Source organism: Dunckerocampus dactyliophorus, chromosome 14 (assembly GCF_027744805.1).
Source record: "Dunckerocampus dactyliophorus isolate RoL2022-P2 chromosome 14, RoL_Ddac_1.1, whole genome shotgun sequence".
NCBI classification, from domain to species: domain Eukaryota; kingdom Metazoa; phylum Chordata; class Actinopteri; order Syngnathiformes; family Syngnathidae; genus Dunckerocampus; species Dunckerocampus dactyliophorus.
In genome coordinates, this window is record NC_072832.1 from 12,271,105 (window position 1) to 12,522,513 (window position 251,409).

The 251,409-nt window shown below is 40.7% G+C and overlaps 7 protein-coding genes and 1 pseudogene across 14 annotated transcripts; 4 read left to right on the forward strand and 4 right to left on the reverse strand.

Moving 5' to 3' along the window:
- Positions 1-15,651: 15,651 nt before the first annotated feature.
- Positions 15,652-74,442, forward strand: unc5b (unc-5 netrin receptor B). Of its 3 annotated transcripts, XM_054799749.1 has the most exons (17): positions 15,652-16,230; positions 52,876-53,106; positions 53,338-53,481; positions 54,455-54,558; positions 55,238-55,418; positions 55,699-55,866; positions 57,400-57,564; positions 59,350-59,382; positions 63,257-63,451; positions 63,855-64,223; positions 65,332-65,419; positions 65,558-65,732; positions 65,803-66,042; positions 67,577-67,726; positions 67,909-68,073; positions 68,184-68,362; positions 70,083-74,441. In XM_054799749.1, exons 1-17 carry the CDS (start codon positions 16,143-16,145, stop codon positions 70,246-70,248), a joined length of 2,841 nt encoding a protein of 946 aa, XP_054655724.1. In that variant the 5' UTR covers positions 15,652-16,142; the 3' UTR covers positions 70,249-74,441. The 3 variants fall into 3 exon arrangements, with proteins under 3 accessions (XP_054655724.1, XP_054655725.1, XP_054655726.1); XM_054799750.1 differs by lacking the exon at positions 59,350-59,382 and having other exon boundaries at positions 70,083-74,442; XM_054799751.1 differs by lacking the exon at positions 55,699-55,866 and having other exon boundaries at positions 70,083-74,442.
- slc29a3 (solute carrier family 29 member 3) lies at positions 73,834-84,229 on the reverse strand. Of its 2 annotated transcripts, none has more exons than XM_054799754.1 (7): positions 84,080-84,229; positions 80,489-80,565; positions 80,096-80,415; positions 78,871-78,953; positions 78,278-78,504; positions 76,902-77,064; positions 73,834-75,261 (listed from the first exon to the last, which is right to left on the reverse strand). In XM_054799754.1, the coding sequence occupies exons 3-7, from the start codon at positions 80,360-80,362 to the stop codon at positions 74,649-74,651; spliced, it is 1,353 nt and encodes a 450-aa protein (XP_054655729.1). In that variant the 5' UTR covers positions 80,363-80,415; positions 80,489-80,565; positions 84,080-84,229; the 3' UTR covers positions 73,834-74,648. The 2 variants fall into 2 exon arrangements, with proteins under 2 accessions (XP_054655729.1, XP_054655727.1); XM_054799752.1 differs by having other exon boundaries at positions 80,489-80,580; positions 84,080-84,226.
- Positions 84,230-87,620: 3,391 nt separating this feature from the next.
- psap (prosaposin) lies at positions 87,621-94,409 on the reverse strand. The gene is made up of 14 exons (XM_054799607.1): positions 94,242-94,409; positions 91,852-91,985; positions 91,610-91,684; positions 91,404-91,529; positions 90,956-91,150; positions 90,740-90,883; positions 90,425-90,481; positions 89,582-89,743; positions 89,385-89,477; positions 89,117-89,300; positions 88,786-88,949; positions 88,605-88,685; positions 88,404-88,511; positions 87,621-88,329 (listed from the first exon to the last, which is right to left on the reverse strand). Exons 1-14 carry the CDS (start codon positions 94,273-94,275, stop codon positions 88,294-88,296), a joined length of 1,593 nt encoding a protein of 530 aa, XP_054655582.1. The 5' UTR covers positions 94,276-94,409; the 3' UTR covers positions 87,621-88,293.
- Positions 94,410-98,548: 4,139 nt separating this feature from the next.
- On the reverse strand, positions 98,549-101,536 carry mrps6 (mitochondrial ribosomal protein S6). Its single transcript, XM_054798881.1, has 2 exons — positions 101,092-101,536; positions 98,549-98,659 (listed from the first exon to the last, which is right to left on the reverse strand). Exon 1 carries the CDS (start codon positions 101,428-101,430, stop codon positions 101,098-101,100), a length of 333 nt encoding a protein of 110 aa, XP_054654856.1. The 5' UTR covers positions 101,431-101,536; the 3' UTR covers positions 98,549-98,659; positions 101,092-101,097.
- Positions 101,537-101,988: 452 nt separating this feature from the next.
- LOC129194275 (nucleolar and coiled-body phosphoprotein 1-like) lies at positions 101,989-110,590 on the forward strand. Its single transcript, XM_054799398.1, has 14 exons — positions 101,989-102,124; positions 102,344-102,399; positions 102,861-103,021; positions 103,110-103,216; positions 103,294-103,405; positions 103,493-103,605; positions 103,874-103,982; positions 104,370-104,492; positions 104,570-104,659; positions 104,739-104,849; positions 104,942-107,542; positions 107,626-107,747; positions 108,785-108,865; positions 109,677-110,590. Exons 1-14 carry the CDS (start codon positions 102,014-102,016, stop codon positions 109,833-109,835), a joined length of 4,056 nt encoding a protein of 1,351 aa, XP_054655373.1. The 5' UTR covers positions 101,989-102,013; the 3' UTR covers positions 109,836-110,590.
- LOC129194292 (nucleolar and coiled-body phosphoprotein 1-like) lies at positions 110,294-118,476 on the forward strand (annotated as a pseudogene).
- Positions 118,477-122,045: 3,569 nt separating this feature from the next.
- Positions 122,046-155,547, reverse strand: micu1 (mitochondrial calcium uptake 1). 2 transcript variants are annotated; one of them, XM_054798700.1, is made up of 12 exons: positions 155,410-155,547; positions 149,631-149,798; positions 147,567-147,735; positions 144,679-144,841; positions 142,419-142,462; positions 135,676-135,790; positions 133,364-133,446; positions 132,519-132,719; positions 131,675-131,812; positions 124,963-125,071; positions 122,812-122,901; positions 122,046-122,699 (listed from the first exon to the last, which is right to left on the reverse strand). In XM_054798700.1, the coding sequence occupies exons 2-12, from the start codon at positions 149,795-149,797 to the stop codon at positions 122,539-122,541; spliced, it is 1,440 nt and encodes a 479-aa protein (XP_054654675.1). In that variant the 5' UTR covers position 149,798; positions 155,410-155,547; the 3' UTR covers positions 122,046-122,538. The 2 variants fall into 2 exon arrangements, with proteins under 2 accessions (XP_054654675.1, XP_054654676.1); XM_054798701.1 differs by lacking the exons at positions 142,419-142,462; positions 144,679-144,841; positions 147,567-147,735; positions 149,631-149,798; positions 155,410-155,547 and adding an exon at positions 136,498-142,362.
- Positions 155,548-165,498: 9,951 nt separating this feature from the next.
- On the forward strand, positions 165,499-242,513 carry mcu (mitochondrial calcium uniporter). 4 transcript variants are annotated; one of them, XM_054798372.1, is made up of 10 exons: positions 165,540-165,685; positions 199,371-199,484; positions 210,659-210,680; positions 230,932-230,995; positions 235,319-235,489; positions 235,864-235,968; positions 236,034-236,194; positions 237,861-238,064; positions 239,942-240,058; positions 240,144-242,513. In XM_054798372.1, exons 2-10 carry the CDS (start codon positions 199,420-199,422, stop codon positions 240,222-240,224), a joined length of 990 nt encoding a protein of 329 aa, XP_054654347.1. In that variant the 5' UTR covers positions 165,540-165,685; positions 199,371-199,419; the 3' UTR covers positions 240,225-242,513. The 4 variants fall into 4 exon arrangements, with proteins under 4 accessions (XP_054654346.1, XP_054654345.1, XP_054654347.1 ...); XM_054798373.1 differs by having other exon boundaries at positions 165,552-165,685; positions 199,374-199,484; XM_054798371.1 differs by lacking the exon at positions 210,659-210,680 and having other exon boundaries at positions 165,499-165,685; positions 199,374-199,484.
- Positions 242,514-251,409: the final 8,896 nt, after the last annotated feature.

Sequence of the window (251,409 nt, forward strand, 5' to 3'; positions counted from 1 at the left end):
GGTTACATTTATATGCCCCCTGCATGCACATCCAATGCTCATAAAAGAATTTGTTCTAAATAAAAATAAGCAATCAACTAAGAATTGCCATAAAGAGCTGCAAACATTGAGGTGGGGTGAAATTTGACTTTTGAATGTAGATACAGACATTCATGACAGAAAGACAATATTATATTTGATTGCATCATAACATTTAAAGGGGCCTATTGTACAAATTTTGGGGCCTTTGTATTGAGTTCTGGACTCCCATAGAGCAGCTACACACGATAACCCGCACAGAAAGCTTTTGAGATCTTCCAGATTCTGCACCTCTTACTGCAGTGTTCCTGCCTCCCGCCCAAACGGTCTGTGTAATTTACTCCACCACCGGCCCTCCTCCAGGTAGCCTCCCGCCGAGCCCACTCCGCAGTGATTGGTGACACTCCAAAGCGCTCCCGAGGACTTCCGAACAGCTGCCGAACCCCTTTTGTCCGATGACTTACATAAAACAAACACAGTTAGGACACTGATAAATTGTTACTTACGGCTTGCTCTTCTGACTCTTCAACACGGCCAAGTAACGTTGGAAAGGCGTCGGACTTTGACAGATGAGCACATTTTTCACTTGCTGGCCGGGAATCAGCAACTCCAGCCACTTCTGCCTGATGCTTGCCTCTTTAGGCACACCTGAACAAACATTTCATGGGAGCCATAAGTGCCGATACGCTGAACAGAGCAGAGCGAAGCAGAGCTGGGGGAGGGCAGGCCTACAGTGTTTGCCTGGGCATGGCCATATGAGGTCCAGGTTGCAATGATGTCAACGGAACTCATTTTTTAAAAAAACTAACTGTAAAACACAGCGTACAGAGCCGTCCAAAACTGCTTTCAGGTCTCACTTCCAAATGCACAAACCTCATTATCTGCCGCGTTGGCATCGTTTAACATGAGAATACAACATTGGTACAACATTTATAGGTCAGAAAAGAAGAAAAGCATAATAGGTCTCTCTTAAAGTCCAATGCCCCTACGGTCTCAGTACGTGACCACACACAAAAATCCATTATTGTCATTTTGGCTGCCGGTTTATGCAACAATGACATTTTTCAATTTTTAAACGCATGACGTGTTTGAGTAGATCACATCGATTCTTGAATAGCTGTTGCACGTGTGCAACTCAAGGTAAAATAAGATAACATGAGCTTGGTGGCACTTCTCCAGCAAAGTGGACATTCACTGTGACCGGTCTAGATGCAGCGTAGCATAAAAAATGCACTTCTGCATAAGCGAGAGAGGATAAGCAGTTGGTGCATGTGTGTCGCAGTATGCATACGACGGCGTCTTCAGGCGTTTTTTGAATGGGGATAGTTTGAAAAACACTGCTGTCTGAACTTGGAACTTTTTCAAAAGAAAAAGACACAATCTTCTGTTTTTACGATATGTATTCTGAAGTCACACAACTCTGGGCACTTGTTTTGTTTTTTGGGGGGTGCTTTTTGTGGCTGTTTTGCAACATTTCTAGTTCTGTTGTTTTTGGGGTATGGTAGTAAGCCCCTGGAGGACCAGAAGAAAACCATGCAAGCACGGGGAGAACATGCAAACTCCACACAGAGTTGTCCGAAAAGAGATTAAAACCCGGATCTCATTCTTCTATGCTACCATTTATTTTAGTTTATCTTAATTAATAATTGTTTCACAAATCTGAGATTGACAAGAATCCACGGACTAGAGAGTTGTTTTTCAGCGCAAACATAGCCAGGAAGTAGCAACTGGCAACAAGCACTGGTCCTGGAAGCAACTGCAAAAAACGGCATCTAACAAAGGTTAAACATCCGTGTGGTTCAAGCCCGCGGCACTGCTGCACCTCAGAGACTGGAGACTGAATTACCCAGCAGCCCCGGCTGCTCGCAGGATCAGTCGGACAAGGGCAGAGGACGAGAAGAGTTAATGAGGGGAAGAGACGGTGCAAGTCCCTCAAGAGCCTCTAGGCACCTACACTGGAAATCTTGCACCACCCAACGAGTTGTGATAATTATCAACATGGATTTAGCCCAGAGTCAGTCAAAATGATTGGAGTGTTTGGAGTCTTTCTGTGGTCTCTTGCTGTTTCTCCCTGTCTAGATTGTGCTCTGTTTCTTCACTAATGTCCCACTGTGGGAACTCGGAGCTGCAGGTGACCAGTTATTTTGCAGGATGTTGACACAGTCTCATATGGGATGACTTCATGTCCCCGTGGACATATAATTAATCAAATAAAGTATTTGTGTCTGCAGAGCCTTATCAAGTACAGCATAAAAAGCGATGCAACATTCCTCCAATGGGAGCTAGCTAGGGAACGACTCATAGTAACTCACATCTTTGGTTAACATAATTCCATTAATTGATGTTGTTTGGCACTGCCACTGCGCCTCCGGAAGGGTGATTAAATAAGTGTGGCTATGTTCGCTTATTTGTATAGCGATTAAGTAGCTTGAGAAGAAAAACTCATCCCAGCAATTTAATATAGCTTTAAACGGCTATCGTTGTTCATATAAATGTTGATATAAATGTAAATGTATCTTAATTGCTCTATATCACTGCTACGAAATGTCTCCTTATGAGCCGTCAGTGCTTCAACACTGAAAGCTAATATCCTCACACTCTACAAAAATGTTGCGTTGCCCTGTTTTTCTCCACGCTGTGAGTATTCAAAAACATGACGTGGGAGTGCATATAAAAAGCTTTCCTTTTGCTTCCTAATCTGCCTGCAGGCCAAACGGAGTGCATGAGACATCTTGTTACTCCGCTGAAAGAACAACGGAAAAAGAAGAAGCAGCAAAAAAAGAAGAGTGCCATTTTTTGCTCATGGGATTATGCAAGCAGGTATCGTTTGTCGACTGTCCCCCATCAGATAAGCCGTGCGTTTCACGAGGTTGTTAAACAGTGGGATTGAAACTCTTTGCCTAAACACGGTTGGACTCATCATTCCCAACCTACATCATGGAAGTGAACAAAAACAAAAAGTAAGAAGATTTAACTCCATGGTGATGGCCCACAATATTGCTTAGGATGGCTGCAGTGTATCGTGGGACAGAACATGTCTAACACTACTGGGAATCCCCGAGGGAGGCTAGGGGATTAGCAATGGTCTATTTTAGTGTTGGTAATTACTTAATTCTGAAAGGCAAATAGCTAGGGGATAAAATATGCATGAAACCTGATTGGGACATTTGTGATTGTGTAATGTAATTTCTCTTGGCACAATGTCCCCGTCAGCCAGGTAGGACACACACAGCTGGTGCAATGAATATTGGGAGTGCAACATTAGGTTAATTGAAATTAGGTATCAGTTGCTTAATCAAAGTAATGACGATTTAATAGAAGATTACATGTTGTTTTGTGTTTATTTGCAGGAACACGACACTACCCGTTTCCATGGCACTTACTTTTAGACTGGTGGAGGATGCATTTATAAACTAACATCAGCAATACATTGATTGGTAATGCTTTTTCTTGGAATTACATCAGTATAAACAGTATCAACTTCTTTTTTCTTCCCTTAGTGTCTTTTACTACTCTGACCCAATCCTTTTCCTTCCTTTTTTGCCGTCCGCTCCCATGAGGGCCGAGTACAGCAGTGACTAACCAGAAACCAGGAACAGTATGGTCTTACACGCCATTTCAGATAGTTTAAGGAAAACTGCATTTTTCGAGGGGACATTTTGCCCATCTTCCACAATCCTTATGTGAGACAAGAGCACACGTCTTTCCCTTTTCTGTGCGTTCTAAATAACCGCCTTGTGCTGACAGTTTTTGATTAACAACGCAGGTGACGGGTATTCCACTATTTCGCCGATAAAGCCCTCTAAAAAAAACATTTGAAAACTGTCAACAATGCTCCATTTTACAGCGCCTTGCTCATAGCACCTCAGGCCACTACCGAGAGCGACTGGAGCTACTGGAGGTGCTGCTGTATTGCCTCTGAGTTTGGAACATTAAAACATATATCGGTGTAGATATATAAGATACATAAGGTCCTGGATGCTCATTTGTCCCTCACAAAGTTTTCCACAGCAAACACAGAACACTCTCTCTCTGCTGTTGTTGACGGACGTAGCGTTAGTTGCTTAGTTGTAGAATTGGGATTCAGTCTTAATTTCACTTACAATCAAACCTTGGTTTTCGAAGGCCCCGGTTTTTGTAAAATTCCCATGCTTCCAAAAGGTCCAGTGGAGAGTGGTGCATGCGGAACTTTGAAGAGTTGCACTATTTGTAACATCTTCATATCATCATTTTCCATGAACCAGGAAGTAGTAGTAGAGTGCTTCTACGGAGTGTCTTTCCACATTTAAAGTGCTGAATTTATTTATGATCTGGTGGCTTTCTTTTCTTATATGTCAAGAAGCTTTTTCCCGAAAAATACTGGAAGAGAGAAGGAGTCAATAGCAGGCTAGAGGTCAGCAGCCACAAGATCCACCACAAGAACAAGACATCCTTTCTTCATACTCAAATACACGGCAAAGGGTCGGTGCAGGTTTGTAGCACAACCGCAAATGTACACAAAATATAAACACACACGCAGGGTTCCTATTTGTTCTCAATCACCTGCATGTATCGACCCTGGTGCATTCTCTCTCCTTTCATTTATTTTTCCTTTCCCCCCCTCCCCGTGTATTGATTTACACATTTCGCATTGTGCTGGTATATCATATTCTAGCTTTGACCATTTGTGTCCTTCGGCATCCATCCTCTGTTGGTCCTTAATAGCCTCCACTTTAAACTTAACGGTCAGTGTAACAACAGCTCTCAATATGCCTTTAATTAAAAGAAAAGGGAGCAATTCATATAAATGCAATGCCACCACCTAGACAGTGGAATAACGGCCAAAAGCCTGGGCTTTTTATGTTTCTTTATATGATCTAGTTCACTGGAGCGCTGCAGTGGGAACTTCCAGTATTTAAACTGGTCCCCAGTGTTTGAACCCTGCTCACTAGGCAGAGAATAAAGCACAGAGATGAGAGGATGCATACACAGATGAAAGGCTGCAATGTGTCCTCCAAAGGGAATGTGGCGGCCCGGGAGCATGCTTACACAGTGTTAGTTGTGCGATTGTTCTTTTGTCTCTCGTCGTCACACTTTAAATTAAAGAACACGGGAGATGTTGCAGCAGCAGCAGCACTTCTGGTCTGAAGGTTGTGAAGTTCTTGCCCTTATGAGATTACTTTCAGTAGAAATGGTTGAACATTGATTGCACGACAAAGGAGGTCACAGCTCGCAGAGATGAGTTTTTGTTCAGCTGCAAGAGACAGTGATGTTGTTCTCAAAATAACATATAGACGACGAATGGAGCAGATGTGTCTCTATAGCATCAAATCTTCCCCTTTTTGACCTCTGTCTCTTGCAGGTTCTCGGATTCTGATTAGTGTGGCGCTTTTGCACTGTTAAGCTGTCATTTTTTTCAACAAGGCAGTATCGCACCATGCATGAAGTGTTTGCGACTAGTTTGACTGAACAACATACAGCAATAATATACAATATATGAGCTCGTGACATTCTCAATAAATTATCAGAAAACATTTAATTCCATTGGACTTCCCTTAGCAAAAAGTAAAGTTTGTTTAATTAAGTATTCTTCAGTATAAGTATAGCAAGTATACTACAGACCATGTACTTTAGTGTTCTAGAAAGTATACTAAGTAAAAACTTTCCATACTAAATTGGAACATTTAAAGTTTATAAAAGTATACTTTTAAAGTTCATTTTAAATTTGCAAAATACACATGCAAAATACATATGTCCCTCTGGTATACTTAAAGTATACCACAAGTATACTTACTGTATCTATATGCTGCCATTGTAAGACTTATAGACTTTGAGTCCCTATTTTTAGTTTATTATAGCATAACTTATACTAGTTTACTTGTAATACTTTAATTTTGCTTGGCAAGTTACTTGTAGAGAGCTGCGTGGTGGCCTAGCGGTTAGCATGTTGGCCACACAGTCAGGAGATTGGGAAGTCCTGGGTTCGAATCTCTGTGTGGTTTTTGAATGTACGCCTTTTGCGTGCGTGGGTTTTCTCCAGGTGCTCCGGTGTCCTCCCACGTTCCAAAAACATTCATGTTAGGTTAATTGGCGACTCTAAATTGTCCATCAATGTTGGCCTCTCACCTGAAGTCAGCTGGGATGGATTCCAGCACCCCCACGACGCTAATGAGGATAGGCGGCATAGAAAATAGATGGATGTATATCACACAACAGTGTGGGAGATATACACAAAATCACAAGACAGAATGTTGAAAACAAGTTTGATATATTTTCAAACATTTCAAAAACAAATACCTGTGAAATCAAGTCCTTACTGGAGAAGAAGAAAATGAAAAATGATAAATAAATTAAATGTTAAGCACATATCAATGACTTTACCGTATTATGCACTTGGAGCAAGATATACTAAGTATTAGTATAAGGGTTAGATGTATGTAATTGTCAGCTCTGCCTTTTTTCATAACAGGATATATATTTTTTTCATTTTGTGGCATTATATTCAACAACAAAAAATCCTCTCAGAGCACAATGCATTCTGGCTGAATGACCTTATACAGTATTGCATAATTTCCACTCCCTAATTTGTGGCTGCAGTCTCAGCTGACGGCATGATTTGCATGGATTTGTTTTGCATCCAATGAAAAGTAAAAGCACCTCAACCGGCACACCACAAAGACCTCTCTTATTGTGAGTCTGATTACTATTCAAATTCACACCAGGACAATGAAGTGCATAGTTTGACTTGAATTTCCTAAAAAAGATATCACGAGTTCCTATACCCCACCAGACCCTCCAGGATTTTGTGATGTTGCGACAATGACAATTTTATCACAACAAACATCCATCCATCCATTTTCTAGGCCGCTTCTCCTCTTGAGGGTCGCGGGGGCATGCTGGAGCCTATCCCAGCTGACTTTGGGCAACAGGTGGGGTACACCCTGGACTGATCGCCAGCCAATCGTAGGGCACATATAGACAAACAACCATTCACACTCACATTCATACCTATGGGCAATTTACAGTCGCCAATTAACCTAAGCTGTTTTTGGATGTGGGAGGAAACCCGAGTACCCGGAGAAAACCCACGCACACACGGGGAGAACATGCAAACTCCACACAGAAATGCCCAGGGGAGAATCGAACCCAGGTCTTCCCATTCTCCAGGCTGTTACTGTGTTGGCCAACGTGCCAACCACTAGACCACCGTGCGGCCCCACAACAAACACATAAATAAAAAAAAAAAACACACACACAACTTCCACTGCAATTTTTGTGAAAAACTTCTGCAAAATCAAAACCAAGCAGGCCTGCAAGGTCCTGGGGCAACTGGTGTCAGTGTTCCAAAATGTGCTCCGCACATAAGTTTAATATACAAATAACTTCTTCGAGTTGTTAAATCCTGTGCTTTTTTATGTTAATGTGACAATGTTACACTTTAAACACAGATAACTTAGTCATAATATCACAAGCCGATGCAATGTTATTAAAAAAAATAAGCCCCGAAACATTGTAACTTTTGCTGCAACTTTGTGAAAAAGCTGCGTTGAAATCAGCCATTTTAGGCCACAACAAACACAGAAAAGCCCACGAAATTCAGGAGGGACTGACTAACTCACCAATATGAGATATTATATTTGTCTAGTTCTTCCGCAAACCTCTTCCTTTCCCCTTCTCTTCACTCTGCTTGTTCTCTTCTCTTCTTTCCTGCTGCTGTTGTCTGCCACCTCCAGAAATAAGGCGATATTGCGATGATGGGAGACCATGTGAAGGCAAACAAAGCGCACTCCCACACCTGAGCTTTTTTTTTCTGAGGCTAATAAGATGACCGCTGGCTGGCTGGATGGCTGCACTGCGAGGTCTTCCCCTATGTTCCCCATGCCCAGACCGCAGAAAGCCATCCTGTTATTATCAACTTAATTGGCTATTTAATAAGGCGGCCAGTCATAGTAAACACTTTGACACATCAATTTACTCAAACCTTTATTGACTTTTTGCAGCCTATAAAAGTGAATAAATAAATAAATTACATACACAGGCTTTTTAGAAGTGACATAATGATATAATTAATCAAACCATTCATCATACGCACATATAAAACGGCAATTCAGCATTGCGATATTACTGCTTTTTCTTTTAGGCCACATACCTTTCATGAAGCTTTTGTTTCGTTGTGTTTTATGTAGCTGCTGTAGCTGCTTTGTGTTTTATTATATCGACAAATATACTGCCGCTTTATGAGCTTGGATGCAATTATCATGCATTTTCCCAGGGTGAGCCCTCCTGTGCCAAATTGAAAATGTATTAAATAGTGACACCGGCGTGTAACAACTCCTCCAAAATAGGAAATACTTACATTGCACATGGACTATATGATTATACAGTATTTGCTCCTTTTTGGATTATCTTTTGCAGGTTTTCTGGGAGTCAGTGACTGCTCAAATCCTGTAAAGACACTCTGCTCACACTTGGAAACAACCTCTCACATTCAAACCAAACTGACAAATAACCAATGTTTTTCTTGTACATTGTCCAGCCAGGTTCTGTTTCAGTGAGTGAGTTGAATTTCATGTTTTTTTTCCCTTTCTGTCATAAAAACTAAAAGTAAACATTTTTAAAAGGTACCATTTTATTTTCATACAAGTGTAAAAAGAAGTCAGCCGCTATTAAAGGGATAGTTCCGATGTTTTGACGTGAAGTTGTATCACATCCCCATCAGCAGTGTAGTGCATCAATTTACCCCCGACTTGTTCCCGTGAGCAGAGTTCTGCTCGGATTTTGATGAGGATCGTAGTTCCGGTTAGTTGGTGGGGCCACTCAAGTAAAGAGTTTGGCTTCTCAAAACAATATGCGTTCAAAAGAGTCATACATTTCAATCACAAAAATGCCTCCTCCAAAAAATCTGACCTGACAATCGTTACTTTCTCTCCTGTCGTATCACTGCGCGTCCATTGTTGCGTATGCGTCCTTCTTCTGATGGGCACGTCATACAACTTCATGTCAAAAAAATCCAAACTAAGTAACTTTGATCAAATGTAGAATTACTACAGCTTCCATCGTCTATGCCGCTCATCCTCACTAGGGTCGCGGGTCTGCTGGAGCGTATTCCAGCTGACTTTGGGCGAGAGGCATGGTACACCCTGGACTGGTCGCCAGCCAATCACAGGGCAATTACTACAGCTTCTGCTTGGCTATTAACACGGCAGCAGCAGTTCAACTTCGATGGAAAAAAACAGACACGTTTCACTGGCTGGGAACAGTGAGGTAGGTTGGATTGCAAGGTTTATAGTTTGTGTGAAGCATGCGATGTGCGGTTCCAATAATGCCTCGCACACTGCCACTTCCACATTACAGTACGTGTATTATCATTCATAGTAGCGATGCCATAGTTCACAGTCTGATTTGGCTTATGGCTGCCCTGTTCTGGCCAGACATCTTTTTTCTACACAAGAAATATCGTCACGTTTTACAAAACACATACACAAAATTGAGATCTTGCGATATTTGCTGAGGTCTCTTGTTATTTGCTGAGGTTTCACGTGATACTGTACCATGTCACAAGGGGTGTTTCAAACTTTGAAGTTTTGAAGAAACTTGAACTAATTTTGAATTCTGAATTGTGCGACCTTAGGGGTATTTGACTTTATGGGCTCTACTGCACTCTGTTTTTAGGGATGTGTGTTGCCTCCATCCATTGGCCATGGTCGTCAGAAGTGCAGTGGTGGCAACTCTAGAGTATTATTTCTGTCCAGAGTTGTCGGTGTTCCCCTCTAGATCAAGACTGTGATTAATAAAATGGGCCTCCTGGTTCCCCTCCAGCCGATCCTCACTTTCTCCCATTACACCTTTATACTGCCTTTGTGAGCATGTGCTTGCATCCTAGTGTGTGTGTGTGTGTGTGTGTGTGCGTGCTTCTTATCCTTGCTGTAGCTCTCCTTAAAGCATCTTGCATGAGACAAAAAATATTCTTTTTCCTCTCTTTCATCCTGCACCTTCGAAAGCTAATGGTAAATCATGCATGTTCACTCACAGCCAGCGAGCAATCATTAGGGAGGTGGCACAGGTGAACAGGAACGATGGATGATGAAGGATAGCAAAAAAAGTGTTTCCACCTGCAGGCATATCCCTATATCATCCAAAAAAAGGTAAGTTATTTGTGTAAAACGCAGTCTGATGTCACTCTTAATGCCTGTGGTCATGAATCACACATATGCGTAGAGAAATAAAGTCATAATGTTGCTCTCATAGAGGAAGCACTGACTTACAGTGTCCTAAAGCCCGATGCAACCATAAAAAAGAAGACCGGACAAGCAGAGCAAATGTGCTGAGCAGCCAATATTATGAAGTGTACATAATGCTTCCCTTATGAAATATCATCACTCAACAATGCTCCGATGCCCCTCATCATAAACAAAATTTTGGTTTATAGTTCAAGTCAAGGCTAATAGACTGAGACATTACCTGACACAGGCCCACTGAGGGTTGCATACTCCCACAAGCAAAACATATTTCCAGCCTGATTCATCTTACGGGATTGTTTTAACCTAAACATGGATCAATAAAATGTGCTCATTTCATACTGAGTTTTGCCAACATCCGCCACAGTTTCTACTTCCTGTAAATGTTGGGTTTAATTAACATTCACACCCACCCTGAAATACACAGCGCTATGTATCCAATCCAATCCAATCAATAATCTAATTATTCAATAGAATGATTACATTTGCTGTCGATGCAGATAAAGTGCAAATAACAAACAATAAATAGCTAAAAGGTCCTGAAATGAAAACAAGTCTTAAGAATTATATGATTATTAATAATATAAATGAATAATATAAATAATATTGATAAAGTATAAGTGGTATAATGTCAGGTCTGGAACCAGTTAACTGCAATAAACGAGGGACGACTGTATTCAGCGCCAGTGACAATTATGATCCTGTGCTTGTTGTTACTGTGGTGTTTGTTTACTAATGACATTGTGCCAGTCCAGGAGGACAGCTCAGTCTGATCACGGTCATTAGCGTGTAATGCTGAATGTTAGGCTATTAGGCTACAATACCTACCCAATAATCATATCAACTGCTGTTTGCTACAGAGGACTCACCATTATGAATGAATGATGAATTTAAGTAAATTGTGTTCATTTTTAAAGCAAATTTACTCTTTGGCTAAAAACACACAATCCTTTTGTGAACTGTCCCACTGCATGCTTTCACTTGAAGGCAGCGAGACAGCAGAGTTTCTAGGGCAACAATCAGTGTAATTGTCCTAAGTGTGACACATGCAATCTGTTAAAAGCCCTGAAGCCAATCAGCCCAGGTGTGTCCAGGGATTACACGGGTGGAGGACAGGTGAAGTCAATGAAAAGTGACAGGGACACACACGCACAGCCACACACATCCTCAAAACACACATACACCCTTTTTGCTGCAATACACAGTTATCATGGACCGAACATGCTGTATCATGCACTTCTTCCACTTTGTCCTTGCTTTGTCACTTTCTTTCTCAATGAAAACAACAATATGTGTATTAGCACGACAGCTTCTAAATCATTTCTATCACACAATGAAATAGGACAATTGGATGTTATTGCCCTGGATCACCTACTTCACAGTACTGTTCTACAACATTGGTGGACCAGCACTTGCTTTGTTGCTACAGCAACTTTATTATTGTTATACGTAATATAGCTTCTTACCACATATTTGTCATTTCAAATATGAGCTTTTATCTTGTCTTTAGCCTATCATCGTGGCATGTATTTTTTTTCCTACATTAAAGTAAAAAAAAAAAAAAAAAAGATAGGTTGTCATTCGTATAAACCAGCTGGTGGCGCCAAACGACCTCTCCCCAAGTGAGTCAGAGTTTTTCTTCTTGCCACTCACACACACCAGTGACCTGGAGGGATGCAGCTGTGACACAGAGACACACTGGAAAAAAGTGCCTCAGGGTTTGGGACACATTGTGTCTGGCATGAAAACAGGAGTTCAGAACATTCAGATAAATATTCTCCCATCGCTACATTTTCAACATCGTCAACCAAAGACATTGATCCCTTTGCCCATCCCGACATAGATCTCTGAAGTCCATCCATAATTTTCTACCACTTATCCTGTTCAGGGTCCTGGGGAGCTGGAGCCTATCCCAGCTGACCTTGGCCGAAAGGTGAACTACACCCGGGACTGGTCGACTTCTGAAAAGTGTGTGACTGAAACTACGTGGCTGTAAACTTTCAAACTATACAGCACACCAAACATAAAGACACCCTATTGTCTGTGGTAGTATTCATTTTATAAAAGGTTAAGTCTTTGTGGTGGGCTGAAAGCCTGCAGGCTAGTGCTGTTATTTTGCCTTATTCACTTCAACCAGAATCTATTAAACAATTTCTCCTCTGGCCTGCAAAAAAAATAATTAGTCTCCTGAATAGGTCAACTTAATCATTCCTGAAAATAATATTCAATTATGGCATCTTTTGGAACGTGCCTGCTATTTTTAGAGCTCCTCTGTTTTTCTGAGATATGCAGTTTGCACTGTTTTATGCCAAGGCTGCAACACAATGCACTGGAGGGTCTGTGATACCTAACAATGACACTTTATGTTCTTAACAATAGTCTAGTTTTTTCATTGCTTTGTAGCCTGCACCGTTCTCCACATATACAGTAGGTGCCCTTGACTTTTACATTTTGAATTAGAAAAGGTGTCGCCACCGAGATAGTTAATGCCCTGTTAGGTCTTACAGTCTCCCTTTTGGTTTCTTTATTTTAAAGTTCCCAATTTCTCGTCATTTCAAAGAAGCCTTTCATTCTTTCCGAAGGTGTTTGATGGGGTTGAGGTCAGGGCTCTCATGTTCTTGCACACCAAGATCAACTCCAAGGATATTTTTATGCAACTTGCTTTGTACACTAGAGTGCAGTCATACTAGAAAAGAAAAGGGCATTTTGGTTTGAAAGTGTCCGCATACATCAACAAGAACACACTATGGCGGGGGTGTCAAACTCGTGCCATGGAGGCCCGAGGCCAGCCAGTCACTAAAGCAGGTGATTTTAATGATCAACACCTTCAGTTTGAGGGAAGGAGCTCATCAATTAAATCACCTGCTGAAGAAACTGGTTGGAGAGAAAACCTGCAGCGTCTCGGCCCTCCAGGGCACGAGTTTGAGACATGTGCACTATGGGGTCTTTTATAAAGTAAATCCAAAATGATGGCATTTCCATGACTTCCATGTAGAGTATTGTAGTCATAATCTTTTTACAGTCTGATTATAGTTATGCACACATTATGCCCTTACTGTATCTCATACTGTATATGTTGATTGTAAATGTCTACTGTGTTATGGCTTCATGAGAAATACAAGAGAAAGTCAAGTAAAATGCATTTTTTGATAAAAATGCAAACTCAATACTCCAACTCCAAAACAGCAGTCAGTGATTTTCCCTCACTTTCAACAGTACAGTTTGTTATTACTTCCGCCCATGGGGTGTCATTCTGATGAACTACCAACCAATGACTACCGATGCCAGCAAGTTCCCTGAACTTCACTGATGTGCTGCAGGCACAACTGTCTCACACAGTTAATGAACTGCACTGAGCCATTTGTAGTTTTTGGATTGCGGGGTCAATGTGATTTTCGTGTCTTACTTCAGCAGCAATGTATAATCACACCAACCGATGTTATTGGACGATATTGGCATAAAAATGAGATGTCAGATCAGATCGGTATTGTTTTTTCTGTGCGGCAGTGAGACCTCATCAAACTGTGCCGAACTTTACGAAGCAACAAAGTTGCTGCTCAGTATGTTCGCGGTCTGGAATGATTTCCAAGTTTTGCCTTCTGATTGTAAAGAAGCAATTTACAATGACTGTTCAGCACTGGTTATGCGAGGGGATAGTAGGGCATGTTCCTTCAACACAGCTGTCCCTCTCTACATCGAGGTTTGAATATTGATCCCTCACTCTATCGCTGTTTTCAAATATTAATTGATTAATAAATGATCACTGTGTCATGGTTGACCATGGCCTGTTATTCCGTGTGGAAGTGATATGTTTTTGGCTTCTTATTTTTTTTCCTTCTTGACATTCAATTTCAAGCCCATTCTTACATTTCGTATAAATAAATTGGAGGCTAACTAGTTAGCTCCGTGTATTGCTATGCTTAAAGCGGCAGCCATCTCTTGTGTTACTTCAAAGATCCCGTAACTTGCACTTTAGCGTTGTGTAATGTGATGTAAACAAAGCTAGCAGTAGTGTCGGAGTGTATGTCTATGTATGCCACATTCATGTCAGACTGGCATGACTACTGTATATCAATCAAGTGGCAAACGTCATAGTGAGAATGGATAATTTTTTTTAATACCATGTGCGATCGACCCACATTATGTTAGAGAAGCTACAACAAGGAGCTTTCCCAATGCTGACGGTGAGTTATTATGTCTTATTATTGCTTATCATGTCTTCTATATTAGGTAATACGAGTATAAGGTGAATATAGGGGTGCTATTGCATGTTTACATGGCTCTAATAATGTTAAAAAGATTTTTAGGCAGTTGACTATTGGTCATGATTTTTTAGTAACTATGTTGTTGAGACAAAATGTATTGGTATCAGATATCAGTTGTATCGGCATCAGTAAAGAAATGCTGGACAATGCCGGTATATAAGATATGGCTAAGAAAGCCAATATTATTTAATAACAATAACATTTTCCTGGTTGTTTGTCTATGTCTATTTACGTATCTATGACCCCTGTGATCATCTTTTGCCTGAAGTCAGCTGGGATGGACTCCAGCTTGCCCTAGTAAGGTCAAGTGGTATAGAAAATGGTGGATCGATGGATGAGTATACTGACACAATAAATCATACAACAATGTCGCCTCCAGCTAGCGATATCTACAAATATTGTTTCAAATATTGTAAAAGTTCATTTTACTTGAGCCTAAATTCACTCTTCGCTAAAAATGTACCTTTGAAATTGCTTAATGGTACTTTTCCATCACTAATACCAAACGATACTGATGAAAATACAGATTATGTTGATAAGCATGAGCCTGTTTGAGCTGTGACTTATCACATCCAAACTAAAACATCCCGTCTGGCCCTGTGATGAACTGGAAACCAGCTCAAGGTGTACCCCGCCTCTCGCCCATAGTCACCTGCAATCCTAATGAGGACAAGTGGTATAGAAAAAAGGGAGGACGTCCGGTCTGTAGCCTATTATCAATTCTTTCACTTGATTATTTTTGCCCTCAGTCTAAACAGTCCTTAAAACAACAAATTCCATTTCCTAGTGGCGTCCACTCTTAATGACAGTACACACCAGAAAGTACACTGGATTGTAATCCACATTGGAGGCTCATTAACGAAAGGGTGCTCCCTTGTGGCCACCGGGGGTACAATTATTATGGGCAAAGTGGATTGACAGGAAATAATAAATCATAAAAGCACGTTTGGTTAAGGATACCTGCAGACAGATAGCTAGATAGAGAAATAGATATATGCAACAATTTCCTTGTACCTCTTACAATGACAATAAAGGCATTCTATAACTGAGCCAGCAGAATCCACAGTAGGTCCGGGTTTTCTCTCTCTCTCCTCAGCCCATCTTTTCCCTCTTGTCTTGCAATGAACTTGCTTTCACTTGCTCAGTCTTCATTGGGATGAAGCCGAGGAGGAGGAGGATGCAATGTGATTGGCCAGGCGGGAGCTGCTAGTCCGGCTTGTGTTGGTCCGTGCGTCTTCTTGTTTACACCTGGCGGGCCGGAAGCAAGTCCAGAGTGCCTCCAGCAGACTCGGGCGTCCAGTCTGCTTCCATCAGGGCTATCTGACAACATCTCTTATCGTAGCGAGTATTGTTTTTTTTAAGTTTTTTTTTTAACTCTTTTACCAGACAACTGCTTCAAACTTTTTGGTGACTTTTTGTGGCTGTTATTAAGATGTTAACACGAAAACTGCCTGGATTACTGGCGACATTTTGCTGTGATAAAGTTTGATACTGGAGGGAAATTACACCATACTGACACTTAATGGTGGGATCGGACTGTGTTTGATATTTTTCTGATAGTTATATCGCTTTTCTGGACAAGAGACACTTACCTGTGTCTGCGCACACCCCCGAACGCTTGGCAGCAGCGTAGCGGGAAAAGATGCTCTCTTTTCGAATGCAGCGTGGACAAGCTTGCGGTCCCATCGTGCTTCTGCTTCTGGTCGGGGGATATGTCGTGTGTGATACCGGTAAGTTCAACAATTATATTACTCAATGTTCTCTACTGTTACCAAATGATTCATGGCAAAAAATAAATTAAGAAGTCAAACCATAAGATGAACATGCAATGTTTTATGAAATACATTTATATGAACAACTCTATAGTACAGATCTCTTCTGCATGGAACATTAAAAAAGTAACTCCCCAAGAGTAAATTGCCTAATTAAGCTTATAGCTAATAAGAAAAATTGCAGTATTTTGATTTTGATTTAGTTGCTCTTTTTAACAACTTGAGTAATGAAGTTAATTCGCTGAGCTGCTCATACATGATTATGTTGGAGTGTTGCGAGCTTTAATCAGCAGCCAGCTCCCATGGAGATGCTTCACTTGGCACAAAGGCCAGGTCAATGTGGATGAGCTAATGGGACTTGGACAACTGACGTGGAAATGGTCGTCCCCTGTGTTAGTCCAGTTCAAATAGAAGCTTGGATGTTCCCTCCCTTGCTTTTCAGATTGAAACACTAGACAGAAATCCCAGGGTTTAGTGGATTAAGTTTGCTTTACAGTAAGAAAAAAAAAAGAACAATGCAGAAGGTTTGCCAAAACACCACTCAAATTAATACTCTGCAAAGTTTACTTTTGATATTAGTGACAGCAGCACTAGGACACCCCAATTGTCACAATAGGCTTGTGGTCATTCTTGACCCCACCCTGTAAGGTGCAGCACACACGTATGTGCATTATTTCCTAAACAGGCGGCGCAGAAAAGCAGCTTACGTTTATTAAAATTGTAGACCGCTCTGAAATCCTTGCATGAGAATTGTTGATATTAAGCGTGGAGTATTTCAGTGAGGTCCTGTTAGGGGAGCAGAGTTGGGAGGAGGGGGACACTGGGGGACAATAGCTCCTTGTGTCTCAGTTTGTGTCTAGGAGAGAGTGAGACAGAGATATATTTAGGGAAATACATGATGGGACGTACTGTATATTCCTCGTGTCTTTCACATTTCTGCAATTGTCTTTCAGTGCTGACATACACATTAATTAGCTATTATAACTTGTGTGTTATCAGTGTTACTTCATCACATACAATGAGCTGGCATGTGGGAGGTGTGTTTACGCACTGTTTGCAGTGCACATCAGGATTAAATGTTGGGATGACCCTGGGGGAGGGCAGGGAAGGCCAGCAGACTAGTCCGGACTGACCAGGTCAAGACAGGAGGAGAGCAAAGCGGAGTGTGTCGAAATAGCAGTGAAGTGTTTGAAGTTGAAGCTGCGTTACATGTCAGACACTCCCTTGAAGAGCTTGATGAATACGGCCGGGGCTGTTGTTGTGTTAAGTGTGGCAAGCTTCATTTTCTTGATCTACAGTGCAGTGGAAGACCCACAGTCTACTGTTACATTCCAGTTCTTTAAAAAAACAAGGTGAAAGATTTGTCTGTTATATAAATAAAGTCCCGCGACCCTAACGAGGATGAAGCGGTATAGAAAATGGATGGGATGGATGGATAAATAAAGTGGGGCCGCACGGTGGTGTAGTGGTTAGCACGTTGGCCACACAGTCACAATCTGGAGATCGGGAAGATCTGGGTTCTGGGCTGTTGGGCATTTCTGTGTGGAGTTTGCATGTTCTCCCCGTGTGTGTGTGTGGGTTTTCTCCGGGTACTCCGGTTTCCTCCCACATTCCAAAAACATGAATGTTAGGTTAATTGGCGACTCTAAATTGTCCATAGGTATGAATGTGAGCATGAATGGTTGTTTGTATATGTGTGTCCTGCAATTAACTCGTGACCAGTCCAGGCTGTACCCCGCCTGTCGCCCGAAGTCAGCTGGGATAGGCTCCAGCATACCCCCGTGACCCTAATGAGGAGAAGCGGCATAGAAAATGGATGGATGGATAAATAAAGTGTTATAAGTGAGACCAAGCATTCAATTGAAAGTGCTTGATTATTTGTACTTATTGATTTATTCCACAACAAATCTGAATGAATAGTTAGCTTGTTAGATAAAATAGAATAAAATAGAATAAAACATTCTCCCCATGTTAGGAGTCATTTTGTGTGTACAGTATACAGTATAGTTGTATACAGTAAATACAGCTATAGTGTGCTGAAAAGCTTCATCTCGAAAGCGCTTCATAACTTTGAACTTGAATAAAATAAATGTTGCATGAAAAAACAACATTGTGATGTCCGATTAGATCAAAGTGTGTGTGTGAAACTGTAGTCAACAGGTGAGTGAGTACGTTGGGGAATAAAGAGGAAAACAAGAAAAGATTTCTTTGGGCTAAGCTTGAACCAGATTGGTTTGTCAGGCCGGTCCTGTCAGTATTGACGAGACACGGGCACGTTCTGTCCCGGAGCAATGCATTAGTTTTATGGCCATCAGGCGGCAGGGGATGGGATCGCTGGCCAGCCACTGGCCTCTCTGCTGTATTATTCATACGTGCAAAGTGGTCTTTGTTAATATTTAAAAATGTGCTTATGATGCTCACATTGTGGACAGCAAAGGAGCAAGAAGTGGGACCGTAACTGCTGCTTGGCTCTCATCGGCGTAACTGACCCGAGGGGGGCTGCAGGGGACTGTGAAGGATTTTAGGGTACCAATTGGCTTTTAAAGACAAGATGAAAGAGTGGCTGTTCTAACAAGTGTGTCAATTGCACCCAGAGGATGTAAGCATACTACATTGGAACCTCCACGGTTGAACATGAGCCATCCTGGGACAATGGTCTACCTTAGATTTGGAAACAGGTTAGGAAATAGCGGCATGGGCAATGTTTTAGGTAACATTTTTAACATTAATGGTCACTGTAATGTTACGAAACTGTACAGACTTTCTTAAATGACAAATGAGCTGGGTGTGATAAAAGTCATTTTTCCAGCTCTTACACTTAAGTATTAATGAAGCACTTAAACACTCATCTCCACTGAGGCAGTTTTTCTGGAGTAAGTGTTGCAAAAAGCCAAAGTAAAAGCAAAGGGTGCAATTATAAACCCTTTGATGCCGGCGGCTTATAATGACAGATCGACCTCAGAGTTTTTGTACGACTTTTACTCTTTTACATTTTGGTCCATTTGCACAACTGTTGGGGCATTTTGAATTTGAAGGTTCCACTGTGAGGCCTTCCAACTGAAATTTCAGATGGGTAAGAGATGACTCTATGAGAGACACGGTGAGATAAAGCGATATCTCAGAGCTTGGCTTTTAAATACCCTTCGAATGAGAAGAAGAAAATTCCATAGCCGTGCCATTCAAGCATCATTAAACCTCTGGCACAAACTGAAGAATGAGGCTATGAGGAGGAGGAGAACGTGAATTAGAATCAGAATAAGAGGAAAGAAGTGATGTGAGGCAAGACCAGCTTTAGAGCTTGCAAAGCAGCACAAGCACCAAAAGTTTAGACAGAAGAAGGATATTATCAGGAGGGCGGGAGGCAGAAAAAGACATATACACAAATCCCCCAGGGAGATGTTTTTATTAAGGCTCTTATCGATGGAGAGCGCTCACAGTATAAGAGTAGACATGTTTAATGCCTTGCCAATATTGTGCATGTTAGGAAGGACCATAAATCTGCCGCAAATAGCAAGGGCTCTGTAGAAGGAGCAAAAGAGCGAGGTAAATGGAGGGGGAAGCTGACAATGAAGAATTGAAAGAGGAATGAGCAGCAGAGGAGCGTTTCACAGAGCTAGACAGACTTGAGAAGAATATAGGTCGTTATTTGATTTCACAAAAACCATGTATATAGTCAGGTTAGACTGAGCATCAATGGCTACACCTCTACAATTCATTTGAAAATATCTTTATTTCACACTAAATGGTCTCTTGTGCCACAGACCATTCATTTTAAGCGTTGCTACAGCACTGGAATGTTTCAATTTAATCAAAAGAGTGCTGTGCATTGACGATTCAATTGGGTAAATATTTTTAATTAATGTTGCTATGTTTACGACTTAAGAAAATGAACTTGCCACCCTTTTTGGAAATGCCAATGCGTGGAGGAGAGTTGGATGGAAGGATGGATGGGGTTGGGGGAGTTTCGGTGGCAGATGGGAGGTGAGTTGCTGCGGGGCTGGCATGACAGGGTCCCCCACCGCCCTTCTATCCTGCCCTGTGGGGGGAGATGGGTGGGGCAGACAGGGAAATGGGAAGAAAACCTCTGTGGGGTTCCATTGTACTTTAGATGAATAGGAGACTCCGTAGGGCTTTTTCTGCCCCTTTGTGTGGGGTGAAGGGTGGCGGCAGGAGAACACACACACACTCAAAACTCAAAACTCGAGTTCTGCAGGACCAATGTTTACTTGTGGGAGATTCTTGACAGTTGTTTCTATTGCATAAGACACTCACAGGGACTGGCCACATCTGCATGCTTTATAAAAAAGATTCTCCTGCTTATTAAAATGCAAAGGCATGACTCTTAACACATGACATAAAAAGGACAGTGCCACCTCCGCCTCTTTTGAAGAAGTTGAATTTGTGTGTAATGCGGGAGACCTGCTGGTACACTCCAGAGTGAGTGCAGGAATTTTCATTTAAGATCCCAGCAGCACTCGGAGCATCGTGACCAATAGGATAAGGACTCACTACAGGGGGCCATGCCTGATCCTGAACAACCCCCTTCCCAGAGAGGGACTCATACACACACGCACACACACACACACACACAGCCTTGGTGAGATCCATAGATCAGAGGCCCTGTCAGCACTTGATTGGCTGGTCCTGTGGTCCAGCACTCGGCGTGTGTCCTCGCCCCGAACAGTTCTTTCAGGCTATGCAGATTTCTCCTTATCTTCTTAGCATTAGAAGCTTTTTTGTCTTCAAGAAGCAGTCGAAGCCAAGTTCACTCTGAGCTTAGGCCCAAGTCAATCTGTTAATGCTCGTGTTTGTGCCTGTTTGTATGCGAGTGCGTCTGGAGCCATGGCTTAACCACAGAGCAGCTCTGTTCAAAGCATGTTAATAAGATACTCTGCAGCAGGAGAGCAAATGTGCTGCATTTGAAACACAGACGGAAGTGACACAAACATGTTAATGTATTTGTTGAAACCCCTTTGAATCTCAAAGCTACTTTTCACTACCTCCACATTACTAAATTGCCTACACTCATCCCAATTTCCTCTTCCTCCCGTCACTAGATGATAGTCTCATCAGGCGTATTAATAGCTTTATAGTCCCACATATACCTATCTCTGTCATCAATATCTCTTTCACACCATCATTTTTTTTACCCAGTCAGCTCTCTGTCAGAGTTTGGGGATTTGCTCTTTAAAAGGCACCGTGAAGAATCCCATTTTTCTGAGTGTAACGCTTATTAGGGTCCCAGCTGCCCTGAGGGTGCTGCTGAATGTGAGGGGTGTTTGAGTTGCAGTGGGTCGGTAAGACATGGGTGTTATGGGAGCGCTTTGTCATGTGTGGAAGTGGATGTGGATGGAACCGGCGGGAGTGGGGGTGGCCCCCTGTGAGGTGGGAAGGAGCTCCTTTGCAGAGCGCACACTGAGCAGCTGGTGTGTCCAAAGCAGGGGAATGACACACAGACCTCCCCGGAGTGACAAGCATATGAGTGCGTATCTTCAGCTGCGAGGATGCAAATGATCCTGAATCCTTCTGTGTGTGTGCATGTCTGTGCGCATGCAAGTCAGGCAACAGCATGACTTTCAAAACAACTTACAATAATCAGCCCCACCCCCGCACTCCTGTGTTTTCAAATCAAGGCAAATGATACTTAACGTCTGTGATGAGACAGACAACAGTGTGCTGCCGTAATATGTGTTGGCTGTCGACACCAAAACGACAAGCCAGGTTTTTCAGATTTTCCCACTGTGGAAGCCGTTTTTTAAAAAAATACAGTTTCAGGGCACCCAGAATTTTTCCATGTGGATGAGATGCTGAAACAATAAAATACTTTGCTGTTTTGACCTGAAAAGGTTTGCGTGTGGATAGCCTGTTAGCATGGTGACTGAGGTGGAATTAAAGCACCATGTTTCTCCATTGCTCAATGTGCCTGTCGATAATGGAGCATTGATTGGCCACTTAATCAGAGGTCAAAAGAAAAAGGCACCTAAATCTCTTCTGCAGTCAAAGGTGGTGCTAGCGCATGTCGTCACTCATGCACATAGTGATTTTGTATTACGGGCAAGTGGGGCAGTGCCTCATCCATCAGATGCTGCTTGAGTGAAAGAAGTTGAGTTTTTCTGACAAAGCAGTCATTGAGTTACAAAATGAACATATACAAATAATGTTCATAATTCTTATAGTGTTGCTGTTGTAACTTTCTCGGTGTTTGCTTATCTTTGCCTTCGCTGCCTGTCCTTGTTGTTCCTCTGCCTTGTGGGGCAAGTTTCCATGGAGCAACAGGGACAGGATTTGTCATCTATTAATTATTTAATTCTGTTGATTGTCAGGAATTGATTGTCGATGTCTTGACGCTGTGGAAGTGTACATCCATGCAGATCTGTGCAATGGAAACTTCTCGGGACAGGATTGTTCTGCTGGAGTTCAGAACATTCAGCCTCTGTTTCATAGCTAAAAATGTATTAAGCTGAGTTTTAAATCATGTAGAGTTTTGAATTCATTTTTTATGAGGAAAAGTTTGTATACTGCAGTTTTCCTGGTATGTACTGTCGTAGTGGAGACCCACCGCTTTTTTACATATAAAACCCACACTGGCACAGACTCTTCCATTTTGGGAAGTCATCCAATGTTTCTTGGAGCAAAACTACCCAAATAAAACAGCGAAATGAGTTCTGCCCTTCATCACCATTTAATTCCTCTACCCGTCTTTATTGCCAGGACTCGAATCGTACTCCTTCTTCAGGACTTTTTGACTGGGACAGTCTAAACACACACTCCTCTGGCCTTGAATGCAGGTCTTAATCACAAGCTCATTTTGGCTTGGTTTGTGTGGTTTATGTGTGTGTGTGATGGCTGCACGCTTGATGGGAAGCCAGTTGTATTACATAGGTATTAATGTACTCCCTTTTCTGCAAAGGTCTGGGTAAGGTCAAATCCCAATCTCAATCAGCGGCACACACACGCACGGACACATCTTTCTTGCTAGATCGGACTTTGAGATTGCACAGGAGGCCACCTTGTTTATCCTCCTGCATCATCCGCCATGCCAGGTGAGCGCGACGCACGCTACAAACATCCACCTGATTGATGATTAAAGGATTGTTTTAATATGTGCATCGCATGTGAAGTCGCGGGACAAGGTCTGGCCTGATGTGGCAGATGTACTTGCATGTAATTAAGGTTAGATTTAAGTGCGCATCAAATGTGTCAGCAGGTGTGTGTGTGTGTGTGTGTGTGTGTTTCAAGCCTCTTACCTGCTGCTGACCAGATGGGCTCAACAGCCGACCTCACGCTCACCTCCCTCTGCCACTCTTAGATTAGCTAGTGAGCTGAGCTACGGCACTGTGACAGATACATCAGTAACCAACCCCTCCTATACAGCACCCAACCTTACCACAGACATCTTATTCTATACAGAAAATAGCTTTGGAATGTGTGTGTATGTTTCATAATGTTGATTGGGTAGCACCCACAACCAGCAGTTAATGGGGATTATGAAAGCAGATGGACAGCCATGCTGACTGGTGAAGGTTCATTAACTTTGGGTGTTTCTGCTTCAATGACTGCTTCTGTTGCGAGCCAGTTTAAGGCACGTGTGTGTGTGTGTGTGCGTGTGTGTGTGTGTGTGTGGCAAGTAGGGATTGCACGTTGCACAAATTAATGTGGTACGGATGTTTATCAATCAGGGATGAATGCGGTGTTGTTTATGCTTGATTGGTTCCTCTGGAGGCTGTGAAGTGGCTGCTGCTACATTTGTGCTTGCATTCATATGAGTTTAACATATACGCTTTCTTTCCTTGTGTTTTTAAAGGGGAGTGGTTATGTGTGGAAGGGCCATGAGAAAAACATGACTGAAGATTTATGATTGAACATGATGCAATATGCTCAGCAGAGGACCATTTCCATTGTATTTCAGTGCTGTGATGCGGGAGATGAATAGGTATAGTTATAGTGGGTCATTAAACACTGAGCAGTGTCTGTCTATGGATTCAACCTTCACGCTGCAGCCAACTCCTGCCCTCCTCTTACTTGCCTTAATAAATGCAACATGCATCGTGCAGGGACAGACATACCTGTGGAGAACCAGACAGACGGACTGGCATATTCCTTGGCAGATGGGTCATTTGTAGTCCCCTCCCTCGAGGCGTTTGTACCACAGATAGATAGACAGGCAAACACAGTGTCCTGCAGGGTTGGCAGCAAGGGGATATGCAGTAAAAAAAAAAAAAAAGCAGAGGAAAGAAAGATGAAAAGGAATAGAGAGCTCCACCAATAATTTGTTCTCTATCAAGAAACTGTATTGACACATAGCTGGTTTCTATTTTCCAACTAAAGTTACAGCATACAGTGTCCATTGATGATAAGCTATTTATTTGCTTCTTGGAGTCTATAAAGCTTTCCTGGCAGCACCACAGTGACAGCAAGACTCCAGGATGTTAGATTTTTTTATTTCCTCTGTTGGCTCAGATGCCACACAGGAACTTAGATGTTCGGAGGCTCCAGCATTCTACCACACCCTGCCAATAAAAAATCCATCATCAGTATATAACCTCCATTAACAACAATATGCTATTTTGCACTTTACTTTTGGTCTAAATTGAACAAACATGTAGAAAATATCAATTTTTAAAAAGTACAAAGGAATCTTTGAATTTAAATTCGGAATTCAGCCCAAATTTGGGGGGAAAATATTCTTCTAAAGTCGTACATTTGTTATTTTAATAAATTATTGTTGTCTTTCAATTATTAATGGGGTTGTAACGGAACTCTTGCGTCATTTTGAGCAGAATAATGCAGCCCAGAGGATCCATGGCTGATGTCTTCATGTCTGTGGTTTGACTTCCCATAGCTGACATCGTTTTGCTTTACTAAACAAACAGCGCCTCTGCTGGTTGCAGCTGATTAGTGCACTCAATTTGACCTCGACTGAAAACAATTAGTCAGACACTCCACAACATTCTGTTATCAATCAGGCAAAAGGCAGTTGGAAACAGTGTGCTAGTGTGCATTTCATTGTCCACCTCTGGATACCTGCGAATGACATGCTGTCCCTCACGGTGTCCCTCTGAATGCCCTTGATGAGTGTTATTATCATAGCGACAGTCACTGGTGAGAAGTGTGTAAATCTCGTCCGCCTTAACACTCAGCAGTGGGCCTTACATTTTCGCACAGTTTACACATCTGTCCTTAGGCGGACAACAGGAAACTGTAAGAATAATGAAAGGCAGCTCGTGTTTGAGAGACTGTAAACAAGAGACAGAGGAGGTTTATTAAAACCTCACAGCTACTCACCAAGCCTTTATCCTTCTATTTTCTCTGCCCCTTGTCTGCTCTACTCCCTTTTTTTCAGAAAGAGGGGCGATTACATGCCTCTGTCTCTTGTCTTTCATCTCTCTGTGTGAAGAAGACAGGAATGAAGGTCTTCTGTAGCGTGTAATTACACTGAGACATCCTGGATGAGGGCGTCTGTCTCTACAAACAAAATAGCAGCCCCTCTAACCTCCCTAAATACCTCTTGATGGGGTAAGATCTGAGAGGAGACATTGAATCCCCCGCAGGCCCCTTGTCTTTACCTGCCACTTATGGGGCCCTAACAAGTGTGATTACAAGTTTATTTATTTCATTAGCAGCGTCGACACTAACAAATGCGTGGCTCAGGTCCAGTGCGAGGGGAATGGAATATAAAGCTTGACCGTTAATTTTAGACATAGACTCATATTTATGACACATTTAAAGGCTTACCCGTGAGTCATGTCGCTGAATGATCCAAGGGTAGATTTTTATGAGCTCACATTGATATTGACACAACCTCTAATTGGCCCAAAGCACAATTGCTTTCTGGGAAGGTAATAATTGTGCTCTTTAGAGGCCCTCTAAGTGAGAAAGCCATTGCACTCTGACTTAATTCTGCTCACAGTATATTTTCTGATGCCTCCAGATGTCTTTTTTACTGAGTGTGATACGACCATTGTACGATTATACACTGACGCAATATATTGGGAATTGTGAGCTTATTAGCAATGCCACTGATCTCTGGTCAGCCATTACAGTGGGGTATATTATTGCTTCTAATTGTATCCAATGAAACTGAAGGGGAACTAAATTAAAGTGAGCTTAGACAACTTGCTTACATTCAACAGGCTGTATAGGTGATGAGAAGCCTATTCTCCCTTTTGTAACTGTTCTCTTTTGAGGCTTTACACAAAGATCCTCCAGTGAGGTCAAGCAGCTTGTAGAGAGCTAAAATCAACCTGAATGAGTTCAACGTCTTTTTTTTCCCTCATGTAATTCCGCCCCTATTCTTTGAGACTTATCTGTTCCTCTGAACTCACTGGGAGATGAAGTGAGCGCAGCTCAAACAGACTTGGCGTCAGACAATGGAGCAGGTTCTTCTGTTGCACTTAGCCGAAGCTGCTGAATAGACTCTGAATAGACATGAAGTGGTGCAGCCATGCATGCTGGACAATAACTGGCTCAGCAGAAAGGCAGCCGGTGACCTCAAGGTCTCCTCGGGCTCTGTCCACACTGATCCCTGAACCCTGACCACACAGAGTCAGCATAGCAACGCCATAGCTACACAAATCAATCAATACATGCAAGATGCAATTTGTTAACATGGTCATATGATACAGCTTGTATAAATGTATAATAGGCATATTTGGCACGTCTTAATTGCACCTATAGTACTGTGCAGAAGCCACAATTGCCAGCAGGATTAATGGTAACCTTTTTTGAGTAACGTTAGGATATTAAGCCGATCCTTGTAAAAATAAAAAAAAAATTTAAGTCCTGTTTAAAGGCGTTCCTGGCACTACTAAGTTTGAGAAACCTGGTCTACAGGCTATGGAAGTGGTGCAAAAGGTGCAACCTCCAGCAAGGAAAAATTGGATCTAATATGCAAGAAAAATGTGACTGTTGAAGGTGGAAAAACAATGAATGTTTCACCACTTAACTGATACCACCCTTATCCTTGTTAACTAAAATGTGGCGACAGTTTGTAAATTTTCCCCATATTGCCCCATTTGCACCCAGCATTTTCCACCAGCAAATGTTGTGAGGACTCCAAAAATAATTGATCCATACCGTGCCACTGTTTGACACACATTGCTGAGGTAGGGGAGGTTGTCACACGGGGTGGTTTTCACACTTACACTTAAAATATCTCACTACAAGAGGCCTCTGTCTCTTAAAATGTGGTCTAGAAATTAACGAAATTGGGATCAGAGCTCAAGTACATAGTCTTCTCTGGTATAACAGCTGAACTTGAGGTGAGGGGACTTTCAAATTCTAAATATTGAGCTCCTCGATATTTTGTCTTTGAGGCTTTTACACAATGGGTTCATAACAAAACAATTGTTACCCTTAAAAAGGGTGAAGGGAAAGTTATAGCCGATTTAGATTGTTATTAGCTAGCTAAATAGTTGGACATGGTTGTTCATGTTCCTTGCTCACTTTGTGGTCAGATGCGTTAAATTATGTGTTTGTCAACTTGCAATTTGTCCTTGCAATTCAACTTTCAAATTTAGTTATGCCTTTTAGCCTTTTGAAAAAGATGTTTCCCGTTAAAATAACATTGTGACAAACAACCCCATAGTGTGTGACAACCATTCCCGTGATGGGGTTGGTTGTCAGCAGTGTGTCAGCATGTCTTTGATAGTTACCCCTTTGTTACAATGTGTTGGAACATATTCCAAGCCAACACCTTAAGCTTCAATTTAATGTAAGAATGACTGTTTGGTCGAATTTGGCTGTTTTGAGAATATATTGTTAAAAATAAGCATCACGTGACTGTACATCACTGTACATGTATTCATCAAAGAGTATGACAATTCTTATGACAATTACGATGCTAAAAGTGCATGTCTTTCACACCTGATACAAATGATGAAAAATTGACTTGGTTGATATCTGTGCGACATACTTGTGACATGCATGGTATGATGCTAGGTGGTTGTACAGCGTAAAAAAATGGTAAATTTAGTGGACAATGAAGAGATATCACTACTTAAATGGAGACCGGAGAGACCACTGGTATGTACCAACTATCGTTGTTCCTAAGGTACAACTGTGTTTAGTCTTGAGTAGTGATTTGATGCTATTCCTTGTTGATTCAAGGTTATCAACCTAACCTGACAAGCTCCTGTAAAAAGTGTGAAAAAAAAAAACCTCAAGAAAATCTACTGGGGTTAAGATGATGAAGCGTCCTTGACGAGCTTCTCTGCCTTTTCAAGTGTGGGTTGGCTGAAGTCCAAAAGAACTTGACAATGACTATTTGTTTGATGGAGAGCAATTCACATACAAAAAGTGTGACAACCAACCGTGTTCTCCCTTACCAACTTCAGTGGAACAATACCTACAGTGAAACAATACCTCACACTTGAGTCTGTTCATTGGTTGACAAAAAAGATCACTTATGTGCAACAATGGGAATGGAATTGGAAGAGCACAAATCATGCTTTATCTTCATCCAGGCTTCACTTTTTTTTGTAATAAACTGCCACATGCCAAGAAGTGTTGGATCGCCTCAGTTGTTATCCTTTTTGTTCTTGTTTTTTACATTCTAATTGATTGGAGGGTTACACGACGTCATGTGGCTATGAAATCATACTATTTTTACAGTGGAAACAGAATACAGATGATTGTTTATCATTCTAAACCAAGCAAACTGCAGTACTTGGTGGAAGCCAGGCTTTTTCATCAGAACTCTCTAGATAAACATAGTTTCCATATGGATATTTGGTCATAACATAATGCAGATGTAAATTTTTAATAGTTACTATTATGTGCAGTAAAAATATACTTCTGAACAAAAACCCTGTAAAATAAGCACCATCATCTCTCCTCAGTCTCCTAATCAAACACAAATGCCACAATATAGAGTACACACACAAACAGGCAGTTTGTGTGTGTTTGAAGTGGCAACCCCCCTCCCTATTTGTGTTTATTCTAGGGATTATTCTGACCTAATCTCTTTAGAGCATAATTCAGATTAGATTTTGTGTTATTATTATTGCTATGTCCATTCCCAACAGCCCTGCTGGGAAATCCTGGCTGCCGTAGTGCTCCTGTGTTTGGAAAATTGATTAAAACTGCTGACCACTGCCCTAGATAGAGCAGGCTTTGAAGCGTGGATGAAAAAAAAATTACTCAGGAACACAAACGCTACTCTACTGTATTTTTTAAAAAAACATGTACCCACTTATAGAACTGTAGCAGATGCCAGGCACGGCGGCAGCTAGTGTAAAAATTCTCGCTTTCATGACTTTATTCTGTATTGACTGAACATCAGGAATGTAGTCACAAATGTCCAAGAGTATGCTGAAATATAAGATGGGCCTCAATCGACCACTGATCCTGAGTGTTATTTGCTATTGGAACGTTGTAACCAGACACGGCAGATTGTTTCACATATCAAAAGTGATGATAGAAACTATTTGGAGAAGGGCAGGAAGACACTTAAAAAAATCTGAAAAATAATTGGACGAGCCTCATGTCATGAAAATATATATTACAATATATTTTTTGGCATATAAATGATAATAGAAGAACTTCAGAGCAGGTTACAAAGCCTCCAAGGAAAGCCAAACAGTTAAGAAAAAGGGATGCAGTCTATAGTGTAACATTCAAGTAATTATACAACTTAATATTGCAGATGCATTTAATACAAGACAATAGTTGTACTGGCTGCAGAGCCTTCAAAGGAAAAGGTCCAAGTATTAGCTTTCTTTCCTTTAGTACAGCGATTCTCAAACTTTTTACAGTCACGTACCCTTTCAGACATTTGACTTGCAGCCATGTCACCTCTACTCCTGACACTTAAGAAACAAGAAACATAAACCTTTTGTAATCTTCACGAACTTGAAATATTGAACATGATTCATTGCTTAATTCATTTTATAGCACGTAAGTGATACTAGTTCAAAAATGTGGACTTTCCATGGTCAAATTTTGATGAAAGGTTTACATGAGCACTGATCAATAGGTAAGTATTCGTCCTACATATTTTATTTCAGCTGGACGTTGGGATACTACCGTTGGAACGGGTTAAACTTGAGCTTCACTTTCGTTCACTTGCATTCACTATGATTTAAGCTTGCATATTGATTTGATACCAAATTGAAAGGGAACGTTTAACACAAGTTTAACAAACAAGATAATCAACAGTATCCAAAGTACAAAAATACATTATGCATTATCACAAAAGGCCGATAGAATTAAAATCATTATTAAAATCATGGACCAAATTTATACTACTTGTCATTTCTGTTGCATATCGTTTCTGTCGCCCATTACTTCTGAGTACAAAGCGTTCCCTTGATCAGTAGCGATTAGGGTTGTCCGATAATATTGACCACCAATAATTATCGGCCGGATATTGACATAAAAATGTGTTATCGGTATAACAGGTGTCGTTATTTTCCCTACATTAAAAGCCGACATAAATTTTTTACCGTCAACATTTTTTTAATCTTTTATTTTCCAACCAGAGTAATGACCGAGCTCAATTAGATGCTGCCATATTGGATGTGGCAAGACTGCGCTGTACAGTAAGTTAATACAAATAAATGTACTTACTTTCATAAAGCGACTTTCTACAAAGAAATGTAAGTTAATGCCTCTCGTTTATACATTCACACGCGCTAAAATACTTGGGAAACAGTTGGGCACCAAAAACAATGTATTTGATCTTTTCAGATGGCTAAGATAAGAACTTTATTGACCCCCTTGAGTAGTTAAAAAAAAAACAGAAATCAAGGCACAAGAAACACAAATGTATTCTTATATAAAATATGTAATACATTCATTATCTACTCAGAGGTGGGTGGAGTAGCCAACAAAACGACCGTACTCATTTAAGAGTATTGTTACTTTAGAACACAAAAGAAATGTGATCATATTGGTATCGGTATCGGTTGATATCGGAGTCGGAAATTAAGAGTTGAACAATATCGGCTATCAGCAAAAAAGCCAATATCGGACATCCCTAGTAGCGATTGTTTTTGTTGAAACAAAAAGCTCCTCTTCAGATAAGACTGTTGTTAAGTACATTGTGCCCCATCTGAGAAAATATGTTTTAGTAGCCTACTACACAGCGAAAGGTCAATATATTGTGAAATTTTAAGCACCCGCACTCACCTTATCCAGATAGAAAATATACACATAATCCCTTAGTCCCACCAACACATGGCTTGCACTTTACATCCTTCCAGTGCTTCCCTTTACTTGCTTGTTTTTCTCAATTAAGATGAATTATAGAACTGCATGGAGGGAACAGGGACAAGGAAAGCTTATTGTGATATTACCCCAAGGCATTCAGTCGATGAGTTGGTGAGCGAAACAGAGTGCGCTGTGGATATTTTGGTCTCAGTGCTTCACACCCCTCAGACTCTTAATGGACCACATGATATGCAACTTTAGCCAGAGCCCGTGCAAGTGGGAGGCAAGATGGAAAGTGGACAAGCAGGCAAAGATTGGAATTATTGCTCATATGTGGTCACGGAGGAGGTAAAGGGAGTTAGATGGAGGAGACGTCGGGCTGTGTTTGTGCTAGCTGTTGGGGACTTAAAGGTAGAGCAGGCGGCAGTGTACTTTTCATTACTTTGTACTCCTCTAGAGGCCCGTGCATGCGCGCGTGTGTGTGTGTGTGTGTGCTTTCTTTTTGTCCCTCCAAGTACCCGGGTTGCTTCACCTCATCTTATTCTCTTAGTTTACCATGCCTACAGTCCCTTTTTCTTTCCTTTTTATTTGCCCCACTGATTGCATTCATTGTCACTGCTGCCATTAAAGTGATTACAGACTACAGTATGTAATGCATATTAATGTCCTAGTCATTTCATTCCACACTGAATAATATTTAATGAGCAGAAAGTGCAGAAGCAACTAAGCAAGGTTCTTTGCTTGATAAAGAATCACTTTATATTTTGTTGGTGGTTTTTTTTACAAGCAGAATAATTATTTTTTTTATCAAACTCAAACATGCAAATAAAAGGTCAGGGGTTACTGAGCGGCACAGGCTTCTAGACCTTTAGGTACCTCCGATCGATGATAACGTCCTTGTTTGTTTCATCAGCATGCTGTGAGCTTAACCGTGAAGGCATTATAATGTTGGCCAGTGGAGCGTTGTGGAGCTAACACAACGCAGTGACCTGTGACCTTGCAGATTTGTACTAAGTAATGTGCTGTGTTATATGTTGATATATTCTGAGGGCGCCGGTGCTATTTCGACATAAGCAAGCCTCATCGTGGATCGTGAATGGAATTGTCATGCTTCAGTTTCAGTAAGCTGTGGAGTTTTCTGCTGTTGTTGTTAATATTTGTTAAATTGTTGTTTGTTTACATTTGGGACTGATGATGTACCCGTAGTGCAACAGACGAGCGCTTCGTCTCGTGCTTTGTACACTTCGGTTGACCACCCAGACAGACAAACACACACACAGACACACAATTTTTTAGTATAAGTGGACGATGGAAATTAGGGGTGTCCGCATACAAATTTTTAACTTTCGATACGATACCGATATTGCAGCCTTGAATATCGGCCGATAACGATCTGATATGAATACGAATCATAAAACTTTTATTATTTATTTTGTAGTGTGAAATGTTGGAAAAGCACAAACCATGCATTGTTTTAGTTTTTATTTTGCCAATATTGGAGATTTGAGATGCAGGCCGATATAATCCGATATTTTTTTTTGCTGATATCGGCCCAGAATCAGATATCAATATCAAGATTGGGACATCCCTAATGGAAACTGCATACCAGCACAGTGTTAAGAACCTGCACGGTGGTTTGCTCTTTGGGACAGAGGCCAATCGGTGTACAGGTAACTTCATTTTAACAATGTAGCAAGTTGTGTTTATGGTTGCTGTTGATATCGATTCAAGATTCAAGAGATTCATGAGACTTTTATTGTCATGTGCATAGTAAAACAACAGTAATACCATGCAATGAAAATCTTATTCTGTTCATTCTCCCAAGAAAAGAAAGACAACACAAGAAAGAATAAGAACATAAGAAACATAAACATATATACCAATAAATTAAGCAACAACAACAGAAGAGACATTAATAGCAAATATGGGACCACTGGAAGGATTTTGAGTCAACGTAGTACCTCCATAAAATGTGTCTGTCTAATAAATCACCCATACTGTATATAATCCATAGTCTGTCCCATAAATCCCACATAGAATAACATTTAATCAGATCAAGTAGTCTCCCATATGCTATGTGGTAGTGCTGTTTGTGTATATATTTAGCCTGGCAGTCCCACTCCCGACCTGTCATACCTTTTATCCATCAGACTTTATTAGTCATCCTAGCAATGGAATAAGCAGCTGCCACCACCTGCTTTCACCATTATTAGATTTAAAGAAAAGTAGCAAAATATTTTGTTTATTACTTTGGCCCAGTTTTGTTTGCAAGTCTACTATTGTGAGTTAATTTATCTACTCTCTAAGCAGAGCCCTTTATTTTGCTTTTCATCCTTAAATAATCAATACGGCTCCTATGAAAGCAGGTCGTATTGCCTCCTGTGGCTTTTCTGGCTCATGTTCCCTTTCACCCCATGTCTTTATCAATTTCTGTCTCTCTCCCTCATTTTTTTTCCACTCGTCGCTTGTACCATCACTTTATCTTTGTCTCTTTCCCCTTCCCTCTATACCTGTCTTTTTTTTCCTGCCCTGTCGTCATGGCCTGTCTTCCTCTTGCTCTGCCCATTTGATGAATGACGTTGCCCATCTGGACCCAACCCTACCCAGCCGTGATGCTATTAGTCTATGTGCAGAAATGATTAAAAATAGATCAGAATACTGAGTGAGAAATTAGTCAAGACTTTCTCTGTCTGGAGTCGTCCTATGTCCTCCTTCTCACGGGCTGAACTGTAGTGGCTAGTGTAACCTAACAAGTGCATGTACCACTACCAAAGGCTATTTGTCACAGTCTCAGAAACTACACTACATAGACAATATTATTGAGAAAAAGTAAAGTATTTCATGATTGAATATACTGTAGCTGAACAATGGTTTATTACAGAGGTTTTCAAATGTGGGGACAGTGAGCCTCCCCTCAGAGAACAGCTGCGGCATGCCCTTGTCCCACTTCAAATATCCACTACGCACTACAGCAAATGTCGAATTTTAGTGTAAGTCTTAACTCCTTCCTAGGTTAACACACAGGAAGTCATTCACACTGTACACAGACCTCACGAAGGACATGAAATACGGACTTAAAAACAATACAACAATTAAATGACACAGTAATAAAAAACAACATAACAAAAAAGCACTACGCTGCTTCATTTTGACTGTCGTTTTCATAGGAGCAGAACCTTTAACATGCTCAAGGATACCGTAGGGACCTGTCAGCTATATGTAGGGTTGAAGATTTTTGTGATTTACGACTCCGTAAACGTGACATGAGTCCTGACTGTGTGTGTTTTTGCATGTGTATGTGTGCCTGCGCACGTTGAGGAAGACGAGAGGACAGTTTGCTGATGTTGTTTTGGTGTGGTTTGGCTGACAATAGCCTGCTTTATTTTTGCCACAAGGGGACTGTTGATCGACCACCTCCTTGTGATCCTTACAACGTTCACGTAGATGTTACATTACGATCGTTATCCTTGATGGTAGCGACAGTCGAGCGATTGATGTAACTGCTGCCAATATTGAGCACAGTGTATTCTTCCGCCGCTGCCGTGCTGTCTAACTCGTTCTCAAGAAAGTCTTGTGTTACGGAACAAAATTAAGTTTTAAAATAATTAATGGGAGTGTATTTGAAACTACGAAACGCCATAACACGGAATGCCGTCGGACCACCTGGCCCATGGCCTCTGCTGAAGTCTGCAGCGACAGTTGTTGCCTATGATGTTTTCAGGCATCAATATGAAATCATACAATACAATAGTATATGTGCAGGTGTTTTTGCCTCAACCACACGTTGGAACATTTTCTTCACACTTTTTCTTTTACATTTGCGGATAAGGAGTAGTAGAGTAGAGTAGTGTCTTGCTTTTATGTTTTATGTAATGTATTTACTTTTGCAAAAGACATTTTTTTTCCCTCATATAGTGCCAGGTGTCCCATCTTGTAAGAGTTGAGGTGGAAAGAAACAACAAAAATGGTTTTGTTTCTTTGCTATACTGAGGGTCTGTATGAGTTTGTGAAAGTGTGTGTTTACGTGTACGACCGACCGTGAGTGAGGATCGCCTGCGGACCTCTTCACTGGGTGCTGTCTCATGTCGAGCGGTGTGTTTGAGAGGCTTGTCGAGGTAAAGCTCCTGTCAGTGCCTGGCCTGAGGGTGTGTACTGATGAAAGGCCTCTTCATCATCCTAATGGGTTGCACAAACCTCTTCACCAGCACAGAGAATGGGACAGGCCGAGAGGAGCCAGACAAAATGACTTGCAAGGCCACACAAAGCCAAAACACACTCTATTGAAAACATTGTCAGCATAAACAAAACAAAACAAATGCTGTTATGAGTCACTGACCTCCCGACTCTGGCCCACCTATGGTTTATGAGAGAAACGGTGGATCAGAAAACATTCAGGTAAACTAATGCACAGTGAATGTGTAAACACAAAACATGTAACAGCGGACAAAGCCAGCAGTCATACTAACATCCACCCTACGAACATTTTGTCGACAGGTGGATAAAGTATGCAGTAAAAGTGTGAACAAGTGCTTGTGGCTTAAATATGTTTCGAAATAGAGACATTGTGGCATAGGTGTAACCCACTTGGTCCAGCTAGCCACGCACTCCGCCTGGGCTTGAATGGGGTCGAGAGCGCTAGTCATCGAGCTAAATGTCTGAGCTGTCACCGCGATGTGAGGTTTACCTGTGTACTCTCGCAGAGCTGCACAATCTGGCATCCATTACATACCGTAGTGACTGGAATGCGCAAGTTTAGCTGTCACTTGCATATCCATTCATTCATTTTCTATGCCGCTCCTCATTAGGGTCGCAGGGTTATGCTGGAGCCTATCCCAGCTAACTTTGGGCGAGAGGCCGGGTACACCCTGGACTGGTCGCCAGCCAATTACAAGGCACCTGCATATTTATTTTAGTATATTTATTTATTTGTGTGTTGCATGTATGTTGATCATTGTTCTTTGTTGCTATTATTGTTGTCTGTCCCAAACTGTACTGATAATGAACATGGGCTTTAGCACCTTCGTTTTTGTTGTCCATGTTTTCTCCAGGTCAAGGGCATGTTCTGTAGCTGCATGACAGAGCCTCATGAATGACTGACACCTGAATGCTGACTCATCACAGTGGGGGAAAGAACTCATGTCTTAAACTGAAACATAACAAGATTTCAAGTTTAGAGGAAATTCACTGACTATTTAAGTTGCAGGCACCTTTTCAGGGATGTCACCAGCTCCTTTTTATGCAATAGATGTTTTTGTCAGTTCACACGAGGGGTGTCACGAGACACCCAACTCACGAGGCGAGATGGTGAACAAGATCAGGTCCGCGAGGACGAGACGAGAAGAGATTTTAACATTCATTTTGAGAAAACCAACTTTTTTATTTAACCGAGTCACAAAACAATGCAAGTGAAATGTTTATTGTCCCACAAATTGACGTTGAATGATATTATTGTCAACATTTTTTGAGACCAAATGAACCTTTAATGTTATGATAATAATAAATAATAGTGCATCATAATAATGCAATATTTCTGATAATATGTCATGTTTCACTCTGTAAGAATGCGGAATTGCCGTTCGTGACGTGCATTTTCTCACAGGCAATTCGTTCAGTCTGTCAAATGTTTGCAGCATTACTTGAAATGCTTGGAGTGTCAGCATTAATAGTTCCAGCTTGTAGTTGAACAATGTCAGCTCACCGTTTTTGTCTTATCTACTTGTCTTTGTCTATTCACATCGTGGATGTTCAGCTGTCCTTTGATATTTATAATAAATTTTAAAAAATACAAAATAGTTGTACATATATTTTAAGACAAATTTGTGTGTTATAATTAAAAAAAAAACTATTTATAATAAAAAAAAGTTATACATATATTTTAAGACAAATCTATGTGTTTTTATTAGTTATTAGTGTCATCATTTTGACTTTTTTCTAGTTACATGATGCCTTTTTGGTCTTTTTCCACTTTTGCTGTGTTTTTGTTTGTTTTATTTCTGCAATCAGCCATGTTCCACAGATGGCCCTTGAGCCACACTTTGGACACCCATGTGTGTTAGGACAGTAAGGCATGGTGCTGCCAGGCAGGTGATGGAGGAATGTGTCCAAGCTCTGCCTTCTTGGCTCTGTCGCTGGTCAGGAGCTGGGTTGCATTGTGGAGGGGTTTGACCTGTTAGACCTGCATTGCACGGTGGTATTGAGGTGGAGCTTCACTCCCGCTCACCTTTGCTCACCCTTGTATTTAAGTGCAGAAAAAATGCATGATGCTAGAAACAGTTTCTGTCTTTCACTTTTACTACTCGCTAAATATAGCGACCGTGTCGAAGATCTCTTCTACGTATCAGGTGTCTTGTGAAGCGGAGTTACGGTCACCACAATACCATTATTAATGAAGCAAGACACCCACTTAAGCCTTTATCTTCCAATAGATAGTCACCGATACGCCTGACTTTCATTTCTGATACGAACTTGGAGAATTAACACGGCGGCAGCTGTTCAACTCCTATGTAAAAAACAGCCACACGTCACTTGTGGATGCTGGGAGCACCGGGGTAGGTTGGATTGCAAGGTTAATAGTGTATGTAAAGCACCTAATGTGCAGTTCCAGTGTGCCTCGCGCATTGCCTGATTGGCTTCTGGCTGCCCTGTTCTCGCAAGGCAGTTTTTCTCCATACGAAAAACGTCAGGTTTTAATTTCGCAAGATGTTGTGACACGAGATGTCGTGACGCCCCTAATTCACACGTTCTTAATCTTAGTTTGCATGCAGATTTTCTTCCATGAACATTTTAAAAGTCAGTGTGATGCTTTAGCTATTGTTTCCCTTTGTAGGACTTCCCCTGGGGTTGAGATGTTTTTAATGGCATCTTGTTCTTGCTGTATCACCAGAACTTAAAAAAAGCAAGACAAACCACATAAAGAACAAAGCTTTACATCCACGAGAGAATAACAAACAAGTGCAAGCAGATGAGCTCCTCTGCACCCCTTTTGTAGAGAAAAAGAAAAAGGGGGGCGGGGGTCGCTCAATCCTTCTTTCGATGCAAAATAAATGATAACGAGGAAAAGGAAAATGATCGAAAAACATCAGTTTAGCACTGGACTACACACAGCGTTCAGTGTGACAAAGAGCTTGAATCACTCCATTCTCCGTTTTCTGCTTTTTGTTTTTCCCCACTAAAACTACATCTATCTCCGCCACATTGATTTTCTATTTCCAAGTACTGACATTTTCCCTAGTCACTTTCTCACTTGTCTTTTCAATTGCTGCATGTCTGTTGGTCTGTTAGCTGGATTATGAATGAAAAAATCGTCAGTAAACTTTGTGGAAGGGTGTGGATGTGTGTGTTAATCTGTAGATGGTGTTTGTGTTGAGATCACACACACACACAGAAAGGAGCTAAATGAATGTGTCTTGGGATTTCTTTGATGCAAGGGTACGTAATGAGGGAGCATAGTGACGCAAACCCGGTGCTGTTTGTGTGGCGTGTTATTTCTCACTTTGTTTGTCCCTCTGCTGTCGTTTCGTGTAGCTCCTCACATTGCCTAACCCGCGCTTTTTGTAGTATGTATGTGTGTACAACGTGTGTGATTGTGTGTGCGTGTGCGTGTTGGGTTGTCACACACACACAACACGTCGATCCGCCGTCAATCCGGGTCATCTGCTCATCTGTTCATTAGCATGACAGAGAAGCTCTCCTGCCAAAGTAGTTAGTCACAAGAAGCAGCCCCTGTCACAACACATTACAGCCGCAGACTTCTCTAATAGCACCAGCCACTGTGGCAACCATAGCCAATACTCATAGTACAAACATACTCAGAGTGATCAAGAGTTGCACTTAATCTGCACCCAGGGAGTGTTTCTGTCTCTCTCTGTCTCTTCTCTCACTTGTTCCATCAACATATCATCCCTCTTTCCTCTCATACCCACCCACTTACACCCTGATCCTCCCAGCTACCAGATTCCCTGTACTTGCCCTTTTATCGCTCAAATTTTCCCGTCCTTTAGAGGAAGTTCTTTCTTTGACTACCTCTATTTCTGTCTCCACTCCCTTCTGAGGATCCGTCCTCATCAAGCTCAGAGAAATCAAGACCTTTCATTTTTAATCCGTTCGTCTTCTCCTTCGATTAATCAACACGTCCCCTCTTTCTTCATTATCACCTGTTCAGATTGTCTGATGTGATTTGTACGGGAAGTTAGAGCCAGTTGGCTTGCTATCATTGGGGAAACACATTTGTAGCATCAAATAATGAAAAACACATATGTTGTGAAGTTTTATGCCAAACCTTCTCTCACTTCTTGCGTCTTATCGAAGCCACATCTTCACCAAGTGTTGGGTATGCACAAGCCCAGAGGACACAAGAAACAACAAAACAACAAACCTGACTGGTCCCACGGATGTAATTTGGGAGGGGGATAGTTGGGGCATGTCCGCTGCACCTTTTCAAAAGGCATTTTTGGTCCCCTGCAGTTTTTACTGTCCAAAAACAATTTACACTATATCAAATGGAAGTGACTGTCAGTCAAACAGTCACTGAAGCCGAAGACTGTTTACCTTTAGCCCTCCCACAAGCTCATCAATTGGCCCTGCCGTTTCTTGCTAACGTGTGATTGGCTGTCCTTGCTGTTGCTCCATCTGGTCATAAACTGCACCTGGACTTGCACGCCGCTGTTTTGCTAGTTAGCCAGACGTCCTTGTTCACCTGCCAGATATTATGATGTTGGGCGTTGACTGGACCAAGTCAGCTGGATGGATTTTATGTATATTTCATATTGTATTTATTATATGTTATTTTATTATTTATTACATTTATTTCCTATTGCTTTGAAGCCGTTGCCTCACATATTTGTGCATGTTTGGATGCATATTTGTGCCTATGACTGACACAAATACTACTCTGAAGAATATATCAAGCGTTTTCCATTGACTAACAGCATTTTTGTCATTTTTCTTGTACTTTGTTAACATTTTTGTCTAGTCATCTGTAACGGATGCCAGCCTGTGAGAATGTGCAAGTGTACGTTGGTCACTCCCTCTGCCTTAAGAGCTGCGCTGAACACTCGGTCGACAGTCCGGGCTTTTGGCCGTGTGGTCAGCGCTCTCGCCTCCCATTGCGAAGGTCCTGTGTTCGAGCCCCGGTGCGGGCGGTGCGAAACAGGGCGGGTTACACATCTAAAATAACAATTGTGGGGTATGATCTGGATCGGGTTGGATCTGGCTCAACAATGTTGTAGTTCATCCCAAAGGTGTTTGATGGAGTTGAGGTCAGGGCTTGTTGCGTTGGTGAGGTTGACGTCCGGGCTATCAAGTTCTTCTACGCCAAACTCATCCATCCACTTATGGATTTTGCACTGTGTAAGAAAAAGGCTTTCCCCAAAATGTTTCCAGGAATCCAGTTAAATTGAAAATCAGTCTAATCCAGTGGTTCTCAATTATTTTCTGTCATGCCCCCCACCCCTCAGAGGGCAGACATCAAAACATGCAGCCCCTGAATTGAAATTCTATTGAGAGTACAGTATTTATTTATCTGTACAACCCACTGTATGAGCTGCTGGCACCAGCATTCTGCATACAATCACCTGCTTATCAAAGCAGTTCAAGTCAGCTGAGACACACTTAAAACAGGCACTTGTGTGTGTCATTCCAAAGCGTCTCGCAATCCTGAGACCCACTCTTTGTTGTCCCACACTGATTTGATGCCAGAGGACAAATGAAAGAGGAGCAGGACCTCTAACCGTTGGTTGTTTGCAACAATTTAGGGTGTCAAGTGTGAGGAATGTGTAATTTTGCTGTCTCTGTATGTCTCCAATCTTGCTGGAATCCCCGACTTACTGGTTTTGACAAGGTCTGTAAACTGTGAGGTCATGTGCTGTGAAGTCCACCCCTCCTTTGTGTTCACATTGCTGAGGGACGCCAAAGTGGGCTGGGAAACGGCACACATTTACCTGCGAGGCAAGAGTTGTCAACAGGCAGCGGCCGTCGGGGCCGATTGACATTTGTCAAAACACACGCGCAAACACACCAATAAACAAAGGCGGATGTGTTGGTGCTAGTTGTGAGGATGGGTGTGGGTATTATCAGAATGACATAATCACCTGATAATATCTCTTTGTCCCCTCAGTGTGCGCCAGTGTGTGCAAGCATTTTCCATCAGCAATAAATGAAAAGTGACTTGAGTAAGAGAAGGTCAGGTGGAGTGTATTTGAATTACGGAGATAGGTTAGTGGTGGTGGAGGGTGCCTTTATTACAGAGCCTGTGATGAGTACAGTGGGACAGTGGGTGAGGAGCAGAGTGGGGGTGTGGGGTGGGGTGGGGGGGGCATTTGTGTAATTACAGGGGCTCAGAAGGAGAGACCTATAATCAGCTTGCCCTTAGGAAGGAATGCAGCTCTTATTCTCATCTAATTACTCCCATTTAAATGGCCCCAATTTTGAGTGTACTACTCACCTTTTCACCATGTTTATGTGCACACACAAACATTCAAAAACACAATACATGACAGAGAGACAGATCAAGTCTTTCAAGGTAAGCAGGAAAAAAAAAAAAAAATTGTGGGCTATAGTTAATGGATGTGTAGACTGCAGGCCTCTAGAGAACTGGGCTCCATGTGAAGACCCACCATGGCAACAAGCCACTCTGTGTAACACTCATCAGGCAGCTGCGCAGTGCTGAAGGAGACAAGCAGTGGCGCCTTACACACAACAAATACTGTACAGTTATGTCTACACACACACACACACGTCTAACATAGTAGTTTGACCTCCAAGTGCGACATTGCTCTGTAATTTCTAAAGGATAATAGGAAAACAACATTGTCTCACCCAGTGTGTCTCCTCTTCCTCGCTCTCTCCCAGCCTCTCCCTCTCCACATTGGATAGTGATTGATTGTGCTACTTGCCTTCTCCCGTGTTCCCATGCAGCAGGAGGTCTCTGGGGCACACACACAAACAGCGCAGGGCCACTTTTTGATGGGCTATGATTAATGAGCTCCGCAGGGGTGGCGCCCTCTAGCCGCAACAGAACACACTTTCAGGCAAAAAAAAATGAAGCCCGCCCCATGCCTGTGCACCGTCCACAACTACTGGTAGCACCAGTCACTGGGCCCACTACAACACAACCGCAAATCCCCTTAGTGCTGCCAATCTTGCAGTCTCACTTACTCACACATTTAAAAATTTACTCACTAGGGATTCACTACTCACTAGGGCCACCGATCAGAGTCGAACGATTTCCGTGAAAAATGACGTGATCGGCATATGCTGATAGATGTCTTTCAACGGCGATCACAAAAGCTGATCACCTGTGGCTAATACTGTTGCAGACCGCAGCAATCTCTGTGTGCGTAGTGTCTTGCCCTAACTAACGTATTGGTTAGCGTCCTCCTCTCACTTTCCCAAACAAAAACATCAAATCACATATGCCATGTGGAACGTAACTGCCAACACCATGAAAACTATCTTGCAGGGGTAGTACGGTAAAAAGCTTTAATTTAATATGGCATTTGAAGAACAAACACTTGACGGAGTATGGTGAGTTTGTGATCATCAGTCAAACGGCAGCTCACGCAGCCATATGGACAACACTCGCCCGTATGTTTGTGACAGAAGGCTAAGCAAATAACCCGAAAAATAATTGAATTCATTGGACGAGATGACCAGCCTTTCTCAGTGGTGGAAAACACCGGGTTCGCCAAGTGCTTTCTCACTTACCTGGAAGTCCTGCTAGAGCTCAACCAATGTACTCTCACACCCAAAGTCTCTCTTTCATCCTGTGTAAGTTTCACGAGTGATTTTTGTTGTCTTGAAAAAGTAAGTAAAATTGTCTAAATTAAGGTGATTTTGTGGTTCCTTTTTTTTATATCATACCATATAGCCAGTAGCAGGGGTGCAGCCACGAATTCTGTGTCCCATGAAAAAAATGACGTCGCCTATTAGAGACACAGTGAAACAGATTTTGGGAAATGCTATGCAAAAATAAAGAACAGTTGTACATTATGTCTAAAGAACATACACAGCCGGGCTCAATATGTGGTGGGATGCAATCTGTCCCTCGGTATACTTTTATTTAAGTTGTGACTGCCGTGCTAAAGGCAGGACTCCATGATAACTTTTTTCACAAGGAGCAAAGTGGCCCCTAACTTAACATTTTTAGGAGAGCAAGCAGAAAATTTATAAGCCATACCGAAATCGACTTGGAAAGTAAATACCAGAATCATGTCCGGATTGAACAATACCAAGACTGGAAGCAAATATTCTTTGGTGATCTACTCAACATTAGCTGGCGTTCTACTGCTAGCTCACAAGCAACCTGTTAGACACCCCTGTAATAGCACCACTATTTTAAAGCTGGATGAAGTACGTGCTTTGTTAAACAACTGAGACAAGTATTGGTTTGAAGACAATACATAATTACTATAATGATAACAAGAGAGCAAGGTTGTAAAGGGACACTTCAGATAGCCGCTTGTAGCTTCCCCATGGGACAAAACCGAGCTCCGAACTCAACTACATTGCTTGTATGTTTTAAAGACAAAATGTCACTGTGGTGAAAAAGTCACTTTTGGAGTCCAAAGACCAGAGGCTAGGCCAGGGGTCGGTAACGTGCAGCTTCGAAGCCTCCCTGTTGTGGCTCCCACGCCAAGTTCAGTGATTTTTTTTTTACACAGAAGTGGAGGAAATGAACATTTTTGAAAAGTTTGAAAATATCTGACTCGCCGCAAGTCCATGAATGCATCTAGACTGCATTCTGACTGCTGATTGGATGAGCAAGGGCCAATGTGTGCAGTGAGAGACGAAAAAGACATCATGTGAGTATGCTACCTCCACGGTAAGCTATTCATAACCATCAATATGTCCCTAGAAAGAAAAAGAAAGAAAATAGAGAGTTTAATTCTGAAAGGACATATTCCTTTGCCTTCACTGCCAGTGACACTGGCTTATCCGTGTGCTTGACATGTGGCGAGAAATTAGCAAACAACAGAAAATGTAACGTTGAAAAGACATTTTCAAAACAAGCACTCAGCTTTTTTTTAAAAACTGCAGATGGGCATAAGAGAGCGATTTTGGAACTACTACGGAAGGTTGAGCAGAGCAAACATACTTTGAAGAAGTGAATGAACACTCCAAACTCAACTACAGCTGCTGGTGTTGTCACTGCACATGAGATCATAAGGAGGGAGAAGCCGCTCACAGATGGAGAATACATGAAAGAATCATTCATAAGAATATCAGAGCATCTCTTCTCCAATTATTCAGAAAAAGAAAAACCTCTCTTTGCAAAGACAGTCAAGGACAGGACCAGTAGAATGGCAACAAACATCACCAGTAGGCAAATTAATGACATTAATTCAGCGCAAGCTTATTCAATTGCTTGTCATGAGTCAAGTGATGTAAATGTTATTGAGCAGACAGCACTAATATGCGGATTTGTGAATGCTGATCTTTTTAAATCGTTATGATTTTATACAAAATACGGGCCTACATAGCTCAGTGTTTCAATTATTTCAAAGTAGGCCTACACATGCACTCTGCACTTGTTAGTCAAATGATGTTGTTGTAACAGGTCAAATTGAAAAAGATTCCAACTTTAAAAGTTGTATAAGCTGTGTAATGTTTTGCAGTCCCAGACTATTTTTCTTTACTGGAAGAGGAGGCAAATGCCTCTTTTTGATGCCAAAGGTTGCTGAGTTGAAAAACTGGCTACCTAGCTTGCTGCCGCCAGCAAGGCAGTGTGTAAACGAATACGCCAGAAAAGTCGAACGTCAATGAGATTGAATGGTGAGTGATCACACACACTGGCATTGATAGACGGCAAGCCCTCCTCAATTGACTCCGTATTTTACAGACTATTTTTCATTCTCATGGTAATAAGGGACAAAGTGTGTCCCTTGTCTACTCCATACGGGACGCATACTTTTATCTGGTCGCACATGTGCGAGTAGATTAATAATTTACTCGCAATGTCTCAAATTTTTGTCCCAAAATACGACCATTTATTCAGTCTGGAACCCTGGTTAAGGTCAAGACACCTTGTAGCTAACATATTTGAAAATGGGCTCTTGATTTTTCAGTGTGTGTGTATGTGTCCTCTCGCACGCTCTCACCACCCAGACATGCCTGGACAGACGAGTGAAGCCTTTCTGTCACTCTGCATTTCCATTGCCTGCTCGGCCTTCCCTCACTGCCAATCTGCTTTCAAGCTTCCTGTCACTTCCATCTTTCTTTTCTCTCTGTCGCACACACATACCTTTTCAGTCCCAGTGTGTGCCTTTTTCCCACACTCACACCAATTCCATTACGCACATTACTTGAACAACCAATGGGGGTTCACACACCACACTGCATGCATCCTCATTAACATGATAGAGCCACTCAAAGGTGGGATGATTTTACTGCTAACATGAACTTGATGAAGTTCCCACTCTATAGTAAAGGCACAGAAGAGTTGTAAGTCATACTGAAGGCATGTTTAATGTGTATACCTGCCTGTGCTAGAGATGAGGTCTGTTAGTTGGCACCATCGTGGCGAGTACAAAGCGAAAGAGCCATGTGGTGCTCATGTGGTGTTCATGTTGGTGACAGTATCAGAGTACCCAAACAAGAAATTGTCAAAGCCATCATGTCAGAGACATTTACACAGGGACTCACAGTGTTAGATCTGTGCCACTCGTAGCGGGACGTCATATTCTACTTCCCGCCTCCCGCTGTCTCTCGGCAACCATGATGAAGTGTTTGTTTGTTAGTGAATTTTCTATTAAAAGATGTCTTGAGCCGCTCCCTGCCAGTATTCAGGGCTGCTTGAACTGTAATTGTGTGTTCAGTCAGATGGGCTAACTGCATGAATCTTCACACTTGGTCGGCCCTTGTTGATGGTGCGTGCGACCTGCTCTCAAGTCACCTCACACCCTGCCTGATGCCAACACACAATCATGAATTGTACTTTTTCTTCAAATTCGTCATTTAGAATTTAACTTGTAGTTTTCCATCGTACGGTATATGTTTCCCTCCTGTTGCTGCCCCCTGCAGACTGTTTACAGGCTGGTGATGATGAGGTCAGTTGGCATGTCAATCACTCAATGTAATTGTCCTTTAAAGAAGGCAAGGAGAGACTGTCTCACTCCATCCATCCTTGTCTCCTTCAATCTGCCTCCGGCTATGTGTGTCTCAATGTGTGTGCGTGTGGGCGTGTGTTCCGCTGCGATTCCTTATAAGTATTACTGGGTCTCAGCCTTTTGGCCAAATTCTGTAACTATCATTAAAAGCAACGTTCTTTTATATCAGTTGTGAACACATATATTATTCAGGTTAATACTATATGTCACAAAGCAGTACTGGTTCTTGAAAGTCACCATAAGGCAGTGGTTAACCATGGGTCGTCAAAGCTTTGTCACAGAGCAGAAACACTTCCTGCTCTCCAAATCCTAAGGGGCTAGCCACACTGCAGTTTTTTCAGTTCATAATAGCAAAGGATTTTATCGTGTCAGCCTCTCATCCACACGGAAATGGCGTTCTGAGTGCCCTGAAACGGTATTTTTTGAAAACGGCTTCCAGCGTGGGAAAATCTGACAACGCCGGCTTATCGTTTTCGTATTAGACAGCCGACACAAAAACAATGACGTCACCGACCCGTCGCCCCTGACGTAACCAGAAGTGAGCTTTGACAACAAGCCAACATAATATCTAAATATTGGACGGACAAGACTCAACCCAGTTGACATTCTCCTAATATTTTGTTGTCTTATTCTCCAAAGTGACTGGTAGAAGTAATTCCACTTCATGGTAAGTCTAGATAAGCCTTGGAAACCGGAATACGACGCACACAGGAAGTGTCATGCTCTGTGTCGTCGACCTGCTGCCGCCTCTCTGCCATCTTTTGCAGTGCATGCTGTTCCCCGCAGAGGTGGAGTCACCCTGACACACCTGATGCTTGTTCTTAAACTGGTTGCTGGTTCTCTGCTCCTCACCTGCTTGCTACATTTCTGTGCCTAGTTTGTTGCTGTACAGTGTGCTTACTCTCCGGTCAACCTCGCTAGTTTTTGTGAGTATCTGCACTACCTGCTTGGCTATCAGGAGCTTGTTTATGCTTTTGTTTTCACCACCTGCCTGCTCTATATTCAGCAGCTACCTTAGTGCTCGTGTTCCCTTGTTGATTTTCAGCAGCGTCTTTAGTTGAGCAAAAACACCTGTTTCCTTGTTTTCTGTTTATCTAAATGTACTATAAGTGTGGACGAAAGCGGAAAATTACATTTGACCAAATTGTCATACGCTTCTTTTCATTGTGGAGTTGTACGTTAGTATTTCCAACATAAGTTACTTGCACATGCGGTGGAAAAAAATTGCGATCTCGACTCACGCTAACACACGATGTAATTTCAAAATGATGAAGATTTTTTTTACATTTTTTTCACGAGCTGCATCACCCAGCTCCAATGAAGAATGTCAGAAAGCCCACTGGAAGTTTCTGTAAAGCAAAACAAGGCAATAAGAATTGTAATAATAATTATAATAATAATTATATATAATACATGCCTTTGTGTGGAAAAAAATCGACCCAGAGATCTAAATTCGAAGCCACAAAATTGTGTTTCACATATTTTGTAGAATCATGCAGCCCCAATAGTATATAATAATGAATGTGTAAGTACAACTCTTCTAAAATACTCAAGCTGTAACATGCTGGCAAAGGTGTGCCAGAAAGTGGTAATGGATCACTTCTTTTGATGCTCCCCACAATATTTGGTAATACCAAAAAGTTACAAACTGTATCAAATTAAACCTTACTGTACTGCTTGTTGAAACAGGGACTTTGGGTTCCTGTCCACACAGCTGTTTGTCCTCAGTGAGTCACTTGTGCTTCATAGCCACGGACCGTTGTTGTACCTGTTTGTGTGCTTGTGTGTTTACTGAAGCCATTTGAAGCTGAGACAAGCTTTGAATCCAACAGACGGGAGGGGAAACTGCAGTCAAGGGAGGAAGAAGAGAAGCATTTTAATGTCAGAAAGAGGAGGGGATGAAGATGGATGATGTGTTGTTGTTGTGTGTTGCTGTACACCCTGGCAGGACACCTGAAATATGACAGTGGGGGAAAACCTACTTACCATGCTCTTTACTCTAATGTCTCACTGTTCTTTGACTGCTTCTAAGTTTGCACATTTGAGTGTGGGGTGGAATGCTGACACTCAGAAAAATACTGTTGTCTTGTGTGCGTTTACGTGCACATGAGACATTGAGACGAAAGATAACAGTTTTACCATCATGCTGAGCACATGCTCAAAGACTCTACTCTGGTTCCTCATAGCCCTATCCTCTCTCTGCTCCACTGTAGTGGCTCTTGACCCAGCTTTGACCAAGACGTCTTGTCATCTCTTCATGTCACTTTGGTCCAGACTCCCTCTGCTACTCCTATTTCTTGTATGGGTGTGCTCTACTACTGTCACACAAAGGCTCCTCACACTGCACTGACTCTCTGCATTGTGCCACACAGCCTTAGTTTCACCTTTAATTAAGATAGGCCACCAAGTGATACAGTATCCTATAGTACAATTTAGAATAGGAAACCCTAATCTGTTTTTGTCTTTCTGCCTACCATGAGGTGTTATTGTTAAGAGGGTCTTAATATTACTTATTCATTTTGATTAAATAATGGGTTTAACAATGGTTTTTTTACAGGTTTTTTAAAATAACACTTGTTTTCCTCTACATGCTAAAAATGGAGGTACATGCATGCATATATACAGTATGTTGTGTTTCTGTACAAAGTGGCATTACCAAATACAGGCCTTGTGTGCATATTACAGTGTTTTCACGCATACTTTCGTTGATCTATTTTATTTCTAATCTTGGAGAGGCCACACAACCCACCAATCATCAGACTGTGCCCCAACCCAATACGTTCGGTACCGTAATGCAAGGGTGCACTGCTAAAAAGGTACCCTTCATATAACCTTTGTCAATAAAAAAAATGTGACACATTGTGTCCAAATGCAATGTTTCCCATACATTCATTTTTTGCCTGCCAGAAATAGGTTTGGCATTACCTGTTCGGCCCTGCTCATGAACACAATATAAAGGGACTGTCTGTGAATGTAGCGTGTCGTTACTACTCCATACAGTAAATGGCAGTATGCACCGTAACGCTGCTTCTTGAAGGGAGAGTTCTGATTTTTTTTTACATGAAGTTGTATGACGTCCCCATCAGCATTGGACTATATCAACATTGACTCACCCCCCATTTGCTCCCGCGAGTCCAGTTCTGCTCGGATTTCCGTGACAAGGAAAGTACTTCTGCTTAGTTGCTGGGTCATTTAAGTAAAGAGTTCTCAAAACAATATGCGTTCAAAAGAGTAATACATTTGCATCATGAAAATGCCTCCTCAAAAACATCACACCTTACAAATCGCTCAGTGTTATATTTGTCTCCCGCCGTGTCCCTGCGGACTGTCGACTGTGATGAAGATGCTCGCATGGCCATCTTGTTTAAGTGTGTTCCTCTCTCCTATAGCGGCCATTACAATTACTGTTCATGCACATGGGTCATGTCCAATTATGCATATTAGCCCACACGCACGCGCACACATACACACACACACAAAACCTGCCATCACAAATAGGTTGTAGTCCTGTGGTTAACACTGACATGGGCCATCATACAATGAAATCAGAAGGGAGACTGCATAAACATAGGCTGGCACGCACAACCTTGTGCTTTCCAGCTGTCTGTTGTCTATCATTAGAGTAATACAAGTCTTGTTGTGCACGCTGCAAAGAGTTGTTTTCTTGAAGGCTCCTCGTCGCCTTCCAAAATTGCCGGCTGCTGAGGGCTGATGGATGTTTGTATACTGGCCCAAAAATACAGAGTCCACTTAAAATGTCCCAGCTCCATTATCCCTGAGAGAGATGGGGCAAGAGAAAGAGAAAGAAGCTGTCTGTCGTTCTCTTACCTCCATAATCTAAAAGTGTTTTAATTAAAGTGTGTCTCTGCAGACTCCAGAGCATTCACACAAACACAGTCACGCACATGAAGTAAGAGGTTTATCCAAATACGCAGGGCTCTCCTCCCATTCGTCCTCTTAAGTGAACACCATCTCACTCTGTTCGTCTGTCTCTGGTTCCCCCCACACCCCCTTATTCTCCTCCTGCCCCCTCTCCCCGTGTCTGAAGAGTGACAGGCTGTGTTTTACAGCTGATGTTTGAACACCGAACAATCAATGCTGGGCAAAGAGAAAGAGCGTGGGTGAAGGGTGGGGAGGAGCAACACAATTGGTTATTGACAGAGAATTCAAAGTCTGAAAGGCTGGAGGCGACATTCTAGCAAGAGGACGGAGGGTGTGATAGAAGCACCATGACAACTGTGGTCCATGTTCAGATGCGTTAACTTTTTTTCATGCTTGTGTACACCTGCATCTGGACTCACTTATGACATAACTTGTGGACCTCTGAATCTATGTAACTTATGTTATAGCTAAATTGGTCATCACTGAGTGAGTAAAAAAAATCTCCATAGAGAAAAGTAATGAATTAGAGTCAATAGAAAAAGTCGTGGCACATTCAAACAAAATACCAAGGTCATCTGTTTTGTCTTTTGTGTGTCCTTTGGATGTGTGCGTTCACAGTGTAGTTGGTCTGTGTAGTGGTTGTATTATTCTCTCTCTTTTAATCTACTTGCCAATTTCCTGTTTATAGCTGTTACCCTCTGCCGTAATGCTGTTCCAGCTAGCCTTGTGTTAAACTCTAATAAGTACTTATTCTTCTTTTGTTACTACTCCAGGTCAGTAGTGTGCGTGAGTGACAGGAAGAAAAGCTCTGACTCGTCGTTTTGCATCACTGGCTGGTTTGCGCGTATAGATCTCTATCCCGCCTTTTTCAGACTTACCTGTAGTGATATTAAAGCAAAAAATACATTACACGCATTGTTGTTTACATTATAATTATTCTTATTATTATAGCATATTTTGGCTATTTTGCAGACTTGTATATGTATACATCATTCATTTATTTCTCCCATGCATCACTGGCCCACTCACCTTTTCACATTTGTCCCCTTATGCTTTCCACAAGCCAAATGGTTGTGTCACATTATAAATGTGCTGAACGGATCTTGTTTTTGGGTGCCATGAAATGAGGATAGTAAATTCTATGTTTTATGCGTGGCTTATGATGCCACTTCATTTTTTAACACATGGGAGCTGACACATCACATGGTATTGAGTGTCACCCGCTGGTTCAGGTTGCACTCACAGGTGAGTGAAAACATTCTGTGAGTGCTGAATCTTTGTGTCGGAATTCTATGGAGGTGTTTATGTCAAGAGAGGTTCTGAAAAAATGACTGACTAATGGGTGACTTTGGGTTAAAAGAGAACTTCTGCTATACCTCTATTCATTAGAATCCCATAAATCCCTGCTGATGTTGGCGTAAGAGCCTCCCAAACCTACAATTCTGCTTTCCATCACTTTCCATGTTCCGCTTTGCTTTGCTCTAATGTCTGAGCAAAGAGTCTGTCGGGGGAAAAATGGGCTAGAGGGTGGTTGGTGGGGAAGTGTTCACATTCCTAAAATAGAAGATGGTATCTCTAAGTAGTTTCTCTTGTTCTAAGGCTGTGGAATAACTGATCACGTTGAGCTTGATACATTTATAATACCATGCAAATTCACCTGCCCCAGGTCTCATTGTTGAAAGCCTCCAAATATTTGTCTTCACACTTTTTTCCCCATAAAGTTGTGCTATAGGGGGGTTAAAGCTGTGGCACTGTGATACTGCCATGTTTAAAATGCTTCAATACGGTCACGTAAAGATGGATTTAACAGAGTTGTTCACGCACTGCTGGAGCAGTATAAGGAATACGTTTTTGGAGTTTGCTAAAAATACTGTGCTTGCACTGACTGAGAACGTTTTAACGATAATATGCCGTTTGACATTTCCACGGTCCCAAGCTGTACAGATCAGTTTGGTCCACCACGGTACAACTCACATCATCAATGCATCATCAATACTCTAATTTGCCAATTATGAAATAAAATGTGGGTTGGATATTCCGGGACCGTAGAAACGCAATACAATACAATACAAAACTGAACGAAAATTACCACCTTGTGGAAACGAGGAGTGAATTCTAAAGACGCACATGACGTCTATGATGAATAGCAAGTATAAAGAACAGACACATAGTGACCCTTCCACCAGTAAAAGCTCTTTGCAGAATAGTCAGGGCTGTGTGTGTGTCGAACATCACGTCACCCTGATAACGTCAGCAGAGAAAGAGACCTGTCCAGACCTGTCCAGACCTGTCCAGGGAAAGTCATCCACTCATATTAGGAAACATGGACTGCTCTAGTCTGGAAGGTCTCTACTGCCAAAATTTCTAGCAGGCTGAACCACAGCACAACAGTCCAAATTTACAAGCTCAATTCTCTATGAGGAGCAACAATCATGCTAATCACCACTTTCCATGTCATTGTATTCAGAGAGCAGCGACTACAGTGATGCCGAGGTCCTCCCGGACTCTTATCCATCAGCACCAGCAGAACCTCTCCCAGAATTCCTGCTTGAACCAGAGGATGCTTTTATTGTGAAGAACAGGCCTGTTCAGCTTCGGTGCAGGGCGTCACCAGCTACTCAGATCTACTTCAAGTGCAACGGGGAGTGGGTCAATCAAAATGACCATGTCACCAGAGAGAGCTTGGACCAGGTCACAGGTGAAGATCAAAGATATCCAGTAAACATAACTACACACACACACACTCATACATACAGAGCAATGTCACCTTGTATTTTACAGACCTAAACAGCATACTCAATTACAAACATCATTTTCAACTACATGATCCATTAGCTCCTACAAGGTTTTATGTGCACTATAACTGCATTTGGCCTGCAGCCAACTCATTGTTTATATGTATGAGCTCTCTATCTTTATTTCTCTGCAGGTCTAGTGGTGAGGGAGGTGGACATCTCGGTGTCGAGGACCCAAGTTGAGGAGCTGTTTGGGCTGGAGGACTACTGGTGTCAATGTGTAGCCTGGAGCTCGGCTGGAACCACCAAGAGCAACCGTGCCTACGTCCGCATCGCATGTCAGTACTGTGGCAACTTTTTGTCGTCTTAAAGGGATAGTTCGGATTTTGTGACATGAAGTTGTATGACATCCCCATCAGCAATGTAGTACATCAACAGTGACTCACCCCCCACTTGGTCCAGCGAGTCCAGTTCTGGTCGGATTTACGTGACAAGGAATGTTGCTCTGCTTAGTTGCTGGGTCATTTCAGTAAAGAGTTGGCTTCTCAAAACAATATGCGTTCAAAAAGTAATACATTCGCATCATGAAAATGCCTCCTTGAAAAAATCTGACCTCACAAATTGCTCGGCCGTATCCCTGCACACTGTTGCCTGTCCATTCTTGTGTATGTGATGAAGACGCTCGCTTCTTCTTCCGCTTTGGAACACACACGTAAACAAGATGGCCGCGGCGCTCCGTCGCTTAAAAAGATGCGAGCGTTTTCATCACATACACAAGAATGCACAGGCGACAGTGAGCAGGGAGACGTTGGGAGACAAATATAACTCCGAGCGATTTGTGAGGTCTGATTTTTTCGAGGAGGCATTTTTGTGACGCAAATGTATTACCTTTTTGAACGCATATTTCTTTGAGAAGCCAACTCTTTACTTACAGTAAGTGGTCCCAGCAACTAAGCGGAACTGCGTTCCTCCTCACGGAAATCCGACCAGAATTAGACTCATGGGACCAAGTGGGGGGGAGTCACTGTTGATGTACTACACTGCGAATGGGGATGTCATACAACTTCATGTCAAAATATCCGAACTATCCCTTTAAATATATCTGCAATTTTAATATGGTGTCATCACGCCTGACAGTGTGTGTTGCCGTGTGATTGACAGTCATGTTGTGAAGGAAAAAAATGACAGCATGCCAGAGGTTTTTGACTAGTGTGTATGTACTGTATATGTCAGTGATAAGCTGGGTGTCATTCGCTCGTCACAAAGCAACTTTCACTAACAAGTGATTACGTCTGTGTTTCTCCCCTGTAGACTTGAGGAAAAACTTCGAGCAGGAGCCACTGGGGCGGGAGATACGACTGGAGCAGGAGGTCCTCCTGCAGTGTCGCCCCCCGGAGGGCATGCCTGCTGCTGAGGTAAAACTCTCTGTCATCATCATCCCTGTCAGCATGTTGTATGCCAACAGGGGAGCCAGTGGCATATCATGTTTTTACAGTCATTCACCACCACAGAGATTATTTATTTGTGCATAGTATACATTGGTTGAGGGGAGATGGGCAGCGTTACAACAGTCAGTCCAAATGAGTAGCGTTTTTTGGAGGTGCACATCTATGGAGTTATATTTGGTTCTTGTTTTGAGGTAGCAATGGCTGATTTTGAGCCACAACGTGCAATAATTACTGTTGTGTGAGCAGGCACATCACTGCACGCTGACACTCTCTCTGTCCTTGTCGCTCAACCTGTGAGCGCGAGGCGAGCCGGTGTACGTGTGTGCGCATTGCAGTGTCGAATTGTGTTGTAATTAAAAAAGTAAACGTGAAACATTTATCACTGGCAGGATTTTAACCAGTTTAAGTGGATTTAAAGTTGCATGGAAAGAAAAGAAAGTGCGGAATAAACTTAGAAATAAATATACAAATCAGAGTCTTTAACAGTGGCAGATTTTGTAAAAAGGAAAAACAACAACAACAAACAAACAAACAAAAACAAGAACATGGTTCAATACTTTTGTGTTAATAGTGTTAGTATAGGATGGTAAGCTGACTGTGATATTCTGTTTACCTGCTTGGATATTGATGTTGTGTCTCATTTAAGGTGGACTGGCTGAAGAACGAGGACACCATTGACCCTTCACAGGACTCCAACTTTCTGATCACCATTGATAACGATCTGATAATCAAACAGGCCAGGCTCTCGGACACGGCCAACTATACTTGCTTGGCTCGTAATGTGGTGGCCAAAAGACGAAGCAGCACAGCGACTGTCATTGTTTATGGTAACACAATCCAGTGGTCACGCAATCAAAACTGAGCATTATTATTGTCTTTGTAAAGGAAGAATTTTTCATACAGTGCTTGTATTAGATTATGCAGCTGTCCCTATTGAAGTGTCATTTTCCTATTTAATATTGGGGAACGGGTGAGTTAGGTGAACGTGATGGGGTTTTAATTGTCACTCATCCTTTTTTTTTTAGCTGCCATTTGTATGATTTTATTTTCATCACGTCATCAAGTGAAAGAATGCTTATGTCGCTTTTGTGTGTGTTTGAACATCAGTGAGCGGCGGATGGTCCTCTTGGACGGAATGGTCCGAGTGTAACACAAAGTGTGGGCGGGGCTGGCAGCGACGAACACGTAGCTGCACCAACCCTGCCCCCCTCAATGGCGGCGCCTTCTGTGAAGGCCCACCCTTCCAGAGAGTGACTTGCACCACATTGTGCCCAGGTTAGAATGACCCATCTCATTTGTCTTATTTCTCGTAGTCCCCTGAAGTCCTGTTGCTTCTCAGATGACACATGGAATACCATTCTAAACATTAACAGTGTGCCCCTAAGGGTTAAAGCTTTGAGGGTAGTGGAGGGATATGGGCAAACACATCCATAGAATCATGGAAATAATCCAGAAAGTCAAAAACACACGGCAGTCTTGACATGTCATATAATTAATGTGATTGCTCCTGTGTGCACAAGAAAGCAGGGAATGATTGTAGAGACAGAAATGACATGCCGTCATGTAAGTATGATAAATGAAATAAATATTTGTATTTTGTTTATTGGTTATGGCAGGTGAAACACTAAAAGGTTTATCTCATTACGCACGAAAAACGTACCAAAGTGAACCAAAACCATAGCCCAAAAGCTGTGGTACGGACCGTACTGTGGGTTACCTGTACTGTTGCACCCTTAGTATGCACCAATGCATTTTGAACCTACAACCTTATACAGAATATACACTACCTATAAAATGCGTATAGACATAAGTGCCCGTACTCATCATTCCATCTGAATGGGATGCTGACGAAGGTGATACCACCCAAACGACCATCGTTGGCGGGCAGAGGCCTCACTCCATTGTATCCTAACAATCGTCATTTGACACCACTAAAGAGCCAACCATTCCTGTCTGCACCAGGCTCTCAGACTAGACCTGTCCTATCTAGTCTGACTGGTTTGTGTCCCACCTAGTCTTTGAGCATGAACTGACCAAGTCTGCTCGAATGAGAGGCGAAACGTCTTCTAAGACAACCTGAACAGTCCAGTTGCGATCGATTGAATGCACTGAGAATACAGTGACCTGGATAAATGAGAATATTCACAGGCATATAAGTGCCCATAGTGATTAATTGAATTTAATTTCGGTTATTTTCTTCAATATTTTATTTTTTTACACTTCCAGTCAAAATGTGGACACACTTGCTCATACTTTAATGAGAAGGTGTGTTCAAACCTTTGACTTGTACTGTACATTTCCCATAGCTCGGTTTAGATTGTCTTCCTTAAGTCTAAAATAGGCTGCTGTTAGTTTACATGTGTTTTTTATGTATACATTTTTAACGTATGTCAGTGTTACATGTCATTGCCTGTATATGTCATTGCCTGTATATTTTATATTTTGCTGACAGTCACTGGGGGAAGACAAAGTGGGATTTAATAGGACCTAGTAAGTTAGTGACTGGCTCACTTGCATATCAACCTCTACACGGTATAATATGATCCATAATTGCTCTGATTCCATCACTCGAGTAAGGACCACTGTGCTAATTAAATGTCAGACACAATTGTGGCACTTGTTGCTCTGGCTGCCAGACCACCATGAGTCAGGCATGAAACCATAAAATTAACCTCCAAATTACTAAATGACGCACTTCTACCTATTATATGCTATTATTGAATATATCATGTGGTATGAAGAGTGTATGTCATGCCCAATTCCCACTTAGTTGGTTTGTTTTCTCATGTATCTTGTGTGTCTTTCCAGTGGATGGAGGCTGGACCGAATGGGCGAAGTGGTCCGCCTGTAGCACAGAGTGTACCCATTGGCGAAGCCGCGAGTGCCAGGCCCCAGCACCCAGGAATGGAGGGAAGCACTGCAGCGGGAGCATGATGGAGAGTAAAAACTGCACTGACGGGCTGTGTGCACGCAGTAAGTAACCTCATGTTGACTTTTGCATATATTTCTACCTTAAATCATCTGCCAGAGCAGATTTCAATTAGTTAGAATCTGAGAGAATACGTTTCACAGGCCTCCATCAGGACAAATCCCCTTCTATTATATTTGTTGCCCCAGGTGGTCATTCAAATAATGATAAAACATTTTTCAGAAAGTCATTTTTTGCACAGAAAGTCCATTTTTATAAGATGCATTGCACGTCAAATTGATTTTGCACAGATCTGCATACCCCAAGGTGTGAAACCTTTTGCAGCAGCACGAGTAGAACATGCACCCGTTGAGTTAGATGCAAGAAAAAACAGCTACATCCTACTAACAGATGTTTTATGAAGGACCGTGTTAGCTTGCAAAGGGAGAAGGCCAGTGAGCCACGTCTAAAAAGCACAGATGGCGAGTGAGAGACAGGCTACAGGAGAGGCAAACAAGCATGACACATCCGAGTCAAAAAACTGTGAAGAGCATATGAGAGTGACTCAAATGAGTGCTGACACTAAGTTTGGAACCCGTGATGAGCTGGGAGGAATCCAGCTGATTCTGTATTACAGCACACACTAAGAGACATACGCAAAATAGCCCCTCTAAATGCAACACGAGGATTGGATGTTTCCGCAGAGGAAACTCTGAGCTTCATTTCCACTCTCAGACGTGCACGACACTCCTGACATGAACCATCTAACATGGAGCAGCAGATCAAACAAATGTACTTTTTGTCGCAACAAAACACAAAAGTCTCGATAGGAAAAGATGCACTCACGTTATTGTGACAAAGAGGGAATGACAAGCACTATGGAAAATCTGTGAATGCGCCACTTGGCATCATTACAGTATTATTTGACTCTCCTTTTTCTCATTATATGTCATTCCGAAGTACAGGTGTCATAAATGTCACTTTTTAGTTGGTGTCTTCTACTGCTGGATGAACAGGAGACTTAGAGATGTTGACTTCTCAGCAAGCATCGGTCACTTGATCAATCTAATAGTATACAATGCAGAAGTAACTTAAATATTGTCTAAAAATGTAATTGGTATTTATTGTGGGATACACTGGATGTTTTGTAGCAGCACATTTGATTGGAGCTTGATCATTTTGTGTCATCACAGCAGTACTTTAATAGTATTTTTTCCTCATATATGGAAAAAAATGTGTGAAATTTTATGTAAATAGAAGGTTCATTTTAGCTACTTCGCCACCAGTAAGCACATTACACTATTTTTATTCTTTCATTCACTTTTGTATTACATTGTATGTAATACCTCTAAGATGTCCAGAGGGCTACATGGTGGTCATCTGTGATCATGCATCTGTATGCATATTTTTGTTACAGTTGTGTACTGAATCCAATTACATCATGCAGGTGTAGCTAATGTAATATATTAGAAAACAATGCTCCTTCCAAGACATCTCATTAACATGGGATGAAGGCGATACTCATACTCATCATCCGCAGGGTGTATCGAAAGATTTTTGCAGCCTTGACAGCATGATTTCAATCTTATCCTCTTCACGCACACCACACACTCATCTCCAAATCCACTCTCATTCACATGATAGCCATCTATTTCAGCCATTTCTTTGCATGACCACTTTCTATAAACATTAGAAACACCATGTCACTGGCCCGCCAGTAGCGCTGTTCACTTATTTTAGTAGATGTGATAGGCTCTACTGGGCTTTTATTTTTACATTTCTTTCTATCTTACCTTTGATACAATTTCATATTTGTTTTTTCTTCTGTGTTTTTTCTCCTGTTCAAACAGATAAAAAGGTTTCTATTGAACATGCAAGCCATCGTAAGTTCACCCTGTCATGGCGCCACTCTTTAACATCCTCCTTTCGTACTTACTTGTGTTGTCTGAAGTCCTTACGAGTTTTAACATCTGTGTTGTGCGTTCACACTTTGTCATCTCACATCCCGGATGTCTCACCTCCGTCTCACTTTGGCTCCATGTTGTCACATAACACCTCGCTGCAATTAACTGAAAAACAACAAATTGTAAATTAAACGGAACATCATCAGGTTCCAATGGCTGTCCTTGGAATTGTAAAGTGGAAGGACAGCATGCTTGTTTTGTTCAGCTAATCTTTGACATGTCTGAAATTTAAAGTGATGCTAATTCCTTTAGTGCAATGTGACATGGGCTGAGGGGAGTGCAGCCTTGGTAATGCACCTAATTCCCTATTGTTCCGTTTGTGGTAATAAGTGCGGACGGCTGTCGGATTTGGTTCAATCGCGCCACGTGAGCATGGAAGCGTCTCTTCTCTTAGCCAGTTTGCCTCCGGCTCTCCTCCTCTATCTTTTTTTTGTCTCATTCAGCTTTTGTTCTGTGTTGTTTTCTCACCTATTCCTCACTTCTGACCATTCATAGCCATATTTATCTACTCTCCATTTTTTTTGACAAATTGACTCTTTTCAGTCCCGTTCCCTAATGTTTGTCTTAAGCCACCTTTCCCTTTTGCAGTAAAGCAACACCATGTGACAATCTGAGGCTGAAATAAGACATATGGATTGCACACATGGTTTTATTGTAGTCTTTTTACTGAAATGGTGACCCTGAATGATACACTTGAATGATTTGTCAAGGGTGGCCAAAGTGCGGCCGTTTACGGCCAATAATCCAAATACATTTAAATAAGACATTTTACGAGCATAAAGACAAAATTTTAGGAGAACATTGTCATAATATTAAGAGAAAAAATAGCATAAAGTTGAAATATTAAAGACTAAAATATGTAATTTTTTTAAAAGTCAAAATATGAGAAACTACGAAAAATTGCCTGTTACGACGAGAGTATTAAAATCATCTGAGATTTCGAGAATAAAGTTGTCAATTTACGAGAATAAAGTTGTAACTTTACGAGAAAAAAATCGTAACTTTATGTTACAGGCATTGCCTGAGACAGCTATGAAAAGGGGGGACTTATATGACCTTTGGCCTTGGGCATAGGGAAAGGGGCGGGATAAGGAAGGCGGAAGTGAGAAGGGCTAGACATGCTATTTGTTTGTGCTCAATTGCTGTTTTGCTGCCATGTTATAAATAAAAGCTTGTCTGAAGCAAGAGGAAAGTTTCCCTCCTTCCTGAAGAGCTACTGTATGCTCTATTTTCCCTCTGACACGTATGACACGTAATATTGTATTCTCATAAATTTACGACTTTAATCTCCTAATATTACGACTTTTTTCTTGTAAATGTATTACTGTATTCTCGTAAATTTACGAATTTATTCTCGTAAATGTACGATGTTTTAATCTTAAATTTGCTACTTTTTTCTTTTAAGTTTTAACTTTTTTCACGTAAGTTTAGAATTTTTTTCTCATAAATTTACAACTTTATTCTTGTAAATTTCCGACTTTATTTTCCTATTATTACGACTTTTTTCTTACAAATTTTACCATTGTATTCTCGTAAATTTACGACTTTATTCTCCTAATATTACGACTTTTTTCTCGTAAATTTTGGATTTTTTTCTCTTAAATGTACAACCTTATTCTCGTAAATGTACGACTTTTTAATCTTAAATTTACAACTTTTTCTCGTAAATGTATGACTTTATTCTCATAAATTTTCTACTCTATTCTAGAAAGCCCCAATTTTTTTTTCAATGTGGAGGAAAATTAGGTTCAGTAAGAGAAAGGTTGAGACAAAAAGTTGAAATGTTTGTAAAAATCCTCTAAAAAAAGGAAAAAACAGCAAAAAAGTGTAAAAAATGAGAAAAAATTCATACTAATACAGTGCTTTGTGTTTTCAACATTTTTGGCTTTTTTAAGGGATTCTATATTTTTTAAGGCAAAATTGATTCGGTTAACGTCTTTCAGGAATGAATTAATGACACTAACCAGGGTTCCAGTACGCTTTGTCACTGACAACACAAAGTTGAGATGCAGTCTGTTTTTTCTTTAAATATAAAAAACGTTTTTGCATATCTACAGTACATGGGTTTTTTCCATAGGAGATAATGTCAGTCTAATTAATCCGTTCCAGACACCCAAAAATATTACTAAAAAAATACATTTTATCGAGAATAATTATAGGTTTACATGCAGGAAACAATGCAAAAATAATTATAAATGATAAATGGATAAATGAACATTTGAACCTTAATTGAAGACTCTAGGAGCAAGGAAGGAGTACTTTGCAATGAGTTCTTTCTTGAAATAAATAGTATTTCTCACCTTCTTTATCATATTGCTGGCACTCACAACTTTTGTTGACCCCGTGACGGGTTATTTAGCAGTCGCTCTGAAAAACAAATGCACGTACACCGAGTCAGTCCCCCCCTGCATTGCAGTTCGAACATTGCTTCCTCATTCTATCGCATTTTTAAAAAATTAATTAATAAGTGATTGCTTTCATGGTTGACTATGACCTCTTTGTAGTCAAAATTTTGAAAGACAAGTTACAGTATATGTAGTATTCTGGTCACTAGCCGTCAGTAATGTTACATTGATGAGACATAACATTACATTACATTACTTTCACGCTGCATGAAGTCAGCATTTAGCGTATCTGATGTGATAGAGTGAAAAAAGTTGTCCTCCCATTCCATCCGGAAGTGTAAGTTTTTGGCTTCTTACTTTGTCCTTTTTCCCCACTCCGTTTGAAACACTTTCTTAAGTTTAGAATAAATCAATTGGAGAGGCTAACTAGTTAGCTCGGTAGCTTGCTATGCTAGCGGCAGTCATCCCGTTGCCTGTGTAAACAAAGACTAATAGGAGTGACTATAGGGGTTTTATTTCAGGTCTGCAGGGCTCTAGTCATGTTAAAACCTGTATTTGGAAAGTCATAAACTGGTTTTCTATGCTCTAACTACGAAAATGTTCCGTTTATTAATATTCAATCCTACTTTGTGGAAATTCACTTATTTCGGTCGTGTCTGGAACCAATTCACCGCGATAAACACGGAATGTTGTTTTGGTTTACATGTTGGTCTACATGCAGACAAAATCCACAAAATTCATAGAATGGATTTCTGGTTGTTACTGGACAGCACTTTGCAACTTTAGCGGGAGCCCAGCAGAAGAAAAACAACAGTTATAGAGATGGAGCCCAGTGGGGAGCAGGTGAACGTAGACCAGCATCTCCACCATCCATGATGCTTGGAATTCTCCTACTGCGTATGGCTGCGTTGCTTTTCTGGATCATCCTCTTAAACAAGTATACTACTGGAAACATCCCAGCAGGAGTGCTGGCAGAGCCTTGAAATCAAATCAACAACACTCACATATGAATATGCACACTGGAAGTGTTAAAGGTCACTAGGACAATTCGGCTATCTCTTCCTCAAGTGATCCAATCTTCAATGTGATTCCAAAGTAACAGATGGACGACACAATCCTCATTTCTCTTTTTGACTTTGTAAAGTTTAGCCAAAGCTTAATTTGGCTCCACCGCAGTTAGTCACCTAAAATAAACATTTTCACTATTAATATTCATGTTCACAGCCATGTAGTAGCCGCAACTCAGTGCCTCTCATGAGAAAACGATCAAGTCTTGAGCCAGACCAACTGGCGAATAAACTGCAAAATAAAACTAAATGTGCTTTGGGTTAACTAACTCATTCACTCTGTACTCACTTGATTAACACTTGTTAGTTGTTACCCTCTTTTTCACTTTACTTCCTACTAGTATACAGTATGTCAATCTTAATGTTTTGTTCCGCTTTTAGCACCAGCGCCCGATGTGGGTGTGGCAGTCTACGCTGGCCTAGTGGGGGCGCTCCTGCTGTGTGGGATACTGGTCCTGTGCGTGGGCATCCTGGCATACCGCCGCAGATGCAGCCATCTCCACGGCGACATCACTGACTCTTCTTCTGCTCTCACCGCTGCCTTTCACCCTGGCAACTACAAGCCTCCCAGACAGGGTGAGTTTACACGCACACACACACACACACAAACACGGGTTGATTTCCTGTTTTATTTTCCTTCTTTTTGCTTCTGATCATAAAAGCGTGTCTTCACATTCATTTCACTCTCAGCACTGCTTTCTATTTTTATCAGGAATTCTTTTTATACCGTTACACCATTATCTCCTCGCACGTAGACAGTTCTCCCTTCTTTACCGCATTACATTTTTCAGAGTTCAAGCATTTGTCATGGTATCTCTTCTCTTGTTCTAGCCATCAAATATTAATTAGCAACATTAATCCATTTCACTTGCATCACATTTTGCACTCTCAGCTGGGCCCGTCTTATTGCTGCAGATAAGAGACTTGCCTCACTCTCTTTTGTGTGTGTGTGTGTGTGTGTGTATGTGTGTGTCCACAGATAACCCCCACCCTCTGCATCCATCCGCCCCTCCTGACCTGACGGCTACAGCAGGGGCTTTTCGCAGCCCTCTGTTCTCCTTGCAGCAGGGGGTCAACGACAGCCACAAAATCCCCATGACCACCTCCCCGCTGTTAGACCCCTTGCCCAGTCTCAAAATCAAGGTGTACAACTCCTCCACTCTTTCATCACTGGAGATCCCCGCGGACATGTGCTCAGCAGACGGTGAGATCCTCAGCCTGAAGTCTGTGGGCAGCACTGTGGGGAGGGAGCGACAGTTCCACAGCCACACGCTGTCCAGAGAGCCTGGCCTGAGCACCAGTGCCACCTTGGGCCACCTGGGGGGGCGTCTCACCATCCCCAACACAGGTAGACACACATTGCATTACAACTGATCAAAACCTGTACATCAGTCCTGTGGTTCTAGAGTTGGGAGACGGTGGGTTGGTCTATAAGGGCTAGTTTATGTAAGCAGACCAGTTCCTGGTTTATTACTGCAACATGATAAGGAAACAATAGTTACTGATAAGAATAACCTTGAAGTGTTATGAAATATTGGAGGGAGACCCACAGTGTTTGACTATGAAAGCACCTGGACTTACTTTGCATACCGGGGCAGTGTGATAGTTCCATTATGATGATTGATATTGTCAGTCGATTGGCATAATTGGCATATTCACATGAAAATGAGATATCGGTTCATATCGGTCTCGTTTTTTTTAGCAGCTAATGATATCGGCGCACGAGTGATGACATTCATTAGTATGTTTGCCATTGGACTGTAAATATGCGTAGCCGAAGGTCTTAATAAGATGTCCACTGACGTACAAGCTCAGCACGACGAAAGGACGCCAGCCATGAAGCTCAGGAGGCAGCTTCCTCTCACCGTCAGATCCCACAGCCATCAAGAGCCCAAGCCAAAAAAAAAAAGCACACTTCTGGCCTTCACAATAAAAACGTTGCACCTGTCAGACGGCAACTAACAAAATAAGGCTCTCGGAAAAATACCTTCAATTGGCTGTTGGGTATGCGAGGAGGAAGCAAGGCGTCTTCCTTTAATTGGTCGTGACTTTTTAATGACTTTTGATGGCAATATGGCACTTTTGTACTATATAACTTGCATTGCATATTACAGTACTTGTCTTATTTTGCACAAACAGTATTTGTGAAATGCATCCAGTGGCATCACAGTAAAAGATGCATTATGTGTTCATTCCACGAGATGTGACCTGGCATTAGTTTGAGGGAAGAGCTGCTGCCTATATAGGTATCGGTAATGGAGTTCTGGGCAATATCGGTGTATCGGATATTGGTAAGAAAGCCAATACTCAAAAGAAAATGAACTCCTCAGCCACAATTTTGTACTGTTTCGTACCGGTGTGCTGCTAACTGACAAAACCACCAAAAAATGTATGATTTGGCTATTAAAGGACTAATACCACGTGCAGTATAACACATAAGACAACTTCTCCCTCAGGTGTGAGTCTACTGGTCCCGCCTGGCACCATCCCCCAGGGGAAGTTCTATGAGATGTACCTCATCATCAGCAAATGGGAAAAAACTACGTAAGTGTCACATGATCTCGCCACCATCCTCCTCAACCTCACTTCAGCCAGAAACGGCGTGTCATCATCGGCGTGACTCATCCACTGTTCTTTTTTAAGTGGAGTGAGATGTTTTGGCTTGTTGTGTGACGTTCACAGGTTGCCGTCTGAGGGCAGTCAGACTGTGCTGAGTCCTGCAGTGAGCTGTGGTCCATCTGCTTTGCTGCTCAATCGCCCTGTTGTCCTTACCTTGCCCCACTGTGCCCAGTTAGACACGCCAACACCTGACTGGACACTCACGCTGAAGACACAGACCCATCAGGGAGCATGGGAGGTGAGACTCTCGTATCACACAGTGGTCTCCTTTGCGACTACACTGTTTGAACACATCCTTTTTTCCCCAGGAGGTGCTCACGGTGGGAGAGGAAAGTTTGTCGTCTCCATGCTACTTGCAGCTGGAGGAGGAGTGTTGTCATGTTCTTATGGAGCAGCTGGGCACGTATGGCCTGGTGGGTCAATCCTGCCCTCCACAGCCTGCCTGCAAGCGCCTTCAGCTGGCTTTGTTTGCACCCAGAGCACCCTGCCTCTCCCTGGACTACAGCCTGCGCATTTACTGCATCCATGACACACCTCATGCATTTAAGGTGGGAGTTTGTCACACCGTTTTTCATTTTATCTCATTTTATGGTATCCATATCAAGTATGGTAGTTATCCCTCACTCACTCACATGCCGTGCCTCAATTAGTCAGCCTGTGCATTGGCCAAATACTTACTTCTAAACACATATTTTCACCACTAGATAGCTGTAACCACCTTTACCTTTTAGCCACATTTCTACCACACTTTGCAGATGACAGATCCCCCCCCCCCATACACACACACACCTTATTTCTATAATTATTTCAATAAACCAATAAAATACAAAGAATTTAATAGCCTACATTCACTCATGGTGGGTTATCTTATATTCAGAGTCCAGAGAGTTATACTGTACATGCAAACCAAGAAGTGGCGCCAAATGACCCCCTACTCCTGCACACTTAAAAAACATCAACCATTTTTACATTTCATTAAATTGAAATACTAAGTGTGATTAATTGATTGATTAATTTTATAGTAAAGTAATTCTGGTTCAAAAATTTGTATTTTGCATGGTCACATTTTGATGAAAGTTTTACATGAGCACTGATAAATAGATAAGATGTGAATTTCTTTTGGAGATAAATAAAGTATGGAAGTGTTCGTCCTACATGTGTTTTATTTCAGCCGGATGTTGGGATCCTTGGCTTTGAATAGCTTCAACTTGAGCTTCACTTTTGTCCACTTGCAGTCGCTATGATTTAAATCTGCATATTAAATTCGATACCAAATTGAAAGGGAAAGTTGAACAAACACGATAAAGCAGTATCCAAAGTACAAAAATACATACAAACAGCGATAAAGCCTCATTTTCAGGCTGAATCTCCACTCTCTCATCCTGACACGCACATACATTGGCAGGTTTTCACAGTGCGGGGATTGGAACACCATTATAAGTTAAACCTTCAAGACTAAACACTCTTAATACACAACATAATCATCAAACTTACTTACTTATTCATACAGTATAACTCACGCAGAGCAATGAAGAACTGCCGTGTCTTCTTCCTTCTTTCTGCTATGACGGTGCGCTTCGTGCTATGAGGCGTTCAGGTGCGCTCGTAATTGTGAGCGTTAGGCGCTAATTGTTTTTCATTTTTATTCACGTACCCCCAATGACAATTGGCGTACCCCAATTATGTATGTTTTGGTTAGGCTCTAACCAAGGTTCCACTGGTCATTTTGGCAAGTCAAATGATGTGCATTATTTTATTAATGAAGTACATCTCAGGCTTTTGTACACATTACTTAAGATAGGTTTGTTAAAGTTTAGGCTTTAATTGGTGCAGAGCTACTGAACTATGAATGTGTCTCGTGCAGGTTAGTGACGTTATGTTCCTATATTCAGAATAAACATAAACAGTGTCAATCCAAGCATTACAATAAAACTCTCTTGAATCTCTTGAATCTCTTGAATTATTACCTGTGTCAAGGCTGAATCTGTGATCCAGCTTTTGTATTGCGTCTGATTAGATTGTCCGTGTGTATCTAATGTTCCGGGCCATACCAAACGAACTCCCAACCATTGATGTGTGCAGGAGGTACTGGATTTAGAGCGGAGTCTAGGGGGCGTCTTACTGGAGGACCCCAAGCCGCTGCTGTTTAAAGACAGCTACCACAACTTGCGCCTGTCCATCCACGACATCCCTCACACTCACTGGAGAAGCAAACTACTGGCCAAGTACCAGGTGAGTCCCAGACTGGCATCTAAAGATAATGCTGGTAATAGCTCCATCTGATAGTGCCTATTATTGAATAAAAGACGCTTATTGATCCTCTAGTAAATACATGCTGATTGTGCTGTGCGGAGGAGAAAGCCTAATCAGAGTGAAGAGGTCTGTTATTCAGCTTCTATTGTCATTTTCATCAGGAGATCCCTTTCTATCACATCTGGAGTGGCAGTCAGAGACCTCTGCACTGCACCTTCAGCCTGGAGAGAAGCAGCCTGGTCGTGTCACAGCTTTCCTGTAAAATCTGCGTGCGACAAGTGGAAGGGGAAGGACAAATCTTTCAGCTGCACACGGACATCCAGGAGGTAAGACGTGCCGTTACATGCACGCCGCTCTGCACGCTGATCACAAAGATTGTTCTCAGCCATTTTCTGCTTTTTTTAACTCTCTCTCTCTGTCTTCTCATCCAACCAAGACCCTCCCCCCACACTCTCCCCACCCCTCTGCAGGCTCCTGCCTGCCGTCTTCTCAAGTAGGACCATATGCCTTCCGTCTGCCTGAGTCCATCCGCCAGAAGATCTGCGCCAGTTTGGACGCACCCAGCGCCCAAGGGTGTGACTGGAGACTACTGGCACGCAGTTTAGGCTTTGACAGGTCAGCAGTGAGATTCGTTTGTCTGTAACAAGCAGTAACGTAGAACCGTATCACATTTGCACTGTTCATAGTCACAGTGTAAATTGTGCTCCAGGGCTCCCCCTACAGTTTGTAATGTACTTTTTAAGTATAGTAAAGACATAAGACGAGATTTAAAAAGCCAAGATCCCCGCTTTTTGAGGGGGTTAAGTTCCAGCACCACCAGCAAATGGTTGGGGACCACCAGCGAATGATGAAAAACCGAGAGCATGCCCGTAAAAATGGCTATTTTTAATGCACGGCTCGACTTTATTGTAAACTTCAGCATCAGGCACAGTGATCATTGCATACATTGACCCTGCTCATTTTCTGTAATGTGTCTCTGTTAACCCGTTCCCCCTTGCAACCTGTGTTAAAGGTTCCTACCTTTACATTAAAATTGGAGCAATTGCTCCTGCTGCCAGTTGTTCATGAGAACAGGAAGACTCCAATTAAGCCCCAAAGTTACGGAAGCTGCAGCTGCGATGTGACGTGACGTTAAGGCGCACAGATCATTGTGTGGCCGACGGGGGCAGGAGCAGAGACAGGAAGTGTGAGTGCACCCAAGGCTAAAAAAGTGTCAGGATTTGGGAAATTCAGAAAAGTTGTGCATAGAAGTATCAAGATTGAACTCTTTGTAAGTCTCGTAAGTAAAAAGTTGAAAGTGTTTTTGTGACCGACTAGCACAGGGGTGTCCAACGTGCGGCCCGGGGGCCATTCGCGGCACACGGCTGTGATTTTATCGGCCCGCAGCACAGTCTAAAAATGTAAGAGTTGTAATCTAGCAAAGAAAAAAAGCCATTATTTCGAAAGGATAAAATAGTATGAGGATGTCAAGAAATGTCATTTTAGTAGCATGAAGTTGAAATATTAAAGAAAAGTTTGTCGTTTTTTTTTAAAGTCAAAAACAATTAATAAAGTTGTAATTTTTGGAAACTTAGGTTTGGGGAAAATAGATAACATGGGAATAAAGTCAACATATTAGGAGAAGAAAATATACCAGAAGAAAGTTGAGATGTTTGAAAAAAAAAATTAAAAATCAACCGCAGAAATGGACAACAGCATAATTTTTATGTATTTTTTTGAGTAAATTCCAAATATTAAGAGAAAAAAATAGTTTTCTAATGAGAAAAAAAGTTGCGATTTTATGAGAATAAACTTGTAAAATGAGAAAAAAAAATATCATTTTAGTAACAATGTTGAAATAAAGAAAAAATACATAATTTAAAAAAAAAACTTATAATTCCGAGAAGAAAATGTACAAGAGGGAAGCTGAAATGAAATAGTTGGAGAAAAAACACTCATAAATGCAGAAAAGAAGCAGAAAAACAGCAGAAATGGAAAAAAACAGCTTTAATTTTACAGGAATAAAGTCAAAACATTAAGAAAAAAGTCATAATCGAATGAAGGAAAAAAAAGTCACAATTTTACAGGAATAAACTATTATTATGGCAAAAAAACATTTTTAGTAGCATTTCACCTACGTTACAAAGCTGAAATGCAGTTTTTTCTTGAGCTACATATTAGCTTTAGCATATCTCCATGTGTGGGTTTAAAAATATGAAAGCGGCCCTTGCATCCTTTCCTTTTTCAGAATGCGGCCCTCGGTGGAAAAAGTTTGGACACCCCTGGACTAGCACTACCAGTAATAAACTTTCTACTGACATATGCTGTCGTTTTCTTTCTTTTGTCCTCTCCTCAGGTATTTGAACTACTTTGCAACAAAGCCCAGCCCCACAGGTGTCCTACTGGACTTGTGGGAAGCTTGTCACCAAGGTGACGCAGACCTGGTCTCTCTGGCGACGGCGCTGGAAGAGATGGGGAAAAGCGAGGTGCTAGTTGTCATGACGACAGATGGGGATTGTTGATTGGCGGAGGAGCGGGAAGGCAAACAGGAGTGAAGATAACGCACCTGCCTATGAATACCTATGTACACGCAGATGTCGCTTTAGTTGCTTGGACATGTGCTCTATTACCTCTTTTTCACTTCACCCACCCGCTTTTCATAACTTGCAAAGCAGTTTCTCCCCTTACCGAGTCAGCAAGTGACCATGTCGATGTATAGGAAACAAAAACAGAATGTACGCACAAAGCGACAACGGCGAACGTGGGATTACTGGCGTTTGAGCGGCAGCATGGAGGCGCATGATTGAACGCCATCTCACCTCGGGCCAGTCGCTTTTTTGTTTTCGTCGCCAATGCAAATCTCCATTGTCGTCGTGGGCGGAAGCAACCCGCGTGCGACCGCCTCGGGCTGCAGACGCACTCAAAACACACGGACAAGGCGGTCATTAATCGGCTCGGATTTGTCGCTGCAGACGAATCAAACGAGGACGGAAGTGTTCTTTGGGCTGTGGGAGAAAGCCTCTGCGCTTATCTCTCCGAGTCGAACCAACGACTCTTTCTATTGGACTAACAAAACGCCTCAAAGCCTCGGCATATATTCATCATTGCAACTTGCAGAAGGGGGGTGCCTCTCTGTAATCTCCTTGATGCTGCGCTCCCATCGACTCTCACAACAAATTGCAAGAGTTTTCTGGTCATCCTTTAAAAGTTTCCTGCGGGGAACGCTCTTTTAAGTTATTATCCATATTGTGGATTGTTTGTCATTGCTGTCCTCTTTAAAGCCGGCCGTGGCGTACATTTAACAACACAGCAGTCGCCGTTTTCTACTTTTATGTGTTTGCATTTCGGTGGAAATCATGACGGGGCTGAGTCGATTAGTTACGCCTTGCAGAAGCAAGGCGGCAAGAGTGTATAACTTTTACCTCAACGCAAAATGTTTCAATCTCGTCATTGTAGCTCATGAAGTCCCTGCCTGTTTGTGTTTTCCTAATCTGCCTGCTTTGTGGTCAGGATTCCTCGAGCTATTTTCGTCAGCAGTGTTAGCGAGGAGGACAAAGAGCACACTCAAGTCTTCATATCTTTGAAATCCCAAAAACCAAAACACTGGCAGTATCACTCCTCCTCAGCAGCGAGTCATGTTGCTGCTTTGTGTGAATGAACTGGAAATAAAATGTGTGTGTGTGTGTGTGTGTGTGTGTGTGTTGGGGTGTGTGTGTGCTGCACAACTCTTGACATCCTACCTTTATTATGTGGAGATTTTGGCTGGGCCACATTAGAAAAAAAACTTGCATTACCCCATTAGATTGCTTGTGTGTGTGTGTGTGTGTGTGTGTGTGTGTGTGTGTGTGTGTGTGCGTGCATCTTGGTAAGTGCTCTATGCAAGTGCAAAAGAAAAAAAAAAAGCATATGGACTTCTTTTGCTTTCCTGGAAGAGTAATTCTATTTTTTCAAATACGAGCATAAAAGACAGGGTTTTTGATTTTGTATCAAACAAAAAACAAGAATGCTTCACTTTTTTTCTGGATGGATTGAGGATGACTATTTAAAAAAAAAAAAAAAGCATAATAGGGTAAAAGTGTTGTACCTTGTGACGTTGTCAACACAACCAGTTCAGCACAGTGCAGGAATGGAAGTGTGACCAGTATTTATTATTGGATCGTTCAATGTAGCTCTGATGTGGTTTTGCTGCAGATGGACTGGACTCCTCCTCGATTGCTCCCCTTCAAAAAGAAATAAGCCTTTCTTTAAATAATAATAATAATTTTTACAAAAAAATTGTAAGAAAAGCAAAAGTATTTCAGTGACATTTTATCTCTGTAAAGTACCAATTGTAAATAAAACAGCTAGCCTTCTTACCTGTAACTAAATATAATTTTTATGCAATAAATTATATTTCTTAGTTTAAAAAAAAGGATTATGTGTGGTTTGTTGTCATTTAGTGAGTGTCTTTTTTTTCCCAGTACAATGTTCCCTCACTCCATCACGATTCACCTTTTGTGGACTCGTTGTTTTGTGGATTTTTTGTGCAATTTTTGTGTTTTTTTTTAAATAGTGTATGAACGCTGTTACAGGCCGAGCCTGGCCCTTTAAGAAGAATTGCATTGTGGGAACCTGAGTGTTGTAGTTCTGTGCTTTAGCATGAGGCAGCTGCGTCTATATTCGCTCCCATTGTCATCTGCGTCCTGATTGGCTGTAGACCATTGTCAATCAATCTCCTTCGTGCCATCTCTACCGTGTGAGCTGCTTGCTAACCGCCAATAAGGTAAACCATAGAAGACACAGAAGAAGCTAACCATGTAAGGAAAATACAACAAGAGGACCAATATTTTTTTATTTTTTGATACAAAAACGCTACAGCCAAACGGCGCCAGTACGAAGAGGCACGGTACGGCCGCAACAGTAGCTTGTGTTAGGGATTATTGTACCTGTCTTCTGAATGTTATATTTGTATTTTAGTTCATTTAGCCATTTTTATACTTGAAAATGTTTAATTTAGTCAAAAAATGTATGTAAAATTTGCTATTTTATGACTAATAGTAGGCCGTACTCAACCCCAAAACAGTGACTTGACACACAGCCATTATTGTCTAAGTAGCTGGCAACACAAGTGAGTCCACTTCACAGTGAACGTGTCCAAATTGCGTCCAAAATGTGAATACTGTATTTAGTGTGTGCATCGTTGTTATCGAGCACTGCCTGTCCTAACTGGGCATGGAATCCTCATCCACGGCTCCATGATGACATCACTGGTGGCGCTGGTGGATGTTAGACACCTTCCAGTCCTCCACATTCTTCTTCAGATTGTTAGAGTTCATGCTGGAGTTCATTCTCATGTTCCTCAATGAACCGCAGCTCCCCTGTGCTGGGAACACTCATGCAGCCCCAGACCATGATGCTGCCACCACCATGCTTGGCTGTAGGCAAGACACGATTATCTTGTTGCTCACTTGTGTTGCTCGATATTTAGACAATATTGACGGTGAGTTGAGTTATTTTCAGTGGATAGCAGGGGTGTTTTTGCTTTACTTTTAACTTTACGAGATTTTTACTTTACTTTTTAAAAAAAAGTAGAATGAAAAAATCTAAAACTACATATGACAATATATGGAAAGCACACTTTGTGTATGCTAGCGGCCTCGCCTCCACCCACCGAGACAGAGACTGCATGACTGACAAAAGGGCTCACTATGTTCATGCGGTTGTTCTATGGAAAGACGCACCAAGGTGCTGAAACCAATGCCTTTTTGGAGGCGAGAAATGAGGAAAACAGACACGCATGCACATGGCAATATGTTGAGGCCAGCAAAATTATTGAGTTCATTTTCATTTATTGTGCGATTATGGTAATTCATTCATTTATTATCGTCCCAGGTCTAGTACCCACTTTTTTTTCTGAATGGGAAATCTTGTCATGTTTTAGCCTCATATTAAATCTATACTGCTATACAAGCTGTACAATGACTACTCTAAGGTATATTCAAGTTCAATTTCTGTAATATTTTCCATTGAGAAGGTACACAGTAATCAACACGGTTGCGGCTATACTGGAAAGAGTTCCATTACTGGAAAGAAAAAATACATTACACACACACACTAGATTTTCTCTTGTATTTTATTAAATTAATATGCAATTCGCACCTGAAGAAGCACATTGAACATTTTTATTTGATATGTTAAAATAAAATCATTTAGTGCCAAAGACGTAAACACAATTGTACCCTGTCTCACACTGAAGACTCCAGTACTTTAATATATATTTAAAAAGTACACTGGTATATCAATATAGACATAAAATTTCATCTCTTGTCTAGAAGTAAAAAAAAAAAAAAAAATCACAATGTACAATTTCATGGCATCCTGCTGTTAAACTACTGAGTTTAAGTCTGCGTTAAAAATTGAAGTCTGGAAAAGAGCAAGAACATGGCCCTCCAAATCTTGCCCTTTAACGCCCTCAACTGGTCAATGTCGGAAGTACACGTACTTTTTCCAGTGGTTCTACGCTTCACTTTGGCAACAGATGAACAAAAATCATTGATGATGAACAATATGCATGTATGTGGATATTATACATGGATTTCACTGCTCGCACACTTACTGTACACTTTAGTGGAGATGAATAAAGTCTTATGATAGACGAGTGTTTAGAAAATGTCGTGGATTGAGACATGTTTCCCTTAAAGCCAATGAAAGAGACATTTTAATAGTATGATTATAATACGAGGTCAGAGTGTTCGGGTGTAGCTCCCATTGTTTGTTTTATAAGCATGCAGAAAGCTCTTTGGAACAAACCAACATTTGTTAAAATGATCCCGGTTGTCTAAATTCTTTAAGTAAGCACTTATTTCTTTTTTAGAACACATGTAGTCAAGTATGGAACACACGTGTATGATGCAACTTTCCTGTGTGTAGTAAAATAAGATAATTAGATAGCGTGCACAATGACAAGGGAAAGAGCGGATCCAACTGCGAGTCCAAGAGTGAGGAAGAAGGACATGACCACTCCCGTGGCCTCTGCCTGCTCTCGGGGAACCACCTTTGGCCCATAGATCATCGGTAGAGTACCCAAGTAGCCATTAGAGAGACCTAGCAGGCAGTTAAAGACCATTGGGTACACATCATGATGGAATAGCACAGTGTGGAGGTGGTCTCTTGGCTGGTAGTTACAGTAGATGATGAGTGGCACCAAGGCGGACCTGCAAAGCACCAGTGAAGGTAGAACTCGACTAGTGGGGCCTGGGATTTGCAGCCAGGCTGTAGCCTGCCTGCCACAGAAGTCTGCTACATTGTACAGGAGGAAACCGGTGAGGGGCACAAAGTAGGTGGTGGTCCATGGGCTTCCGCTGTCCTTGTTGACGGACTGGATGCCAGACGACACCGCAGGGAACACCATGATGGTCACGCAGAACACGTAGAAGACGCTCAGACCAAGGACCCACGTCTTCCTGAGGATTGGCTTTAATGGTGGGATGTGGAATGCTGCGGCTCCTTCATCGCCCTCTCCTGGAATGGTGTATGGGGCGACCATCATGTAGTGTCTGCACAGACGAGGAGGAGACGAGTAGTTAGAATTTAGGATCATAAATAACAAAAGCATGCGTTACGATGAGGATCCCATCAAGTTACACTGTAGAATGAGTTTGACAAACAATTGTTTTGCACATCAACCCCATAGTTGAGGGGTGTCCAAACTTTCCACCAAGGGCCACATTCTGAAAAATGCAAGCATGCGAGGGGCCAGTTTGGTATTTTATATAACAAAATATATATTTTACAAAAGTGAATTAACTAAAAGAGAACTCACAAAGACTTGAGGCAGCTGAAGTCATCAACAAGTATAATAAATCTACAATAATAACAACGATTATGCCAAATTCAACAATATTAAGCAATACTTTTCATTTATTGAGCCAATGTTTCATTAATTGTGCAATTCGGTCAAAATATATTTACTCCAGTATTTTTATATTTAGTCTCAATCCTCCCCTATCCTTATTTAATGCCCCCACTTATTCTAACTTATTTCTTTTCTTTTTCAAGGTCTGTGCAGAGGTTCAACAAGTCAAGTTTTTTTTTAAGACCATAACGAATACAATTTAAGACCTATTTCACATCCATACTGGCAAAAAAGGACAAAGGTCATGAAGGACAATCGGAGGCCCGCGGCACACACACAGCACACTAGCTGGTTGCGCTCCATTCATTCTGACGGGGCTGCACACGTACTCTAGCTCCGTTTTGTACGTAGTTACATTGTAGCATCCTCAAAAATCGAGTAGATGGAGTAAATCCTATGGACATGAAAGAACACTCCTATAGTCACCTTTACACTCCTATTATTCTTTCTTTACACCACACTGCATTGCGAGCTACGGGATCACTGCAGGGACATAAGAGACGGCCACTGCTCCGATTTATTTGTGCTAAATTTAATAAAGGGTGTCAAACAGAGTGGGGAAGAAGGACAAAGTAAGAAGACAAAATCCTACCACTTCCACACAGAATGGGAGGAAAACTTTATTTCACTCTATCATGTCGGACATGCCACGGCAATATTTTGAAAGACAAGTTAGTTCCACGTAGGATTGATCGGACATGACAATATATGACATTACCTTCAGCTGTGGCATGTCGCGATGTAGCGAGGGATGACCGTGTTGGATTTGAGACTTTTTAAGACCCCGCGGATCTATTTTATTGTATTTTAGTTTATATTATGTTACTTCATGGTTTTATTTTATTTTATTCATGAAAACAAAATTTGTGCCTATTTTCTTTTATTATATTTTAACCTTGTGTTCTTGTCCATTGGGGTTAGGTCTTGGCTCTGGATGGGCGATTCTTACAACAAAATGGACTGACTTCACCTTAGGACTCCGAGTGAAATCACCCTTTCATTGTTTGGTGATAAACATGTGAACTAATGATGTTAATGTTCTTGACTGGACTGGACTAGGCTGCTGAATGTTTCTTATCGTGACCATCTTGTGCTGCTGTAACACGTGAATTTCCCCACCACCACTGTGTGACTAATGAAGGATGAACTTATCTTCAGGATTCTAAGAGTGTGAGCTCAACCTCATCTCTGCTATTGAGTATTCACATTTGATTTTGAATGGAAAACTGTGTATTGAGAACGAAAGCCAGTGAATACAAAGCGTCTTAGTTTGCTGTGTACCTTGAAAAGGCCAGCTTAGGCAGAAGCAGGTATGCAAAGATGCAGAGTAGAATGAAAATGTCTGCAGTCAGGAAGTAGGCCAGAGCGCTGTCTGTCACGTCCTCTGCCAGTGCAAGGTCCGCTACTGATGCTAAAGCACTCAGTGTTCCTCCCATGGCCTGGCCTGAGACACAATGTACACGGAATGAACAATGTACCGTACAGATACTACACATGAAGATGAGCAGTGAAAACTGGACATGGAGGCACAATGGTGTGTTCACTTGCATTGCAATATTACATATGTCCTAAAACAAACTCACATTATTAGGAGATACAGTAAATAAATTATTTTACATTTAAAATGATTTTAAAAGACAAGAAACACACACAAAGTAACAACAGGAAAGCTAGAAATGTACTTGCTCACACCTAGGAAGATTCTAATCTTAACTCTTTATAGTGAAAATTATTGTAGTCTATTTATTTTAAATCATTTTAAATAATTAAAATGGCATTTCAACGTTAACTAAAAGTCTCTAAGCAATTATCAGTATATTTATAATAATGATATACAGTACAGTACTAACACAAGCCTGTTACAAGACCACTACACCTGGCGACACAACCATCTACTCTGGAGACCAGATGCCCAAAGATAAATGCTCTGCCTCCTCCACCACTCCATTCAGCATCTGCAAGAACGTTCATCCGAGAAGGTGCAACCTCAGCTGAAGTCATCTGACATTAGCCAGCTCTGTGGGGCAAGCGACTGGAAGTTGGTGGCAGACCTGAACCAAAGGCTCCGTTTTCCATCTGAGATTGGCACAACAAACCTCAAACCATGCCACACCAAACCACATGCTTATGATTTCTTTCTTCACTGGTAATGCTTGTAGTATGTGCATTTCTATCATACTATTTTTAATCGCTGCGGTAAAAGAAATATACAAATAAAATCCCTTTACAATTAATGTAAATGCTAATTAACAATGGCTATTTTTTATTTTCCATTTATTAGTTGTAGGTCTCACTCACACAACTCACACACACTAACTCCCAATGCTGTCCGTAGAGCTAGTGAAGATAGCATACTTCCTGTCTTTTTCAACCGAGGGCCGCATACAGAAAAACTGAAGAATGCAGGGGACCGACTTTAATACATTTTGTGCACTAAAGATTCTAAAAGCAATCCAATGTAGATCCATGATTGCCGAGCTATCTGAACAAAACATCAACATCTTAGCTTTCTGACAAATTGGGGTAATACCTAATAATATATGTCATTATTAATATAGAAATCATTACAATATGCTGAGGGCCAATAAAAAAAACAAGCTGTGGGCCAAAAATGACCGCACTTTGTGGACACCCCTGCTGTAAGTAGTGGAGACTACCTGCTATGAGAGCTTGAGAGATCCTCATGGGGAAGTGGCCGCTGATTCCAAACACGCTGCCACAGAAGACGTTGGAAGCTCCACTGACGATGGCCACGCTGGCAAGTGTGCCCGCAAAGAACTCCACCTTGCAGTGGGAAACGTCCACCTTCACCAGCACCGTGGTCGCCACAAACACAGACAGGATGACAAAGAGAGACGACAGGATGCGCACGTTTGGAGAGACTCTTGAGGCGGGAAAAACAACAGATACAAAAGGGAGCAGAGTGATGACACAGTTCAGTGGCTGTACAGGTATAACACAAATATGATTTAATTGTAAAGAATAATGTTCATGCAGTGGTTTTTTCCAGTTATATGCTTTGTCTGACAGGCTCTACTTTTTCAACTGGCATGCAGGGAACTTAAAATTGAACTTTGCCTGGCAACTGGCAACTAAGAAAATGTACCTGAACAATTCTGTCGCTACTTTAAAAGCTGAAACAAAAAAAATGTAGTTGCAAAGTCCTATGATGACTCACAAGTGATTTTTGTAGTTGTAAAATGAGTGTGTCGTGTCATGTATGTACTGTAGTGGTGCTGATGCAAGTGACCTGTTAACGAAGATGTAGTTGAGAATCAAACACAGCACTGAGGGCACCGTGGAGGCAAATGTGAGGTAGCTTTCAAAGTAGTCCTGTGAACAGACAAAAAAAAATATACAGTGTATATATATTAATGGAGTTGCTTGACAGTTCTCCCCCATCACAATCACAGTGTCACACAAATAAAGGCGGAAAATGTCAAAACCATAAGAGACATTTACTAATGGAGAAACCATGTAGTTTAATTGGCGTGCTCTAAACCAAGGAGATTATACAACAGAAGAGCCGACTTGGCATCCACTTCCGTATTTGCCCTGGGTGGGTTTGGCCACCATGATGGGGGCAGAATCAAGAAAAATTGCATTGAAAACATGTCCTCGGCACACTGCTCAGCCATTAATTGCTCGAATAGACACTCCAAAAGACCAGATTTGTCATTTTTCAAGTTGCCCAAAAACAAAGACGGGTGTGTGTGATAAAAATGCTGGGAGATTTATAACATTGGTTGTTGTAAATAAACAGAACATTGGACAAGACTTAAAGTGTATATTGTATGAGACTCCTATCATCATGAGATGACTATCATCAATTATCATCACACCTTACTATTTGAAAGTGTCACTTAACAATCTTGCTCTCATGTTATCATTATAATACTTATGGCTTGTCTTCAAAACACCAGTTGTGTGTCAAAGTTGTGCAACAGAAACACGTAGCGTGCACAGCTTTAGACAGTGACGCTATCGCAGTAGCACGTAAGCTAGCAGTAGCTCACCAGCTGATGTTGAGTGGTTCACTAAAGAATATTTGCGTCACCTCTTAGTATTTTTAATAAGTGTTTTAAACATGACGCCTGTATTTAATGACAAATGAGCACACTGATGGAGATGTGCTTTGTAAATGAAGTGCAATTTAAATTGCGGAGGCAGTCCGCCGTCCCATACAGCCCACCACCACAGCTTCAAAATATCCTAGGGGAAACCCTGTTATACATACACTTGGTTTCCTAGCTTATAGCCAACATTGTCCAACTGAAGCGTTGGACCAAGCTGTCCTGAAGTCTGGGGGTGTTTCTAATGTTATTCATGTGTTGCAGTGCATTTTGGTGACGTGTCAAAGGACACCCTGCCCAGCCACAAAAGTCACATGCATCCCTTTGACACACACATGCACACACAAGGATTCTATTGTGAATACCGTTTCAGTATAGAGCCCTCCTATTGGTCACACTCACACTGAGGTCAGATCGTTGCTCCTCAGTGCTGTTGCTCATTTTGTAAAGCCAGTAGCTTTTGGCCGTGATGAAGAAGTTCCATGGCAGCAGAGAGCCAATGCCCATCAGGAAGAAGATGATGTAGACCAAACAGCAGCGGTCATCGGGAGAGTAGCGTATGGCCAGGGTCTGATCATCACTCTCCTCATCCTCTGATGAAGTGTGGCTGTCGAGGGGAACTGGTATATAGGCAGAGTTGAGGCTGCTCGTTCCATCCATTTGCACCATTTCTACATGCAGCACTCTCACAAAGATGGGCCAAAAAAGTGTCACATAGAAATCTGCGAATTCGAAGAAGAAAGGCATGTTGAAGTCAAAGTGAAATCAACTTGAAATGTTAATGAAGACGCTTACTTTTAATTGCTTGTCCAGGAAAACAAATGCAGGTATTGGGACCATGGTCTTGGGGAGATTTCTTCAACTTGTACCCACTGTAATGAATAAAGCTGAAATAAGAGAAGAAATTTAACTAATTCCGAACTGTCATTTCTGGAGTATCAGACGCTATTTTTTTTTCATCATGCTTTGAACCCTGCGGCTTACACAGTGATGCGGCAAATTTTTAGTCGCGTTCTGGTCTCGCGACATCTCACGTGCTTCAGAGCAATCGTACTGCACTTTGTAAGTACGCTCTCATCATGGAGAGCACATGGCGTCATGCACGTGATGCAGCTTTCAGGTTGAAGGTGATCGATTTAGCGGCTTGTGCTGGGGTCTGCAGGTAGAGCTTGACGGTGTGGAGCGGTGTCGGGTGGTCTACTGTCACCGGCAGGTGCAAAACTATCTTAATACTATGAATAATAATAATAACGCTGTCAAAAATACAGTGTTGGTTGGTTGGCGCTGGACACAGAAGGATTCAGGGGACCAGCGTTAGCTTTGGCCTTCATGCATTCATTGTTTTTGAGACTGTGGTAGTTTTTCAGGTGGTAAAACAAGTGAGTTGTGTTGCCCTGCGGCATAGACACAACTCTATGGTCCTCTGCATATAATTTATTTTTGGTCAACATCATTGGCCCCAAATCCAAAACACCTCCAGACAATGGATGTGGATCGCTCACAAGGTTCTAGCACTGTACCTCCAAAAGCTGCCGTACTGTCACCCTCTGCTCCTGATAGTCCACTGAAGCCCTAATCGTTGCCCTAATCACCCCCGGTGGTTTGGCTGACTGTTTGTTGTTAAAGTGCTTGATTTGCCTCCGTTTTAAAAGTTAATACCGTTGATGATCATCTTTATTGAATCGTGGCAGCCAAACTTGTGATTGTGATTCAAATTCGATTGTGCAGCTCTAGTACAAAGAGACAGACAAATTATTTGATGGTGAATAGTACGTTATAGCTTGTTTTGTATTTTCATTTCATCTGAAACTGCACAGTATGTTAAATATATAATCATGTCCTGCCATTTATCATTACATTATTACTACACTACACTACATTATTATTAATACATACATTATTAATACTGTACAAAAACAAAAAGAGAACTCGTTACATGCAACGGAAGAATATGCAGTCGTGCATCACCACACTGGGGAAGAACAATGGCGCTTTTGTTCTCCTCTGTTAACTTAAACCTCCATCATGTAGTGTAAGTGTAAGGCTGATTAAGCAGAATCAAAGAAAAGTGAGGGTGAAAATGTAAGTGTAATTAGTAGGGGTGTCTCAAGATCTCACGAGATTGAAACGTGACAAGATTTCTTGTTTAAAAAAAAAAAACTGTCTTGCGATAAGTAATTAGTCATACGATAAATGAAAATGAATTCAATATTTTATATAATGCATATATATAATGCCATGTGCATGTCTGTTTTCCAAACAGGCAAGAAGAGAGTTCACTCTGTGCATTGGTTCATTGGAAAAAAAGTACACAGCCTTCGTCCCGACAGTCAACAATCACTGAGACGTTTGCACACGGAACAGAGCAAAATGATTTGCGCTAACAGAAAGTGTGCTTTGCTAGATTGCAAAAGCGATACTGCTCTTTAATGCAGTTAAAAAACCCAACATTTCAAGAAATGCTCCAAACATTTGCAGACAGTACGAATTGCCTCTGAAAAAGACTTTGTCACAAACGGCAATTCCACAACTTTACAATGTTAAAGATGTAATATTAATGATTCTTATGATTTATCCATCTTCTATGCCGCTTATCCTCACTAGGGCCTGGAGCCTATTCCAGCTGACTTGGGGCAAGAGGCGGGGTACACCCTGGACTGGTCGCCAGCCAATCGCAGGACACACACATTCATACCTATGGACAATTTAGAGTTGACAATTAACCTAACATTCGTTTTTGGAATGTGGGAGGAAACCGGAGTACTCGGAGAAAACCCACGCACACACGGGGAGAACATGCAAACTCCACACAGAAATGCCCAACGGCGATTCGAACTCAGATCTTCCCGATCTCCTGACTATGTGGTCAACATGCTAACCACTAGGCCACCGTGCGGCCATCGTTATTATCATTATTATAATCATCAATAATATTAGTGGGGTGTTTTGCCTCAAAAATGTTGACAATAATATCGTTTAGTGTCAATTTGTCGGACAATAAACATTTCAAAACACACCTGCATTGTTTTGTGACTCGGCTAAATAAAAAAAGTTTGTCCAGGCATTTTTTTTTTCATTGTGTTTTTCTTAAAATGAATGTTAAAATTTTGTCTCATTCTCATGAACCCAATATCATGTATCGTCTCGTCTTGTTGGCTGGGTGTCTCGTGACAACCCTAGTAATTAGACATGGTAACATGCACAGAAAGTAGAGAAAAGCCGACCAACATTGGCTGCATGCTTGGTGCATGCGCTCGACTGTCACAACAATCATCAAGACTAAATACGTTATCTTTGAACATGTGAAAGGATCCGCTCCTATGAAATAGACAGTGATAACGCAGCAGCATAACCGTCTCATTATTTAGACTTCCGCCTCCCGATAAGCCTGTCTCTCCCTCCCTTGCAACGCCCTTTTCAGTGTGAAAGACAACAACAAGGCTAACAGTAAGAGTTGTTGTCTTTTTTTATCAATTCCATTTAATTATTCTAGTTTATTACTGTATTTTATATGTCCTCCATGTCACATGCTCTGTGTGCAGTGTGAGTGACGTAGGTGTTAATTTCGGCATAATTTAGGTACAAGTTCCCATTAACAACGCCTGAACGAAACAAAACTCATCCATAGACCGAGTCAAACTGTGCCCTACGACTGAGTGGCGACCAGTCCGGAGTTTAGTTTGCCTGTCACCCGTGGTCGGCTGGGATAGGCTCCAGCTCACTGAGAATTTTTAACCATGAACCGTCACATATTCACAAACACTTTAATCTCTAGAGGGATGATTCTCAACTGTGTGTGACTCCAGAGCTTATGAATCGTTACAGGTCCTTCTTGGAAAGCACTCTCAGTTGTGATGATGAGGAATGTGACATCAACTAATTGTTTTTTTTTCCTCATTGTACCAACTGCATGTGTGGACCGCCTGGCCTCAAGGCTGTGACAACAGTGTGTGAGGGGGACGCCAATCCAAGGGCAGCAAGCATCACACACACAAGGTAAGTCACGGTGCATCCCCAGAATTTAAAGTGGAAGGGGGTCTCACTATGAAATGAAAATAGCAAGGAAGCACATAGAAAACCACAAGCGGTGTATGTATATAATGAGGAAGCAGTTTCTTCACATGACACGACGCCTGGAAAAAGCAATGACAAGCATACTAACTCAAGCCTGCAGACGAAGCACTTTCAGACTTTGGAAAGGTTTCCACTGAGTGAGGACAACTGCGTCCACATTTCACACAAAATGCTGTTGTGCTCTTTTAAGTACGATGCTAATGTGCTGGTAGTTTTACATCGACAAAACTAACTAGCTAACACGTTTGGATACTACACTCTCACACATACAGGTAACCCGTTTGACGCTGTTACATAAATATACAAACATACCTTATGTTGCCCAGTCCTTCACTGTTCCTTGTGTGTTCTCCTGTCACGGAGACACAACTATCCTTCTGTTCTCACGCATTTTCTGTTCAAGCGTGGCGACAAACAGGAGACACAAGAACGAATCCATTCCGTTGACTAGCAACATCCATAACATTTCCGGTGTGTCTTTTCAGAATAAGACCTATTAAAACGGATTGCTCTTCAACACTGTCTAAAACATGAATTGTTCACGTAGGAATTTTCAACAATATACTCACAATGTTTCTTGTAACGATATAAAACAACATAAAACCGAACACTGGATACATTTGTATGACATAATCGCCGCTGTAGCACCTTATGTTGCACTGGTGGGAGAGATCCGGTGGCGATGTTCTAAAATAAATTATTTAATTTAATCGTTTAACGACGAATTAAAAAAAATGTGGTTCAATTATGTTTTTTGTAATGGTTTCAGTTTGACTGCTCTTAACCTCCTTAGACCCATAAAATATTTGTAATAATAGTCTTGGGTGAAAACAATATGCTACAGTAGTTATTGTCAGAAATGTTTGTTTTGTTTTGGTATTTTAGTAGTCTTTGGCGGTGCACAACTGTATTAGTGTCAATTCTTTCATCCATCTTTTTTTTCGACGGTTTTGGTAAGAGGAGCAAGACTTTTCTAAGTAAAACAAATAGAAAGTATGTACAATGTAAAGGGGTTTAAAGCTCTACTTGCTCTACTTGTTTTGGGAAATATTCAAATATTACACTGTTATAATACTGTTTTATCAACACTGACCATGAAAAAAACCCTGAAAACTGTCACTTGAACTTGAATTTTTTGTTTGTTTGGCATTTTGTAAATTTCACGCCCCACTTTTTTATGTCTACCATATTTTGAACGATACGGCAAGTTTTTCTTCTTACAAGCATGCATTTCTGCATCTTCATGTATTTGTCGTATCAGCCGTCTTCATCATTTCAAAAGTAGAAGCAATTAATGAAATAACTAATTACAATACTAAACTGTATTGTTGTTATAGCCTAAAGTCCCTTCAAAATAGCTCCAGCAAAATGTCGTCGTAAAAGACATTTACTACTGTAGTAACTAGTAAATTAATGCACATGAACTTGTCCCTAAATTCTGGGTCAGAATAAGAAATATGGCTCTGCATAGATTTTTTTTCAATTTTATAAGACATTAAATATTTTCGATTACAATATTTGTAACCATCTTGTTCATGCCCAGGTCATACTTCCACATATGTGCAATGTAGCCAATAAAGAACAGCAGACGTGACTCACTAAATGAATACTGTATCTGCCTTAACTTCTTGGTATGAAATGTTCCAATTCATTTTCAATCACTTCAAACATGCAATGTGCGTTCAGTCCACTAGATGTCGCCAAAGTTTACATTTAAACCAACTCATTTAGTCCATACAAATGTTATAACTTCCGTAAGCTATACAGTACAGTACTTGTTGTAATAAAGATACGTAAAATACAAATGTATTGCATTACTACATATATTAATATTCATTTTTAAAATAACCCTTCAATTTACCTCGTATATGCTCAAGTGTACGCAGTCATCTGTATCTTGACAGTGCTGCAAAGGTAATTGTGTACATGTGAGAGAAGCTTTCACAAAAATAATTTGTAGTATTAATAGCATTAACATTTCACGGCATATTTAATTTTCAAAACACTGGAACTTTTTTTTAATGCAGCAATGATAAGCACTGTCATTATCCCCACTTGCATTGATATGTTCAAATAAATTAAGAAATAGCCCTTTTTTATCATTTGCATGAGAAGGACTTAGCAATTATTTCTTGCTGATGAAACAAAATCTGTTAATGCACTCAAGTTGACTTTGTCAAGTTCAATATTTTGAATTGAGTTAAGTTGGTCCAACTAACGTCAGTTTAGTGGCCTGCCACGGTGCAATAAAATGAAAAATGAACGTATCTGTGAGGTCTTGTGGTGCACGTGTCTGGATCCCAGTATGCAGAGGGGAAACAAATGTGAGCACAACAGTCTTTAATTGCTTCTAATGCAGCTCAGGAACACAAGACGACAAAGCCAAGGAAAGCAAAAGGGCATCGCGGAAAAACTTGAGCAAAATGAATTCCAAAAACACAAACACAGGTACTGCAGAAGAACCAGGCTGGACTGGATGGCACAGGGGATGACCAACAGCAGCAGGAAGAATCACCGAGTGCCATACAGTTGCCACAGTGAGTAAAAGAGTATAAAAAGGGGGATGACAATGAGGGACAGCTGCAAGCCTTGGCATTTTGCATTGTTGGCGCTTAAGGCAGTTCTAAGTTGAGGGTGAAATTGGCTGTTCATCAGCTCATCAAAAGTTTAAGACCAAAGCGAAAAAATAAAACAAACCAGAAAATAGAAATGAATGTTTTAAAAGGACTCAGTAATAAGCAGCTGCGTCATTCTTGTTAAATCACCTCCAAAATTTGTTTGTGCATGCTTGGTGCCAGTATTTCCAGGAGGTTAGTGGGAATGTTGCTCCTTGTAGTGAAGATGGCTTCACGGAGGTTATCCACTGTCTGGAACTTATGTCCATTTTTCTGAACTTCCCTTGCCATCCATCCCCAAATGTTCTCAATTGGGTTTAGATCATGGGAACACACAGCTGACGGTCTAACACAGTGAGGTTTTTGCTCTGGAAGCAGTCCTTTGTCAGGCGGGCATTTTGTACTGCAGCGTTGTCCTGTTGAAAAACCCAGCCATTACCACACAGCCGAGGGCCTTCAGTCACAACTGATGACCCTTGCAGCATCTCAACATAGCCAGCTGGTATTTGACGCTCCTGCACAACCGGAAGCTCATTGATGATGATGATGCCCCCCCCCCATTGTGCCAAGTGGGCAGATAGGAGCTCCTTGTCATTCCAGTAATATTGGAAATAATCAGGACTGTCAAATTTACACGTTTTCTCTCAATTTTGTGGCCTTGCAGACAAGGCCTTTCTTAAAACCCTTCGCTCACAGATGCCGTCTGATGGGTATTTGACCGCACTTGGCACCAGTAACAACCCAATTTGGGCCGAGGATTGTCCCGTGTTTTGACAAGACAGCCAAGAAGATCTCAGGGTGGGTGACATTTTTTTTTGGCTCTACCACTTGAATTTTGTTCCATAACTCTCAGGATCTGTTAAGACGTTTTGAAATGACTGAGTGCGTCCTACCTCAGCAGCAATGAAACTCTGAGACACCTTATGCATCTCAGCAATCAGACCACATTCAAAGAGAGAAAGCTTTGTTGCCTTTGCCATCAAGAGATCATGACATTGAATCCACATTTTTGTCAACTTAACTTTTGATCAGTTGTTGAACAGCGTATTTCACGTTAACGGTTGTTCGCAATAAATTTCTTACTCAAACATTTATTGTCACACTCCCATTTCTTCTTTTTGCATTTTGAAGCTCTGCTTAGAACCTTCCTTGAGATCCACCAGTGCAAAATGTAAATTCTTGCAATTTTTCCATCTGGTCTTAAAATTTGAATCAGGAGTGTATAAAATGACACTCAGTTGCAGTGGGTTGGATTATTTTAATCGTTAAAATTTCCAGATCAAACATCAGCTGGCTCAGGACATAAAAGGAGAACACAAGATGCTTTTGTGTATGTTAGAAAAAGCTACCGCTTACAAACTGTTGGGAAAGTGCAAACAACGGGAGGAACACTCCAAGGCCATCTCATTACCTTATATCATCACCTCCTTAAAAAAACAATTCACAATAAAACATTCTGACTGACAAAGATCAACATTTGCTTCAGAGGAGAACACACTGCTAAAGGTTATATCTGTCAGTCATTCTTACTACAGCTTCTGTTAGCGCTCACTGAGAGAGAAAAGCCCCAACAGCCACCTGCTGGCTCTGGACTCTGCACTACATGTAAAACTTGACTTTTGTTATTACATATAAATCAGACCCGGCAAGCAGGACACAAAAATTCAACTTAAAGATGCTAAACTGCAAAACATTACAGTGGTTAACTGTCCTGTTTTCAGAAAGCAAGCCAGTATACATGTAACTAGCCCCCAGCCACAGAGGGGGAAGACAGTCCAGGTCACTCACAAATCATATCAAATTAATTTAAACAAAACGTAGAGAAATGAACAAATGGTTGAAGTAGGAAGCAGCAATGCAGTTAATTCCCTAAAAAAAAAAAAAAAAAAAAAAGGTTTGTGCTGATGTCTTCTATGCCCAAACATGGCGCCTGCAGTGAGCCACAGCCTGAAAGAGAAACAGGTGTCAAGATCATCTTGACAAGTGTAAAGCTATTAAATTCTGTGTCCCATATGACTCACATCGCATTGGGTAGCTGTTTCAATACTCCTGCACCAGAATGAAGGTCCCAAGCTGCACTGCTCGGGTCCCAGCAGCCTGCGCACTGCTTCAGGACAAGCACCCACTTTCTATAAAACACACACACATACACGATTCTTCACCTGCCCACAGCAAAGTTTCCTGACCTCGAGCTGAAGATAGTTTTGTATTTAAGTACTCACCATGCACACAAAGTCAGGGTCGAGCATCTGAAGCAGTACCTGCACAAGCACGGGCTCATACTGTTCAACCAGCTGGTCACACTGTTGACACACAGACACGCACGGGTTATTCCAACAATCAGATCGAAAAAAAGAAGTTCCAAGATTACACAAAGGGGGTGTAAAGTGTGCATCTCATGACCTCCTTCTGGTAGGAGTCGGGCAGGAAGCTGCAAACTTTCCTCACTGCCTCTTCAATCTGCGCCTCAGTTGCATTCTTTTCCAGGATGCCGTCGATGTAGGAGACAGCCATCTTGCACACCTCGCAGTAGCCACCAGCTTTGAAGGCAGTCACGTCAAGGGCAGCTGGGGAGAGAAGTTAAATGCTCTTGTTCTACTTCTAGACTAGAAAAATTGGACATAATTAAATTATGAAAATCTGAGTACATGTCCTGACCAATGTAAATTAAAATGGGCTTCACGTTGAAAAATAAAGATTTATTCGTCCAATGCAGAGAAGAGTAAGGACTTACTGACAAATGCACGCTTGGCATCATTGCACAGCGCCAACACAGTGCAGACTGTCTTGGGGTCAGCCTGCTGCACTAGCAGCTCAATGATGGCCTGTCCGTATGTCTCAATCAGGTCCTTACACTGGCTTGTCAGGCTGGATGGCAAAAATGTGCAAACCTTCTCCACAGCTTGTATCACCTCCTCCTGGAACAATGGTAGAAGATTGGTCAAAGTGTGTGGGGGGGAGACTACAACAACATTGTGTTCAGCTAGGGGTACGCAGCCTACCTCAGTTGTCTGATCTTCCAACATGCTTTCTAACTGCTTCATCACAAACTCACAGATTGCACATGTTGGGGAATCACGAACCCGCACCATACGCTAGAACACAAAGACATATTGTGTAAATGTCTATATACACAAGTCAACTGTACTAGTACATTAGATCTTATCCAAAAGTGGGGGGGAAAGGCATCAACGGTTACTTTTGCAGACTTGGCAGATTCCACCTTGGTGGCAGGAATAAGACTGACAGCAGGCAAGGTCTTGGCAGCAGGTAACATTTTGGCAGGCTGCAGCTTCAACATGGGAGTGGACTTCTCCATGGCACTACAGAACCCAAAACGGGCACATGCATCTTTGGGATTCTATGGACAGAAGAAAAATAAATCAATAAAAGGACAGGTCTATATACCTTGCTGTAGTGACACACAAATAACATTGGGTAGTGTACATCTGCACAGCGGTATTTAACAACATTAGCCCAGCTTCTCAAGCCAGAACACCAATGTACAGCAAATTAAAACTCACACAAGTCTCAGCATTCGGTCAAACAGGACAACGCTCAAGAACATGTCACATACATACGTTCCATTTGCTCAATCCATCAGGACACACAATTGTAAAATGTGCAGATGAAGGTTGTTAAAAGCATCCAAATGTAAAAGGTTAAGTATAGCAGTGCACATCCAAACCATGTGCATCTCTACATTGTGGGGGGTAAGTCACACTAGCACTAAACAGGGCTAAGGGGTTAAAAAGGCTACAGGCTGGACACACAAGACCTACCTGTTCCTGAGAAGCAGCACAGAGCCAAAAGGGAAGGAAAAAAAACAATGGAATACATGAATGAAGGAAACTCAGTTATGAGGGGGGGAACTGAAATGTAGAGGGGAGAGCAATTTGAAGGTGCAAAAGGTGTCAGCAATATGAAAATTGATTCAGTCTTCTTAGTTTTTAGGAATAGACGTATTGGAAATGTTGCTTAAGTATTTTTATTTGATTTATTTATTTATTTTTTAAAAATCACTTCACGTGGGAGAACTCACCATGGACAAAAGCTGCTGAACAGCGAGGGTGCCATACTGGCTGATATACTGCCTGCACTGCATGGAGGGGAAAAAAAAAAAAAAAAAAAGTCAGTGAGAAATCTTGGGAGGAGAGCAGTGAAACCACCAACTACCAACATTACCAAGAAAAATACAGCTTTTGAAGCTTAATTTACAAAAAAAATGTTTAACATTTTAAAATGACAGTGGTTAACTAACTTTTTACATGCATAAGGGTCGGCAAAAATGTTGCTTTAACCTTGCTTTAAAATTGGGAGGAGTGTAAAATAACTGACAACCAATTCTGGCACTTACCATGTCAGACAAACCGGGTCCCATCGCCTCACACTTTTCCTCAATTTTCTCAATGAGAGAGTCTATGTATGAGGAGTTGGCCTTGGCTTCGGCTTGTGCATCAGTCAGGAACTTGATGCAGTCCTGGCACACATCACCAGCTCCCTAAGGAGAGAGAAAGAGGGGAAGCAATGTTTAATGATGGGTGCTGATGGAGTAAAGTAATTGATAGTGTACCTCTACTGGAGTTTCGGGTTTGGGGGTCTCTTGTGGGTAAAGGAGCTCTGGCACATTGAGGAGAAAAGGTGCTGCTTGCCGGGAAAGGTCAACTTGCGGGATCTCGTTGGACAGGAGCTGTTCATGAAGCTCAGCCAGGGCCATCTGCTGGGAGCGACACAGGCCAATAGCTCCACAAGCCACACCGGGATCCTCCTGAAACGTAAAAAAAAAAGGGGGGGGTATCAAACGCATGGAAGACCAAGTTCTTGTAAGTTCATCAAAAAAAAAAGGTGATTTGAAGCAAAGCTGCCTATCACAAGGTTCCATATTGCACAATGACTTCTGTTTCTATTTAAACTTGAATCCAGTTCCCCATTAATAGCCCACAGTCAGCTCTTTGCACTTCACTGACAAGACATTTATATTTCTATGTACAAGTGAATCAGTATGACATGCAATCCCTCACCAGCTCCCCAATGATGATTCCAATGACAATGGGGTAGTAATTGTCAACCATCTCCTTGCACTCTGCGCTCAAACCTTTGTCAGGAATGAGCTGGCAGGCCTTTTCCATGTAGCCAAGAACTTCAGCCTGCAATCACATGATCAAATAATACATCTTGTGGGGGTGGGATAGGTACAAAAACATGTAAAATTATTTATATTTGTCACCTGTGTTGCATTGTTCTTCAAAACCTGTAAGACCACCATGACTATCTCTTTACACAAGTTGCATGGCACACTTTTCTGGAAACAGACAACAGGACACAAGATATCGACTTATTTTTAATGGCACTCTTGTAGATAATATAATTTGCTAAATACTTTGATCTGATATTAGAACTTCCTATTAGTAAAACTAGTAAACGCAGGCAATGTTTCATATAAATGGAAAACGGAAGCTGGAGTCTCACCATCTGGGGTTTGTTCCATACGTTCTGCTGGCAGTGAGTCACCGCTCCACAAAGAGACGCAGTCTTCACGTTCTGACACCAGTAAAGGGGTCCACGAGCACACTGCCCCGTGCCCAGGAGAGGGGTGGCCACAGCTGCAAAAAAAAGAAAAAAAAATTAAGACCAACATCACCCATAGGTAATAGCTTTGTTTGTAGATTATTCTCTTCCAAACCATTATTTTCTTGTTTTAGGTTGTTAACTTGACTAACCTGCTGTCCTGTGTGCAGATGCCCGTTTTGTTGGCATTTTTGATTTAGCTAGAATGATTTGATTTAGGGAATGCAAATTACGTAATCCTTTAGATTACTGCAATTTGCTACTTGCACTTAAAGACTACAATTCATATACCATTCAAATAATACTACAATATAATTGTACATATGTATATTTGTATTTTCATTCATTAAGCCATTTTTATGCTTGACAATGGCAGAAAACATGCAACATTTGCTTCAATATGTATATATTTGACTAATAACAGGCTGTATCCAACCACAAAATGGTATGATTTATCAATATAGTTTTGAAAAACCGTGACAGTGCGAAGCCACAAAAGTCAAACCGTGATGTGGCGAGGGACAACTGTACTGTCATTCAATACTTCAAAGTCAACCACCGTCTGTGTTGAACTTTGGAGGTGCATACTCAGTTTTTAAATAGCATTCCGGGTCAATACCCAGGGAATGAAATCGCAAGCAGACTTGAGTAACAAACACGCACCAACCTGTCAACAGGAATCAGTTCAGTCAGCACAACACAGGATACACAGAGTGTATCGCCACGTTACAAAAGGCACCAGACAATGACAATTACATTTATAAATGTTTTACCATGGTGCCAGTTTGAACCTGGAACACATTCATTCATTCATTTCCTATGGGTTGAATCGGTTTTGGAATATTCGTCAGAGGTCAACCAGCCTAACCAAACTGTGTTCAACCTGAGGTGGTTCCAATGCATTTTAAAAAGGGGAGGCAACAATACGAATACAGCAGTGTTATGTATGCGCCAGACCAAAATACTGTAATGAGTAGCAAATGTGAAAGATTAGTAAAAGATGAGCTTCTTCAAAGATCAAAACCTTCCGGAAACCCTACCCTGCCCTGCCCTGCCCCCCGCCCCCTTCCACTGAGTCTACTGACCAGTCAGACGAAACAAGCTGTTCTGGAATCACAGTATAAAACGTTCCAACTTCAAAATAAAATGAACACTACTACAGCATGTGCTTTTACAAGTTCAGCAACGACAACAGCCTTTATTCTCTACATTTTGTATGTAGACAGTTGAATACAATAAAAAAGGGTTTTTAACTAAAAGACAGTGAACATCTTGAAAGGCCACCAAGCCTTTTGAATTGACTCATTTCAGAAGATTTTCTGCACCAAGCGAATGCAAGAATGTGAAAGCTCTAAGTACACATAACAAAACTTTATCCGCAAAAGATAAGTACTGTACACAAGAAGCCTACATGCCATTGATTGTATTCAAGCAGTAAACACTAATTGCAATGTTTTGTTTCAAGAGCCAATGTTTTACTGGAACCAAACTAACGATAAACCGGCTCCTTATATAGTACCGTAATTTCGGCAGAAGACCACTTTGTCAAAAAAACAAAAAAGAGCGTCACCTTAGGGAAGGCTGAAGTGCACATTTAGGAATAGACCAAAAGCAGAATTAAAAAAACAGAAGTGCCTAAACTAAAACTGTGCAGGGATGTGATACTTTAAAAAAGATGAAACGAAAATGTGTGGTTAGGCTTTTTAGAGAACTCAACGAAACCTAAATTAGCGACAGGCTCACGCGGAATAAGGTCAGGTTACATTTGTTTACAACAAATCTTTCCTTACACAGGTACACATGTATTAGTACAGAAAAAACGACCCAATTAAACAATCCATGTAATAAAATGAATACGGCAGCTAGTCGTAGTTTAATCTTCATTAGTTACACCGAAAACAGAAACAAAGCTATAATGAGGGCAAGACTGGGCTGCTAACTAGCTATTGGCGTTCATGCTAACAATGCTATCTCAACAGGAAGTGCCGACGATCAATCGTCAAGAGCACAATATTCCCAAATTATTCACACAATTACCAAATGCGCTTCGACGATTTTTTTATTATAAACAATATATTTGAGTGGGTGACAGTAGCCGCTTAGAAGAATAACATTTGACTGGTGTTTACCAAAGCTACTCTAAGACGCTTCCGCCTTTTTCATGTTAAATAGCTGGCAGTAACTCGACTAAAAAGCCGATCATGTGATCTGACGTTCTACAAGAACGTATATATTCTACTTGAACATATGCATAACACCCATGTTGATTTTATTTAGTGTTCAGACATTACCTGACGAGACGAAAAGGAGGCTTAGAAGCAGCATGACTCCGCTCTTTCACTCTGACGCGCTGAAGGTGCAACGAATACAAGCTGCAGGCTTTCGTCGAAGCCTAAATAGAGTCTCACTGTGAGTCAGCTGACCACTCAGCATAACATGTGACTCAGTGTCACTTGACTAGTGACCTCCGCCAAGGAGGCTCTGTCTTGCTGTTTGTTTGCTTCTAGTGTGCAGGATTACTACTTATCCGATTTTCACAAAACCTTTGGAAGGGTGGATGATTACATTTGGGAATGCATGATTGATTTTACTTTCGTTATCATTGTGAGATCGCACTACATTATGCAATCTACATGTTCTAAATGGGACAAGAGTTACATTAATTAGTTTATTCTTTGTAATTTCTCAGTAAATTAAGCAAGAGGCCCCGTAGAAAGAATCATTTATGGTTAAACTACCACCATAGATACCGTACTAAAGGTTCTGTATTACACTACAATATTTTTCAACAATTTGAAATAAGTCTCACAACCTGTGTCATCGCTCACTTGTTTGCGAGCTAGCTTATAAATGAATCCTCTGTTTGAAGCAGGAATACTGCAGCAATATGTTTTAACAATGATGCAAAAATGCTACAGTACCGCAGAATGGCGGCAGGACGAAAAGGCAGGTCACGTGAAATATGCGTGAGTCGCTTAATAATTTCTTAATTTCGACCTGTAGGTTGCTCATTAAAATTCAAACAAAGGTTTCAACTTTTGTGAGACAAATGTGGGAAAATGTCATTGCCTGCCTGAGAAAAGTGTATAAAGTGAATGGTGAGGGGTTTTTACAGCCTTAAAACATATATAATAATTGTAAATATAAATATTGCGGGCTATTTTGGGAACCTATCCCCCGCGATAAAACAGAGAACACTGTACAGTATACTGTAACGCTGCACTTGCCCAACTTGATGGATACCATATATCACATACAATAGCTTCACTTTAAAGAATGGGATGGAGGCCACAAACATTAGCAACACTAGCACAGCTATGTGAGCTAAAGTGCTAACATGATGGTCACATTGTAAAAAGCTATCATACTAGTTTAGCCTATTAGCGGAAGAAAAAAATTATAAAACAGCTCCTATGTATAGCTGACTGACAGATTGTTGGCAGAGCTCCAGACATTATTTTAAGATGCGTAGCAAAGCCTACTTTGCGACACTGTCCTCTGTGAAGTGGTGTGTATGTATGTAACGGATGCCAGCCTGTGAGGCTGTGCAAGTGTACGTTGGTAAACCTCACTCCCTCTGCCTTAAGAGCTGCGCTGAACACACGGTCGACAGCCCGGGCTTTTGGCCGTGTGGTCAGCGCTCTCGCCTCCCATTGCGAAGGTCCTGTGTTCGAACCCCGGTGCGAAACAGGGCGGGTTACATGTAACCTTCCTGTTTCACACTGCTCGCGTCAGGGATCGAACACAGGACCGCAAGAATGGGAGACAAGAGCACTGACCAGTGGGCCAAAAGTCGATCCAGCGTTCAGCGCAGCTCTTAAGGCCAAGGGATTGAGGTTTTACCAATGTACACTTGCGCAGCCGCACTGGCTGGCATCCGTTACATGTATACACGGGGCGGGCTCGTTAGTATCATGTATCATGTTAGTATCATCATGAGGAAGGAGGTTTTTCCTTCATAACGTCATGAATACCCGGACCTTCTAAACTTTCCTCGTCTCAAAAGCAGAGCAAACAAGTGAGGGAAATAATAGATTTTTCTCATGTGTGGCGCTCATAAACAGACTCTTGGGACACATACTACTGTTATAACAAAATGAACAAGTCAGTTTTCCATAATAGGGGACTTTTAACTGCTGTACAGGCAACATTTCACGCAACAGTTGAAGTTTTTGGTCTTAACTGTCTTGCGTGTAAAAAATAAATCAACCCCTGTTGATAAAATGGGTAAAACAAAACACACATGCACGCATATCGCATATTTTCTATTATTCAAACATCTGTTCTAGCAGTCCATCACAGATGAAAGAGGCACTATAGTGCTGCGTTCCAACAGCTACCCCACTGTGATCATGTGTCAGTAATGAAAGTTATGTCATTTACATTAACAATATTGCGGTCTGACCTTCTCTTTGTAAACTTTGCATTGCTTGTCTATGGGGATGGCAAACTTTGCCATGCATGCGTTGTGTAAAGATGAAACACCGTCTCTTAATAAAGAAGTCATACTAGTTTGTCTCCTTAAGGTACCAAACATGCCAGTATATCGCTCGGTGAGGTTCATAGCTCGTGAGGCACAGACTCCTTTGCAGTCAGATTGCCACATACACCCCATTCAGGTATGACAGGGGCGTCCAAAGTGCAGCAGGTGAGCCATTTGCGGCTCGTAGCTTAATTTTTTTTTGGCCCTGAAGAGGGTATACTCTGTACTTGTTATGGTATGTTTGTATTTGTGTGTTTTACATTTGCACAATTAATCATGTCTGAAAAGTATGAGTTAAAACAATGACACTATAAACCATGTGCAACCTTTGCGATGTCAGTATTGCATTTTGTCAGATGCTCATAGATGTAGACCTTGCTTCTCTGCCTAAGCAATACTACCTTATTTTTCCTGTTGTTAAACTTTGTGATGATGGCAGGTGTGGTGTTGTTATTCCTGCCAACCATTGGGACGCATGTATGCTTCTTGTTGACATCCACATCCACACCCTTTGACTGCAGAAAGTTGGCCACCAGAGCAACAGCTTGACCTCCTCTGTTGTCAGCTTCACTGACATAAGACCTGTGTGTGTGTGTAGCCCAGTCACAATCCCATTGTCCAGGCGCTTCCACTGCTCCAAATCATCCATTCTGCACAGCAATTGCGATATAATGCAATCCTTCTCATCATTTTGCTTCTACATTAAATTAAACGTAAAACATTATGAAGGAGGATTAAGACAAGATCAACTTTATTTATGCTCTTGAAGAGGAAATGCATGATTGTGGAGGCTACATGTGAATTATACAGTCTGATAGTCTCTGGCAGAAAGGAGTTGCTGTTGTTCTCCTTCAGATATCTGGGCTGCAAAGTCTGTTGCGGTGTCTACTCTTCAGACTAGGGCAGGGGTGTCCGAATGTTTTTCCAGCAAGTACCACATAGTGCAAAATGAAAGGATGCAAGGGCCATTGATGTATTGTAAAGCAGATATACCGGTACTAAGAAGTTATATATCAAAGAAAACTGCATCTCAGCTTTGTGATCTAAGTGAAAAAGCATGTTAGTATCAACTTCACTTTTCAACTTAATTCAAGTTTCCAAATATTTCAACTTTCTCCTTAGTCTTGTAAAAAAACCTTATAATATTAAGACTTTTTCCCCAATTGACAACTTTATTTTGTTTTCTCATATTACAGCTTTTAAAAATAACATGGTTTTTTTGTATTTCAACTCAATGCTACTAAAATGACTGCACCTTTTTTCCCTCATTATAATACTTTTTCTCATAATATTTTGGCTTTATTCTTATAAAATTACAGCTGTTTGTTTTCCATTTCTGCTGTTGTTCCCCGCCACCCCAACTATTTCAACTTTCTTCTTGTAAATTTTCTTCTAGTTTTGACTTTGTTCCCCATAATATTTTGATTTTATTCTCATGACATAACTTTTTTGCCAACCCAATTTTCCAAAAATTAGGTTTTGTTTCTCATATAACTAAAAAAAAATCATTTTTCTTTAGCATTTCAACTTTATGCTACTAAAATGACGTCATTCTTCCTCATATTATGTTCTTCTTGCAAAATTATGACTTTTCCTCATTAGATTAGATAACTTTTTTCTGTTAATATTTTGACTTTATTCTTGTAAAATTACTGCTGCATTTTTTTCTGTTGTATTTTTGATAAGTTTTTTGTTAAATTATATTTTTGAAATATGCCACGGATCACAAATGACGCCTGGTCCGCACTTTGGACCAGGCGTGCACCCTGTGCTAAGGTGCTGTAGAGGGGGTGAAAGACATGAGTGCTCTGATCTTACCCAGAGTTCTGTCTCTAATCACCTCCTCCAATGTAGTCAGCCTGATGCAAACATCAAACTCAGCCTTTTTCATATGCTTTTTTTTTTTTATCCTTCATCTTGACTCCAACTCTCCAACATACGACGGCAAAGAAGATGGAGCTGGCTGCAACTAACCTGTAGAGGATGTGGAGCATTTTGTTACAGACATTAAAGGATCCAAGCCTTCTGAAGAAATGCAGCCGGCTTAGGCCCTTTTTGTACACTGAAGTACTTATAGGATGCTTTTTGTGTTAGAAAAGTATAACAACCACAGACTTCAAGCATACTTGAAATAATGTTTATTATAATATAACAGCAAAATGCAGTCCAAAGCCCATGGAAAAGAGACAGCACACGGCACAGCTTATGGAGATGGGTCACAAAGCCCTGTAAAACAACAAACAGATTTTACAGTGTTAAGTTACAGCCTAGTCAGCACAGCACAGCATAATCACTATAAACAGAAAGAGGGCATCAACCTCAGAAACAGCTCTCAGTATAACACAATGCAGTTCCACTCCACTGCAAAATACAACCATCATAATAAACATATTGCCACTCATCGAGAAATGTATGTTCAAGGACAACCACATTGTTTCCCAAGAGGCACCCTCTAATTGTTTTTGATACTGTATGTACAGTTCCAGTTATTAGTTTACATACACTCAACTTGGGTTTGAATGTCTTATTAATTTGGGGCTCTGAATAACTTATTTGGAACGTTCTTTTTCCAGGATTGAACAATGAACACCTTCAATGATTTTTTATAACAAAAACTGAGTGCACAAATTTTACTTTTTTGCTTTACTTTTTTCTTTTAAATTTACATACAGCGGTACCTCGGTTTTCGTTATTAATCCATTCAAAAGTGTCAGTGCAATTGCACAACAAGCAAATTAATTTTCCCAGTAATAAATAAATGTAAATCCAGTTAATCTATTCCAGACACCCAAAAATCTGAACACAAAACACATTTTATAGAGAATAATTACAGTTTTACAAGCAGAAAACAATGCAAAATATATGATATATATGACGACTGAAAGGGATTAATGAACATTTAACATCACTTTTACATTTATTAAAGACTCTTGTTGGCAGAGATGGCGATGAGCGGTTTGTTTGACAGCAATCATTGCATCGACCAATACTCTCAGAACAATGGGAAAGTCCAAGGAACTTAACATAAGATCTCGGAAGAAGAACTGTAGATTTACATAAGTTTGGAAAGCCTTTTGGAGACATTTCTAAACAACTGGCAATTACAAGATCATCGCCTCATTTGTATGTAAGTAGGTAAGAATTATTTGGCTGTGACACCGTACTTTGACCGTCAAATGAAAGAAAATTGGTCTGGATGTTCAGGAACAACAATAAAGGCTCAAGCCTGCCATGAACTGAAAACGGCTGGAACAACATTAAAGCCAGTTTCACGTTGCCAAGAAAGCCCCTGCTTTGAAAACCTCTAACTTCTACACACAAAAATCTTCTTTTTAAAAATGACTGAAGATGTGTGTTGTACAATGATGTCACCACAGAAAAAGAACAGTTTGGATAAATCATTAAGGGCCCAAAATTAATGACATTCGTTCCCATGATGAGAGTATTTATGTACCATAAGTTGCTCTAGGAAACGGATTTACTGTCATTGTACATAGAAACTGACTGACCCTAACGTTATGACACGATCACCTGCACCATTTAAGTGTATGAATAATACTGTCTTTACAAAGACAATAATGCTAATCTTTTGTAGTTTGCTGTGATGTAGAACTGTACTAATTTAGTGGAAATGACATCGACATAACCAAAAGTGACCACTGTTTGCACAATTACTTGTGACTTTCGCAGAGGCATGAGAATGGGCGATAATAAGGGATTGGCTAAAAAGTGGCTAACAAGCTAATCCTTTGTTAGTTGCTGTGGTAGAATCCAGGTTAATAATGCCATGCTTTTATTTTGAAGCTTACTTTGCACTGAACAGGAAGTCACTGTGTCCATGTTTAAATGTGGTGTAACTACTGTAGATAGTAGTTAGTATAGTAGTTGTACTTTCATACTGCTTTGTGATCATGATCTTGACAATACCAAAACACACGGCAACATTTATGGACCGATTTTTCATAGAAATTACCACTTTGGAGGTCAAATTTTATGGAAAAAAATGCGGTCAACCAAACTTAAGTGGATACTTTTTATTTATAATAACAACTTGTGGACCGGGACTTGGCTTGCTGGTCCACATGCGGGTGTGGGTGTAGCATAAATAACAGACTTTGTGAAATTTTTACCTATTTGGTATTGGCGCATGCATGCGGATGCGCACTTGATATTGGCGCAATGACCAAATAGTTACAATTTTATTTTTTTATTTGTTGGTTATTAGTACTACGCCGAGTGGTTAGGGTTAGGGTTAGGGTACACAGTCATAAAAATATCATAAAATATGGACCGCTGATTTTAGCGCATGCGCAAAACTGGCAGGGGTACACATTTTTGGGTCCATATTTTATCTGACACAGACTTAAGCAGGTTCCACTGTATGATGTAGTGTACGGGTGCCCAACCTTTTTCCACAGACGTCCACATACAGAGAAATTAAAATGTTAGCTTTGTTAGTGTAATATCTAAGAATATATCTAATTCGTAAAAACTATTTAAAAAAACAGCGCACTTTGGACACTCATGATTGTCTTTGCAAAGGCAGATGTATTGATACAGCTGCAATAAGAGTTCGTAACATTATTTTAAAGGCTAAGAAAATTTGTCCAAAAAGCATGCATTTACACGTCCAGCAGGTTTTGGAAACGTCCACTTACGCTCAGTTACTGTTGAGGTCCACAGCACGTTTGTTTGCAAGTCTGCGTGTCCTTCTTCAGCACCGTGGGCCTCACCACGTCCACGTCACGATGCAAGTGATCGAGTAGGCCTGTGAGAATGCTGGGAGCGGCGTAGAAGTCAATCAAAAAGTATGATCCTCTGCGGTGTCTCTGGTTGTGTTTGGTCATGACATAAGGCAGAAGTCTCTCTCCAAGATTCTCCATGTCTCTCACCACAGCACCCCGCTCCATCAGAGTCTCCACAGTCCTCCGGAGAGTAGCTGCAGTCTCCGGTCGCTGCATCGCCTTAAGGATTAGGGCCAGTTCGTAGCGAGGCATTATTTCGGCGAAGATAAGCGATGTTTTAAAATAAATTTTAAAAAATACTCAATTGGTGGCTGTCATTTCCAGTAGGCGTTCAATGTCGACCATGTTGTGAAAGGAAGAGGAAAGGTCTTTGTGATGACGTATAAAACATGCGCCTGTGTATATTCTTCTAGAACAATTGGAAAAGCACAACAACGGCGCTACAAATGCAAATTACTTGATAGTTTATTGATATTTTGTTTATATTATTAAAATGTTATTTATTTTATTCAAGTAAATTGTTTTATTAAAAATAGTTCGCCACAAAGAAAATATGGAGCGACAGAGGTTTTACTGTAACGAAATTTTTGGAACCACCGAACTAAAGTATTCTGACATACCAAGTTTTAAAAAAATAATTTGGACTTTTTTATGTTCTGTAGAACGAAAATTATACAGTTGTCTACCTCGATGATGTCTTCGTTTATTAGCTAATGGAATGGTCTGCTGCTTTGTACGAGTGAGACATCACACTGTTTTGTAGTCCTCCCAATGTGCATGCGCAAACGGGCTCAAAAATCTTAGGTCACTTCCTTCCATTACCATCGTGGTGAAGATGGCGGAGCACAAGTCGGTGCCGAGCGATTTGTATAAATGCGTCTACTCATTTCTGCTGGAGAACAAATTCACTAAGGCGGCTCAACAATTTGTTAGACAAATTAAAGTGGTAAGTAGTTTGCTATTTGTTGACTCGGTGAAGCTTGGGCGTGAACTTGTCATGAGCAAAATGCACAGTGACTACACAGTGCCTGTGTAGCCACTTAACACGTGGATCACAGAGTGCATACATGCTGTTGCCATGTTTGTTGCCTGTTTATTCTGAATGAATTTACTTTTTAGAATTGTGCAAGGAGAATTTACCCTCTTTTCGTGTTTCTATATATAGGGCCCACAGGATCCAAATGAGGAAAGCCTTCTTAACATATACGATTTCTGGGTGAAGTGAGTTGCTGCTTATGTTGTATTATACAGTACAGTACGTGGTTTTCTGTAGTACTTATATGGATTGTGGAAGAAGAATTTTAATCCGGAGTGGGAAATAAAGATCTGTGGAATATTTTTACGCAATTTCTAATGTGCAAGGTGTTATGACAGAGATACAATTTCAAAGCACACAAAGTTGCGTTAGTGTTTTGACTTGGAATGGAAGTTTGGTTAATAATGTATCTTATACTAGGGATGGGAATCACAGTAAATTGTGAAGCACCACAAACACCACTAGCTATGACATGTTTAGATGTCTTGAAATATGGCTTTTGAAAATATACCTTTATTGCATTCATTTTAAAACAACAATCTTAGATTTTAATCACTTGTTTGAGTGATGTCTTTAATCATCCCAGATTCAAGGAGCAAGGACATTTATTGGCATTCTCTAATGATATATTTCTGCGCATACTTAGATCTCCTGAAGCTAAGAAACGAAAAGCATCTTCTGACACGACCCAAGCCACTGGCCCATCAGCCAAGAAGGCAAAAGCCAGCAAAGAGAGCTCCAGCAGTGAAGAGTCCAGCAGTGAGGATGATGAAGCTGATGCTAAACAAAAAAAGGCTACCCCTGCTAGTAATATTAATGCACATTTTAATGACTATTTATAGATTTTACATCCATGTGTATCGAGTGTATTTATCTGGCATGTTTTTTTAAACAGCCAAGGTGGCATCTCTGAAGGCAGCGGCTACAAAAGCTGAGTCCAGCAGCAGTGAAGAATCGAGTGACTCTGAAGAAGAGAAGGCTCCATCCAAGGCTCCTGCCAAGGTAGCAATCGGTCTTTCCCTAGCTGACAAACACTGGTGTTTGCTCTGTATTTTATTTAATGAATTTTTGTCATCTAGGCTCCTGTGAAGCCCCCTGCAGCTGCAGGCACCACAAGGAAGAAAGACAGCAGTTCTAGCAGTGAGGAATCAGACTCTGAAGATGAGCAGGCCACCAAGGCTCCGCCATCAAGTGAGTGTCAGGGCCTCATGTTGTTGGCCTTTCATTTGATCTTTTATGAATGTATATCAACATTATTTATTGAATTGTGAATGACAGAGCCAGTGGCTGTTACCAAGCCCAAAACTGCTACTCCTGCTAAAGGAGCAGCTAAAGGAAAGGAAGAAAGCAGCAGTGAAGAAAGTTCCTCTGAGGATGAGGAACCTGCCAAGGTGAAGAAACTAAACATCTGCAGGTCTAATTGACCAATTTCACATTATCTCATTCTTTTGTCTGTCCATATCTTGTTCCACCGTGGATGCAATATATTTACTCAGACCCGTATAATACATATTTGGTCACGTAGAGAGAAAATCGTGCTTACTGAACTATCAAATCTAAATCCAACCTTGATGTTATGTTTTGATTCTTTCACCCGGTGATGAGACCGTTTCCTTCACAGCTTCATTTTAGTTTAAAGCAGATACGTTTCCTTCACAGGCTCCAGTGAGACCTGCCCAAGTGAAATCTCTTGCTGCAGCTCCAGAGTCAAGTAGTGAAGACTCGTCATCTGAAGATGAGGCTCCACCCACCAAGAAACTCAGATCAGGTTTGTTACAGTTTTTTTTTTTCCAACTTTGCAACATTGAATGGCTTTCCCACCATAAACAAGGAGCCCAATACATTTTCCATTCCTAATTGTGTGATGTAGGAGATGAACATGAGTGCACGTTACTATTGGTTTAAGACTTGTTTTCCCTGTAATAACTGACTCATTTCTGGTTTCCTTTGAGAAATTTTGATTTTCAATATGAATGAATGACAAATAAGCAAGTGTCCTGTAAAGGACGGTGGTTGACCTCAAGAGGATCAAGTGTAATGTTTTTTTCACTAAAGCTTCGGTCTTGTTAGGCTGGGTTTTTTTTGCTTCTTTTTACTTGATTTATCATTTCTTCAGCCATGTGTCCTCTTGATGCACTACTTTCTGTATGTGTAGGAGCATACAGTGCAGTCCCACCTCCTGCTTCAGTCCAGAAAGCTCCAGTTTCATCAGCAGCCAGCAAGGCCAAGGACAACTCTTCAGACAGCAGCAATAAAGATGGAGGGAAGAAAGTAGTTGGTAAGAGATGACCAACTGTCTTTTCTGGGAATCAGAATGTCGTCGTCGTGTTTCTTACTATGTTGTACTCCTTCCAGCTAAGCCTGCTCACATGAAAAAGTCAGCACCTGCTAAATCTATAGTGAAGAAGCCTGCTGCAGAAAAAGAATCCAGTTCTGAAAGCTCAGGTAGCAAAGATTCAAATCACTGTCCTAAAAGGGCTTAAGTCTGTTCATTGTACTGTTCTTAAATCTTGTGTCCTCGCAGATTCAAGCTCGGATGAAGAAGAGGCCAAAAAACCTCCAGCCAAGGTCACACCAGCTAAAGCAGCCCCGGTGAAACAGACCCCAGCAAAAAAAGATGATTCGTCAAGCTCAGGCAAGGAATAGCATATTCTAAGCGAGTTTGTGTACTTCCTTCGTGAAACCCCTGACTAGGATTTAAGGAATAAATACTATTTGTCTGCACAGGTTCAGACAGCAGCTCAGAAGATGAAGCTCCAGCAAAGCCTGCTACTAAAGCAGCTAAAGCCAAGCCTGCTGCGAAGGCTGCTGTTTCTGCTAATAAGGCTGCCAACACTGCAGCAGAAAGCAGTTCAGACTCTGACTCCTCCTCTGGAGAAGAGGAAGAAACAGTCAAAGCCAAGCCGGCAAATGTTAAACCTGCCACCCCTGCTTCAAAAACAGCCACTCCTGTCGCAAAAGCTGCTGCTCCAGCAAAATCAGCAGCAGCAAAAAGCAGCTCGGAGTCAGACTCATCATCTGAGGATGAACCACCTGCAAAAGAAAAGACACCTGCTGCAAAGGCTGCTGTTCCTGCAGGAAAGACTGCAACACCTGCTGCAAAGGCAGCTGCAAAGGCTGCAGAAAGCAGTTCAGACTCTGACTCCTCCTCTGAAGAAGAGGAAGAACCAGCCAAAGCCAAACCGGCAAATGTTAAACCTGCCACCCCTGCTTCAAAAACAGCCACTCCTGTCGCAAAAGCTTCTGCTCCAGCAAAGTCAGCAGCAGCAAAAAGCAGCTCGGAGTCAGACTCATCATCTGAAGATGAACCACCTGCAAAAGAAAAGAAACCCACAGCGAAACCTGCTGCAAAGGCTGCTGTTCCTGCAGGAAAGGTTGCAAAGGCTGCAGAAAGCAGTTCAGACTCTGACTCCTCCTCTGATGAAGAGGAAGAACCAGCCAAAGCCAAACCGACAAACATTAAACCTGCCACCCCTGCTTCAAAAACAGCCACTCCTGTCGCAAAAGCTTCTGCTCCAGCAAAGTCAGCAGCAGCAAAAAGCAGCTCAGAGTCAGACTCATCATCTGAGGATGAACCACCTGCAAAAGAAAAGACACCTGCTGCAAAGGCTGCAACACCTGCTGCAAAGGCAGCTGCAAAGGCTGCAGAAAGCAGTTCAGACTCTGACTCCTCCTCTGAAGAAGAGGAAGAAACAGTCAAAGCCAAACCGGCAAATGTTAAACCTGCCACCCCTGCTTCAAAAACAGCCACTCCTGTCGCAAAAGCTTCTGCTCCAGCAAAGTCAGCAGCAGCAAAAAGCAGCTCAGAGTCAGACTCATCATCTGAGGATGAACCACCTGCAAAAGAAAAGACACCTGCTGCAAAGGCTGCAACACCTGCTGCAAAGGCAGCTGCAAAGGCTGCAGAAAGCAGTTCAGACTCTGACTCCTCCTCTGAAGAAGAGGAAGAACCACCCAAAGCCAAACCGGCAAAGGTTAAACCTGCCACCCCTGCTTCAAAAACAGCCACTCCGGTCGCAAAAGGTGCTGTTCCAGCAAAGTCAGCAGCAGCAAAAAGCAGCTCGGAGTCAGACTCATCATCTGAGGATGAACCACCTGCAAAAGAAAAGACACCTGCTGCTGTTTCTGCAGGAAAGGCTGCAACACCTGCTGCAAAAGCAGCTGCAAAGGCTGCAGAGAGCAGTTCAGAATCTGACTCCTCCTCTGAAGACGAGGAAGAACCAGTCAAAACCAAACCAGTAAATGCTAAACCTGCTACCCCTGCTTCAAAAACAGCCACTCCTCTAGCAAAAGCTGCTGCTCCAGCAAAGTCAGCAGCAGCAAAAAGCAGCTCTGAATCAGACTCATCTGAGGAAGAAGAACCTACAAAAGCTAAGATGACCGCAGCGAAACCTGCTACCCCTGTGGCAAAGGCAGCAGCAAAAAGCAGCTCTGAGTCAGATTCCTCATCTGAGGATGAGGAACCGACAAAAGCTAAGCCTACAACTACAGCTAAACCTGCTGTAAAAGCTGCAGCTCCTCCAGTAAAGTCTGCTGCTGCTGCAGAAAGCAGTTCAGACTCTGACTCCTCTGATGACGAGCCAGTAAAAGCAAAGGCAGCATCTGCTAAACCTGCAACCTCCACCTTAAAGGCTGCAACCCCTGCAGCAAGAACTGCTCCTCCAGCAAAGTCTGCTGCTGCTACAGAGAGCAGCTCCGACTCCTCATCTGAGGAAGATGACGAACCTCCTAAAGCCAAGCCAGCTGCAACTAAAGCAGCTACTCCTGCAGCAAAGGCAATATCCCATGCAGAGAGTAGCTCAGACTCTGACTCTTCTGATGACGAAGCTCAAGCCAAGGCTAAACCTGTTGTCAAGAAAGCTGCCACACCTAAAGTGGCCAAGAAACCTACCAAAGCTCCAGCAGCAGAGTCCAGTGATGACAGCTCTAGTGACGAAGAACCTGCCAAGAAGGCAGCAGTGGTAGCCAAGCCTGGAGCTGCAAAGGCAGCTGTAGCAAAGAAGGCTCAGGAGAGCAGCTCAGACTCCTCAGACAGCTCAGACTCTGATACTCAAACTAAGACCACCCCTGCCAAGACTGTTGTCGCCAATGGCAAAGCTCCCAAAGCTGCATCAGCTAATCCTGCAAAGTCATCATCTAGTGACAGCAGTTCAGAGGAGGAAGAGGAGGCCACTACGAAAAATACCGTTAAAACCTCCACACCTGCTGCATCCACCAAGACACCACCAGCTGCTAAAGCCAAAGGTAGCAGCAGTGCTTCCTCAGACAGCTCAGAAGACGAGGCACCAAAAAGAGCTGCCACAGCACCCACCACTCCCAAAACCAACGGTAAGTGAAGAGATCGAGAATCATAATAGCTTGTTTGTCAAACAAAATAACACAAGCAATTTGATCTTCCTGAATGTTTGCAGGCACCAATGGAAAGCAAAAGGATGAGTCATCTGAAATTGAAGAGGAAGAGGTGAAAACCAAGACTCCAAAAAACAAGAAGGCAACCACTACACCACAGACGTTTCCTAAAGAGAATAAGAAAGTAAGAGCAACAGATTTTATGAAGTTGTGGAAAATCAACAATGAGCTTTCAGAAGCAAAATGTAAAAAATGGAATAAACAAATACACAAATATGAATGAGGAAAAGAAGCTTTCCTTCCAAATCCTTCTGTCTGAAGAGGCTGCATTCCAATAGCGGTTTAAGTCACCAATGTTGAGTTCCCCTCGGCACTCTCCTTCAGGGGAATCCTTGCTGGCATAAGTTTCGTTTTTCCGAAAAGCTGAAGTGAAGTTGGTTAGGTCAACCTTTTGGAGGGCTGAGGGAGCAAGTCAACATTGATGGTCACAAGTTGTAAAGTACCCATAATGCATTGCAGTGGGGCAAGAAAAATACATCCATGCTGTGGCAGTAATGAACATCAAACACCGGTGTTTTACCACCTAGGAAGAAGATGCATAAAATGAGCATGGTAATTATTATATTTGACTACTTTTGCAGTGGCCACATGTCAGAGCAAACTATTTACAAAAATACATTTCTAAAAATACATTTATGCTTTTATAAAAATATATGGAAATTAACATCCCAACTTCAGATACTGACTATAAGCAAATTTTATTTTTTTATAGAAATGGTAATATACAAATAGGGCTTACTAAATGATATAACTAAATAGTAATGGGTAGGTATTTATTTGTAAGAATCAGTATACCGCTACATCTACAACTAGTGGTCTAACATGATTGCTTGGGTTAAAAGTAAACATGGTCAGGTGCGTTTCATTTCACTTCCACTCTACCCACATCCACTTTCCTTTGGCTCTGCAAGTGTCCTCTGCATGACGTTGGAAATGACTGTTTACCCAACTCCCGAGGGCAAGTCAGCCCAGGCGACTTAAACCGCAATTGGAATGCAGCCATGGGCTGGCTGATAAAATACTTCCGCAATAGCGGTTTGAAACCACTGCCACAAACATCAAGGACTGAAATGTGTGCCATGACAATGTCTAAAACAACTCTTGTATTTTGATTTGGTAGGAAACAAGTCATGAAAATAAACTGTGATATTGTGTTTTCAGACCAACGTGCCGTTCCGAAGAATACGGCAGGAAGATGTGGAGGTGGATCCCCGTTTTGCAGATAATTCTTTCGATGCTAAGGTAAGCTGAAGTATTTGTGGTAGTTCTCCTTAAGAATACTGTCTGGGGTGTCCTCAGTTTTGTGTTTTTTTACACAACATATCTGTGTCGGCAAAATCTACTCCTGAAGTGCTGCACAAAATAGGCTCTCCTATTGTGATGCCTGTGATATATTTATGACGTTGTGGCGCCGTTACCCCAAAAGTCAGATTGACTTGAAAATTCTCACACAGCTCGATGCGTTCTATAAAACACAGGCTGTAACTTTCAGGTGTTTTGCCAAATCATCACAAAATGTGCACAACTTTAGCAGATCTGCCAACTCTTCTGGATTCTGTGGGAGACTCCCGGAAATTGTCCTGCCTACAGACATCCTGACTGAAGTTTAAAAAAATCTACCGGATTGTGATGTTTTTGTGTTGGAGATAAAGAAATGAAGCTTTTGTCCAAATGTTGAAGCATGACAAGGAGGTGGTCGATCAACAATCGCTTCATTGAATCAAACGGGTTACACACAGACACACACATAGGCTCCCGCCTCCCTATTGCTTGCCTTCCTCGTGCTGATCCAGGCACCAGTCAGTATTCAGCCTGTACACATTTATGGCCTGAAGTTAGAACTCTTATGTCCACCCAGACATTAAAAAAAATGTACATGGACGGAGAAGCACATGAAAAACATGGCTGCCATCAACCAAAATGTATGGCCACAGGTGGGACTTGGTAACTAGTTGTCCATAAGTCATTGGCCGTTTCTCTAATGTGTATAAAAGTTTGAGGATGTGTGTATTACATGTAATAATTGTTCACTCAACGCATTGTGCTCATTCAGTTTGGCTCCAACGGCGACTGGGGCGAGAAAGCAAACTATGACCTTCGCTTCACTAAAGGCAAATCATTTCGCCACGAAAAGACAAAGAAGAAGAGGGGAAGTTACCGAGGCGGTGCCATCTCCACCACAGTCAACTCTATCAAGTTTGACAGCGACTGAGCTGTGTCTCCCCTTTTGGCTCCTTTCACCTGAATTGTACAGCACCTGTGTGAAGCAATGCTGCCAGTCGGCTGGATGCTCCCGCTGGTAACAGACGTAGAGGCAGCACATAACCTGCAAGCATATCTGATCCAATGCAGACCCTTGAATGTTTGAAATTAACAATTCAATGGACTGATGATGAAAGAAACAAGAATGCACAATGACCACATATAGCCACTAGGTGGCTCAAGACCACCAGTCCATAGTAAATCTGCTGAGTAGGCCTTTAAAAAAAAAAAAAAGAAAAAAAAATTAAGTTTTTCCATTTATTCATATATGAATGACAGCCATTAATCTCCATCCTTTTGTTCTGTTAATTTTTTATAATGGAATCTCAGTTGATTTTATGTAAAATTTCTCCATCTGTAATGTGAACATCGGAGAGGTGTTTGTACTAGTTTTTCCTTAAACATCACATGGAGGACACAAGTATGTTTTATGTGTATTTATTACATTTTATTCCTTTTCACCAATTAGGACCTTGTGTATTGATGTTAAAATTCAGCTTTTCTCGCTTCTGATACTTTGTAGAAATGTAACATTCACCAACAGTTGAGAACTTGTTTCTGTTGAGATTAATTGTACTGTATACGTTTTTTCTATCAACCCTAACTGCAATTAAAATATTAAAAACACAGCCTTATAGCTGTCATTTAATTGCCACCACGGAAATTTTGTACATTTTCGTTTCAGAACATTGAGTGGTGACAATACAAATGGTCCTTTTAACGAAGAGCATATACGCAACTATAAACGTACGTTTACAGTTGCGTATATGTCCACCATTGTGTGGAGGACTAGTCTTCAACGACATTAACGTCATACTAACCTGTCAAGTTACGTCACAAACACGTCCCCTTTTGGTCGTTCTTCGTCCTAACTATCAAATTACGTTTTAAGGCGCTCAGTTACTTCCGAAGGATGAAGCCGCACTGTATGAACAAACCCCGATAAGTCTTTTAAAAAGCAGTATACTTGATTATATACGGTATGGCATTGTATTTTGTACACATTAAAGTCGCGCTAGGAGAGAGAAGCTGGGCAGTATGTGAGTAAGACCTCTTAACACTTAAAAAATGATTTAAACTATTTAATTTTTTGCACTTACTGTACTGTAGACGCGGAGGGCGGCCATCTTGATTGTTGAGCCTCAATTAGGTGTGGGCGGATCGATCCAAATAGGGATGTGTCAAAGCCAGTCGTATCGGATGATCCTACTGTGATAGGATGAATCATTTTGAGTTCTCTTATATATATATATATATATATTTTATTGTTTATAAACTCAAGTTATTAGACACAGGAGGGCTTCGGATGTATTTGTATGAGAGCCAAAAGTCGATGGCTTATATTGTTGTATTTAAGGCCCGGTCACACCACCCGAACTTTGCTGTAGCGTTCTTGGAGCGGTGAAAAAAATTCATCACCGCTCGTAATCGCGCATCACCGTTTAACAGAAGTTGGCCCCCGTTAAGGCAACGCCGTATACGCTCGGCCACCGCTGATGGTCCCTCCTACCGCTCCGAAAGTTTTGAGCTGCACAAAATATTGCGAGCGGTGAGGAGCGGTCAATTTTCCACCACGGCAAAGTTCATCACCGCTCCAACAGCGCCCAGTCAAAGTTTGGCGCCGCTAGACGCAAGTTTGTGGACGCTTGAGTCCGCTAGGCCAACGCAGAAATCTTGAACGCTGGACCACTGCCGCTTTGCCCCGGACGGTGATTAAACGTTGCACAAACTTTGGTGGAGCGGCTGTAAGCGTTTACCAGCCGACACGCGATTGCTGGAACGGTGTCAGGCGTTGAAGCAGTGATGAAGCAGCGATCCATTGCGGTGATTAACTTTGGTTTGGCGTTGGTATGGAGGTGTCGGAGGGGGACCAGAATTTGGCTATAAATACGGGGAGAAATGGACCAGGAGCCCATTTGGAATAGCCGTTGAGTACAGACCTCAGTTATATCGAATTTGCTCAAAGTCACAGTAAAACTGTACTACCCTGGATGCTGAGAGACTTGCTATGATTGGTGCACTAGTCCAGCAGCAGAATCAGAACCTCCTCAGATTGCAACAAGCTGTTGACAGAAGGAGAAGAGAGAGAAGGAGAGACAGAGCTGATGGTGGAGCTGAGGAACGAGGATACACGAGCCTTCCAGCACTTCATGAGGATGCCACCAGCCCGCATGCGCAGAACGCCGCTCTATCAATGCTCGCGTCACCGCTAAACCAACGTTCGCTACCGTTAAACCAACACTAAAGCAATGCCGGCTTCAGCGGTGCACCGCTAGGACAACGCCTGTGTTTTTGATTTTTTCCCCATTTTGTGCACGGTTACGAGCGGTGATGACTTTTTTTCACCGCTCCAGGAACGCTACAGCAAAGTTCGGGCCGTGTGACCGGGCCTTTATATATAACAGTCTTAGTGGTTCGAATTTCGCGGCTTCACTCTTACCACGGTTTTAAAAAATATGTTCATAAATCGTGCTGTTGCGTGGTTGAATACGGCCTATTATTAGTCAAAAATATGCATAGTAAGGCAAATTGTATTTTTTGCATCAAGCACCTGCACCATTTGAACCATGTGTCACTATGTATTCTTTACTTGCGTATCTTGCTTGCTGCTGTAACAAGTGAATTTCCCTGCTGTGGGATAAATAAGGTACAATACAATACAATACAATACAATACAATACAAGCATTTTCTAGAATAAAAATGGCTACATAAACTACGCATTCAAAGACGTTGTGAATGATATGTAGTATTCTACACTGGTCACTATGTGTCAGTAAGGTTACAGTAATGTTCAGCGACACACCCAAACGCCAATAAAAACACAGGCTCCTCGTGAGGCCGTTACACATGCCTAGCTAAAACTCAACTCCGGACACCCGACATCTCTTTGTGTCTGGCCGCCACTTGGCTCCCCTAGGGAACACAAACACACATAAGTAATATTTATGTATCAAATGGCTTATTTACTGTTATTTTGTCTACTATATTGGCTAAGACGAGTATAAAGGTGACTATAGAGGTGTTACTTGATGTCTATAGGACTCTAATAATGTTAGAAACCTTATTTAGATAGTTGTAAACAGGTTTTGTGTGCTCTATGAAAATATTCCATTTCTAAATGTGCTCTCCAAAGTCACAAGGACATCCCCAATTTTACAAGACTTTATCTCAGCAAGCGTCAGAGGATTAACTCCTCCTTTATGTTGTGCTTTTTCGTTGGCTTTTTGCGTGCTTTTGGTAACACTGATTCAAAGAACCACCCACATGGTGGTGTGGACTGCCCTGATGCCGTTCAATTTACTTGCCAGTGCAAAACAATGAAAACTGGGACATTTTCAAAACTTTGTAAAAACAAAAACATGACGTGAAAACAGGACATGTCCTGGCAAAACAGGGGGTTTGATCACCCTAGTTCTGAGGCAATGGTTTACAGAAGAAACAGCAGATTCTAAGCATACTGTATTTAAAATTTGCTTTTTTTGTGAAATGCCTGACAAGGATTTCAGTTTTTAAAAACTGTCTTCACAGATTCAGACAGCAGCTCAGAAGATGAAGCGCCAGCCAAACCTGCTACAAAAGCGGCTAAAGCTAAGCCTGCTGCGAAGGCTGCTGTTCCTGCTACTAAGGCTGCCACCACTGCAGCAGAAAGAAGCTCAGACTCTGACTCTTCATCTGAAGATGAACCAGTGAAAGCAAAGCCAACTAAGCTTGCTGTTCAAACATCTAAATCTGCCACTCCTAATGGAAAGTCTGTTCTAGCTATGGCAGGAGAAAGCAGTTCAGACTCGGACTCTTCATCTGAAGATGAACCACCTGCAAAAGCCAAGGCATGCACAACTACACCTGTTGCAAAGGCTGCTACTCCTCCAGCAAAGGCTGCAAAGGCAGCTGCGAAAGCAGCCGCGAATGCTGCTGCTAAGGCTGCCGCAAAGGCAGTTGCGAAGGCTGCCGTGAAGGCAGTTGCGAAGGTTGCCGCGAAGGCTGCCGCGAAGGCTGCCACAAAGGCAGTGATGAAGGCTGCCGCAAAGGAAGCCTCCTCCAAGGCGGCAGCCGCAAAGGCTGCAGAAAGCAGTTCGGACTCCGACTCCTCCTCTGAAGACGAGGAAGAACCAGTCAAAGCCAAACCAAAGCTTAAACCTGCCTCTGCAGCTACAAAAACAGCAACTCCTGTAACAAAAGCTGTTGCACCAGCAAAGTCAGCGGCAGAAAAAAGCAGTTCGGAGTCAGACTCATCATCTGTGAATGAAGAACCAACAAAATCTAAGACAACTGCAGCTAAACCGGTAAAGACTGCTGCCCCTCCAGCAAAGTCTGCTGCTGGTGCAGAAAGCAGCTCAGACTCCGACTCCTCATTGGAAGAAGATGACGAACCTCCTAAAGCCAAGCCAGCTGCAACTAAAGCAGCTACCCCTGCAGCAAAGGCAATATCCCATGCAGAGAGCAGCTCAGACTCTGACTCTTCTGATGACAAAGCTCAAGCCAAGGCTAAACCTGTTGTCAAAAAACCTGCAGCACCTAAAGTGGCCAACAAACCTACCAAAGCTCCAGCAGCAGAGTCCAGTGATGACAGCTCTAGTGACGAAGAACTTGCCAAGAAGGCAGCAGTGGTAGCCAAGCCTGGAGCTGCGAAGGCAGCTGTAGCAAAGAAGGCTCAGGAGAGCAGCTCAGACTCCTCAGACAGCTCAGACTCTGATACTCAAACTAAGACCACCCCTGCCAAGACTGTTGTCACCAATGGCAAAGCTCCCAAAGCTGCATCACCTAAGCCTGCAATGTCATCATCCAGTGACAGCAGTTCAGAGGAGGAAGAGGAAGACACTAGGAAAAATACCGTTAAACCCTCCACACCTCCTGCATCCACCAAGACACCACCAGCTGCTAAAGCCAAAGGTAGCAGCAGTGCTTCCTCAGACAGCTCAGCGCCCACCACTCCCAAAACAAAAAGTGAAGAGATGGAGAACCAAGTACAAGGTCGTAATAACTTGGTTGACAAAATAAGACAAGCTATTCGATCCCCCCCAATGTACGCAGACACCAAAAGAAAGCAAAAGGATGAGAAGTCATCAGAAAGTGAAGAAGAGGAAGAGGCGAAAACCAAGATTCCAAAAAACAAGAACGCAACCACTACACCACAGACGTTTCCTAAAGCAAATAAGAAAGTAGGAACATCAGGTTTTATGAAGAGTCGTGGAAAATCTGATAATCAACAGTTAGCTTCATAAGCAAAGTTTAAACAATTGAATAACTAACAAACGTATGAATGAAGAAAAGAGGCTTTCCTTCCAAATGGACTGGCTGATAACATGCTTCACCAACGGTGTTTTCAAACCACTGCCACCTAGTGGCACAATAGCAGACAAACATCAAGGCCTGAAACATGAGCCACGATGATGTCTAAAACTACTCTTGTATTTTCATTTGGCAGGAAACAAGTCATAAAAATAAATTGTGGTCTTGTGTTTACAGCCCAATGTACAGTTTGAAAGAATACGAGAGGAAGACGTGGAGGTGGCTCCCCGCTGTGCAGCTAATTCGTTTGATGTTAAGGTAAGCTGACGAAGTATTTGTGGGACTTCTCCTTTAGAATACTGTCTTGGGCAGGGGTCGGAAACCCGCGGCTGACTCGTCAGCCCCCTGTTGCTTCTCCCTTGGCCCTGCACAGTGATTTTTGTGTGGTGGCGGACGGCATGTAAAATGGTGACTTAACTTACTGATACAGGGACACATACAAGAATGTATTCATGCAGACTGATTTGGTGTAAATGCTAGAAGCATTATTTTCATCTGCTACAGTTTGAAAGAATACGGGAGGAAGACATGGAGGTGGATCCCCGTTGTGCAGCTAATTCGTTTGATGTTAAGGTAAGCTGATGAAGTATTTTTGGGACTTCTCCTTTAGAATACTGTCTTGGGCAGGGGTCGGAAACCCGTGGCTGGCTCTTCAGCCCCCTTGTTGCGGTTCCCTTCGCCTGGCACAGTGATTTTTTTAACACCAAAGTGGAGGTGGATGGCATGTAAAATGGTGACTCAACTCACTCCGGAGGAACGGTGAAAGACATTTATAGTGTCTATATTTTATTAATAACTTTAAATCCATTTTAATCCATCGTAAGGTAAAACATTGCAATAGTTTGATATATCGATATGCCGTAACACCGCTAATACTGTATGTTGTGTGTGCTTAAAAGGTACGTGGACTGGATTTTCAGTGATGTGGACTTTATTGCTGGGCCGTGTGCCGTCATGTCTGTTTGCTGGTGTCACAGGTTCAAAGAGATGGGGGGGCAATTAAGCGTATTTGTAACTAGAAGTCATGTAAAGTCAGCGAAAATGGCGCATACATGTGCTGTTCTTGCATGTGGAAATTGTTCAAATTGAATTTTCGGGAAAAGTTATTACGTAGATAGTCCATCATAAAGGGAATAAAGTTCAAGAAACCACCAAAAAACAGAAAGGTGGCTGCTGAATCTGTCTCTTGTCGAGTGGAGCCGAGTATGAACACGACCAAGTTTCAGGGACAAACAACAAGCAAATTTTATATTAAAACCAAAGTTAAAATATTATTGGAACTCAAAAATGTTACTGAAAATGGTAAATACAGAAAGAACTGCCTCACAACAGAAAACTATAGTTTCATTTCCTCATACATCAGCTTCATCTAAATGCGCCAACTGTATAAGTGCCCAAGTATTCATGAAACACTATAAATATACTGCCAAGATTACAAAGCCGGCTCTTCTGTAAGAAAATAAGATGGAAAAGTAAAAGAGGGAGCAGTTGAATATTTGACTCGTGACACAAAGTAATACATACTTGCAAATATGTGTAACCTGCCTGGTTCAGTCAGTCCCACGCACCGCCGTGGGCTCAAACCCAGCACCTTGGGAATGAGAGTTGAGAGTGCTAGGCGCCAAGGTAAAAGCCAACACTGACAACCCCACGCCCAGCACGGATCTTAAGGTTCAGAGAGTGAGGCTTACTAACGTACACGCGCACAGCCGCACTGGCTGGCATCCATGATACAGTACATAGATCGGCCGTGTCAGCTGCAGCTGACTGGGAAGCAACTGAACAGGGCCGTGATCGTGTTATTTGTTTATACGCTATACTCATGGAAAAACAGCGCAGCGAAGCGATGAAGGACACATCCAAGACTTGCATTCATGCAGACTGATTTGGTGTAAATGTTAGCATTATTTTCATCGGCTTATTTTCATTATGTCTGACGCAGAACATGAGCGTTCACGGCTGTTTGATCGCCTTATTGACGACGATCTCACGTCTTTATACAACACACCATGCAGGCTCACACAATTGGAGCAAATAATTCCAATGTCATTCGTTATTCGCCTTCATTTGCCAAACATTACACAAAGATAGTTTGTACTTGTCATATTGAATATGTGCCCCCTAAGCATCGGAACGAAAGTGACGTGGATGTTTTTAGGTCACATGGTTGCAACCCAGCAATATGGACAGGTGGATTGGATAATGACACACTGAAGGGAAACTCACAGATTTATGAGCATATTTAAGTAAATGATAGGTTGTATGATTATTTAAACTCATATTCTGGGCACTTCCTATTGAATTTGTTGGCGCTTGAAGAATATTTTAGGAAGGCTTCAGCTCAAACTTATTTGCAGGAGCACAGGCAGGACTTAGCAATTAATAGCCCATCACTGTTTCTCTAATGATTATAGAAGTTAGAGGATATCTGTGTTACATGTATGCATTTTGAGCACAATCCATAGGGGACCCTATGGGATGTCCTTTGTTTTTTTTGCATAGCTGTAAATCTAATAATTGTCCATTCAACACTTTGTGCTCATTCAGTTTGGATCCAACTGGGACTGGAGCCAGAAAGCAAACGATGTCCACCGCTTCACTAAAGGCAAATCATTTTGCCATGAAAAGAAAAAGAAAAGGAGAGGACGTTATCGTGGCGGCACCATCTCTACCACAGTTAACTCTTATTAAGTTTGACAGCAACATGCCTTTTTGGCTCCTTTCACCTGCACTGTACAGCGCCTGTGTGAAGCAAGGGTGCCAGTCGGCTGGATGCTTCCTCTGGTAACAGACGTAAAAGCAACATATAACCTGCTAGCATATACAGATTAGTTAATGAGTGCCATTTTTTGAAAGTAACACTTCAGTGGATTAATGGTGAAAGAAGCAAAGATGCACAATGACCACATATAGCCATTAGGTGTGTTAAGACCACCAGTCCAGAGTAAATACGAACATTTGATGCAGGCCTTTTTTTTTTAAAACAGGTTTTCAATTCACGTGTGAATGACAGCCACCCACCACTTTGTTTTGTGTTATTTTCTGTGTCTAATGGCTTCTTTCTTTTTTGTACTCGTTTTGCCTTAAACATCACACGAAGGACATAAGTATGTTTTATGATCTGTATCAAGTCTTATTCAATTTCACCAATTAGGACCCTGTGTATGTTGAAATTAATCTTTTGTCTTTCCTGGTAATTGTTGGAAATGTATTATTCACCAACTGTTAAGAACGTACATCTGTTGAGATTGTTGTACACTTTTTTCTATCAACCCTAAGTGTAATTACAATATTAAAAACATCAAGACTTATACTTGCCATTTGATTTCCACTGAATGCTCTTTGTTGTTCGAGATGGGACATAAGGCCACAATTCCCACTAGGGTGGAATTTTTCTATAATTTCTTTCCATAAACATTTGAGTGGTAACAACATTAATGGACATTTTGACAGGGCATTTACATCTTACAAGTCCACAGTCCTGTGAAGGACGACTAGGGTTGGGCATCTTTTGAATTTGAACGACTCTGGTTCAGATCGTCTTTTTTTTTTTCAAATTTATTTAAATGATGAAAGAAAAAAAACTCCACCCCAGTCCAGCTCCAAAACAGCTGAAGAGCTGTAAATCCACACAAAACAATCAAAAGGATAAGACAGAAATACAACACCAAAACAAAAAAGGCTAAGGGGCCTGTGACACTCTTCCGGTGGTCTTACACAAGGCTTTCAAATTACCTATGGGTACAGATGGTCAGCCACTACCAGTGGTTGCAGGTTTCTTAGCGACTGGGATGATGGTAGAGCGTCTACAGTAGGATGGAACTTTACACAGGTCCAGAGATCGATTTCAGCTCACAGTGAAGACTGGAGCAAGTTGACCAGTGCAGATTTAACCACTAGGCCACGGTGCCTCCAAGGAACACAAATAAGTTTAAAACAAATGAGCTAAAGAGGATGGAGTGAAAAAATAAAAGGTATAATATTTTACAAATTGACGTACCGTAGTACAAACTGCAAATGAAAGTGAAAGCAAACTTTTTTGCTTTTAGCTGTGAAGCTGTCCATGCAGACGCCGTCGGGCTAACGGATAATATAACTTCCTATAGTGCTTTCATGTTGTTGGTAATGTTTTAATGTGTGTTTAAACGATATCTGCCTTGATTCTTGTATTTAGTGCTCGTCAGATGTAGAGAAAAAAAATTTGCCACTTTAGTAGATTGCTGTCAGTGATTGTACAGTAAAAGTTTCAATACACACTTTCTGGTATGTATAATTTTTAATTGCTGGATTACATGTCAGTGACATCTAAATTGTTGTATTCGGACATTCTAGTGTTACTTTACTAAAAGTGTAATGAAATACACTGGTTATGAATTCTTTCTCACATACTTTTTATGCAATCTCCCGGCCTGTTGTTGTAGAATTATCACTGACTAACGAACACGACACTCCACGGAGACTACCAGAACATGGTACCATTTGATTTTACTTGAGTCGCTGCTCGGTAGTATCAACGGAATTTGGTAAATACAGCTACCGGTAGCTATCCCTAATTAGGCCTGACCACCAAATGAACCAATTCTTAATTCTAATTCTAAACTAAGTCTGCAGAAGTCTCCAGAAGGGGTCGTTCTGGGGTCGTTCAGAATTCTCTGTGAGCTCATTTGACGGAGAGGTCAGCCGAGCACTCATACTTCCATCTGGGGCATTGTTTATAGGGATGAAGGTACATCAGAAAAAGATTTTACAGACTCCTTCTCCTTTAACTAAGCGCATATCCAAAGCCATTCTATTTTGACAGGCCATGAGAGAAGTGTGTGCTAATTGTTCAGACCTTTTATTGCATCTCCAGCATAGTTAAAGAACCTCTGTTGGTAGTAGTAAATGTAATTTATCTAATCAATATTTTTAATAGTTGGCCAAAGAAAAGTAGATTAAACCATCTTTTTTATCATTAGGGACGGTGAGGATATTTAAAAGACCTTAATGGTTAAATACCACCACCATAGTGTTACAAATGTTTCTTAAAGTATAAACAGCAGCTTAGCTATAGGAAGAATTGTGTCATTCTTATTGAGCTGTGGTGGAAGTCTCCTGCACTCTAGTGAAAGCTCTTGTTGCCTCTAAATTATTAATCCTCCATTCTAACTATGCCAGATTGCAGGTCACCTCGGGATGACACACAGGAAGTATAGAATTGTGATATATTTCAAAATGAAACCTGCTGACGACTTTTTTTTTTTCCCAGTCACACTTGTCATGCAGGAGGAACTAAGCGGTCCATCAGGCGGTGCTTTCATGCCACATGTTCGGGAATCAGCAGTGGAGTGTACAAGCCTTCCAGTTCATTCCTGTAATGGCTTTCAATATTCTGATATAGAGGGACAGACTGCGCACGGCACCTGCAACAATGAAAGCATTATCAGGGTGAGCTCTTTCCTGAGTCTAGACCAGGGGTCACCAACGTTTTTCCTTGTGAGAGCTACTTTTACAAAATGAAAATGTCCAAGAGCTACTCATTTTTGTAACATTTATTTTCAGAGCTTATTTTAAACCCAAATAAAGCGAATATGCTTGTTTTACCAGAACATTAACAAAATGCTGTTGTCCACAACTCACATTTTGTATTTCAAAATGCATTTCTTTGTACTGTTATTTCATTTTTAACTGAAAACCTGAATGAAAAGCAGACGTGCGGGCACCTCATGTGGTCGTGGGGGGCTACCTGGTGCCCGCGGGCACCATGTTGGTGACCCCTGGTCTAGACAATATTGTGAGTGGCATGCTAAAAAATTAAAGGATTCAGGCCATTTTGATATTTTTAATTTTGTAAAAAGGCTAAAACCAACCCATGTCGATATGCTAAGATGCTATATGCTGTATATACACCGGTATATTTTTTTAAAGAGAATGTCAGAATCAGCACCTCCAAGTCCGAGTCCATGGTTCTTGCCTGGAAGAGGGTGGAGTGCCATCTCTGGGTTGGGGATGAGATCTTGCCCCATGTGGAGGATTTCAAGTACCTCGGGGTCCTGTTGAGGAATGAGGAAAGGATGGAACGCGAAATCTACAGGCAAATTGGTGCAGCGTCTGCAGTGATGCTGACTCTGCATAGGCCCATTGTGGTGAACACGGAGCTGAACCAAAAAGCAAAGCTCCCAATTTACCAGTCGAGCTACGTTCCGACCCTTACCGATGGTCATGAGCCTTGGGTGGTGACCGAAAAAACAAGATTGCGGGTACAAGTGGCCAAAATGTGTTTCCTCTGTAGGGTGGCTGGGTTCTCAGAGATGGAGAGGGTGAGAAGCGCTGTCTTCTGGGAGAGAGTCAAAAGTAGAACCAATGCTCCTCCGCACTGACAGGAGCCAGATGAGGTGGCTCGGGCATCTGGTCAGGATGCCTGCTGGACGCCTCCCTCCCTGGGGATGTGATCAGGACACCGGTAGGAGGCCTCAGGGAAGACCCAGGATACGTTGGAGAGACTGTCTCTCAGCTGGCCTGGGAACGCCTCAGCACCTGCCGGGAGGGGCTGGACAAAGCAGCCAGCGAGAAGGAAGCCTGGGCTTCTCGTATTAGGTAGCTGCCCCCGCCACCCGACCTCAGATAAACGAAAGAAGATGGATGGATGGAAAAATTTATGTCAGATTTGTGTTAAAGGTGACAAATACTAATATTAACATTTTCCTGTTTAATTCAGGGCCCCGGGCCGCACCTTGGACACCCCTGGTGTAAGCCAAGTGATGCTAGCATTACACACCAAGCCAATATGTACAATTGCTACTTAAAAATTAGATGACCTACACGAGAAATGACTTCCTTGCTGCCCCACAGGTTAGTCTCGCCTATTCCCAGCAGGCAAAAAAAGTCCCATTCAAGTATAAAAACAAACTTTTAATTTGCATAACATTCATCTTAGAAAGTGTTTCAGTGAGCAATATAATCAGAATAATATACATTTTGAACATCTTAGGGTGACATCCTTGATGAAGAAAAATAAAAATGTAAGTGGTAGAAGTAGCTTGGGAGTTGACTAATATTTAGGGGCAACATTTTGGAGATGAGTCAAATAATAGTTTCTACTTGATTTTAGCATTTAACAAAGGGTCACATGCTGTTGAATGCCGTACAATGGCATCAAATATATGGCTGTATATGCTTATTATACAAATATGTGTGGCAAACTCATGGGGCACTCATGCATGGTTCCGGTTTACAGTTGGCCTGAGTGACACCAACATGAACAATGGTGCTTCTCAGGGCTGCAGCCTCTGTTGTATTCACTGTTTAAATTTGTTACAACAGTTGGAGAAAAATGTCTCTAATGGTGCTGTTACTCCCACTCGCACGTCACCTTTGGGCCCCATTATGTCTTTGGCATTGCAAAGTCCCAGGCAGTATCCTGAGCACACTTCCACATGGCGCGCACAAGCCGAGTGAAGCCCATATCCTTGGGTTTCTCCAGCCCACGCATGAGCCGCTGCTTCATAATGGCAATGAACTCCTTATTACTGAGCTCGCCGTTCCCTGAAGAGGAGAAGTAGGGAAGGGTGGTCCATATTTCAGAGTAGAAAAAATGCAAAAAGACTGAAAAAGAGTTACTCAGCCGAAGCAGACTTTTAAATGATCAGTTGCTTACCGTCGCAGTCAAACAGCGCAAACACCACATCGCACACGTGATCTGACAACTCCACCTTGGCTACAGTGCGGGCCACCTGTTTCATGGTAACTAGGAGACAGAGAACCACAGACTGAGAAACTCATTAGTGGAGAAGCATAATGGTGTTTTGTGGACAACTGTCAGGACATTGTGAATCGCTGCCTTGGATCAAAAGCAGGGAAATGCTGCCATTGACAGTGAACACAGTCTGATAGGTATGCAAATGAGAGAGAGAGAGTCTGACAGCATTAGCAGGTTCAGCTGAGAATGACTGACAGAGGATGATGGAGGGGTATGAGGAGAAATGGACAGGGGGTGAAAAAAAGCCTCAGGCAAGATGATAAAATATTGAAAATCCATTTAATCTCATGTACGATCACTGATAAAGACTGGGAAAGAGAGAAGTAGGAAAGAATCAAGGTGAAATGTTTGCTATAATATTAATAAAAAGGATCCCATTAGTAGCCTTTTTTTCCACCTTCAAGACAGTCAATGTGTGCACCTACACACACATAAACAGTCTGGAAACTGTCCAAAAGGGCGTGCAGTTTAGCATGATCTCAATCATCTGATCGGGAGGAATATGAAAAAGCCAAAAGAGGAAACAATAATTGCTCCTTCAGGCTTGAAGAGTGGGAATGCAGTCAGACAACTTGGAAGGATTCAAATCATGTGCAGACACAGCTTGCCATAAAGCCGCAGACAAGACGACACAATTGCTCTCCAACGGCGAGTTCCTGTATGTATACAAAACATGCAGCTGAAAGCAAGCACGTTAGGTGTGGACCCTGCGCTTATTATCAGTGAGTGTTTCAGCCGTGAATCACAGCCAATAAATGACAGAAAACATATGGAGGGAAAACTAAAAAGGCTGAATCACTGCACTGAATGGAGAATATGTTGACTCATTAAGCAGATGCCAAAAAGGTTTCCGTTTTTCTGTCGTGCACTTGCAATAAATACTTTATTAGGTGTGTATATGAATAGACACACAAATGTGATGTTGTCATACTGATCCACAGACTGGGTTTAAAGTATAGTTAATTTCAGCTTCACCAAATATAAACAATAAGCATTGTATTAGTATTATAAATAAAGTTTATATGACACCAATCCAGTAAAGCCTTTTAGAAGAATGATAAAAGGCTTACACTTCAATTATATCTTGATTCTTTTACTTTAAATCCATTGTGCTGGTCTATACATGTTAAATAATTTTTACAAAAAGAAACAAACCACACACTTACTGTCTAAACACATGTTCCCTGAACCTGGACAGATCTTTACAAGGGATTTTATACTATGTGTATTATTTTGAAATTTTTTGTCATAGGTGGAATGGAAATTCCATAGCTCTAACTGATTATTGAGGTATTGTGATGATAAAATGAATCTTGGATAACGTTTATTGGATTGATGATTTAACCCACAGGAGTTTTAATGTCGAGTTTAAATGCTAAATTAAGCACCTCAAACCTTGCTATATTTTGCCAAGCTGCCACTACATTGTAGATAAAAGTATACCCCAGGTGCATAAAGAAGTAAATGGGTCTGTTTTCTCATACCGACTGTTGCTGACTATTGTTGTCTGTTTGAGTAATATCACTTGATCAAGCATTTTGTAATATTACATACTAATAATAAGTAATAATCGTATCGTATTGGAAGTGAAAAAGCTGTATTGGGACACCCCTATTATTGATATCTAAAAATCATGTGGAGTCCAATCAGCACAATTGTTACCACTGACATGTTTTGTGAGTGCAAGGTTTTATTTGCCACTATTTTTCATTAACTTAACATTGTGCAAACTTATTACACAATTGTGCAATCTTTTATGATGTGGTGGTGATTGAACACTGCAAAAAATAAGCACATTTTGAGTGCACCTCAAATTTAAATTTGTATTCCCTTGTTTGGTCTTTATTCAACAGGTTCGAAGAACGTGTCATGTAACCACAGGGCCTGTGCTCTGGTATAAGGCGTGGCTAAAGAAATAGCTGATACATGAATTGATGGACAAATAGAACTGGGAAGAGATAATGGCTGGCAGGGAATTGACAACTCTGACATCAAGGAAATGGAAATGTTCCAATGAGGAGAGAAGTGGAGAGGAAAAGTCTGTGTTACCTTTATCTATGGACGCTCCAGCCATGTGGTAGAAGCTCAGCGCCGTGTCCACATCATTGACATTCTTCAAGAACGTGAAGAAATTCTCAACTTCCTCAAATGTAATACCCTGCACAAAGAAAAACACGGCTGAAAATTATAGCAAATAATTGAAAACCTACACAACATGAAAGCAGTCATGACCAGGTTGCTACAATATGATGAAAAGGTCATCCAAATATTGCTAAGAACTGCGAGTACGGTACAGCTCAGCAGTGTGACACAAATGGGCAGAGGCATTGGACATGCATGGATGAGCAGTGTGTCACAGAGTGTCAGCGGAACAGGCCCACATGCATAATACAAACCGAATGCCACACTGCTCAGCTGCTCATTTACAAAGAAAAATAAACAATGCAGGTGATAAATGAACGTTACGTAGGCAAAGCAAGAGAGCGAGATGGTCAGATGAGAAATTATTGACCTCAATCCAAGTCTTCTCAGCTAATTTGCAGCATTAACCGTCACACTTGCCTTGCCCAGCTCAGCCTGCCATCTGTGAAAGCTATTAATGTGATGTATGCTATCTTTAAAAAGGAGATTTTTCTGCAACAGCAATATAACATGCTTAAAGCAAGGCGCATTAAAGTGAAGCGGACCTAGCACGAAACCACAGTTCATGGAACATGCTGGTAAGAGGAAGAGAACATGCACATCCTAAATTTGACTTCAATATTTTGCATGTTTTTATGTCTCCTCCGGTTGTTCTCAGCAGTCAATTTAAGTGTTAAGCTTCAACATCCAATGTCTGGGTAAAATAAAGTTTAAATTCCCTTATGTAAAAAAACCTTGTGGAGTCATTTTGAAATTCAGTGGAATAAAGTGAAGAAGCAGTTGAGAAAACAAAAAATGGGAAAACCCTGGGGCAAACAGAGGAGGCAAACAAATGAAAAGAGACTCTCGCCCTTGTGCTGCGTACTCTGAGTACAGATGTTCTGCCAATGGTCATAAGAAATAGGGAGAAGCAGATGATGGAAGACGAGGAAAGAGAGGGACGCTGTGTTCGGTTGAATTTGGCTGTTTTGGAAATATACACTCCTGATCAAAAGACCAGTTGAAAAATTGCTAGAATTTGTATTTTGCACATTTGAAGCTTAATGAGGTTTTAAGTAGAGTTATGCAAAAACAAAAAGGGGGAGGGAGACCAAAAAAATGTGGAGATTGTAATTTAAAGAAAAAAAAATGCAATAGGTTGTTTATTATCTGTTCAAAAGTTTAAGACCATCACTCAAAAAATAACAAAAAAACTCTCCAAACCAGAACAAATCCCCATCTGCAAATGTTCTCTTTGGGATTTAAATCAGGTGAACATGCAGGATGGTCCAAGAGAGTGATGTGATGTTATTCTCCCCGAAGAAGTCCTTCGTCAAGCCAGTATTGTGAACTGCAGCGTGGTCTTGTTGAAAAACCCAGCTGTTACCACACAGACGAGAGCCCTCACGCATGAGGGATGCCCGCTGCAACATCTGCACGTAAGCATCCGCCGTTTGACGACCCCACACCACCTGAAGCTCCAGTGTTCCACTGAATGAAAAAGCACCCCAGATCATGATGGATCCCCTCCACTGTGCCGGGTAGAAAACATCTCAGGTGGGATCTCCTTGTCATGCCAGTAACGCTGGAAGCCATCTGGATCGTCAAGGTTACATTTTTCTCATCAGAGAATAAAACTTTTTTCCACCTTTCAATGTCCCATGTTTGATGCTCCCTGGCAAAGTCGAAACGGGCAGTTTTGCCGCGTTGAAGGAGACGAGGTCTTTGAATTTGTTTTTTAAACCCTTTTCCCGCTGATGCTGTCCGATGGTTATTGCGCTGCAGTCGGCACCAGTAAGGGCCTTAATTTGGGTCGAAGACGGCCCCGTGTCTCGATGGACAGCCAATTGGATCCTCTGACTCAGCGCAGGTATGATATCATTTGGGTCTACCACTTGACTTTTTTGTTCCATAATGCTCAGGATCTTTCAAAAAATGTAGAATGACTGTCTTACTGCGCCCAACCTCAGCAGCAATGGCACGCTGCGAGAGGCTTTGCTTATGCAGCTCGACAATCCGACCACGTTCAATAAGAGAAAGCTTCTTAGCTTTAGCCATCAGGAGGGCATGACAGTGTGAATGGCTGACAGAAAATGAACATTTTGAGCAGATTTGGGCTTTTATAGCATGTGGTCTTAAACTTTTTATCAGGTGATAAACAACCGATTTCATTTATTATTTTTTTTGTTGAAATTACAAGCTCCAAATTTTTTTTGTCTCACTCCCCCTTCCTGTTTTTGTAGCTGTACTTAAAACCTCATTAAGATCCAAATGTAATGAAATGCAAATTTTAGCAATTTTTCAACTGGTCTTAAGATTTGATCAGGAGTGTATTGTTAAAAATACGCATCAGATAACTGTACATCACTGTACATGTATTCATCAAAGAGTGACAATTCTTATGACAATATGCTAAAAATGCATGTCTTTCAAGCCTGTGATACAAATGTAATGCAAAATTCACTTGTTTGATAATTGACATGCATTATATGATACTAGGTGGTTGTACAAAGTAAATTATTGGTAAATTTAGTGGACGACGAAGAGACACCACTACTTAAATGTAATAAGTGATGACCGGAGAGACCACAGAACTTGCGATAAAAGGAAACATGCTGCTGCTAAAGGTTCCTTCAAAAAGAAATTTAACTTAATTCACAATGTGGCAGACAGGTAGACGGAGAAAGAGCTTCAAAAGAAATTCACTATGCTCTTCAGATACATTTGCAAAGTAAGAGATGCAAGTGAAGGCTACAAAACTGTGCTTGAAATCGAAGCTGCTGATGGGAAAGAGAAAATAGCGCTTATATAGCACTTGGAAGACGACGTGAGGAAAATAAAAGTAAAGCTTAGGGAAATGGAGGAACTCGTTCTGACCAGTCTAGTGACGAGATATATGAAGAGCAGCCTTACATCTGTAATTAAATGGGCTGAAAAGGATTGCGACATAGTTATACAGCTATCTCCTGCTGACATACATAAATCGCAATGGCTACCAATCACACCTATACGACCCGGAAAATCAGGTGACTGAAGCAACAGAATCTATCTCAGCGTGGGAATGAGATGAAGGAACTAAAAGCGAGGGTTGAAACTATCCTAGAGATGAAGAGTAGCCTGAAGCATAAGAAAGTCCAATTCTGCAGCCCACAGGCTGAGAAAAAGCGCTCGTGCAGCCACCGTCAGTCCCAGCCCAGTCCACTAAGATAATATCAACTCGTCTACCCATCTTCAGTGGTTGCAACAGAGACTATTACAGATGGAAGAAAGCCTGGGAGTCACTGCAAAGACAAGCTAACCTACACGGATCACATGAAGTTATGAAAGCTCAGTTAGTTGAGAGCATAGACGAAAAGATAATAAAAGGCCTTCGACTACTATTCTACAGTAATGGCGAAGAGATATTCAGAGTATGGAAACAAAACATCCATTGTCGTTACAGTCCTGAGGGAACTGCAGGAACTACCATTAGGGGGAACAACCCAAGACAGTTATTGGGCTTATCAAAAAAAACAGAAAAAGCTTTAGAAGGATTTAGAAGATTATGGTGCAGCAGAAGATGAAGTCACCGTGCTGTCAGTGGAAAGTAAAATGGCTTTCTTCCTCCAGAATGAATGACTATTGTTTGTAGGTGATCCTGCAAACAATAGGTGATCCTACAAACAAAGTGTCAACTTTCAACCAATTCAGCAAGTTGTTATCATTCCTGAATGGTCGAGTGAGGGACCTTGAAGAAATCGAACGATTTAACACACATTGCTCAACAAAACAAGCAAGCATTTGCCAATTCATCAACCTTAACAAGGGACACTGAAAGCACATGCATTGTGTGTGGAGATGACCGACATCATGATAAAATCTTCTGTAAGAAGTTCAAAGGTCTTGGACTGCACGACAAAAGGTCTCCTGTAGCAAGATTAAGGGCCTACGAATTGTGTCTAGGATGCCACAATGAAGATGAGCACTGCAATAAAGAGTACCTCTGCAACAACAAGAGGGGCAGGAGGGACCACCATTACCTCCTTTGCCCAAGAAAAGAAACAGAACAGTAGAAAAAGAAAAGACAGTATTAGTGCTGGCTACTTCACCAGCGACCAGGTTAAATGCTTGTCAAAATTGGCACCTGAAGATGCAGAAGTGGTCAAAAAGCGCTTGTCTTGTCTTTCACCTGACAATGCTAAAGGAGTCAAAAGGCATTTACATGTATGTCATGTACTTCCATTGAGCATGATGACACACCAAAGATAAGTGGAAATACCATTGCTAAACACTGAAGACAGACCAACTAGTTGCATTGCTCAGGCAGCTATACAAGAAACCACAAGAGTAAACATTTCTCACATGGAAGAGGATCTACTTCAAGAAGTAGTTAAGGACAAGAACACAAGGTTCTTGAAGAAGACAACCATGTGGATACCATTCTCACAACCCCTCAAGAAATTCAAGAACACAAGGTTCTTGAAGAAGACAACCATGTGGATACCATTCTCACAACCCCTCAAGAAATTCAAGAACACAAGGTTCTTGAAGTAGCTCAAGAACATAACGTTCCTGAAGTATCTGATATCTTGACCCCTCCCAACAGTCAAGAAATACTTGACAAAACCATTCTGGCGATCTCAAGAAGTAGGTCAAGAGCACAGGGTTCTTGAAGTATCTGATAGCTTGACACTCCCAACCTCTTCCGAAGGTCACGAGGAACCTGATGAAACCTTTCAAGAGATTGAAAAAGATCCTGGCGGCAGGATACTTTTTCCTTAGACATTGGGCCCGATCAGGACAAAGTGGGAGAAAAGGGTACACCAAAGCTCAGACAGCTGAGGAAATCTTTGTTCTCCCAAGCCAAGATGTCAAAGCCTTCAGGAAAGAAACTGTGGAAACTCCACTCAAACTCCACACAAGTTTCACAATACCAGACTGGCAAGAAAGGCTGAATGAAATCACTTTCTCCACTGGCAGCAGCAAAACCCATGGAACTGTCCTGCACCTTAAATGGAACACAAATGAAAGTAATTGTATGACTTGTAATGTCAAGAGCCAACTTAACACCATCAAATCAGAAGGAAGCTATTCAAACTGTTCAGGAAGATATTCAAGGATATTTCAACAATGTGACAACTTCACAAGCGGATGCACTGACGAAACTGGATGGCAAAATGAATTTGGAGTGAAAGAGTGGCCCAAAACGAATGGGAAACAAACATGCATTCAACCAACGTGGGAGGCAATTTCTCTAAAAGAAATGGTCCAAAAGGTCAAACCATCAATGGAAGAACGAGAAAAAGCTCTGGAAGGCCCCTGGGACAAAACAGACATTCCGAACGCAACATTCAATAGGTTAGCGGTCTACAAAGATGAAGATACTGAGTTCTTAATGTGTGGGGGTCAAAGCCCATACACATACAGAGTTGCAGCACTGAATCCTTCAGTTGACGAAGGATCCTAATAACTGACCGGTTCTTCCAAACTGTGGGCAAGCATAGCAACAAACACTGGAGAAGCCAAACTTGCTCTTGGGAAACTTTACAAGTTTAAAAAAACGCTCAGCACATCCATTGTTCAAGATATCAGGAATGGAACACATTAATTCAAACAGAAATCAGCAGGATCTTGGAGCATCAATCACACAATCCCACTCCTCTGGATTGGAGCAACCAAGGTGACCTGAGTCAAAATAGGAAAACAAGCCCTCACCAATCTTGAAGGAAATGGAGTTTTGGTTTGGGAACAAATCCAATTTATCCTTCTGGTGACCAACTTTGCACAAGAGAGCCCCACTGACGCAAGGATGCCAAGTAAGAAAGAGCGTGGACACGTCAGTGCCAACAAACCGCTGGAAATTTCCAATTTGAAGTTCGGAAAACCTGGTGTGACCTCTTTGGGTTCAAGAACCAGGAGGTCAAGTGGGCGGTGTTTAGTTGAATTTGGCTTTTCTGAGAATATATTGTTAAAAAATATGCATTACATGACTGTACATCACTGTATTTGTATTCATCAAAGAGTATGAAAGTCAATATTATGCTAAAAAATGCATGCATGTCTTTCAAGCCTCTGATAAAAATGTGATACAAAATTGACTTGATACCTATGTGACATACTTATGAAATGCATTATATGACATTAGGTGATTGTACAGAGTAAATAATTTGTAAATTCAGTGGACAAGGAAGAGACACCACTACTTGAACGATTGTTATAAGAAAAGACCGGAGAGACCACTGGCATGTACCAACTGTTGTTGTTCCTAAGATACAACTGTGTTTAGTCTTGAGTAGTAATTTGATACTATTCCTCGTTGATTCAAGGTTGTCAACCTAACCTGACAAGCTCCTGTAGAGAGTTGAAGTGTGAAATAAAACTCAAGAAAATCTACTGGAGTTGAGTTGATAAAGCATCCTTGACGATCTTCTCGGCCTTTTCAAGTGTAGGCTGGCTTAAGTCCAAAAGAATTTGACACGCTATACAGGTGGATAACCTTGTCTGTATTAGCTGTTGTAGTTTCTCCTACACACTCAAACGTCTCCATTTCCCTTTGGCACATACAGGTTGTCACACATCTCCACATTCAGATCAATTAGTGGAAACACCAGCAAGTTACTCTAGGAGATCCATGTAAACATAAACATACACAAGGCTCTACCTGTGCATCTTTAAACATCTTCTTCAATCCCTTCTGCATCTGCTTGAGTTTACGAGACTGAACACCACTGTAGGCCAGCAGCATACCCCCGAACTGTCTCTCGGAGATTCGTCCATCCACTGGATCATTCCTCTCAAACTGGATGGGGAAGCGTAAGAGGGAGAGTGATGAGGCCTGAGTGCTATGCACAGGAACAAACAAATTAATAGGTCGGCACAGTATGATGAGAAACAGTAAATTCTGGTGTCAGGCTTCAAGTTGAATCAGGTATGGGAATGGAATGGTGACATTAAATCTCAGTGTGTGTTTTTCACAATGTTCCAGCGAAGCGTGTTTTAGCAGTACTGTAGTGTGGGCCTTGGCTCTGTCAGGTCAATCCTGACGATTTATACAGCTGCTTGACAGCCACACGGCGGCCTTCCTTCTTTCACTAAGAATGTGCCGACCTCTCAAAATGCTAATTCGTAGCACTTCCGAGAGGCAGCTTGTTACTATGCAAAACATAAGCCAGAAAGGGATACTTAAGGGTTGATCCTTCATACCACAATGGAGTGTCTACCTTTCTGATGATAAAGATATACAAAAACACAGGCCGCAAAAACAAAAAAAACAAAAAAAGTGAACATAAGTATACACAATATACGTAAGCTGTGTGAACCTTATCTGTAGTGTTTACTCCATATGCAAAGTGGTATCATTAGGACATAGCAGATCTGACTCCCTTCAGATGCCACCACCCATTGAGGTAGTACTTAGGCACGAACCATTCTAATGAATAGAATCATTATATTGCACATTGTTGCTGTGTTTGCGTGGATTAATAGCCTCAGTGTAATCACATTACCTCTAGCTTAAGCACATCATGCTGCAGCTTCCTCTGGAACTCCAGGAAGCTGCCAATGGTGAGTTTTCCCTTCAGGTCTTCTCCAAAAAAGTAAGTGGTGAGTGCTGAGCTGCAGCCGGCTGTCTTCAGAGTGTTTCCTGTGGTGGAGCGGTCGCGGTGTCTCATGCCCATGCTCGTCTGAGAGCGGATAATGCTCTGGACCTAGACATTGAGACAGTGAATGAATAATGACAACACTAGAAATGTAACACTGATACTACTTACTGGTATGTAAGCAGCCTACTATCAGGAATGTTTGGAGTTGTCGCCCTTCTTGGCAGAAGTACTAAATATCACAAAATAATCTGATCGGCATGGGTTAGTTGAATATTTGCACACCTCAAACAGTGGCCCTGTAGTATGGGTCTATTATTGTCCAGTATTGAGACCATACTTCATTTTGTTCATACAAATATAAACATCTCCGAGAGAAAATTATTACCCCAGCCCAGACCTTCAAGACTTCATAGCTGTGCCATGGCCATGACCAACAAAAACTCTACAAAGCAAGTCGAGAGAAGGTCAACAAGACAGCCGATCCTGTCAAGGATCTCTTGCAATCATGATTTATTTTTCTTAACATCAGGAATATTCAAATTACTACTATACCTATATTTATTTTTCTTGTTACAAAGTTGTGCCCCCCCCCCCGGTTGTAATTTGCTTAACTAATTAAAATTGAATTTTTTTAATTATATCTCATTGGTTTTGGATGTGCCAGAATTGGCAGAGGACCACGCTCTCTGAATGTTCTCGTTTAGTGTGTGACAAGCTTTTATAAGCAGCGCTGATGATCATAGACAAACCTGTTCAAACTCCTCCAGGTCCACCTCTCCATCACCATTGAGATCAAACATCTTGAACGCAATCTCAAAGTTCCTCTGGGGAGCTGGACACCACAGGACAGACGCAGACAAAGGGAAACAAAGTCTGAAGTCAATGTAACACAATATTAAAATGACACATAACACAGTGGCGAAAGTGTAGTGTCACTGTAGTGATACTGTAGAGCAGGCGAGCCCATTACGTCGATGGCAAGCTACCGGCCAATCGCACAACGTCACTTCGTAGATGTCATTTGATAGGAAATGCTAACTGGATGTAATACAATATGTATATTATATCGTATAATTATCATATGAACTACCTGTGAATGTGAAATACTAATCGTGAGTATTTAGTACAGTAGTTTATGTTTCCTGGTTAGATTTTACATATATGTTACATGTTTTATAGTAATAGATGGATCATGTCTTGACTTGCTGACCTTGCTGAAAGTGTGTGCACCCCTGATATACATGTACAACATGGGTAAATACTCATATTCATAAATATAATAAATTATATTTATGAATATATTTTCTATGTTTACAGTAGAAGTTAGGTCTTTAGGACTCGGTCGTTTTAAAAGTAGCTTGCAGGCTGAAAAAGTGTGAGCACCCATGCTGTAGAGTTTATTTGCTCTTGAGTCAATCTTCATCCATGCCTAATGATGCAAAAATACACTAATAAGGTGTATTACTACTACAATCCTATTATGCCTCGCCGTTCCCTATATGAACAATGCTTGCGTAAACGATATACAATGTTGTACTCACTGCACACACTGACAGTGTGCAACATAGTGGCACCATCCAACATTAGTCAATACAGCTTACTGCAAGCATGCACTAAATCAATTTCCTGTATATTCATGAAATACAAATAATTTGTTGTAATTATTCATTCTAAACTGTTCTATTTATATGTAAATAGTGCTAATATAAGGTTTCAACACAATCTTTCTTGTAAATAATTGCACGATAACAGGCTTTTACTGTGTGCTGAAATGTTCCCAGCAACAGGCTCAAGCCATTTTCATCCATAAGCAATGTATGGTGTGTATCACAGCATGAAAATAGGACAAATTTATATAATTTCAAGTTGTGACAATGTGTTCATTACATAATGCTAAAAGTATGTCCTTCAATGATGGCCGTGTAAAATGGATTGAAACCACCTAAAAGGCGGTCTGCCATGTCTGCTTAAAAATGACAAGTCCTTGGAAACTTCTGCAAAGACTTTCAGCGTATGAACAGATTAGAATAAATAGGAAAGCTAAGCTGGGGATAAAATTTTAGTGGATATTGGAAATGAAAGTCAGCTTTATAGTTTTCATTACCATATACATGTAATTGATTGTGGAGGTCCGCCACTACAAAATAAAAGTTGCCACACTTTAAAAATGATTTTTTTAAAAACTTGAAAACAATGTTAAGTAATATATTGTATTAATGAACGTATATACTGTATATGCTATATAGGTACATATATGGCTTATTATTTGCTTACATATTGACCACAATTAGTTTAGAAACAATTCAAAAATATCATAAAAATGTTTCACTGCGCTTAAATTTGCACCAGAATCGCCAGTCTGCCGTGTTGGCACTTACGTATGTGTGATCAAATAAACGTATGCGTCTTGTGTTGAGGTTTACTTTGTTCCTTATTATCTATTGAAAAATAGTCCTTAAAATGTGTAGTCAATTGACGACAGCTTGTCACAGAAAATATATCGAACAATTCATTTCCCACGTATTTGTATTACACTAAAACAGGCATGAAATTAAATTTAGGTTTGTGTCAAATAGTACAAATGTATTATTTTTGTACTAGTCACACATAATACTACTTGACTAAATAGGTCAGGTAACAAAAGGAGGCTCGGCATTTCAGACTCTCAGGTTAAGTGCTCTCAGGAACTTTGCCATTAAATTAACAGTTTTGCAAAGTTCTCCATTCATGTTCTGCTGGTAGTTGAAAAACGTTAAATAAATAAATGAATAAGTGAATTAAAAAGTCATAAAAACTGTTATTTGTCACGACCCAGCTGCGTCAACTCTGCTGCCCTCCCATGTAGTCCACCACCACATTTAAAAAAAAAAAATCCTAGGGGAAACCCTGTACTCGTACATATAACAGTGAAACCTTGAGCTACAGTATTTCCAAATGATGTCAAATCTAAAGGCTAAACAAACCAACAATTACTATTTTTTTTAAAGAAATGAGGTTGGTTTGTTATTTAAACAGTGTGAGAGGCTGAATACGGCGGTAAAAAAAAACAATGTACACTTACTGGACAGCACAGTGGTGAGGAAGATGTAGTCTGAGAAAGAGATGAGGCCACATTCTCCCAGAGAGTAGAAAATGCTGTCTTCATCTGCAAACCTCTCCCTCTCCTGAGCTATCTTCTGCTCACCGTGGGCAACAAGGAAAACATCATATTAAAAACACATTAAAAACAATCTTCTAGTGGTTTCCCAATATGTACTGTATCTATGAGTTAGATAAGCTACCCTCTAAGACAAAAAACACTTTTCTACAGAAACCAGTGAGCATTGGAATGAATATGTAACAATGACGTAGTGCAATATCAGTCATGCAAGTGCTGCATACACATAAGGCTATACAGGCAGGTGAGGGTGGCGGTGACAAATAATTAGTCCATGTACAAACACATACACCAGAGGCTGTACTCACAGTGTGAAAACTGACATAACAAGAGAGGAAACATCACAAAACTGCAGCACAAACACACTATTAATAAAGCACATCTGGATCACAAACCAAATGTATTCATTATTATACAAACATTGATTTTGGTTTCTCACACCTATGCACGCACGCGCTCACTCAAACACACAAACACACACACACGCAGGTACACAGTTAACTAATACTATTTTTCCGTTAGCATATGTATATTTAGAGCCTTGCATGACGAGTGTGACCTTATCACATGCACACTGCACACTCAGTGAGAAAAAAGCTAGATAGACAGTTTCCCACACATTGGGACGCTCCACCAAACAAGAGTGGACAGATAGACGAAGCATGCCTTGGAGGGGTCGTGGTGTTGGGGTTAGAGGGTTTACATAATAAGCCCTGATGGCGTTACCTCCGTCTGTAAGAGGTCCATTTCAGAGGAGGAGGAAGGAGGAGAAACAACTGTTAGAGAACATTGTGGCCTCTGCTGTCTTTAGCAGGGCCTTGAATGACAAAGACACGCATATGTATTCATACCGTCTTTCTTTTACACACTCACACACATGTATACGCTCATACAAAACAGCTGGTTCAAAGCAAAAATAATACACAGGGATGCCACTCAAATAGAGATTTTAACTGCATCCCTCACACAAAGATCATCATTTCCTCAAGCTCCATTTTACTGGAGCTTAAAACTAACAAACCTCATCCATTATCACATTATTATGTATGTCTGTATTTTTTAAGTATCAATTTGATGGAAATCTGTATATACATATTTTGTGGCATCCCCTTTAGTAGAATAACAACCTGATGCATCCATACAGTACGTGACTGATTCCCTCCCCATTAGGTAGTCAATTGATTAGGTACAACAAGTCAGAACTAATAGAGTATATACAGAAGGTGTGCAGCTTTAATACTTAAATATCCGACCTCTCTTCCTCCTTAAGAAAAGAGCCACAAATTGAAAGTCCATTTAACAGAGAATAAAGGGATGCTTTAATGCTGTGCATTCGTTTTATCTCGGTGTACCTAGCAATTTTTGTATCTCTCTCCAACATAAGAGTCTACAGCAACAGTGCTATGATTGATCCATTAACTGTCACAGTATAAATGGAGAAGGGAGTCAGTAGAAAAAGACGGAAAGGTGAACGAGAGGAAATAATGCCAGAGATACTGTGAAGTGAGTCCCTGCGTGGGTGTGGGTCTAGGAACAAAGGCTGGCAAAGTAAGCGAAATAGATAAAAGACAGTGGGAAGTGGAAAGTGAAAACATGAAAGAAAAAGAAGAGGGGTTGGATTTGGGCCACATGTTAACAACAGAGGTGATCAAGTCTTCTAGTGTCAAGTCTGCTCATCATAGGAGATACACTCCTGAAACTTTTTTGGGCTTTTAACATTTGGAATTCTTTGCTGGGAGAAAATGGAGAAAAGCAATCCCACAAAAGAGCCTGAATTGAATTTAGGTAAAACAAATACAAAGTTACTAAAAATGACAATTGACTCAGCATTGAGTGCTAATTGTGGCGTTATCTCAAATTAGTGCTCTGCAAATGACTGAAACCCTCATTACTGTAGTACTCAAGTTAATTAACAGATAGAGCCTCATTTGACAGTGCATGTCATCTGATTGGTGTTAACATCACAGCTGTCAGAGTGAATCTAGGCATGCGTCCTTATTAAATCTAAGCCAACTCATGTGTTCATTCTGTTCTCTGTGTGTCAGGCTAAGCTATGGCTGCAGGAAATTGATGGAGAAAGCGCCCAGCCTGCAAGAGGAGGCACAAATACGTCTGTGAAAGAGCTGCTGGTGATGCTGTCAAAATGTACAGTTGTTATATACAAACACACAACTCACAGAGGAGGTCAAGGGTTTGGTCTAATCTCCGTTCAGTTCACGCTAAGCCCGAGAGCTGCGCTGGACAAACTTTAACTAAACAGTCCAACAAATCTGATTTATTTTGTACAGCCAGTGGCTTGCATGCTGAGGGGCTCTTTCCTCTCATTTCACATGTGGATAAAGAAATGCTGTCTAAGTACCATCGAATGTAATGAGCATTAACTATTAAGGCATAGTTTTATCTATATATCTATCTATATATCTATATCTATATATATATATATTTTTTTTTTTTTTTAATAAAAGACTTTGCTGTGAATAGTTTTGTTTTTTTTCTAGCTCAATTAAAGCCGAGGACACAACTGGCCGTATGGTCTACTGGTCTACGTGCAAAAAATGCAATAAAGCCATGGAGGGTGTGAGTGTGATGTGCTGATTTTTGAGCCGTAAGCTGGCCGCAGAAGTTCTTTGTCATGTCAAGAAACTCTACGGGCGCTTATGTTTTTTCAGGTTGCAAGACAAACGTACGCGCTTCTTGCATCTTCACGCGTCGTCCTGTAAGGCCAACGTGTGTCTTTCGTATTTGTTCCGTGAAATTGTATTAATTTATTCCTACCCGTCTATTTTCTGCATTTTGTAGCGTGTCTCTTGGCTGCACTGCTTCCTGTTTGTGTGTGTGTGTGTTAGATTTTTTTTGTTTCAGCTTCTATTGTCATTGCCAAAAAATATTGGCATATCGAAGATGCCATAGCAATATTTTTGGCCATGGCTGTATGTGTTGCCATGTCAATCTAATCAGCCCAAGGACTTCTGAACCATGAGTCCTGGCCCATGTCACGTATTAGCAATGGGGCTGTTTCTTTAACCAATCAGATTTCAGATTCCCCTCACAGCTAGCTAGCTAGCCTACAATAATGTCAGCATTTGTCCATTCTCTGATTGGTTGTTCAGAGCAAAACTGTTCTACAAGCCAAGTTAGGGTCCAGAATGGCTGATTGAAGAGGAGCAATTGACATCTCTGGTGAGAAGTATTCTATTAAAAAGTTTTATGTTTTTGTCATGTTATTAGCTAAATATTGATTCTGAACTGCTCCAGATGATGTTGTAATGTGCTTGTTTCATTTGCCTGAGCGTCAACTTTACAAGCACCGGCGATTACCAGTGGAAATTACTAAGCTACTCATACTCAAAGCTACGAGCAGAATGAAAGTCAGGCGTATCGATATATAGTCGATAGTATTGATAGTATAGACGATATAGTGAAAGATAAAGGGTTAACTGGGTCTCTTGCTTTATTATTTTTTTTGTAACAGTATAGGTCCTCACATTGTCTGCTGAAAACAATTTTGGCCGGTTAAGTCCCCCTGAAGGCCCAGGTACCAAATGCAGTGCCCGCCACTGGTATAAATGTATTTACTTGTAGACCTTTACGTGCCTGGAATCCATCTGTGGGGAAAGCCCTCCATCTGATCTCTCAAGAAAGCATGCACAAGATCTCATTATGTACCTGACATTTGTCTGTGAAAACACAGAATCTTTCTCTGACTTTTAGACTTATCCAGAATAAATGCTCCCCGCTTGTATGCACTGGCATGTGGGACAAAAATACCACCGTCTGCATGTGGAGGCGCTGGTACAGAGAGCATATTAACTGTCTGGTCCTTGGGGAACCCACAAAGCAGGTGAGCCTGTTAATAACTCCTGATTATTCTGGGAACATGACTAAACAATTCAACATGATACAGAATGGTCAGCCATCAAATTATAGAGGAATGGCAGCTGCCTCCTATGAGGAAGAGGCAGCCTAATCAGAAGACTGTGAGTTGGTGACCCAAAACCTCTTCTAGATTAGGAGAACATACAGAAATCAAAAGAGGAAGTGTGAGTAGGATTAACTGATTTTCACACAAACAGAAAGGGCAGAGAAAGTTGAATACAGAGTGCAAACATGGAGGAATGGAGGCATTTTAACTAAGTCCAACCAGTGACCTTACGTAACTTCCTGTAAAATAAGAAAGAGTGAAAACATGATAACAGCGACAACAGAAAAGCCCACCCATACACACATACATGAGTAACTATTGTTCACTGGCACTCATCGCCAGTCAGTTGGCTTTTCATACAGAAGGTCACACAGCATGGAGGGAACAGTTTGAACAGTCAACAGTTTTTAAACGTACACAATTACCGCCGTAACTTCAAACCATGCTCTTCAGGCATCATGCAGTACTGACATCTGAACAATTTAAAAGATGAATTGGTGAATGCTACCAAGCACATCGATACAGCCTCAATGCTAGCTAAAAGAGCCATTTCCTGGGTCCAAAAAACCCTGTGATGCCACCATGCGCAGAAAGGGGGCGCCACCACCAGCTACTTTCTGTGGAAGACACTGGTACCACAACAGGGCATGCTAAGGGAATGAGTGCCAAGGCATGTGGAAAGCTAGTGCTTAAGAGAAATAATACAAGGAGATGAGAAAGAAAACACTTAAAAAAACATTTAAAAAGAGTGAAAGAGAGAGAGGGAGTATGAGTGTAGGGGAACAGCAATCTTCTCGCAGCAGAAAAATGTATGTGTTACACAATCTATTTTAAAAGTTGCGAAAAAGGTGCCTTGTAAGGGACACTTTTTAGTTGCTCTTCCCATCTCAGCTTTGCAAGATAAATTAGGTGCTACAGAAGTATTTATAAGTCTTATAGTGACAGAGTGGAAAAATGAAGTTTTAATAATTCAGCAGAGACTGCACGGCACACATCTGTGGGCACCAAGTTCACACAAAGAGCACTGGGGAGGTCTTTAACACAGTGTCAACACATAGCAATAACAGGCCTGCTGTGATGAGCATTCTCTTCATTATAAAGAGCTGAAGTCTACACCTGACTGACCTGCTCCAAGCAAAAACATTATGTATATCACCTTAATACAGCTCATTTGATAATAAATAATTAAGTACATCATCTAGGGTTTCTGAGATGCCCTTGGATGAACTGTTCTGAACAATAAATGTGCAGCTAATTGCTTAAATGAGCAAAGATATACATGGTATAGTGTCCCAATAAACGACGATGAGCTGATGAGTTAGTAGGCTTTCATAAGAGTTACTGAAGCTGAGATATGGAAAATTTAGAAAAAACAACAACTACTTAACTGTTCCCCTGCACTTACAGTACAATAGTGAGTATATACGCCGTCCACATTACCAGGAAAAAGTGAGTCATAAAAAGTTTCAACAAAAGGAGAGGCACAAGTTGACTGAAGGAACTAAGAGGAGTAAGTATTGACTACAAAGTGCAGCATTTCATTCAGGTGCACACATGCCGCTCAGCACACACCCCATACCTGCCAGAAGTCCTGAAGAGGGGGAGGGGCAGAAGCAGGGAGGGCAACGGCGACAGAAGAACCAAAGAAGAAAAGGGGCGGGGAGTTTGTAGGTGGGTAATGGGGGTCAGCAGATGGAATTATTAGGGATTGGGGGTCAAGACAGACAAGGTGGAAATTGGGTTTGAGGTTGATGGTTATTCACAAGGAGGGAAAGAGAGAGAAATGGGGGGATTACTTGTTATGAGAATGAGAGAAGGTCGACAACAGCATGATAGAACAGTCAACAATGGCAACATCGGATCACAATGTTAGATTGTGGCAGCAAAAAGGACACCCACATGAACACAGTGTATGAAGGCAACAATGATGGATACAATGATATTACTGGTTGAGCATACTTTTAGAATAGCACAGAGTAAGTCAGTATACACGTTAGTTGTTCACAGCCACACAGGGTGTGTTGTGTTTGCCTTACGTTGAGAGCCTGGAACAAATGAGCGATAACCAGAGAGGAGACGTGTCGAGAGGCAAAATATATCCATACTTTCCTTCAGATTCTTCCACTTAAATGTGGCATAATAGTGGCACATTTGCAAAGTATTGTACTTGGCTTTTTATATCAAATTATAACAAATGATAAAGAGGTATTGTACAAACTCTTTTCTCCTCTCTGCCTATCTGAAAGGTTCCCTTCACTCTGCAGCGACAACGCTTCAGGACACACACAAGGCCATGGCCATTTCATCTACACTGAATGAGACTCTGGGTAAAAAACAGGGTGGGCACAGTGTATGCTGGCAGGAACATTTCGGAGACAACAAAAACTAAATGCAGTATCACACAAATTCACATGGACAGAAATTCGGCTAACAAATAAAGGGAACACATGGCTCGGAAAAAGGAACAACAGAGGTGAAACAACAAGCATGCCGAGTATAACTACCATATGCTGAGTATTTATCTGGTGATTATCAAAGGATGGAAACAACATTTTCATTTTGATTGAGACAAGGTATTAAATATATTTACGTATTTTCATAATGACAATTAAAAACCTATCAGGAATGAACAGTAAAGTAATCCACATAGTATCACAAAACAAAAATCCATCTTTCAAAGTTACGTGTCATCACCTTCTTTATCACAAAGACACCCAATTCTTACCTTTCCATCATAGCGTTTCACAATGAACTGATCAAGGCCAAGATCTGAAAAGCAGAGAGAGAAAAATACGGTGACATATAGAAGATAAAGAAGGGTCACACTAGGTACACAACATGATGTATTATAGCATGACGCACAGCAAACGGCAGTGACATTACTCTCTCCCTGGAGATCAGTGACACATGCAAGTGAATTATAATAGTCATCAACAACCCATTTCCATGTTGCAAATTCTTTAAAAGAATCATCTGCAGTCAGAACCAATGCATACAATCATTAGTCATTAACACTCTAATAAATTGTCGTCTCTGAATACAGTTCTAGACCTTGCAAGGGTTGTAAATGACATACAACTAAAAAATAGGGATGCTCCGATCAATCGGCCACCAATTAGTATCGGCTGATTTCCGTGAAAAATCATGTGATTGGCATACGCCGATAAATGCCTTTTAATGCCGACCACGTGTGGCTACCACTATTGCAGCCCACAGCAACCCCTTCGTGCGGTGTAGTGTCTTGCCCTAACTAACGTCACACTGTGCAGACGTGCCAAAACCAAAACAATTATGTCTGCCTATGGCTGGGCGATATGACCTCAAATCAATATCATGATAAATTGGGCAGTTTTACCTTGATAACGATAAATGCACGATAAATCCCCAACCACTATATATCTTTGCCATCTGAAAATAACTGCAGGAAATGCAAATTGACTGCTTTTCGTTGATTTATTGACCAACTGGCACACATTACTTTCAATGAAATATAACGCACGTAATGGGACGCACCTATTCCGCTTATAAAGCCTTCTGAGAAAACCTCCGAAAAGCACCAATAACGCACCATTTACATAATGTGATTTGTGTGGTTACGACAGTTTTCAAACTGACTTTGCATTTCGTGTTCATTTGCTCAACAACATCTTTGTGGAACCCAAAATAAATGTCCGTCGGACTGCGGTCCACAAATATGAATGTATCGTACATACCCTGGCATACTACATTCTGTACCCACATGTACTAAGCTACACATGCAGCCACATAACATGGCTGACATCACGTCTCATGCAATTACGTTACTAATGGCCACTTATCACACTGCACAAGAAGAACGCCGGTGATATCGACCCAACCTACCACAACCATGTCAGGTAATAATTTACAATAATAATAATAATAATAATAATAATAATAATAATAATACAATGTATAAATATAGTGACTTTCTCATTTTTCTAACAATTCTATTCAATTCCAGACCTTCCATTGTCATGTTATTTGTTATGTGTGTGGCATGTTGGCCATCATCAAAATGATCATTTACACAATGAAAAGAGAATTTCACATGTTCTTGCAGCCAAGTGACCATCTATTCGTGACATCAAATAAAGCATGGAATCCTTAAAATCTGCTACCAACAGCAAACTAATCATGGTTTCCGATAGAGACGATTTCTTATTCTTTATTTGTGAATTATCAATTTTGCATAATTGGCCATGATGTACATGTTTTTTAGGTTTTTTTACAGGCTTTAAAAATCCATATATTTCAAATCAAGTATTTGTGTTATGAGTTTTTAGTAGCATCCCTTTATCCCTTCAAGTGTTTTCTGGTTTTTCAAGCATTTGGTATGAAGACCAAGTGTGTGCTGGTGTTGTGGAGCTGAATGAGCATAGAGCAGAGAGTGTGTGAGTGTGTGTGTGTGTGTGTGTGTGTGTGTGTGTGGAATGAGGGGTTCTACTTTTGGAATGACATGAATTCAGAGATGCCCAGAATAGAGGTGACATTATAAACAATTGCATGCATGTACTGCAACGGTAGCATGGTGTATTTTAATTAGAGACCTGAATGACTAGGTCTTTTGTCTCTGTGTTCTACTTCTGATCATCTAATCATATTATAAAGAAAGTATTACACTTAACACACACAAACATGACTATGTCCTCCTGACAGTTCTGAGGTTTCAACCTACCAATTTAACAGTCCAAGTGAAAGGCAGCTGAACTATCACAAGACAAACCTCATGTTTTGAGATACTAAACTAGTGCGAGGAAGAAAAGATGGCCAATAACGCTAAAATGCAGCTTTATCATTTTGACCCAATCCTCCAGAATGCAGTAAAAACTAGGCTACCTTGGTCTGTCTACGTACTGGGCCAAAGCCGAGGAGGAGGAAGAGAAAATCTGGGCAATCACAGAGGTCATAAAAGGGCTAGTTCAGTGATAAAATTCAGCTGTGATGGGGGTAGAAACCTGACTTACTCTCTGGCTGCTTCTCGTTAGGTGTGATAGAGCGTATGAAGTCCTGGGGTGTCATGTAGACCTCCGCATCTCCATGCTCACCGATAATCTTCAATGTGGCAAAGTAGCGGAAAATCTTGTCTGGCGTCGAGTAAGCCCGTATCCTGTTTTCGTACTCCATCACCTGGCAAACACAATAAGTATCATTTAGGACAGCCTTCTAACACAGCTAGATATTGAGTCATTTATGAATGTCTTATTTTTTGTCAGTTGGCGACAAGTTTGGCTCATCTCAAGTATCCTTACAATCACATCATAAACATTTTCCAAAATACAGCTACGACAGATGGTCTGCACAGAAAACATTCAGACATACAGTACAACTATAAATCTAACATAACTCCACCATCTGATGGGATACAATAAATGTACTCAGTTACAGCCACTAGTGACATTAATATTTGTTCTGAGACAGCCACCCTCCTGCTTCAAATGGCAGAGCATTTGACAAAGCAACAGCTGTTTGGGAAACAGGCATTTATTCCATGTGACGCTGAATGACTGAGTGGACGATTTAAACACTCTGTGGGTGACACAGAGCAACATTTGACTTTGTCAGGTTGTTAGACACTCTGATTTAATAAGAGACACGCACAGATGTTGAGTTAAAAAAACAATGAATACATGCCTCAGTGTTGGTTCAGCCTACTAAGCAGACATTACTTTTCATTGGGGATATCTCTGGCAGTAGGCCAAAAATAAGAATCACTGTGAAGGAGGTGTTACAGGACAGCGATTACAGAAACTGAGAGAAAAGCCTTATTTGCCGAGTTATATCTATTTACGTATTTTCATGTCCATATCCAATATACTGTATGTGTTTACATTTACATAACACCTGAACCACCCTAAACAATAATTGGAAAACATTGGAATTGTGTCTCTTCAACCACATTGTAGTACGGGGTGCCCACAAAGTCTCTTTACAATTTAAAAATGTATTACACAAGCAATTGATGATCTATGTTAATCATATTTGTTCTATGTACTCAGTGGTTATCCAAGTTTTTAATTTGTGTTTTTCTTTCTATGAGGTTATGTTAAAGATATCATCAGACAAAGATAGCTGGATGGATCGGCAGAAGACAGAGGAAGATAGATAGAGGAAGACATTTTGCCAAATGCCCTGTAAACATTCCGCAATTAGGGAAAAAAACTGAGTTTCAACACATTAAACCTTATTATTCACCTGAAACAGCTGCATCACTACAACGCTCGGGGCCCGGGCTTGTTCCTATCACTGCGGCGTTTGCAAGTGCAAAAAAGGTCCTTCATTTGGACGGACAAGTGGACAAGCCAACCCTTTACCATCGTTGAAGGTACCGGCTTTTGTCGGCTGGCAAACCCCTTGGAGCCACGGTTTGTGGTTCTGGGCCGCCGCAATATTTTAAATGTTTTGTTCATAGCAGTGATGTCATGATATTTGGTAAGGACAAATCTACAGGTACAGTTTGTCAAATCCTACTTTGTTTGAGTCGTTCTTACCTACAGATGTGCACAAACTACAGTTAAATCTAAATTTAAAAAATAAGAAATATATAGCAGGAGATACTGTTTTGGAGGGCATCATTTGTATGAAAGCAGTGCTCAGTAAAACGTAAAAATGATGTTAAATGTTCTTTTCTTTTAACCATTTAATTTGTCATTTATAATTGTTTCGCATTGTTTTCTGCATGTAAAACAATACAAATTAAAATGCCAGAAAGACCTCTCTGGATAGGTTTTTTGTGCTACAAGAGTACAGTAACAATTAAAAACAAAGAGAAGATTCCCCTCCAAACTATAACCTCCCCTCCCCTTTTCTGGTTGTTGTGTTTGCCTAGTCTTCATCCAACCATCCATCTTCTATGCCACTTATTCTCACTAGGGTCGCGGGGGTACGCTGGAGCTGCCTAGTCTTCAATAAAGGTAAAAGTGATGTTAAATGTTCATTTGCCATTTATAATTATTTCGCATCATTTTCGGTAAATAAAACTTTAATGTGTTTTTTGTTATTATTTTTGTGTGTTTGGAATGGATTAATTGGATTTACATTATTTACTATGGGACAAATTGCCTGGGTTTTCCTACGTTTCTTTTTTTGTTTGACTTGACTTGTTTGACAGGATTAATGATGACAACCGAGGCTCCACCATATGGCAAGTAATCGAGTACTGTACCGCCTTGATATGCTTTTAATGATGTATGAAATGAAGCAAACAAACTTAAATATCTATTCCTCATTTTGTAGCAATTTCCACAGATTTGACTATTCATTTGTTTTTGTAATAAGTTTGTTAAATTGGAAAGAGAATTTATGGACACCCTGTATCAAATCGAAGCCATGTTGGCTATTCAAAAGAAGAACATTGTAAAAGGGCAACTCAGGAGGTGTACGTAAAGAGGAAGTAAAAGTTTGATGGAAACATGAATAATGATGCGCTTAATAAATGTTAAACCCAATAATGATAATGACTTACTGTAAATGTTAGAGATGTTAAACCCAAGAGCAATCCACTGGTGAAAAAAAATGGTGCTGTGCTACCAAAAACAATTTGATCCTGATATTTCAGCAGGATCTTTTTGCACCATTTTATATTCTTACCAAAAATTCCCTCACCCAAATTTTCAAACAATCAATAAATCATAAACTAAACAAAGAAGACAATTTATTATTCTTCTGCACTCCACAATTAACAACACAGTTGTTCATGATAGCAGAAAAACAAGCTCTGTAAAATATTCTGTCTAAACATCCTGATATGGCATATTGAACATTGATTGGGGAGGTTTTGGATGAGCCATAGTAGAGCATGAATCAAACAGGAGACACTGGCTGAATAGCGCAATCTGTATTAGTTATTGATTACCTTGCGGTCACGGAATCCAATGCGTGGCTTCTTTTTTTTCCCGTCACCATTTTCACTCTTGGCCTCCACTGATTTCTCTGACTCAGACTCTGAATTGCTTACAGAATCAGCTTCCTCTCCATCTTGCATCTCGGAATGTTGCACTGATGGCCCTGTATCAGCATACACTCTAGTTTTCAATAGCAGAAAGAGAGGAAGCAGATGAAAAACCTGTGGGAATTCAATATGCAATCTGGTGGTTAAATATAGCAATACGATACAGAAGTACAGAAGAAGTTGTGAGTTATGATTGATCATCAAATGGAGATGAGAATGCGTTGATGATAAAGTAGGCGATAAAATCCTATATTGTGTCTTTGCTACGCTAAGCAGTTTAACACAGCCAACTCCCACATTGCCATTTTTCTGTCATGACTGACAAATCGGAATACTAATGAATAACCGAGCCCGTCTGGAGTAAGCTGAATAATAAACTTGGCTTAATGAGATACAAACAGTGGCTGGGGTGAGGGCCTGGAAACGGTCTGAAACACCCCATGGCATCATCCATCACGCTGGCTTTTGCAGCGTGGTCATTGTATCCCTATTGAGCTCTCATGTCAACAGTTGAACCTTGCCTTAAGCAAACACCAGCCTCCTTGGAGAGGATCAAAAGAGTGCAACACCTTCTACATTGTGGCTGTCGACATATGGATCAAGAACTTAGGAAAAATAATAATACATCATATACATTTCTATCGTGCTTTTCTAGGTACTCAAATACCCTGAAAAATAAGTTACAAACAACAACATTGCTGTCATTCACTGAACCAATAAGCAATACATCACATGCCTTTCTGGTATACTCCACATGGCCATTATTACAACATTAGCATACAGTTATCCCTCGTTTATCACGGTTAATTGGGTCAGATCCAACTGCGATAAGTGAATTTCTACGAAGTAGGAAGTAGGATTCAATATTAATAACTAATAATGGTCAGAGCATAGAAAACCTGTTTATGACTTTCTAAACATGTTTTTTGTAAAACCATTATTAGATCTCGTAGACATGAAATAATACCCCTGTAGTCTCCTTTACACTCCTATTATTCTTTGTTTACACTACATTGATAATGTGCAGGCTACGGGATCACTGCAGGGACACAAGAGACGGCCACAGCTTTAAGCATTGCATGTCAGCGAGCTAACTAGTTAGTCTCTAATTTATTTATTTTAAATTTAAGAAAGCGTTTCAAGTCCAAAACTTACCACTTCCACACGGAATGGGAGGATAACTTTTTTTCACTCAATCATGTCGGGCATACCGTGGCTGACTCCATGCAGTGTGAAAGGGATAGTTCGCATTTGTGCCTATAGTTCGGACTTAGTTCGGACTATATCAACCGTGACTTACGCTCCCATTCGGTCCCGCGAGTCCAGTTTTGGTCGGATTTCCATGACGTAGTTTTGCTTAGTTGCTGGGTCATTTAAGTAAAAAGTTTGGATGCTCAAAACAATATGCGTTCAAAAGAGTAATACATTTGCATCGTAACAATGCCTCCTCAAAAAAAAAAGTCAGACCTCACAAATCGCTCCGTGTTATATTTGTATCCCGCCATGTCCCTGCGCACTGTCGCATCTCCAGTCAATGAAGATGCAGATGAAGACTGATGTCATATGACATCCACAAAGTGACATTTATGCGTTCGACCCAAACTACGTTGGCGATCTACCGGTAGCTCACGATTGATGTAATGGGCACCCTGCACAAAACTCATCATAGGGAGCGATGTTCAAATTGCATTGTAGCGAGGGACGACCGTATTTGCATTAAATTTTGAATGTTCTTGCCAGTCCACTTTTGTTGTCTAGAAGATAATTTAGCTGCGTCCACGCTGTATGGTGCCCAATTCCGACTTTTTGTTAAAATACTGTACAATCTTTTATTTCGTCACATCCCCAAACTATGCGACTTCTTAATGTGAACACAACGAATCCGGGAAGTGACGCGTATGTGCAAAAACATGACATCACACGCACTGATAACAAACTAATTATTATAGTTTTCTGGAAGAACCCTACCTTTTCCAGAGCAGTCCAGCACTAGCAGAGACACCAGTTACCCCGGCTAGAGCTGCCATCAATAGCCTCTTTCGTCCAGACCCTCGCACTGTTCCATTGTGGTGGTAGCGTCTGGCGATGTGTGCCATGCCAACCCATACAGAGGACAATGCCCGCAAGCGGAACATTCTGCGTGGAAGAAAAGCGTAAAAAGGTAAAGACATTTACATTGCAACAAAAAAAAAAGAAAAAAGGATCTTCCTTGCTTTGATTGAAATTAGAGAAGATTCAACTGTGATGCTTTGAAACATAAACTATCTATAGTATCACAAAATTCACTACACTCGACACATTTCTGCAACCATTTTTATTATTCACAAGGGACCATACTATTGAAATGGAACTTGGATATATTTTAGAGCAGTGTTTCTCAACTGGTTTGGCTGCGGGGCCCACCAGCACCCCCTAATGAGTGGGTTTTGTTCACACCGCAAGCAATACTGTATAGGCGTCTGTGTTGATGACCTCCTGTCCGTTTGTGCTGTGTTGGTCGGGAGTATTGTTGCTTTCAGATAAAGAGCACTTCTTTAAAGCAAGCTGACGATGCCTCTGACCATTTCCTTTGCGACTCAAGCTCGCCACCATATACCGTAAATTCCGGTAAGCGCATCTGAATATAAGCCGTACCCACGAAATTTAAAAGAGAAAAAAAAAGTGTACATAATTAAGCTGCAGGTGTCCATGTTTTAACATGGGATATTTACACAGAAAAACACATCATAAACCACTTAATGCAGGCAAAGACCCGCCAAGACTTTAAGCCAAGAATATGTAACATTTGCTTAAATATGCATTTTTTGGACTAACAGGCTGTAGTCAACCACGAATCAGCAATCATTTATTAATTTATTTATTTTTGAAAAACCGTGACGAAGCGATGTTCGAACCGCGATGGAGCGAGGGATGACTTATAGATTTACAATTCATTGAAAAGGACTCAACACACAACCATTGTCAAAATCATCATTGTGTAGTGTGTCTTGCCTGCAGTCAAGCATGGTGGTGGTAGTGTTATTCCCGAGCTGCTTGAGTATTACTGGCACGGGGCAGCTGTGGTCCATTGAGGGAAAAATGAATTCCAACATGCACTGTCTACTTTCTGAAGCGGAGCATGACGTCCGCCCTAAACTGGGCCATATGGCAGTTTTACAATATGATAAGGAACCCAAACACACCTCCAAGATGACGACAAGTGGAAAGGCCTAACCGAACTGAGCACCCGCCAGCTCTGTAATGCTGGTTATAAACATTGACACTTTTGGACGATGTGTTCACAGTGTTATGTGTTATTTTCAGAGGACACTAAAAGTATACTGCTATAAAAACTGTACTGTACAGTAACTACTCGACATTGTATCCAAGTTTAATTTCTATAGTGCAGTATTATCCCTTGAGATACAATAAAATGGTTGCTGAAATGTCAGGGGTGTACTCACTATTGTGAGATACTATATGAAAGTATGTTCTTCCAACAGTCCGAAGCAATGGACATGTAGGGCAAGGATTTTTAAATAATTCCCAGAAAACTTACACTAAACTCAAAGAGACAAACGTTAAGACAACTGGATTGACAGCTAATTACTGACACATGCTGCTGCAGAATTAATCAATGTCACGGAAGATGACTGATAATTAAGCATGATTATAAACCCTTGTGTAACCTTTTTAAAGTATGAAGCACAGGCGAGACCCTCAATGAATCAGTGCATGAAGCCAAATGGCGATATCCTGTTGGCAATGATTGTCAAACTAAATCCATGAATTATATAGGGAGTCCTAAAAAGTATATGGAATGGAACTGAAGCTGAAAGGCTTTACATTAGAGCTGGACAGCATAAACAAAAGTAGCTGACCTAAAATGATGTCTTAATGCCTGAGTGAAATTTATTTGCAAATTCTGTGCTCAGGTGCAGCACAGATTTTCACCTCTTCACACAAAGATGCATAACATGGCACGAATAGGCAGACAGGCATAAACAACAAACTAGAGTTAGAGAGGAAAAAAAATCCCACAGAACTCTTTTCCTTGAATTGATTTTCCAACACAGCTGGGGACTGTCCATTTCAAGTATAATATCTGTCTACTGAGTGAGAAAGAAATTAAGCATTTTTGAAGTTATCCAAGAGGTTAAATAGATTTTTTTTACAGCTGATGCACAAAAACATTTTTCTAGCCATGGTAACACCCAAGTTGGCATCCAGGCACACCTTGCATAAGACGCCCAGTCGAGCCTGAACAAGTTTCAGGGTAGTTTAGTAACACTGCTTAGCAGTACAAATATTCTCCACTCCATTTTATATTGTCACAGCAATATAAAATTAAAACATTTCAATAAAAAAAAAACCAATAAAACACTCCACCTAAACTCAACAACATGTAGCACCATAGCCAGTGTTTCCCATACATTCATTTATCAGTGGCAGCACGCCACTAATTAATTTTTGCCTATGGAAAAAACACTTTAATATCATAGTAAAGGCATTACTGAGCTATACAATCAAAATAGACTGTCGCCCAAGTGTAAAACTAAGACAATCCCTGTCAATGAAAACATTTATAAAACACTCCATGTTTCTGACATGTATAGCGCCGTAGCTGGCGTTAGGAGTGGACTTCGCCATCTCTTCAGCTCGTGGTTGCCTTCTGCAGCAGAAGGAGAAGCAGCTGCTGGGTCTTCCCAATGGCTATCAATTAACGGTCAAATCCTGGCTCAACATTGCATCTTCTCCAGTTGGCATGGCACAGAAAACCTCCAACTCCTAGTTACTGAAACTCAACACTTTTACTCGCATATGGCATCTCTGCCAATAAAACTCATGAACTGCTTGTAGCAAGTCTGTCTACTCCAGTGTCGGTCTCTCCTGTCACTCCGTCCAACCATACGATCACGCCAGACAAGAGTGTCTTCTCTTACTCTTAACGCGAGTCCGCTTCAAGTATCCTGAAGTGTATAATTTGTTCCTCTAGTCTCAAGTTGTTTTGTGTTGAAAAAGCCAGAACATAGTTATTCCTTTGACGCTCACTGAATCGAGGTCTTACAAGACTGCATGACATTATGTGCAGGGATGTCCCGATCCGATCGTCTGCTGATCCTTTGTATTTCTGAAGATCGGATAACATCGGCTTCCGCCACGAGATCGGGTCGATCCGGTTGCCGTATAACGTTCGTAACTCTGAGCCACACTCCCAACATGGTAGGTGCAGTAATGTGCCTCAAAGCTGGTTGCCACTCGACTCACACCACCCGTAAGAATAACAAAACGCAACACCACCATGTAGACATGTCCGTGGTTTACCGCAGTGAAGTTAGTTTCACGTTGGACATTGGATATTCATCTGCGTAGCTACAGCGGTAGTTCCCTCTCACTTCACCCGCACTGCTGTGTTATGGTGTATGGAGCTTGCATGCGAAGTGCCTCTCTAACTGCTGGTTGATAATAAGGACATTACAAACACTACTAAACATGTCGAAATGGCGGTGAAAAACCTTGGAAACTCCTCTGTTACGGAGTGTGAATGGAAGCTAGCGGTGTTCGCTTAGTTTAACTAGCGCAGCTGTGTGTGTGTGCAACTCAGGCTGGATGAGTATATTTTCACTGTTTTGTGTTTTACTGCTTTAATGTAAGGACCAATGTTACATTTCCCACTGACGACGTACAGGTTCTGAGTGAAAAAAGACGAGAGGCACGTTTATCTTGCACCCGGCGCGTATCAACCGTCAATTGCCATTCTCAACACACACAACACATTCCGGCTTTCAAAATATGAGCGCTCTTGGTCACATTTGTCATTGTTGTAATTGTGTAAACAAAATCAGGGTGTCATTAAAATATCTTACATTATTAACGCGATTGTAATTACATCTGTGACTACTGTTTGTTGAAGATTTTGTAGCAATATGTGCTGAGGCTGACATCCCATTAGAAAAGTTAGCTAACTTACATCCATTTGTCAATTACTGGACAAAATGGGCCAGTGGTGTAGTGCATCAATAAATGTAAGGATTTTTGCATTTTATTCACTAACCCAAATAGCACACACTCTATGCTGGTAAAATAAGTGGAACAGGTAAAAAACTGGATTCTAAAAAATTAAAACAGAGAAAGCAGAATTTGGGAAAAAAATTAACCGGATTTCATAGGGCCCTAACAGAGTTTGTTAAAAAAACACCACAAATTGATCTATAATCATGTCAAATGATTAGTCCTACCCTAAAAGTATTTAGCACGGCCATTTTTTCCAATTTTATCTTTCAATGGATCATTTACTGGATTAGGGACCTGACTCACAGAGGTTTGTTACAAAAGCCAAACAATATTGTTGGTCATACTGTGTAATAAAAGTAAATTCAGCAATTCTTTGTTTGCATTATTTTTAATGCTTTGAAGAGCTATTTTAATAACTATATTAAATTCCAGCCGCACGGTGGTCTAGTGGTTAGCACGTTAGCCAACACAGTAACAGAGATCGGGAACACCTGGGTTCGATTCTCCCCTGGGCATTTCTGTGTGGAGTTTGCATGTTCTCCCCGTGTGCGTGTGGGTTTTCTCCGGGTACTCCGGTTTCCTCCCACATTCCAAAAACATGCAGGTGAGGTTAATTGGTGACTCTAAATTGTCCATAGGTATGAATGTGAGTGTGAATGGTTGTTTGTCTATATGTGCCCTGCGATTGGCTGGCAACCAGTCCGGGGTGGACCCTGCCTGTCACCTGAAGTCAGCTGGGATAGGCTTCAGCATGCCCCCGCGACCCTAATGAGGAGAAGCGGTATAGAAAATGGATGGATATTAAATTCCACAAATTCATGTTTGTAACAAAAGATTATTATTATTAAAACAAACAAAAAAAAACAATCAGACCGGATCGGATCGGCAAGACTATTATAAAAAAATTGTATTGAATCAGAAGCCAAAAAATGTGGATCGGGACATCCCTAACTATGTGAAATGTAATGAAAGATGAGGGCTTGAACTTTTAAGGTCTGTGCCGGCTTAGTACAAACCTTTATATTTTTCCAGGAAGATTTGGGTAGAATTTCAAATCGGACAACATTAAGGGCTTTGGGCTTTCAAATTTAAAGTGTCCACAGTCGACAATTTATCATGTGAATGAATTTGACGCCCCTGCTAATCTATAGAACTACGAATGAATGTAAACAAGAAAACGTAGTAACCCTTGTAATAGATCTTGAGGCACAATGGCACCATAAACAATCTAACAAGGCTTCATATGGACAATGTACTGTATTCTAGCTACTTATATTTTCCTCCTATCAAAATAATGCTTTTTCTGTTAAAACAAAACAAAATATTCCAGTCTCTTGGTCATAACTTATACAGTGACACAGGGTCTTTTTACATTATGATTTCTATGAACACAAATACGAATGATTTAGTCACTTATCAAGGCAAAACAACGGAAGCTGATGTTTTACTAACCGTCCAATTACAGCGATTATATGGGAGATCAATGATGAGTGAGCATTAACATTGGTGTCTTATTCAGCTCGGTGTATTGCAAGCAATTAAAACATTTTCCACTATCAGTCAGAATGTAAAGCTTGTTTGTACGTGTGACGTGTGCCTCGAATCCAGTATATTACCGTAATTACATTCCATACGACGGCTAAGTCTAGCTAATGCTGAGTGCTAACGGCTAACGTTTGGTAGCCCACGAATGCCGTTTTACTCTATCCGGTTTGTGAGCACCTTCAGCTCGGAAAGACTGACGGTTACTTACGTGGATGACAGCACAAACACCAGTCAGGAAAGGTAAAAGTATGCTCAGCGTCTCCGAGACAGTCTTTCACATGAATGCCTGCAAACCGCTATGGAGTACAGCTCAGCTCAGTTCCGTATTCCATGCGAGCTGTCATGGAGGGGGCGGGGCTTCATATCCTGGCCACGCCCCATGTATCTATTGTGGGCTGCACCTATTTAAAAGTCAAGATGTACCGTAGTGGAACCTGTGAGGACTTGTTAAAAGTTCTACATTATACTATTTTTCAGCAATTTTAAATAAGTTGCAGGGGTCCCACAATACAAGTATTCAAATCTAGACTTGATCCCGGACTTTGAAACAGTTGGTCTTTGTAACTTGAATGTCTTTGTAATGAACTGTGCTGCCTGTCTTCCATAGTGTGGCCACAAGAAACGATACAAATGTCACTATTTTTGATACCAGAATAGCAGCGATATCGGATTGATACTAGCGTGATGAGATCGACATTTTTCTATTTTATTCTGTTTATTTTCAGAAATATCTGTGCTTTTTTGTGTTGTTCAAATTTATTGTATATATTTATAACATCATTACATTTTCAGGGAATAACTTCTTGGGCACAAAAAGGCTTTGGGGCCAAAGGGAGACAGCCAAAGTAGTTTTTGCTTTTGTTTACTTATTTACTTTACTTATTTACTTATTTTGCACTATTGACTTTATTTTGCTCAAACAATTGTACGTAACAAAAGTGAATAAGGGAACAATTTTGTTGATATTGTTCCATTGTCTTTTGTTATTGTATTAAATATGATTAAATTATTTACAAGTAAGTGTGTTGCGTTTTTGTTTGCCTTAAATATTGTGTTTGATCCTGATTATAATCATGATCAACAAATTAAAGGCAAAAATCACAAAATCATCCACTGATCTTGAAAAGTGTCTCAGTAAAAAGTACCATTATCAGCAATACTGGTTCTGTATTTACTTGGTATCAGATCAATACCAAAATGTGTAGTATCACCCACCTACTGCACCTGTCCAATGTAATAGATGCTCTATATCAGACACAACAATGAAATATTAAGGAGTAATATTAAGGAGGACACAAACCTTAAGCCTAGGTCACAACCAGACGTATGATATTTTTGGTCATGCGATTTTTGGCGTTCCCCAAATCGCTGCCTTTTTTTTGGTTCATGGAGAACATAGTTGTGGTGATCACGAAGGAGTAAGATCTCGACACGCATGGAGGATGTGCAAAATATCTGAACATGCGTTAATTATGCATGTGTGGTGCACGTGTGGCGCACGACACGCATAGGAGTCCGCAAGTGTGACGTACAAAAAAGTTGACATGTTGCGCAAACCTGACACCAGCACAACGTATGAACGACACATGGTGGCCGTACGGACGATGCACAAAGGTGTACAAAGTGCATAAGCTTGTCTTGCAACCTGAAAAAACATAAGCGCCTGCAGAGTTTGTTTGACGTGACAAAGAACCTCTGCGGCCAGTCTAAGGCTCGAAATTCAGCACGTCACACGAGCGCCCTTTGTGCGTGTATTTTGTTTTTTTGCATGTAGACCAACCGTAGGAGCTCGTACGACCGGTTGTGACCTAGACTTTAGCAACACAATGGCTGTGTGAGCTGCAGTCTCATTTTAACAGCAAAATCATGCTAGGTTCTTCTGTGCTGTGCAAAAAACAAAATGATCAAACTTAAAGCTCCAAAGTTAACTGACAGACACATAGCTGTTCAAAGTTCCAGGCTTTATTTTAAGGTGTGCAGTGAAGCTTGCTTTTTTTACAAAGCTGCCGTCCATGAAGTGGGGGGGTTCTCTAGCTAGGGGCGAGTCAGAGTCCATAAGGAAGGAGTACTTTTATTTATGATATCATAAAAACTCAAAACTTCAGAACCAACCATTTGAGCGCCTCTTCTCTCAAAGGTGGAGTAAACGAGTTTTGCTAATGATCTTTCTCATGTTTGATGGTCATAAACAGGCTCTAGGGATATTACTGATATAACATAATTAAAAAGTTAATTTTGCATAATAGGGAACTGACGAGTGAGACAGATTGCTAAAGGCATGGCAGTTTTCTTCTTGATGAGATGCCCTTTACAAGGCATCAAAGCGCTACATGTTTACCGTGACATCTAATGCATGTCCACTGGTTTTGTTAGTGCACTACCAAAGTTGCATGTTTTAGTGTAAAGAGGGAGCTCTTAAAGGTTGTTTTTAACCAATGTCTCCCTGCTTTTTTGTTACTCCTACGTTGGATGTTTGAGGTTCATCTGTACAATAAGGTGATGCATGTGCACAATCAGAACTATTACTGAAATGACAGAAAAAAAGAGACTACTGTTAATGAGACCCTTAGCATAAACACGCATGGCAGCTTAAATGAATTGTCTCGCACTGTTTCACAGTGTGCATGTGTTGCCTTGAGCGTGTATTTGCTGAGCTGAATGCATAAAAATTTCAAGGAGCTGCTGAGTTGCTGTCATAGATGACTCCAGGGAGCAGGGACTTCACTGAGTGTGCAGGCCATGTTTCTGTGGAATATAACCACATGTCAATGTATTAGATAGAACAGACAGTTGACAGTACAGCGCTAGCAGTGATTGATGATCAACAGGACCCCTCAATGTAACCTGCTTCTTTGTCAAAGCATTACTGGACACAAATGAATTCCATCTTCTGAGTCAACATGTTGTTAGACTAGCTCATACATTTTTACGGTCCAAAAGGCAGGAGGTGACATGTTGGACACATTCTTTGTTCTCAGTGTGCCTGCAAACTTTGTCAATCCAACTGTAATGTTCACAGCATGCTGCTTAAATCAGAACATGATTTTGTCATTTCATCCATCAGAGGCAGCTAAAATGTGAAAAGAAACAATCATCAATCATCCCAATTTGTCCTACTTCATTTTAAATTAACGTTTATCGATAAGTAGGGGTGTCGCAAGATCTTGTGACACAATCTCGTGAGATTAGAATGTGACTGAAGATTTCTCGTTCAGAAAAAAACTTTCTTGCGATAATAGATAGATGAATTAATCAAACAATAAATGAAAATGAACTAGATAATTCTGCTGGCCTCCATACGTTGCCATGTGCATGCGTGTCTGTTTTCCTCGTCTCTCGCGTCCAAACAGGCAAGAAGAGAGCTCACCCTGTGCATTGGTTCAGTAACTACATGTTTCATAGAACAACGGTGAGTGAGCCCTCTTGTCAGTCATACAGTCGCTTTGTCTCTATGGGGGGAGGGAGCCTCGTGAGAAGCAATGCCAGGTAACTTTCTAGAAATTAGGACCACAGCCCCAATAGTAACTCTTTCAATACCAACTATGTATTTATACATTTTATAATCCCGAACGCCTTTTAGGTTTTTTGCGTGAGAGGCAAAAATAGGATATGACGCAACTGCACACTAATGGATGTAACTTTTACAGGATTTTTTAGCCATAAAAACGGTCACAAGGTGGCAGAAGTGCATTTCCTAAGAGCTTGGCATGTGAATTTGAATGGAAAAAACATACATGACAGCAAGGAGGAAGTGGAAGAATGTGGAGGAGTGCAGCGTGCAGAAGGTTACGCATTGTAAGGAAATTTTAACGCATACACATGCACACATACGCGCGCACGCATGCGCACACACATTCAGTTCAGTTCCAAATGTGAAAATCGCAAATAGTTAATGATGTTATATTTGTAAATAAATTGTTATTTTGATGTAAAACAAACCTTTTTTGGGTTTATGTTGTGGTGTAGTTTAGATATTTTAGCTGTCACAAAAGAAGTAAATTTGTGTCAAAGTGAAAGTTATGCTTGAAATATATCTTTTCACACAAAGCTGGTTTTCTCCTTTTTTTTATTTGGGAACTGATATTTTCCTGAAACTTACCTATGTTCTACAATGATTACTATGCAAGGTGAGCCCATCAACAAGAAGGTGCCAGAATGCCGAATTTATTCAAAAGTGATAGCAACATAAATAGCAACAACACAGACTTGCCCACCTCAAACATATCCACCCAACCCAGTTTTCCCATTTGGGAAAAAAACCTACACATCAAGATGCAGAGCCTTCGTCCCGACAACCAACAGTCACTGAGACGTTTGGTTGGCAAAGTAAATAGAAACACAACATCGCAAAATGGTGTGAACTCACAAAAAGTCATTGCAAAATAAATGTTTCTCTTTAAGCCGACAGTACAAACTGCCTGTGAGAAAATGCATGTCACAAATGCCAATTCCACTATTTTACAGATTGAAAGATGATATATTAAAGGAAATATTGCATTATTATGGTATATTATTATTTTTTATTATTATTACACATTATCATAACAATGGTTTATTTGGTCTCAAAAAATGTTGACAATAATATCGATTAGCGTCACTTTGTGGGACAATAAACATTTGAAAAAGCACCTGCATTGTCGGTTAAATAAAGAGTTTGTTTGTCCATATTTTTTCACTGTACTTAAAATTAATGTTAAATTAATGTTAATGTTAAAATCTAGTCTCGTCTCGTTCTTGTGGACCCATCTTGTGCATCATCTCATCTCGTGACTTGGATCTCGTGATAAAACATATAGTATATTAGTAAAAATGAGCAACTACTGCATATATTCTCTTCTGTAGTTTGGTATTTAATATGGTTTACATCAGGTAGCCCCCCACGACCACATGAGGCGCCCGAACGTCTGCTTTTCATTCAGGTTTTCAGTTAATGACATGAGAATACTAGAAAGAATTGCATTCTGAAATACAAAATGTATTTTGTTAATGTTCTGGTAAAACAAGCACATTCGGTTTGTTTGGGTTGAAATAAGCAATGAAAATAAATGGGAAAAAAAGAGTAGCTCTTGGCCATTTTCATTTTGTAAAAGTAGCTCTTACAAGAAAAAATGTTGGTTTACATGATTGAATGCATGTTTTAATTGTACCATTGCACTGACCAGCGGTGTCACAGCTTCGGCATTCCTGTCAATATAGCACTAAATCAATACAACTATCACAGTTACAAATGGACCTTTGGTCAGGTGGCATGAGCAATTTTTTGTGTCTTTGTCATATTACAATGAGGAGGAGGTGAAAGCATCCACATTTGATATATCAATATATATCTTATATTATATATAATATATGGATATATATTTTCTTTATTTACTATATACTATATCTATACTAATATTATTATGAATAATAATATTAAATCGTATTTATTATGTATTATTTTACTACAAATTTGACATGATCTGTTCAATATTTATTTGTCTATTTATTCTTATTCTATTTTTTTTTCTTGTCTCTCATGTCACATTTTTTAATTTCTCTTGAGGATTAATAAAGTATCTATCTATTCATATTGCAATATGTATTTTTTTATCTCCTATTTGAAGCAAAATCTCTTCAATTTTCTTTTCTTATTCTGCTGCTTAGTAAATATGACTGCATTTCCCTGGTGCTGTGGTAATAATGTTGGCAATCTATCACAAGAAGAACCTCATAATACTGACATCTGATGTGCTTCACAATGGCAAAGGTGTGCATCGCCATCCATCTCATTCACAAACCGCTTTGATTATGATTACTGTATACACTATACTTTCGAAGCTCCTGATGTCTTATTATATAATTTAAACACATGTCCAGCAGCTACACAAATGCAAAAAAATTATGTACAGTATGTCCTTCTAAAGGTGAAATATGAGATAACGTGCCAGAAAAAGAGTGTCAATATTCAGAGCCTACTGACAGTCTCGCTATGGCTGTGACTTTTGAGTAGTTTAACATGGCCTTCCTATCAGGCGCACGCTTAATCCAGAGAGTGTTCCCTTAACAACAGCAACATGGCCTGGCAACAGGTCCCAGCTGAGCTACTTTGCAGTATAAAGGCTACGATGAAATTTGATCCATGCTACACTGATGAACGACGGCCTATCTATATGGACCCACAATCAAATGATGGCTCGGTTTTCAACACACACGCTGCTGTGTTGTGTCTGTACTTGAGGCACTGTGTGCCTTGGTAGAAAAAGCAAACACACCTTGTACAGGGTATGTTTTGCACATTAAAATAACGACGTGTGAAATGCAAGGGGAACATGATGTCACGCTTCGTTGAAGCTGTCGGCAGGTTGACCCCCAGGGTGCAGAGAGAAGGCGGCAAGGTGCAAAAATAAAAGTAATTTTATTGCGCAGGACAGGAACAAACTAAAAGTAACAGAGGAAAAACTCTGTGGGAAAAATAATATCAACTATACACAGGTAGGTGACAGCACGGAAAAATCAACGATGGAAATGACAACAACAATGAACCAGCGCGGCGCATACGACGGCGCTGGTCTTTTAACTGTCAGTGATTAGTATTGACCGCAGCTGTGCGGCCACCAGGCGTGGAGTGGCAGTTCCTTCCACCACCCCGGAAGCATAGCTTGCCAGAATAATGGCGCAGGACAGGAAGTACACGCTCCTGTCCTGCGAAGCGTGACAGTACGTCCCCCCCACGGAACGGATGCCAGACGTTCCATGAGTCCAGGAGTTCTAGGGTGGGTGGAGGGAGGACCGGCGGAGGGTCGCCGGCTGTCAGAGGTGGAGGAGGAGCCTCGGCGGGCGAGGGAACGCTCGCGTTTGTCGGAGGTGAGGGAGGAGCCTCGGCGGGCGACGGCTTGCTCTCGGCTGTCGGAGGTGATCCAACCTCGGCCCCGCGGGACAGGATTGCGGGCACCAGAGGTGACCTGACCTCAACCTGGCGAAACGTCGTCCCTGCGATCCGCTCCGGAAGCAGCTGTGCAACTGAGCGCGCACAGCCGACCGTAGGCGACGGCTTGCTCTCGTTTGTCGGAGGCGAGGGAGGAGCCTCGGCGGGCGACGGCTTGCTCTCGGCTGTCGGAGGTGATCCAACCTCGGCCCCGCGGGACAAAATTGCGGGCACCAGAGGTGACCTGACCTCAACCTGGCGAAACGTCGTCCCTGCGGTCCGCTCCGCAAGAAGCTGTGCGAATGGGAACGCACAGCCGACCATAGCCCCCCCCTCAAGGGACGGATTCCAGACGTCACCGAGAGGTCCAGAAGGGTGGCGAGGGGGCTGGAGGTGGGCCTTGCATCCGACTACCTGGTTGCGTTGATCACTGCTGGTTCTCACCTCCCGCAGGCGCTCCACGATCCTACCGAGTGTCCAATGCTCCCGCAGCAAACGCTCAAGAAAGACGTCCATCTCCGCGAAGCTGCGGGGAGCTGTCTCTGCGGGGGTCATTGCTGGCTGGTTCATTCTGTCACGCTTCGTTGAAGCTGTCGGCAGGTTGACCCCCAGGGTGCAGAGAGAAGGCGGCAAGGTGCAAAAATAAAAGTAATTTTATTGCGCAGGACAGGAACAAACTAAAAGTAACAGAGGAAAAACTCTGTGGGAAAAATAATATCAACTATACACAGGTAGGTGACAGCACGGAAAAATCAACGATGGAAATGACAACAACAATGAACCAGCGCGGCGCATACGACGGCGCTGGTCTTTTAACTGTCAGTGATTAGTATTGACCGCAGCTGTGCGGCCACCAGGCGTGGAGTGGCAGTTCCTTCCACCACCCCGGAAGCATAGCTTGCCAGAATAATGGCGCAGGACAGGAAGTACACGCTCCTGTCCTGCGAAGCGTGACACATGATGTATTGATGTTTCATTTCTGACTGAAATTACTGTATAAGTTTAAATGTTTTTGACTTTGTACGGTATTTTGGTTTTGTATACAGTATGTATACACAACCTGTAACATAGTATACAAACGATGGAGGAATTTAAACAAATTCAAACTCTCAATAAGTCTTTTTGTATACCATCTAGCGAATTAAGAATTAATGACATTTACAATGTCAATGTCAGTTATTTACCACTCCAAGGTGTACTCTGCCTCTCGCCCAAAGTCAGCTGGGATAGGCTCCAGCATACCCCTGCGACTCTAATGAGGATTAAGCGGCACAGAAAATGAATGAATGAATAAAAATGATTTCATTTAATGAAAACATGTGATTTGTGGACTTGGATAAGGCATTCGACCGTGTTCCTCAAAGAAATCTGTGGGGAGTACTCCGGGAATATGGGGTACCAGACCACCTAATTGTTCCCTGTATGACCGATGTCAGAGTTTGGTTCGCATTGCCGGTAATAAGTCGGACCCGTTCTCAGGGAGGTTGGACTCCGCCAGGGCTACCCTTTGTCACCGATTCTGTTGATTACTTTTATGAACAGAATTTGTAGGCGCAGCCTGGGCGTTGAGGGGTTCCGGTTTGGTGGCTCCAGGATATGGCCTTCTGGCTTCATCGAGCCGTGAATTTCAACTCTCACTGGATCGGTTCACAGCTGAGTGTGAAGCGGCTGGGATGAGAATCAGCACCTCTAAGCCCAAGTTCATGGTTCTCACTCGGAAAAGGGTGGAGTGCCAAGTGGGGGAGTCTAAGTACCTTGGGGTCTTGTTCACGAGTGAGGGAAGGACGAAACGTGAGATCGACAGGCGGATTGGTGCGGCGTCTGCAGTAATGCGGACTGTGCATCGGTCCGTTGTGGTGAAGAGGGAGCTAAGCCAAAAGACAAAGCGGACTATTTTGAAGAAAAAACATCTTTTGCACCATTGTTTAATCATAGAACATTCTAATCAACTACAAATTTGGAACATTGCATTGAGAAAAAACATCAATATTTTTTTACATGAATCTTTTTGTTAAAATTGTAAAAATGAAAATAGCTAGTTTTTTCGTATGTCTTACCTTTGCCACTTTCTTGTGTCATTTCCAGCTACAAGCGCACACATTAGTGTAAAGTCTGATTTACACCAAGAATTCAATACCATTTATAGCAGATAAATCTTGCACCTTCAATCACTAGATTAACTATAACACTGGCATGGATGAGATTTGTAACCGTGGCTTCTTTTGTGTAGACTGCTGACACAGCATGTTCAAATGCATACTAGCATAGTCCACAGCACAGTAAAGCTCTATGTGAGAAAGTGCCTGGAGTTTGTAGTTCCGCAAACAGATAAGTGGTGTGAATTGATGCTGTTTTGCCCACACAGGATGAAAAGGTTCAAAGGGGAGATGCGAGAGCTCACGATCAGTGCCAAAGTCATATATAATACCATATGATTTCTTCTGTATATCAATAATTCAAGCGGTACTTTACAAAAGGTATGTTATCTCCTCTCCTTTGACCGATACAGGTGTGGCCGATGAAATCTCTTAGTCAAACATTGAGCAGAGATCATGTCACTTTGCACCAGGGTGGGTCTGCTTGACACTCATTAACCAAAGGTTGTCATTACCTGGTCTATTACTTGCGTTTACAGGTCTTGAGTGATTCTGGTGACAAATGCCTCAGTTGACGTCTTTCTTGTTGGGTCTACCATTTTTAGAATGGCGCTGTGAAATGTGTCCTTGTACATAAAGTGGCAGAAGGTCATTGTTTATTCAAAGTCACTAAAGATCAATTTAATTCGAGGAAGGACATTGTTTATTAAGTCACACAAGATGGGGTTAATTAGAAAAGAAATTCGATTTGCATGATACTCTTTTGGGTATTGTGGAAGAGGCTAATGTGAAAAGGTGACGATGCAGCTTCAGACATGGCAGCCCCTAAGCATGTGTATGTCATCTACTGTTTAATTAACAATCTTAGATTGCATATGATTACTTTGGTAATTCAACTCAGACAGAGACTGGCTGTTGATGTTAGCCATAATATACTGAGCAGCCATGACACTCACGACTCCCACAATTCAGGTTATGTGAAACAACAAAAGGTTGAAACTTTGTTCTTTGTGATGTTTAAAACATGCATTGAGTCATTTGAATGGCGAGCACAACTATTGTCCCCTATTGACACCGAACAAGAAGTTTGAGGAGAAATTGGTTAGAATTGTAGTTAGTAGAGACATTCAAGGAAACTTTGTAAGTGCATTGATCATTTGTAATCTCCAAAGTAAAAATGAAGCATTACAACGGAGTTCGTTCATGAAAGGTTGATGCAAAGGTTTTGCCGTGGTGCTGCCACACTGGGCATGTCTACGAGACCGTAGTCCAGCCCCGCAAACCCGCCCACCACCCTCCCTCTTCCCCTTCGGTGAGTCTCCGTCCGCCCGCAGCAGTCTCCTTCCCGGCGAGCTTTCACTTCAGAGATGGCTGCGAAAGTGTGCAGATCAGTCCTGCTCTTGTCCCGGAGCGGCGGAGCGACGGCCGGCAGCCTCCCGGCACTCGTCGCCCCTTCTCAGCGGCACCAGCAGCACGTAAGATCGGTAAGTCCCAGGACGTGTGAGAGGTACGGGGAAAGAGGGCGGTGTAGCAGCGGGCTGGCCGAACCTAGTAGAAGCACGGTGGCGGCGGCCGGCTGGGCTTGCTAAGGAAGTCAAGCTAACTAGCGTCAAGGTTTCCCGCACTGCTCTTGTCCTGATTGCGTAAACGTTGGTGTTCGTTGGCAATCAGGAAATGCCGATCTGGTGTGTGTGTTTTCCACGCAGAGTGGGACGTGGAGCTTTGGCAAGGAGGCAATGCAGTTGTTTGGAGCGCCTGCTGAAGCCCATCATCAGCCCCACTGGCGCTGCCCCACCGCTCACTACTAACTAGCCCTCATTTCTCCTTTTATCTGCCCTTCAACTTTGGAGGCTTATTTCAAAGTGTACGAATCGAATGACTGTTTGAGTTTAAATGGTGGAGATTGTATTTTAATATATGTGGCTGATGTTCTGTGGGGCAACCTCCGTCTCCTTCCTTCCATAGGCTGTGAAACTGCAGCGTGTGAGTGGGATGGTACTGCAGCAGAAACTACACTATCATCACAGCCTCAAAATGATGACTCCAGTAGTGCTTGTGTGCCTCCGATGGAGCTATTAAACGCATTAACATGATACTTCACCCAAACATGAAAGTCCATGCGTGGATGATGTCAGACAGCCTTCTGGCTCTCCCCTCCCTGCGGGTATTTCCCCATTCATCTGGGAGATCCATGTGTTTTTCTGCAGGCGGGTGCATATTTTTTGTGAGGCTACAATGCAGTAGTTGCTCATCTTGTTCCTGCTTTGCTTGGAGCTTTTACAACTGCAGTCACCCAATGAGGGAGCAGACATGCAGCCTGGAATGAGGAAGTCCATGCAGCCCCTTTACTCGCTTATGCCTCTCTTTGGTTTACATTTCTTCTCATTTCTTTGATCCCAACTCCTCCCTTATACAAAACACTATTGCAGGGCATGAATGGAACTGTAAGATAAGCTGATTTTGGTAGACACATTGCATCCAGTGTGTTCTGTTACCCATAAGTGACTTGAAGTATGTCTTCATTTGCACAGATTTCATTACCTACTTCACCCTATCAGCATGCCTGTGTTCCTTCAGGGGTCCCTCCCTGCAGCATGAGAAATCTAGGCTTGTGTCTATAAAGCTGCAATGGGACGCTTACTTAAGAGTCGCCATTGTGCATATATATATATATATATTTGGTGTGTATGCAGACTCCATGTCTTTATAGATGCAAAAGCAGCATCTGGACTCCAGAGGCTCACGTTTAACCTCTACCAGATTACTACTGAGTCAGTTGTCATATAAGATGCAGCTCTCTTCAAGTATAGCAGGGGAGTTGAATCATTGCGGGTAAACCTACCTTATAAAAATGCATATAAATCAGTGGCGGAATTTGCACCATATGAAGCTGTCTGTAGTCAACATTGCCATATACTGTAACTATGGTGTACAGATTCATTGTGAACCTACAAATAATATATTATTGTGGTTGACCATTAGCTAGATCATTTTCTATTTTCTGTATTTAAGCCCTCTGTGTTCATTAAAGCTGAGCAGCTGGGGTTGTAGTGGTTGGAGGGCCATCAGGTCAAGCCCCCCTTGCCTTATAATCCAATCAGCATAGGAGTAAACTCATTTATCCAAGCTGCCTTTACTGACTTTGTGCTGAAGTTATCCAGATTAGTGCGATAAGAGAGTGGCTGTCGTCTGTGAGGAGGCGATTCACTTAAGTGACTGACAAAGCTGTCTTCAGAGGTGTTTCTCTGCTATCTTGTCTTTGATGGTCAGCCAGGTGTCTGAGGTACGATTTTCTGTCTACTAACGACTGAGCAGGAGTATTGGTACCTTGGTTTTTTGGGAAACAAAACATTTGACACAATGTGATTTATTTTTGGGTTATATTTAGGGTCTAAGCCGGTGCTTCCGTAGGTCTGTTAGTGTCTTTATTCATGCTTGAACGATGCTGGTGCCAGGAACTCTTACAGTGGTGTGTACAGATAAATAAACATCACTCAATTCTGGTTGTCCAAGATGTGTAAGATGTTACCTTTCTTAGTCTAAACCTTGATTATAAAACACAAAGCGGTGATGCGGCAATGATGCCATGTCATCACTTTTGACAAGTTTGTCTTACACTTGGATCATTAAGATCTAAATCAAATAAATCGTCTTAATGATATATTCCAAAGACAAAGAGTGTTATGATGACATAGACCATAAATGGAAGTTAGGTAGCGCTCGCGTAGCAAATGTGGTAGACGCGACCATGTCTTGGCCTCTCAGTACAATATGGCTAATATTAGGACGTTTAAGTGATGATTGTGGTGAAAAAATCGATTTATATGCCGCCTATACAGTAGACACCAATGTTTATGATGTTTTGACGATCCTTGTCTTCAATGATGAATTTGGTCATATTTCTTGACTTTTATTGTTGTTTACTCATTTTTGTTCATCTCATCGTTCCATCTTTTATAGTGATATAGGATTATTATCTCAGTGGGAAGTGAAAGGACATTACAGGCGGGAGAGAGGGTGAAAACATTGATCTGAGTCTTCCTGGAGGGTTTAATACGTTCACAGGCATTGTTGTTAGTGACCCGCTCACTGTATAATCTACATTATTCAGTTTTCCAGCTAGTGGTACATTTTCCACTTTGCTACATCACCTGTTGTTGTCAAATGTTGTATTGACTAAATTGACCAACATGACTGAATGATGGAGGACCAAAATATATCCCCATAACAAAGGCATGCCCATTAAGTTGATCACAATCCAAGGTAGTGTGTATCGATTGCATGTGTTACTGACGTCATAAACGTCACTTTGTATATGTGACATCAGTCCGATGACATTAAGGTCTTCTCCTAATTCGCTGTTGTTCCTCCACGGCAAAGATTACGTTGTGAACAGACGACTCAGTAAGTGGAATTTACTGACTGGAATGCAACTTTTATCTTTATTATTCAAATTACGACTCAGATAACTCAGCGGTAAGATGCCTGTATCTATAACAAAAGTTATCCGTTGACTTGTGGCGGCTTGTAAAGTAAAAAAAAGGTCAGTTGTTTGATGGCACTGATCTGCGTCCTGAACTGCAGTATAGAAACGTCTGTTTTCTACACTTTAATTTGTGAAATTATTATTTTATGCTTGGAAAATGTGCCCATTGCTGAAACCTTTTTAATATGTTGCTTGGACTTCGGTTGCATTGTCTTTTGCAAAATCATTTTCATTTCTTTGTGTATCTGTAATGTTTGATGGCAAATGCTAACTGGACGTCATACATGAACTAAGAATTGTGTGTAACTATCTTCATTGCCATATTGAATTTAATTGTGAATTATTGAATGATATCAACTATTTTGATTACCTGCAAACTTTGAAACTGTGTATGTGAAATACTAATCATTAGAATTTAGAAGGGGTGTCAGAAGATCTGGCAAGATTAAAATGTGACAAGAATTTTAATTCAGAAAAAAATGTGTTGTGGGCACTAGGCCTGGGGTGGTAATTAATTAATTAATTAATTAATTACACAATAAATGAAAATCAACTTGATAATTTTGCCTGGCTCAATTTTTTTGCCATGTGTATGAGTCTCTGAAGGCAGGAAGACTGCATTGGTTTCAGCACCTCAGAGCTTTATGCCATCAACGGAGTGAGCTCTTTTGTCAGTCATACAGTCCCTTTGTCTCGTTGGGTGGAGGCGGGGCTGGTAGCATACACAGCGCGCCGGAGAGTGTTGTACTTTTCTTAAAAGTAATATTTAAGTCTCATCTTGTCCTCGTAGACCCAATCTCGTGTATCGTCTCGTCTCATACCTTGTAACACCCCTGATGATAGTATATGCAGTAGTTCCAAAGTTTACTGGTTAGATTTTATATATATATGTTATGCTTTCCTGTTTTAAAGTCAGAGATAGATCATTTTGACTTGTAACTTGTGCCCTGGGATTGTATGCATATTCAAATAAACCATTACCATTATCATTACCATTGGCTGGTGAACGGTCCAAGATCCAACTTGCATGCTACAAAAGTGTGTGATATATAGGTACAATGTACATAAGTGGTCATATTTATTAAATATACTAAATATATATATATATATTTTCTATGTTTATTTTACGAGGCCGATCTTTGGACTTGGCCATTTTAAAAGTAGCTCGCAGGCTGAAAAAGTGTGGGCATCCCTGTCATAACACATACTACTTTTACTATTTCATACATTTTGGCTAAATAAGGATTGATGTTTCTCATATACAAGTCCATAGACAAGCTCATTTAATGCCTACTTTTTCAGGTTTTAAATTACGTTCTCAGAGTGGGCTGTTGAGCCATGAACAGGAAGTAAAGGGGAGACAACCATTGTTTCTCAAGCCAGCCATGTCCGTTCATTCTGGAGCTCTTAGCCTTGTCTGGTGGTGCAAATGCATTTCATTTTAATTGACAGATTTCTTGAGGATCCTGTAGTGCAATAAAATGCAGTGTTTGACAAGCGCCAATGAGTCCGTAGTGTTTGCATTGTTTGTCATGGCAGCAGCCTCCCATAAAAATCAGGCCTTGTTGCTGCAGCTTTATTTCCTTTGTTTTGCAATAGCACATACCCCATTTCATGCTGTTGTTTACTCTTATATGTATGCATGGGAGATGAGAATGAAGGGTGGGACCTTTACTATCCACACCGCAATTATTAATTTGATAACTGAACGAACAACTGGTGTAAGTTATTAGCAGAGCACCGCACTGAATAATAAGTCCACAGCAGTGCATTGTTTATTACAAAAGCCTTGAGACAGGATACATTATGCAGGAAAATGTGCCAGAGGTGACAAACTATTACGCGCAATGGGGCTTGTTCAACACTGAACGCTCATGTTCAGTGTCTCACAGTTATTTATCTTTTGATTTATTTGAGATATTAGTATGTTTCACAAGGTAGCCCACATTGACTCTTCATATTTACCAAACATCACTCTAAGATCAAGGAAAGTATGAACTTGATTGTGAGAGCTCAGTGACATACAAGTGTGACTCGGCTGTAAGATCCAACTGATCACTGCCTGTGTCAACATGTACGATGCCATGCTGTGCATCACATTATTAGGAAAACACCAAGTATTTGTTGTTATCTTTGAGCAGTGATGAAACCTTGGCTGCCTCAGCAGCTCTCCCTCTGACTGACGTCCTGTCAGCCGAGGTGCAAGAAACCGGCGAGCATGGTCTGCTGTGATTTGTGAGGAGTGCAGTGGTCCTGGCAAGCTCTCTGCTCTCCAATTAAGAGTACTGCATTTGTTTAAAAACCCTACTCTTTTAATTCAGACTATTTTTATAGGGGTTCTGTCATCCTTTTTTTGATAACTAGGTAGACATGTCAGTGACCTGTTGAAGATGGAAAAAGACCAGTTAGTTCATGTAGAAATATAGCAAAAAAAGCATTAAAATATGTCTAGTAGCTGAGAACATTTTTTCACAGTGCATCTAATTCATTGAATTGTTTTTAAAAGGTTTTTATTTTATTGTACAGTATATCAGATGTTTTATATTATATAGCATGTGATTGCATGCACTCATTAGTTGCATTACTGCAGTTTGTTCCATCCATTTAAATGAACTCTTCTCCAAGGTACCAGTTCACATGCACAGGGTATACTACCATCTTTGTCTGTTTCCACATCACGAGGTGTAAATATCAGCTTGCATAGTAATGAGACCAATTGACCTATTAAATCACATCAAACCAAGAAACCTGCTGTAATGCTTACTATTTGTACAAACTTTGCTTTTGAAAACATTGCTGCCCATGTGATCCTGGAGTGTGCCGACAGTGCACCACTTTGTGCTGCTACAAAGGTCCTCCGAGAATTGTTGGTCTCCGAAGCAAAGACTGGCGGGAGAAAGTGAAAGTTTTATATACTTCCCTGATTCTGACTGTGTGATGTAAACCGGGATTTGCTCAGGGGTCTATTTAAAGCTCGTGTTTTCTTGATGTCCTCCTCATATGCCATGAAAAAGGTCATTTTTTTCTCACCAAATATTAATACTATAACCTTTTTGTATTTTTTTTACATTTTATTTTTGCTTTTATAGCGATTATAAATGTTACTACCGTAAATTATCTAGTTATTGCTGGGGTGTATATTTACCTAAACCAAATGAAGGCGGGAAGTTAATTGGGAGCAGGTGATAATTGAAGAAAGGCTGTTGAACTTGAACTTTACTAAGATTATCATCATTTTTTAACTTTAATGTTCTTGAGTGTATGAGAAAGTGAAACGGAAAACAGCTGTCTTTGACCACATGGTCATTCATTGGCAGTATACTGTACAACACAGCAGCAACAGAACCAATGTTGTAATTAGAGATGCTTTAGATTGGTTATATCAGATGTTGGTAAAAAGCATTCATTCGCTTCTTTTTCTGTGATGCCACTGGATGCATTTCACAAATACACACTGCTTGTGAAAAATATGAAAAATGCAGCAATGTATATTATCGAAAAAGGAAAACAAGGTATACATTTATTTCAAACATTTGTTCTCAACAAAGTAGTCATTCAAAATTATGATCAAGAGTCAACTAAAATAGCACATTCTATCAACAAGTAAGACAGGTTAGTCTTAATAAATTCACAAGAATCCAATTAAATAATGCTGGTAACGATACAATTTGGAAAGCTGCACATTTCTATGTGCCACAAACATTTGTATAAGAACAAGGTCAAGTCTCTAAGTTGAAACAATCTGCAATGAGGGGAAAAAGCATCCAACTTCAACACATCAAACCTTATCAGCCACCTGAAATGGCAGCACTGCGATGACGCCTTTGGCCCAGGGCTTGTTCTTATCGCCGCACTGTTTGAAAGGTCCAGTTTGCCAGAGATGATCCGAGAGCTGAAGCGATCTGTGATTTAGATGTAGGATGGATGACCAGCCCTTTTCCATCATTGAAGATACTGACTTTTGTCAGCGAGTAAACCCTTTTGAGCCATGATTTGTTCTTCTGAGCCACCGCTATTTTTTAATGTTTTGTTAATAGTAGTGATGTTGTGATATTTGCTTTGAGTCGTTCTTACTTCCAGATGTTCACAAACTACAGTTCAGTCTAAATGTAAAAAATAATAGAAAATGTTATCGGTATTGGTATCAGTATCTTGAGAAGCAGGAAGCTATTGGTATCCGTATCAGCTTGGAAAAAAAAGTGCAGCCATCCCTAGTTCTAAACAAGGGCTATAGGGACAGATTGTCAAATGGGATATTGGTACCGTAAGTCTCTAGACATGTCATGACCTATTTTCTATTTACATCAAGTTCACAAAGCCTTGTCGGCCATTGTGTTCCATCCATCCTTCAATGTTGCATGTTACCATTTCTCACACTCACCAGCTGTTTTCCTGGAGGCTGAAGGACCTGGCCTAGATGTGTTCATTGATAGGCACTTATAGAAATGAGGAATGCGTTCTCTCGCTTACTGCTGCCTTATCAGTATTCACTGTGCAGTATTATTTGTTCTCCCACTCCTTGTCAGCAGGAGACTTCTCTGACTACTGTCCTCCTGCCACTGGAATGTACTGTTCATCTTGCAGAGACTGGAGCCGTAATTGATGAGACTATTGTGATGGACCAGGTCCGCATGAGAATGCTGGAAGGGATTACAACCTTGATGTGGTAAATGACTGGTGAACTTGAGCTGCTGGCATCGACTAATTAGCTGCTAGCCATGTTTCTCTGTGGCCCAGCGTGTTTCCAGTCAAGTCTGCAAAGGACATTAAACTAGGCCAATGGGTGTAATATGGTGATTGATGGAAGCACTGCTCGGTAAACTGCATCTTGAGGACAGCCGGCTGGTGGTGTGTCCTCTACCAGGAGGACAGTTGAGGCTTGGAAATGAAGGTTATCAGCTTCACGTTCTTTCATGTAATCGGAGATGGAGCTCATTGATGTGATATTAAACACATCCAGAACGTGATGTTGTGCTGTCATTTTGTGTTTTATAGTGTGTTCCTATATTGTTGAGCAAGTGGTGTAGGAAGAATCGCTGCATGTTATTCTTGTGACTGGGGTGTACTTTTAAACCTTTGCTCACTTCAAGGTGCTTCTGTCTCACAGTAAGTGCAAAGGCGGCATCCACACATTAAATGTTATTTGTACTCAATTGTGGATGTTCAAGCAAAGAGGTTGTGCTTTCTTATCTGCACATTCATCCACCTTGTTTGCTTTCCTCAAGGGTCAAATTGATGGAGCTCTGCTCTCCAAAAACATGAAGACCTTTTTTTAATTTATACAGCTAATTATGGAGAGACAAAGGGAGGGGGTGACCTCTCCTTCACCAAGTATTGATTGTTTGTGCCCTTATTTATTCAAGTTCACCACCACAAATGAATAAAGGCGGTGGAGTAGAAGTGATCCTGCATGGAGCAACAGCACTGGGAAATGGGAGTACTTGTGGGGTTGTTATGACTTCTGCTTGGAAGGTAATGTTCTTCGTCTTGTGTGCAAATACTAGTTATGGACCTAATAATTGATCAGTAGTAGGGATGTGCAATTTTTTAAAATCTGCTTGTCAAGACTGATACAGCTATCCGATAACTTTTTATATCTATATTATTTAGGAAATTTTGATTAACAGTTGTACACACCTGGAGGTAAGAACGACTTAAAGTTGGATTTAACAAACTGTACATGTAGATTTATCCTAACCAAATATAATGACATCACTACTATTAAAACAACAAAAAATATTGGCGGCTCAGTACAAACCATGGCCCAAAAGGGGTTTACTAGCCGACAAAGGCTGGTATCTTCAACGATGGTAAAGGGCTGGTCATCCAGAGCCATCATTTGCATGATGAAATCACAGATCGCTTTCGCCCTCGAATTGTATCTTGCAAACTTTTTTGCACTTTTAAAACGCCGCAGCTATAGGAACAATCCCTGAGCCTCGGGCGTTGACGCGATGCTGCCATTACAGGTGACTGTATTGAAGCTTGATGTTTTATTTTTCCCCTCATTGCGGAGCATTTGGTGCAACTAGCAAGCAAAATGTCGTACTCTGAAACACTGAATGTTTGTTCACAAGTGATAAGGGGAAGTTACGACAGGCCTTTAATGTCACAGACAGAAGAAAAAAGGAGCGCTTGATTTCTCCTCATTGGAGCATTTTATGAAATGATCGATTATCTGAGAGATTTTTTTTAATGTTATTGGATTTGTCAGTATGATGTCGTCATTCCTCATATCGTCCCAATACTTTCTCTACCCCTAATTATTAGTTTATAGTTCTGTCGATTGTGACGCAGTTTTGTGATGCAAATGTTTTACTCTTTTGAACGCATATTGTTTTGAGAAAAACGCTTTACTTAAGTGACCCCACCAACCAGCCGGAACTACTTTCTTAAACACCAAAAAATGACCAGAACTCTGCTGAGGTTGAGGAAAAGTAGTTGTTGATGCGCTACATGATGTTTGGTGGTGGTCGGAGAGGCTGTTAGTGTGAATTGGCAGCCATGTTTCCGTCAGACTACCCCAGGGCAGTTGGGGCTACAGATGTAGATTACCACCACCAGTGTGTGACGGAGGAGTGAATGAATAATGGGTTCACTTCACTGTGAAGCGCTTTGGATACCTTGAAAAGCGCTATAAAAATCAAATCTATGATTATTATTATTATTATTATTATTATTATTATTACACTGCTCATGGGGATGTCATACAACTTCATGTCAAAAAATCCAATCTATGCCTTTAAGACCATAGCTTTAAAAAAACACTGAAACCCCCCTAAACTAGAAATAAAATTTTCAAAAAAGGACTCAGTAATTAGTAACTGTGCCAATCTGACAGAAAATGACATTGAATCCACATTTTTGCAAAGATTTTGCCTTTTAAAGTTTGCAGGTTGAAACCTTTGGTCAGCTGATGAATAGCCCATTTCACTTTGCAATAAATCGCTTACTAAATTTGTTATGGTCTCATTCACACTTCTTCTGTTTGCACTTTCAAGTTCTACTTAAAACCTCCTTATAATCCAACAGTGCAAAATGGAAATTGTTGCATTTTTTGAAGCTGTCTTAAAATTTTGACCAGGAGTGTATATTGTTATCGGGATATAAAATAACTTATATTGAGATACATATTTTTGTCCACATTGCACAGTACTACTAGATTTATATTAGGGTTGCATAAAGGAAAAAAAAATGTGATCTTGACTCACTAACGTGCAATCTGATTAGTAAATGATGACATTAGCAATACGAATCTCACATCGGCAATGTCTTGTGCACCGATAGATTATAGAAAGTGGCCAAGAGAATAGCATAACTGGTTGCAACACACACACAAACCAGAAGCGAAAGTGACACTTGCAACGTAAAAAGTTGTGTCCGAGTGTCCGCATACTGTAAACATGCAGTTCTTAATAGGTGTGCAGCCAAATTAACTTCAGTTTAAATGGGCATTACAGTCTAATGAAAGGAACATAACATTTGTCAGATTATTATGCATCAAGTCTTTTTCATACCATTTCCATAATTGAGATCTATTCTCTGATCCCATTCTGTGAACCCCTTCTGCCCAGATTTCCAGTGCGCTACTTTGTTGAACTGGAAAACCTATTGAATTGAAAATGTCAGATGCACAATTACAACAACGCCTAAAAAGAGAGACAATCATATCAGTGCATAGCAGAAAGAGAAAACGCATCAATGATTGGCAGCAACAGAGGAAGCTCATCTTGCCAATAGTGAGATGCTTGTTAATTGGTTGCTATTATGTATGAAATAGGCCTGTTAATGGCAGAGGATTCCCTCGTCCTTAAGTTCACCTCTTTCACTCAGGCTGCAAGCACTCTGGCAACGTGAACGCTAAATATGACCAGAAGAAGACCAGTTTAACATACTGTATATGCCACATTATCCACATGCTAATTTAATGGGGAAGTCTGTGCTTTTGGACATTTGCAACTGGATAACAGCTGTGAACATTCATCAAGTAGATAATCGGCTATGCTACGCCAAGGTTTTAAGATTTCTGATTGATTGGTGCAGCGTACCATAAAAGTCCCATAGAAATTTGAGGAGTAATGGTTCCATTGTTATAGCTTATATAAATAACACTCACTGGAGACCAGCAATGTAAGACTAATAAATATTTTTTTGTCCGCTATAAATAGGGACTTCATTGCCACCTTTCCACTGCACAACGTGCTGCTCAGCTCTACTTGCTTTAATTAAAACAGTACCCCTTGAAACGTGAAAAAAAATTCTGCATTGAATGCATCAGTCATAATGAAACACGCTTACGGATAACAACGAAGGAAAACGAGGATCTCTTGTATTTATGAGGGGTGTCATGAGACACTCGGTTCAAGAGACGAGACAATACATAAGGTTGGATCTACGAGAATGAGTTGAATATTTTAACATTACCTTAAAGAAAAGTACAATGAAAAAATAAAAAAAAAAAAATATGTGAAAAAGTGTTTGCCCCCTTCCTGATTTCTTATTTTTTTGCATGTTTGTAAATATTAGTCACCTATTTGTAAATATTAGTGACTGCACCTTTGGGGGAAAATACTCTGTGGTCTAACGAGACAAACGTTTAACTTTTTGGAAGGTGTGTGTCTTATTACATCTGGCATAAAAGTAATGTCGCATTTCAGAAAAAGAACATCATACCAACAGTAAAATATGTTGGTGGTAGTGTGACGGTCTGGGGCTGCTTTACTGCTTCAGGACCTGGAAGAACTTGCTGTGTTAAATGGAACCATGAATTGCTGCTGTTTACCAAAAAATTGTAAAGGAGAATGTCCAGCCATCTGTTTGTGACCTCAAGCTGAAACCAACTTGGGTTCTGCAGCAGGACAATGATCCAAAACACACCAGCAAGTAGAAGCAAGTCCAGCAAGTACACCAGTAGAGCAGAGTAAGTAACAAGCAGTGGAAAAGTGCCATAACGTCTTTCTTTTTTTACTTCAAGATTCAAGAGTTTTATTGTCATATGCACAGTAAAACTGGTGGTTCTGCTATGACTTAAACTTATGCCCCACTATTTTTAGCCTGTTTATTTCTACAAGCCAGTATAACGCTGGTATCCACAAGTAAAGATCAGGCTTTTGTGTTTGGTAACAAATCTGCATGCAGACTTTCCCTGCTGGGTGAAACATAGTGGTGTAGTGTTACCAAGGCAATGAGGGCTTAGCTGGTCACACTTAAACAAGATATATGTGACATGATTTTTGTGTTCAGGGCATGGTGGCTAATGGGAGTGCAAGTTTGTTTTCACTGGAAAAGAATTCTCTCTCCGCCGTGGCTTAGAAACACGTGTTGCCAAGCAGACTGCTGTTTTGCTGGTTTGTTGTTTCCTTTTAGTCTGGCCCCCATTCACTCAAGAGTAGCTGGCACATGTTAGTTGTAGCCGTCACTTAGGAGTTTTATTACTACTCTACATTTCAAGCCCAGTGTGATTAAATGAGCGTAAAGATGTGACGCGTCTCTTTTAAATGGAACTTAAAAGGAGTTCATTCGCCATCAATCTCTGATCAATGCAAATTAGAAATTCCTAGAAAATAGAATATCTTGGCTAACAACAGGGAGACTAGCATATAGTGTATTACAACCCCTTGCAAAAATTATGGAATCACCAGTCTCGGAGGATGTTCATTCAGTTGTTTAATTTTGTAGAAAAAAAGCAGATCACAGACATGACACAAAACTAAAGTCATTTCAAATGGCAACTTTCTGGCTTTAAGAAACACTAAAAGAAATCAAGAAAAAAAGGTGTGGTAGTCAGTAACAGTTACTTTTTTAGACCAATCAGAGGGAAGAAATTATGGAATCACTCAATTCTGAGGAAAAAATTATGGAATCATGAAAAAAAACAACAACAAAAGAATACACACCACTAGTACTTTGTTGCACCACCTCTGGCTTTTATAACAGCTCGCAGTCTCAGAGGCATGGACTTAATGAGTGACAAACAGTACTCTTCATCAATCTGGCTCCAACTTTCTCTGATTGCTTTTGCCAGATCAGCTTTGCAGGTTGGCCCATTTTCTTCAACTTCCACCACAGATTTTCAATTGGATTGAGATCCGGACTATTTGCAGGCCATGACATTGACCTTATGTGTCTTTCTTCAAGGAATGTTTTCACAGTTTTTGCTCTATGGCAAGATGCATTATCATCCTGAAAAATGATTTCATCATCCCCAAACGCCCTTTCAATTGATGGGATAAGAAAAGTGTCCAAAATGTCAACGTAAACTTGTGCATTTATTGAAGATGTAATGACAGCCATCTCCCCAGTGCCTTTACTGACATGCAGCCCCATATCATCAACGACTGTGGAAATGTGCATGTTTTCTTCAGGCAGTCGTCTTTATAAATCTCATTGGAACGGCACCAAACAAAAGTTCCAGCATCATCACCTTGCCCAATGCAGATTCGCGATTCATCACTGAATATGACTTTCATCCAGTCATCCACAGTCCACGATTGCTTTTCCTTAGCCCATTGTAACCTTGTTATTTTCTGTTTAGGTGTTAATGATGGCTTTCGTTTAGCTTTCCTGTATGTAAATCCCATTTCCTTTAGGCGGTTTCTTACAGTTCGGTCACAGACGTTGACTCCAGTTTCCTCTCATTTGTTCCTCATTTGTTTTGCTGTGCATTTTCTGTTTTCAAGACATATTGCTTTAAGTTTTCTGTCTTGACGCTTTGATGTCTTCCTTGATCTACCAGTATGCTTGCCTTTAACAACCTTCCCATGTTGTTTGTACTTGGTCCAGATTTTAGACACAGCTGACTGTGAACAACCAACATCTTTTGCAACATTGCGTGATGATTTACCTTCTTTAAGAAGTTTGATAATCCTCTCCTTTGTTTCAATTGACATCTCTTGTGTTGGAGCCATGATTCATGTCAGTCTACTTGGTGCAACAGCTCTCCAAGGTGTGATCACTCCTGTTTAACTGCAGACTAACAAGCAGATCTAATCTGATGCAGATATTAGTTTTGGGAATGGAAATTTACAGGGTGATTCCATAATTTTTTCCTCAGAATTGAGTGATTCCGTAATTTTTTCCCTCTGATTGGTCTAAAAAAATAACTGTTACTGACTACCACATCTTTTTTTCTTGATTTCTTTTAGTGTTTCTTAAAGCCAGAAAGTTGCCATTTGAAATGACTTTAGTTTTGTGTCATGTCTGTGATCAGCTTTTTTTCTACAAATTTAAACAACTGAATGAACATCCTCCGAGACTGGTGATTCCATAATTTTTGCCAGGGGTTGTATACTTTTAGCCTACCAACAATTTTCACTTATTGTTTCAAATGTCTGTCGATACAAAACAAGTGTCCTTATTCTTTTTTGGAACTAAATTCATAACTGGTTTGCCCTTTCTCCCTTTTGCAATGCTGGTCTGAAATTATCCCAATGTTTTTTCCAAGTGATGCTGTTGGCAACCTTGTTAGAGAGGCAGAAGTCAAGTACTGAGCCTTAACTGTGACTGATCAGTCTCTGAGCATATTCAGGGATTCCATGAGGCCCAAGGAGCTAGACATGCATCGCTTGTCTTGTTTACACTGTAATTACACATGCTGGAGTATTGCCATGGAAGACAGACACAGGAGATTCCCAACGCATGGGGAAAATAAAGATGCATGCCTCTTCCCTACAAGCCTCCCACAACATGAACTTAAAAGCATTCAAGTTACAGCCTGACTCCGGTAGTAATTGCTCCTGACTACCTAACTGCTGGTTTGAAATGAATCTGCTGATTAAGCTCGCTTTTAATTAACTATTATATCAGTGAGGGGATCAATGGCCGGAGAAACAGAGAATTAACATGCCCGTCCCAGAGAGCAGGAGTGGCTGACAAGAAGATGGGAGGGGACGCACTATAGAGTGTATGGTAATAGTGGGAAGTTCCTTTTTTTGCTCCTCTGCACTTTAAAGCCTCATTCAGATCAATCAGACAATTAATGGTGCGCTGCATGTCTATGTGGCATAGAGGTTTTAACCGTATAATCCTCTTTGAAGGATATTTCGGAACATGATAAGGGTTTCCCCTAGGATTTTTTTTGGAGCTGTGGTAGTGGGCTTGTGGGCTTGTGGGCTAGTGTAGTGCCACCGCTGTGTTGTGTCACTGCTGCATCTGCAATTTCTTTTTGAAACGACAAATAGCGATTTTTTTAATGACTTAATTTATTATTTAACTTTTTTCAACTACTAGCCGAACATGAACCGAGAACATTTCAAAACTGTTAATTTAATGGCAAAGTTGCTGAGAGCACCGCCAACATTTAAATGACACTTTATTTACAAAGCACATCTCCACTTAGTGTGCTCATTTGTCATTAAATACAGGTGTCATGTTTGAATAGAACACTTATAAAAATACTAAGAGGTGACGCAAATATTCTTTGGTGAACTACTGCTAGCTTACTTGCTACCTGTTGGAGACCCCGGAGATAGCGTCACTGTCTAAAGCTATGCACGCTACGTGTTTCTGTTGCACAACTTCGACACACAACTGGTGTTTTGAAGACAAGCATAAGTATTATAATGATAACAAGAGAGCAAGATTGTTAAGTGACACTTTAAAAAAGTTGATTGATGTATTCCATGAACGTAATACCACTTGTAGCTCCGAGCTATCTAGATGCCGCAGGCCAGGCAAGTAAACAGCGCCAGACAGTGGAATGATATTGAAATATTATTGAAAACGATATTGAAAAGTTAAAAAAAACAAAACAAAACAAATTTTTAAGGTGTGGCGGCTTATATTTTGTAGTGGCGCACCGCCACGATCAATTACATGTAGCGGAAACCCTGATGGCAGTTATTGATATTCTCCATAGCAAACAGGATACTATGTTGACTGTTGTGTCGTATTAGATTTAGCTTTTTAATTCTGAATTTGACCAGATCTCAGTGTTTTGGTTATTTTCTATATCCCCTTACGGTATGTGATTTGATTAGTGTGTAGTGCATCCAGAAAAATAATTAAAATGTAGGGGTGCCTCAATACTGAGGAGATCTTCAATCACAATGCAGATAAGTATTGCATTGTGATGTGGGACAGATAATGTCATGTATTTAAAAACTCTTGAGAGCAAACCTTCCGTTTTCCTCTTAGTTCAGTTGCTGACACACTATACATTCCATCCATCCATCCATTTTCTATGCCGCTTCTCCTCATTAGGGTCACGGTGGCATGCTGGAGCCTATCCCAGCTGTTTTCTGGCGACAGGCGGGGTACACCCTGGACTGGTCGCCAGCCAATTGCAGGGTACATATAGACAAACAACCATTCACACTCACGTTCATACCGAACCCAGGGTCTTCCCAATCTCCAGACTGTGACTGTGTGGCCAACATGCTAACCACTAGATACTATACATACCAATACATCTATATTGCTTCCTTTTCAATGAATATATGCAACAAGGTGAAATCTGGCATCTGCCATGTTTATTTATTTATTTATTTTAAGCAGACTGAGCTGCAGCATATTGTGATACTACTAGCGTTGGGTGTAATAAAATCCATATGCGATACATGTTGCAGCCTCTTGCAAAAAGGCTAATAGCCGAAACACGACTAGGTTGCATTATCGCAATGGAATTTATATTGTTTCAATTTTATATCGCCCATCCCTAGACACAACTAACTTCTACTTTTCTGGGGTTTTTGTGCATGTGTGTGTGTGTGTGTGTGTGTGTGTGTTTGCAGAAAGTGTTTTTTGAATTACTGGAGGCTCTGTGATGGCTTTTTCCATTGGTTTCTGTAGGGAATTCCACTTGGGAGAAGTTTGTCCTTTAGAAAGAAAGCATCAGATAATCACCATTATAGCAAGCACCCATTCAGAATGCTGTGCAGTGGTAAGAACAAAATGTTGATATGAGATAGAAAATATGTGTACATACATTATACTTTTTTATTATCTACCAGTCAGTCATGTATAGCTGCAACTGAAAACCAGAAGCAAATTTTGTGTCCGTTTTCTTTTTCCTGCGTTCAGCAAGAAAGCAGCATAACATACACTATTTTGCATGGTAACAAGCAACATATCATGCATTACCTTTACCATTATCCACATGTCAGGCAGGCTATGTGAGCTTAAGCCAACCAGTGTTACTTTTTTTCTACCGCTTCAATAGTTGGCTCAGGTTTGGGTCTCAAATTTTCCAGATTACGTAGCCTGTCCCCAGAGCAGAAACCATGGCGAACCTTGCAATGCTTGTTGCAGGAACAACACCACGCTGTGGGTTTAACAGCCTGCCTGCCACCAGGTTTGGCCAATTATTGTATGATCAGTTGTAAAGGAAGAGGTTGTTTAACAAGTTCAACAAAATTCAACCTTTTCAGTTGGTGTGTTGATCTGCAGACATTAAATCGTGTCGCATCGATTAAAACGTGGCACTTGTCTCAATGACCAACATTGAAAGGCATTTTATATTTTACGTCAACAACACACAGCCTAATATGGTTACTGTACCTGCAAGAGACTCCACCTGGGTATGAAGTGTCATACCCCCTCCTTGGAGTAGAGTGTTCTCTCTTGTGTCATATGAAAGTCAGGTGGGTCTAACGGGATGATATGATGGCTGCAATCCTTTCTCTTGTCAAAGGCACCTCCAGGAGGCTGGCCAGTAACAAGATTGCTTATGTAAATAGCCGTGTGACTTTAATCTATTGTTGATGAGGTCTCTTACATGACAGATGCTACATACAGATTTGGAAATTATTTTGCCTTTCCTTGATTTGGAGTCACTGTCAACCCCCCGCAGTGTAAGTATCAAACAACAGCAACAGCTCAAAAGATGTGATTCAGTTTGTATAAAACCTGTCTAGTCATCGTCACTGGGAGCGTTTATGTTCAAACGACATACATAGTGCTTGTGCAAATGAACATTGTGTAACTTCCCTCTATATTGCTTGTACACAGGCCATCACAATGCATTACAGACGTACTTTTTGTTCAAAATGGAGTGTTACAGCAACAGCCGTCAGGCATGGGAAGGCTGTAATTAATAATAATCATTGACTTGACAACATGTTGTTAACTTCACCTTTATGGGTTATAAGATTTTAGGCCTGCTAATACTAAGGTAAAAAAATCTGAATGTGTATGTTCCTTGCTGGGTCCCTTAACCAAGCTTCAACTGTGCTGATGGAGAATGAGGAAGGGGTTGACCCACAACACAACAGTGGTTTCCTCATCCCACATAGACTTTATTTTAAAAAAATATTCACAAATATGCTGCAGCTTTCTATCTCTTGCTGCAGAAACTGTGAAATGTCTAAAGCCTAGGCCCTACGGCTGGTCTACGTGCAAAAAACGCAAGAAACAAGGCGCGCGTGTGACGTGCTAATTTTTGAGCTGTAGACTGACCGCAGAGGTTCTTTGTCATGTCAAACAATCTCCATGGGTGCTTTCGTTTTTGCCAGGTTGCAAAACATACTTTACTTCGTACGTCTTCGTGCATTGTCCGTACGGCCAACATGTGTCTTTTCATATGTTTTGCTCTTCTCAGGTTTGGGCAAAATGTCAATTTTTCCGAACGTCACACTTGCGTACTGCATGTGTGTATGTGTATCATGTATCATGTCGAGTAAGTCGGTCGTGTGTTGCCTGTATGTCGAGAGTGCATCAATTGCACAAAAATTCTGGCATATAAAGGTGATGGGGTGCTCAAGGCTTTGCTTAATTGTATCTTTATCTGTATTTGTATTTATCAATGTATACTGTATTATGTTATGTCTCTCTTGTAATATACAGTCATGGAAAAAATTATCAGACCACCTTTGTTTCTTCAGTTTCTTGTTCATTTTAATGCCTGATACAACTAAAGGTACCTTCTGTTTACACAAATATAACAATGACAACAAAAATAGTTAATTTTTTTTGGCAGGACAATGCTATAGCGATTCATCTAAGAACTCAATTTTGGTGATTTTGGTTATTAACAAAACGATGGAAGTTGCTAGATATCAGCTCTTAAATTAAACTCTTATGAGCTATATTTGTTATCATCGTTATATTTGTCCAAACAAATGTACCTTCCGTTGTACCAGGCATTAAAATGGATCAGTAAACTCAAGAAACAAGGGTGGTCTAATAATTCTTTCCATGACTGTATATGTAAATATTTATATTGGATATGATGTGGCACATCTGCTGCGTGAGGTCACGGTTGGTGAATATGCTGGCGAAGTTTTTTAATAAGCGTTTGACCGACGTTGGTCTTACATTTACATGCGTTGGCTGCAAGAATGAAGCGACAGCCGTATATGCGAGAAGCCTCAGATTCCATGGTTGTACGTTGAGTGCGCGGTGATCTCACTCCTTCATGGTCACCACAACTACGTTCTCCACAAGAAAAAAGAATAAACACAGCGATTTGGCGAACACCACAAATTGCACGGCAAAAAAATGTTACATTTGTTTGTGACCTAGGTTTATGGTTGAACATAATCCAATTAGGAATGCTAGTCAACCTAAATGACTGGATTTTGAAACAATATTTTCATAGGACATAATGCAAAAAAGAAATGATCATTCCCGGGAACAAACAAAACATTAACAGTACAAGCATTTTTTCAGCAACATTTTAACATTCTTGACTGTATGTTAACATTTTGTAAATTCTGTGTTCTGTCTTCTGTTCTCCCCTTTTTGACACCGGCGCTTCTTTTGGAGTAAGTGTTGTAAAAAGCCAAAGAAAAAGCAAAACACTTGCAGTATTAATCCTTTCAGGCTTGCTCTCTTGAGATATGCTGAGGTCTTGACTTTGGAGGTGTATTTTTCCTGCAATTTTTAGTCTATTTACAAACTGGATGAACTCCGCGGCATTGATACCCTGCAGGTCTTCATACACAGTCAACCTGCTCTTGGTAATAACACTAAGGATTGTTCTGCTTGTTCAAAGCCTTTTGTTTGATATGAAGCCATGGGAATAAATCCAAGCAGCACGCAGGGTTGCAGACAGTGTTTTCAGTTTCACTACAGTCTTACTCATCCTTTGCCATCCAGCCAGTCATCCACTAGTCTATAAATAGGATGGAGGAAATGTTGGAGAGGACACTTTTGCTAGAGAATGTACAGTATTTCCATGGAAACCGTGTACATTTGTTTTGTTTTCATGATTATAAAGGATTTAAGGCAGCCTTCAGGGTTAGTTTTGGTACAAAGTAGTTCTGAAATGTCATGTTGAGTCAGGACCGTGTTGCCATAGCAGACAGCCAATTTCATAGTTTGTCTTAGTCTGATGGTTGCCGAGGTCTGAGTCACCTCAGTCCTTAGAGACTAGAATAAATACTGCTGTGAATTTGGTAAATTAGACCAAAAAAAAACAAACCCTGAAGGTCATCAGTTTCACTCAACACAAGCAATAAAATACATTTCAGCCTGTTCCCGCCTCCAGGTACTCAGTACCATCTTTGGTCCTAATGCCATAAAATATATCTGTTTAAATCCACAGTTTTTGTTCTGAGTGGAGAAAAGTGATGACAGAATTGACCGGGTTGTCTAAAGTCAAAGGCTACATGAGACGGGTTGATTATAGGCCACATGCCATACCAATTTAAAATAGCGGTATTTTCCATTGGTGCAGTGGGGCCTCTATTTATGGATATGAGAAAAAGTCAGCTGATGATATTTGTGGATACAGTTGTTCCTCGCGGTTAATTGGTTCCAGCCCCGAGCGTGTTACATGAATTTCCGCAGAGTAGGCTTCAATATTAATAAATTGAATATTTTTGTAGTTACAGTATAGCATAGAAAACCTGTTTATGACCTTCTAAAAACTTTTTCTAACATTACAGCCTCGTAAACATTAAATAACACACATTGATGTGAAATCCATTTGATTTTTGTCCCCAAATTTCATTTTATTTTGTTCCATTTTTTCCGTTGACATTTTTTACAATTCCATTTTTTGCCTTTTACACTTACTTTGCCAGTATAGGATGTGTGCTTTTGTCCATTAATGAATGCAAAAATCCTTACATTTTTTGATGCAGTTCATCATTGGACAATATTGCCCAGTAATTCAGAAATGGATGTAGCTTTTGCAATGGAATGTCAACCTCTCCACACATTGCAACATCTTCAACTGTAATGTTTCTTCTTGTGATTAAGGAAGATGTAGTTACCGATGCAATTGCAATGGCATTATTAATGTAAGATATTTTTTATGACACCCTTATTTTGTCTACACAATTAGACAAGATGTAGCAAATAGAGCTCTTATTTTGAAGTGTGTTCTTTGTGTGTTGTTTGTTTACAGTTAAGACATCCTGGGCGCAACATGCCTCTCGTCTTTTTTCACTCATAACCTGCATGATGACATTGGGCATCGTAATACGCTCGCTTACATTAAAGTGGTAAAACACAACACGGTGTAAACAGTCATCCAGCCTGAGTTGCACAAACACAGCCACACTAGCATGCCCTGCTAAACTAAGCTAACCCAGCTAGCTTCCATTCATCCTCCCTAAGAGAGGAGTTTCCAAGTTTTTTCACTAACTTTCGCCGTTGTTTTAGACCACCGTTTCGACTTGTTTAGTTCGGAAGGGTGCGCTTTACCAATAGAAATCTACTGAGCTAACTAGTTAGCCTCCAATATATTTGAAACTGAGGTTTGAAACTGAGTGGGGCAGAAGCACACATGAGGCAGAATGCACCCTGGAATGGTTACCAGTCAATCACAGGACACATATTGACAAATAATTCAACAATAATTCACACTTTCATTGAGAATTTATTTATTTTTGGACTGTGGGAGACTGAGTACTCGCAGTAAACCCACACAAGCATGGGGAGAATTCTACAGCCATCTACAGCCATCCACAATTCCACAGCCATCTTGGCTCCATGCGTGTGCATGACCATGGTTAGATCTGAATGGAATGCTAACGACTGTCATTGGCTGGCAGAGGCTCCAATCTATTTAGTCTTATTAACTGTCGTTTTTGCACTACAAAAGAGTGAAATTGCTCTTTTTTAGACGATAAATACTTTGGATCCTGCACCAACCCATTAAGGCTAGAGCTGTCTGTAGCTGTCCTACCTAATCGTTGAGCATGAATTGATGAAGCCTACTTGGATGAGAGGAGAATCTTCTAAGACAACCTAAACAGTCCAGTTGCCATCGATTCGGTGCCCTGAGAATAGAAAGATCTGGATGCAAGAATATTCACAGGCATGGGGAGAACATGCAAACTCCACAAAGAGAGGTCCCAGCCAAGATTGAAACCCAGAACTACCTGGTTGTGAGATAGATGTACGAACCGCAAGCTTCACCGCAATGCCTTAAGCATTGGAATAAAGGTACAATTTACCTTAAACTGTAATTTCAATTTGTACTGCTCAGGCGTTTACCAACTTAAGTCCTACAGCGCGAACCCTGGGGATAACCCAACCTGAACATGAACCTAAACTTGGATAAAGCACAGGAATGGAAGGATTAAAATGGAAGGGAACGGAATTGTGATGGGAGATCATTTTACTGCTTTTGTTGTCAGCCTAGGGCAACATTTGTAGTCTAATGCTCTCAAGATTTATGTGAATATTGCACAGGCTTGGGCTTTTCTGCTTTCTGGTTAGCAATAATAAAGGTAGTATAGTGTCTTGACAGATTTTGAGATAAAATGTCTGAATGGTTTGTATGCTTTTCAAAAGTCTTGGTGCTGCTGTTGCCAGAGTAACTGGTTGAATGCTGAAAATGTCCTTTTCTGCACCGGTTGTGTGAAGGTTATCCAGTTCATTGTTTCCTATCGCAACATGTTCTTCACCTATCATTCATTAGTTTCAATAGATCCATTTTCTATATTCAGACATGCGCACAATAGATAACATGACTATTAACTTCCTCCATTGAGATGCTGTCCTAATAGTCCAATATATATTATTTCAATGACTACAGTGTATGCAAGGCTGGCCAACGTTGTGTAATGCAATATGGGTGATAGGGTGTTTCCTATCATATGATAATAAGCTATAATTTAGTACAGTGTTTTCGGAAGTAAAAGTTGTCCTGAGGCAAGCCATTCAGCATAGTATGTCAGCCCAGCAGGGAAAAAGCTACGAAAATGAGACCGATGGGGTGAAGTAGTTACTGCACACTCACTGTGTCAAACTGAGTGGCTACTCCACCATATCTTGGATCTGATTGCTGACAAAAACTAATTTCTATTCTTAGATGGGCATTTGACCAAATTTCATTGAAGGACTGTGGATACAGACAATCAACAATTCATGTTATTTTTTAAATATTATTTGAATGAGAGAGTAATTAGTTTTGATGCCAGTGTTGCATTGATCAGAATAATCCACCAAAACTTAAATATTCATCACCATCAAAATCAATGAATCAAGTAATTAATGAAGGCCTTCGATTTTGCTTCTTCATGCTGTAGTTATAGCCAGGCAGTTTATTTACCAAAAACTCAAAAAAGGACGAGGCATTAATTAGAGGCAGGTGTTAATTGGAGAGAGGCTCTTACTTCCAAATTGTGAAAAGTCAATGTTTATAAGAACTTAACTGTTAAGGAGAAGCTGGAAAGGAAACTGTAACTCTCTTTGACCACATGGTAATTTATGAACAAATATATTACACAGCACAGCAACAACAGAACCAACGTTCTAATAACACTAAGGAGCAAACTGCTCAGCCAGCATTAATACCGAGTTCATTGTAAACAGCAGTAATCTAGTTACTGTAACCAGTTGAAACTTTGTTAGACATAATGCAGTTACATTGGATGGGATGCACGCCTACATTTTTTTCACAAACCTCATGCCATCATCAGTGTGCCCACCAAAATGTATGGCAGTATCACTGAAACAATACCAATAAATCATGAAAAAACATTTTGCTATATATCCAAAACTGGAGCTATGAAGTTACACATAAATATAAAAGTTGACATCTATGACAAAACTACTTTTTGGGCTGGAGGGGCAGAAATAGACCTACTTGATGCGTTTGCTTTTAGTTCTATAATTGACCTTGGAGACGCCTATACAGCATGGTGGTAGTGTGTAGTTGACGTTGCGAATGAGTGCTTTGTAAAGATAACACGAGCTCACAGCAGACACCCACTAAGCCAGAATTTTCTCCTTCACAGGCATCTCTCTGATGCTCATTCACTCACTTCCTCTGTTGTGTGCCTCCTCCTCACACCCACACTTCTGCTCTCTGTACTGATGATCATCAGCTATATGCGAGTGGCCAGAGGGGCGTGTTTGTGCCTTTTTTGTATGAAATTGAGCAAACAACACGTTCCATGCAATATTTTCGGGTGACCCCTGGGCTACTTTTAAATTTTTGCTGTCCTTCCCTTCCTCTTCATATTGAGTTGATCCTTACTTACAAGCTCCTAGGAGGGCCATTTAAAAGCAAAATGGAACAGCAAGGTCTTCAAAAGTGTATTAAACCTAGAGGAGGTTCTTTTGGCATTTATGGGAAAATTGATCTTTCAAACTATCTGCATGATTTTTTTTAATTCAAATGACACATCGAGGAATACATTAGAATTGTATTCAATGACAACAAGACAACTCCTTTTGTCCTTTCTGTTGTTATGCCCCATTTGTGCCCCTTTTGTTCTCCAACACAAACAGTTCTCGACACACCTGGGATGAAGCCTCTTTGTTGCTGCTCTCGCTTATGAATGAAAGCGTTTTGGAGCCTACCCATTCATCACTGCAACGGGACATGCTAAGATGACAGCCTCACTCTCTGCATACCCGCCTCCATAATTCTGATTCTGGATATGCAAATGCGTGAATGTTGTGATCGTATCACACGTGCGTGGTCAAGTGTTTCCATGTGTGTTTCAGTGATACCTTCTGAAGGCAGATAGTGACTTTGTAGCCCTCTCCTCTTCTGTCTAGTTTGCAGCTTTCTCACATCATCATCTGACCTTCCATTTACCAACTTTCAGTGCACACAACTTCAGTATATCAATATGACAAGGAATGTTACCACATGTTCGTACCGTATCTACTCCCCTAGAAAAAAAGTTTGGAACAGTTTAGAACTACCTGCAGAGCAGACATGGTACCTGTAAAGCTGCATTTCCCTTTGTTGCATGCAGTGGCGCATTCCGGCGCAAAAGCCGCTAAATGTGTGAACCCTCCCAAAAGAATCCATTCTCTTTTTGCTACTTATGGCCCTGTCACACCTTGACGATTTAGCCAGCGTACGCCAGCGTATGAAAAATTTGGCCAATACGCTGGTGTACGTTGAATAAGTTATGGATAAGTTTTGTATAAGTTAAGAGCACGCTTAAGCACGCCAGCATACGTCGCAGTACGTCCAAGTCCAAAAATTTTGTGCATGCACAAAACTTTTCGACGTATGATTCATACGTCCCACATACGCGGGCAATAAGTTATGCGATCGTTGACGCCCGTTCACACACGTTATTTGTAAGTTACGCACAAGTCGTAATACGTCAAGATACATTGCGACAAAACTGTGTCTTCTTGGCTCTCTTCTTGGCAAGGGTTGGCTGAGAGGAGATGGAGGCCACTGGGGAAGCAGCTTCCGACACCATTGACGATGCCTGAGAGGTGTTAGAACCTGCGTCATCTCCATCAGAGTGAGTGGGAGGGGGAGGCTGTGGGTGGTGATGGGTTCTTCTTACGTCCACGTCCTCGCCCTCGGCCTCCGTCACTGCCTTGATACTTCTTGGCAGCGGTCTTTGAAATTTTCTTCGGCATGTTGGTGATGTTGACACTGCGATGTCTAGTGAGGTTATGATTTGAGTCATCAAGTGGCAGCCTTTTTATAGGCTACAGCACATGATCGTCGGCCATACGCTGCTGTGCGGTTTGCATAAGTTAGACTGGCGTTGGGCATAAGTTGTGAACGCCGGCAACACGCTATGCATTCGTTGGTATATGTTGTCTGTCTATAAGTTATAGAAACGTTCTATATAAGTTTTATATTTATTATATATAATTAGTCAGGATGCATTTGCATGTAATTGTAATGGATGCGGTAGGAGAGAGGAATAACGTTGGGAGACAACAACTTAAACATAAGCAAAACAAATATGTTCAAAAGTGTAAACAAACTTTCTGTTTTTGCTTCTTATGCTTTTTTTAAAGTCCCAAAATAGACAGAGCCAGACAAGACTGCTTTTTAAATGGGGGAGGGGCCCACAGCAGCACTCATTGCTTGTTGAGCAGAGCGATGCATGCTTTAATGTCGGCGTTTCCAAAAGTATCTGCATTTGATATGGCAGGCTTCAAAACTGTGACTAAATTGCGAGTACATTTTTTTTTATCCACTCACGTGTGTGCAACCAGAAAAGTATGCGTCCCGTGTTGAGTTGACATAGGACGTACTTTGTCCCTTATTACTGTGAGTATGAAAAATTGTCTGTAAAATGTGGAGTCAATTGATGACAGCTTGTCACAATCGATGCCAGTGTGTGTGATCACGCACGTTTCAAGCTCATTGCAGTTCGACTTTTCTGCCAGGTGTGTTTACACATTTTGCCTGGCTCCCTGGCAGCAGCGAGATAGCTAGAGTTATCCGCCAAGCCTCTGGTCAATGGACTCCAAATGTGACTTTTTTTTTTTTTAAGTGCAAAATGTATAAGCTACAGCCTGGCTATGGCACTCTATTTTTTGTAAGTTGTCAATATTTATTTTCTAACACCATGTTTTCATTTCACGTTTAGTTGGTAGGTGTTTTTGCAAAACTTTATTTGTAATGTTAGCCATGATTATATTTATATTTCATAAAATTATTTGCTTGAAGGGAATGATATCTGAGTGATGGTACCTTACCAATGGCTACGTGTTTGTTTTTTTTTAAACATCGAGGTCCATTTTGTGTTGAGCGTTTGGAAAAAAATTTAATATTTAATAAACAAAAATTAGCATAAACCAAACATATTATCAGTCTCATATTGATAGGTGTATTAAAATTTAAAATGATCTTTCAAAAGTACACTTTTTATATATAAAAACTTCAATCTGCGATTAATTACGAGTAAATTGACAAAATGCAATTAATTGTGATTAAATATATGATTGACAACCCTAATTATATAATAATAAAACACATTAGGTTCATAGATGATATTTAAATTATGAATGCATGTGTACAAATACAAATCTTTGCACCAACAAAGGACTTTACCTCTAAAATACACACGGTTCTCACTGCAGTTAATAAAACTATATGAGGAAATACTATATATTGTGTTTGCTGGGAACATGTGATGTATGACATTAAGCTGGTCACACACGTTGTATATTCAACCTGTTTCAAGTCTTTCAGTTTTCAAATCAACGATTTCAAATCTGGTTGGGTCTTGTTTGTGGGGCGGTGTATTGGGGAAAAAAAACAAGGAATCATTGTCTGCTTTCTACCGATTGTATGATGATCTTATTAATTTTTAGTGTTGGAAATTTTCCACAGTTGAAGCAGAGTCTTTTTCCATCACTGCGCCCTCGCACAGAGGCTAAAAAATCATATAGTACAAAGTCTATTGTATACTGTATGTGTCTGTGTCTATTTTAGATTTTCATTACAGATCAAGGTACAAGTGATAACTTTTTAGCATTGTTTTAGCAATAGAATTCCATGTCCCGAGACAGCTAGAATGTCTTCTCCTTGGTTTATTGTGACATACTGATTGAGCGTACAGTGTGAGCAATCATGGTGGTCCTGTAACCATGGGTCCATACTCTGTGAACACTTGAATTGCAAGCTTGGACAAGCTTTGTGTCACAGGTGATTTGTTCTTAACGTATGAATTAAACCTAAAATTCCAGTGTATTTCCAGCTTGACAAAGGTCTATTATGTTTCATCTGCATTTAGCAGTTGCTAACAGGAACGTGAGCAGCTGTTTGTCTTCCAAAAGAGAAAGTAGCAGTTTCTGCTGTCTCATCTGTCAAAACTGAAAAGCAAGTGGAATACAGTAGAGAACAATGCTGTGTAAGTGAGAATTTCTGCCAGCTTTCTGCAAAGTGTCTCTGCAGATGCAAATGACCATATCTGCTTGCTTTTCAAAAAAATGGTATTGTAGTTCATTGGGATGGAAATCTGAATTTATGGTGTGAATAGTCCTTCAGTCTCGCCCACCACCACCAGAAAACCACTCCACCCCCACCCCCGGTTTCCCTGAGGAGGCTGTTTTATATCCTTGAGCTCCAGCTTGTCATCAGTGAAGTTTCAGGGAAGCCCCCTGACTGGATCAATTCTCCTTTGCTCCAAAAGCTCTTTCATTGCTTGCGGTCACTCAGCAGTCGACCACCCTCTTTACCCTGCATGGGTAGCCACTGGTTAACTATATGTGCTTAATGTGTTGGAAATTTCATTTAATTCTCCCTTTCCTCTCATCTTCTACTGTTCATTCCTTCAGCCTGATACTTTCCCTTATTCTATGCCCCATCTCCCCCAGGCTGACTGCCATTCTTTTACTAAGGCAGGAATGGTGAATGAGCAATGCAAGAAGAACTGAGAGATAAAGATAAGAAAACAAGATGATCGGATGTGAAAGCACATCATGTATTGCACAGTTTCTTTCTTTAGTGTGTTGTCATTCAGAACTCTTACAGTAGAATAAAATACTGTCTGGGGGTTCTCACTACGCCAACTATCGTGCACTATCACAGACAATGCCTATCTTTCTGGACTGCTTTACATTTACCAGCAATTGTCCTTGGTTATTTCTTCTGATCACTTAACTGGGAAATAATAACATTTCTATTAATTTGTCTGTAAACCCTCGGCAGCATTTACCTGCACTGTCCAGATATGATCTGTCGGTCAACACAAATGGATGCTAGACTCTTATCAGCTTATGGAGCCTTGTTTCCTATGTGCTCTGCACTTCAGTTCATTACCTTTTTGCATTCTAAACCCTGATGTTTTCCATCACACCCTGGTTTCATTTCACTTAGTTGGTGGGTGTTTATTTATAATGTTAGTCACAATTATATTTCATGAGATTATTTGCTGGAAGAGAATGACATTTGAGTGATGGACAGTTTACATTACTAATGTCTACTTGTACATTATTTGTTATTTTGTGTTGAGCTGGTCTGTCCTTCATGTGTTTTGTGTACAGTGAGTTAATTCAGGTTTACTGTAGGTGTAAGTTTTGACTTAGCATAAAACTCGACTTAAATCTAATTTAGGAATGGATGTCGTGTGTAACAGTGGATCCCGGCATATTCACATTCAGCATGCGCGACCCCGCATATTTCGCGCAGACTTTTGATCACAGCATTCTTTTTTTGTGGGAAAATCCACCATTGTGTTTATAATCTCTAGAATTAGGTTGTTTAAACCCATCTCATTTGCCCTACATTGGTAAAGCTTGAATTGCACAGAAAGTCGTCAGACACAAACTTCAACATGCTAGAGAGGTGTTCTTTTACGTATATGCTGTGATATTTACACAACTTGATATTTACACCCTTAATCACACATTACAAACCAACAGGAGCTTATCTACCCAAATGCATACCCCAATTTCGAACTTTCAAGGCATGTTGAAAAACCCATGGGAAACCAACTTCCCCAACAGGAATTCACCCAACATGCCTTGCAGGTTATGAACTAGTATAACATGTTATTGTTTGGCGTGTATGTTGGTGTGTAAGCATTTATTTTGATACCCACATAGTCCGTGTGGTACAGTTACATTGTGTGTACACATAATTTTATTTTTGGTTGCACTGCATGAGGCGTTTGGTGTCATGACTTCCTGATGGTTTGTGTTAATGTTGAAGTAAACTTCTTTATGTTCATTTTAATTACTGGTTTTCGGCCAGCCGAGGGCAGTCTGCAAATGCAATCCACGCAAACAGCGGCGCTCTGCTGTCAAGCTATTTGTACCTGAGATACTCTTGTTGATACAATACAAATTATAACTTTGTATTTACAACCGGAAATCATGTTTTAGTGAGATAATAATCATAAAGTCGTTATTTGCTGCTTTACCATTCAGTCTAATTGCAGATTGAATGGTCTTGAGGCCTTGTTTCTTGTATTTTATCCACAAATAAAAAATAAAAAAATTTGCAAGTATATATTGCTGTATGATTCCTCTTGTTTGTTGTAGAGTCGGTATGCAGAGAAAACAGCTGCTGTCCTCTTACAGTCAAATCAGCAGATATGTAGACAGGGGGCACTCGCCTCACTGATCAACAGGCCTGATGTTGCAGATAGGCCACATTTTAATTGTCCGAACTAGTGATCAACCGATTATCAGCCTGGTCGATTATCGGGAGCAATATTTGGAATTTTGACGTATATTAGTATCGGCCTTTATTTAAATCCGATGGGCCGATATCAAGAAATCAATTTAAAACATTTGGTCATTTCGGCTCTGATGCAGCACCTGATGCAGTACCTAACATTCGTTTGCCGGTCTGGCTCTAAAGGCTCAGCAGACTATGTATTAGCAATGGGGAGAATGTATGTGATGTGGAGAATAGTGTGAGTTTGTGTGAAAGACACACACAAAAAACTCACAGCTCACGACGACTACAATAACGTAATGTTAAGAGCAGAGTAAACACAAGCTCGTACCTCCCAATATGTGTCTGTGGATCACTTGAAACAATGCTGTTGGTAATACAAATGTGGAAACAGTCTGTGATTGTAGAAGCCTGTGTGTGTGATTGTGTGAGAAAGTAAGTAAGAAATTCAATTCAGTCTTGTTTTGTTGCAGGGAAGTACGCTAAGATGAAGGCTGAAAAAATTCGGAGTTTTTATTTAACTTTACAGGAGTTGCTGCTGAGCTTGTTAACTCCCTGTACTTTTTGGTGTGTTTGAACTTAAAACAAAGAAAAGTTACATATGAATATTACTTTATTTACTGTGGAAACATTTCAGGGAGCTATTTATTTAAGTTTTAAGAGATGCGTCTGAGTCTAGGAACTCCATGCTCTTCTGGAGCCATTTTTCTATTTGTTTGGTTAAATAAACATGCTTTAGGCAGTTAAACGAAGTTAAGTGTTTGTATTTTTTAACATTTTTACACACATTTTTACACTTTTACTGCAAATGAATATCGGCTCCAAATATCTGTTATCGGCCTCCTTAACTACTAATAATCGGTATCGGTCCTGAAAAACCCATCGAGCTCACAAACACTTTCTGCTGGAATATATGGTTGTATAGTGCACCATTTTTAAAGAAGGAAATATATGGTAGGATGCTAGATTTTCTATTGAAACGCCTATTATTTTACTGTCAATGATTAATTTGTCCATCAACTTTTGCCCCACTAAAATGAGTACTTTGTAACCGCATTGTTCGCCTTGAATCACAATGACTTGATATGATTATTTGAGCTTCATCATCTCACAGGAAAGTGTTATTAAGTTGTTAATAATACAGTTCTCTGATGCACTTTGTAGTCACTGGAGTCTTGATGGCACACCCCACGTATGGGTTGATGCAGTATGCCTGACTTGAAATAGATAACATAGAGGCAATAATCCTGCAGCAACACTCGATCATAGAACCAAGGTTCACTGCTTATCTTAATGGTGAGCTTTAGTGCAGTCCTCTGTGGTACCCGGAGTGTGGCAAGGCATTGAATTCGCCTTGTTGGGGACTAACAAAGTAGCTTCAGTTTGTTTTGCAAATCCGACTACTATATTAGTTATTAATAATGGAAAGCATTTTTATTAACTGCCAACCTCATGTCATTTCAAGGATTAACGACCCTTATTTCCAATTACTGACGCTTATCAATTCTCATCAGTGTTACACCTTCCTCAACCTCTGAAGGCGTAAAGGATTTCCCACCAGTTAAATCACACTTGTTTACTTTGATGCGGAACACTGCCATATTCTTAGTTGACGTTAAAGGACACGACAGACATGTTATGACATAATCTGGGCCAGCCATCTTTCATATGTAAGCAACATTGTTTCCATTATTCACATGAATCCAGGTGGCTTGCTGGATCAGTGGTTCATCCTGTCACCGCACAGCATGAACTGACGGACACTGACTTCCTGTGCTTTGCTGGCATGTTTTGCTCATGTCTGAAAGGCTGTCTGTTGTGCTTATTCCTGCAGCCTAGAGATTAGTTGGCCATGAAACCCAGTATTACGTTTTAAAATAAATTTGAATTCATTTTAAATGGTACATTGACTTGTAACAAGGAGGTTAACTTCTTTGTCATTGCCATGAAGACTCTGGATCACCTACTTTAATGGTCAATAATATATTGTGTTATTGCAAGTGGTGCTGGTGCTAATGTTACTACTATATTTCCTCAAATACTGGCTTCCATTCTGATAGGTGCCCATATAATTGCTGGTGTTAAAGCTCTCAATTTACCGGTCGATCTATGTTCCCTCCCTCACCTATGGTAATGAGCTTTGGGTCGTGACCGAATGAGATCCTGGCTACAAGATGCCAAAATGGTTTTGCTCCGTAGGGTGGCTAGACTCAACCTAAGAGAGAGGGTGAGGAGCTTGGTCATCTGGGAGGGGCTCAGAGTAGAGCTGCTGCTCCTTCACATCGAGAGGAGCCAGTTGAGGTGGCTCGGGCATCTAGTTTGGGTGCCTTCCGGACATCTCCCTGGTGAAGTGTTCCGGGCATACCCAGCCTGGAGGAGGCCCCTAGGACACGCTAGAGGGATTATGTGTGAAAGCTGGCCTGGGAATGCCTTGTTGTCCTCTTGGTGGAAAATGCTCACATTGCTGCAGACAATGGACCCATCCGTCACCAAACTACTGAGCCACAGTTTTTTACTTCAGTCGCCACAATTTTTAAAATGTTTTGTTAATAGCGATGTTGTGATATTTGGTTCGGACAAATTTACAGGTACAGTTTTGTCACATCCAACTTTGTTTGAGTAGTTCTTACCTTCAGGTGTGCACAAAATACAGTTAAATCTAAAATGATCAGGTATCTGTATCGGGCTTGAGAAGCAGGAAGTTATTGGTATCGGCTTAAAAAAATATCACGCATCCCTACTTTACAACATTGTGACACTGCTGTGTGTCACAATAACCAACAGACTACAGACTGATATTGTTAATCAATATTCAGGAGCTGGGATGTGTAAGCATTTTGTTTTTAATCTGCATGTAATACTGCTCACTTTCGCTTTGTTTATTTTTTGGTTGTTTAAAATGTACTTAAAATGGCCCTGAAATGTACGGGTAGGCCTTTAAATGTTTTGGTGCAGTTTTATGCGATTTACTATAAAAAAAAAAAAAATCAACTAAAAAATATTTCATATTGAAGACAGTTGATATTTAGAGTGTGTAAGTAGACCACTTTAAAAAGACCGGGGTTCATAGTTCATGTAATGCATTTCAGTTAGTTAAGCAGAGTATTTCACTCAATCACAGAATAGTCTTCACATGAGATTCACAGTTAAGATGAGGGCTACACATACACGAGTTTGAGTGGAATTTGATCATGTCTCGCAGACATTTGCAAGCACATTCTGTATTTAATCACAGCAAAAAGTAAACTGCTGAAGTCTGTGATGAGAACAGCTCCCACTTTCATGCTTCATTATCTTAATCCCCTTTTCAGTGCTCTTTTTAGGAAGGTACTGTAAGCCCTGCTGCTGTTTCGCTGTGCTATATCACAGCCACTTTATTTCCAATTTGAGCTGATGACAATGTTCCCTAACTTGTTGTCTGAACTTCTGTGTGTCTTCTCATCAGCAGGAAGTATTGTCTGCTCCGTTCACTCGCCAGACTGTCAGGAGAGCACATGGCCTCCGGTCAGCAGCCCACTCCACAATCTTCAGTCAGCCTCCCACTGCTCTGTCACCACAGGTTAGTGTCTTTGTTTGCATGCGGGTTTTAATACAAAAAGTATAAATACTAAAATTCATTACAGATATCATAGACATGTACGCCACATGAGCCCTATGCTAAAGGCCATAACAGACCTGTTTTTCAGTTGTAAAAGGGATCCTTCTCACTCTGGGGCCTTTTATTACATGATTGCACAATTAAGACCAACTGGAGACCATTATTAACAGAATTATTTTGGTATATATCTTTTTTTAGATCAGGGAATCTGGCAGTTACTCAAAATGTGTCTGTTTAACAGTTGCTGTGCCTATAATGATCAGTTTACAAGTGATTAGTATGCATGCATGTCCTATTCATCACAGCAAATCCTTTGATAAATCTCATTAACAGGAGAAATCTATTGAAATGTAGTTGCTGTGTTCAAAGGAAAGCGCTCCAACGGGGTGTCGTTGTTTTGATTTACTGTTGTGGATCTGAAGCAGTCTGTGCCATCATGTGGAGCCACTTTCTCATAAAAAACAACTTGAGATGAGTTTGACAAGAACAACTTAGGTTGTAAACGCCGGCTGTAACTCAGAAAACACACATGGATGCTGGAGCATCCCCTACTCCATGAAAAACTGATTTTCTGGAGCATGTTTTGTTATCTGCTTATCCCCCAACAAACAAGTTAATTTTCAATTAATTTTCAGTTAATTTTGCGTCAAAACAAAATAACATTTATGAATACGAAATAGAAATATGTGTTTGAAATTTTGTCAGGCTGCTGTGCTTCTGCTGAAGTACAGTGGCTTCGCTGTTTCGTTGGTCTTTTTTAAGCAGCGTATGAACGTGCATTGTGGTCTGCGTCTTTGTGGCGTATTAGAGCATCTATCGGTGCTCTGATGTATGTGTCTGTTGTTGTATTTACTACTGCTACAAGTAGAGGGTGTTGCATACTCGAGAGTTGAAGACAGTGCAGCTCCACCTCGTCTCGTGTTTATGTACTTGTACGAGCATATTAGGAACCCGCAGTAGACAAAAAAACAAAACAAAAGGGGAACCCACAGTCGCTAACAGCCAGCTAAATATAGATCCACAACATTCCTTATTGGCTGTAGACCATTGTCAATCAATTTCCTTCATGCCGTTTCCTGTTGTGGTCAGTAGCCGCTAGCAAACTAGCTAACTGAGTGAGCTGCTTGCGAGCCGCCAATAAACAATAGGAGAAGAAGCAGCAGCTAACCAGCTAAATGAATCTTGGGTTCAAGGAGTAGGACGAGGAGGAGGACGACGGCAGGAGCAATGTTTTAACAAGGATACAAAAACGATACAGCTGAACGGCGCCAGGACGAGGCATGAATAAGTGAATAAGCGTGAGTCACTTCATAATTTCAAACAAAATTAGAACTTAGAGTGTTTAAACAAGAGAGAAATGTGAGAACATGTTAATGCAAGTCTGAGTGTATAAAGCACATTGTCAAACTCGTGCGATGGAAGGCCGAGACGCTGCATGTTTTCTCTCCAACCGGTTTCTTCAGCAGGTGATTTTAATTGATGAGCTCCTTCTCTCAAATTGAAGGTGTTGCTCATTAACATCACCTGCTTTAGTGACCGGCTGGAAAGAAAACCCGCATTGCCTCGGCCCTCCATGGCACGAGATAGACACCCCTGGTATAAAGTGTATTGTGAGGGGTTTTACAGCGTTAAAACATACATAATTGTAAACAAATAAAGTTAATAATAAGTTTGCGGATTTCAGTTATTGCGCTGAAGCAACCGCTGTAAGATCTAAGGGAGCATTTTTATTTGAATTATTATGTACTACATGGCTAACCTGTGTCATACCTTTCCATTAGAAAACTACTACAGTTAATAGTATGTTTTAGTGTCCAATTGGTTATGGAGCCTCCTACTGGCGCAGCAAGTAGCTCCTACTTTCTTAAACAACCATGTCAAAAGATTTGGTCAAATTAGTAGCAAAGAGAAGCTGCTAAGGAGATTCCTGATACTACTATAATTGGGTTAGGAACTGCCCAATGTATTATTAAACTTTGTCTGGGTCTTTTTTGCCCCACTTAAGATGTGTACCAAAAAATTAGGTCAGCTGACTGCTTGAAAATACCTATTGAGCATTTTTTTCCCCAGCTTGTCTTTTTTCCCTTCCTTCCTTGATCCTTGATGGGATGGGTATATTTCCAATATTTCAATGCCAGGATTCCCTGGGCTCAATAGGGAAGCATTGATTCAGGGCACAGGCAGTATGATGGAGCATGTGGTTAGCATGTCTGCCACACAGCTTGGGTGTGCTGGGTTTGAATCTCTGCTTGGACCTCTGTAGTTTGCATGTTGTCCCTGTGGGTTTTCTGCAGCTTTTTCCCACAGTTCAAAAACATGCATTTTACGTTAAGCGGTGACTCAAAATTGTGCATTTGTGTAAATGAGTGTGGATGGTCTATATGTGCCCTGTGATTGACTGGTGATAAGTCCAGGGTGTACCCCATCTGTTGCCCAAAGTCAGCAGTAGAATATGAATGAATGAATGAATGATTCAGAACATGCAGCATCACAACCACATCACAGTCCAGCTGACTGTGGGTGAAACCACTGCACCTACCTATGGCCCTCAAATCTGGACAGACAATTCACATGTTTATTGAAACCATGCTACAGCTAAAGTGTACACTAGGTCCCCAACTTACGAACACAATTGGTTCCAGACGACCGTTCTTATGTCGAATTGTTCTTAAGTAGGGGAACAGGTAATATTACCAATGATATAGGTACTACATGTACGTGTATACATATACATTATATGTGTAAGTATGTAAATATGAGTTTGGATGCAGTAGTAATATTAAACAAGGCTAAGTAATGAAAAAAAATAATAAAAATGATATAATAATGATAAATGTTATTTACCTTTGAAGAGGAGTGGTCCATACAGTCGTTGTGGTGGAGGAGGAGTTATTGAAATAAAGGACAAATGGTCGTCGTTGTTAGACTCTTCTAAAAGAGGTAGTGTTCTGTGGGTGGTGTAGAATTAAGCAAGCCTATTAACTCTTCATAAACTTTAATCACACGCTCTGTCCGGGTTATATAATTTAGCTTTCCATTTAGCGTTATTTCCCCAGCCTAACGCTTCCTCTGTTGGTCCCATTAGCAGTGTCACAGTGCCCTCTACTGGTCAAGCATGTACAGTAGCAGTATAAATACTGATTGAGCGACTACAAGGCAAAATAAAATATAGACCGGTCGGCTTGTGTTCGTATCCGCGAATGTTCGCTAGTCGGATGTTCGTAAGTTGGGGACCTAGTGTACTGTAATAAAAGTTACTGTGTTGACTGTGTTGTGTATTTTTGGATGGGCAGTGCAGTACAGTACAGTACAGTATCCTGGTGTGAATTTCCGCAAAGTAGGATTCCTTATTTATAAATCAAATATTTTTGTAGTTAGAGCATAGAAAACTAGTATACAACCTTCTAAATATGGGTTTTACCATTGATTAGAGACCTCAATACATGACATAACACCCCAAAAGTCACCTTTACACTCATATTACCTAATATAGCAGAAATAATCAGACAAACTTAGTCATTTAAGACATAAAAAAAACCTCATGCTCGTGTGTTGCAATAAATGTGTTCTGGACGTGTGAACAGGAAGTGATGTCGGGGGTTCAGAACTGAATTTTAGCTGGATTATGGCGACAACAGTAGCTGATGTTAATATTATTATGATTATGATTAGTGTTATGTTATTATTGTGCCTGTTGTGAGGTAATTCAAACCTGTAATAAAAGCCTGTTGTTCTGTCGATCAAACCTGTTGCTTGTGTTACTAGTGACACGTAGTGACCAGTGTAGACTACATTTCATCAACTTTTTGCTTTATATATTTATTTTAGTACATTTAGCTTTTTGCATTTATGCTTGAAATGCTCAATTTAGACCAAGAATATGTATTTTTTTTAAGTAGTAATAGGCCATAGTCATTGACGAAACAGCAATAATTTATTAATTAATACATTTTTTTAAAAACGTGAGAGTGAGGGCACAATGTTCGAACCATGAAGTGGCGAAGCACTACTGCGGGCACAAGATTAACAAGGGCCACTTCAATAAACACCACGATGTTTCTTGTCATATGAGCATGGCTATTTTACATGAGGCTGAACACTTTGGAAGTGTCTTGACTCCCAGAATCAAAAAGCATCAAAATCCGTTTGCTTTACGTGTATTTTTATCAACACTGTTAATGTAATATTCTCAGCAGACGTTTCTATATCAGTCTTCCGCCTCTCAGCACCGACACTTTGTCCTTTATCTCAATTTTCCATCAGATACCAACTCTTTATATTTGGTATCTGCACATATGAGCTTGCTTGTATCCAACCAAACAAATGCATTATATTGCAAAGGTAAACTCAAGGGCAAGTGTGCATATTCTTTTCGACAAGATAAGCCCTTGACCCACAAACCAGTTTGCATTGGATAAAAATGTTATAGTGAGAACAGAATATTTGTTCCTTGAGTGCTTACAGTGCTACTGCTGTGGATACGAGTACATTAGCTCATCTTTCTATTACAGTGGGCGAACGTTTGTGCTCAAGGGAGGTGAGCGTATGTTTAATGTGCTTTATTTGCACTTGTGCACATGTGTATTTTATGTCATTGGGCTATGAATTGTAGAAGGCGGGGACGGTGGGGGTGGTTGTACAATGAAAAATGTGCATGGGCTGCCTTCAGCCTGTGTTTACATTTGACTGGAGCGGGCTGTCCACAAAGACATTAGGGATGGTTGGTGAGTGAGAACAGAGGAAATGCTTTCATCTCCTGTTGGGAAGTAGAGAAGAAAAGTCTTATGTCACCCAGCCTACCCCTCATGGGCCTGTTACACAAGACTGTTTTTAAGTGAAAATGGATATAAACGGTGTCCGTTTGGCACCTCGTTTTTATGCCAGTGGCATTTGGAGGCCTGAAAAAGCAAACATTTGAAAATAGACCTCAACGTTTTGGAAAATTGCACCATTAATGGAAAACATTTGCATGCGTAGAAAGTACTTGAAATACCTCTACTGAAATTTTACATTTAGTACTCTGCTGATGTGTTCAGCAAAGTCATATTACTCATGTACGGTATGTTAAATTCTATACTAAGGATTTCCATTTGACAAAATTTCCTAAATTGAGAATTTGGGGGAAAATAGAAATTATAGATCATGAGCCGAGTTGCTGGGTATGATTTGAGTGCGCCCTAAATACCCGATCTGATGTTGATATCAGCAAAAAAAAAAGAAGAGTATCGAACCATATCTCAATCTAAAATTGCTGATATTGGCACTCTGATACAAGCAGTCAATTCCAGACCATGCACAAATTTCCTGTGGAGGCACACAGCCGGGGAAGTTTAATACAACAAACCTAATCGTGCATTGGAAGAAGCATCGCACGGGAAACTCCCACAGGACGACAAGAAGCCGTTAGCTTTAACAGTAAGGAGCCAGCCCTGTTGGTGATGAGTAATGTCTGGTTTGAAAGCTTATTTGAGCACCTCGAACCTTGCAGTATTATGTCTAACTTACATTGTGGATAAAACTATACTCCACATGCATAAAGTACGGTAAATGGGTGAGTTTTCCCTCATACCTACTGTTGCGGACTATTGTTCTTTGAGTAATACCAATTCATCAAGCCTTTTCTAACACGCCACAAAAAAAAGTACAGTCATTCCTTGCTACATCGCGGTTTGAATACCGCTCCCTCACTTCGTGGTTTTTCAAAAATTCATAAATTATCTCTGTTTCATGGTTGACTGTGGCCCTTTATTAGTTAATAATATTGAAATGCAAGTTATATGTAGTATTCTGGCCACTAGGCATCAGTAATGACACAAAACATTGATGAGAAATGACATTACAATCGTTGACTGCAAAATCGCGGTTCGATTGCTTTCATGAAAGCAATCAAATGTAAACACAGTTAAGTATTGGAGGAGTGTTGTGTTTTAAGCAGAATAATTTTTCTCATAGCGGACGTCATGCTGTTCTTCTTCAAGCCACAACAGCACCGCTTCTGATTCTAGTGAGGTATTGACTCCATTTTGCATGTGCCTCTGATTAATCAACTGTCAGTGGTACAAAACCGGCAGAATTTATTTTAATTTTTATTTAATTAGTTATAACACCCAACCTCATTCTAAACGCATGCTTACACCAACAAAAAAGCATTTGGATCGTTTTATTGTCTGCGTAAAATGTTTTCATTTTTACTTGGTTGTCATGTAATAACTCAATGCAAATCAGTCAACACACCCAAGTATCCCTCTCCCCTGTCACGTAACCTCCAGAGGGAGAGATGTTTGTTCAGGGAGGAGATACAGGAGGCTCAGATGGGAGTGTTTGCCTTGCCAGGGCTTGTTGTGGAAGGTGGACCAATCAGCTAAGCTGTAATATCATACATCAACCTGAACGAAGGTCAGTTCACCTTGCCATCATCAGCTCAAGTACACCAGCTGTACTGCATTGTTTTTTTCTTTTGTCTTTTTCTATTCCATCATCCTTCTCCATCACTGCATTAGTGCTGCGTAGACACTTGTCCTCCCCTTGGCAAAGGCATAGCCTCCCCATTCGTCCAGCCATTCTGGCCTTGTTCTTTGGCATCCATCAGTTTAGCTGCAGCTTCCTTAGAGACTTGCTAAACGCTCACACATTCATGCACACATGCTGCAACAGCATTCATGTACTCACATCAGCTCTTGCACAGAGGGGAGTGGCGGCAATGTGGAGAAGTTGTGAAATGATGAAGAGTAAAATTTAAATGAGGAAAGCACTTTTTGGTTCTGTAATGACACCACGTTGTGTTCCTATAATAATGCATTAATAACTTAGATAAAAGGGATACAAGGTGGTGCCTGGATGAGTGTGCACAAAGTACTTGAGCAAGAAGACGTTCAGTACTTAGCAGGCTCCTTGAAGTTGATAACTGACTCATGTCTTCCTCAAGATGGACTGGAGGCCTTTGTGGTTGGTTTCTTCCTGAAATTACGGTGCATCGCTATCATTATTTCAGAACTGTGCATACTGTAGGCTTGCATCATTTTGTGGAGGTATAATTGCATTTGTTGCTGAGCACGATTGATTTTTTTTTAGGTTAATGGTTTATGAAGACTGGCATAAGTGGAATTTGTTGCTATTAAGTTGACATATTGCACTGTCCAAACAGTACAGAGGTAGTGACTCCCTCTTTCCCCATTCCAGGTTTCTAGTGTGCATTTCTCCGCTCCTTTTATGGCAACAGCTTTGCGCACTGACAACTTATATTTTGATTGGCCATAAGCTATGTAGAGAGCACTGGAACTTGGAACTTTTTGACTCATGTCCCATTGGGGGTCAGATTTTTATTTTTCAAGTATTTATTTTATATGTTCTCACACAGTCACTTTATTTTGATACCATGACATTTATTATTATGTAGCTGTTGAATTAAAGCCCTGCCTATCTTTCTGGACTGCACTGGAAGTGGACACTTGGACTACTGATTATGTATACAAACAGTGAAGCCAAACCAACACCAATGATAAAAACCACAGTAAATAAGACCTATATAACACCATTATTTTTGTCTAAATATGGTACATTAGACGCCATGCACAGATCATTAATATGAAAAATGATTTCTGACAGTGGCCATTGGAGTAGTGTTGACCTGAATTGCATTTAAGCTTGTCTGACAATGTAACGTGTGTTTCTTTGCTGGCGGGTAGTTGTTTACTTATGTTTCATGTACCGTAAAGCACCGTGTATAAACTGCACCCGTGTAATAACCGCACCCCCGTGTTCAGGCTCACGGCGGGGGAAAAAAAATTGTTAGTTCATAAATGCTTGCCAACTCTTTCATGTCAAATCAACATGCGTAAAGGTACTAAGCAATTTCAAAAAGAAGAATAAAGAAGAAATCTGAACTTCGGCTAGAACTAGATCTTTATTATTATGGCTAAGCACAGATTAATAATAATAATAATAATAATAATAATAATAAATCAAAATAAAGAAATTTGCAATTTTCAGAGATGTTTTGATATCTTATTTTTCACTGCTTCTCTTTTTCTCTATTATTATTTTATTGCATTGCTTCAGTGTGAACTTGAATAAACTCCAACGTTGTATTTTACTGCGATGTTTTAATGGAAGCTTAGGTTAGCTTCAGTGTATATAGAGATCGTTTCACTGTGTGAAAATACAGACAGCCGTCAGATAAGTTAGTTGCATACACTAGCATTTTCAACAACTGTACAGCAGAGGGCGCTAAAGTCAAAGCAACTGTCTGACCCACAGACGGCTATTCTAAAATGGACTTCTCGTCAATTTCTGCATCTGGTCACAGACCTGTCATCGTGTATAAACCGCACCCCGATTTTTTCTTACCAGTGGAAAAAAAGTGCGTTTTTTACACGGTGCTTTACGGTACTTTATGTTGCATGTAGTTGTTTCAGAGATTTCTGCACTTAAGACCTGCCATGGAAATTCATCCAAGGAAGCTAAAGAAAAAGTGCCCTTTTACATGCTCACTTTCAGATGAGGTTTCCGTCCACAATAGGCCTAAATTTACTCTAATCCTGAAATCGGTACTGGCATTAGAGGACAGCATTACTAAGACAGAAGTGGCCTGGCCACTGAAATGTTTCTGGTTCTGTCCCTCAGTCCTATCGAAGTATCTCTGAGCAAAATATTGAACTGAGTTGAATTAAAGTGGATCTTAATGTTTTTCAATATACCGTTTACTTTCCTTCCAAGACAGTGGAATGTGTGAATGTGTCACTATGGCAACATTTAAAAAAACATTTGAGTATCCTAAATGTAGAAAGGTGCTGTGCAAATACTGCCTTTTGTATTGCCTGGTGGTGTTATACTAAAGAAGGTGCGTGTAGTACGTATATCTCAAGCAGAGCTTAGAATGTTATCCTGACAAAAATGCCAAAAGATTGATGGGACTTTTTTGCTGGCAAAAGGTTCCTTTTCATTGATCTGCGCAGTGCTTTCCTGGGGGAGGAGTGAGCTAAATCTGTTCTTTCTGACAGTTGTATTTTCTGTTTTTGTCATATCTGGCTGGGAAGGTAAACAGGATAAATGGCATGAAATTGATGTTTAATATTTCTGGAAATTAGTTTTATACTTCATACCAGGCATGTCCAAACTTTTTCCACCGAGGGCCGCATAATGATCAAATCAAAGAATGCGGGGGGCCACTTTGATATTTGTGTGTTGTTTTTTTTTTTATTTTGTAAAAAGGATAGTAAAAAACTTTATACACACGTAAAGACAAAGCTCTGTTTTATTATTAGTTATTACTATCAACATTACAGCTTCTTCTCGTTACATTTAGCCTATTTGCTCTATTTTTCCTATTTTTTCATGTTTTTATTTTTATTTCTACAATGTGCCGCAGGCCAATAAAAAAACAGCTGTAGGCTGTATTTTGGACGCCCTGGCCCTGCTATATACTTTTGAATACACCGTGTTTAATGTTGTAAGCAAAATAATTATATAAGGTGATTTTTGTTGATGTTTTTTCAACTGATCAGTCTTTTATAGCCAAACTGTTCCATGACCATGTTGTTATACTGGTTTTGTATCATTGAGCTTCAAATAAAAATTGATTATTCCATCATGTCACACGGATCAGTAACACTTGACGGCTTAGAAAAGCTTACAATGGCCTGTAAAGCTGAGATACCATTACGATGTCTAATGATGTTATTGATCCATTGTGTTGCTTGTGTGTGTGGGTGTGTGTGTTTCTGTGATAGTATTTTCATGGCTATCCACAGGGCTCAGTTTACATTTTCCGGCTGTGGTTTTGAAAAGGGAAGGGACACTAGGCGTGGAGGGGTAAATACTGTACAAGTCTTGAATTTGCTTCAAAACATGTTTACTTCCACCAATAAGCAGTCTACACAGAAATGCAACATTCAGCTTTTTTATCCCGATTACGGGTAAACTAACTCAGAGGTAAGATGCCTATCCATTCCCTGTTAGCAGGTAGTTATGTAGGAAAACATTCAGCTGTTGGACTTTTGTCCTGAACTCCACTATAGATGTGTTTTCTACACTGTCATTTGTGAAACTATTAGTTCATGATTAATTGGAAAATGTATCCATTGCCGAAATGTTTGCAATATGTTGCCTATGACTTTGGCTGCATTGTATTTTGCATAATCATTTTCATTTCCAGCATATCTGTAACGTTTGATAGCTAATGCTAACTGGACGTACTACATGAATTGACTGACATGCTACTCAGGTTATGTACAGAACTATTGAGGAATTGTTTTTATATTGCCGTATTGAATTGAATTGTAAATAATTGAATGATATCAGCTATTTTGGTTACTTGTAAACTGTGAAATATCAATCATTACAGAGTGTCTCATGACACCCTGTTCACAAGATGAGACGATACACGAGATTGGGTCTATTTGGACGAAACGAGATTTAACATTACTTTTAAGAAAAGTATAATCAAAAATATGCCAAAAAATATAATGACATATTGCAATCTACTAATTGAATTTCTACTACATTACCTTGCATTGCTCCTCACGAGGCTACACTCGTCTGCAATCTGTGTGTGTGTGTGTGAGATAAAAGGGCTCACTCTGTCCATGCCATTGTTCTACGGAACAAATGCGCCAAGGTGTTGAAACCAATACACAGAGTGAATTCTCTTCCTGCCTGTTTGGAGGCGGGAGATGAGGAAAACAGACACACATGCACATGTTGACGTCGGAAAAATTATCAAGTTCATTTTTATTTATTGTGTGAATAATTTATTTATTATCGTCCCTGGCCTAGTGCCCAAGAGACAGTTTTCTTTTTCTGAACGAGAAATCTTGTCATGTTTTAATCTCGCAAGATCTTGTGACACCCCTACTAAATATATATATTCCCTGGTGTAAGAAGTAGATCTTTGGGACTTGGTCATTTTAAAAGTAGCTCCCAGGCTGAAAAAGTGTGAGCACCCCTGATTTAAAGTAATTATTCTGAAAATATGGAATGAAACAATCCAGTTGTGTTTTGTATAATGCTGAGTTGTTTGATTTTTGTAAGCAATTGCATCATCTATTAAAATAAACACAAAAGATGTTAATGTACTGAAATCATTTTCCTGGGAATTAAACACAACTATTTCTGCCTTTCTATTCTTCCCTCCGTAGAGTTTGCAAATTGGACGTGTTGGTAAGTTCAGTATATTTAAGAAGCCAATTTCAATGATTTCTATTTTAGATCTTAACCTCTTGTTCTGATCAGTAGAATGTAGTATGACCTATTTTCACGGTTGGTTTCATGTTAATCCCTCTATTATACAAATGTCTGTGTATATTAATAGTATGTATTATGTGGAAAATACTTTTATTTGAAGCAATAACACCATTTATTCCATATAATACTAATTTCCTTGGCAATCTTTTAAGCAAATTATTTCCCTAACTCTTTAACTGCATTACTGCTTTCCCTTGATAACAAGATGACATTGTGTCTTTAGGAATAAAACATACTATATGCTTGCAGGCTGTCTTTTCAGTTATGATAAGTAATTGTGTGAATGCTTAGACTCGGGCATCTACATTAATTCTTTTGTTTTTATATATTTTTCAATTTAGTTATCATTCCTCAGCTCATTTTTAATCTTGCTCATTTTTAGTGATGCCTTCACTCAACATAATTAAACTCAACACAGAACAAAGTGTTCTGCTTCCTCCGACAGATGAGCTATTTCTTTACTTAGACCAGTGGTCAAAGAATATAATACTGCGGGGGCCTCCCTAATATCTTAAAAGCATATTTTTTTGGTGTTTTCTCTCTCACTGTAAGAACTAAAAATCAGCTCATTTGCTTTGCAGTTTTGAAAAAAGATGTTTCGTGAGTTTTCTCAAAGTGCTGCGCCTCCCTTGAAGTATTCTAGTGTCACACTTGGAAAACCGCAGTCTTAGACTGAACACTTCTTTGTTTAAAAAAGTTTTCGGTTTTTCTGTAAGAAGAATTTTGAGTTATGGGAGTAAAGTATCTCAGCTAGACTTGACTCATGCATGTTTTCTGAAACATTTTTCAGTTTTTAAAATAATTAAATACAATTTTAGACCCATTTTTAGATATGTTTTCAGCATTGCCGTATAAGAGGATCAAACAACACTATTAACTGTTTTTCAAACAAAATGCCATTGTTACGAGCCACACAGTCTTAGGCAGCCTTGACACCTAAAGTCTGGTTTGTTTTGACTTGTTGGCTCATGAGAGCTCTGATTCATACTCAAGTTCAGTAAAATTCCCCTTCTGCGGCACACTTGTGACAGATCAGATGATGCACACGTACATGTACAATTACAGTGGAACCTTGGTTAGCGTCATTAATTGTAGGTCTGTAACTGAAGGACTGTAACCAAAACGGATGCTAACCAAATCAATTGTTTCCATAAGAAATAATGTAAATAGAATTCATCTGTTCCAAAAAGCCCAAAATGTTTTACAATTATAGTTTGACATGCATAAAACAATTAGAAATGCATATAAATACATTTAAATGATGAACGAAAGGATCAATGAACATTTTAAGGTTATTTTTACCTTCACTCAAGACGTGATTCTTGATGTGCTGTCCCCAAAGACAGAATGTGGCAGCGAGCTCAACCACCACCGCCTTCCTGTTTTGATATGAGTTGTTTCTTGAATTCAATAGTGTTTCTCACCTCAGAAATATAAACCAAAATTGAGCCAAAGAAAGTTGCAAGTGCCGGCGTTTTGATAAAGACTGTTGAGAAACACTGTTGAATTCAAGGAACAGAAGGATGGTATCTGTTACTCCTTTTCTACTTGGTGTTGTTGCTGGATTAAGTTCAAGGCCGGGGTGGGACCGTGGTTCCTGCGAACTGACCCATTTTCCATATCCCGGGGAGCCGTGTCATTAAGTCACAGGGGTTATGCCTCCGATCAGGAAATTTCAAGTGTTGACCATTTTTTAATCAAAACACAAACCATATAGTCTTTGACACTGCACATTATTTACATGTAAAAATATAAATGTCCAAAAATATAAAAATTAAGGTGCAGGCTGGAGGGGAGGATGATCTATTTTATCACCATCGTTTTCTGACAGAAAGATACAAACATATTAAACCAGAACACAGTTGCACAATAAATGTTACTTCTTACATTCCTATAGCTTAACAATGAAACTAGTTTGTTGCTGTACGCACAAATGAGAAGGGGAGTGTGGCGATCACTTGCTATTGTCTAATGAGGGGAGGCTTTCGACAATTGGACAATAGCAAGCTAGCATGCTAACGTTAACAGCAGGCTAGTATTTATACCCCAAACTACCCAACACTAACTGAGGTTCCACTGTACATACAATTACTGTGACAGGATCACTCCTTTGCAGTTATTGGTAACTGATATTATTGATAACACCTTCCATAATAGAAAATACAGAGAAAGACTTGCAATAAGCCACAAAGTCAAAGTATGTGGTAAGTCTGCTTGCACACGAGCACGTGCATCACGCCCAAGCCCAGTGTAGTTAAAATGGCCCAGTGTGTGTACGCATGGTTTTCCAAAACACATAAGGGGGGAGATGTGTTTGACGACCTCTCTAATGAACTCCAATTTCATCGTTATGCAGATCACATCCTCCAGAGGGCATATTTATCCAATGTAAGTGTTAAAATAAGAAATGTATGTATATTATTTGGCAACAGAGTCTGCCAGCATTCCTGTTATGCGTCTTAAAACGCACAGTTTGCGATCATTTTAGTGTGGCTATATTTTTACAAGCAGCACTGCACACGGCATTAATACCAAACTTAGTGCTAAAACAACATGATTCCCTAGAGATGTAGTAGTATCCACACTACATGTTTTAGGTCAAATAATATCTGCTTTTGCTTCAAAGGTGCAATCAATTCTGGTGAGGCCCCGGTATGTCTGGCAACATACCAGGAGGGATGCTGTAGGAACTGAAACAGGGGGATCAACTGAAGCTTTTCAACCTCTAACTTGTTCTAATTACAGCCCCTGGAGACTAACTCAGCGTCCACATTAATACCAATGGTTTCGGAAAGGAAGGGGTGCCAAAATCATCTGTGGGCAGGAAACACGGAATGTTGCATCCCAAAGCTGAGCTCATTGGTCATCATCCAAGTTTGATGGGTGCCAAGAGGAACAACAGTAGAGTAGGCTTGATTGGTCGTAGTAGTCAAGAGTTAAGAAGAGACCAATCCAAACTGGAAAGAACTGCCAGGAAAGGTGACAACTTGTGCTGCATACTAATGGTGAAAATGTAGATACAGCAAATGGATGTAGTCGAGCAGTGAAGGCAATGACTTTGTTCTGAGGATTACGGAGGCTTACTTGCTCAATTTGAGGTCACTGTGTCATTTAGGGAGCATGAAAGGGCAACAATGAGAGGAAGCACTTGAATTGAGATTAGACAAAGAAAGAGGGTGAATTTAATAATCAAGCCGAGGAGTTGGATCCAGCACTAATCTCAGTTGACTTTATTAGCCATTTTCTAGCATTATCAATCCTTTCTGCCTCCCCTTGTGTGGTCTGTGTGCCGTGTTTGTCATCAATCCTGGAGCTGGCAGAGCTAGAACCAACATGTCACACTCCCAGACACACAGAAAGCAATGAGATACTACCGAGGACCCTTTAGAGGTCTGCTTATTTGACTGCTACATCCATTCTCCAAACCCTGCAGGTGGGTAGAATTATAGATTTAGAGATGCTGGTCCACTTTTCTGTGTGTCTGTGTGAGTAAGCAGGTGTCTTCCTGTACTTGCTGGGACATTAGAAGCATTTTGTTTCAAATGTGACAATAACAATAGGTTATTCTGTTGGTAATTTATAGAAAAATGTCCACTTTTTTCTTCTTTCTGGAATTCAGCATGTCTAAAAGTGATTATGACAAGGGAGCTGCACACAGAAAATTCACCCAATTGAAGTAAAATGGCCCCGTTTTTTATTTTAATGACCACTGGGTATCATTATCCTTTGCCAAGAACAATTGATACCTAAATGTACCGTAATATCCGGTGTATAAACGGCTACTTTTCTCTTGGAACTCTGAACCCTGTGGTTTATACAGCAGTGCGGCTAATTTATGGCTAAGTTTTAATCTCGTGACATCTCCTTTACTTCAGAACAACTACTAATTGTTTAAATACTGTGGTCGCAGGTAAGTGACAGAACGGTAGCTCTTTCTTTGACAGGAGCCAATCACGAGCCATCAGTGCACTCACAACAAGCTTGTCAATCCATTGGAAATTGCAGGAGGTTATTATATATAATAGTATAACAATATGGTCTGAATCACGGTATCATCTTACAACGAACACTAAACTCATCACACAATAACTTAACACTCAAAAGGTACACCTGAGAAATATACAAAGATGTACCAAAATTAGTTTAAAATGAAAAAAAAAACTCTTTAAAGTATTCCTGTAATGCATTGCATCTGAGCAACACATTCATTGGGGCGCTGCAATGACCTCCGCCTCCCTCTGGACTCCGGCCTCCTGTGGCTCCCTCTGGTGGACAGAGGCAGCATTGCAGCACCATCCATCCATTTTGTATGCTGCTTTTCCTCCAACGAAATGCTTTGCTCAGACGAAATGCATTACGGGAAAACTTTAAAATGTCGGGGTCTTTTTTTCATTTTAAACTTGTATTGATGCCTTTGTATATTTATTAGGTATACTTTTTTAAGTGTTAAGTTGCTGTGTGATGAATTTAGTGTTCTATGTCAAATGACAACGTACTGTAAGTCAGACTGTTATATTTAGTAATGAAACCCTGAATTTCCAATGGGTTGACAAGCTTGTCGTGTTTTTTTTTTTTTATAGCTCACGATGGGCTGCTGTCAAGTAAAGAGCTGCCTGGTCCTCAGGGACTAGTGTGCGCCACAATATGCCATTTTATGACGTGGACATGTGTGGCTTATAGTCTGGTGCGTCTTATATATGAACAAATATTTTTTTCCCTCTAAATTTAGTGGGTGTGGCTTATACACCGGCGTGGTTTATACACTGGACTTTACGGTAAATCAAAAAGTGAATTTTGAAAATTGCTGTTTTTATGTTGTTTTCGGAGTGTTGTGAATTGTAACATGAAGCATTCAATGTAAACTGCATGTTCAAAATAAATTAAACCATAATCAAACCGGAGTCTTTTACAATCGCAATACATTACATTGAAATAAACCCCGTCTTCTTTACAGAAATACAGCTGCATACAAATACTTCAACTCTGTGTACTGCAAATGTATGATTAATTACGAATGGAAGACAGCCACACTTGGCAAATCATAGCGCTAGCTGGTGAGGTAATATTGCTAATGAGCCAACATGGTTTGGTTTGGTTTGGTTTGGTTTAGTTTATTTGAACATGAAGGTTACAATGGAATACATCTCGTGAATCATTCTTTGACAGTTCCACATGTCCAAAAGGAGTAGGAAGAAGCAAAGCTTATTTAATCCTACCCCCCATCCATTCTACATCTAGTACAGTACATGTAGTTCACTTCCTGGATTCCATGTCATGTTTTCAGTGATAGTCAGGATAACACATAATAGATAACGGTGAGATAGCCCTCCCCCCAAAAAAAGAAAGAACATTAATAATAATAATAATAATAATGACCTTTTTTTTTTTTTTTTTTTAAGCACAACAAAGAAAATTATAAAAATAAATAAATAAATAAATAAATAAATAAAAATAAATAAATAAAAAATAAAATTTAATTAAATAAATAAAAAATAAAATAAAATAAAATAAAATAAAATAGAAAAAAAAAATAAAATAAAATAAAATAAAATAACAAACCTGACAGAACAATCAGGACTCTTCTGCCTTGTATTTAGCAAACATCAACTGCTTGTATTGTTTTTTGAATTTGCTCATCTCTGTACATTGTTTGAGTTCTTTACTCAATCCGTTCCATAATTTAATTCCACACACGGAAATGCTGTGGGTTTTCAGCGTTGTTCTCGCATATAAATGTTTTAGGTTTAGTTTTCCTCTAAGATCATATTTCTCCTCTCTAATTGAGAAATACTTGATTAGATTTTTGGGTAACGAGTTATTATTAACTTTATACATTATTCTAGCGGTTTGAAAGTGTACTAAATCTGCGAATTTTAATATCTGTGATTTTAAAAATAAAGGGTTTGTATGTTCTCTATACTTGGCATTATGAATTATCCTCACAGATCTTTTTTGCAGTACAGTGAGTGAGTGAAGATTGCTTTTGTAATTATTTCCCCATATCTCCACACAATACGTTAGATATGGTAATACTAAGGAACAGTACAGAGTGTGGAGTGATTTTTGATCAAGAACATATTTTGCTTTATTCAATATAGAGATATTTCTCGCCACCTTTTGTTGTATATATTTAATATGAGATTTCCAACTCATTTTTTCATCTATTATAACCCCAAGGAATTTATATTCTTCCACTTTTTCAATATCCGTTCCATTAATTTGTATTTGGTCGTACGTGTCCTTTCTACTATTACCAAATAGCATTATTTTAGTTTTACTTAAATTCAGAGAACATGAACATGGTAGCCAGATGGCAACACACTTAAAGTGAGCAAAATGTTTCAGCTAAATTGGTCTTAAATAGGGCAATAAAGCAATGGTTTAGTTAAGATATGTGACTAAAATCTAAACTAAACGAACCTGTCTTCCAGTTGTGCTGCCTTTGTGACAGTTTTGTCGGGCTATAAGAGAGCTAATGAGCTAAGTTAGCGTCCTTCGCTTTGCTTGACAGTTGCTCACTTGTGCATTTTGATTTATATCCAACTACTAGATTTTTTACATCCACAAGATCTTAAGTCAATCTATAGCCATGTATTAGTTTTATGCTAAGGAAAATTAGAGGAACATTTAATCGAAACTGCTGCATGAAGTAGCTAATTATATTTCATAACTGTGTTGTTGAATCAATTGCATTGACTGCATGTAAACGTAGCCACTTTGATACCACTGTGATTTCACATAGAAAAACCAAAAAACATGATAGAAAACAAATATAGGTAATCACCAGGCTATGTTGTGAGGTGTATTATTTGTGATCTTGCATGTTACAGAAAGCTTTGAATCACTTGACTATCTCTTGGCAGGTAAAGCTTCACCAGAGCCAAGCACCCTCCTTCCACATTATGTCCTCTCACTGAAACCTCTTGCTTTCAGGTTAAAGGAGCAGCTGGTCACTCAGGTGGGAACCATGTAGTGGGAACCATGTGGTGGTCCCCAAGCTCTCCAGAAATATAGATTGCATTTTTGGTAAAATCCTTGCGCTTTCCATGCATCAGGGATGTGAAAGCTTACAGTCTGATCAGCATTGATTTATTGTCATAGTTGTCTAAGATGCCCACATTTAAAAACTGTCATTGAGTAAGAGGTTACCAACCCGTTGCTGTCACATGACCAGAAGTGAGCTTTGACGACAAGCCAACATAATATCTGTACATTTCGAGTGTCATGACTCACCACAGTCGGCATTCTCCCGATATTTACTTGTCTTATACTCCCAAAATGACGCACATATAAGTCCGCTTTGTCATAAGTCTAGGCGAGCCTTGGAAAGTGGAAGACGACGGACTTACGGGCATAAGTCCTTTCTTCTTCTATAGTATGGCTTGTCACGTGGTTCCATCTGCATGTCTGTTCACAGTGCCACACGTAGATATGCCTTGTGTATTACATTGTTTTCACTCCGTTCCTATCTGGATGTAACTATTTACTAATCCGGGACAGTGTGGATGCAAAAATGCCACAAAAAAAAAAAAAAAAACATCTCAGGAGCATTCCCATGTGGACAGAGCCTTAATTTGTGGTAGAAGGGCAATGCCTCGCTTCAAATCAGTTTCTTTCTTGTGCGATATGAAAGACCTTTATTGCTTAGACTGTGTCAATAATTTGTGTTGAGTTATTTAATTTATGATTGTTTCATCCTCTGTTGCATCATGAATCGTCTGACTGCTGTCAGTGGCCAATTGTATCACGTCAGGAGTCACATTATGCGTATCTTACGCATCGTATCATTGGCAAATGATGGTGATGCACATTCTGTCCATACTATATATCCTAGGAATATGTGTTAAATTAAACATATGCAGCCACTTCCACAGTGTCTGGTCCAGTCTGTGTCAGTTAATTAGAACTCTTCCAGCTGCATGCCATGCCCTGTCCATGTGGACTAGAGCAAAATAAAACTCTAGAGAGAGCTGCTGACACAGTCCAGAAGGCAGAGAGCAGTAATTCCATGGAGTCCGATTTCCCGGCGTCTCCTCCTCTCTGTTTAGCACAAAGTGATGTAATCAGACATCTACTGAGGCTGATTGATAGCTAAACTCTTCGGTTGTATGATCCTGGGTGGAGGATGAGTGCATGGGTCATCCATTGTCAGAGGAAAGAGGCTTCCATGTGGAGGAATACTGTCAATGTTTCCTCAAAAGTAACATTCCCAGGATCTGCGCCATAAATAACAGCTGCTGCCTTGGGAGGAATTCATTGCCTTAACTGGAATGATGCAGTCCGCCCTGGAAGTTACCCTTACACGCACATTAATCGCAGACACACAAACACCAGGAATATTAACGTTAACATACCCTACAAAAACATTTTCTGACATTTTACGTCAACTAGTATGTTAAGCTAAAGTAGAGTATTGTGGGAAATAATTAGGTTCTTAATTGTTAAATCATTTATTATCATTCATTGCTATATCTTTATGCACCATTTCCTTTAAAGACTTAGTAGGATGAAGAACAAAAATAGTGGACTGTAAATCGTTGAGAACCCAGGATTTCTAGGGTTATTTGAGAAAAGTTTTACTTTATTAATTTCATGAAAAAAATCCTATAAAATATATGCCCCTTCATTGTTTTGAAGTGGTCATGTTGTTGGCAGATAACAGAGTTGGAACATACTGTTGTTAAATTTGTGTATAAATTGCTACTAAATCTTTAAGAATGCTATTTGGACATTTGTACCAGTAACCAGTTATGGTTATTCATGTAGCTGAATTGTGATGGATAGTTTAAATGTATCTATTTAGATTTCTACAGACACAGTTTTAAAAATAAGTTTATGTCAGGCTTTGAAAGTGAGGTGAGAGATGAAGCAGCTTAAGCAATGGGAAAAGTAGGACATCTTAGACCCCTCAGCATCACAGATAAGAGAAGCTGGTGATAACTTAACACTAATGTGAGTTTTAATAACACTCATCACGGACCTCCCCAGAGAATCCAAATGTGATGTCTTTTTTTTGCTACAGGACACTTACACATTGTGTTCTTTTCTCATACATAGGTAATGCATTTTCATTCAACAGGATGACCCAAAGCCTAAAATTTCTAAAAAGCTCTGTAGAAAGTATTTTTATTGATTGCCAAAAGCAGCACCAGTAATGTGCTCACAGAAGCCCTTCAGAGAAGTTGGCAGTACAATCGACCCTCACTACATTGCGGTTTGAACATTGCTCCCTCACTCTATTGCAGTTTTTCAAAAATTAACCACTGTTTCGTGGTTGACTATGGCCTATTATTAGTCAAAAATATTGAAAGACAAGTTACATGTAGTATCCGGTCACTCGGCATTAGTAATGTTACACTGATGAGACATGACATTATGTTACGTTACCTTCACAATGCATGGAGTCAGCCAAGGCATGGCATAATAGAGTAAGGACAAGTTCTCCTCCCATTCCGTGTGGAATCGGTAAGTTTTTGCCTTTTTACTTTGTCCCTTCCCACTCCGTTTAAGACTCCCTAAGTTGAGAATAAGTAAATTGGAGAGGCTAACTAGTTAGCTCGGTAGCTTGCTATGGTAGCGGCTTAGTCCCTCCAATGATCCCGTAGCCTGCACATTAGCAATGTGGTGTAAACAAAAAATAATAGGAGTGTAAAGGTGACTATAGGGGTGTTATTTAATGTCTACATGGCTCTAATAATGTTAAAAAACATATTTAGAGCCATGTAGATTTTCTGTGCTCTATGTAAATATTCCATTTATTAATATTGAATCCTACTTTGTGGAAATTCTCGGTTGGGTCTGGAACGAATTAAATGAGGGACGACTGTACATCCAACTGGATTGCAGACCATGTGTAACCAACCACACCAGCCAAGGATTTCCACATCCAGCATGTTCACCTCCAAGATTGTCTGAGACCAGCCATCTGGATAGCTGCTGCAACAATCGGTTTGCATAACCAAATCATTTTTGCACAAACTGTCAGAAACCGCTTCAGGGAAGCTCATCTGAATGTCCTCATTGGGGGTTTCGACCGGTCTGCAGTTTGTCATCGTAACCAACTTGAGTTGGCAAATGCTGACATTCGATGCCATCTGGCATTTTGGAGAGGTGGCTGGATAGGGTTGGGTATCGTTTAAATAAGGTATTATCTGATACCGGTGCCAAATCAGTGCTTTTGATCCAATGCCCATTGTTGTGCCATTCATCCATGACCATGACCTCATTGTTCAAGCATGATAATGCACGGCCCCATGTTGGAAATCTTTGTACACCAATCCTGCAAGTTGAAAACATCCCAGTTGTTACTTGGCCAGCATACTCACCGGACATGTCACCCATTGAGCATGTTTGCGATGCTCTGGATCGGCATATACAGCAATGTGTTTTAGTTCCTTCCAATATCCAGCAACTTTGCACAGCCATTGAAGAGGAGTGGACCAACATTCCACTGGCCACAATCAACAACCTGATCAACTCTATGCAAAGGAGAGGTGTTGCACTGCGTGAGGCAAATGGTGGTCACACTAGATACTGACTGGTTTCAAAATGGTATTTTCATAGTGAGAATACACTTAAATGAAGGCTTTATTTTTTAATCTTATATCTTCCTTATTTTTATTTTTCTTTATTTTTATTTGCGTGCCCTTAGTTTTGTTATCGCTGCTAGTTTCATGTTGCACCACTGCACCAAAGAAAATTTGTGAAACATTTCACTGACACTGATTCTCATTCTGATAATCACACTGTCACAATTGCTGCGCTGCTACATGTCACACTCAACTAATGTGATGGCTGGATATTCTTAGATATCAGTTGACTCATCACAGCATTTGCCCTTGTAACATTGTTGGAGATTGCTGGGTACCCAAACTTAGAAGAGCATTAATATTATCGGCTAGCATTTGTGCTTTTAACTAATCCAATTGCATGTGTTTTGAACTGTCGTCAAAATAGGCCTTTCTCACTAGGCTGACAAATATTCAATACCAGTCCGTCATAAGTAGACACTTTTGACACTTTTGAATTGCCTGGCAAGGTGGATAAAATGCTCTCTCCAATAAGTACATTTTTTATTTTTACCGAAAATGTATTCTCACATTTACGTAGTGCAACAATAAGGACAACTAATAGTGGGCAGAACTGTACATGCATGGTGTTAAGACCACTGATAATGGTGGGAAGATGGTAAAGCACGCATAATAAAGCTCAAACAGTGCTTATTCAGCAACATTGATTGGGATACAAGGTGCCTGCTGTGAAGAGGCTGCAGGCTTGCCGGATCACCCGAAGATTAGTGCCCGACTGACAGAATACTGAGTATGTGCAGCATGCATGTGCAGGGCAGGATTTCCGTATGGCTTTGAAAGTCAGCCAGGTTTTGAGGAAAACTGATGAAAGAGTAGAATGAAGAAGCGTGGAGATGTTGCTTCGTCCTTGCTCTCTAGCATTTCTGAAGGCTGCGTGTTTTGCATGATTCGCAATGCAATGACCACGGACACAAGCAGCAAGTGCCATCTGGCGATTGAGCGATCATAAAAGGGTCATATCGTGCCTGTGTGTAATGACCACCCACTCCCATATTTCAATATGCATTGTACACGTAGTGTATACTGAAAGGACATTATGTATGCCATTTATTTCCGCTATGCGCTGATCTCAAAAGAAGCCAGAGGACAACAGAAATAGCATGTTGGAAAGAGTTCTTGAAAAATCAGCCACACATGCTTCAATGGAGCACCGGCTATTTTCAGTGCTGAAGCTTGCTGTTTAATAATGCAGCAGATTCCCAGGTGAGGGAGGTGTATGCAGGGGTGCCACCAGGAATTCTGGGACCCATGACAGGAAAAAAATCACTGTGGGCCCCCCCTGTTTATTTATTATTTTTATAATTACCTATTTTGTGGGGCCCCTGTCCGTCAGGAGCCCTTGGAATTGACCTAACCTCCCAAAAAGGTGGTGTCCCTTGTCGTATATACATATGACGGTTGCCAAAAGGTTATAGAAACTGTTTAATGTACAGCTGGGAATTTATCCTGTATCCTGTGGATTATGCAAGGGATGAGCTGACATCAATTAATCAACGCATATCCACAGTCTGAAAGGCAATTTATCAAAATGGGATTAAAGATTAAGTGGGGTTTATTTGTTTGTTGTAACCACTTTGGCATTTTTTTATGTTGGAGTTAGCCTGTAAACTCTGCATTGCATAGGAGAAATCAGTTTGGCATTGTCTTATGTTTGATATGCAGTGTTCCCTCGTTTATCGGGGGTTCCTAAAATAGCCCACAAAAAGTGAAATCCGTGAAGTAGCCAACTTAATTTTTTTACAATTATTATATCTGTTTTAAGCCTGTAAAACCCCTCACAATACACTTTATTCGCTTTTCTCAGACAGGCATTAGCATTTTCTCGCTTTTCTCTCTTGTTTAAACACTCTCAAAGTTCTAGTTAAAGTTAAATTATTATTATTATTATTATTATTATTATTATTATTATTATTATTATTATTATTACATTATTAAATGGTCCACAGCCAATTAGGACACAGAACACAATGGGCGTGTTCTCCCTTAGCCAAAAAGGACTATTGTGGCTCTATATTTAGCCGCCTATTGGCTACTGTGGGTTGCTAATGTGCTTGCACAGGCACGTAAACACATACTGAGACGAGGTAGAGCTGCACATGTAGCTCGCTCTAATACACCACAAGGACGCAGAACACAATGCGCATTCATACGCTGTAAAAAAAAAAAAAAAAAAAAAAAAAAGCAAAATTATACTTTAAAAAATCCGCAAAACCGCGAATCCGCGAAAGGTGGACCGTGATGTAGCGAGGGAACACTGTATTGCGGTTTGTAACAGTTTACTCGGCATGTGAGAGACAGTGTTATACTGTTGCGTTAAAAGAATAGGACAGGAGATTCCATTATCCGTCAGTGGCTCTCAGCTTTTTCATTATTACATAAGTTTGGCTGTGATAACTGTTGCACTTTGCTTTCTTCTCTAGCAAGTACCATGTGGCTGTTTTATCTAGAATGGAGAATTTAGGAGAGACTTACTGCTGCAGATTGGTTTTGTGTCCAGTCGCAATGTTTTAACCCCTGCAGCATGGTGGTGTAGCTTGCAAGTTCCCTGGAGGTGGGGAGTACAGACATGGATAAAATTGCTGATGCATTTTAATATGAAGGAAGATAAACCCATGAAATTGACAAAAGTCTATCCATCCTCTATGCCGCTTATCCTCACTAGGGTCGTGGGTATGTGGGAGTGTATCCCAGCTGACTTCGAGGTGGCGGGGTACACCAAAAGTAATAATAATTAATAAATTAATTTAAAAAAAAACAGGAAGTCATTCTCCTTGTTAGCTCCATGACCGGGCCCTAATTACTTAAAATTAACTAATGAAAATCAGACGTTGCTTTTGAATTGTGGGCCAACGGTTATTTTCAAAAACAAATTAATCAAACTAGCCCAGGCAAAACAGATGGCACCCGTATCCCAATATTTAGTGACATTTTTGTAACTCTCAGTGAGACTTACGCACGTGACGGGTATTTTTGGCCTCTTCTCATGACCGAACAGCTCCAGCTGTTTCAAACTGGAGACTGGAGCTTATTATTTTGTTGGAAGACCCCCTGACTAGGATTTCTGGCAATGGGCAGAACATTTGTTCCAGAATGCCTTGATAGTCTTGTGATATAATTGCATCCTGCACAGATTCAAACCACTGTGTGCCGAATGCAATAAAGCAACTAAGCCTCCTCCATGTTTCATAGTCAGTAGTGTTCGTTTCTCTGTATGCTTCATTGATGCATAAGTAAACACCGAGATAATGTGATTTGCTAAAAAGCTCCAGCTTTGTTTCCAGTATGCGTTGACCGTTATGTGCTATTCATTCTTCAAGGCAGGGTTGTTTTTCCACTGAGGGCCGCATCCAGAAAAATTGAAGGATGCGGGGGACCACTTTGAAACATTTTGTGCATTAAAGATGCTAAAACCAATCGAGGGTAGGACAATGTATGTTAAGCTATCGGAACAAAATTGACTTCTTAGTTTTGTGTTATAAGGGACAAGACCAATTACCGTAATACTGAATAATATTTCTCTGTTTTTGTCACATTTTTGTATTTTATATTTTCGATATACAGAGAGAGGCCCAATAACAAAAATGATATACGGGCCAAAAATGGCCTCCTGGACAGCCCTGTTATAAGTGTACTAACAAATTCATCCACATCTGAATATAGTACCCTTTATACCCATAATCGATGGAAATGTAAAACATTGAGCCAATGCCATGCCAGTTTGCTTGAACAATACACTGAGTGGCATAAATTCAACCTCCTACTGGAAACAGTCATCAGCAGTACATCCATAATGAAAGTATCCTGTTCCAACACATACCACAGGTGTTGTTTGTTTGTTCTTTATTCTGTTGGAAATATCCATTTTCCAGCTACGCCAACCTTTTACTCAGTTCTTTTTTGCTTTTTTTGGTGTGGTTCATTTGATTTGGTGAGAATACAGTAGTAGAACATTGATTCCAGACAAACTCTTTCATGGATTATTTGTGGTCAAAAAGCGATCTGACCTCGACCCGCTGTTGAGCTACTGATACAAGGCGGGAAGGATACACATATTTATGATGTTAATGTTAAATCCCGATGCAACATAAGAGTTTAGATTCAACAGATCAGGGAGTGTTTTTTTATAAATTTCTGTTTGTGTTTCATGAAATAAGCAATTTACTTTTTTTAGGCAAGGCAAGAGGAAATAATCTCATAAAAGCCCCGACTGAGATTTTCGGGTGTTACATGCAAATGCATATTTTGTAGTTACAGTTATCCTATTATTGCAAACGATGCTGTGTTTATTTCTTGCATTAGTTTTGTTGGCATTTGCTTATTTCTTCAACTGTAAATGATGTATTTCGACACAGTTGAGAGAAAAAGAAATTTAAAGGGCTCGACTCAGCAGTCCCTTAATGCGAGATAGAAGAGCAATAAATCGGGAAACAACCTTAGGAAAAAAAAAAAAAAAGAACACACTCCGTCGCCTCGCTGGGTTAATGAACGCGGGATCATTTGCATGTATTCCTTTCCTTCCTCACAAGTGATGAAATTATAGATACACTGCCTTTCGAATTTAATAGCTCATAAAGCTTGCATGCTTTTTTCCTTTTGGAATCCACATGGAAATCTCAAAATTGATGAGCGACTGTTAACTGATTGTTGGTCATGTACTCTGTTATTCGAAATCCGGCTATCCAGCTCCTCACTTAATCACAATATGTAATGAGCATCTGCAGAATGGATAATTTAAGTCAGGGGTGTCCAGAGTGCAGCCCGGGGACCATTTGCGGCCTGTGGCTGTTTTTTATTGGCCCACGGCACATTCTAAAAAATATAATTTAACAGGAAAAAAAAAACAAGCAGCAAAAATGATTAACAGTAATTAAAAATCAACAGTAATTTTACAAGAATAAAGTCAAACTATTAAGAGAAAAAAAGTTGTAATCTGAGCAAAAGTCGTAATTTTACGAGAATCACGTCATAATATAATGAGGGGAAATAACGTTATTTTAGCAACATAAGGTTAAAATAGTAATGAAAAAAGAAGTTTGGCTTTTTTAAAGTCATTATATTATGAGAAGCAAACAAACAAAAAATGAGGATCAAGGTTATATGGCCAAAAAATTTACAAATAAAATATACAAAAATTATTTAAGAAGAAAGTTGGAGTATTATTTCAACTTAAGAAAATATTTTGAAAAAATCATTCATTTTCTATGCCGATTGTCCTCACTAGAGTCGCGGGGGTATGCTGGAGCCTATCCAAGCTGACTTTGGGCGAGAGGCAGGGTACATATATATATATATATATATATAAACAAACTCATTTCCAAGGTGTGGCGGCTTTTATCGAGCCGTGACGCCCCGCCACGATCCATTACATGTAGCGGAAACCCTGAAAGTGGCCCTTGCATCCTTTCATTTTTCAGAATGTGGGCCTCGGTGGAAAGGTTTTGGACACTCCTGGTTTAAATGGTGTGAATACATTTGGGATAAATGTGCTCATTGTTTTTCCTCAAATTGAACTGTTTCAGTGTGTCCTCCAGCTAACCTCACCTTGAGCAATTTTTTGTCATGGCAACATGATTTAGCACCTCATGACATGGCCGTTGGGAAATTGACCTAATATCCTTTCAATTGTAAATCTGTCCTTGTCTTAGGACTTTACCAGCAAAAGATGTCCGATAAACCAGTGACGCCTAGAATGCATCGTGCTTCTCTAACATAGGTGTAACGTGATGCTGAATCTACTGTACAAATAATTTCATGAATGACTGGTCTAGACACGTTATCTGGAAAGTAGCCACCTGAGACCATATATTAGCACACTGATAGATGCAGCCATTGTGCAGATAAATGACATCCCTGGAAGGGCAGCACAAAATGGGAATTATGTCAGTGGCATTATTCTTCAGCACTAGTGTGTGTGTCACGTTCACACACTTCACCAAATGCTCAGGTTTTTATTCCCTGAGGGAGAACAGATGTTTTAAACTTTGTCATTTTATATTCAGTTAAGCCAAAATAAAGCAAGCCTGTCAGTCCGTACACCGGAGAGTACAGTTAAAGTCAGAATACAAATAAGGTGCATCACATTTGGTCTTTTGCCAGAAAAACAATCCTTTTTTTTTTTTTTCTTTCACTCAAAAAGCAGCTCTGCTGACAACTATTTTTTGTGGGGAATGCATTCTGCGGGCAACACGTCAGAAATGTGGTTAGCACATTTGCCCCACAGCCAGGCTCTGATATCACTGATATCAAGTTCTTCAATTAAGCAAATAAAGTTTATGCATCATGGTTGCTGCAATTTAAAATTGACCTATTTTTGGAGAAAAAAAATAAGTTTTTGACAAAAAAAAATGAATGCTGAATTGCAAATGTATGGGGGATCCACTGTACACTACATGTTCGTCGTCAACAGTGTAAATAATTATACTAGGAACCCAGGATTTTTTTTCCGCATGAAATTGCAATTGCCGCCTACTATTCTAGCCAATCACTGTTTCAGCCAACTGCCCGCATGTCCAATTAAAACCGTGTACTGTATTACCGCTTTTTAACATAAAATAATTTCATTATGTGTTGTCCTGCAAGTCTGTAGCCTAACAACACTTACAGGAGTTTGCAAAAGCTGTTTTCATCTGCCCAAAACTCATTTTGTGCACCAAAATATCTGCGTTTGTGTGGACACGGACTTAGTTTGATTCCTTTAGACGACAGCCAGTCAGGCAATGAAATGCAGCGGAAAGTAAAACGCAGTGCAGATGAGGAGAGTGAGATGTTGAAACCAGCACATCAGGATTCATATGGGGAGGGGGAGGCGAGGGGCAACCCCCTGATTCAAGACGAGGGATTCCTTTACTGCAGTAATCAGCAGTCTCCCCCTCCCCTGTCCCCTCCCTACCTCCTCCAAGCTACCATCTCCACCACAGATGGAAGTCACGTTTTAAACGCGGGTGGGGTGTGTGCCTGCTGCAGGCCACAGTGTATGCAGCAGCACATGGTTGGAAAACGTAAGCGCACTCGTGACTCTCACTCCAGCCATCTATCTCGATCGCTCCCTTGCTGCTGTTCCATTTATCCTCACATTCTGTCATGTCCTTGTTGCCTCCCTTCCAGATCATCTGTCTGTCCTCCTGTTTGTACTCTGTGTGTCTCTTTATCCCACTCTTTCAGTCATATGACATTGATTCCAAGGTTGCTGTGCTATTGACTGCAGCTATGCTCTTTAAATATTTCAAGCAGCATCTCGGTGGCTGCGTGCCGAGGGAGGGAGAGGAGGTGGGAGTGTGGGACTGGTGGTGGTGGTGGTGTTGGGTTTGCTTCGCTCAGACGTTCTGCAACTGCTGCTGACAAACAGGCTGGTGAACAGACGGGTGGACAAATGCACACGCCACCTGCAAACACACATAGATTTCTCGCCACAGATGGGCACACACATGCGTGTCATAGTCATATTTGCGTATGTCCATGATGCCACATGTCTGAAATCTTTCTGTGTAGCTTACAGATGATGAATGAGTGCTCTCTGCAGAGTGTGCAGCCATGCCAGATCATCTTGAATACACCTCTTTCGGCTTGTCGTCTGATCGGCAGCCTAATCATTGTTTGGACTCCCATGGTACCATGGGACACTAATCAGCATTCTCAGTTGGGACACACAGATTTTTTGTGTTTGTGTCTCCCTAAACACAAATACATGCACTGACAGTTTGTTATCCTTGGGAAAAGCGTCTTAGGTTCACAGCAGGTCTTAACATGCTACTACAGTATATTTTATACCTTTTAGTAGTCCATATCTGATATCACTTCCATGGACTGAAACAACCCACATGCATACATGCTAGTGTCAGGACGGGAAGTGTGTCAGGAAGGGCATCCGGTGTAAAAACGAATGTGGTAAACCCTGTCCATATGTCATTGACGGGTGCTTTTTGATGGTGTTTGTCTCTTTCTTGTGTATCCGATCTGTATGCTTACATTGCCGGATAACAAAACGAATGCCATGACGAATTTCGCCACAAGGCAGGAAAAAAAAATGAATTGAAACAGCCTTAATGAAAGCCAAGTGTTCCTTTAGTGTTTGTGTGTTGCCTTCCGTTTTTAACAGTTGGGAGTTTGTCTGTCTTTGTACATTGAACCCATCTAGAAGTCAGCAGTATCAGTGCTCATACTGTTTGCAGTTTGATTAGTGTTGACTGTCTCTCTGGATTAGACCGCTATGAGAAGGACGTGATTAGCAATCAAACATGCTGATAGACAGCCGAGACATTTAATCACCAGTAGATTATTTGCAGAGTTGTGCCTCTGTTAATGTAGGGATTGCAGGGACTATATAGATGTATACTGTAGCTATAGATACTGTAGATATGACAGTCGACAGTCTATTGTGGGACACATATAGACAAATAACCATCATATGGACAATTTAGAGTTGCCAATTAACCTAATATGCATGTTTTTGGAATGTGGGAGGAAACCGACGTGCTCGGGGGAAAAACCCAAACATGCACGGGGAGAGCATGGCAACTCTACAGAGATGCTCCACACAGAGATTCGAACCCAGGTCTTCCAGAGCTCATGACTCTGTGGCCACACGCTAACCACTCGGCCATCTTGCAGCCCATGCCGAAACTAATTAATAACTGTGTATGTATCAGTTATACTGCTGGTGTCACCAAATTATCCACTATATCTGCCTTGGGATGCTTTTGGAGACATCCCAGAGCTACAAGTGAAGATTGGAACCTTGCGTTCCTATTGTTTGGTTCTGTGTTATTATGGAACAATGTGAATTTCGATATCACTACATGTGTGTGTTGGCTGAGACAATCATACTATCTTCCTGAGGTGCACCGGATGCTGAGCTCAATAGTCGTATCAGATTCTCACTTCACTCGAAAGGCTCAGTGGTTGAGTTATTGCGTGCCTGATTCACTGTTTGCACGCCACACAGACTGTTCGTGCATGCATTGCGTGTACAACAGTATGACAAATTGCACCTTCCTGACTCCTCCTCATTGTAGCATCAGGAGCACCAACAGAGTTTGTTGTGCTGCCATTGTTGCATATTTATCTACTGCACATGACTGTAACATAAATCACAAAAGTTCCCCACCTTTGTGCATTCTTGCTCGGATCTCTTGTGTCTCATAATCACCACGCTCCACTGTACTGTACGTTTGTGAGGAAAAGGGAAAGTCAATTTAACGCCTTAAACGGCTAGATCGATGCACTGCAGAAAATGTCACGAGCCGTGTGATTTAAAATACGCAGCGCATGCGGACACTTCTACTTTGCAGCATGAAAAAAAAAACAAGGGTTTCCCCCTGCTTCAATGCACCCCCCCCCCCCCCCCCCCCCGCCCCCCGCCCCCCGCCCTTCAGTTTCTGACACAAGTAGAGAGCACTGAGGCATGTATTGTATCTATGCTGCCTCTTTGCCACTCACTGCAGTGTCTTTTGCTCCAGATGCTGGCATAGTTATACAGATGCATGAATGCACTGTGTATCATTTTCAGCTTTTCTACATCCAATTTACTATCCTTAATTGACTAATGAATTAACCAGACCATTTTGTCTCTCTGCCTGCAGGTTTGGAGGGGCTCCCCATCATGGCATAGCAAGAGAATGTTGTGTTCCCCTGCTGCTTCCGAGGGTAAGTTCTCGCCTCCTCTCAATTCTTCTCTCAATGTGCCAATTTACCAATCTCATGTTCCCTTTTTGGAGGAAACCTCTCACCTCACCTCTGATCCTGTCTGGAACAAATTGTGCTTTAACCCCACAGCCTTGTGTAGAAGCTAGTTGTCATTATAGAAATTCTCTCTGGGGAGCATCTGCTTGTCTGTGTGAGGACTGACACCAGGGACTAGGGTGGGAGTAATGAAAAGTTTGAAGCTGAAGAGTTGCTGATTTGAACTTAGCTTTAATAGCTGCGGGATTGTGAGATTGGAGATATGATAAAGGGAGTAGGTGGAGGTGGAGAGAAGCTCGGAGGCGGGTGGGAAATCAAAGCCATGTGCCTCTGTGTATTTGGTGGCCATCCAGAATAACTCGGCCCGACCGGTGCCGCCTGTGCCAGATGATGATGTGCTGATTCACTGCAGTGGTCCTGAGGAGGAGGAAGAGGTTGCTGTGGGTACAGCAGCAACACTGCAGCTTGGATTACCTCCTCACTTTGGATCCATTGCCCTGCCATTAGGGCCCACTCATGGTGTGAGTGGTCCTGGCAGGTTCCAGTTACAGGCCAGTAATGTTGGCATCACCATCCAACCCTGAGGTGGTACTGGATGATCTTTCCCTAGTCCACATTTTGCCGCAATGAAATCTTGTTGTGAATAAATCGTGTGTTCTTGAAGTTGTCAGGCTTATCACGCAGGCATCATTTAGAGGTCTTTAAGCGTGTCCATGGGAATACAAAACATCAATAGCTGGCTTCAGTGAATTGACATAACTGCTCTGAGAGGGAAAGGTCAGCAATATTGTACTGTATTGATCTTCAAGGCTTGGCAGCATATAAAGAGGGCTTATTTTGATAAAAGTCAACTTTTTTATGTGCGCTACATGTAACAGATTGCGTGTTCCTTTTTTTTTTTTTTTTTTTTTTTAATTTGGCCTTTCCAGCAAGTCTTCTCATGGCCATATTGACATGAGAACTTTTACATCGCACTATTTTTACCTAGCAATGTGTACCACTAAACAAACATTGCCCCTCAAAATGCCCCTTTCCTGATACTATGTCCAGGTTTGATTGTACAGCAGCTATGGCTGTTTTTTTTTTTTTTTTAATTAGCACTATACAGGTGTTCTTTGGGTTAGGTATGAGCATTCCTAGACTGGGATGTACCGTAAGTGGAGTTTTGGTGTAAGTCGGCTCCTAAAACCAAATGAACTCTCCTAAGACATTCACGCTCTACAGGGATACAATAAAATATATATAAAAAGCAGTAATATAAACACAAAATACAAGAATTCAATGAAACAGTAATAAAACATTAAAGCCAAAGCACTAACAACCTACCACTACACTGCTTAGTTATTTTTGTCACTTTCAGAGAATCAGCGACATGGCAGTTATGTGTAGCGTTTAAATACTTGTGATTTCCGAACATCAGTGTACGTATCTTGTCATGACTGTGTGTGCGCATGTAGAGAGGACAGTTGAGTTTTCTGATATTGTTTTGCCGTGGTTCGGCTGACACTAGATTGTTTTGTTTTTGCAATAAAGAGATTATTGATCGACCACCTCCTCGTCATCCTTACAACATTCGGGTAGGCGTTACAATCCGATCTTTGTCCTTAATAATGGTCGCGATGGGCCACTGTTGATAGTAGTGTAGTCTATTGTTTTGCGAGGTGCGGCGATTTAATTAGTTTTTGAGCAAGTCTCATATTTACCATTCAAAATTAAGTAATTTATTAATTTATGGGAGTGCGTTCGTAACCACAAAACAGCGAAACGTGGAACATTGTAAACCGAGGACCATAAACTTTTGATGGCCATCATGTGTTTTCACATATTTACATAACTACTGTGAAAATCTGGCACTTGCCAGCCAACTTAGGCCATGTCTACACAAACACGGATGTTTTCAAATATGCACATTTGCCCCTTTCCTGTGTCAGAAAAACTTCATCCACGCAGTGGCTTTTTAAAACTATTTCTGTCCACATGAATACATTCACAGGCTGTCATGCACAATCCAAAGTAATGGCGGCGCTGCAGCCATGGACTGTTAAGGCAATTTTAGCCGTCTGACGTCATTTCCATAGACGCCACAATAACAAACATGGCGATTCACAGGAGAGAATACATGTGGACTGCTAGGGAAGTACTGTAGTGTTACTTTTCAGTACTTTATTTCACATTTGTCAGGAAAATCAATTGAATATAAAACTGAACATGTAAGCATGTTCTTTATTAAAATGTAGCTGATGTTAATTATCACTACAGTGCTGTGAACTGCGTTTCGGTCAAGGCAGAACTCCATCGGCTGTGACGCTATCATTGCTGAAATAATTGTGTGTCTGGCAAATTGTCCCTGTTTAATTGCCTCCACAACAGTAGTTATGTAGCACAAAACAGCCATATATAACAGGGAAGCTTTCAATGTGGGGGCAGAGCAGCTCAGTCAAATGAAACCACAATGTCCTTGCCATGCCAACATTCTGACAGCATTTCTCCAAAATAACGACATGCTTGTCAAAGTTGTCCCACCAGCTAGAGGTCCAATTGGGTCTTGTCCCATAATGCCATCGTTGGCGGGAGCATCATAGCCATTTTAGTTTTAGAGAGCAAGACAGCAGCAGGAGAGTCCTCCGGAGCCCATAATGGCACCTTTTTTTGTGAAGTGAAAGTAGGTGTATGTTTACTCTAAACACCCAAAGTCATTTCAGTATGCTTAAACCCAACAATGTAATGTTTACCATTACACACATTAATTATACTGTACTTATCTAGTGTGGAAATGGCGGTGCATAATTGTTAGGTCATCTGTCGGCAACAAGCCAAAAGCTCCATCTTCGCCATATTATATTATTTATTGATTTATTTATTTGTATAAATGTCTCTTCTGTTGTTGTTGCTTAATTTATTGGTGTTTATGTTTCTGATGTTCTTATTCATTTTCTTGTGTTTTTCTTTCTTTCTTTTTCTGGGAGAATGAACAGAACAAGAATTTCATTGCAGAGCTACCTGTTTTAGTGTGCATATGACAATAAAACTCTTGAATCTTGAATCTAAAGACAAAGCTTTGTGTTATTATTAGGGATGGCCGATAATATTGGCCCCCTGATTTTATCAGCCCAATATTGGCATAAAAATGTGATATCTGTAGATATCGGTATCAGTTTTTTTTCAGATAATGAAAACTGATATTAAAAATATGCTGTACAGCCATCCATTTTAATGTTCACATGGCCAGGATGACACCACAGTTTGTTCGCATACAGTGCAAGCCCAACTCCTTTGCGCTTTCCACAGGCTCTTGTGTTCCTGTCTGCGCTGACTGCTCTGAAATCGGCTAGCTCCTAATGCTAGCATCTGGGATGCTACCCTGGATTGGTCGCCAGCCAATCGCAGCTGTTAGCCATTCAGTGAAGCACAAATAAGCTGCACTCCCTGAAGGTCTTGACGTTCTTGACAGCTTGTCAATCTTGCTCGGTAGTGAATTCACCTTTCCCATGATAATAGAAGGTACCGAAGGCTTGAATCTCCACTTACTTGCTAGCTGCTTGACTTTCATCTGTTCACATGGCACGTGAAAATGTGCTTGAATAAACAAACAAAGCTGCTTGAAAGGCAGCTACTCATGGCGGCGGTGTTAATTCAACGACAGGAGATAAAAAGTAGATAGATAGATGGGTACTTTATTAATCTCCTCGAGAAATTCACATTTCCAGCAGCTGTGAAAAAATTTCATAATGAACTTAATCGCTTGATCACAAAATAAAGCAACCAAGGCAATGAGAGATCAGAAAAATAAGAAAATAGAATAAGAATAAATAAATACGGAACAGATCATGTCAAAGTTGTAGTGCAATAGTACATAATTAATAATAATAATACAAAGTAATAATACATAATAAGGTAATAAGTCCAGTCCTGTTAGACATATCAGTATCGGTTGATATCGGAATCTGAAATTGAGAGTTGGACAATATCGGGGGAAAAAAAGCCACCATCGAACATCCCTAGTTATTATTAGTAATAAGTGTCAAAATTTAAGCTTTTTCTCTTTATATTTTTCCTTTTTGCTCTTTGCTTTTTTTGCTGAGTTTTTTTAAAATGTTATTTGCCTTGGGGGCCAATAAAAAATGAACTGTCAGCCACAACGGCTCCCAGGCCGCACTTTGGGCACCCCTGCTGTACATTGATCAACATGTAGAGCTGCTGCAGTGCTGCTGGCTCTCGCACCACATTTTAATAATAACTTAGTGCAAAATCTTGTCAATATTTTTCTGACTTTGTCCTCCCTCCCAGAGGTGACAGTGGTGTATCAGAATGGCCTGCCAGTCATCTCAGTCAGTTTGCCGTCCAGACGAGAACGCTGTCAGTTCACTCTCAAGCCCCTCAGTGACTGCGTGGGAGTTTTCCTCCAACAACTCCAAGCAGAGGACAGAGGCATCGATCGGGTAGCCATTTACTCCACAGGTACACTTGCACACTCACACACATTGTGTCCATCTCCTCTAGTAGATTACATCCACACTGTACATGCCCTTCCATTCCGTCAAGTGTATTCTGATGCTGTTAAGTGTTCCTGCTGCTGCGGCTTCACATCAGAATATATAATCTCAATATATGTGTTCAAGTGCGCTCACTCCGCTCCAGCGCCTCATTATACTAGAACAATCTGCACTGTGAATTTCTTATTTAGCGTGCAAGTGCTTCTGCTTCCCCCTCTCGTCATAATCGCAGTGAAACGAGGCCGATGGTCAAGAGAGCTGGAGGGTGTATAGAGTGGTTAACCAGCAGGGATCCCATCCCTCCACTTTTACATCATTTGTCTCTTTTTTTGTGTGCAGATGGAGCCAGGGTTGCCTCCTCCACAGGCATAGACATCCTCTTATTGGATGATTTCAAGCTCGTCATCAACGACACCACACATCTTGTGAGGCCACCGAGAAGAGGTGAGGACAGTCTTTGTCACTGGGGTATTGTACTTTACGTCTGACATGGATTGTCTTTAACTCAGAGTTGCTGCCTCATGAGGAGACAGAAAGGCTGAATGACGTGAAGTTCCTGGTGCAGCAGCTCTACACCACCCTGCGCATTGAGGAGCACCAACTCTGCAAAGAGCGTGAGCTGATTGGACGACTCGAAGACCTCAACTCTCAGCTCCGCCCCCTTGAGAAGGTCAATTATAATATCAGTACTTTGTATTAAACTGTTATGATCACTGATATTGAAAATGTGAATTTGATGAACATTTTTTAAATATGTATTTTTTCAAAAAAAAATTCTTCCTTGAAAATGAGGCGTTGGTGTTATTTATAGGACATTATTTTGTTTTTTTTTATCGTCATTTGGATAGTGTACACAGATGACATTGAAACAAGAACACAGTGATCGAAAAGTGGATTACAACTGATTGTTTAAAGTGCCCTCCAAAGTATTGGAACAGTGAGGCAAATTCTTTATTTTTGCTGTAGACTGGAAACATTTTGGGTTTGCCGTCAAAATGTGAATATGAGACCAGAGAGCAACATTTCAGTTTTCATTAACAGGTATTTACAACTGGATCGGATGCACAACTTAGAAGAGTACCTTTTGTTTAAACCCACCCATTTTTCATGTGAGCCAAAGAGAAAAGAGAAAACATTCTGAGACAAAAGTTTTATAGACTGATGACTCTTTTAGTCCAACCTCTGCACTTTTTTTTATATTCCTATTCTTATTGCTAATGAGTGGTTTGCATCTTCTGGTGTAGCCTTTGTACTTTTCTTCATGAAGTTTTCTATGAACAGCAGCTGGTGATACCGTCACACCCTCCCTCTGCAGATTGTTACTTGATGTCACTAAAAGTTATTAGGGGCTTCCTTTACTCTCACTTTCTTTGCTCTCACAATGTTTCTGTCATCACCAACTTATGTTTTTTTTCACTAAGGGGTTCTTTTTTCTTCAGGATATTCCAAATGGTGGTACTGGCTATGACCAATATATGATTCTGAATGATTTTCTCTTACATTCACCCTTTGCTTGTTTTTCACCTATAGACAGCTCTCTGGTTTTAATGTTGTTTTGACCTCTAAAAAAGTCTACACAGGCAAAACCTATCCTACCCAATCTGAAACTGAGTGTAGACATTCAGTGCTATTTGACTGAATAAGCAATGCCATCGGACACACTTAGGCAAAAATACACTTGTCAGTCACATGTTCCAATAATTTTACTTACATGAAAAAAATGGGTGGGTTTAAACAAAAGGTGCTATCTTCTAAGTTGTTCATCTGATCCAGACGTAAACACCTGGAATTTAAAGCTGAAATGTTGCTCTCTGGTCTCATATTCCTTTTGATGTCAAATACAAATGATTCCAGTCTACAGCAAAATAAAGGAATTGGCCTCACTTTTCATTTTGGAAGGCACCATACAGTATATCACCAATAGTGTTGCAAATCTAGGTTGTATCAAGAAAGAATATAGGAACTTAAATCTGTATTATTTACCTTTCAATACATTGTTTTGTAAACCAATACTGCATGAGATCACAGTTGCTTCTTTTTTTTTTTTTTTTTTTACTTTATTTATAATCCTTTTTTTCCAGGGCAACATATTTTAACTGTGTGTTTAAAATGCTTGCACAAATGAGCTGATTAATGATCCTCATTGTTGTGCCTCAAAGGCTCTCAAGTGGAATCGAATGATCCCAGTAAAGCTGCTAAATTTAACACCAAGTAGTAGCTGCTTTGTCGTAATTTTTTTTTTTCATGGAAGGATATTGACTCTGTTGAATTCTCACAAAATGTTGTCCTGTGTTGTACGCTGAATGACCTCCTCCTCCTGCTTGCTTCCTGTGTAGGTGAAGCAGGAACTGAGTAGGAAGGCGGAGCGCCGCACCACTTGGGTGCTGTGGGGCGGCATGGCGTACATGGCCACCCAGTTCGGCATCCTGGCCAGACTGACTTGGTGGGAGTACTCTTGGGATATCATGGAGCCTGTCACCTACTTCATCACATACGGCACAGCCATGGCCATGTATGCCTATTTTGTGCTCACACGCCAGGTAAGAAAATTGACTTTCATATAAATTCAGAGAAAGGGGACACAGAAATGGGTTTTGAAATGGAAAGCCAAGGATGCCTCATTCAGAGGACAAAAGGGGTCACTGAATGATTTGATGAGCAGGAAAATGATGTAAATTATCTTTGACCTTTGCAGTCACTCCAATTAGTTTCTATTTTGGATGGTCTGTCTCTGTTCTCCACCAGCATCACCACAACATCATTTGGAAGAATGACCTAAATGTCTCTCGTATAGTTTTAGGTTCCCCCTCTAAAAACCTTTAGTTCTTTTTACTGACCAGTTCCACTCCTGTTCCACCTTGTAGCACACTCACCGCAATGTACTGATGAATAGCAAACTAGAACAGCAGAGAAATCTAAACAGATATTGTCGACACCTCCATGCCTGATTGTTTTAGAAATTCACACGCAGGTGAAATATATGGTAAACAAAAAATGTTTTGACAAAGCCATTCAAGGTGCTCAGGTCTTGGTTGCACCACAACTTTCTTAGTTTAATGTAGTTTTATTTCACCCATATACATCAAATAACATGATAGATGTTCTTGCAAAAATAAAGTGGGAAATTGCATGTTAAGGAGTTAAGCAGTGCAGTACATGATGCTTATACCTGTGCATAAGGCTGGCAAAAAATGGAAAGATCTTAATGCAACACAGACACGCTCTACTGTATTGTATTATGTTGTACTTTATTTATCCCACAGCAGGGAAATTCACTTGTTACAGCAGCAAGCAAGATACTCAAGTAAAGAATACATAGTGACTACAACATGGTTCAGGTGGTGCAGGTGTTGGTATAAGAAGGTAAGGTATAAGAAGGGCCAGAGCAGGCTTTTTTTTCTGAGAAGACTGGGGTCTTTTAACGTGTACAGAGATGCTGCGGTGCTGCTGGTCTGTAGTTGCAAGTGCCTTGACTTTTGCAGCTGTCTGCTGGGTTGGCAATATTATAGCATGGGCCACCCGACGACTGGATATAGTGATTAAGAGAGTGGGTTCGGAATTGGGGGGAGGGTTGAGTACACTGGACACTGTAGTGGAAGTTAGAATAAAAGCTGCAGTCCATACGAAACAACGCTAACCACCCCCTCCATCAAACGTTGGCAGAGCAGAGTAGCAGCCAAAGTGGGAGGCTCATTTCTCTGCGCTCCCGGACTGAACAGTACAAGAGGTCCCTCCTTCCAACAGCCTTTTGGTTGTTTAAAAGAGCAAAGGCTCCTGACTTTTAACCTTTTTAAACACACTGCAACACTTTTTCTGGAAATGCAACATCATATGCTCCAGAGCACTTTTATCTCATTGTCTCATTATCTTATTGTTCGTATTTTTAGTCTTTATTGTGTATATTATCTCATTCCGTTTTTTATTGTTTGTATTTTTAGTCTTTATTGTCTATATTGTATGTTTTATTGTGGGAGCTATGAGAGATTGATTGAGAGACCTGAATTTCCCCAAGGGGATTATTAAAGTATGTATCTCTCGCTATCCATCGGTCTATCTGATGTAAACAAACAATGAGTAAATAACCAAATAGATCTTACTTAACATTGTATGATGAATAATTATTATATATACTGTATATTTTTGAAATTCCACAATTAAAATTCTAACAAATTCTTGTGAGAGCAGGCTCAAAAGGCTTTGAATGACTAGTATTACAGAATACTAGTTAGAGGGCCTTTGTAACACCCTGCCCTAATTGGAAACGTTTTAGCTATTTGAAAGCCTGACACGATGACAGCATTGCCCTTGAGTCATTGTTCATAAAACTCTAATCTGATCTACCAAAGTGAGCTTCATTAAGAAGCCTGATACATTGTCGCTTACAAAGTTGTATACTGTATCTCTGTCTAACCCGCAGGAGTACGTGTACCCTGATGCCAGAGATCGACAGTTTCTGCTCTTCCTCCACAAGGGAGTGAAAAGGACACGCTTTGACATAGAGAAGTACAACAAGCTGAAAGATGACATCGCTGAGGTACAATTGCCTGCAGCATGTCTTTTGTCAAATAAATGTTGGATTTACAATAGATAAAATATCTCACTTCTTCCTTGTCTGACAGGTGGAATTGGATCTGAAGCGTCTTAGGGACCCACTCCAGCTTCAGCTCCCAGTACAACAGCTCAATACTGGTAAAGATTGATGGGAAGAGTAACGTCCCTCCTCTCCCAGCGTTTCCTTTTCTATCCCTATCAAACACCACACATCTCCCCTTCCCTGCCTTATATTCAACCTACCCACCCCCATATTTCTCCTGCATCCCCCTTTTCAAGCTGGGAGTTTCTGCTCTTTCTTGCCCTCTTTTTACTACCCTGGCTGAACCAACTGCAATGGAAAATTACAAGAGGGTTGGTGAGCTGAAAAAACTCCCTGTGATGATGATGATGGACAGCCTGCAGTGAACCTGAGGGGCAAACAGGAAATGCTACCTTGACCCTCCAGGAGAGAGCATATGCAAAGGGGATGCCGTTGCGACGTGTGTGTGTGTGTGTGTGTGTGTGTGTGTCTGTGTGTGTGTGACATGAAGGCAACACCAACCTTTGCCATTCAGCGAGTTAATACACACACACACACACACTTGCTGGGAGCAGATTCTGTGGAGCGTCTATCCCACACGTTAAAGTTTACAAGCAAATCTTGGCCCCTCCTGGCTACGGCTTAAAGAGACGTCATCTTCCTGTGGCTGAACTCTGCTGCCTCTCCACACTTTGGCCACGCCTCCTCTCCAGGTTGACAGACATCTGTCCTTTCTCACGTGACCTTTTGACAGGAGTCTGCCTCGCAAACCCATTTCTTCTTCCTGTGGCAGCCCAGCCTGGGCAAGTATGCGAGTACTACCGACAACAACATCACTGTGTGTTCTTTTATTCCAAAAAAAAATATTTTGGCACTTTTTATTTTGAAAGCCATAATATATTTGTTATGAAGTAAATATAAATCTATATGTATACAATCAAATAAACCGATGACCAGAAGCTAGTTGTTTTCCAGTGGGGGGAGGAGCTTGTTTTAAAGTGTCACTGTATCGCTGAAGGATCCATCATGTTGTCATGTACTATCTACCAAATGCGTTAAATACATAATATTCTTTGAAGCAGCGTTACAGTATGTTCCACAATAGCAACATTTCAATTTGCCTGGACCCAAAATGTGGGAATCCCTCAAAAAATAAATTTTTGGTTGGATGGCCTCTCAAAAATCATCATTCAGAAGTGGGATTTCTCCCCCCACTGTCATTGTATTGCCTCCCTGCTCCCGCCATGGCAGGGCAGGCTAGACTGCATGCTGTGGTTGTATGCCCTCAGTAGAAATGTGTGACTATGTAGGAACGTTAAGAGACATTTTCTACTCAATTGGACACTTTTCCATGCCTTGTATAGCTTGTAGTATGGGACAATCCCATCCCCTGATTGGTTATAGGAGCCATATGTTTATCGTGTCTATTTAGAACACGTTTTTCATGTGGTTTTTCTCTGAGTGAGGATTGGTGGCCCTCTCTGACTCTTTTGCCTCCACAAAATATAAAGGAGTATTAGGGCCACACTGAAAAGCAGAACTAACATTGATCTGCAAGACTGAAGTCATAGGTTAACGACGGTAAAGTTGTTTTGCAGCAAAAAAGTGTTTATATTATGAAGAAAAATGGAATTTTACATGAATAAATTGTTGTAATGGGAGAAAATAGTCATAATTTTCCAAGAATGTCACAATATTACGACAAATTTGGTTTGAGGGGGAAAAAAATTCAGAAGAAAGTTATACTTTAAGAACAATTTTACAAGAATAAATTGTAATATGAGCAAAAATGATTTACAAGAATGTCATGATATTACAAAATATAGGTTTATGATAAAAAAAAGTAGTAATATTTCTGACAGCCATACTGTATGCACAAATGAAGTAATTTTGCTGGAAAAAATACAAGGAAATAGTCATTTTATGAGAATAAATTATAATATGAGGAAAAGGTCAAACCTTTTGCCTAACCAATAGATTAAAAACATTATTAAACTATTAGGATTAATATAAAATATAAAGTTACTTGGATAAATATAAGGGAAATAGAGTTGACGAGAATGGAGGCAGGGTTATAAAATGAAAATTGAGGATCTTAAAACACATACGATAGATTATAAAAGTCTTCATGGCAGGTCTGTTGCATTTAGGTTTGTGTGGTGTTATGTATTATGGTGTTTTTCCTCATAATATTACACTTTATTTGCATAATTTAACTTCTTCCCCGCCCCAAAATGTTTCAATTTTTCTTCTCTGTGTGTCCTCAATACTCCTTTGTACAAAAAGGTCTAAACACATTCTTTTGGGTGTGTGTGTGTGTGTGTGTGTGTGTGTGTGTGTGTGTGTGTGTGTGTGTGTGTGTGTGTGTGTGTGTGTGTTCACCCCTGCGGAGTGGGCATGCAGTGACATGTGGTCTTCCCATCACCTCCTGTGTGTGCGCATTAATTGAACCCTACAAGAAGATCCGTGTGTTTAACAACAGATTTCCTATTAAAATGCATGAGTTTAGAGATCTAATCAAAAGTTAACCATGCAGAACTTATAGCTGGAAATGGTGTAATCCGTTTAGTGTGCTATCTCCAAGGGATGTGGTGCCTTTTGGGATGTTGATGAAGGATTCTCAGAGGGTTGACAAGGAAGCAGTTAGGTAAAAGGTCATTGAAGGCCTCTTACTAGGCGTAAAACAAACATCAAGGACTGTTACACTTGGAATGTTGAATAGACATATTATTGATCAGATTGCTAATAATTGAAGTCCTTTGCCATCAGTGCTGCTTGTCAATACTGATCAACAACTCTTCTACTCTTATATCTTTTTCTGGCATACAATGTTGATTCAGATTCATCCTGCACACACACATGCACACAGTGAATTGCTTTCCTTCACCGTCCATGTTGGAGGTGGTCTTTTTTTTTTGTCTCTCCCCCCCATCACACCGTCCATCATTGATTGCCTTTTTCCCCTCCCTTCATGTGTTTTAAACATCTAAATACATCAAATATAGAGACCTTTATTATAAAGAGGGTGTTGCATGAATGTATGTTTACATGGGAAATTATGTTTAAAAAAAAAAATTTATAAAAGATGATTAATAGGAACTAAAAAGGCAAAGATAATTTCTGAAGGATGTTTGTAGAGATTCCAACTTATTACTGGGCTGTTCACAGGACTTCATGTTTATAATCATGACTTCTGCCAAACTTGATCCTCGCCAACCAGCCCACTCTCCATCACACTTTTCTTCACTCCATAACCACAGATTTATGCTCCCAATAAAAGACAGGCGTCCATCCTGCGTGTATCAGTGAGGAGGTTCTTAAGAGTACCTGCTGACCTCACTTACATCCTGCTTCTGATCCAAGAGGAAAATGTCAGGTGCCATGCGGTAGCTTTTTAGGAGACGACCTTCTCTTGCCGTTTTCATCGCTTCCTTTCTTTGTCCAAAGCACTCTTATGTTTTGAATGCGTGGTTTTGAAAATCTGGTGTGCACTTACAATAAAATATGCTTAAAAGGGTGAAGCATATTCCAGTGAAATGTACTCCATTCTGACCTCTTTTTTTAGGTTTCTGTTGACATGATGCTGTAATATTGGCAAAAAAGTGTGTAAAATCCTGTATCATTTATGAAATATGTATAAAAGAGAAATGTAATTCAATTATCAATAAAATCCTTATCCAGGTTTTGGAGCTTGTGGTCCGCCTGACGTTTTTAATTGTTCTTGATGCTGCGTGACACTGATATTGATACACTGTAGATGTACTGTATATATAAATCCAACCATAATATTAAAACAAATTGATTAATGTGCCCAATAACCTGGATCTTTCATTTGAAATCTGTTCATGGGCAAATATATATAAAAAAAATAGTAACAGTTCCTCCAATGTATTTGACACAACGTGCAACGTGTTTGGTGTGGTATTCAAGAGCTTTTGCTTTGCTTCAGCATACTTTTCCTTCCCCACCATTCAGATGCAAGTTGATTTTAGTTTCTTCTGTCCAAAGAATCTGATTCCAGAACTTGGGAGGCTTATTTTAGATGTTTTCTGGCGAGTCTGATTGGTCTTTCCTGCTCTTTCATATGACCAGTGGTTTGCACCTTCTTGTTACTATCTATCTGTCTCCATACCCACCTACCTGAATATATACAGTACTATAGTGTGAAAAAGTGTTTGCCCCCTTCCTGATTTATTTTTTTGCATGTTTGTCACAACAAATGTAAATGTTAGTCAATGACAACACAACTGAACACAAAATGCAGTTTTTAAATGAAATTTGTTATTATTAAGGGAGAAACAAATCCAAACCCACATGGTCCTGTGTGAAAAAGTGATTGCCCCTAAACATAATAACTGATTGGGTCACCCTGAGCAGCAACAACTGCAATCAAGTGATAACTTGCGATGAGTCTCTTACAGCGCTGTGGAGGAATTTTGGCCCACTCATCTTTGCAGAATTGTTGTAATTCAGCCACATTGGAGGGTTTTCCAGCACCTTTTTAAGGTCATGCCACAGCATCATCAGGACTTTGACTAGGCCACTCCAAAGTCTTCATTTTGGTTTTCTTCAGCCGTTCAGAGGTGGACTTGCTGGTGTGTTTTGAATCATTGTCCTGCTGCAGAAGTTGGTTTCAGCTTGAGGTCACGACAAGATGGCCGGACATTCTCCTTTAGGATTTTTTGGTAGATGGCAGAATTCATGGTTATCACAGCATGTCATCCAGGTCCTGAAGCAGCAAAACAGCCCCAGACCATCACACTACCACCACCATATTTTACTTTAATTATGTTTTTTGTCTGAAATGTGGCGTTACTTTAATGCCAGATGTAATGGGACACACACCTTCCAAAAAGTTCCAACTTTCGTCTCAGACCACAAAAAGTCGCAAAAGTGAGATCAGCCTTAATGTTCTTTTTGTTCAACAGTTGTTTTCGTCTTGGAACTCTGCCATGCAGGCCGTTTGCCCAGTGTCTTTCTTAGGGTGGAGTCATGAACACTGACCTTAACTGTGTCAAGTGAGGCCTTCTTTTCTTATATTGTTGTGGGGGTCTTTTATGACTTCTGGGATTAGTCGTTGCTGCGCTCTTGGGATAATTTTGGTTGGCCGGCCACTTCTGTGAAGGTTCACCAGTGTTCCATGTTTTTGCCATTTGTGGATAATGGCTCGCACTGTGGTTTGCTGGAGTCCCAACGCTTTAGAAATGGCTTTATAACCTTTTGCACACTGATAGATCACAATTAATCTCAGTTATATTTTAACAGGGAGGGCCAATCACCTTTTCACACAGGCCTATGTAGGTTTGGATTTTTTTTTCTCCCATAATCATAAAATTGTATTATTTATTCAAAAACTGCATTTTGTGTCCCGTTGTGTTGTCATTGACTAATATTTAATTTTGTTTGGTGATATAAAACATTTTAGTGTGACAAACAAGAAAACTAATAAGAAATGAAGAAGGGGGCAAACACTTTTTCACACCACTTTCACAAGTTTATGGGTACAGTGCTGCCCGAGCCAGGAAGGAAATCAATGTCTTATTTGCAGGAGTAGTTGCAAAAGAAAAGCATGGCATTTTCCACCTCATTTCCCTTAACCAGCCTCTTGGATTAATGTCTTCATTGATTTAATTACATATAAGAAACCAAAAAAAAAAAGTGCAAGCCTCAGGTTGCCTCTAGTTGCTACTAAATGAGCTTTGAATGTTTGTCCAGCGTCTGGTTTGTCGTGAACCTTAAAGACTTAAGTATTATCATAATCGTAAGTATCTACTACACAAGCTAGCTGTAAATGCTGTGGCACAATGACAGTAACCTTGGTTGTGGCCAAGGAAGCAGGTTTAGGGTTATGTGCAAGAGGGAAGAGTTTATAGTGTGGAACAATTGGAGGAGGGTTTGAGTGATTTAAACAAGAGGTCAAAAAAGACATGATGGTCTCACATATAAAGATACAAGGTGCCTAATAAAGGCAAGACTTCCCCCAAGAATAAACAAGAAGCACCATTACACTCTGACCGACTATGAAATTGCAATATCATTATTTTTTGGGGGGGGTTACTGTTGTGCTACAAAATGCTTTTCAGGTCACAGCGGCCAGGGAGATATTAGAACTACTGTATATATGGTACGGAATTAAGAATCAAGGAAAATTGTAGAAAGGCTTATCTCAGTCTGCGATTGAGTGTTTAATTACGTAATTGATCATGTTAATTAGGTTTTTGTCCATACAGTAATCCTTTTATTGGTTCCAGATTGCGAAGTAAGATTCCTTCTTTATAAATTTAATATTTTTGTTGTTAGAGCATAGAAATCTTTTTACATGATTAACTTTTTTAAACATTATTAGAGCCCTGTTGACATAAAATAACTCTATAGTCACCTGTACATTTGTGTTACCAATATAGTTGAGATAATAGCAGAAAATAAACCATTTAAGACATAAATAAGACTCGTGCTCGTGTGTGTTGCTCTAAATGTGTTCCATGGGGAAGCTGAGAGGCGGGCAGACCAGAAGTGATGTTGGGGGTTCAGAATTGAGTTTCAGCTTGGCGTGGGTTACTGGAGCAACAGTAGCCTGTGTTTTTATTTGAGATAATTATGCCTGTTGTGAGATCATTCAAACCTGCATTAAAAGCCCGTCGATCGAGGCTTGTGTGTCTCACCATTATCATCATTATTATCATTTGCATCATTATAAGAGCTGTTTCTAATGTATTGCCCCTCTCATGGAGTCAAATAAGCCAAATCCCAAATTTTTGAAATTCTACACCACAGCAAACTACAACCACAAAAATAATTGTTAAATTAAAAATCCTACCTGACATCATTTTTTATTCACCTCTTGTAGTAAAGTCCGTATCGAATGTTGCGTCCAGTGAGTGTATAAATAAGAGAAAAGAGCTGCTGTTGTTTAAAATCAATTTTCGTCTAATAATTTCCAGAAGGTATGTGTACTCAGTATGTAATAGTGTGGTTTCCTGTTATTGTCGCTGTAAACATTTATCGTGTGTATCCATTCAGCTGAATGGAAAGCCAGCAGCAGTGATAAAACATGTTGTGTGCTGGTTTTTACTCTCACGCATGGCGCCGTCATCTCACCACTTCTTTTGCTCTTGCCTCTTAATTACACTGTAGAAGAAGTGGCCATCAGTTGCTCATTATGTTCATTATGTCTTGGTTTTCCACAACTGTCTGCTAATGTTGTAATAGATGTGCCTCCAGAGCTGCATTCCACACACACCGCTATGTATATCATCATTGTTGTCGTTAGTAGGAATATTATCAGTAGTCCTGTTATTGTTTTTATTGATTATAATCATGTTGCAGTGTGCATTGTTTTCACATCCCTCCATGCCTCTGTCTGTTTGTCTCGCAACCAAACTGTTTGAGGCAGATGGCTGCCCCCCATGGTGTCTTGGTTCTGTTCAAGGTTTCTTCTCATTGGGAAGAAGGCCTTGAGATAACTTCTGATGTCATTTGGAACTCTATAAAGAAGAATAAAGAATGGACCTTTAGTAAAGCCCAGTGGCTATAAAAATTGAACACTATGCTTAATAATAGCAATGATGATATTGTGACCTACAGCCTAAACAAAACAAACATAAACTGCTTGTGTGCATGCCTAAAACTAATACTATCCCCTATAAGTGAGTTCACCCTTCACATTTTAGCGACCGTTTTATTTCTATCTTCTCAAGAAATGAAACTTAGATATGACCTAGAGTAGTCGGTGTACAGCTTGTACAGAAGTGTGGATTTACAGTCCACTGAAAATGACTCAACACAGCCATTATTGTCTAAATAGCTGGCAACACAAGGGAGTACACCTCACAGTGAACATGTCCAAAGTGTCAATACAGTCGTCCCGAGTTTATCGACGTTAATTGGTTCCAGAATTTCCGTGAAGTAGGATTCAACAATAATAAGCTGAATATTTTCGTAGTTACAGCAAAGAAAATGTGTTTATGACTTTCTTAAAATGTTTTTTTAACATTGTTAGAGTCCTGTAGACATGAAATAACACCCCTATAGTCACCTTTGCAGTCGTATTATTCTTTGTTTACACCGCATTGCACAGGATAGGGAATCACTGCAGGGACATAAGAGATGGCCGCTAGCATAGCAGGCTACCGAGCTAACTAGTTACCCTATTATTTACTTATTCTAAACTTAAAGTGCTTCAAACGGAGTGGGGAAGGAGAAAGTAAGAAGCCCAAAACGTACCACTTCCACACCGAAAGGGAGGATAACTTTTTTTCACTCTATCGTGTCAGACATGTCATGGCTGACTCCATGCACTTGTGTTACCCAATATAGTTGACATAAAACCAGAGAATAAACAATTGAAGACATAAATAAGACTCATGCTCATGTGTGTTGCTCTAAATGTGTTCCTTAGGGGAGATGAACGGGGGGGCAGACAGGAAATGACATCGGCGGTTGAGTTTTAGCTTGGCGTGGGTTACGGCCCCAACAGTATCTCATATTAGGCATTATTGAGCCTGCTGTGAGATAATTCACACCTGCAATAAAAGCCTGTTGTTCCGGCGATCAAGTCTGGTCTTGTTCGGTGTTTCACCGAACATTACAGTAACATTACTGCCACCAAGTGACCAGTGTAGAATGCTACATATCATCACGTCTTTGAATGTGCCTTCTGAATGCCTTATCTTCATATTTTAGTTCATTTAGCCTTTTTTTATGCTAGAAAATGCTTAATTTAGGCAACAAAAAAAAACATACGGGGTACACCCTGGACTGGTCGCCAGCCAATCGCAGGGCAGATACAGACAAACAACCATTCACACTTATGCAATGTAGACTCTCCAACTGTCCAACATGCATATTTTTGTAATGTGGGAGAAAGCTGGAGTACCCGCAGTAAACCAACACACGCACAGGGAGGAAATGCAAACTCCACACGGACATGCCCAAACGGAGATACAAACCCAGATCTCGTGACCGTGTGGCTAACACTAACCACTAGGCCACCGCAAAAGGCCTGGTAAAGGGGGGGTACGTGCTGCACTAGTCAGCAGCCAATCACAGGGTACAAATAGACAGACATTCACATTCACTAAGTGGGAACTGAACCAACAATGGCTTCACAAAGGCAGGCGAGGGAACCACTACATTTTCAGTGACCTTGTCTTAAGTGTTTAAAAATTGCAATCCAAGCCCATAAAAAGATCATCTTAATCACACAGACATTATACTTTAAAGCGTCCTTGGATTTGGAGAAAGGTGCCATATAAATCCAAGTTATAATTTCTCTATTATCTTTATATTACCCATAATCTTTGCCCCTCCAGCACTGGAGCTCACATCAACCAGTGCCTCTGTGTGATGACCACATGTCCGGAGAGTAGCACCGCTTCACCGGCATAGCCAGCGACGCCATGCCCACCTTCTGCATTTCTGAGAACAACTTCGGCGCTCATGCTCCTTTCTGGCTCAACGACAACCAGCTCTGGACACAGGAAGGCATCGTCGCTCTTCCTGTGTGTGCCAGCTTTGGGGACAACCACTGCCAGTAGAACGCCAGCGTGGCTGTGAGGGCCTGCACTGCGAGGGTACTCGTGCACCTAGAACTTCAATTTGCCATTTTTTCACAGGGAAAGAAATGATAAAGAATGTGCTGTATAATATTAAAGTATTAAAAATAAAGAATAAAGGGGTAAAGCTGACAGAAAAACGTCTGAAAGATTGTGTAGTAACATATGCAGCCAATATGATACCAAAAAAATCTATTCATTGCATAATAAAAAGAAAGTAGAATCATTTGATACACACGTCAAATACTACTATTATATTTTGGACATTTTAACCCTTTAAGGGGCAGCTGACGCAACTCCACTATTTTCATAGAAATATTTCCATAAAATACATTTTAACGACTATTTGCTTATTATTACTATTATTATTATTAGGCCCTGAGACGAGTCAATGATTGGAAGCAACAATGATTTTCATACATTTTATACATTTCTACAGTGGCCGATTTTAATAAAATTACTAAAAATAATTTTAATTTTTATTATTATGTATTATTATGTGGTCTCAATGTATGTATTTTTGTATTAAAAACATGTAAAATTTGTATTTTAATTAAAACAATTTAAAAGTAATAATTAAAAAAAATGTTAACCCTCTAAAGCAGCGATTCTCAACTGGTGGATCACAACCCAAAAGGTTTTCAGTAGGTCCTGGGTCTTGGCCTGAGCAAAAGAAAACGATATACACTTTTTTTAATTGTACATTTTTATTTAATCATTTCTAATTAAAGTTCAAATGCTGGAAACTGTTTAAGCGGGAGGATGACGGGATGCACACATCGTCATCCAGACATTTATCATTTCAGTAACTCAGCTTCCTTACACTAACACTAACACTAACACTACACTACACTAACACTAACACTACACTACACTAACACTAACACTAACACTACACTACACTACACTAACACTAACACTAACACTAACACTACACTACACTACACTAACACTACACTACACTAACACTAACACTAACACTACACTACACTAACACTAACACTACACTACACTAACACTACACTAACACTAACACTACACTACACTACACTACACTAACACTAACACTAACACTAACACTAACACTACACTACACTACACTAACACTAACACTAACACTAACACTAACACTACACTACACTAACACTAACACTAACACTAACACTACACTAACACTAACACTACACTACACTAACACTTACACTACACTAACACTACACTACACTAACATTAACACTAACACTACACTAACACTAACACTAACACTACACTACACTAACACTACACTACACTACACTAACACTAACACTACACTACACTAACACTAACACTAACACTACACTACACTACACTACACTAACACTAACACTAACACTAACACTACACTACACTAACACTACACTACACTACACTAACACTACACTACACTAACACTACACTACACTAACACTAACACTAACACTACACTACACTAACACTAACACTACACTACACTAACACTACACTAACACTAACACTACACTACACTACACTAACACTAACACTAACACTAACACTACACTACACTACACTAACACTAACACTAACACTAACACTAACACTACACTACACTAACACTAACACTAACACTAACACTACACTAACACTAACACTACACTACACTAACACTTACACTACACTAACACTACACTACACTAACATTAACACTAACACTACACTAACACTAACACTAACACTACACTACACTAACACTACACT

Coding starts and splice junctions, on each gene's coding strand:
- unc5b (XM_054799749.1), top strand. CDS start 16,143: ATGCTCTCTTTTCGAATGCAGCGTGGACAAGCTTGCGGTCCCATCGTG. Junction 53,107..53,337: donor GAGCTTGGACCAGGTCACAG/GTGAAGATCAAA, acceptor ATTTCTCTGCAG/GTCTAGTGGTGAGGGAGGTG. Junction 54,559..55,237: donor AGGGCATGCCTGCTGCTGAG/GTAAAACTCTCT, acceptor GTCTCATTTAAG/GTGGACTGGCTGAAGAACGA.
- slc29a3 (XM_054799754.1), bottom strand. CDS start 80,362: ATGGTGCAAATGGATGGAACGAGCAGCCTCAACTCTGCCTATATACCA. Junction 78,505..78,870: donor AACTACATCTTCGTTAACAG/GTCACTTGCATC, acceptor TCCCGCCTCAAG/AGTCTCTCCAAACGTGCGCA. Junction 77,065..78,277: donor CTCTCAAGCTCTCATAGCAG/GTAGTCTCCACT, acceptor ATTGTGTCTCAG/GCCAGGCCATGGGAGGAACA.
- psap (XM_054799607.1), bottom strand. CDS start 94,275: ATGCTGCTTCTAAGCCTCCTTTTCGTCTCGTCAG. Junction 91,986..94,241: donor CCTCCTTTTCGTCTCGTCAG/GTAATGTCTGAA, acceptor TTTTTTTTGCAG/CTGTGGCCACCCCTCTCCTG. Junction 89,301..89,384: donor TGGAAGATCAGACAACTGAG/GTAGGCTGCGTA, acceptor CCATTGTTCCAG/GAGGAGGTGATACAAGCTGT.
- mrps6 (XM_054798881.1), bottom strand. CDS start 101,430: ATGCCTCGCTACGAACTGGCCCTAATCCTTAAGGCGATGCAGCGACCG.
- LOC129194275 (XM_054799398.1), top strand. CDS start 102,014: ATGGCGGAGCACAAGTCGGTGCCGAGCGATTTGTATAAATGCGTCTAC. Junction 107,543..107,625: donor CACCACTCCCAAAACCAACG/GTAAGTGAAGAG, acceptor GAATGTTTGCAG/GCACCAATGGAAAGCAAAAG. Junction 107,748..108,784: donor TTCCTAAAGAGAATAAGAAA/GTAAGAGCAACA, acceptor TTGTGTTTTCAG/ACCAACGTGCCGTTCCGAAG.
- micu1 (XM_054798700.1), bottom strand. CDS start 149,797: ATGTTCCGCTTGCGGGCATTGTCCTCTGTATGGGTTGGCATGGCACAC. Junction 147,736..149,630: donor GCTGGACTGCTCTGGAAAAG/GTAGGGTTCTTC, acceptor ATTGAAAACTAG/AGTGTATGCTGATACAGGGC. Junction 122,700..122,811: donor TGCGCTGTTTGACTGCGACG/GTAAGCAACTGA, acceptor TCTCCTCTTCAG/GGAACGGCGAGCTCAGTAAT.
- mcu (XM_054798370.1), top strand. CDS start 165,569: ATGGCTGCGAAAGTGTGCAGATCAGTCCTGCTCTTGTCCCGGAGCGGC. Junction 235,969..236,033: donor TGTGAGGCCACCGAGAAGAG/GTGAGGACAGTC, acceptor TCTTTAACTCAG/AGTTGCTGCCTCATGAGGAG. Junction 240,059..240,143: donor TGAAAGATGACATCGCTGAG/GTACAATTGCCT, acceptor CTTGTCTGACAG/GTGGAATTGGATCTGAAGCG.